The 288,358-nt window shown below is 44.9% G+C and overlaps 1 protein-coding gene across 1 annotated transcript; it reads left to right on the top strand.

Moving 5' to 3' along the window:
• The first annotated feature begins 53,349 nt into the window (after positions 1 to 53,349).
• Positions 53,350 to 225,221, top strand: LOC137299215 (gamma-aminobutyric acid receptor subunit alpha-2-like). The gene is made up of 12 exons (XM_067968247.1): positions 53,350 to 53,414; positions 55,053 to 55,087; positions 58,921 to 58,971; positions 59,523 to 59,625; positions 62,737 to 62,852; positions 106,322 to 106,389; positions 138,488 to 138,708; positions 140,493 to 140,575; positions 148,997 to 149,140; positions 157,765 to 157,917; positions 219,154 to 219,362; positions 224,328 to 225,221. The coding sequence occupies exons 1-12, from the start codon at positions 53,350 to 53,352 to the stop codon at positions 224,634 to 224,636; spliced, it is 1,557 nt and encodes a 518-aa protein (XP_067824348.1). The 3' UTR covers positions 224,637 to 225,221.
• The last annotated feature ends 63,137 nt before the right edge of the window (positions 225,222 to 288,358 follow it).

Raw genomic sequence — 288,358 nt, forward strand, 5'->3', positions numbered from 1 at the left:
AAGACTCCAAAATTCCATGTAATAAAAATGGAATTTGACTTGTAAAAAAAAAGTGGCCCTTGATATAGTCCAATAATATACATGGGGCAGAGCAATTATTTTATAATTCCTATCCGTAATAGCTAGGAATCCTGTGAGGTCCTGTACTGTAAAAGTGAAATACTTTGACATTCTTACATTGTAAAAGTTCAAAACTTGCAAGTCTTCTAACACTTGGCATTGATTTAACATCAAACTTACAACATCAAATTAATTAGTCACAAAATGACGATACAGATGTTAAAAAATGTCAAAAATTCATTAGCCTGTAAATATTGGATGCCTGTCAGTGAATTATAATAATCTGTGATGAAGGTAAACCACTTGAGTTTCACTTTCGTAGTTTATGATGACATTTAAACCCCTTGATTAGATTACTATCTCATAATTCACTAACAGATACCCAGTATCCTCTGCTTAATGTATTCAAATGGACGTGTTCTGAAATAATACCTGGATTGTACAGTACATCTGTGGAACACTGAACATCCAGACATTGCTGATCCAAATATTTAAACCAGTTATTTAAACCTTGCAAGTGCCTGTTATATGGAATTACATAGAATGTACAGCACAGAAACAGGCCATTTGGCCCAACAGATCCATGTTGGTGTTTATGCTCTACACGAGCCTCCACCCTCCCTTCTTCATCTAACCATATCAGCAATTGCAAGAATAAACAAACAACACATGCACAGTAACTGCATGAAATAATATCACAGCCCAGTCTACATTCCACATTGTCTGTGCTGGACACTTTCTGCATTCAGAGCCGTGAAATGGTGAACTCATGTGTTGAGCACAGTAAAAGTAAATTTCCAAATATAAGCTGGATATCTATGAAAAACTGACAGACGTAACAGTTAAATAAAAATAGTAAATGTGTATGATACTGCCATCAAGAAAATACCATGGCAAACTACAGTCATTTTTCCAAATTACAGAATCATTGCAATGAAACACGAGACGTCATGACCAATTGTTGATGCAGCATCAGGTCAAACATTATGGTTCTGTTCTGTACAAAAGAGATTGCATGGCACACCAGCCTGTGCTGTTGTTATCTGTGAAAGAGCCAGAATTCTTGATGAGAAACGGTATTGGTTTGAGCCCAGTTGTGACCCTGAGGCTTCACTGCTTACATGGGTTGTTTCAGTGAATCAGGGAATATCGCAATATTCATGAGCCATAGTTTGATAAGGATAATTCTGTCTGGACACAGCAGACATTTGAATCTTTCCTATATAAATTGAAGGTATGACTGAAGTAGTATAGACTGACACTAGAGTGGGCCCATAATGTATATAACACAGGTCTTTATTGGGAAATGTTGCCAAATAAAATGGATTTACACACATGACCTTAAATTTGTTATGAAAACCTATACTCATGGTTGTTTGGATTTGACCTAAGTTATTGACTAGCACATAGTTTTGTAGTTGCTGACATATTATTTTACAGTAGGTCTTCCAGTGGTGCTTCTTTGAGATATAAATACTAAAACTATACATCGAAATTACAGCACAGAAACAGGCCATTCAGCCCAACTGGTCTATGTCGGCATTTATGCTCCACATGAGCCTCCTCCCTCCCTTCTTAGTTATACATATAACTGACATTATTCATTTTGCATTTGTTTGCATTATTTTTTGAATATATGTTTAGTAAGTGTCGGTAGGACTATTGTCTTTGAATCTTTCAGAATTAAAAAAAACTGCATTTTCATCACAAACACTAAGATATCTCTGTAACTGCACTGGGATTGCACTGTCCATTGATTACTTCCTTCCTGCGTGCATCTCCTATTGTCTATGTGGTACTCTTAAGCATGCACAATATAAAATGCTTTATAACACTACATACCGCTAATTGATAAAAGGCTTACCTTTGTGTGACAGTGGTTCAACTGCTGTAGAAAAGAGTAGTTATTGCCTTTTTCTTTGTTAAATTCATTATTTTATAACATCTGTGTTAGTTCATCTTATCAGGTTTTCTAGTAGGCTAAGTCCAATCTGAGAAAAATACAACCGTTTTGTTATATAATGAACATTGCATATATTGCACATTGTACATAGACAATTTGGTTAAGAATGTCATCTGTATAAAATTATTGGTTAGATGGAAAATATTATCAGTCTTCCTTTGTTTTCTTATTAAAGGAATCAAACAATTACACATTTTTTTTGGTCACTTGCTTTTTTAAAGTCTCCATTGCCTGGTTTTCCAATGATAGTACAATGTGCAGGTTATCCATTTTAATCAATGAAGAGGACATATCTCATATGACAAAGAAAAGAGAGAAACAGTAACCCAGGTTGAATGCTGAAGAGAACCTGTTTTAATCCCAGATTCTGTCTTTCCATCCTCAAGCTTTATAAAAATCTATAGGCTTTACTTCCACTTTGCATTTGACTTGGATTATTCTTTCATGATGAACTCTATGGGTAATCAAAAATGGTTTCCTAGCATTTGAATAATGATTTAAAAAACTCTCTTACAAACTATGCTGCTGCCTGTATTTTTGAACACACCTGGTCATTTCAGAAAGTATCGGGTAGATTTTCATCTTCAACATCTGGGCGGTGATCTGATAAAGTGGATTGCCCGCATGTTGTAGAACCCACCTGATTTTCATTCCTTTGAAATCAATGGGTGATATAATGTGTAGTGATCGGGACAAATCATAGATATTAATAGTGTACAGCAGCTGATATCAACCTCAATTAATGAAAAAGATACTAAATATTTCACTTGCATATATATATATATATATATATATAATATATTTATATATATTTGTTACTCAATTTTATTTTCATTTATTTTCCACAACTTTTGCTGACATTCTCCAAGCACCATTTTCTTCAATTTCCCTTCGTTTATTTTAGCTGGCCGCGTTACTTAAGTTTTACTTTATTTTTTTCCCAGCATTCTGCTTGTTTAGAGATTTGTGTTAAATATCTACAACAGTGCACATTTTCCTGTGAGCAAAAGTATAATTATTCAACAAGTTTGTCCTTCCAAATGTATTCACCTTGAGTGTTTAATTCACCAATTCATGAAATCAAATGAAGGGTGACACATCTATAGAAAATGCCATTTAAAGCAATGGCATTGTTCCTGGTTACTTCTCAGTTGCATTAAATTTCCCAAATGCTGCTTTTAACAGTAGCAGGCTTCATATAAGAAAGCAACAGTTTTGATAAAATTCATACAAGAAAAGGAAGTAAGGAATGTAATTCTGAAAACACGGAAGAATCAGTCCCTGCATTTGTATTGTTCCATTTTAATCCTATGTCAAAGTATCTATTTTGAAATACTTTTGTTGGGAATGCTTGACAGTATCATTCATTGTCATTCATTTTAACTGGTCAATCCAGCTAGTAAAAAAGGTTTTTAAGCCACTTGTGAATATTTATAATGATAAAGTGCTAAAAGGTGCGTTGTTAAAACAAACCCTGAAATTGGTAAGTACTTTAAACTGCATCCAGATTTAAGCCTATTTAAGGACATTTACTTAAATAATTGGTTGATATTTTATGACCCTGTGAGAAATGAGTACAACATGATTACATAAATATCAGTGACCAGTTCTAACCCATTTTTATGACTTTTGTCCTGAGTGATTTTTAAATAAATTATTACATCAAAATTGTAACATTCTTATGGGAAGCCAGCACTGCATTAAAAATACCATTGAAAAATGTGACACAACTGACAAACAAATGAATAGTCATCTCTTCAATTGGTATTTTAGAAATTTCTCAGTAATGTTAAAAAAAAACTGAAAAAATGAGCCGAGTCTACTTCAGAATGAACTGGAGATTTGAAGCGGGTGAAGTAGTTGAATGTGTAGAAAATACGGGCCCGCTACTTATATTTTGCTGCTACACCCCGCAGTCTTTTGGAGTATTTATTGAAAGATAATTATTCCAAGTGGAGCATTAGTTTCTAGTGAGTCAGGGGTACAATCTGGAATGTTTCGGCAGCATATTTCATTGAGTTTACTTGTCTATTTTGAACGATTCTGGAGCAAACACTGACTCTGATGCCTCAGAATGCTCCCTCTGGAAAGGCTAAATGTTGATATAGGGACTAATATTCTGACTATTTTTATTCTGCTCAGTAATTATGTTCAAAATGCATAAGCATAGCATTTTTTTTGTTTTTATCTTTTCCACAGGAGTTATTTGTACAACATTTGTAGCCATGCATTTGTTGCTGTCAATGGACCAGCTTCTGAGGTTTTTAAATAACACATGCAGAATTACAATGAGTTGCATGCATACATTTTATCAATAATTAGTGATTTATTTCAGGGAACTACAATGCCTTAAAATGATACAATCAATCATAGATGAAATGTCTTGTGTGGATCAGTCACACTATGTTACAACATCCATCTTATGGTTTCCAATCAGACTTGAATCACAGACATGTTGGGATAGGAAAGGAGAGTAGGACTGCTTAGAGTAGCAGAAAAGTAGAGACTCTTTCATGCCTGTTTATTAGGTTTTAAGCACGCCTGTCCAACCTGGTGTCTATTATGTTTACTGGGAACTAAGCTGGATCTACTAGATTTATTTAACTTATAACTCCAGAGTCATTAATTTTAACTGATGTATTTAGTTATCATTTCTAGAATGGATTAATAATTAGTTCTTTAGAGGTGATGGGCAGTGCATGAGCCCAATGCCCAATCTTGATTCAAAGCATATCATGCAATTCAATAACTATGATCATTTTTTGTCTGTGTGCCACACCAGGTATAGGTCACTGTTGGTAATTGCTTTCTGTAATGTGTAATAGTTCATGTCTATTCAGTTCCATTAGGTCTTTTTATATGAGGGTACAGGGAGGAGTGAAATGTAAATGTCAGTAGTCTCTTAGATATATGTAATTGGCTTCTAGAAGTGTTTCTCCTTTAACATTGTAATGATATGTAAAATATTGTGCTGAGTATTAAATAACACAACATGTTACTTAGTTTTATTACTGAGTAGTTTTTGCAGAAAATGAACCCATGTAGGTTTATAAATTTCACTTTAACTTTTCATATACTGTCTGAATTTTGCAACGCAGATTTTAGTCGGAGTTTGTTTAGTAACTCCAGTTGTATCTCAGGTACCCAGAAGAGCTAACCTGCTGAAATAGTGTGATGCTCAGAGGCTCTAAAACATTTTAAGAAACGATGGGCTAGATGTCGACAATCGGCCAGGCGACTGGTGGAGTGTGCTGGCCTCCTGAAGCAAGCAGGTGCTTCGGCCACCATGTGGTAGGCCCCTTAGAAGATAGCAGTGGCCGGAGCACTGGCATAAACAGGGCGATAAGCCATTTTCGGGCTGCTACTGCTCCATTTATACCCAAGTTAAAATCTAACCCAATTTGTTTTTATTCAAGTGCTTGCATATTTTTTGAAGATGCGACATGGGAATAAAAGTTCAAAACAGTCACAGATGGACTTGACAGTATTGCTAACACTTGTCATGCCTGGCTGTTCCGTAAGAACATTTTGTAGCCTGACCTTGGCGTTGATAGTGCAGCGTGGTTTTCCACATACCAGTTCGTGTGTCACTTTTTTTGTCACCTTCTGCATCAGCCTCAAAAGTGTCACAAGATAGTTTGTCATCTGTTCTGCCTCTTCTAACCAGCACATCATTTTTCTCTCGAATTTTATGCCCACATACCTCTTCTGATTAAATTAGCCATCATTCATGTATGAGTCTTGACAGTTGTGCAAGTAGGTTATTTGACTGTGGAGGACCTTATAGCTGAGACATAGTCGTCCTCATTCAACATTTACACATACACACTTCCAGCCAGATGTCTCTGAACATTGGAGCAGAAACGCTGACCAATTTTCCCTCCTTTAACAAGAGGATTTTACAGCTAATCATGGCACCCTCTGTTGGTATCCTGGCTGAGATCAGCTAACTTAGCACGGGACTTTTCTGACCTTATAGAATCATAAAATCATACAACACAGAAGGAGGCCATTTGGCCTAATGAGTCTTTGAATGAGCTTTACAATTAATCCCGCTTCCCTGCTCTTTCCTTATGGCGCTGCAAATTTTTAATTTTCAAGTATATATCCAATTCCCTTTTGAAAGTTACTATTGAATCTGCTTCCACCACTTTTTCAGTTAGTGCCTTCCAGATTTTTTTTATTCGTTCACGGGATGTGGGCTTCGCTGGCAAGGCCAGCATTTATTGCCCATCCCTAATTGCCTTTGAGAAGGTGGTGGTGAGCCACCTTCTTGAACCGCTGCAGTCTTTGTGGTGAAGGTTCTCCCACAGTGCTGCTAGGAAGGAATTCCAGGATTTTGACCCAGCGACGATGAACGAACGGCGATATATTTCCAAGTCGGGATAGTGTGTGACTTGGAGGGGAACGTACAGGTGGTGTTGTTCCCATGTGCCTGCTGTCCTTGTCCTTCTAGGTGGTAGAGGTTGTGAATTGGGAGGTGCTGTCGAAGAAGCCTTGGCGAGTTGCTGCATTGCATCCTGCGAATGGTACACACTGCAGCCACAGTGCGCCGGTGGTGAAGGGAGTGAATGTTTAGGCTGGTGGATGGGGTGCCAATCAAGCGGGCTGCTTTGTCCTGGATGATGTCGAGCTTCTTGAGTGTTGTTGGAGCTGCACTCATCCAGGCAAGTGGAGAGTATTCCATCACACTCCTGACTTGTGCCTTGTAGATGGTGGAAAGGCTTTGGGGAGTCAGGAGGTGAGTCACTCGCCGCAGAATACCCAGTCTCTGATCTGCTCTTGTAGCCACAGTATTTATATGGCTGGTCCAGTTAAGTTTCTGGTCAATGATGACCCCCAGGACGTTGATGGTGGGGGATTCGGCAATGGTAATGCCGTTGAATGTCAAGGGGAGGTGGTTAGACTCTCTCTTGTTGGAGGTGGTCATTGCCTGACTTGTCTGGCGGGTATGTTACTTGCCACTTATCAGCCCAAGCCTGGGTGTTATCCAGGCCTTGCTGCATGCGGGCATGGACTGCTTCACTATCTGAGGGGTTGCGAATGGAACTGAACGCTGTGCAATCATCAGTGAACATCCCTACTTCTGACCTTATGATGGAGGGAAGGTCATTGATGAAGCAGCTAAAGATGGTTGGGCCTAGGACACTGCCCTGAGGAGCTCCTGAAGCAGTGTCCTGGGGCTGAAATGATTGGCCTCTAACAACCACTACCATCTTCCTTTTGTGCTAGGTATGACTCCAGCCACTGGAGAGTTTTCCCCCTGATTCCCATTGACTTCAATTATAACAACTTGCTGTGTAAAAAAAAATCTCCTAATTTCCCCTTCGGATTTTTTGTCAATTATCTTACATCTGTGTCCTCTGGTTACCGAACCTTCTGCCAGTGGAAATTGATGAAGTTTTTGTGTCATCATAATCCATTAACGTTAAGATGCTGCTTCACAAGTACTTAAATTGCCACATATATTGTTATAAATGACAAAGATTTTGATTACTCACCTGTTAACCGCAAAGTTTAATCAATTTGTTCAATGAAGATTTCATGTTGTTCATTTTAGAGACTTGGACATGGAAAAAATAAATAAAGAACATTTATATAACACCTTTCACCACCCAAGGACTTTATAGCCAATGAGTTTAGAAGAATGAGAGGTGATCTCATTGGAACATATAACATTCTGAGGGGGCTTGACAGGGTAGACGCTGAGAGGTTATTTCCCCTGGCGCGAGAGTCCAGAAATAGGGGGCATAGTCTCAGGATAAGGGGTCGGCCTTTTGAGACTGAGATGAGGAGGAATTTCTTCACTCAGAGGGTTGTGAATCTTTGAAATTCTCTACCCCAGAGGGCTGTGGATGCTGTGTCGTTGAGTATATTCAAGGCTGAGAGAATAGATTTTTGGACTCTATGGGAATCAAGGAATATGGGGATCGGGAGGGAAAGTGGAGTTGAGGTCGAAGATCAGCCCTGATCTTATTGAATGGCGGAACAGGCTCGAGGGGCCGTATGGCCTAATCCTGCACTTATTTCCTACGTTCTTATGTTCTTATGAAGTACTTTTGAAGTGTGGTCACTGTTGTAATGTAGGAAACACAACAGCTAATTTGCACACTGCAGATTAATGACCAGATAATCTGTTATAGTGATGTTGGATGAGAGATAAATGACATGCAGGACACCAGGGGAACTTCCCTGTGCTTCTTCAACGGATGGATTGCACCTCAACATAGCTGGGACCAATGTCCTCGTGGGGAGGTTCACTAGTGCTGTGGGGAGGGTTTAAACTAATTTGGCAGGGGGATGGGCACCATGATGTAGCATTGAAAAGGAGAAACAAGGTGCAGATAAGATTGGGAGAGACGGACAGCACTAGAGTAAGAAATAGTACAGTTTTAGGTGGGAACAGATTAAGAGAGAATACTAGAAGGTCTAAGATAGGTTTAGAGTGCATTTGTGTAAATGCATGAAGCTTGATAAATAAGGTTGGTGAGCTGCAGGTCCAATCAACCACACGGGAGTATGATACAGTGGCGATAACGGAGACCTGGCTCAAAAAGGGCAGGATTGGGTACTAAATATTCCTAGAAACAAGGTGTTCAGGAAAGATAGGGAAGGGAAAAACGGAGTGGGGGGACGGTGGTGGCAATATTGATTAAGGAGAATATTGCAGTGCTGGAGAGAGAGGATGTCCTTGAGTAGAGTTAAGACACAGTAGAGGCGCCATTACGCTATTGGGTGTATTCTATAGGCCACCAACTAGTGGGAAGCATATAGAGGAGCAAATTTGCAGGGAAATTACAGAGGTGCAAGAACCATAGAGTAGTGATAATGGGGGATTTCAACTACCCTAATATAGGCTGAGATAGTAATAGTGTAAAGGGCAAAGAGGGGGAGGAATTTCTGAAGTGTGTTTTGGAGAACTTTCTTGATCAGTATGTTTCTGGCCCAATTAGGAAGGAGACATTGCTGGATCTAGTTCTGGGGAATGAGGTGGTTCAAGTGGAGCCTGTGTCAGCAGGTGAACATTTAGAGAACAGTGATCATGGTACTACAAGATTTAGATTGTAATGGAAAAGGACAAGGAGCAAACTAGAGTAAAAATACTTAATTGGAGGAGGGTTCATTTCACTGGGTTGACAACGGATCTGGCCTGGGTAAATTGGAATCAAAGATTGGCAGCCAAAACTGTAATCGAACAATGGGCGGCCTTTAAAGAGGAGATGGTTCAGGTACAGTCTAGGTACATTCCCACGAGGGGGAAAGGTAGGGCAACCAAAGCCAGAGCTGCCTGGATGACGAAAGAGATAGAGAGTAAGATGCAGTAGAAAAAGGGGGCATATGACAGATTTCAGGTTTATAATACAAGTGAGAACCAGGCTGAATATAGAAAGTAGAGAGGAGAAGTGAAAAAGGAAATAAGAGGGGTAAAGAGAGAGCATGAGAATAGATTGGCAAGTAACATAAAAGGGAATCCAAAAGTCTTCTATAGGCATATAAATAGTAAACGGGTAGTAAGAGGAGGGGTGGGCCGATTAGGGACCAAAAATTAGATCTACCCATGGAGACAGAGGGCATGGCTGAGATACTAAATGAGTACATTGTAATCTGTCTTTACCAAGGAAGAAGATGCTGCCAAAGGCACAGTAAAAGAGGAGGTAGCTGAGAAACTGGATGGGCTAAAAATTGATTAAGGGGAGGTACTAGAAAGGCTGGCTGTACTTAAAGTGGATAAATCACTCTGGATGGGATGCATCCTAGGTTGCAGAGGGAAGTAAGGGTGGAAATTGCAGAGGTGCTGGCCATAATCTTCCAAATCTCCTTGGAGATGGTGGTGGTGGTGCCAGAGGACTGGAGAATTGCAAATGTTACACTCTTTTTCAAAAAAGGGTCTAAGGATAAGCCTGACAACTACAGGCCAGTCAGTTTAACCTCGGTGGTGGGGAAACTTTTAGAAGTGATAATCCGGGAAAAAATTAATAGTCACTTAGACAAGTGTAGATTAATAAAGGAAAGGAAAGCCAGCATGGATTTGTTAAAAGCAAATCATGTTTAACTAACTTGATTGAGTTTTTTGATGAGGTAACAGAGGGTTGATGTGTATATGGACGTTCTAAAGGCGTTTGATAAAGTGCCACATAATAGGCTTGTCAGCAAACTTGAAGCCCATGGAATAAAAGGGGCAGTGGCAGCATGGATACGAAATTGGCTAAGTGACAGGAAACAAAAAGTAGTGGTGAACATTTTTTTGGACAGGAGGAAGGTATACAGTGGTGTTCCCCAGGGGTCAGTACTCGGACCACTGCTTTTTTTGATATATATTAATGACCTGGACTTGGGTGTACAGGGCACAATTTCAAAATTTTTAGATGACACACAACTTGAAAGTGTAGTAAACAGTGAGGAGGATAGTGATAGACTTCAAGAGGACATTGGCAGGCTAGTGGAATGGGCAAACACATGGCAGATGAAATTTAACGTAGAGAAGTGTGAAGTGATACATTTTTGCAGGAAGAATGAGGAGAGGCAATATAAACTAAATGGTACAATTGTAAAGGGGGTGCAGGCACAGAGAGACCTGGGGGTATATGTGCACAAATCTTTGAAGGTGGCAGGACAGGTTGAGAACGCGGTTAAAAAAGCATAAGGATCCTGGGCTTTATAAATAGAGGCATAGAGTACAAAAGCAAGGAAGTTATGTTGAACCTTTATAAAATATTGGTTTGGACACAGCTTGAGTATTGTGTCCAATTCTGGGCACCACACTTTCGGAAAGATGTGAAGGCCTTAGAGAGTAATGCAGAAAAGGATATACTAGAATGGTTCCAGGAATGAGGGACTTCAGTTACGCGGATATACTGAAGAAGCCGGTGGTGTTCTCCTTAGAGCAGAGAAGGTTTCCTTTCTGTCTCTTTTTTTTCTATCTTTCTTAATCCAATTTTTCTTTCCCTATCTATATTTCTCTTTCTGTGCCTGATTTGACATTGAATTCACCCACTCTAATCTACACTTCCTTCTCAGTCCTTCCTCTGATTATTTCTCAATCTTTAAATCTCATTAGTTGTCCCATTGTTCACCAATGTCCCAGATGCCCAGTTGCCCTCAACACGCAGTTATCAGCTCACAGTTCCAGCAACTTTGTGGGCAAAACATTTTAAAATGTAAACATGCATGAACAAGTCTAACTAACAGGGCACGCCAAGAGATGCCCTGGTCCAGAAAAATCTGGGCCATTGTTTTTTTGGGATAAAAGAAACTCTGTTGATCCATCAGTTAAAAAGTATCTAAAAAATCAGGGAAAGTTTCAACCTTGGAATATTAACCCAGAGTGAAAAGAAATGCTTAGGAATTCAAAATTCTGCGGAGTTTTGATAAAGTAAATGGGGAAAAACTATTTCCGCTGATTGGTGAGTTGGTAACTACCAATTTAAGATCGTCACTAGAAAACTAAGGGAGAGGTAGGGAGAAACCTTTTAGGCATCAGGTTGTTAGGACACGGAATGCCCTACCAGAAACAGTGGGGGAAGCAGAATTCATAATAGCTTTTAAATGGTAAAGGGATAAATATTTGAAAAATAATCATTATAAAGGCTATGGGGAAAGAGCAAGCAGGATGGTACTAAGTGGAGAGCTTCTTCAGAGAGCCAGCACAGGCGCAATGGGCCGAATGGCTTCCTTCAGTGCTATAAAATTCTGAAATTCTTTGATCTATGAGCAGCTGCAAAACAGGCCTCAGGAAGAAATGGAGGATAGAGTTCGCCCTCATTTAGAGAATGAAGCTTTGGTGGACATTTGGGATACGATGCAGCATCTCATGAACACATTTTTCCATTGAAACCTGTAAATTCTTTCTGTAAGCAATTAAATTATAAAGATATGTATGTGATCCACATTTCACAGGTGGCTTTTTTTATTTGCAAACTGAGGCTGTTTTTATAGTAGTGATAGATAACACACAAATGAAGTGTTTACACTTTTCACCATGTGTTTTATCTCAGTAACACTGCATGTGTGGGTATCATTACTGTGATGCATCTCTGTACTGACCCTTGTGCTACCTGTGCTGTGTCTGCTTGAGAGGTCCTTTGAAGACCTGCTTATGTTTCCACTACTGTCACAAATTTCTGCCGTAGGTGTTCATCCAGGTTCTGGTCATTCCTGTAAGTGATCCGAGTATCTTACATTCAGAAGTGTCCCCATACTGCCCCATATCTAGTTATACGATAATGTAACCCAGGGTGTAACAATAGAACCCTTTGAGATCTGAACTGGATATCGTGCCTTTTGCACTTGCCTTCCCGTGTGCACCAATCTTTCCGAAAGTAGCTGAAATACTTTAGTGAGACAAAGTTGGATACGAATTGTTAAGCTGCTTAATATAGATGGCAAGTGAACATACAAAGTAATAGATGCAATCAAATCTCACCTTGATTCGAGTACAACAGAACCCTGAGAACAAGAAAAATAATAAACACGTGCCATACTATCCCTATTAGTGGGCTTGGTTAACTATTTATGGTTAGCCTGATAATTCTGACTCCTTTCTCCAGCAAGTGGGAGGGCTGTACCACTGATTTCTCCCCAATTCAATGGTTCAACCAGCAGGCCTATCAGTAAAACCTGCTACCTGTCCTCCCCTCTTAGGGTGCGGGTTTAAATAAACAATCTTCTGTGCCTGCACTCCTGGACCACAGTTTTTTTCCCAGTTCCCAATGGGATGGAAAGCTGGTGTATCCAGGTTCCCCTCACTTGAATAATCCAGAATTGTGCTCCCTGGATCATGAAATTTCTGGGCTAGTGTATTTACATTAATTTTATACACCTTACTTTCCTTCATAATATATCAAAACAACATCTTTCAACATAACTAAATCGCTGAAAACAGTTGTTCACTTCTTATAAATAAAGAACTGCACTTATAAAGCGCCTTTCAGAACCTCAGGATGTCCCAAAGCATTTCACTGCCAAATAATTAGTTTTGATGTGTTGCTAAGTAGGGAAACGCAGCAGCCAATTTGCACACAGCAAGATCCCGTAAACAGCAATGTGATAAATGATCAGATAATCTGTTTTAATGATGTTGGTTGAGGGATAAATATTGGATCAGGACACTGGAAGAACTCTCCTGACCTTCTTTGAACAGTACCATGGGATCTTTTACATTCACCTGATAGGGCAGATGGGTTAACATCTTATCTGAAAGATGGCTCCTCCAACAATGCAACACTCCCTCAGTACTGCATTGAAGTGTCAACCTAGATTATGTGCTCAAGTCCTAGTGGGGGTTGAACCCACAACATTCTGACTCAGAAGTGAAATGAACATGTTATCCGGCAAGAATCATCTACAGAAGTACTAATTTATAGTTGTGTACCCTACTGATGTCCATACAGACAACTCATTTACATTTACTTGTAGTATATTGAAAATGCCTCGTCATTTTCTGTGTAAACCTAGGTTTGTAAATTTTAATTAATATTGATACAATTTTAAAGTGGGTGCAGGAACAGAGAGACCTGAGGATTCACATACGCAAATCTTTGAAGGTGGCAGGACAAGTTGATAAAACTATTAAAAGAGCATATGGGATCCTGGGATTTATAGAGGCATAGGTTGCGATACTTACAGGGAGGTGGGGAAGGAGCTGGGGTGAACTTTACCAGCCGTAAAACCGGGAAATACTGGGAACGCGGAGGTCCTGACGAATTTAACGGCAGGACCTCATTTGAATTATTTTTCTCCATTTCCCACCCGGCAGCCAGCCAGATTGAGAGACTGGCTGGCTGTCAGGCGGAAAAGCCTGGGGTAGAAGATGGCAGCCAGGGACCGGAGAGGAGGAAAGGCGAGATCGTGGTGCGGGGGAAGAGATCGTAGGTCGGCATCGGATTGCACAGAGGTCGATCTGGAGATTGCGGGGGGAATCGGATCGGGGCAGATAGCGGCAGGTTTGTTGTGGGGCTGGGGGGAGGCACTCCTGCTCCGCCTGGCCTACAAGCAGTTCTGGAAAAGCACATACTTGCTGGATCTGGCAGTTCTCGCCTCTCTTCAGCTGCCAGGTTTCCCGGCCTGCAGCCGTTAAATCTAAATGGCTGCTAAAAACTGAGGCACGCATCCTCATTAACATATTTAAATTGATGACCCGCCTCTCAAAAAAACAAATTACTCGCCCGCCCCCCAACCCGCCCCGGTTAAACCAGAAGTAGGCGTGTTTTGCAGCCGATTGGGGGAGGGTTTCACATTTTTAAGAATTTAACCCCATTACTATCTCCCGCCCTGGGTGTGGGGGAGGGGGGGATGGTGTTAAAATTCCTCCATAGAGTACAAAAGCAAAGAAGTTATGCTAAACCTTTACAAATCACTGGTTTGGCCACCCTGGAGTATTGTGTTCAATTCTGGGAACTACACTATAGGAAGGATGTGAAGGCCTTGGAGAGGGCGCAGAGGAAATTTACTAGACTGGTACCAGGAATTAGGAACTTCAGTTATGTGGAGAGACTAGAGAAGCTAGGATTGTTCTCCTCAGAGCGGAGAAGATTAAGGGAGATTTAATAGAGATGTTCAAAATTATGAAGAGTTTTAATAGAGAAGATAGGGAGAAATTGTTTCCACCGACAAGAGAGTCGATAAGCAGAGGACACAGATTTAAGATAATTGGCAAAAGAACCAGGGAGGAGGTGAGGAGAATTTTTTTTATGCAGCGAATTGTTATGATCTGGATATATACTTGAAAAGGAAAAATTTACAGGGCAATGGGAAGGAGCAGGGGAGTGGGACCAATTGGATAGTTCTTTCAAAGAGCCGGCACATGCACGATGGGCCTAATAACATTCTTCTGTGCTGTAAGATTCTATGATTCTATAATAATTGAATACATGCAAAAATGTTTCAAACTTATCGCACACAGAGAACCCATTGCAACTAACATTTATTTTCTTTTAAAATTTAAAATATAAATTAAAAGTCAGTCACCATAGTGCCACCTAGGCAGAAAACAGATGTAGATTGGTTCAAAGTTAAGAATGTACTGGACGACTGCTTTTCTTGATACATATTAATGACGTGGACTTGGGTGTACAGGGCACAATTTCAACATTTGCAGATGACACAAAAGTTGGTCAGGTAGCAAACAGTGAGGAGAAAAGTGATAGACTTCAAGAGGATATAGACAGGCTGGTGGCATGGGCAGACACGTGGCAGATGAAATTTAATGCAGAAAAATGCGAAGTGATACATTTCGGTAGGAAGAACGAGGAGAGGCAATATTGGGCGTCATTTTAGCACCCGCTATCGGGTGCGTTCCTGGCCGGGGGGCTCTGAAAATCGGAGAATCCCGGAGCTGGACCGGAGCCCGCCTCGAACCCGCGCACTTCCGGGTTCCCCGCTGACACGCCGACGTGCGCGCGCAGCCTCCGCTGGAAAGTATTTATTTAGGTATTTCAGGTCATTAACTGACCTGATTAAGGGATTATGTGAGGAGGGGTGGGATTTTAGAGCAAACTGGGACTGTTTCCCACACTGGGGGAAACACTCCTAGGTCAAATGGACGTGTTGCAGCTGTCAGCCTGTGGCAGCTGCAAAGGTCCATTTGACAGGTGCGGGGGGGAGACCCTCACCCATTGCAGGAGGCCACTCTGTCACTTGGGACAAAGTTTGGCCTCCACCACCCTCCTCCTGACAGTTAAAGTCACCAACCTGCACAATTACCCCGGGGTCTGGAAACATGTACCTACCTTGCGGACCCCCTCAGATGTACATCTTGCGGATGGGGGCCGCCGTAGCTGCAGTCATGACCTCCTCGGAGGGCGAACAGCATCACCAGCCTCGCCATCCACGCCGTCCACCTCTGACACGTTGAGCTCCACAACAGAGTGCTGTGACACATCCATCTGTACAACAGGAGGGAGGGCTACCGCAGAGAGAGATGCGTCGCAGAGGGCACTACCCTCGCCACAGGGTCCACAGACTGAGGCTCAGCCTCCTGGACCTCTCTGAGCAGCAGTGCACACGGAGGCTCAGAGTCACCCGACATGTAGTCGTGGACATCTGCAGCCTCTTTCATGCCGAGCTGCTCCCGGCTGGCCCGAGCACCATCTTCTTACCTGTCACTGTCAAAGTCACCACTGCCCTCAACAACTTCTCCTCCGCATCCTTCCAGGGTGCAACCGGGGACATCGCCGATGTCTCTCAGTTGTCTGCGCAGAAGAGCCCTGCAAATACACCTACACCCACTCTGCAGTGACACAATGGGTGGCATCAGTTGTGGGTCCTCATAGTGATCCTCAGGAGAGGGCATTATTGCACAAACCAGACAGGATTCGCGAAGACATGGCAGTAGTGGTGCCAATATAATATGTAATGTGAGTTGTTCAGAAATTCAATATAAGTAACAACCATGACAAACCCTCAAACACCCTTGTGCATCCCCTTCATGCTCATGACACGTTTGCCTTACGCTTCCTACTGCACATATGTGATGCATGCCCTGTGGCTGTAGCACAGGTAGTGGCAGGTTGAGTGAGGCTGGCCGTGAAAGAGATGCATGAGATAGAGCCATGAGATTGTATGAGGATTGGGTTGAGTGGTAGTGGCGGGATGAGTACTGGCGAGGTGAGTAGTTGCAGGTAAGATGAGGATGAGGTTTGAGTGGGTATGAGGGGTGATGTGACAGAGTTGTGTTGGCAGTGCTGAAGGAGATGTGGGGTGGGGGCAGTGATGTGGCAGACGGAGTGTAGGGGAAAGACTACGTGTACTCACTTTGGCTAACCTACTGAGGTCATTGGAGCACCTCCTGCACTGTATGCAGGTAGGCGATATGTTGGTTGCGCTGGTGACCTCCTCTGCCACCTCGAGCCAGGCCTTCCTGGTGGCAGAGGCAGGCTGCTTCCTCCCGCATGCCGGGAGGAAGATCTCTGTCCTCCCCCTCCTCCTCACCCCATGTATTGATACCTGGAGTGAGGCATCATTAAACTGGGAGCAGCCTTCCCCCTGGGCTGCTCCATGCTGTAATTTTTGCTATTTGTTGCAGCATCTGTCAGTGGAGGACTGCCCCTTTAAATAGAGCTCCTCCAGCTGACAGATCTTACTGCGCATGCGCAGCCCGCCCGACGCGCTGATCAGCAGTGGGGAACCCGGAGGAGCAGGTAAGTGGATCCAATTAGTGGATTGGATGCTACAATCGCGCGGGAAACTGACTAATTTCACCGGGCGCGTTACCCACGCGCCTGATAGCCCCCCCGTCGGAAACCCGCAGCCCTGCTAACATCGGGCCCATTATCTAGAGGACACAATCCTAAAAGGGGTGCAGGAACAGAGAGATCTGGGGGTGTATATGCACAAATTGTTGAAGGTGGCAGGGCAGGTTGCGAAAGCAGTTAAAAAAGCGTACGGGATTGTGGGCTTATAAATAGAGGCATAGAGTACAAAATTATGGAATTCATGGTGAACCTTTATAAAACACTGGTTTGACCACAACTGGAGTATTGTATCCAGTTCTGGCACCACACTTTAGGAAAGATGTGAAGGCCTTAGAGAGGGTGCAGAAGAGATTTACTAGAATGATTCCAGGGATGAGCGACATTAGTTACGTGGATAGACTGGAGAAGCTGGGGTTGTTCTCTTTGGAACAGAGAAGGTTGCGAGGAGATTTGATAGACGTATTCAAAATCATAAAGGTTCTAAACAGAGTAGATAGAAAGAAACTGTTCCCATTGGTGGAAGAGTCAAAGGCCAGAGTATATAGATTTAAGGAGATTGGCAAAAGAACCAAAGGTGACATGCGGAAAAACGTTTTTAAACAGAGAGTGGTTAGGATCTGGAATGCACTGCCCGAGGGGGTGGTGGAGGCACATTCAATCATGGCCTTCAAAAGGGAACTGGATAAGTACTTGAAAGGAAAAATTTTGCAGGGCTGCAGGGATAGGGCAGGGGAGTGGGACTAGCTGGATTGCTCTTGCATAGAGCTGGCACAGACTCGATGGGCTGAATGGCCTCCTTCTGTGCTGTGACCTTTCTATGATTCTATGTAATAGTGTAACCTACCTAGAAGAACAAATAATACAGGATTCAGAAAGAGTTAAGTATATGTGTCAGAAACAGCCTGACAGATAGTGTGACGCAGGTGTGACTGTGACAGAATAAAATAAGAGAGAAAAAATGTTGAGATAAAAAGTGTTAGAGGGATTAAGTGTTACGCAACAGGAAGAATGTGCAGATGTAAAACATTTCATATATGATAGATAGATATATATCCTATACTTGTGTAAGTATATTTTTTCAAAGTGCATAGCTCTAATTTTTTCATTATTAAAGGTTATATGTCATTAATCTTAGATTCCCTGCATTTTTGTGGATACTTCATACCCCTGGGCAGCCTGATTTCTGTAAAGGTTTAATAACAATTTCCATCAATCACAGTGAGTCTAGGAAGTCTTGTAAAAGCCTGTATCAAGCCAATACATTTTTCAAAATTGCATTCCTAGTGTGGAGCTTTGCCATTGACATTGCATATTAGTAATTTGGGTGTGTGCTCCTCACAATTTTCTACCCATTAAAATAAAGATGGAAAATTATGAGGAATGTGAGCCCAAATTACCAATATGTGCTCCCGTTCGGGAAACTCCATGTTGGGAGCACACATTTTTAAGATTACCCTTCATATTGCAATACGTGTGGTATGCTAAGTATACCCCAACTATACTATCAATGATGACACAGATATTTTGGGAAGAAACATGATATGCTTTTATGTAAAATTCCATTGTACTTCAAAAAATAACAAAACTTACGACAATGTGAAGTTGTTTTCATATATTAGTACAGGTATCCTGCAAATAATACCCATTATTTATGAGTGTTTGGATGGGTTACTTGGAAGGTTTGCTGAAGTTTCCAGAATTAACCAAATTGTGGAGCTTCTGGAGTATAAGGTGATACATAAAGAGGACCACAGGTCAATGAACAATATGATATTGTCATGTTGGATCACATTTCTTTGTTTTTCTGAATTTATCTTAGAACTGGCCTCCTCCTGTGCTGAACCTACTATGATATGATGAAATCAGTTCTTCTGAACCCTGGTGACTTGTTGATTCTTTCAGTACATCTTTGTGAGGATACTGTGGGATACAAACATAATGGCTACAAAACATAATCTCCTTCACCAACTTCAGATGAGCAAGCCCACACTAGGTTTGATTACTGCTTCCATATCTGGATGCTCTTTCAGCACCTCTTGAACTCGTGAACAGAATAGAAGGAAAAGTTTATCATCTGCTAGATGATCCCTCTCTCACCTCTAGCTTTCAATTGTTCTCTTTCCATTGCAACTTTTCCTGCTTTCCTGCATTTTCTTGGTTCAACCGCAGTCAATGCTTCTCTGAACTTTCCTCCCGTGTTCCTTCTAAGCTCCAAATATATCATCCTACACATCCTTCCTCCTTCCAGTTACCACTGTGTTGAAATCAAGATTCATCGCACTGCCTTCTACTCTAACCCATTCTTTCCAAGGACCTCAAATCCTCCTTCTCTCATACAATCTTCAGGCTTTTAAATCCCAAGCTTGAATTCAGTTAATCATTGCTCCTTGATATATCTGCTTTTTTTTTGCACTTTTTAACCTTAGTGATCTCCTACTCTGAGTTTGCCTCTTCAGTTTGGTTTCTTAATTTAAAAAGAAAACTGTACAGTGCTTCTTTGGGACCGAAAGATCACATCATTGGTAAAATGGAAGAAAAACTTCTGTACTTTCATCGCCTTATATCCCATGTAGTGACAATTTCTAAGTTGATGATTCCTGTCCACACCCGCATCTACTTACTGTAGTTAAATACACAGTTGCGCTTTACAAGTTTAGTACCAGTCTTCGGATCAAGCTTGCTGTTAGTTCTCCCCAGAGTGTGTTGCAGTAATCAGTTAGATTTCATGCAATTTGATACAGAGTAGCATTCTGGACCTCCCTTCAGATTTTTCTCTGCCAATATGCAAGGCATTTTTTTATCTGTTTCTTTACCATTCCACAGGCATTGATTTCCACTATGCGCAGAGCTTCAAAAGGGTTCTTCTTTGGGAACTTTGACCCCCGTAAGGTGAGCACCAGAATGTTCATTTCACTTTAACCAGTTTACTTTCAGGCGTATAGCTACTTTGAGCTTCACATATTGTGTATATTTTTACCCAAACTTACATTGCCTTGGAGCTATATACTATTTGTGGTAAGTTTACTTTTCATGACATAGTTATCTCATCTAATGGGAGATTTTGATTTGGGATATTCTCTGATCTTCACCTCTGAAGATAGTGTTCTGGAGACAGATATTAAAAATTCAATGGACCAAGGCTTCATACTCTGGCTGTTTTCTCCTCCTTTCCTCAGAGTGTTTTTCTATAATATAAGGGAACTTCCAAGCCAATTGAAATTGTTTTTTGTGAAATTTCATGCCAAAAAAATGAAATTTCAAAACAGTTGTCTGTAGTCCATTACTCTGCTGGCGTGGATTTCTTCACAAGATTCATGAGTTATGACTGAGAAGAACATTTTAATTTCATCCAGATCAGTGTGCTCTCAGTCACATAAATAGGAGACAGTGAAAAGTCATCAGCAAGTCTTATTTTAAAGAAGTGAGACAAACATTTATTTACGCAGTCTGCACCCAACCTAATGAAATCCCAAGAGATAGAAGAACTGCAAAACATGGTTGACATATGTAGTGACAAACTCAATGTACCAGGAAATTCCTAAAGCTTTGTTATATAAGAACTGAACATGATAAAAATGGAATGAAAATAGCACATTCAATCCATCGAAGCTGTTCCCTCTTGTACAAAATTCTGAGTGCCAAACATTACTGTGGAAGTGGGATTCTATGTGCATTAGTCGTATTTCAACCCTACTGCAATCTTTTCTGCCTCTAGAACTCTCATCTATTCTTCACTCTGACTCCTCTTACTAGAGTTGCATTTTCCTCTGCTTCTTCCTCCTCCTTGCAAACACAAGTAAAAATCTCTGTCAGAAATGCATCACATCCTTCCATGCATACACACAGAACAATACAGAGAGATATATTACCACACAAAGGCATGCGCACTGGATTACGCAAATGCGCATCATCATGTGTAGACATGGATCTATGTACAGATGCAAACATTACTAAACATACACATATGTAGTAGGGTAAGTAGTGTAGTGGTTATGTTACTGGACTAGTAATCCAAAGACCTGGACCAATAGTCCAGAGAGTGAGAATTCAAATTCCACCATGGCAGTTTGAGAATTTGAATTCAGTTTATAAAAATCTGGTATCAGTGGAAGTGACCATGGCGCTTTTGGATTGTCGTAAAAACCTAACTGGTTGGTGTCCCAGGAGCGGACATATCAGTGTATTGTATAGGCTTAGTATCACCTCTCAAATTTGTGCTGTATTTCTCTGGCTTAGAATCAAAGATCCAGTTGGCTTTCCTTACTGCTGCCACACACTATTCACCAATACCCTCATCCTTCACCTGTGTTGTCTCCTGTAGCCTAGAACCATTTAAATTATATTCTCACTGTTTGTTTCTCTTTCCTAGTCTCAATACCTTGCATTTGTCCACATTAAATACCATTTGCTACTAATCAACCAACCTTCTCAACCTATCCAGATTCTTTTATATTTGGTTTGCCTCTTTACTATTTTTTGAACAACTGCTTCCCCTCAAATAGGTATAATTTGCAAATGTAGGCTGCTTTTTTCTGATCCCAGCGCCAATTCATTTATATACGCTGTAAACAGCAATGGCCTCAACATCACCCTGCTAATGACCCCTTGTCATGTCAACGCAGCTCCAGTCACAACCACTCTTTGCTTTTTTCGGTTCAGCTCATTTTCAAAGCACTTCAGAAGCTTGCTTCTTATTTCATGCCTTCCTACCTTGTCAATGAATTGCTTATGTGGCATGGTATCAAAAGCTATTACTTCCACACAGTTTCCATTGTCAACAAGATTTGTCATTTCCTAGAAGAACGTTAATAAATTTATTATTAAAATTTATTAATTTATAAATCCCTCTTATCATACCATACCTATCTAGTATATATGGTACAATGCCATTATCCCCTCTTTCAGATGCCATCCAATACTTTACCAACGACAGAATAAGCTCGTTGGCCGGTTTTCTGGGTCTTCTCTACGTCCCTTTTTAAAAATCGGTGTCATTGAAATCCATCATTCTTCCTATTTTTTCAACCTCTTATCCAAATAGGGACTTTGTTCATCTCCTAAGGAAGAATCAGTTGTGGAGACTGCCCCTTTAAAAATGTCACACCGGGGCCGATTTTAATTTGAGGCACACAACAGGCGGTCGACAGGTAGAGTGCGCCCACCGCCAGCCAATTGTTACTGCTGCAAGGCTCGTGCCATTTTGAGTCTTGGGCCTCATTTCCATGCTGTCGGCAAGATGCCAGTGCTAAACCAGTGCTCCAAGGCAACTCATCAGGTAGGGAGGGCAGGAAATCAGCCGACTCCTACGTGGAGCTCGCCCACAGTTGGAGACTGGTGGGGGGAGGGGGGGATTTTGAACAGTTCGGCAACAGGCTGGAGATTTTTTGTGGGCCCAAGAGGAACACTCATGCTCCTCCTGGCCCCACAAAAATAAATTAAAAAAAAAACTTTGGCCCTTTTCTGAGGACCGCTTGTTAGGCCACTCAGTGCAGGTACAAATGGGTAGAGCATGCTTGGCGCAGCTCTGCCCATTTGTACCTCAAAATTGTAATCATGGTCCTATGTATGTCATAGGAAATTACAAGTGGTCTCAAACGCAAGATGGCCTTGCCTAAGATGGCGGCAGCCAGAGTGCCAGCGTAAACTGGGCAGTAAGTGACCTGACGTAATTTTCAGGCCACTACCACCGCATTTATGCCAGGTGGGGGCACTTAAAATCGGCCCCACCATGTGCAGTCCAGGTAACCTCACCCTTGTTGTCCTCTCCTCTTGCTGTATTTAAGGTCTTGTTCGAGGTTTCTAATTTATTTCTTTTTCTCCTCTCATCAGGAGGAGATCTCTGTTGTCTTTCACATCAGAAAAGTTTAAATTGTTGTTTATTGGTTTCTCTTGGTTCCCATTTGACGTTCCAAGATCTTCCCTGCTGTCAATGTCAGTTCTGTAATGGAATCTTTTTCTGGATTAATTACTTTAAAGGGTCTCCGTAGAATTGAGAGAATTAGTTTTCTCTGTATAGTTGCTGGCAACCTTTCAACATCAAGATTCAGAAACTGGGGCTCGATGTTACCAGGGCTGCGGGTTCTCGGCGGGGGGGCTATCGGGCGTGTGGGTAACGCGCCCGGTGAAATTAGTCAGTTTCCCACGCAATTGTAGCATCCAATCCACTAATTGGATGCACTTACCTGGTCCTCCGGGTTCCCCACTGCTGATCTGCGTGTCGGGCGGGCTGCGCATGCGCAGTACAATCTGTCAGCTGGAGGCGCTCTATTAAAAGGGGCAGTCCTCCACTGACAGATGCTGCAACAAATAGAAAAAATTACAGCATGGAGCAGCCCAGGGGGAAGGCTGCTCCCAGTTTAATGATGCCTCACTCCAGGTATCAATACATGGGGTGAGGAGGAGGGGACAGAGATCTTCCTCCCGGCGTGCAGGAGGAAGCGGCCTGCCTCTGCCACCAGGAAGGCCTGGCTCGAGGTGGCAGAGGAGGTCACCAGCGCAACCAACATATCGCCCACCTGCATACAGTGCAGGAGGCGCTCCAATGACCTCAGTAGGTCAGCCAAAGTGAGTACACGTAGTCTTTCCCCTACACTCCGTCTGCCACATCACTGCCCCCACCCCACATCTCCTTCAGCACTGCCAACACAACTCTGTCACATCACCCCTCATACCCACTCAAACCTCATCCTCAACTTACCTGCACCTACTCACCTCGCCAGTACTCATCCCACCACTACCGCTCAACCCAATCCTCATCCAATCTCATGGCTCTCTCTCATACTCACCCTCTCGTGCATCTCTTTCACGGCCAGCCTCACTCAACCTGCCACTACCTGTGCTGCAGCCACAGGGCATGCATCACATATGTGCAGTAGGAAGCGTAAGGCAAACGTGTCGTGAGCATGAAGGGGATGCACAAGGGTGTTTGAGGGTTTGTCATGGTTGTTACTTATATTGAATTTCTGAACAACTCACATTACATATTATATTTGCACCACTACTGCCATGTCTTCGCGAATCCTGTCTGGTTTGTGCAATAATGCCCTCTCCTGAGGATCACTATGAGGACCCACAACTGATGCCACCCATTGTGTCACTGCAGAGTGGGTGTAGGTGTATTTGCAGGGCTCTTCTGCGCAGACGACTGAGAGACATCGGCGATGTCCCCGGTTGCACCCTGGAAGGATGCGGAGGAAAAGTTGTTGAGGGCAGTGGTGACTTTGACAGTGACAGGTAAGAAGATGGTGCTCGGGCCAGCCAGGAGTAGCTCGGCATGAAGGAGGCTGCAGATGTCCACGACTACATGTCGAGTGACTCTGAGCCTCCGTGTGCACTGCTGCTCAGAGAGGTCCAGGAGGCTGAGCCTCGGTCTGTGGACCCTGTGGCGAAGGTAGTGCCCTCTGCGACGCATCTCTCTCTGCGGTAGCCCTCCCTCCTGCTGTGCAGGTGGATGTGTCACAGCACTGTGTTGGGCTCAACGTGTCAGAGGTGGACGGCGTGGATGGCGAGGCTGGTGAGGCTGGTGATGCTGTTCGCCCTCCGAGGAGGTCATGACTGCAGCTACGGCGGCCCCCATCCGCAAGATGTACATCTGAGGGGGTCCGCAAGGTAGGTACATGTCTCCAGACCCCGGGGTAATTGTGCAGGTTGGTGACTTTGACTGTCAGGAGGAGGGTGGTGGAGGCCAAACTTTGTCCCAAGTGACAGAGTGGCCTCCTGCAATGGGTGAGGGTCTCCCCCTCCCCCCACCGTCAAATGGACCTTTGCAGCTGCCACAGGCTGACAGCTGCAACACGTCCATTTGACCTAGGAGTGTTTCCCCCAGTGTGGGAAACAGACCCACTTTTTTCTAAAATCCCACATAGTCCCTTAATCAGGTCAGTTAATGACCTGAAATACCTAAATAAATACTGTCAATGGCATCCCGCTGGCTTTAATTGCCTGCGGGATTCCCACCAGCGGGGGCTGCGCGCGCACGCCGGCGCGTTAGCGGGGAACCCGGAAGTGCGCGGGTTCGGGGCGGGCTCCGGTACCGCGCCGGGATTCTCCGATTTTCGGAGCCCCCCCGCCAGGAACGCACCCGATAGCGGGTGGTAAAATAGAGCCCCTGGTGTTCACAGAACTATAGAAAAGATACCATCAAGTCAGGGCTTTGCTCACTCATGTTGCTCTGGAGCCTCCCAAAGTGTGGGGGTGCCTCTAACTGATACTAGACCTTAGGGTTTTGATCTCCTTCAAAGAAGGTCAAACGAATTGTCTTTCTGGCCTGTAGTCGATTGGTACAGTTTGCGGACGAGTTCACTGCAGTGTACAATCTTAAGTGTACTTATAGGTGTTTGGAAGGATCTGAGCTTCATCAACAGAACATACAATCAGTACAAAATGCTATTTAATGACCTGACATCATACCCAGCATGGACAGCACACCAACCTGCACCCAGGGAACTGGTTGATATAGGCAGAATGGTGGAGAAAGCTACAATACCACTAGTGTAGTTGATGTTCTGATTGGTTAGGAAACGTACCAATTTTGGCCAAAAGAGGACCTGTTGTTCGTAGGTTCCTGTTTCCAAACTAAGCAGGGTGTAGTCTCACCTACACTGAACAGATCACAGCTGTTTATGCAGTGTGCAGTATAGTTCAAATGACATGCAGGTTATGAGGACAGTATTACTTTCACGGTGTAAAATTGCTTCTGAGAGCTTACAACTGAACCTTCTTCCACATTGGTCTTTTTCACACTCTCCACTTTCCTGCGAAGTCATTATATATTAAGAGACATTTAACACCTTACAGTGGTAGTCACAAGACACAGGCGTTTTCATTAGGCGAGAACTGAAGTGAGCCCATGCGGAGGGAAGATGGAGCTCTCAGACTTTTTGCTCCATAAGATTTCTCAACCCATCAGAATCTGTACAGCAATGGAAAATCAGATTTGGTATAGCGACTGACACCATTTTGAGTGGACTGGCTCAGTGAAGTAGTGGGTCTGTTAAGCATTGGCTGCTACATTATTGGCAAGCAGGAAGTGTTGCAATGTTAACTGATAACATTTCATCCACCGATGCAGTCTGTAGCATCAATCTGCTATGATATGATGCACCAACAATTTTATCATATTGTTGCTGGATTAGGGACTTTGTTCAAGCTGCTGCTGTTAATGCCGACCACCTGACTTTGGTAGATTTTACAATTGGTAAACATGAGTGCAGATCTGATTCATGAAATGTACCTGCAAAATGTAGCCTTTCATACCTCATGTAGTCCTTAGTTGGGATTACAATTTGTTGCTAAGCTCACATTGTCACAAATGGTTAGCAAATTGCATACATTGATGATTGGTCCAGTTTATCTTATTTAGCATCTGATAGGACAGTTTTCATGCTTTATGACTTTTCTACAAAATTGAATCTGAGTTTCATTTGTCTCAGGAAATTTCAGTCATATCCACCAGCTCTTTTTTTTCCATTGAATGATCATAGAATATGAGCTAAAACCTGATGTATGAGAGGGAGGCAGGCCATCAGGATGAAGTCATCTGCCAGAATTCCTGCTGCACCTGGTTCCTCTGTCCTAAACTTATTGGATAGGAACATAGGAACAGGAGTAGGCCATTCAGCCCCTCGTGCATGCTCCGCCCTTTGGTAAGATCATGTCTGATCTGTGATCTAACTCCATATACCTGCCTTTGGCCCATATCCCTTAATACCTTTGGTTGCCAAAAAGCTGTCTATCTCAGATTTAAATTTAGCAATTGAGCTAGTATCAATTGCCGTTTGCAGAAGAGAGTTCCAAACTTCTACCACCCTTTGTGTGTAGAAATGTTTTCTAATCTCGCTCCTGAAAGGTCTGGCTCTAATTTTTAGACTCTGCCCCCTACGCCTAGAATCCCCAACCAGCGGAAATAGTTTCTCTCTATCCACCCTATCTGTTCCCCTTAATATCTTATAAACTTCGATCAGATCACCCCTTAACCTTTGAAACTCTAGAGAATACAACCCCAATTTGTGTAATCTCTCCTCGTAACTTAACCCTTGAAGTCCGGGTATCATTCTAGTAAACCGACGCTGCACTCCCTCCAAGGCCAATATGTCCTTCCGAAGGTGCGGTGCCCAGAACTGCTCACAGTACTCCAGGTGCGGTCTAACCAGGGTTTTGTACAGCTGCAGCATAACTTCTGCCCCCTTGTACTCTAGTCCTCTAGATATAAAGGCCAGTATTCCATTAGCCTTTTGATTATTTTCTGCACCTGTTCATGACACTTCAATGATCTATGTACCTGAACCACTAAGTCCCTTTGGACATCCACAGTTTTTAACTTTTTGCCATTTAGAAATTACCCTGTTCTATCCTTTTTTGATCCAAAGTGGATGACCTCACATTTGCCTACATTGAATTCCAATTGCCACAGTTTTGCCCATTCACCTAATCTATCAATATCTCTTTGTAATTTATGTTTTCATCTACACTGCTTACAATGCCACCAATCTTTGTGTCATCGGCAAACTTAGATATGAGACTTTCTCTGCCTTCATCTAAGTCGTTAATAAATATTGTGAATAATTGAGGCCCCAAGACAGATCCCTGCGGGACACCACTAGTCACATCCTGCCAATGTGAGTACCTTCCCATTATCCCTACTGTCTGTCGCCTTTCGCTCAGCCAACTTCCTAACCAAGTCTGTACTTTTCCCTCGATTCCATGGGCTTCTATCTTAGCTAACAATTTCTTATGTGGGACCTTATCAATTGCCTTCTGGAAGTCCATATAAATAACATCCATTGACATTCCCCTGTCCACTACTTCAGTCACCTCTTCAAAAAATTCAATCAGGTTTGTCAGGCACGACCTACCTTTCACAAATCCATGCTGGCTCTCACTGATTAACTGAAAATTCTCGAGGTGTTCAGTCACCCTATCCTTAATTATAGACTCCAGCATTTTCCCCACAACAGATGTTAGGCTAACTGGTCTATAATTCCCTGGTTTCCCTCTCTCTCCTTTCTTAAAAAGCGGAGTGACCTGTGCAATTTTCCAATCTAGAGGGACAGTTCCTGAATCTAGAGAACTTTGAAAGATTATAGTTAGGGCATCCGCAATGTGCTCACCTACTTCCTTTAAAACCCTGGGATGGAAACCATCTGGTCCTGGGGATTTGTCACTCTTTAGTGCTATTATTTTCTTCATTACTGTTGCTTTACTTATATTAATTTTATCGAGTCCCTGTCCCCGATTCAACATTAGTTTTCTTGGGATTTCCGGCATGCTAGCCTCTTTTTCGACTGTAAATACTGACGCAAAGTAATTGTTCAACATGTCCGCCATTTCCCCATTGTCAATGACAATATCCCCACTTTCAGTTTTTAAGGGGCCAACACTGCTCCTGATCACCCTCTTTTTCCTAATATAACTATAAAAGTTCTTCGTATTGGTTTTGATATCCCTTGCGAGTTTCTTTTCATACTCTATTTTTGTAGCTCTTACTATCTGTTTTGTGACCCTTTGTTGATTTTTGTACCTTTCCCATTCACCAGGATCTGTGCCATTTTTTGCCTTTTTGTATGCCCTTTCCTTACGTCTTATACTGTCCCATACCTCTTTAGTTGTCCATGGCTGTTTTTTTTTGGCAAGTAGAGTTCTTGCCCCTCAGGGGTTTAAAACGATTCTGTATCACGTTAAATGTTTCTTTAAACATTTCCCACTGATCATCAGTCGTTTTACCCATTAACAGATTTGCCCAGTTTACTGTGGACAGTCTCTGTCTCATCCCATTGAAGTCGGCCTTACCCAAGTCTAGAATCTTTTTCTCTTTCAAACACTACATTGAACTCGATCATGTTATGATCACTATTGGATAGATGTTCACGCACAGTTCAGCCTTTAACTAAATCTGGTTCATTACTCATTACTAAATCTAGTATGGCTTGCCCCCTTTGTTGCCTCTGGGACATACTGCTGTAGAAAACTATCCCGGACACATTCAAGAAATTCGCTACCTTTCTGACAGTTGCTACTCTGCTTTTCTCAATCTATGTGAAGGTTAAAGTCCCCCATTAAGACCACTATGCCTTTCTTACACGCTTGTCTAATCTCTGCATTTATACAATCTAGCACTTCAGAGCTGCTGCCAGGGCTCCTATATACAACTCCCACTATAGTCTTAGATCCTTTCCTATTTCTCAATTCAACCCATAAGGTCTCTGTTGGCTGCTTACCTCTCGTTATATCCCACTTCATCATTGAAGTGATTTCATCACTAATCATTAAGGCTACTCCTCCCCCTCTTCCATTTTCCCTATCTCTCCTGTAGACCTTATAACCTGGTATATTTAGTTCCCAATCCTGACCATCCTGCAGCCATGTCTCAGTAATAGCTACCATGTCATACCCTCCAATTTGAATTTGAACCTGTAGTTCATTTAATTTACTCCTTATACTCTGTGCATTTGTATATAGAACTCTTAGTTGGGCCACACACCCTAGTCTGACCTTCAGCTTTGTTGCTGGGTTAAATGCTGGCAAGATTCTATTTAGCGGAGTGGATTAGGTGCGCCCCACAAGAGTGTTCGGCTGGGGTCTTGGCCTGAAGCACTCCACAAGTTAAATTTCTGCTCTTATTAAAGGAGGCTGGTTTCAAATATGATCAGCTGTTTTAAGCCAGCCCTACCGGCTTCGTCCTCCTGTTACTGGCAAGATTCACATTTTGTTCCCCTTCCCAAATGACCAGCAGGGTACCATTCCTGCTCTGCCATATTTACAGTGGGAGAGTGGGATTATGGACTTTCAGCCCCAATCTGCAGATTTGTCAGCCACTGCAAGGCTGTCGGGTTGGAGAGGGAGAAGAAGTGCCTGGCAAAAATGAAGTGAAAAGAGGAGGCACGAAACAGGGTCTGTGGACAAGTGACGGCATAGTGCATCACCTGACTCCCAGTTTGATAGCTGGAAAACTAGATATGCAGCTGCATGACATGGGTGAGAGGGAGGATGCCCTGTTTTAGGGTACTATCCCCAGAGGACAGCAATGCTCCTTGCCTGTCAGCAGATGGCGATTCGGGTCAACTTTCTGTACAAGGCCAACTTCATTGCTCTGCACTTTGCCACCGGGAATACATTTTGTGCCGTTTTGAGCTAATGCTTCCTTTGCGCAGGGCAAGTGATCAACATATTGCCCCTTGCAAGCAAGTTCTTTGCTACTTTCCTAATGCATCTGTGGACAATCGACTCAAATGTTTTGGCACAAGTCATGATGTGGAGATGCCGGTGATGGACTGGGGTTGACAAATGTAAAGAATCTTACAACACCAGGTTATAGTCCAACAGTTTTATTTAGATTTATTTAGATTTATTAAAATAAAACTGTTGGACTATAACCTGGTGTTGTAAGATTCTTTACATTTGGCACAAGTCACCAGTGGTGTTTTGGAAGGATCTGGTGGGATAAATGTTTCGTACAGAAGTGACTTTCATATCCACAGGAAGCACCATCGTTTGGCTGACCGGTGGCATGGGGATGAGGCCCATGAGTTAAAATCGCCCGGGCTTCACGCTGCCAATGTCGGGCATGTTTGATTCCCACACCCGCACCCGCCTGAATCTCCCTGTGGATAAGGTGGATAAGGCAGATCCAAGTAACGATATGCCCATTAGTAATAGGGAAGATGCTTGAGGGAATCATCAGGGATGCAATATACAACTACTTAGACAGAGAAGGGTATATCAGGGACATCCAACACGGCTTTCGAAAAAGATGGTCCTATCTTACTAATTTGATTGTATTTTTTGAAGAAACCACCAGGATAGTTGATGAGGGAAACCCGGTAGATATTGTCCACCTGGATTTTCAGAAAGCTTTTGATCAGGTACCACATAAGAGACTTCTCTACAAAATTTAATCTTTTGGAATTAGTGGAAGTCTGCTGTGATGGATTGAAATCTGGCTGAAAGCCCATAGACAGAAAGTGGTTGTAGATAGATTTGGATCTACTTGGAGACCGGTCACCAGTTGTGCCCCATTCGGATTGGTGTTAAGACCATTGCTATTTACTATTTTCATTAATGATCTAGATGTAAGTGTTGGTGGAATGATCTGCAAGTTTGCAGATGATACCAAGATATGTATGAGAGTCAGCTCCACAGAGGATGCTTGACTACTACAGGCAGATTTGATGCGCTGGGAGGTTGGGCCCATGACTGGCAGATGACATTTAACTTAGAAAAGTGCAGTGTTATGCATGTGAGCAGGGCAAATGCTGAACGTGCATACGCCCTTCAGGGTCCTGTTTCTGGCTGGGGCGGAGATCTCCTTGTACAAGCGATAGGTACCTGTAACATTAGTAAGGGCCAGAGTGGTCTCCTGGTTTAGTTTTGATTGCCTAAAGAGGTTGGAGAGGAATTCTTAAGGATTTTTTCAAATAGTTGACCTGGGTTTTTATTGGTTTTTTCTCCTCTCCCAGGGTGGGGAGTGTATCTTTTGTGAAGAACAAGGCATCACAACTTTATTAGTCAGGCTGGATGAACCAGTATGCACAGAATCTATGCATAAAGTACTGTCCAGGTCCATGTGGCTTGCCTTAGGCTTATGGGATATGTTTTATTTATCTCAGGGCTACATAATTGCAGACAATAATAGGTTCAGGAAGGAACTTTTTCAGACCATTTTTAACCATTGTGGATCTGATCAGGCAGAAGTACAAACAATAGATGCAGCTATGATGCATTTTTCATTTCTATCTTGAAAGCAGCAGTGACAGTTTCAGAAGTTGCCCTTTGATGAGAAAGGTATTTTGATAGGTGCATTCAGGAAGTTCTACCTTAATTAATGTAGTTTTGCACCGTTATTGAGGCTGAAGCTTGCCAGCATTTAGGTAAAAACATTTAGGTGAATTTCCAAACCATTCAGGACACACAGATATGAATCGTAGGTGTCACAACTTTTGCTCCAGTTAAATTCGGGGCTACAGCCTCTTCCTGGGACATGAGTTTTGGGTACCCTGTTCCCATTGCATAAGAGTAGTTGTTACTTCCTATAATCTTAATGGCATAGGGTATAATTATCTCAGACTCATAGGGTCCGATTTTAACTGCCCCCACCTGGCCGAAACCGGGCTGAGGTGGGGGGCGGTGCAGTTAAATTAACGGGACCAGTTATCTCTACCGATCCCACTTCCTTCTCAATATGTCCCCATATTAACATGCTCTTTTGAGCAGATGAGCAGCACACACGCAGGAAGGAAGTGGAGTCCTGATTTAAATATGATGTCAACCAAAGGCCTGAGTGAGAGGGGGAGGCGGCAGTGTCGGCTTTCCTGTTGGGCAGAACCTGCCGGGAGCCAGATCCTGGGCCAGAAGAGGCCTAGAAGATATGTTTTAAATTTATTTTTCAGGTTTTCTTGCAGGTGTGCTTATCCGGGCCTCACAAGGAAGCTTGGATCTTGCTTGCGCAGGGCTTCCCCCCAGTTGTGGCCAGTGCTTCCCCTTTCCCCCCCAATCATGGCCAGATCTCCCTACCCCTCCCCTCCCCTGATCACAGCCAGTGCCTCTCCCCGCCCCGATCATGGCCAGACCTCCCCTCCCCCAATCATGGCCAGAGCCTCCACTAACTGCTGGGGACTGTTCCCAAGGGTCCCCGGCTGCAGCCTCCTGTCGCAAAATCCCACCCCTGCCCGCTGGCCAGGCTGTCAATTTGGCCAACTGTTGGACGGGAGTCTGCATTCTTTTATTGAAATGAGGCCCTGTCATTATGATCGTCAGGGCCTCCGCGTCCCCGACCGTGCTGGGTTTTCTCCGCGCTACTACGCTCCCCCACATCCTCCCTGCCTACCCGTTATTACTGGGGTCATAAACTCTACAATTAGCCAAGCATATTATATTTAGGATAGACCCTGATATTTTGTTTGTCACTTTTGGGAAACTATTTATGATAGAAATTCTAGCATCTGAAATAAACTTATATTAATGGCATTTTTCAAATATATTCTCCTTGAGCAGCAATTAGGGTTTTCTTTCAAGGTAGCTTCATTAATAAGCCAAATAAATTGGGAGGACTCACTCCCATTGTGGGATTTCATAAAAGTAAACTAATCCTTAAAGAAATTCAAATTGATGTTCATCTGGTTCCCCAGAGACTGGTCAGCAGCTATACATCTAAGAGCTGCTTACATCTAAGAGCTGCTTACAACAATATAAATGTAAGGAATCTTACAACACCAGGTTATAGTCCAGCTGTTTTATTTGAAAATCACAAGCTTTCAGAGGCTTTCTCCTTCGTCGGGTGAGCAAGCGACCAGTCGGGGAACACTTCAGCAGTCAAGGACATTCAGCCACCAATCTTCGGGTAAGCGTTCTCCAAGGCGGCCTTCGAGACACACGACAACGCAAAATCGTCGGACAGAAATTGATAGCCAAGTTCCGCACCCATGAGGATGGCCTCAACCGGGATCTTGGGTTCATGTCACGCTACATGTAACCCCACCAGCGAATAAAAGTTATCTGTTTTTAATACAACAGGTCATTTTCTGTGTTTCTCTTCCTTTCGGATGTTTCTCCCTCTCTCTGTTTTGTGTTCTGGCCGTTTGTATATTCGGTGGTCCTGTAGGTAACACCTCTCTGTCTGAACACTTTGATTGCCTTGACAACGGGCAGTTGGAAAGATTATCTGTAATCACCAGGTATTGTTCTCTGAATATAAATGCGAAACGTTCAAGGATTTCCACATTCACCTGACGAAGGAGGAAGCCTCCGAAAGCTTGTGATTTTCAAATAAAACAGTTGGACTATAACCTGGTGTTGTAAGATTCCTTACATTTGTCAACCCCAGTCCATCACCGGCATCTCCACATTACAACAATATAGCACTTGACTCTGCGATCGAGATCTCATATGGTAAAGAGATTGTTAATTGTACCTCAGGCTTATTTTCAGGAGCTAAGGATTTTGTTATTTTTTGTCTGATTACACTCCTATGTAGTACATTTTACTACATTAACGGCGCTATATAAATGCAAGTTGTTGTGTTCAGGAAAAAGATGGAGTCATCCAATTTCCATATAGGCATTGGCTTTGCTTAGTGGTAGCAGTTTTGCTTCTGAATTAAAAGATTTTGGGTCCCAACCCACTCCAGGACTTAAGCACATAACAGTATATTTTTTGCAAAAATATGCTAATGGTGCATATACACATAGGAGTTCAGGAATTCCGGGGAAGAACCTTTAGCCTGGATTTTAACTTCAGACGTGAGTGGAGCATGTGGGGGATGTGGCAGGTGGGAAGCATCCATGACGGCCCCCACGTGAGGTCCGGGCCATTTGAAATCCTGGGCCTCATTATCATCTTCCAGAATGAACTCACGCCAGAAACCAGCAGGAAGGCTGGTAGGGGAGGCGGGATTTTGCACAGCAGGAGGCAGGAGGCCACTGCCGGAGACCATGATTGCTTCCAGAACGTCCCCTTTACCACTTACCTTAGTGTCGGTAATGGTCCCCGGCACTAAGGTAAGTGGTAAAGGGGACGTTCTGGAAGCAATCATGGTCGGGGGAGGAGGAGGGATCCCCGGGCAGGAGAGGCCCAAGGTTTACTTGTTGGGTCCGGACGAGCACTTCTGCTCCTCCTGGCCGTTAAGGAACCTTCAAAAAATTAAAAATTCTCATTTACCTGGGCCTCTTCAGATCACGATCCTGCTTGCTGCCAAATTTCACTGGCAGCTCTGGCACCGGCCGTCATTGCTACGATCAGCAGTTAAGATCGAGTTGGGGTCCATATGATGTCAACCCTGCTTGCCTGCTGCGGGTGGCCCTGACACAGCCGAAAACCCTACAGTTAAAATGACGAAGGGCGCAAATATATCGGGAACTCAGCGTTAAGTTCCTGACTGCTATTTTAACCACCCACACACCCCATTCCCTCCAGATGGGCAGGGTTAAAAATCGGCCTTTTTTGGCCAGGGGTGCGCTAATCCATTTTTTTTCTGTCCAGGTTGTTTGATTAGCTAGAGACTCATGTTGCTGATATTCTTGGACCTCATTAAGGGTGCGTTTAGTTTGGTGTATGATTTTTAGCTATTTTGCACTTAACTTTTGCACTTTTGTTTGGTTTAATTTCTTTCATTTATTCATTGTCTACTACTGAAGGGAGTTTGACTCTCAATGGAAAAACTCTACCCTGGTAGGACCTGCAAGGAAGGCTTGCTCTGCCTGTGATAGTTAATGTCATGACTATCTGGAACTTCATTGCAACTGGATCCTTTCAAGCTGCCTCGGTGACATCAGTCAGATCAGCCAGTCTGCAGTGCATCGCTGCATACCGCTGATGTTTTGTTTGCCAGGTCTAATGGTTTTATCACTGTCATGAAGGAAAGCTACCAGCAGCACAGCAGGGTTCTGCACTTTAATGTGGTGGCCACGCTGTAAAGAGTGCTGGACCTCATTCAGGGAACCCATTTTGCCTTATTGCTTCCCTTCAACAATGCTGTGGCATTCATTGGTAGGAAGGGGTTCCATTCAATTAACATAGGCGCACCAGCACCACAACATGCAGTTGGATGCCAGGTATCCCAAAAGCTGCCACAATGCATTTTTCCTATTGCAGTTGATGATGTCACTATTACTTACTAGATTATCAAGACTAAATGGATGGATCCTGGGGGACGAGGGATATGCATCTTAACCATGGCTTATGATGTCAGGGTGACATCCATGAATCGCAGCTGAAAGACAATATAACGAGGCTCACTCATGCTTCCACCAGGATGCAAATAGAGCATACAATAGACAAGCTGAAGCAAAGATTGCACTGTTCAGACTAGGTTGGGGTGACCCATTGTACAGCCTTGAAAAAGTATCCAAAATGAAATGCTGCATAATTATATTCTTAGAACCATCGGATGGAATAGGAGGGGCAGGCAGGTCATGAAAAGGATGCTGATAATGAGTTTAAGGCCTAACAGTTCCCAGCTTCACTGCAGCTCTAGCCAGGAAGACAAATCTGGCACTGTTTAATGAACAACCATTTAAATTAAAATTCAAAATCACCCCAGCACAAGCAATGCTTAATATACATTTCCAGTGACTGGCCCGCCAAACCCCATGCCCACCATTATCTTCTGTTTGACCTCAGTCACCGTGCTTGCACAGCCATTCAAGTCCCACTACAGAAATGTGCCCAGTACAAATAAACTCTGTGCAGAAAGATAATATCCATTTCCAGTCATTTAACAGTGCTTGGTGTATTGTCAGTGTTTTTTATTTGGTGCTTCCCTTTTGTCTATAGTGAGCATCTCTTAATAGTTAATATAGTGCTCCCTCTAGATGCTAACTGAGTGTAAGAAGGAAATGAGATGGCTGGTTGCTGGATACAGCTGAGTGTTTCCAGGGATGGCTGTGGCACTTTACCTTCCTCTGCGGGATCATGCAGTGGCAGTGGTTGCCTTGGCCTCTCTTTAAGGGTTTGTGTGGGTCATTTGAGTATACAGCTGGGTGGAATGAGAAGTGAGTTGCCTTGATATACAGCTCTCTAGTCTGTGCCTACTCCTGCACATCCCTGCTGCTGGGTACTCCCCCAGTTTGTCCTCTAAGCTGCATATGAATAGACTGAAGGGCTGCAATGAAGTTGCTGAAGCCCCACATCAGAGTACTGTCCTGCCGAGTCACCCCCATGGCAAATCCAGATAGGACAGACTCATGGATATTGGAGCCTAAAGTCTTTATATTCCCAAGAGAACCCACAGCTGCGCTTAGAACCTTAGTTGACAGGGCTCTACTGAAGATCACTTCAATGCATTCCAGAGTGGACTGTAGTTCTGTGAAGTGGTCAAACACTACTGCATAGATATGACTAGTGATCTCCTACATACTCTCAAAAGACTTCATGAATTGAAGGTGCTCAAAAAGCAGAATTCTTTTGTAGGCAGGTTCTGGATGTCACCAATCCTGGAACTCTGCACCTAACGGTGACTTGGAGAGAGCCTTCTGGCCAACTTCTTCCTGCTTCTGTACTGCCACTTGCACTTGCCCCTCCTTACTTCATTCGCTCTGTCCTTCCTGTTCTAAATATAAATTGGAATCTCCCATTCCTGAGTTGGTGCTCGCAATATGTGGAGTGAGGTGGTAGGCTTGGCATCTCAAGTCTTGCAGCGTGCAGTTCCTCAGTGACACCTAGGGAAACATAAGAGGAATTAGATGATATCAGCAACACACACCTTGAAATAATTGCCACTTGCTAAAACGCACTGCATTATGAAGTTGTGGTGCCTGCTAAGTTTATGATTGACATAATGCTGGTGTGTGTGAAAGATTAGGGGAAAGAACAGTAAAGGAGCAATCATGGATAGTAGACTGGAGATGTGGCATGATCCTATCCAGTGGGCGGCACCAATTCTGGACCAACTATTTGAAGGGAACGTTCCTGAAATTAAGATACTTAAGCAGATGTAAGATAAACAAATCTCCAGGATCTGATGGTTTCTACCCCAGAGTATTAAAAGAAATAGTTGAGGAAATTGCAGATGCATTAGTCATAATTTTCCAAACCTCTCAAGAATCAAGCCTTTGGATTGGAAAATTGCAAATGTCGCTCCATTATTTAAGAAGGGAGGGAGGGAGAAACCAGGTAACTACAGATCTGTCAGTTTAACATCAGTTGTCGGGAAGTTACTGGAATCTGTTATCAGAGGCAGAGTGACTGAGCATTTGGACATGAATCAGCTGATCAGAGAGTCAGCATGGATTTGTGAAGGGTAGCTCATGTCTGAATAATTTCATAGAATCATAGAATCTTACAGCACAGATGGAGGCCATTCGGCCCATCGTGCCTGCGCTGGTTCTTTGAAAGAGCTATCCAATTAGTCCCACTCCCCTGCTTTTAATGGTGAAGAGCTGCAAGTTTGAAGAGCTCTGACATTGTCATATAAATCACCATTGTGCCTCAAAAAATATGAATCAATGAGTTTGCATTTTTAGGCATGTGTTTTCTGATGTGAGGTACATCATTAGGAAATTTCCATGGAAGTTGGAAGGTGTGCCATACTTGAATATGGGATGCCATGTACTGAAGAGTTCCAAAGGATCATGATGCATCCAAAATCAAAAAGCTGAGGTGAAAGTGTGTATTGGAACTATGTCATACTATCACACATGAAGCAGCTTTATTCAAGGTGAAGTTCTTCAGTACGTTAATTTTTTTTCTCATCTGTGCCAATAACCTCCATGTTCTTCTGCTTGGTCACCTTTTCCTAGAGATCTCAGACATCAGACTTCAAAGGAGGATGTCCTTTGTATCCAAAGATGGCAACCCTCCTTTGCTGTACCTCCTTCAGCATAAAATCCAAGTAAAGAAGGCAATCTTCCCTCCTTCCTATGCTTGGCCATTGCCCTCAGCCATCTCTTTCAAGGCAGCAAAGTTATAACTTTGTTTGCTGCTAATTTACACTCCAAGAATCATCACTGTCCCTCTAAGGCACAGCAGTGGCTCTTTAAATCTGTTGCTGCAATGGATATCCCAATCTCCACTTTCCAAGCTTCTGGCACATGACCCAAACCATAGCAGGAGCACTGAATAATAATTTACCTAAGCAAACATTGCAAAGTATTGCAAAGCTGACGGCATGTGCATTTGTCAATTCTTAGACAGGCAATTTTTAGATTTATGGCTCTTCTCAGTCCCTAGGAATCCAGATGAATGTCCATTTGAATTGTTTTAAAGGCGTGGTTTAGCTTTCTGAGATTTTATATAGGATGGAGTCTTCCCAATTTTTCATAGCCCCAAATGTCTGTCTATTCTTAACAGCCTTTCAATTAAATCTGCTCAGACAATGGTTAACTCCTAGGGTTCCCCATGTCCTGACTGTTTAGATGGATGGTGAGCCATCTCAAGATCCCCTAAGGGATGGATCAGGAAAACACTTTATGACAGGGCTACTGTTTAACGGTGATTGAATGAGTCATTGTCTGTTTTCAACACAAGTTCTGGAATTTTTACTGGTGTTTTGAGGATCATTTATCGTGATTCCATCTAGTTTGCTGTGATAAGCAAAATTATATTGTCTGTTGGCGTTCCTCTCCAGTCACCACGCCCATAGCTGGCGATAGTGACAGCTGTATCCCTGTTAGAATGGGGGACACATCTCCAGTAGAAGTGGGCACAAGGAAAGGTTCTATGGCACAGACCATATGGTATATTGACTATTTAGATCTAGTAGAACAGGCATCACAACATTTTCAGTTGTTACCTGAAAATTCTATGGTGACCTGCTCTGTTAGCAAACAAGGAGAGACTCATTCTCATGCATTTAGCCAAGAAAGAGTACAAGTGACACACAGGTGTCAAGCCATGGGATGTTTCTCTCAGCTCAAAATAAAACTGAGGAAACATTACAATATTGGATGCCCTCAAACACGTCACAGTCCACTTAAATAAATGGAAGATCCACAAAAAGGAGCTGGCTGGAGATAGAACTGTTTTCTCCTCTGGAATCATTAGCCCCCTTGTTTCTGCTCCAGGCTAATGGATCCACCTGCTTCCAAGCTGACTGACCTCTAACTTTTTACTGCACACAAAAGTTTCTGTACCCATTTTGTCCATTCCCCCTGATTCCCAAGGTGCTGCAGAAAGCACTACTCCACAATAGTCCTTTTAGCTATGATTCTCAATAGTCCTAGCAATGAGCAGAGCCAGCATTTCTTACTATGCAGTTGGAACTTCCTGTCACTGTGGGGTTTTGGGGGGGGAAAGGAACAGATTTTGGGTCCACAGCTGGGATAATTTGGGCTGATGACATGGTTATTAAACAGCGCCAACTTTGAGCCCGAGGCCTTAGAGACTGAGGTCTTCCCTTGTTGATATTTGAGAACCTGCTGAGTTCCAGGAAATCTTCCTCAACCAGGCTTATAAAATCAAATGTCAAAATTTATGTTATGGAGGGTGGCTAGATCTATTCTTATTACTTGCAAGGTTCATTATATTCTGGAATACCTGCAGTTTTTCTTTGAGCTGTGTCTAAAGTTCAGTCCTATTCAAATACAGGTGGCTGCCACCCCTCATCAACCATTAGTTTGAAGGTCAGTCGGTTCTCATCCCTTCATATCTTCTTTTATGCGAGCTGTATGAAAGTTGCACCCAAATAGGCCCACCCTTGCTCCTAAATGTGTTGTTAAAGGGCAGTTTTCTAACTTTGCACTCCTGACAGGGAGCCTCATCTGCTGGAAGCATGTGACAATCTAGGTACGTGCTTTGCACGATCTTATGATTATTATTTTAAATGGTTGGGAAATTGTGTACAGCGCACGTGTTAATTTTCAATACACGTTCCTGATGGGCAAGACTCCCAACACACCACAAAGTCAGAAAATTTAGTTCTAAATAAGTTGATTAACCCATCATTTGAGCCTTTTTGAGTGCGTGACTTGAAGTTTCTTATTTGGAAGTTAGCGTTGTAAGGAACAATATTTTTAGCTGCAGGATTAGTGAGTTGTAGGTTCAGCTGTAGGTCATCCCTGTTTGATTTGGCATGAGGATAGAGTAATCCTTAGGACTCATCCAAGGTATCTCTCCTAGGTATTCTCACAGTTTCATCAGGATCAGGAGATTGTTGCATTCTTTTTTTATCTACCTTCCCTTGGATTGGATGGGGACTGTCGATTTCATGTGTATCTGCACAGAAAGTGCTTTGTTTTCCTGTTCACTGAGCTCATGACGTTAGGAAGTCTTGACACTTATTTGTCTCATGTGGTAAATAGTTTGGTAATAAGCAGCACATAGTGTAAAAGCTAATTCTTTGTTGTTGCCACTCAACTACAAAAGTCCCAGAGGTCCAGTCAAGGGCTACCCTATTCATTCCACTGCAGCTTCCTGGTTTCCATTGACAGAGTGTGTAAGCTGCTGTGTGTAGTATGCCGCATACGTTTAACCAGGCACTGCCGTTTAAATTTGGCCAGTATCCAAGATAGCATTTTCGCTGGATCTATTTTGGCAGCAGGGATTGGGATTGTCCTGTCTAGGCCTTCCATTCCTTCCAAGTTGCTACTATTTTGAGATGATCCCTGCAGTATGTGAAGGATACAAAATAACAAGAATGTAAGCTTACCGACCTTGTAAAGTGTTCAATATTCTTTGAATGCTAGCATCATTTACAAACCACAATCTCTCCCAACCATCCCCTCTGGATTTCTTTAGGGGCTAGCTAGGAATCTTAGGGCAAAATTGGTAGACATAGCTCGAGGTATCAAATGAACTGATTTCTATGATACGGGTCCTGGGACATTGTACAGGTCGGGAGTAGCTTGCATTGTCAACATCCAGCATGATGGCAAAATGCAAATTTTCATGGGCATACTCGGCATGTAATTTACCCAAAATCAACAAATAGTAGATCAGTAGTGGAAGAAGACATGGTAGAGGATCAGTGGCATAGCGGGACAAAGAAGACAATGATGATACATTGATTACAGTGTCCATTTTGAAATTAATTATATTCCAGGGTTCCAAAGCTGCCTTGTATTGATGTGCCCTGATGGTACATAAACTGCAGTCTCTAGATGCCACAGTAACAGGAAACCACATTTGAGTCCTGCGTTTTCATTCATTGGGAAATAAAGATAGATATTGTAAACTGATGGAATTAATGGGCTTGATTTTACCACCCGCTATTGGGTGCGTTCTCGGCGGGGGAGCCCCGAAAATCGGGGAATCCCGGAGCGGGACCGGATCCCGTCTCGAACCCGCCCACTTCCGGGTTCCCCACGGATGCGCCAGCGTGCGCGCGCAGACCCCGCAGGTGGGAATCCCGCAGGCAATTAAAGCCAGCGGGATGCCACTTGTAAGTATTTATCTTGCTCGTTCAGGTCGTTTACAGGCCTGATTGAGCTGTTTTATGAGGAAGGGTGGGATTTTACCTTGAACTGAGACTGTTTCCCATACTTCAAACGGACGTGTTGCAGCCAGCAGCCTGTGGCAGCTGCCAAGGTGCATTCCACAGGTTGGGGGGGGAGACCCTTCACCAACGCAGGAGGACACTCCGTCACATAGGGCAACGCTTGCCCTCCACCACCCTCCTCCTAGCAAGAAGATTCACCGACGTGGAACCGCAACCCCGGTGCGAGGACACACTTACGAACCTTGCAGAACCCCTCAGAACTACACCTTCCAGATGGGGGCCGCCTTGACCTCCTTGGAGGACGAACAGCATCACCAGCCTCAGCAGCCTCGCAGGCCACGCCGTCCGCCTCAGACACGTGGAGCCCCACAACACGGTGCTGTGGCACATCCACCTGCACAGCAGGATGGAGGGCAACCGCAGAGAGAGATGCGTCGCAGGAGGCACTACCCTCGGCACAGGGTCTACAGACCGAGGCTCAGCTTCCTGGACCTCTCTGAGGAGCAGTGCATACGGAGGCTCAGAGTCAGTCGCCAGGTAGTCGCCGACATCTGCAGCCTCCTTAATGTCGAGCTGCTCCCGGATGGACCAAGCAGCATCTTCTTACCCGTCACCGTCAAAGTCACCACTGCCCTCAACTTCTTCGCCTCCGGATCCTTCCAGGGTGCCACCGGGGACATCACCGGGGTCTGTCAGTCGTCTGCACACAAGTGCATAAGGCAGGTTACCGATGGGTTGTTCCACAGGGCCTCGCACTACATCAACTTCGCCATGGATGACCGCAGCCAGATGGAGAGGGCGGTTGGATTCCATGCTGTGGCTGGCTTCCCACGGGTGCAGGGTGTAATCGATTGCACCCACATAGCAATACGGGCACCTCCACATGAGCCAGGACTGTTCATCAACAGGAAGGGGTATCACTTCATGAACGCCCAGCTCATCTGTGACCACCGCCAGAGATTCCTACACGTGTGCGCCAGATACCCTGGCAGCTGCCACGATGCCTTCGTCCTCAGGGAGTCCACCGTCCCGCCCCTCTTCCACTCACCCAACACCGGCAACGGCTGGCTCCTCGGCGACAAGGGATATCCCCTGCACACGTGGCTTATGACACCTCTGAGGAACCCCATCACCGAGCCGCAGCGTCAATATAATGACAGCCACATTGCTACCAGGTCTACAATTGAGCAGGCTATAGGGGTGCTCAAGATGCGCTTCAGGTGCCTTGATCGTTCTGGGGGAGCGCTCCAATACGCGCCACTCAGAGTGGGACGAATTATAGTTGTCTGCTGTGCCCTGCACAACATGGCACAACAGAGAGGGGTGCCGCTGGAGGAGGTCCCATGCACATCCGTCATCCATATTGAGGACGACGATGAGGAGGAGGAGGAGGAGGAGCAAGAGGAGGAGGAAGGACCCATGGGCCGAACACCGGCTCACCTGGATGCTCGTCAGGCCAGGGAGGCACTCATATGTCAACGGTTCTCCTAACATCAGACTGTCTGAGGCGTCCAGACCTCATCACGTGCACAGAGGAGCGGCCATACCAGCCCCCTCCACAGAAGAGTGGTGCCATTACTCCTGCACCCACTGTAGTGTGACCCAATGGGTGGGACCAGGTGTTCGTCATCATGATGAGCCCCACGAAAGGGACCTATTGCACAAGCCGCTCAAGAATGGACAAGAGGTGGCAGTAGTGGTGAGAACAATTGTGTTTATTGTGTATGTGCAGTAAACGACTATAAATAAAAACATAACAAATTGTCATACACCCTGGTGCATTCCCTTTGTGTTCATAACACCCGAGCCTTACATTTGCGGGAACCCCTACGTGGTGCTACCCCTGTGGCTCCAGCAGAGGTAGTGGCAGGTTGCTCTTCTTCATGCCCTGACTGGGTAGATGCTTTGGGCCAACGCCCCCTGAGTTTCGGTGTCCGTGAGGGCACCTCCACAGACTGCTCCTCCTGCACCTGTGCAGGGGCAGACTCGGCCACCTGGAGAGGAGGCACCATTGCGGGTACTGGTTGAGAGGGGGGCAACGGGTGAGACGTGGGGGCACTTTGAGTAGCGTCCCCACTTCCATGTCCCCGTTCACCATCATCCCTCTCATGGCCTAGGCCCACATCACTCCTTCCACCCTGCTGGACAGCAGTTTGGATGACCTGTGTGAGACCTTGCAAGGCCACCTCTAATGTATCTGTCAGCCTGTTTATGGCAGCAGAATGTTGCTCACCCTGAATCCGAACAGCCGTTGTCAAGGCCTGGAAGGACTCAATGTTGAGCTGTGCGTGACGCTCGAGGGAGGCTAGCCTTTCCTCCACCGCAGACGTTCCCGCACCTACCCGCGACACTATCTCGCGGATACCCTCCTGTACTTGTGCCACCATTGCCCTCATGCAGGAGTTGGACTCCTCCATCACCTGCGCGATTGTGGAGAGTGCGCGTGGCACCTCTTCCAGTACCTCGGCAATGTGCTGGTGCCCCTCGACAACTCTCCTTTTGACTGGTGGCCCCCTGGGTTCAGCATCTGGGTCCGGCTGAGCAGAGCCTGGAGAAGAGTGCTCCCACCGACGCGGACCCTCCGCGGCTGCCCCTGCCACCAGGGTCTGCTCATGCTCACATGTGCGCGGTGACTCACCGTGTGCAATCCCAACTAATTGAGGAGGGGGACCCACCGAGGTGTGTGTATCTGCACTGGTGGATGCTTGGCTCATATGTGACGATGGACCCTCAGAGTGTCAGCTTTCCATTACCGGACGTTTCTGCAGTCCCAGCCTCGCCATCCGCCACGGACAGGCAATGCAACGTGTGGCTGATCTCCAAGGCGTCCAGCTCTGCGTGCATTAGAACCACCTCATGTGGCGGGCCCCCTCCGGTGCGTGCCCTTTCCCGGGCGTTCTTGCATCTCTTCTCCTGTCAAGGCAAAACACAGATGCGTGATTGAATGATGATTGCATTGTGAGACGCTTCAAGCATTGGTGTGGGTGGGTTGAGCGTGTGGGAGATGGATGGGAGGATGCGTGTGCCACATGGCCATCCCATTGTATGGGGATTGGGGTGTGTGGTAGTGTTCGAATGGGGACAGGGACAGTGGGTACGTGCAGGCACGGTGAGGATGATAGTTGAGTGGCTGTGAGGATTGATGCGGGAGCGCTGTGGTGGCAGTGCAGAAGGGGTTGTGAGGTGTTTGAGGTGATGTGGAAGACGGAGTGTGGGAGAATGCGTTAGTGTACTCACTTTGCCGGACCTAGTGAGATCATTGAATCTCTTGCGACACTGGATCCATGTTCTTGTGGTGTTGCCCCTGCTGCTGACCTCCGCAGCCACCTCTGCCCTGCCTCCTGGTGGCGGAGGCAGGGCACTTCCTTCCATCGCTGGGGAACAACGTCTCCCTCCTCCTCCTTACCCCGTCCAGCAGCAGCTGGAGTGAGTCGTCAGAAAATCGTGGGGCAGCCTTACCCCTGGGGTGCTCCATGGTGTGCTACTTCTTGTTTGCAGCAGGAGGAGCATTGGTGGACTGCCCCTTTAAATAGAGCTCCACCATCACTCAGACGTCACTGTGCATGCGCAGGCCGCCGGCGCGCAGCTGAACAGCGGAAAACCCGTAACCACAGATAAATGACTTCAATTATCCTGTGATTGCGCGGGGGACGCACTCATTTCACCGGGCGCGTTACCCACGCACCCAATAGCCCCCCCGCTGGGAACCCGCAGGCCTGCTAACATCGGGCCCAATGTCTGGGGTTACAAAGGTAGTTCAACTGTATCACAGTAACTCAGCATCAGCTGGGCTTTACTTAAAACAAGTTGGTATTCTGCTTAATATCCAAGATTGACATAAAGTCAGCAAGGTTAGTTTAGATTAGTCACAATGGGGGTCATTTTAGCACCCGCTAACGGGTGCGTTCCTGGCGGGGGGGGCTCCGAAAATTGGAGAATTCCAGAGTGGGTCGGGAGCCCGACTCCAATCCGCCCACTTCTGGGTTCCCCGCTGACACGCCGGCGTGCGCGCGCAGCCCCTGCTGGTGGGAATCCCGCAGGCAATTAAAGCCAGTGGGATGCCACTTGAAGCTATTTATTTTGCTTGTTCAGGTCATTAACTGACCTGATTACGGGATTATGTGAGGAGGGGTGGGATTTTAGACCAAACTGGGATTGTTTCCCACACTGGGGGAAACACTCCCAGTTCAAATGGACCTGTTGCAGCTGTCAGCCTGTGGCTGCTGCAAAGGTCCATTTGACAGGTTGTGGGGGGGGGGGGAGACACTCACTCATTGCAGGAGGCCACTCTGTCACTTGGACCCCCTCAGATGTACATCTTGCGGATGGGTGCCGCCGTAGCTGCAGTCATGACCTCCTCGGAGGGCGAACAGCATCACCAGCCTCGCCATCCACGCTGTCCACCTCTGACACGTGGAGCTCCACAACAGAGTGCTGTGACACATCCACCTGTACAGCAGGAGGGAGGGCTACCGCAGAGAGAGATGCGTCGCAGAGGGCACTACCCTCGCCACAGGGTCCACAGACCGAGGCTCAGCTTCCTGGACCTCTCTGAGCAGCAGTGCACACGGAGGCTCAGAGTCACTCGACATGTAATCGTGGACATCTGCAGCCTCCTTCATGCCAAGCTGCTCCCGGCTGGCCCGAGCACCATCTTCTTACCTGTCACTGTCAAAGTCACCACTGCGCTCAACAACTTCTCCTCCGCATCCTTCCAGGGTGCAACCGGGGACATCGCCGACGTTTCTCAGCCGTCTGCACAAAAGAGCCCTGCAAATACACCTACAGCCACTCTGCAGTGACACAATGGGTGGCATCAGTTGTGGGTCTTCATAGTGATCCTCAGGAAAGGGCATTATTGCACAAACCAGACAAGATTCGCGAAAACATGGCAGTAGTGGTGCCAATATAATATTTAATGTGAGTTGGTCAGAAATTCAATATAAGTAACAACCATGACAAACCCTCAAACACCCTTGTGCATCCCCTTCATGCTCACGACACGATTGACTTACGCTGCCTGCTGCACATATGTGATGCATGCCCTGTGGCTGCAGCACAGGTAGTGGCAGGTTGAGTGAGGCTGGCCGTGAAAGAGATGCACGAGAGGGTGAGTATGAGAGAGAGCCATGAGATTGTATGAGGATTGTGTTGAGTGGTAGTGGCGGGATGAGTACTGGCGAGGTGAGTTGGTGCAGGTATGATGAGGATGAGGTTTGAGTGGGTATGAGGGGTGATGTGACAGAGTAGTTTTGGCAGTGCAGAAGGAGATGTGGGGTGGGGGCGGTGATGTGGCAGACGGAGTGTAGGGGAAAGAGTAAGTGTACTCACTTCGGCTGACCTACTGAGGTCGTTGGAGCGCCTCCTGCACTGTATGCAGGTGGGCGATATGTTGGTGGTGCTGGTGACCTCCTCTGCCACCTCGAGCCAGGCCTTCTTGGTGGCAGAGGCAGGCCGCTTCCTCCGCCCGCCGGGGGGAAGGTCTCTGTCCTCCCCCTCCTCCTCACCCCATCTAATGATACCTGGAGTGAGGCATCATTACACTGGGAGCAGCCTTCCCCCTGGGTTGCTCCATGCTGTAATTTTTTTCTGTTTGTTGCAGCATCTGTCAATGGAGGACTGCCCCTTTAAATAGAGCTCCTCCAGCTGACAGATATTACTGTGCATGCGCAGCCCGCCCGATGCGCAGATCAGCATTGGGGAACCCGGAGGAGAAGCTAAGTGGATCCAACTGGGCTACGATCGCGCGGGTGGCTGACTGATTTCGCCAGGCGCGTTACCCACGCGCCCGATAGCCCCCCCGCCGGGAACCCGCAGCCCTGGTAACACCGGGCCCTATGTATCACTGACAAGCTATCAATTTTGAATAACAAGATTTATTAAAGTCTAGTAAATTCAGCTTATTGCTGATTAAGCTCATCTATTATCTATTATTTCCATCTATTGTCATAGTTTTTGTTCCTTTGTCCGAAGTCTATTCTCTCAATGGAACTAATCTTTTATGTTTTCAGAAACTTAACTGTTACATGCAAGTGATACATGGAATTATTTGCTGATCTTTGGCTTGTAGAGTTCTTAAAATAGATGTGGAAAATTGTCTAGGTGTGTCCTGTACACAAAAAGCAGGACAAATCTAGCCCGACCAATTACCGCCCTATGAGCCTCCTTCAAATCATTATTACAAAGATGGAAGAAGAAATCAATAGTACCGTGACACGACACCTACTCACCAATAACCTGCTCGCCAACTCTCAGTTTGGGTTCTGTCAGAACTAGTTAGCTCCGGACCTCATCACAAACATGGAAGCAAGAGCTGAATGCCCGAGGAGAGGTGAGAGTATCTGCACTCGACATCCAGGCATCAAGGACCCCTCGCAAAACTGAGGTCATTGGGGGGGGTCAATGGGAAAAGCCTCAGGTGGTTTGAGTCATACCTGATACAAAGGAAGATAGTTATGGTTGTCGGAGGCCAGTCATCACAGCCAAGGACATTGTTCCAGCAGTTTCTCGGTCCAACCATATTCAGCCGCTTTATCAATGACCTTCCCTCTGTCATAAGGTCAGGAGTGGGGCTGTGTGCTGATGATTCTACAATGTTGAACTCCATTCACAACTCCACTGATAATGAACGGGCTCATGCCAGCCTCCAGCCAGGATTTGGACAACACCCAAGATTGGGCTGACAAGTGGGACTAACTTTTGCGCCACAGAAGTGCCAGACAATGACTATCTCCAACAAGAAAAGGCCCAATTACCTCCTCTTAACCTTCAATGAATCTTCCTGCATAAAAACACTGAAGGTCACCATTGACCAGAATCTTTACTGGACCAGCCATATCAATACCTTGGCTACAAGAGCAGGGCTGAGGCTGGGTACTCTTATAACGAGTGGCTCACCTACTGATCCCTCAGAACCTCTCCACCATCTGCAAGGCAAAAACTCAGGAGTGTGATGGAATACTCACGCGCTCCCCCATCCACATGGGTACAGTTGCAACAACATTCAACAAGCAGTCTGCTGGATTGGTGCCCCTCAATTTCCACCCCTCAACTAGCACACTGTGGCTGTCGTATGTACTGCCTACAAGATGCACAGCAACAACTTGCCAAGCTCACTTCGATAACCGCTACATGACTTCTACCACTGAGAAGGGCAAGAACAGTAACATCATAGGAATATCATCACCACCACATTTCTCTCTAAGTCACATCCCATCCTGACTTGGACATATATTGCCGTTCCTTCATCATCGCTGAATCAGTATCCTGGAATTCCCTACCTAACACCATTGTGGAAGCAACATCACCTCAAGGACTGCAGCGGTTCAAGGAGCAGGCCAAGCATTACCTTCTTGGGGCAACTGGGGGCCGAGCAATAAATGCAACCTTGCTAGTGTCAACCGCAACTGAAAAACAAATTAAGAAAATCTTTTTCCCCACAGGATGCAGGACACATGGAACAGACAGCCAGAGAAGGTAATAGATTCGGCACCTTTGCACAGCAGCTGGATCAATGTGGTGGAAGGCAGATTGATAGTTATAGAATTAATACCAGTGATTTTTTTCAGGAAAGGAAATTAAACGGTAATTTTCTGACTACGTGTTGACAGCAGTGAGCCCCGTCCAACAGTAGCTTATATTGGAAATTTGGGTGTTCTACAAAACATTTAAATGAATAGTTGAAAAACCATGAATAGTGTGCGCCCACACTTACGATATGCCATATCTGTGGCCAGTGCTATCATTAGTGTTTTTTAGCATATGGGATGAATCTCCTTGGCCCCCTCCTATTTCTCATCTACATGGTGCCCCTCGGTGACATCATCCGAAAACATAACGTCAGGTTCCATATGTACACTGACAACACCCAGCTCTACCTCACCACCACCTCTCTCCACCCCACCATTGCCTTAGATTTGTCACACTGCTTGTCCAACATCCAGTACTGGATGATCAGAAATTTCCTCCAACTAAATATAGGGAAGACCAAAGCCATTGTCTTTGGTCCCCACCACAAACTTCGTCCCCTAGTCACCGACTCCATCCACCTCCCTGGCCACTGTCTGATGCTGAACCAGACCGTTTGCAACCTTGCCCTCCTATTTTACCCTGAGATGAGCTTCCAACCCCATATCCGTGCCATCACCAAGACCGCCTACTTCTACCTCCATAACATCGCCTGTCTCCGCCCCTGCCTCAGCTCATCTGCTGCTGAAACCCTCTTCCATATCTTTGTTACCTCTAGACTTTTTAAATTCGTTCATGGGATGTGGGCATCGCTGGCAAGGCCAGCATTTATTGCCCATCCCTAATTGCCCTTGAGAAGGTGGTGGTGAGCCGCCTTCTTGAACTGCTGCAGTCTGTGTGGTGAAGGTTCTCCCACAGTGCTGTTAGGTAGGGAGTTCCAGGATTTTGACCCAGCGATGATGAAGGAACGGCGATATATTTCCAAGTTGGGATGGTGTGTGACTTGGAGGGGAACGTGCAGGTGGTGTTGTTCCCATGTGCCTGCTGCCTGTGTCCTTTTAGGTGGTAGAGGTCGCAGGTTTGGGAGGTGCTGTCGAAGAAGCCTTGGCGAATTGCTGCAGTGCATCCTGTGGATGGTACACACTGCAGCCACAGTGCGCCGGTGGTGAAGGAAGTGAATGTTCAGGCTGGTGGATGAGGTGCCAATCAAGCGGGCTGCTTTGTCCTGGATGGTGTCGAGCTTCTTGAGTGTTGTTGAAGCTGCACTCATCCAGGCAAGTGGGGAATATTCCATCACAGTCCTGATCTGTGTCTTGTAGATGGTGGACAGGCTTTGGGGAGTCAGGAGGTGAGTCACTCGCCGCAGAATACCCAGCCTCTGACCTGCTCTTGTAGCCACAGTATTTATGTGGCTGGTCCAGTTAAGTTTCTGGTCAATGGTGATCCCCAGGATGTTGATGATGGGGGATTTGGCGATGGTAATGCCTTTGAATGTCAAGTGGAGGTGGTTAGACTCTCTCTTGTTGGAGATGGTCATTGCCTGGCACTTGTCTGGCGCAAATGTTACTTAATACTTATCAGCCCAACCCGGGATGTTGTCCAGGTCTTGCTGCATACAGGCACAGACTGCTTCATTATCTGAGGACGGAACTGAACACTGTGCAGTCATCAGCGAACATCCCCATTTCTGACCTTATGATGGAGGGAAGGTCATTGATGAAGCAACTGAAGATGGTTGGGCCTAGGACACTGCCTTGAGGAATTCCTGCAGCAATGTCCTAGGCTGAGATGATTGGCCTCCAACAACCACTGATTATTCCAATACTTTCATGGCCAGCCTCCCATCTTCCACCGTCCATAAACTTGAGCTCATCCAAAACTTTGCTACCCTTATCCTAACTCACACCAAATCCCATTCACCCATCATCCCTGTGCTCGCTGACCTACATTGACTCCCGATCTGGCAATGCCTCAATTTTAAAATTCTCATCCTTTTTTTCAAATCCCTCCATGGCCTCGCCCCTCCCTATGTTTGTAACCTCCTCCACCCCTACAACCCTCTGAGATCTCTGCGCTCCTCCAATTGCGGCCTCTTGTGCATCCCCGATTTTAATTGCTTCACCATTGACGGCCATGCCTTCAGCTGCCTAAGCCCTAAGGTCTGGAATTTCTTCCCTAAATCTCTCCACCTCTCCTCCTTTAAGATGCTCCTTAAAACCTACCTCTTTGACTGTGGATGGGACAGACATATTTGGCTGAATGGCCTTTTCTCATGCCAAACTATTTTATGATGTGGAGATGCCGGTGATGGACTGGGGTGGACAAATGTAAGGAATCTTACAACACCAGGTTATAGTCCAACAATTTTATTTTAAAATCACAAGCTTTTGCGTTGCGGCCTTCGAGACACACGACAACGCAAAATCGTCGAGCAGAAATTGATAGCCAAGTTCCGCACCCATGAGGATGGCCTCAACCGGGATCTTGGGTTCATGTCACGCTACATGTAAGCAGGGAAAAAAAAAGTTATCTGTTTTTAATACAACTGGACATTCTCTCTCTCTGTCTCTCTGCCTTTCGGGTATCTTTCTCTCTCTGGCTTTGTAATCTGACCCATTGTGCATTCAGAACTGTTTTCCGTGGCTAACCTGTCTGAACACCAACAACACCTTTGATTGGTGTGAGCGTGTCCCAGCCTAATATAAGATATACGATTTGAGAACCTTTCATTCACTCACTCACCTGACGAAGGAGATAATCTCTGTAAGCTTGTGATTTTAAAATAAAATTGTTGGACTATAACCTGGTGTTGTAAGATTCCTTACATTAAACTATTTTATGTTCTTACATTTAAAAGTTGATAAAAATGTAACAAATGTATTGTGAGTCAATGCAAAATCTCCCTTATTAATCTTAGGCATTGCTCCGGTCTCACCTGCTATGATGAACCATTGTGCAGAGTAAACAGATTGGAGCTGAAAATCCATGGCCCTTCTGGTCTCTCCCAACATAGCGTTGGTAGCAATGTGATGGAAGGGCTGCAAATCAGGAGACCTGGCATACCAACCACCAAATGGCAGAAGTGGGGCCCCCTGGGTATCCAGGCTGGGATCATGGCTTCGGCCCCCAAAGAAATATTTCTATTTAAAAAAAAATCATTTTAAAGAAGCCCCCTTACAGAGGGATCACCTATAATTTCTTTCCAGAGGCAACTTGGTACCCCTATATCTAGAACTGGTTACTTGCGCCAAATGTTCTGGCCTTTCCACAATGGCAGGTGCTGTAGATGTGCCTCCAGTGATGCAGGCACCTGCCATTCCCATGTAAAACAAGGAACTTCCCCAGACCCCGCAAACTTTGGCAGGATCTGCAGTGGTGGTCCCGGGTGGGCACATCCTGACACTTCGGCTGATTTTTGGCCGCACTGTTAGAAAATGCTCATTTCCTCAGTCGATGAAAAGTCATGGATATTAACTAATCTGCTTTACAATTCCTTCCATGAGTCCTGCAAAGCTCGAGGTACAAAATGCAAAGTTCTGAACAAAATTAATACAAATGCTATTACATGTTTAGGGAGAAGAATTAATTCAACCTTTATCTACAGTTAGCGAATAAACTGGTTGTTCCATTATAGTAGTGAAAGGATTTTATAGTGAGGTCGAAAATCCAAATCTAGGAAATGATTAACCTTATTCACATCTTTCCTTCTTCAGCAAACATGTCAGCAATAGTAGTTGCCCTCACCAAAGACCTCCTGCTTAAATACCGTAGCTGCGATTCTTCACTCCGGTGGAATCCCAACGTAAATGCAGAAGAATGGCCTTTGTGTCTGCCTTATGGCTACACTCCTGAAACTGTCTGATTTTCTGGGGTCAGTCTAATCTGTACTTTTTCTATGAATTCCTGGCAAGATTTTCACATCCAGCAGGAAGCCTGCCTTTTTGGGGGGTGAGGGGTTGGGGGGACCAGGGAAATCGGCTGTGACATGCTTTGGCTATTTGCTGGCTGCAAGTAAGTTCCGTCATGACCAATGCAGTCAGTCATTTCAGGAATTGATTACACCAGGCGAGACAGCTCTTTAACTTTTAAATCCCCCCCCCCCCCCACTAACCCACATATAATATATAACACTATATATTAGTGTTCCTAGTGCTGAACCACACAGTGGCACAAATGGCCCGATATACATCATATGTCATATGCGTACCTTGTGAATATGTCCACCCATATCAGGTCTGATGTATTCTATGTGTCCTGTCACTTCCGACACAAGACCTTAGAAATGATGGGGGTATATGGGGAGCCAATGGCTTCTTTGGGCAGTATTGGCTATGGTTCACATATTCTGATGCAGATTTGACACAGAGGAAAATCTTTTACACTGGGGCTGAAAGAGTATCAGTTTTACAGTTTTACCCACCATCTGCTGGATTTGTGAGGGGAGCCAGCTTAATTTTAGTGGAAAATCCTGGCACATGTCTAAACTCATATTTTATTTTATTCAGATCTCCCCTTCTTACTGAAATGTTAGTACAGTCCTTTCAGGATTTCCTTCCTTTTAAGCTAACCCATGTTTGGTTTTATTTGTGCGTTTTCTCTGCGGGGGTCTGCGTGTTGCTCGGGGGCGACCGGAATTCTTCCGCCAAAGTTACGGCAGACAAGCAGGAGAACCCCTGCAGAAATTCACCACCATAAATGAAGTAGATTCAACCTCCCAACCACTCAAAATAAACAAGCAATGCAAAATTTCAAATGCAAAATTTCACTTGTCACATACTAAATAATTGTGAGTTTTTTTAATGTGCAAAACAGGTTGGGAGACCAGCAGAAAGAAACGGTACAAATGGTCTAAAAATTAAATCCCCCATTATCAAATGGTGAATAATAAAAATGGACCCTGATGTAGCTCTGTATACTCCCGATATAACACCTGAATTACTTGATTAATTATGATTTTTTTTTGTTTAGCTACATGACAGGTTATTAATATCATGTAAATTGATCATGCTATAAATAATTACTAAATAGATGTTTGGATCCTTGTAATCCTATTGGATGAGAGAACAGGAATTGTGTGCTAAAAGTCAACAAGGACTATTTTTGGACTGTCCTTATTTACATTGATTTATCAATTGGTAATTCGCAGCTCAGGTATAAAAGCAACTTTGGTCAGTATTGACGGCAGTTCACATATTCTGATGTAGATTTAGCACAGAGGTAAATGTTTTAAGCTGGAGCTGAGAAAGCACCACTTCAGCCAATTATTGGGGTAGAAGGCTGCAGGTCCACTTTACTCATGTTGCACATTCTGAATCTTAAAAAGATGTAGCCAATTAGTACTCAGAACGGATTTTATTCTCGCTGGCAAACTTCAGTCAAAGCAATTCAATGTACTGGACTTCTGAATTACATTAAGATTAGTTCATTATTCTGAATATACACATTGGACATAGATGCATGTGCAACTTTTATGTGTATGAATTTGATTTCTCTTTTGCAACTGGCACAGGATAAGTCGATGTCTACTTGAACATGCTAAAGCTGGTAGGATCCTTAAAGGACAAAAGAATGTTACATGATTAAACATTCCAGAAACTTTGGGGGGAGTTTTAACCCCCCCACGATGAGTGCGAGAGGGATGGGGGGCATAAATTGTGAAAAATGTGAAACCCGACCCTAACCTGCCGCGAACGCGCATGCTTCTGGTTTAACTGTGGCAGGTTTGGGGGCGGCCGAGTAACCCATTCTGGAGAGGTGGATCAGTGATTATAATATTTAAATAAGGCTTTGTTCCTCAGATTTTGGCAGCCATTTGAATTTAAGATTCTGGAACAGTCCCAGTGGACTGGAAGGTAGCAAATGTTACTCCGCTACGCAAGAAGGGAGGGAGAGAGAAAACAGGGAACTCCAGGCCAGTTAACCTGACATCGATCATCGGGAAAATGCTGGAATCCATTATTAAGGAAGTGGTAACAGGGCACTTAGAAAATCATAATATGATTAGGCAGAGTCAACATGGTTTTATGAAAGGGAAATCGTGTTTGACAAATCTATTAGAGTTTTTTGAGGATGTAACTAGCAGGGTAGATAAAGGGGAACCAGTGGATGTCGTATATTTGGATTTTAAAAGGCATTTGATAAGGAGCCACATAAAAGGTTGTTACACAAGGTAAGGGCTCATGGGTTTGGGGGTAATATATTAGCATGGATAGAGGATTGATTAAAGGACAGAAAACAGAGAGTAGGGGTAAACGGGCCATTCTCAGGTTGGCAGGCTGTAACTAATGGGGTGCTGCAAGGATCAGTGCTTGGGCCTCAACTATTTACAATCTATATTAATGACTTAGATGAAGGGACCGAGTGTAATGTATCCAAATTTGCTGACGATATAAAGCTAGGTGGGAAAGTAAGCTGTGAAGAGGACACAAAGGGCTCGAATTTAGCAGGCCTGCGGGTTCCCAGCGGGTGGTCCTCCGGGAGCGTCGAAAACGCGAACGGCGAAATTAGTGGGTTGCCCACGCGATCGTAGCAGGCAATCCACTAATAGGATCCAATTACCTGCTCCTCCGGGGTCCACGGCGCTGGCCTGCGCGTCGGTCGGGCTGCGCATGCGCAGTACAATCTGTCAGCTGGAGGCTCTCTAGTTAAAGGGGCAGTCCTCCACTGACAGATGCTGCAACCAATGGGACAAATTGCAGCATGGAGCAGCCCAGGGGGAAGGCTGCTCCCAGTTTAATGATGCCTCACCCCAGGCATCATCAGATGGGGTGAGGAGGAGGGGGAGGACACAGATCTTCCCCCCGGCGGGCGGGAGGAAGCGGCCTGCCTCTGCCACCAAGAAGGCCTGGCTCGAGGTGGCAGAGGGGGTCACCTGCGCCACCAACATATCGCCCACCTGCATACAGTGCAGGAGGCGCTGCAATGACTGCAGTAGGTCAGCCACAGTGAGAACACGAAGTCTTTCCCCTACACTCCGTCTGCCACAACACTGCCCCCACCCCAAATCTCCTTCGGCACCGCCAACACTATTCTGTCACATCACCCTTCATGCCCACTCACACCCCATCCTCATCTTACCTCCACCTACTCACCTCGCCAGTACTCATCCTGCCACTAACACGCGACCCAATCCTCATACAATCTCATGGCTCCATCCCATACTCACCCTCTCGTGCATCTCCCTCACGGCCAGCCTCACTCAACCTGCCACCACCTGTGCTGCAGCCACAGGGCATGCATCACATATGTGCAGTAGGCAGGGTAAGGCAAACGTCTCGTCAGCATGAAGGGGGTGCACAAGGGTGTCTGAGGGTTTGTCATGGGTGTTACCTATATTGAATTTCAGAGCAACAAACAGCACACATTATATTGACACCACCACTGCCATGTCTCCGCGAATCCTGTCCATTGTGTCCAATAATGGCCGCTCCTGGGTATCACTATGAGGACCCACCACTGATGCCACCCATCGTGTTACTGCAGAGTAGGTGCAGGTGTATTTGCAGGGCTCGTCCGCGCAGATGACTGAGAGACATCGGCGGTGTAGCCGGCTGCACCCTGGAAGGATGCGGAGGAGAAGGTGTGGAGGACAGTGGTGACTTTGCCAGCGACAGGTAAGCAGTTGGTGCTGGGGCCAGCCAGGAGCAGCTCGGCATGAAAGAGGCTGCAGATCTCCACGACTACATGTCGAGCGAATCTGCGCCTCCCTGTGCACTGCTGCTCGGAGAGGTCCGGGGAGCTGCGCCTCGGTCTGTGGACCCTGTGGCAAGGGTAGTGCCCTCTGCGACGCGTCTCTCTCTGCGGTAGCCCTCCCTCCTGCTGTGCAGGTGGGTGTGCAACCACACCGTGTTGGGGGGATCCACGTCTCTGCGGTGGACGGCGTGGACTGCGAGGCTGCTGGTGGTGGTCATGCTCTTCGTCCTCCGAGGGTGTCCACACACCACCCAACTGGCAGGTGTTGGTCTGAGGGGTTGTGCAGGGTAGGTGTGTGGGTCCTCGGACTGGGGCTGCGGTTTCGTGTCGGTCTGTCCTCTGGCTTGGCCGGGGGGTGGTGGGGGGCAGGGGTTGCCCTATGTGACGCGGTGGCCTCCTGCGTGGGTGAGGGCTCTCCCCCGTGGAGCGCACCTTGGCACCTGCCACAGGCTGCTGGCTGCAATACGCCTGGTTTGAAGGGTCCTGTTTCCCCCAGTGTGGGAAACTGACTGCTTTGAACCTAAAATCCCACACTTCCTCTTTTGACAGCTGCTTCAGCTCATTAACTGACCACAACGAGCAAGTTAAGTGCTCTCAAGTGGAACCCCGCTGGCTTTAATTGCCTGCGGGATTCCCACCAGCGGGGCTTTCGCGCGCAGCCCCGCACGTCAGCGCGGTACCCGGAAGTGGCCGGGATTTCGTCCGAATCCGGTCACGTGATCGGAGATCGGGATTTTCGGGGCCCCCCCGCTGGAAACCCGCAGGTAACCCGACCCTAAAATCGAGCCCAAAGAGTCTGCAAGGGGATATAGGCAGGCTAAGAGAATGGGCAAGAAGTTGGCAGATGGAGTATAATGTGGGGAAATGTGAGGTTATTCACTTTGGTAGGAAGAATAGAAAAATGGAATATTTTTTAAATGGTGAGAAACTATTAAATGTTGCTGTTCAGAGGATTTAGGTGTCTTTGTACACGAAACACAAAAAATTAACATGCAGGTACAGCAAGAAATTAGGAAGGCAAACGGTATGTTGACCTTTATTTCAAGGGGGTTGGAGTACAAGAGTAAGGAAGACTGGCTGCAATTGTACAGGGCTCACCTGGAGTACTGCGTACAGTTTTGGTCTCTTTATCTAAGGAAGGGTATACTTGCCTTAGAGGCGGTGCAATGAAGGTTCACTAGATTAATTCCTGGAATGAAAGAGTTGTCCTATGAAGAGAAGTTGAGTAGAATGGGCCTATATTCTCTGGAGTTTAGAAGAAGGAGAGGTGGTCTCATTGAAACATACAAGATTATGAGGGGATTTGACAGGGTAGATGCTGAGAGATTGTTTCCCCTGGCTAGAGAGTCTAGAACCAGGGGGCATAGTCGCAGGATAAGGGGTTGGCCATTTAAGACTGAGATAAGGAGGAATTTCTCCATGCAGAGGGTTGTGAATCTTTGGAATTCTCTACCCCAGGGGGCTCTGGAAGCTGAGTCATTGAATATATTCAAGGCTGAGATGGATAGATTTTTGGACTCTATGGGAATCGAGGGATATGGGGATCGGGCGGGAAAGTGGAGTTGAGGTCAAAGATCAGCCATGATCTGATTGAATGGTGGAGTGGGCTCGAGGGGCCGTATGGCCTACTCCTCCTCCTATTTCTTATGTTCTTATGTTAATGGCTGTGGGCCGGGTTTCCAAAGGTTCAGTAAACTCGGCAGCTGAAGGGAGGCTGGAGCTGCTGGCTCCAGCAGGTAAGTGCTTATCCAGCACTACTTGTGAGCCAGGAGTAGCAGGAGTGCTTCCTCCAGCCCCTCAAGCAAACCTTTTGCCGCGATTTTCTCCCCCCACCCGGCGATCTGCCGACCACCCCCCCCCCCCCCAAAATCTCCATCTCTCTCCCCCCGCGATCTCCATCTCTCTCCCCCCGCGATCTCCATCTCTCTCCCCCCGCGATCTCCATCTCTCTCCCCCCGCGATCTCCATCTCTCTCCCCCCGCGATCTCCATCTCTCTCCCCCCGCGATCTCCATCTCTCTCCCCCCGCGATCTCCATCTCTCTCCCCCCGCGATCTCTATCTCTCCCCCCACCCCGTGATCTCCATCTCTCACCCCGCGATCTCCATCTCTCCCCCCGCGATCTCCATCTCTCCCCCCGCGATCTCTATCTCTCCCCCCGCGATCTCTATCTCTCCCCCCACCCCGTGATCTATATTTCAACCCCACCACGATCTCTCCCTCTTCCTTTCTCGCTGCCGCCCACCGATCTCCCCCACCCACCAGCCCCCGATCTTCTCGCTTGCCAGAGACCGTCCCCAATGGTCCCCGGCTGCTGCCTTCTACAGCAGACTTTCCCGCCCGGCAGCTGGCCAACCTCTCAATCTGGCCGGCTGCCGGGCGGGAAACGGAGTAAAAAAATTCCAGTGAGGTCCTGCCATTAAATTCGGCAGAACCTCCGCCTTCCTGATATTTCCATGTTTTCCGGCCACTGACACACTCCCGCTCCCTCCCCGCCTCTCCGTAAATATCGGAGCCTTTATTTCTGTCCAGAAGAATGAAGAGCGAACAGACTGAAAGCTACAAAACTGCACATGAAATGAATTGAAAAACTAGAATGGAGGCAGAAATAAGAAAAATAAGCTATTTATTTCAAGGGACAGATAAGTATTAACTAGATATTCACTTGTACTGTTAAACCTAAATACTTACCAGTGTAATTACTTTTAGTGCAATCAGTACTTTTTAAGATAAATATCTTGTGTGTAGAGTAGCTCTACATGAACGATATCTGTAACAATAACAGATTAAAATACCATTTCATTAATATATTTTAGAATGACGTATGTTCTAATAATATGTGAACTTGTTCTATTCACAGATTTACAGAGTTGCCAGACATCACTGGCACTATTCATTTGAAGGATTCTTCACAGAGTGGATCTGATCAGAGATCATCTCAGTCATGAAACAAGATGCTGGTCACAGACCCCTGGAAAAAAAAGGCCCCATTTACCTATGGTGGGGCTGTGAATGGCAGCAATCTAAAGCACAGCAGAGCAGAGTGCAAGTTGCATACCAATGTGATGAGCAACTTGATGAGAGAACCAACATTCTTTGTCAAATGTGTCCAACATGATTGCATAATGTTATGCAAAGTAACCGTACCAAGTGCGCATCTGGGTGTTTCCTGCCTGTCTACTAGCATGGAAATTGTCAATGTCCTGATGAAGCAGGTTATTGGATGGTGGTTGGGGTGTTGAAGGGCCAGCATCTGCCTCTCGTGGCTAATGTGTTTCCTGCTGTGGTTTGTACAGTGTCACCCAGAGAGGGCCCACTGAGGTCCAACTGATGGGAAAAGGGTTTCCCTGAATGGTACATCAAAGTAGCTGCTGTTGGTGCCCCCAACTTGAGAATTTAAATTCTCCTCAGTGTTTACTGGAGATCAGTTGTCTGATCAAGTTGCTCATCACACTGGTGTAAAACCAGCAACCTTTTTATGATGGCACCTCTCCAGAGACTTGAGCACGTAATCTAGTCTGACACATCAGTGTTGTACTGAGGGAGTACTGCAATGTCGCAGGTGCCATCTTTTGGATGAAATGTTAAACTGAGGCCCCATGTTCACTCTCAGGTGGACGTAAAAGATCCCACGGCGCTATTTGAAGAAAAGTAAGGGAGTTCTCCCGGTACCCTGGCTAATATTTATTCCTCAACCAACAACTAAAAAAACAGATTATCTGGTCATTAGCTTGGCATGCGCAAATTGGCTGTCGCATTTCTTATATTACAACAGTGACTACACTTCAAAAGTACACCATTGGCTGTAAAGTGCTTTGGAGCATCCTGAGGTCGTGAAAGGCGCTATATAAATGCAAGTCTTTTTTCATTTTCACTCAGCTTGCTCAAGTCGTAGTATCATAGTAGATACAGCACAGGAGGAGGCTATTCGGCCCATCATGCCTGTGCCGGCTCTTTGAAAGAGCTATCCAATTAGTCCCACTCCCCTGCATTTTCCTCATAGCCCTGTAAATTTTTTCCCTTCAAGTATTTATCCAATTCCCTTTTGAAAGTTACTATTGAATCTGCTTCCACCACCCTTTCAGGCAGTGCATTCCAGATCATTACAACTTGCTGTGTAAAAAAATGTTTCCTCATGTCGCCTCTGGCTCTGTTGCCGATCACCTTAAATCTGTGTTCTTTGGGTACTGACTCTTCTGCCATTGGAAACAGTTTCTCCTTATTTACTCTATCAAAACCATTCATGATTTTGAACACCTCTATCAAATCCCCCTTTAACCTTCTCTGTTCTAAGGAGAACAACACTAGCTTCTCCAATCTCTCCGCATAACTGAAGTCTCTCATCCCTGATACCATTCTAGTAAATCTCTTCTGCACCCTCTCTAAGGCCTTTGTAAATCTTTTTCATTGTGTCATAAAGCCAGCATCCAGTTTCTCTGTGAATAAGTTCAGTTATCCTGGTGAAGAGAAGTCACTTCTGCAAACATGAAGGATGTTAATTTGGCCTAGATGGGCACCTTCAGTGCAAAAGGACTTCTGCAAACACCAAAGGAGCACAAAATGATGAAATGTGTCAATTGTGCCAGAGTACCATAGGCATAGAATCTTTTCATGTGGTTTTGTAGCGTTACAAGTTAATATTTAGCAATGATGTAAAGCAAACATTGTTAGTAGAACTTTTTGTTGCTACTGTATTGGACAGTTACTAGAAATACTATTGGGAACATTTTTTGACTTCATACTGTTGGTGATGTGCTGGGAGGGAATTTCAACCCCTAAATGTCTTAACCTGCCTTCAATATTAAGATGCTGTTTATTGGGCCATGAATACGGGTTTCCCACTGCATAACTTTCTATGTGTCTTCTGAGACAATTGTTTGAAAATAGACCCTTCATTCCCAGACTAATTGCAATGGGGCTTCTGCCTCACTTCCAATTAAATTATGGCAACGGAGTGGGAGCAGCTCTGAAGAAATTCTCGGCCTTAATGTCACAATTTATCTATTAGTGTTCTCAACGAGTGTTCCAATTTTATGTTGGATTAATGTTCCTGAAGTTGATTACAGCACTTGGCACAACTTTGCTTTAATCAGATGTTGTAATGTTTTGGAACTGTATCTTTATATACATTGATCTAATTGATTTATTTTGTGGTAGTGTGGTTAAGAGAAGCAATCAAGGGGATAGATTTCAAACACATTTACAAAAGCATATGTTTACGATTTCATTACAAACAGTGAACGGAAGAAATGTTCTCTTCTGGTATTTTTATTTTATTATGTAATATTATTTAGCATTGAGTAGAGAAATATTACTCTTGTCTCATGACCCCTGACTCTTATGTTAGTAATAACAGAACTGTATTGCAGAACTTTACTGCTTTGGTAGTAAAACATCCTGCATACATCTGTTTGTGTATGATTGCTGTAAATGTTGATGTAATAGGATTGCAGGATTTGCTAGCTATATCATGCATTTTAATGTATACAATTTTAAATTCAGAACAGGGCAGCCTGGCTCAGTGGAAGATGAAGTAAAGGACAACATCACCATCTTTACCAGAATTCTTGACCGACTCCTGGATGGTTATGACAACCGACTAAGACCAGGATTAGGAGGTCAGCAAATGAAATGTATTTTGAATTTCAATTTTGTTTTTATTTAGCAAACTTATCTTATTCTGAACAAAATATTTGTGTCTTCCTGAAAAAGAAAAATACATATTTAAAGGTCCAGTAATCACTGGTATGGCGTTGCAGTAAAATAGTGGAGCAATACAGTTTAATCCAGAATTTTTTTTATCCATAATCCTCATATATTAGGGAACGGTTTAGAGCAGTGCATCTATCACTCGATTACCTGGAAACCTCATACTCAGATTCCACCACTCTGGTCTGGGAACGAACCAGTTTTGGTAAATGTAGATTTACTTTATAAACTGACAAACATCATCAAAATTCTTGATGTCTAAAATGAAACAATTCATATAGAGATTGCACCACGAATGAAGAAAGAAATCAACATCAACAATAACAACTTGCATTTATATAGCACCTTCAACACAGAAAAATGTACCAAAGCAGAGGGTTAATTAAAAAAAAATGGGTAAGAAGGAGACATTAGGAAGGGTGAACAAAATCTTGGTCAAATAGGTAGATTTTGAGTCTCTTAAAAAAAGGAGAGGGAGGTGGAGAGCTGGAGGTGGATTTAGAGATGGAATTCCAGAACATGGAGCTTTTGTGACTGTGGTGTAACAAGGAGGGGGTGAGATGCCCTATAGGACAGAATCAGAAGACCAGAGAGTTCGGGGTGGGGGGGGGGATTAGTAGGGCTGGAGGAGGTTTCAGAGATAGGGATGCTCCGGCTACAATTGGATAGGTAAGAGTGGAACCAGGTGAGGGCAGCCTCACTGAGCTGGACAACGGGGAGAGGCATTGGAGGGGGATGGTGTGGTCAACCATGTCAAAGGCTATAGAGAGGTTGGGGACAATGAGAATCAATTATGCACTGGCCATTGTCACAGCTAATATCATTTGTGACTTTGGTTATGGTTGTCCCAAGATGGTGACTGGGGTGGAAAGCTGATTGAAGAGATTCAAACATGGAATTGCGGGAAGGATGAGTACGGATTTGGGAGGCAACAACATGATCAAGGGGTTTGGAGAGGAAGGGGAGGTTGAATATGGTTTTTCAAGGACAGCGGAGTTGAGGGTGGGTTTTTTGAAGAAGGGTTGATGATGGCAGTTTGAAGGAGAGGCCCGAGGAAATGGAACTGTTTACAATGTCAGCTAGCTTGAGGGCCAGGAAGGGAAGTTAGATGGTTAACATTTTACTGGGAATGGAGTCAAGGGAGCAGGAGATGGGTCTCACGGACAAGATAGGAAAGAACGTAGAGAAAGAGAGAGGACAAAGGGAGCTGAGATGGAGATTGAAACCACCGAGGAAGAGGAGTCTCTCAGTGCAAAGGATGAGCGAAAAAAGGACGCAGGATATCTCAGTGAGAAACTTGGGTTGGGACGCAGGTGGAAGCAGGCAAGGATTTTTAAGAAGTGAGAGCATTGGAACAGGGTGAGGTGCTCAAAGGAGGAGGAAAAGGTATCAGAGGAGTAGGGCGAGAGTACAAGGTGTGATTTGGTGACAATGGGCCACACCACCACTCCGGTTTGGGTGGGGCAGGTAGACAAAAGTACAGCCAGGCAGGGTGGCTTCAGTAAGGAGCAAGGTATTGCCTGCTGTGAGCCAATTTTCAGTCAAAGCCAGGATATCGATGCAATCATTCACAATAAGGTTGTGAATGGCAAGGGCCTTGTTTGTGAGTGAACAAACATTCTGGCAGGAAATGCGGAGAGGAGGGCTGATTGTTGATCAACTTGTAGAGTTCAAGGAAGCAGTGCTGGCTGGGGTGAACGGCACGGTAAGGAGGTTGGCGAAGTTAACTCCCAGCAAGCATGCTAGGTGTTTAAGGTCATTGAGAGAGGAGGGTGGGGCAGTTTGTAAAGTGGTAGTGATGTGTCCTTCAGTGGACCCCTTAGAGAATGCCAAGAGAGGCATAGAAGATAGCTGTGAGCTTATTCAAGGGGGATTCAAGCCTTCAACGGTGGCAGGAAAGCAGAGAGTTTGTGGTGAGAAACAGAAAATCCTTTCAGTGACATTGGCAGATCTGTCTGCTATGGTAGAAAAGACATTTGGAATAAAGATCGGCAAGCCAATGATTTTGGATATTATCCTAGGGAGTTCAAAATGGCCAACATGTGGTGACCAGAACTGTATGCCATACTCTAGCTGTGGCCTAACTAGTGTTTTATACAGTTCTAGCATAACCTCCCTGCTCTTACATTCTGTGCCTCGACTAATAAAGGAAAGTATCCCGTATGTCTGCTTAACAACCTTATCTACCTGTCCTGCTACCTCCAGGGATCTGTGGACATGCACTCCTAGGTCCCTCTGTTGCTCTACACTTTTCAGTATCCTCCCATTTATTGTGTATTCCCTTGCCTTGTTTGCCCTCCCCAAATGCATTACCTCACACTTCTCTGGATTGAATTCCATCATTGTAGACGCATGTATGGCAGAAAACAATTCATAAGTTACAAAGCCACAAGAGATAGCAAGTAATCGCCAACAATTACTAACAACTTTGGAAAACAAGAACAGTATTAAAGTGTTTGACGTGTTAGTGTTTAAACTTATAAGTTAATTGTTTAAGTAAATAAATGCTCATTAAAGTATTAAATGTTGCACATGTATTTTGTGTTCTGATTTGTTATGACAGTAATAGAATTGTACAGTGTACAACATTGTGCATGAGCACCTCAGACAGCTTGAAATTGTGAAGGCCATCTTGGAATTTGCTAGTCTGACCCTCAGATAATGAAGCAGTCCGAGCCCGCATGCAGCAAGACCTGGACAACATCCAGGCTTGGGCTCATAAGTGGCAAGTAACACACGCGCCAGTCAAATGCCAGGCAATGACCATCTCCAACAAGAGAGATTATAACCACCTCCCCTTGACATTCAACGGCATTACCATCGCCGAATCCCCCACCATCAACATCCTGGGAGTCACCATTGACCAGAAACTTAACTGGACCAGCCATATAAATACTCTGACTACAAGAGCAGGTCGGAGGCTGGGTATTCTGCGGCGAGTGACTCACCTCCTGACTCCCCAAAGCCTTTCCACTGTCTACAAGGCACAAGTCAGGAGTGTGATGGAATACTCTCCACTTGCCTGGATGAGTGCAGCTCCAACAACACTCAAGAAGCTCAACACCATCCAGGACAAAGCAGCCCGCTTGATTGGCACCCCATCCACCACCCTAAACATTCATTCCCTTCACCACCGGCGCACTGTGGCTGCAGTGTGTACCATCCACAGGATGCACTGCAGCAACTCGCCAAGGCTTCTTCGACAGCACCTCCCAAACCTGCGACCTCTACCACCTAGAAGGGCAAGAGCAGCAGGCACATGGGAACAACACCACCTGCACGTTCCCCTCCAAGTCACACACCATCCCGACTTGGAAATATATTGCCATTCCTTCATTGTCGCTGGGTCAAAACCCTTCCTAACAGCACTGTGGGAGAACCTTCACCACACAGACTGCAGCGTTTCAAGAAGGCAGCTCACCACCACCTTCTCAAGGGCAATTAGGGATGGGCAATAAATGCCGGCCTCACCAGCGATGCCCACATCCCATGAACGAATAAAAAAAACCACACTGGTTGATAGCACAGATTTTGCAGCAATGATTTTTCTGGATTAAATAAGGTAAACTGAGTTTAAAATCTGACAATAAATATACTTGTCAGCTCTGAAAATACATTGGCCCAGATTTTCCTGGAAAGTTTTGGCGTAACTATAGTGTAAGAGCGGAGTTGCACATTTTTTTCTGAGGAAATACCGATTTTGCACCGAAACATTGCTGCGTTCAAATTTCCTTGATCATTTGCACCAGTCCCGAGTTATGTCAACTGGAACTCCACTTGGCTCATTAATATAGTGCCACTCCATGCAAAAGACCAGAGAGCGCAAGTTTCCTGCATTTACGCCTATTCTGAACAGATGTAAATTTACATTAAACTTTTCAGGCGCAACAGAACCTGAAAACACTATTTCTAGTGTTTTATAGGTTTTTAAAAATTTCTCCTCGATGAGACCGGCACTGTATTTTCTGTGACTTTGAATGTTTTTTTTTATGGCATCAGAATCTGTTACATCAAGAGAAAAACTTCCACAATTGCATTTTTTTAAACATGATGTGCTTAATGTGCATAAATGATGGGTTGATGGCTAAAAAATTCAATTTTAATCATATCAGTAAGATAAAGCGGGACTTAAAGAAGGACAACGGCATATGTCTTACTCTAAAGGGGGTGCAGGAACAAAGAGATCTGGGGGTATATGTACACAGGTCGTTGAAGGGGGCAGGACAGATTGAGAAAGCGGCTAAAAAAGCATACAGGATCCTGGGCTTTATAAATAGAGGTATAGAGTACAAAAGCGAGGATGTTATATTGAACCTTTATAAAACACTGGTTCGGCCATAATTGGAGTATTATGTCCAATTCTGGGCACCGGACTTTAGGAAGGATGTGAAGGCCTTAGAGAGGCTGCAGAAAAGATTTATTAGAATGGTTCCAGGGATGAGGGACCTCAGTTACGTGGATAGACTGGAAAAGCTGGGATTGTTCTTAGAGCAGAGAAGGTTGGGAGGAGATTTGAAAGAGGTATTCAAAATCATGCAGGGTCTAGACAAGTAAATAAAGTAAAACTGTTCCCACTGGCGGAAGGGTCGCGAACCAGAGGACACAGGTTTAAGGTGATTGGCAAAAGAACCAAAGGCGACATGAGGAAAAACATTTTTATGCAGTGAGTGGTTATGATCTGGAATGCACTGTCTGAAAGGGTGGTGGAAGCCGGGTCAATTGTGGCTTTCAAAAAGGAATTAGATAGGTACCTGACGGAGAAAAATTTGCATGGCTACGGGGAAAGAGCGGGGGTTAAACCCTGGTTAGACCGCAACTGGAGTACTGTGAGTAGTTCTGGGCACCGCACCTTCGGAAGGACATATTGGTCTTGGAGGGAGTGCAGCGTAGGTTTACTAGAATGATACCCGGACTTCAAGGGTTAAATTACGAGGAGAGATTACACAAATTGGGGTTGTATTCTCTCGAGTTTCGAAGGTTAAGGGGTGATCTGATCGAAGTTTATAAGATATTAAGGGGAACAGATAGGGTGGATAGAGAGAAACTATTTCCGCTGGTTGGCGATTCTAGCAGTAGGGGGCACAGTCGAAAAAGTAGAGCCAGACCTTTCAGGAGCGAGATTAGAAAACATTTCTACACACAAAGGGTGGTAGAAGTTTGGAACTCTCTTCCGCAAACGGCAATTGATACTAGCTCAATTGCTAAATTTAAATCTGAGATGGATAGCTTTTTGGCAACCAAATGTATTAAGGGATATGGGCCAAAGGCAGGTATATGGAGTTAGATCACAGATCAGCCATGATCTTATCAAATGGTGAAGCAGGCGCGAGGGGCTGAATAGCCTACTCCTGTTCCTATGTTCCTGAGTGAGACTAGCTGGATTGCTCTTGCAGCGAGCCGGTGCAGGCCCGATAGGCCGAATGGCCTCCTTCTGTGCCTTAACCATTCTATGATTCTATGTTTCACGCTTTCCTCAGGCCCCGATTGTTTATACTGATTTCCATTTGTTTTATGATGGTTTTTACATTTTTGCTTATGCTAATGCAATTTTCAGAAAATTTGGCTGTAAATTCCCATCAGCAAAATTGATGTAGAGAACTGTGTAAATTTTGGCATAATTTCCGTGCAAGTACGATCCAGGAGATTCTAAGCAATTAAGTTTGTCCTTTATACTACATTGGCAAGATTTATTTTCCACAAAATTCTAACAGTGAAGTGGAATATGTTAATTGTACTGAACCAAAGAGTGCAACTTCAAATTTAAATGTACGTATAATGTTCTCCCCTCTCCTTCTGAAAAGGGTGACATACCATGAGCACCAGTTGTCTAAGTGGACATCTTAAGATGGGAGCCAAAATAGTGAGAGTAGCAAGCCATTGAACTATGGGAGGTATCATAGCTAAGCGTCATCCTGTCCTCATCAAACAGCAACATGTGCATTATTTAGTAGTAGTCATTGGATAGAGATCAATAGTAATAATTCTGCCTAAATCCTGGGATCGTGTCTGCGATTAACCCACGCCCATTCATTGCGCTGCAGGCTGAATGTTAAATTCGTGCTGCCTGTTGATTTTTATGATTCCTGCGGGCAGCCAGCGCTACTTGTGCTGTTCATTAGTTGCACGCATCTGCAGGGGGATGCTATCGCGACTGGCTAGTGCTACTTAAAGGCAGCCTGCACCTCTTAAAGGGGAGGTGCATTGTGGCTGATGGAATTGGTGTCAGGAAGTGGATTGCTTTGGAAGATGTTTTGTGAAGATGTCTCAACCTGCAAGAAAGCTGCACCAAGGTTTCTGATAATGCACTGGAGGTTTTGGTGCAAGAGGTGGAGAGAAAGAGGGACATCCTATATCCGCAGGGGTGCAAGAGGCCCTCGAGACATATGTTCAGAAAGCAGTGGGCGGAAGTAGCGGCGGAGGTCAGTGCCAGGAGTACAGCTCCAAGAACACAGATGCAGTACAGGAAGAAGTTTAATGATCTGACATGAGTTGTCAAGGTGAGTGAGTTCAATCAAATGGCTTCTCACCACAGCTGCACCATTAGTCTCATCCACTGCTCAATTCACTACACCCCTATCACCCACCTACCAACAATCTCTATCGATCAGTACTTAACCCGTCAGTTCATATGGTTTACCCCCCCCCCCACATACTTAGCTCTGTTGCAAGCCTCACACCCGCAACTCACAGCTCACACACACTGGCAGCTATTCAACCATGACAGCTACATTACCTAAACATATTGCCGAACATTCGCTGACACACTTCCCTCTTTGTTGCAGGATAAAGTGGCACAGAACAGGAGGCAGCAACAAAAAACTGGAGGAGGACAAGTGTGCCTACATGTTTTAACCGCCATGAAGGAACCAGTGCTGGCCACCATGGGAAGGAGCATCGCTGAGGCCACGGCCACTGGCGGCACTGGAGGGATCGATGATGAGGGTCTCTGCATACTTAATCTTCCTCTCTTCCCATTTCTCCCTCATCCCATAATCTTTTCTGACTCACCATTAGTCAGCTTGCAGATGGTGTAAGCACGCACTTCTTACTTTCCCCTCTTCCCTCACCACAACCCAACCCTTGGCCCTTTTTTATTTCAGACACCCAAAAACTGGAACCTTCCCTGTTAGAGGAGGTAGAGGAAGATGACAGTGATGATGAAGAGACACCGTCACTCGATCTTACATTCGCAGTCACCAGCTCAGAAACTGTTACTGCACGTACTTTAGAGGCTAGGATAGAGGAGGGATCTGCACGTGGTGAGACATCGGGCACAAGTCTGCAGGAGTCAGGGCGGGGGGAAAGGATACCGCAGGTGCCAGCTCGCCGCAGGGTGAGGTAGCACACTAGTTCTGCTGCAGAGGAGTCAGATGAGGACTTCGATGGGCCAGGCTACAGAAGATTGCTGATGGGACACACAACCAAATGCTTGGTGCACTGGAAAGTCTGCCAGAATGACTGCGTACAATGTCAAGGAGCATGGAGGAGTCCAGCTCCAACTTGGCACACGGCTTTGCACAGAGCATGGAGCCCATCCTTTCCAACATGGTACGGGTGGTCAACTCCATCATTGCACCTATGGAACTCACCATGATGCAGCGTCTGATGACCGATGTCTCACAGCTTCCATTGCAGCACAAACATCTTCCGTCAAAGATTTGATTGCCAACATCATGGGGTAAATTTTAACCCCCAAGAACTGCTTCTGGATTTAACCCAGGCAGGTTTGTTTGTGTGGGGAGAGCAGACACCAGGAAATCCCGCCCCCACTAAAGGCCGGCGGGCCGATACTTAAAAGGGCAATGTACCTCATTGAGATACCTGTGGTACTTAATATTTTGTATGTTGGAATAATAAAACAAATTTAACCTTACCAGTTTGGGTTTCCCATCGCTTCCCATTCACATCAGGTGAAAGCAGGCGGGAAGGGCTGGATCCATGAGGTGAGTGCCCCTCCACCCCTCCCCACATGGTGGACCCCCCTCGTACCTCCAACTCTTCACCCTACCTCCAGCGACCTCCGATCTTCCTGGCCCCGCCGATTCTCTTTCTGGGGCCCCCGATCTTCTTCCCGGTCCCCTGATCTCTTCCTCAGCCGCCCGATCTCTTCCTCAGCACCCCCCCTGATCTTCTTCCCGGACCCCCAATTTTTTCTTCAGCCCCTTCTCCACGAACTGGTATGGTTAAATTTGTTTTATTATTCCAATACGCAAAATATTAGGTATCTCAAGTATCTCAATGAGGTACATTGCCCTTTTAAGTATCGGTCTGCCAGATTTAAGTGGGGGCTGGGCTTCCTGGTGTCTCCTCTCCCCAGGCAGACAAACGGGCCTGGGTTAAACCTAGAAGTAGGTGTGTTGGAGCCGGGATGTGGTGCAGCCTGAAGCCGGGCCCTCCAGACCCAGAGCTGCTCGAGGTCATCCTCCAAGGCTCTTTTTCCCGGCTCTAACCCCCCACCCCTCCCCCATCTCTTCCTTGGCCTCCTGAACTCCTCCCCGGCCCATAATCCCTCCTCCCTCCCTCCGATCCCTTGCTGCAGGCCTTCCAGCCTGACAGTCAGCCAACCTGTCAAACAGGCTGGCTGCCGGGCGCGAAATCCGGAAGTGCAATTGATTGGCTTGCGATCGCAATCCGCCCTACTTACCTTCAGGGTTTCATACCCAGAAATGTTCTCCCCCGCTCCCTTCCCGGCTCGCAGTTAAAATTTACCCCCATAGCTCTTGATACCACCATAGAAAGTGGCTTGCAGAGCATCACAGTATTCCAGCAATTCGAACAGATCACCCAGATTGATGAGGAGCCATTCCAGGAGAGTGACAGAGGATCCATGGCACAGGAACCTGCTGTCCAATCTCAGGATGATACCATTCCTGCTTCCACCCCTGTCACTCTGCCCGTGCCCCTGCTGTTTCCTGTCAGCCAGTCAGCCCAGACTGCTGCAGCCCATGCTGAGATGGTGCAGTGTGAAGCCGAGCTCTCCCGGCCCAGAGCTGCTCGAGGTGGTCCTCGAAGGACATCTGCACTCTCCCCAATTGAAGGTCAGCAGCCTTCCACCACCCATGCTCCAGCCACTGGGGATGCACCTCATAGGAGCACTAGGAAAGGTAAAGGCACACGAGCGACAGGCACTAAGGGAATGCACAGGGGTGAATAGTTTCATTTTGTATGCATTATTTAATGAGCAAATCGATAAATTTGAATTTGCATTTGATGGTTTTTATTTCTGCGGTGAACTGAGGGAGGAATCAATATGTGTTGTCAGAAAGAGGACGATGTTATGGTCAGTGATAGACAAAAGGTAAGGAGTGTGGGACTGTTGGTGAATGGGGAGGTGTAGTTGAGGTTACTGGTATCTTTTATGAATAATCTGATCACATAAAGCCCTGGCAGAAAGGCCCTGTCTACGTTGTAGCCTCCCTTCCTCTTCCTCCACTTCCTGCTGTACTTCCTCCTCCTCCTCCTCCTCTTTCTTATGCTCTTGCTCCTCATCTTCTCGCCTGATAGGCGGTGGCAAGGGCTGTTCCCTCATAATGACTACGTTGTGCAGCATGTAGCAAACAATGACAAATCTTGATACCCGCATAGCTGAGTACTGCAGGGCTCCTCCAGAGTGGTTCAGGCAGCGGAAGCTTTGTTTGAGGACACCGATGATCTGCTCTATAATGTTTCTTGTGGCAGCATGGTTCTCATTGTAGTCCTGCTGTGCACATGTGTGTGGATTCCTTACTGGAGTCATGAGCCACGCAATGAGGGGATAACCCTTATTGCCCAGTAGCCAGCCTTTGACTTGCCGTGCTGGTTCAAATACAGGTGGAACAGAGGACTGGCGCAATGAAAGAATCATGATTGCTGCCAGAATGGCGGGCATTGACCTGCATGATGCGCTGCCTGTGGTCGCACACCAGCTTCACTTTGAGGGAGTGGAATCCCTTTCTGTTCATGAATATGGACGAGTTCAGATGAGAAGCATGCAAGGCAATGTGGGTGCAGTCAATGGCATCCTGCATCATGGGGAAGCCTGCAATCCGTGCAAAACCTTGTGCTCACTCCTCCTGCTTGTCTCTGGCAAGCGGGAATGAAATGAATGTGTTTCTCATTGTATAGAGAGCCTCAGGGACCTCCCTTACACTTCAGTGCGTTGCAAACTGCAAGATGCTGCTTATTTCTTCAGCAGCAGCCTGAAAGGAGCCAGAGGCATAAAAATTAAGAGCCATGGCCACCTTGACAGCCAAAGGCAATGCTGTCCTTGCTCTGCTTTGAAGCTGTAGTTGTGGCTGCAACAGTTGACAGATTTCAGTCACGGCCTCTTTAGTGAACCGCAGACGTCTGATGCACTGGTTGTCGCTGAAGTTGAGGTAAGAGAATTGCTCCCTGAAGACCCTCCTCCTGCTGAGTGCCCTGCTCCTCCTCCTCCTCCCTCTTCTAGCAGCTTGTCCTGTTCTGCGTGCCTCTCTTCATTCTCCCAGTCACGTTCAATTCCCAGAGGAAGCCCTACCAAGCCTCCCATTTCTGGAAGCAACTTTTATCAGCCCAATATTTTAAATGACTCAAAAACTACTGCAAGACCAGCCAGACCACTCACTTAAACTATAGGCAAGTATAGGAAACCTCCAAAAGTGCTTACAATTGCACTAGCAGCCAGAAACAATAATCCAGCAACTAACCTGTAAGTTACTTCATGATCCCTTTAAATAGCACTGGTCGAGGGGTCCATCATGCCGTTTAACGTGTTCGACTGTGCGAGGTTAAGAGAGGGCGTTGGCTGGAGTGTGTAGTTGCAAAATGGCGGTGGCTTCAAATCAGCGTATAATCTGCCTACTCTGCACACTGCCGGTGGTCGTTAGGCGCCTGCAAACATCTTTAGGAAGATGGCGTCCTATGCACTTCCCATCGGAAGTGTAAGTGCGCATCTTAGACCCTATTTTCGAGTCTTAGTTGGTTGTGTAGTGTCTTAAAAACAGGTGCTACAACCCCCAATTTAATCCCCCAAGCGTTTTAAAAACTCATATAATTCTTTATGGCCCGTTTTCGGGCACATAAGTGACAGTGTGCTTCTAGCCTGCATCTGAACAAGGAGGCCTGAGCCGCACCAGAAATTGGGGCTCAGGCCTCATTGTAATAATAGTGGCAAGCTGTCGGCACCTGTCAAGCCTCCAGAGGCAGCTGCCCCAATTGCTGGGATTCAATTTGGGCTGTCTGCCTCGTCGGCAGCTGCCCTCAGGTAAGTTCTGGGGATGGGGAGAGAGTAGAACTGGAGGGTGGGTCGAGCGCGGGCTGGCAGCAGCTTGCAGCACTCCTGCTCCTCCCGGCTCCACATTAAGGTATGTAGGGTATTGGTGAGACCGCACCTGGAATACTGCATACAGTTTTGGTCTCCATACTTAAGAAAAGACATACTTGCTCTCGAGGCAGTACAAAGAAGGTTCACTCGGTTAATCCCGGGGATGAGGGGGCGGACATATGAGGAGAGGTTGAGTAGATTGGGACTCTACTCATTGGAGTTCAGAAGAATGAGAGGCGATCTTATTGAAACATATAAGATTGTGAAGGGGCTTGATCGGGTGGATGCGGTAAGGATGTTCCCAAGGATGGGTGAAACTAGAACGAGGGGGCATAATCTTAGAATAAGGGGCTGCTCTTTCAAAACTGAAATGAGGAGAAACTTCTTCACTCAGAGGGTGGTAGGTCTGTGGAATTTGCTGCCCCAGGAAGCTGTGGAAGCTACATCATTAGATAAATTTAAAACAGAAATAGACAGTTTTCTAGAAGTAAAGGGAATTAGGGGTTATGGGGAGCGGGCAGGAAATTGGACATGAAGCTGAGTTCGGATCGGTCAATGCCCTGTGGGTGGCGCAGAGGGCCCAGGGGCTGTGTGGCCGGGTCCTGCTCCTACTTCTTGTGTTCTTTAGATTTGTGGTTGGGATCAGATCAGCCATGATCTTATTGAATGGCGAAGCAGGCTCGAGGGGCCGATTGGCCTACTCCTGCTCCAATTTCTTATGTTCTTATGTTCTTAAGGTAAGTATAAAGAAAACTTACCTTTTGGTGGTGGCCTCCAGGGGTCCCTTTAAGCTGTCCGGTGCCTGCTTCGCTCTGCGTTGCTGAATTTCCTGGAGGGGTCCTGAAACAGGTGCTATGCCCCTCATTTATATATTAAAAGCCCCTGACTCCTGTTTCAGGTGGGCGTCACAGACACCTTAGAAACCACCTTCACCAATATGAAGGTGCCTGTACCCCATGCGCAGGTAGAGCGCATGACGTTGCACCCTGAAATTGGACCTCGTTGCCCTTGTTTTACATCTGGAAAACTGGCACAACGAGGACCAATTTCCCTCCCCCCAGTCCAGGAATGCTTTGGTCTATTACAGCCTGCTTCAACCCCTACAACAATCAGCTATCTCACTACAAATCAGGGATTAAACTTGGAACCTTCTTGTCTGTATTACTCAGTTCCAACAGTTCATGTAACAGTGGACGCATTGGGAGAGTTGTTGCTTTTGTTTTAGTGCTGAACTGATACTGCAGCCTTTAGAGTTAGATAAAAGTTAAAGTAAAAGACTTAAAGCAACATGTGCGCATTAGGGAAATCAGTAGTCAATGAAGGTGAATTTCCTTGGAGTTTCTTCGGCGGAAACCCTGTTTACGGAGGTAAATGGGTTTTCTGCTGAAGTTCCGCCAAACTTACAGTGGCGGAGTGGGATAAGCTCTGAGGAAATTCACGCTCAGCGATTTTATTTTTTCAGAAACCAAGGCGAAGGATCAAAATCCATTTTGAAGACCACTAAGGTTAAAAAGAGTGAAATAATAAAAGGTAAATCAGGAAACAGTCTTTTCAGTGACACAAAGATTATGAATTAAAATACTGAAAACTATAGGAGGAAAAAAAAATCAGCTAAGGAGTTCCACTGTTTTGACAGTCTGGAAAAGAATTTGAATAGGATGCGATGTGAAAAGACTTGAGCCGCAAAATTCCCGATGGGCCGCTGTGAAGCTGGAAGTAAAGCAGGACGGGATTTCTGCCCACTGACTGATCCTGATGCTGACTCTGTAAGAAATCCTAGAATCAGACTAATCTCCATTTTTTGGGCAAGTGCCTGCTCTGTTTCAGCATGACTGGGATGCCTGTCCCAAAAAGGGGAGAGGGATTTTGCTGTGGCACTTTGCTGCATTGTCCAAGAGACAGCTAAGCCGACTAAAGTCCAAAGAAGCAGGACTGAAAGGAGCATAATTTAAATTTGCTGCAGAGAAACTGCCATATAACGGTTGAGAAAGGCATGGATGTTAGGGAACTTGGGGAAATAAATAGTGATGTCTTGAGGAGTGTACATATTACAGAGAGGGAGGTGCTGGAAGTCTTAACGCACATCAAGGTAGATAAATCTCCGGGACCTGATGAAATGTATCCCAGGACGTTATGGGAGGTTAGGGAGGAAATTGCGGGTCCCCTAGCAGAGATATTTGAATCATCGACAGCTACAGGTGAGGTGCCTGAAGATTGGAGGGTAGCAAATGTTGTGCCTTTGTTTAAGAAGGGCGGCAGGGTAAAGCCTGGGAACTACAGACCGGTGAGCCTGACATCTGTAGTGGGTAAGTTGTTAGAGGGTATTCTGAGAGACAGGATCTACGGGCATTTGGAGAGGCAGGGACTGATTAGGAACAGTCAGCATGGTTTTGTGAGAGGAAAATCATGTCTCACGAATTTGATTGAGTTTTTTGAAGGGGTAACCAAGAAGATAGATGAGGCCTGTGCAGTGGACGTGGTCTACATGGACTTTAGCAAAGCCTTTGACAAGGTACCGCATGGTAGGTTGTTACATAAGGTTAAATCTCACGGGATCCAAGGTGAGGTAGCCAATTGGATTGACGGCAGAAGACAGAGGGTGGTTGTAGAGGGTTGTTTTTCAAACTGGAGGCCTGTGACCAGCGGTGTGCCTCAGGGATCGGTGCTGGGTCCGCTGTTATTTGTTATTTATATTAATGATTTGGATGAGAATTTAAGAGGCATGGTTAGTAAGTTTGCAGATGACACCAAGATTGGTGGCATTGTGGACAGTGAAGAAGGTTATCTAGGATTGCAACGGGATCTTGATAAATTGGGCCAGTGGGCCGATGAATGGCAGATGGAGTTTAATTTATATAAATGTGAGGTGATGCATTTTGGGAGATCGAATCGGGCCAGGACCTACTCCGTTAATGGTAGGGCGTTGGGGAGAGTTATAGAACAAAGAGATCTAGGAGTACAGGTTCATAGCTCCTTGAAAGTGGAGTCACAGGTGGATAGGGTGGTGAAGAAGGCATTCAGCATGCTTGGTTTCATTGGTCAGAACAATGAATACAGGAGTTGGGATGTCTTGTTGAAGTTGTACAAGACATTAGTAAGGCCACACTTGGAATACTGTGTACAGTTCTGGTCACCCTATTATAGAAAGGATATTATTAAACTAGAAAGAGTGCAGAAAAGATTTACTAGGATGCTACCGGGACTTGATGGTTTGACTTATAGGGAGAGGTTGGATAGACTGAGACTTTTTTCCCTGGAGAGTAGGAGGTTTAGGGGTGATCTTATAGAAGTCTATAAAATAATGAGGGGCATAGATAAGGTAGATAGTCAAAATCTTTTCCCAAAGGTAGGGGAGTCTATAACAAGGGGGCATAGATTTAAGGTGAGAGGGGAGGGATACAAAAGAGTCCAGAGGGGCAATTTTTTCACTCAAAGGGTGGTGAGTGTCTGGAATGAGCTGCCAGAGGCAGTAGTAGAGGCAGGTACAATTTTGTCTTTTAAAAAGCATTTGGACAGTTACATTGGTAATCTGGGTATAGAGGGATATGGGCCAAGTGCAGGCAATTGGGACTAGCTTAGTGGTATAAACTGGGCGACATGGACATGTTGGGCCGAAGGGCCTGTTTCCATGTTGTAAACTTCTATGATTCTATGATTCTATAAGAAGCTGATGGCCCCACTTCCACCAGGACTTATTTCTAGCACACAATGTATACATGCAGACATACAGGGGTGAATTTGCACTTTTACCGCAGGGCAGAAAACGAGCAGCAGTGGATCAGCTGCTCATTTTATACACCCTCTAGAAGGAAACAAAAATCAGTGGGGTGCAAAACAAGCGGTTGATCCGTTATCACCTGTTTTCCGCCTGGCGGTTCAAAGTGAAAACTCACCCCACTGTGTGAACTCAGGTAGAATTGTCAAGATTTTGGATGGCTGACATCATCTTGCTAGTCCCATCTCTTCCAGTGACATCATCATGGAACTTTGGATTAGCCAAAGAAAGGGGTGGAGATCCGACAGAACTGAGTCCTGCCACAAATGCCTCCACTCTCAACCCCCACCCCACCCCACCCCTCCCCGCCCAAATTGCATGAATTGCACTCGACTAAACGTGAGGAAATGTAGGGCTTTCATTTCAACATTGGCAGCAGCCAAGGAGTAAGTTAACCATCTGCCCTCTCGGTCAAGGAATGGTGCATGATGGGTAGGGATCTAAAAGAGAGACCAAAATGTAAATATTTTTTTAAAAAAAGAAAAAGAGTATTTTCTTTTGAACTCACCTAATTAAAGTAAACAAGTCTGAGTGACAGGCAACAGAAGTTGAATTCATAACTATCTGACTAAGATCCAAGTATTCATCTGTGACATCTCTATATTAAAATACACACAGAAATCACCGAATGAGACATTTATTAATTAAAAACACATAGCGACAGTTGTTAAAAATTATGTCATTCAGTTCTTTCTCACAATTAAGTCTTTAAAGAATTTTATACCAGAAATAAACAAATGTTTTCAGTTAATGGAGAGAATTTTGCTGAATGTGAATTGTCCTATGGTTCTATTTGTGAATGCTGAGCAAATTGTAGGTGTGAGGATTTTAGCTGTCAGTCAGAATCACCAGGGGCATGGCCTCAAACGAGTATCACCTCCATATTCCCCAACAATCACTTTTAGAGCTGGAAAAATGTTGGGACTGACATTTAATTAGAATCATAGAATATCATATATGTGTTTATCTCCACATGAGCTATGTAATGTAATTCCACTCTCCTGCTTGCTTCTCAGATATCCTTTAATATTTGTCTTTTTCAGGCAATATCTAATTCCTTTCTTCAAGAAATTATTGTCTCTGCTTCAAGTACTCCTTATGATAAAGCATTCCATGCTCTGACAATTCTCTGCATTAAGAATTTCTTCTGAACTCTCTCCTTACTGTCTGAGTGACAATTTTGAATTACTGACTCCACAATCATAGGGTGACTAGGGAAAGACTATTTCCTATCAAAAGTCCTTCAGAATTAAAAAAAACTTCCTAAGCATTCTCTGCTCCAGTGGATTTAGTCCCAGTATCTCGACTCTCCCCATAACTATAATTTCCCTATTCCTAGCATCATCCTAGTAAATCTATGCTGTATGCTCTCTAAAGCTTTAATGTCCTTTCAATAATGGGTTGCCCAAAACTGCACATAATACTTTAAAAGTGGCCTAGCCATTGCCTTGTAAAATTTATCATTACCTGTTTGCTCCTATACCCAAGTGCCCTGTTTATAAAACTCAAAATGCTTTTGGCCTTTTTTATGGCTTTATCTATCTGCATTCACACTTTCAGGAAATTATGTATTTGAACCCCTAGATCTCTCTGTTCATCCGCACCCTTCAGCATCATCCCATTGAGTGGACACTCCCATTCCTTTGCTTTTTTTTCCAAAATGTGTTATGTCATACTTCTCCATATTCAATTGCTTCTGCCACCTACCTGGTATACCACAAACCTGTTTCTGTTCTCCTGAAGTCTTTTACCATTTAGTTTATATTGCCTCTCCTCATTCTTCCTTCCAAAATGCATCACTTCACACTTCTCTGCGTTAAGTTTCATTTGCCATGTATATGCCCCTTTTACCAATCTGTCTATGTCCTCCTGAAGTCTGGTACTATCCTCCTCACTGTTTACTACATTTCCGAGTTTTGCGTCATCTGCAAACTTAGAAATTATGCCCTTTATACCCAAGCCCAGGTCATTAATATATATCAAAAAGAGCAGTGGTCCTAATACCGACCGCTGTATACATGGACACCATTGTATACTTCCCTCCAGTCTGAAAAACAACCATTCACCACACGGCTCTGCTTTCTGTCTCTTAGCCAATTTCGTGTCCACGCTGCCACTGCCCCTTTAATCCCATGGGCTTTTTGCTAACAGCTCTATTATGCGGCACTTTATCAAATGCCTTTTGAAAGTCCATATGCACAACATCAACTGCACTACCTTCATCAATCCTCTCCGTTATTTCATCGAAGAACTCAATCAAGTTTGTCAGACATGATTTGCCTATAACAAATCCTTGCTGGCGATTAATTTTGTCCCAGATTATGGTCTCTAAAAGATCCCCCACCACCAATGTTTGGCTGACTGGCCTGTAGTTACCGGGTTTATCTCTCTCCCTTTTTTTGAACTGGGGTGTAACATTAGCAACCCTCCAGTCCTCTGGTATCACTCCCATATCCAAGGAGGATTGAAAGATTGTGGCCTGAGCCTCTGCTATTTCCCCCCCATACTTCCCTCAGCAACCTAGGATGCATCTGATCTGGACCGGATGACTTTTCTACTTTAAGCACTGCCAATGTTTTAAGTACCTCCTCTTTATCTATTTTTATCTAATTTCTCTACCCCTACTTCTTTACTGTGACATTGGCACCCTTCTTTATCAGAGGTGTTACATTGGCTACTCTCCTGTTCCCTGGCACAGTTTTCAAATCTAAGGATTGAAAAGTTGTGGTCAAAGCCTCTGCTATCTCCTTTCTGACTTCCTTCAATATCCTAGGGTGCATGCCAGCAGGGCCTGGTGACTTATCCATTTTAAGTTTTGTTCATTTTTACAGGATCAATTCTTCTTGCACTGTTATCTTTAACAACTGTTCCATGTCCCTCCCTGCTATACCTACATTCTTACTTCCACCATCGTTTGTAAAAACTGACACAAAATATTTAATTAATATCTCTGCTATAGCTTTGTCCTCCACAACTAGATTCCATTCTTCATCCCTGATTGGTGTTACCTCTCTTAATTATTCTTTTTTTTTAATATGCTTATAAAAGCCCCTTACTTTTTCCTTTTATATTATCTATCAGCCTTTTTTCTTATTCCTTTTAGCCCTTCTAATTTCCCTTTTCACCTTCCCACTACACTTTCTGCGTTTCTCATTGAGCCAGAAATTACTCACCTGAGGACGCCATCCTATAGTGGGGTCCTCTCCAACCGCCGGTGAATCGATTGTGCAAGTTTGTGAATGCGCACATGTGCAGTAAAACCCTGAAATCGCAAACTTGCTCCCATTGCTTTGCCGGTGGTTTGATAGTTCTGAATTAAAGGGCTGCCTACGCTGCAATCAATAAAATCAGGAAACATTCATAAGCTTACCCATCTGCCCAGTTAGAACGAAGCTACTTATGCCACCAAAAGGTATGCTGGAAAATACCAGCTCTACACTACTTTTTCAAAGCACAGTTAATGACTGCGAAACAACAAAAAATTAAAATTAAAAAATGTGAAATGTCAAATTACTCTTATTTTAATATTTTTTGATTAATAATAAAATTGTTTAACGATTCAAAATTTAAAAAATGTTTTTACTTTTAACTTCTGTAAGTTTCATTAACTTAAATCAGTTGCTTGGCTTTTTATAATAAGGTGTGTTCAATTTTTATTTATCCTTACATAGAGAATTTCACTTTAATGAATGAGTTGTACTTGCCTGCTTGTGGGCTTAACTTCTCTTCTTGACAGATTCTGTGGGCGTGGCTTCCATTCCCACAGAATCTATCAGTACGAAGGAACCTGCACTGATATCACAGTGTTGAACTGAGAAAAAATTTAAAATGGAGCAAGTGGACGATGGAGACCACGAGGTAAGTATTGTCATTGTCTTTGTCCGCAGGATGTGCGGACAGCCTTGCCACGCCAGTCGGAGCAAGTTCCTGCCCAACATTTTCTTTAATATTGTTCGCCTTCATTTATCAGATGCCTCCCTTTTAATTTTCAGTTTAATTTAAATCTCTCTATTTATTGAGGGAACTATATGATTTGATGCATCTCCTTTTTAACTTCTAGAAATGTATCTATTATTACTCTATTCATCTCATATTTGAAGATTCCTCACTGACGATCTGTTGTCCCGTTTGCTAACTTTTCTGCCGAGTTAATTTGGGCCAGACTCCTTCTTATCTTGCTGATGTTCCTTTTTTACACATCAGCACCCTTATTTTTGATTCTTCATTATTTTCGCAATGAACCTAATTATGTTGTGGTTGCTGTTTCCCAGTTGTTATCCGATTATCACATTTACCCACTTCATTACCCTAAACTAAGTCAAGCATTCGATTGTCTAAATCATAGAAAAGTGTGTATAAAAATCAGCAGAAATATTAGTCAACAAGGCCTCAATACAGGAAATTCATATCACGAGACTCATTGAATTGCAGCTGTAAAGCAGAAACATTAATCGCTTTCAAACCTCAAAACCATTGTATGTAATTTTTTAAAATGTAGGTTCTATAACCCTGCCCAGTAGGATATACTGGTCTAAAGACATAACAGTTGGTCAGCTTAGCTGTGCAACAAAGACTGATACAGAAAATGACCCTGCAAGAAAATTATTTAATGTAACAACCTGGCCTTAGCTGAGATTAGAAAGAAACAGCTTTACAACATAGTTAGCCATACAATTTGCATTATGCAAATACCTTGGCCTCTCTATGAGAAAATTCATTTATGAATCATCAGGATTTCTGGTTAATTAATTCTTTCATTTCTAAACTCGATGTGTAGTAGGATCTGTGCATTTTAATAGAAGCCCCTGTGTAAGATTACATTTTCTTCAGTCAGTGGAGGCTGAATTTGTCTCTTCTAAAGCCAGAAATGTTCACTATTTCACACTTTTAGAAGTTACTTCACTAAAAATTTGATGCAACAAAGGGAGCAAAATTATTATTCTCGATATTAACCTCCCACGACTGGCAAGAGGAGGTCAGGGGGTGGGTTAAACCCTAAATCCCGCCCCCAACCCGACGGGTATAGAATCATAGAATCATAGAAAGGGTACAGCACAGAAGGAGGTTATTCAGCCCATCGAGTCCGCGCCTGCTCTATGCAAGGGAAATCCAGCTAGTCCCGCTCCCCCGCCCTTTCCCCATAGCCCTGCAATTTTTTTCCTCTCAAGTACTTATCCAGTTCCCTTTTGAAGGCCATGCTTGAATCTGTCTCCACCACCCCTTCAGGCAGTGCATTCCAGATCTTAACCACTCACTGTGTAAAAAAGTTTTTTCTCATGTCGCCTTTGGTTCTTATGCCAATCACCTTAAATCTATGTCCTCTGGTCCTTGACCCTTCCGCCAATGGGAACAGATTCTCTCTATCTACTCTGTCTAGACCCTTCATAATCTTGAATACATCTATCAAATCTCCTCGCAACTGTCTCTGTTCGCCAGCTTCTCCAGTCTATCCACGTAACTAAAGTCCCTCATCCCTGGAATCATTCTAGTAAATCTCTTCTGCACCTTTTTTAAGGCCTTCACATCTTTCCTAAAGTGCGGTGCCCAGAACTGGACACAATACTCCAGTTGTGGCCGAACCAGTGTTTTATAAATGTTCATCATGACTTCCATACTTTTGTACTCTATGCCTCTATTTATAAAGGCCAGGATCCCGTATGCTTTTTTAACCACTTTCTCAACCTGCCCTACCACCGTCACGATTTGTGCACATATACCCCCAGATCTCTCTGTTCCTGTACCCCTTATAGAGTTGTGCCCTCTAGTTTATATTGCCTCTCCTCGTTCTTCTTACCGAAAAATATCACTTTGCATTTTTCTGCGTTAAATTTCATCGTTAAATTTCACGGGCTCGATTTTGGGATCGTGTTTCCGGCGGGTTCCCAGCGGGGTGGCCCCGAAAATCCCGATATCCGGTCACGTGACCGGATCGCGACGAAATCCCGGCCACTTCCGGGTACCGCGCTGACGTGCGGGGCTGCGCGCGCAAGCCCCGCTGGTGGGAATCCAGCAGGCAATTAAAGCCAGTGGGGTTCCACTTGAGAGTACTTACCTTGCTCGTTGTGGTCAGTTAATGAGCTGAAGCAGCTGTCAAAAGAGGAAGTGTGGGATTTTCGGTTCAAGGCAGTGAGTTTCCCACACTGGGGGAAACAGTCCCTCCTCAACCAGGCGTGTTGCAGCCAGCAGCCTGTGGCAGGTGCCAAGGTGCGCTCCACGGGGGAGAGCCCTCACCCACGCAGGAGGCCACCGCGTCACATAGGGCAACCCCTGCCCTCCACCACCCCCCGCCAAGCCAGAGGACAGACCGACACGAAACCGCAGCCCCAGTCCGAGGAACCACCCACCTACCCTGCACAACCCCTCAGACCAACACCTGCCAGATGGGTGGTGTGTGGAGACCCTCGGAGGACGAAGAGCATGACCAGCCCCAGCAGCCTCGCAGTCCACGCCGTCCGCCGCAGAGACGTGGATCCCCCCAACACGGTGTTGTTGCACGCCCACCTGCACAGCAGGAGGGAGGGCTACCGCAGAGAGAGACGCATCGCAGAGGGCACTACCCTCGCCACAGGGTCCACAGACCGAGGCGCAGCTCCCCGGACCTCTCCGAGCAGCAGTGCACAGGGAGGCGCAGATTCGCTCGACATGTAGTCGTGGAGATCTGCAGCCTCTTTCATGCCGAGCTGCTCCTGGCTGGCCCCAGCACCAACTGCTTACCTGTTGCTGTCAAAGTCACCACTGCCCTCCACACCTTCTCCGCATCCTTCCAGGGTGCAGCCGGCTGCACCGCCGATGTCTCTCAGTCGTCTGCGCGGACGAGCCCTGCAAATACACCTGCACCTACTCTGCAGTAACACGATGGGTGGCATCAGTGGTGGGTCCTCATAGTGATACCCAAGAGCGGCCATTATTGGACACAACGGACAGGATTCGCGGAGACATGGCAATGGTGGTGTCAATATAATGTGTGCTGTTTGTTGTTCTGAAATTCAATATAGGTAACACCCATGACAAACCCTCAGACACCCTTGTGCACCCCCTTCATGCTGACGACACGTTTGCCTTACGCTGCCTACTGCACATATGTGATGCATGCCCTGTGGCTGCAGCACAGGTGGTGGCAGGTTGAGTGAGGCTGGCCGTGAGGGAGATGCACGGGAGGGTGAGTATGGGATGGAGCAATGAGATTGTATGAGGATTGGGTCGCGTGTTAGTGGCAGGATGAGTACTGGCGAGGTGAGTAGGTGGAGGTAAGATGAGGATGGGGTTTGAGTGGGTATGAAGGGTGATGTGACAGAATAGTGTTGGCGGTGCCGAAGGAGATGTGGGGTGGGGGCAGTGTTGTGGCAGACGGAGTGTAGGGGAAAGACTTCATGTTCTCACTGCGGCTGACCTACTGCGGTCATTGCAGCGCCTCCTGCACTGTATGCAGGTGGGCCATATGTTGGTGGCGCAGGTGACCCCCTCTGCCACCTCGAGCCAGGCCTTCTTGGTGGCAGAGGCAGGCCGCTTCCTCCCGCCCGCCGGGGGGAAGATCTGTGTCCTCCCCCTCCTCCTCACCCCATCTGATGATACCTGGGGTGAGGCATCATTAAACTGGGAGCAGCCTTCCCCCTGGGCTGCTCCATGCTGCAATTTGTTCCATTGGTTGCAGCATCTGTCAGTGGAGGACTGCCCCTTTAACTAGAGAGCCTCCAGCTGACAGATCGTACTGCGCATGCGCAGCCCGACCGACGCGCAGGCCAGCGCCGTGGACCCCGGAGGAGCTGGTAATTGATTCCTATTAGTGGGTTGCCTGCTACGATCGCGTGGGCAACCCACTAATTTCGCCGAGCGTGTTGACCACGCTCCCGGAGGACCACCCGCTGGGAACCCGCAGGCCTGCTAAATTCGAGCCCCACGTGTCCGCCCACTCCACCAGCCTCTCTATATCCTCTTGAAGTCTATCACTATCCTCCTCACTGTTTACTACCCTTCCAAGTTTTGTGTCATCTGCAAATTTTGAATTTGTGCCCTGTACGCCGAAGTCCAAGTATGTGCTTGCTGCCATTTTTACGGTGGCTGATAGCGTGGCGTATCTGTGTTCTGCTGTGGAAAGGTGGGACACTCATTAAGATGTTTAAATCTGGCTCCCACAGTGATATTGGGAGCCTGATTTCAATTTAATTGCTGCGAAAAGGAGGCAGGAACTGCTGGCTCCAGAAGGTAAGTGCTTTTCATAACACACTTTGTGGGCCAGAAGGAGCAGGCGTTCTCCCCCCGGCTCCTCAATGAATCCTTCGATCTCCCTTCTGTCGATTGCGGCCTCTTTCTAGCCAGTGTTGGGATCGACGATCTCGCCGCCCCCCCCCGCTACCCCCAAGCCCGATCTGCAGCCTGATCGTCTCCCGATTGCCAGCGACTGTCCCCACGCATCCCCAGCTGCAGCTCCCTGCTGCTGGTTTTCCTGCCCGACAACCGGCTGGCCTGTTAATTTGGCCAACTGCTGGGCGGGAAACAGAAGAAAAGAATTATAATGAAATACTGCTGTTAAATTCGGCAGGACCTCCGTGTCCCTGGCCTCCCCAGGTTATCCTGCCGCTTTCAGCCTGCCCCGCATCCTCCCCACCTCCCTGTAAATATCAGGGTCTTTATTTCACATCCTATATTATGCTTATACAAGAGGTATGAGATACATTTGTTTAAAAACCAAAAAAATTGATTTTTAAAATTCATGAACATACGCACAAACATACAACAGTGCTAGACAGGTAAAAACTAGTTGGTCCATCTAGCCTGTCCCATACAGTCTTGATGCCTCATGTTTTATGATTAAGACATTCCCTACCCACCCAGTTCGACGAAAAACCACATAAAAACCCTTGGGTAGACGTCATCTGGCCTGGCAGCTTGATCTGTTTTGAGATTCTTTTTTCTGTCGGTATCCTCAGCTATTTTAATATTTTTCATTTTACTGTTAACAGTGTAACTTATTGCTGATAGTTGAGAATCGTCTTCATGAGTAAAGACTGATGCTAAGTAATCATTTAGTGCCTCTGCCAAACCTTGGGGGTCCATTCATATCTGTCCCAGGTAAGTTTTCAATGGCCGTGAAGTCTTTAAAAACATAAGAACATAACAAATAGGAGCAGGAGCAGGCCAATCGGCCCCTCGAGCCTGCTCCGCTATTCAATAAGATCATGGCTGATCTGATCCTAACCTCAAATCTAAAGAACACAAGAAGTAGGAGCAGGACCCGGCCACTCAGCCCCTGGGCCTGCTCCGCCACCCACAGGGACTTGACCGATCCGAACTCAGCTTCATGTCCAATTTCCTGCCCGCTCCCTGTAACCCCTAATTCCCTTTACTTCTAGGAAACTGTCTATTTCTGTTTTAAATTTATTTAACGATGTAGCTTCCACAGCTTCCTGGGGCAGCAAATTCCACAGACCCACTACCCTCTGAGTGAAGAAGTTTCTCCTCATCTCAGTTTTGAAGGAGCAGCCCCTTATTCTAAGATTATGCCCCCTAGTTCTAGTTTCACCCATCCTTGGGAACATCCTCACCGCATGCACCCGATCAAGCCTCTTCACAATCTTATATGTTTCAATAAGATCGCCTCTCATTCTTCTGAACTCCAATGAGTAGAATCCCAATCTACTCAACCTCTCCTCATATGTCCACCCCCTCATCCCCGGGATTAGCCGAGTGAACCTTTTTTGTACTGCCTCGAGAGCAAGTATGTCTTTTCTTAAGTATGGAGACCAAAACTGTATGCAGTATTCCAGGTGCGGTCTCACCAATACCTTATACAACTGCAGCAATACCTCCCTGTTTTTATATTCTATCCCCCTAGCAATAAAAGCCAACATTCCGTTGGCCTTCTTGATCACCTGCTGCACCTGCATACTAACTTTTTGATTTTCTTGCACTAGGACCCCCAGATCCCTTTGTACTGCAGTACTTTCCAGTTTCTCGCCATTAAGATCATAACTTGCTCTCTGATTTTTCCTGCCAAAGTGCATAACCTCACATTTTCCAATATTGTATTGCATCTGCCAAATCTCCGCCCACTCACCCAGCCTGTCTATATCCCCTTGTAGATTTTTTATGTCCTCCTCACTCTCTACTTTCCCTCCCACCTTTGTATCATCTGCAAACTTTGATGTGTTACACTCGGTCCCCTCCTCCAAATCGTTAATATAGATTGTAAAGAGTTGGGGACCCAGCACCGACCCCTGCAGAACACTACTGGCTACTGGTTGCCAATCCGAGAATGAACCATTTATCCCAACTCTCTGCTTCCTGTTAGATAACCAATCCTCCACGCATGCCAGAAAATTACCCCCAATCCAGTGATTCTTTATCTTGAGCAATAATCTTTTATGTGGCACCTTGTCGAATGCCTTCTGGAAGTCTAAATACACTACGTCCACTGGTTCCCCTTTATCCACCCTGTACATTATGTCCTCATAGAACTCAAGCAAATTTGTCAGACATGACTTCCCCTTCATGCTGACTTTGTCCTATTAAATTATGTTTATCTAAATGTTCCGTTACTGTCTCCTTAATAATAAACTCCAAAATTTTACCCACCACAGATGTTAGGCTAACTGGTCTATAATTTCCAGCCTTCTGCCTACTACCCTTTTTAAATAAGGGTGTTACATTAGCCTGGACCTATGCTGAGTCCAGAGAATTTTGGAAAATTATTACCAAAGCATCCACAATCCCTACTGCCACTTCCCTCAAGACCCTAGGATGTAAGCCATCAGGTCCAGGGGATTTACCCGCCTTGAGTCCCATTAATTTACTGAGTACCAATTCCTTAGTGATTTTAATCGTATTAAGCTCCTCCCCCCCTAGAGCCCCCTGTTTGTCCAGTGTTGGGATATTCTTAGTGTCCTCTACCGTAAAGACTGAAACAAAATATTTGTTCAGCATTTTTGCCATCTCCATGCTTCCCACCATTAATTTCCCGGTCTCATCCTCTAAGGGACCTACGTTTGCCTTAGCCACCCTTTTTCTTTTTATATAACTGTAGAAACTCTTGCTATCTGTTTTTATATTTTTTGCTAATTTATTTTCATAATCTATCTTCCCTTTCTTAATCAATCCTTTAGTTACTTTTTGCTGTCTTTTGAAGCCTTCCCAATCTTCGATCCTCCCACTAAGTTTGGTTAACTTATATGTCCTTGGGCAGCATTTTAGCACCCACTATTGGGTGCGTTCCTGGCGGGGGGGCCCCGAAAATCGGGAAATCCCGGAGCGGGACCGGATCCCGCCTCGAACCCGCGCACTTCCGGGTTACCCACTGACGCGCCGGCGTGTGCGCGCAGCCCCCGCTGGTGGGAATCCCGCAGGCAATTAAAGCCAGCGGGATGCCACTTGAAGACATTTATTTCGCTTGTTCAGGTCATTAACTGACCTGATTAAGGGATTATGTGAGGAGGGGTGGGATTTTAGAGCAAACTGGGACTGTTTCCCACACTGGGGGAAACACTCCCAGTTCAAATGGACCTGTTGCAGCTGTCAGCCTGTGGCAGCTGCAAAGGTCCATTTGACAGGTCGGGTGGGGGGAGATCCTCACACATTGCAGGAGGCCACTCTGTCACTTGGGACAAAGTTTGGCCTCCACCACCCTCCTCCTGACGATCAAAGTCACCAACTTGCACACTTAACCCGGGGTCCAGAGACATGTTCCTACCTTGCAGACCCCCTCAGATGTACATCTTCCGGATGGGGGCCGCCGTAGCTGCAGTCATGAACCCCTCGGAGGGCGAACAGCATCACCAGCCTCGCCATCCACGCCGTCCAACTCTGACACGTGGAGCTCCACAACAGAGTGCTGTGACACATCCACCTGTACAGCAGGAGGGAGGGCTACCGCAGAGAGAGATGCATCGCAGAGTGCACTACCCTCGCCACAGGGTCCACAGACCGAGGCTCAGCTTCCTGGACCTCTCTGAGCAGCAGTGCACACGGAGGCTCAGAGTCACTCGACAATTATTCGTGGACATCTGCAGCCTCCTTCATGCCAAGCTGCTCCCGGCTGGCCCGAGCACCATCTTCTTACCTGTCGCTGTCAAAGTCACCACTGCCCTCAACAACTTTTCCTCCGCATCCTTCCAGGGTGCAACCGGGGACATCGCCGACGTCTCTCAGTCGTCTGCACAAAAGAGCCCTGCAAATACACCTACAGCCACTCTGCAGTGACACAATGGGTGGCATCAGTTGTGGGTCTTCATTGTGATCCTCAGGAAAGGGCATTATTGCACAAACCAGACAAGATTCGCGAAGACATAGCAGTAGTTGTGCCAATATAATATGTAATGTGAGTTGGTCAGAAATTCAATATAAGTAACAACCATGACAAACCCTCAAACACCCTTGTGCATCCCCTTCATGCTCACGACATGTTTGCCTTACGCTGCCTACTGCACATATGTGATGCATGCCCTGTGGCTGCAGCATGGGTAGTGGCAGGTTGAGTGAGGCTGACCGTGAAAGAGATGCACGAGAGGGTGAGTATGAGATAGAGCCATGAGATTGTTTGAGGATTGGGTTGAGTGGTAGTGGCGGGATGAGTACTGGCGAGGTGAGTAGGTGCAGGTAAGATGAGGATGAGGTTTGAGTGGGTATGAGGGGTGATGTGACAGAGTAGTTTTGGCAGTGCAGAAGGAGATGTGGGGTGGGGGTGGTGATGTGGCAGACGGAGTGTAGGGGAAAGAGTAAGTGTACTCACTTCGGCTGATCTACTGAGGTCATTGGAGCGCCTCCTGCATTGTATACAGGTGGGCGATATGTTGGTGCTGCAGGTGACCTCCTCTGCCACTTCGAGCCAGGCCTTCGTGGTGGCAGAGGCAGGCCGCTTCCTCCCGCCCGCCGGGGGGAAGATCTCTGTCCTCCCCCTCCTCCTCACCCCGTGTATTGATACCTGGAGTGAGGCATCATTAAACTGGGAGCAGCCTTCCCCCTGGGCTGCTCCATGCTGTACTTTTTTCTATTTGTTGCAGCATCTGTCAGTGGAGGACTGCCCCTTTAAATAGAGCTCCTCCAGCTGACAGATCTTACTGCGCATGCGCAGCCCGCCCGACGCGCAGCTCAGCAGTGGGTAACCCGGAAGACCAGGTAAGTGAATCCAATTATGCTACGATCGCGCGGGGAGCTGACTGATTTCGCCGGGCGCGTTACCCACGCACCCGATAGCCCCCCGCCGAGAACCCGCAGCCCTGGTAACATCGGGCCCCTTGTTTTTAGTCGGATACTATCCTTAATTTCTTTACTTTAATGGTCCTCTGACTCCTAACGTATCGAAAAAAACTTTTACCATTTCCACTGCAATTATTCGATAACCTCTTCTCTATTGACCTTATTGCTGCTGTAATAGCAGCTTTTGTTTCCTTTAATTATACTTGTCTTTGTTTTCCTGTTACATTAACAGGGTTTACTGTAACTACATGGGATGCGTTACGTTCCTGATTATACCATGCAAGTTCATTCTCTTCAAATGGAAATGCCCACTATGTTTTTTTTATTCTTTCATGGGATGTGGTCGTCGCTGGCAAGGCCAGCGTTTATTGCCCATCCCTAATTGCCCTTGAGAAGGTGATGGTGAGCCGCCTTCTTGAACCGCTACGGTCCGTGTGGTGAAGGTTCTCCCACAGTGCTGTTAGGAAGGGAGTTCCAGGATTTTGACCCAGCGACGATGAAGGAACGGCGATATATTTCCAAGTCAGGATAGTGTGTGACTTGGAGGGGAACGTGCGGGTGGTGCTGTTCCCATGTACCTGCTGCCCTTGTCCTTCCAGGTGGTAGAGGTCGTGGGTTTGGGAGGTGCTGTCGAAGAAGCCTTGGCGAGTTGCTGCAGTGCATCCTGTGGATGGTACACACTGCAGCCACAGTGCGCCGGTGGTGAAGGGAATTAATGTTTAGGGTGGTGGATGGGGTGCCAATCAAGCGGGCTGCTTTGTCCTGGATGGTGTCAAGCTTCTTGCGTGTTGTTGGAGCTGCACTCATCCAGGCAAGTGGAGAGTATTCCATCACACTCCTGACTTGTGCCTTGTAGATGATGTAAACGCTTTGGAGAATCAGGAGGTGAGTCAGTCGCTGCAGAATACCCAGCCTCTGACCTGCTCTTGTAGCCACAGTATTTATGTGGCTGGTCCAGTTAAGTTTCTGGTCAATGGTGACCCCCAGGATGTTGATGGTGGGGGATTCGGCTATGGTAATGCTGTTGAATGTCATGGGGAGGTAGTTAGACACTCTCTTGTTGGAGATGGTCATTGCCTGGCACTTGTCTGACGCGACTGTTACTTGCCACTTATTAGCCCAAGCCTGGATGTTGTCCAGGTCTTGCTGCATGCGGGCTCAGACAGCTTCATTATTTGAGGGGTTGCGAATGGAACTGAACACTGTGCAATCATCAGCGAGCATACCCATTTCTGACCTTATGATGGAGGGAAGGTCATTGATGAAGCAGCTGAAGATTGTTGGGCCTCAGACACTGCCCTGAGGAACTCCTGCAGCAATGCCCTGGGGCTGAAATGATTTGCCTCCAACAACCAGTCCCATCTTCCTTTGCGCTAGGTATGACTCCAACTGCTGGAGAGTTTTCCCCCTGATTCCCATTGACTTCAATTTTACTAGGGCTCCTTGGTGCCACACTCGGTCAAATGCTGCCTTGACGTCAAGGGCAGTAACTCTCATCTCACCTCTGGAATTCAACTCTTTTGTCCGTGTTTGGACCAAGGCAGTAATGAGGTCTGGAGCCGAGTGGTCCTGGCGGAACCCAAACTGAGCATCGGTGAGCAGGTTATTGGTGAGTAAGTGCCGCTTGATAGCACTGTCGATGACACCTTCCATCACTTTGCTGATGACTGAGTGTAGACTGATGGGGCGGTAATTGGCCAGATTGGATTTGTCCTGCTTTTTGTGGACAGGACATATCTGGGCAATATTTCATATTGTCGGGTAGATGCCAGTGTTGTAGCTGTACTGGAACAGCTTGGCTAGAGGCGCAGCTAGTTCTGGAGCACAAGTCTTCAGCACTACAGCTGAGATGTTGTCAGGGCCCATAAGCTTTGCTGTATCCAGTGCACTCAGCCGTTTCTTGATATCATGTGGAGATTGGTGCTGATCATTTGAAATCATCATGAACCATAATTGGGAACAATAAGATATCTTAATTTTTTTGGATTTCTGTATTGCTATAAAATATAAAAAAACTTCAATAATTTTGTTTAAGAATGTGTGATACACAATTAGAAACAACAGCGCACTTATGTATACTATCTTTGAGGAACATCTTCGTATCCTTCTCTTGAGTTGTGAGATCTTTCTTGAAAGTCAGTAAACCGCAATATTGAAATCCTGCTTAAGACTCACTGCTAGATCTTTGCTGTACTTTATAAAAAAAATCAGTGTGAATATTTTTGCTTATCAGAGAGAGTGAGAGGTTTTCATGCGCAGAATGGGCACCACACTTGAAGGGCGCGCCCGATTACGTGGCCACAAAGAAGACCCCAAATTCGAGCTCCTCATTAATTTACTCGTGCTCTTCATTGGCAGCTCGCCTAAGCAAGGCCGTCAATTTTGTACATTGCTGATGCCATTTAAAGGCAGCCTGCACCTCTTACATGCAACTGAAGATTCTGCACAATGGCAGGCACAGCAGAAGCTGCAAGGGTCCCCCGGTTTGCGAATGCTCCATTGGAGGTTTTAGTGGAGGAGGTCGGCAGGAGAAGGGATATCCAGGAAAGCTGCCTGGCACGAGTGGGCAGAGATAGCAGAGTGCATCAATGTTGGACGTTTTGCCCCCAGGACGTGGGTGCAATGCTGAAAAAAGTTATTACGCTGTGCAGGCATAATCCATTTTTAAAAATAAATAGTAAATGTAAAGAAGTATTACAGATGAACACTTGAAGCAATCATTATTATCACACAGTGTCATTTCAAGGCCAACATATACGGGTTGAATCTGTACTTCCAGGGAGCGAATTGTCGGAATTCGCAGGCACGCAGCCTGTGATTTTCTGCCCAGATGGAAAATCATGGCCTGTGTAATGCACTCGTACCGCAGCATGGGAGTGCGGAATTGGCCCTTTTTTTTAGCTCATATGCATCAAAGTACATTGAGCATTGTGGAGGCAGAATGACACAAGTGGGAAAGCATTAATGATAATGACCTATGAACTAATTGTGTACGGTGTCATTTGTTTGACTTAGACTTAAGCCTACTCGTGCTGAGCCACACAAGAGGTAACTTACTGATATCTGATGCCTCTGTTCTTTGCAAGGCTATAAAACCCGCTTGAGGCCTTCCGCAACTGGTGGGCACCAAAGGGACTGGAGTGTATGGTAGACAGGGGTAATAGTATTATTATTTAATTTGATAAGTTTCCTTTTTATTTTATGATTTAGTTTTCTATTAGTTGTGCCTGTTTAAAAGGGGGCACTTTTGTTTGTTTTTGTTTGATGACACTGGGACAACCCAGTGTCTCCTTATTGTTTAAATTAAGAAAAGGCATAAACTCGCTTCAGCTGGTATTCATCAGCCCTGCATCTTTCTCAATCTCCCTTCTCCAAGTTACGCATTAACCTTCTCTCTGTCTGCAGCCCACCACCTCCCAGCCCAGTACCTGCCATGGATATTTTGTGAGAGTTTCTTCATGATGTGTCCCTGATATTCTTTCTTTGACACTGTTTCTGCTTGGCCTGTTCCCCAACTAGCGCAGCACTATGACATTCCTTATCCGGCATAGCCATTTTATCTTCATTATTCTTTCTAAGCAATGTTTACTTTGCGAGATTTTACTGCCATTCGGTAGGCCAGATGGTACTGAGTTCTCCTAGGTCTTTAGTGTTCCTTTTAATATTCCAGATCTTAGCAGCTGAAAAGCAGCAGCAGCCTTACCGACTCTGTGATTCATCTCCATTTTGAGTTCTCTATCGGCTGTTATTATGTTTTCCAGATAGATGAAACAGCCCACTTTTTCCATTACCTCCCCCTGAAGACTACCGTTGCTTGTTCTTGTTGGTAACCACCCTTTATGGTCTTGTCCTTCATGGTATGAATAAATGTCTGGTATGATTGGAATACCAGGTTATCTTTCTGACAAAATACAGCTGAATACAGTACACAATTTGTACAATGGAAGAATATTTATGGTATGAATCTATAAAAGAGTACAATGATTCAAGGTGCCTTGTATTCTTTAACATCCATGAAACAAGCCTTCTTTTCATAACGCACACTGTGATTTCTTTCAAAGGATTTTCTTGTTGATTCTTATTAATTTAGAATATGCTCTTTTGCGAGTCAAAGAAAGTCGCTGCTGGGTTATTCCCATGAAAGTACGATTTGCTTTGAGTTGCACAGCAATGCCTCGGGTTTGAATGTGTTATCTTTTAGAGAGAAGAATCTTAGTTGATTAAGGACTGAAATGGCAAATGCAAGAAACATCAGTAAAAGCACACTATCTGCTTTATTCATTTTTAATGGATCTATTTTCAATTAACTTGTTAGGGCTGCCTCTGAATGAACTGTAAAGTGATTGAGCAAACAAAGCACCTTCTGTAAAAGAGAACCAGAACTCTGGAATGTTTCTGCCGTATCAGGAGCACCTCCACCTATTATGGACTTTATGTGAAAACATTGGGGCTGAAAACCTTTGGAACCTCTGTCACTGATTCCGACAGAATTTCTGGGACCAGGGGGAAGTTCCCTCATTTGCATTCTGGTCGTGGGCACCTGTGCCAATAGGGCGCATCTGGGGCACCAGTCCACTGAAGGAGGCTTTGTAAAGGGACTGAAATTTTCTGAAAAAATTTGGTTTCTTCGGCAGTCCACACCCCAATTCCACTATTCAGAGAGCCGGTACCCCAGATCTCACCCAGTGTACTGAAATCTAAAATCTAGGCTGACACTCCAGTGGAGTGCTGAGGGAGTGCTGCACTGCTCCACTTTTGGATGAGACATTAAACCAAGGCCCCGTCTGCCCTTGCAGGTGGACGTAAAAGAGCCCACGGCACTATTCGAAGAAGAGTAGGTGAATTCTCCACGGTGTCTTGGTCAATATTTATCCCTCAATCAACAGCCCTAAAACAGATTATCTGGTCATTTGTGGGACATTGCAATGTGCAAATTGGTTGCTGCGTTTCCTACATTGCTACAGTGACTACACTTCAAAAGTATGTCATTGGCTGTAAAGTGCTTTGGGAAGTACTGAGGTTGTAAAAGGCGCTATATAAATGCAAGTTCTTTCTTTTTCTTTTAACTAGCTACTGATGATCTGTCCGGCTACTGAAAGGCCAGGGATGTGGAAACACCTGGTGTTGGGAGTCCCTGCCTCCTGCAACACTGTTGGCCTTGTTTGGGGTGCATGGAGGCTCTTTCCCTTTAAAGGCAACGTGGAATTCCCAACATAAGACTTATCTGGGAGGAAAGTGCTGCGGATTTTAGCCCTATTGTTCTAAGGAACGGATTAACGCATGGGGTCCATGCCCAGAGATCCCAGCCATATATGGGACGCTGAGATCTCCCAGGAACTGCTGCGAGCAAGCAACCAGGGAGATAATCCAGAAGTATAGTTCATGCATCACGCTTGTGGTTTGCTCGCGCATGTGATTTATGCGCGCCTCCCAGTTCTTGGAACTTCTTGCAGGAGGCACAACAGTTTCTGGTGCCAAACCCTTCCCGTTCCCAGTCTCATGAAAACTCCTACAGTGCCACAGTGATATGAATTTATTCCTTTTCCTCCTATCCTCCTGCTTTCCCAGTTGCTCTGCAGGTAAGTAACTTCTTCCAGGGCCCCAAGAATTCTTAATCTGGTTCTGGTAAACAGCCTTTGCAAGCATAGTTCTGGGACATCACTCATACCCCCTTTTGAAAATGGTATATTTAAGCAAAACAGCATAAAGGAAAACTGTACAGCATTTAAATAACAAAATGGAGCTTACTTATTTTAATATCATGAATACTGGCTACTTTGTATTACATATGCATAGAAATAGGTTCCTTGGCAATTAACACATGCCTTGAAGGCATGTAAACAAGGGGATTGACATCTGTTCAGTTTTACTACGAATAATAATCGACCAGTAGGGTCTCATGAGAAAGAAATATGCTTGATGAATAGAAAACCAATACTGACCTCTGATACTGATTTGCATTACTAAAGTATATCTCCCAGGTATTCAAAGAAGCCCGAAAATGCCTGTAGTCAAAATGCTGTAGGCTTTAATTTACAAAATAATAATTGCAATAGAAAAATTCAGTCCAATACAAGAGCTACTGTCTGTGCGTCGCTCTCCATTGCAAACCTACAAGCTGTCACATTCTCAGTGGGCCTCATGATAATAAATGGTTATGTTTCAGGTAAAAGCACTATGGCTAAACAGAACAATAAATCATTATCTGATTCAAGACCTGTTGTTTTTACTGTTCACTAAATAATAATTAAATAATTAAACAAAAATTATAGACAGGGTGAACTGAAATATACGGCCTGATATTCGGAGGGCGGCGGGTTCGTAGTGGGGGGGTCGACTGGGCGCGTGGGTAACACGCCCAGTGAAATCGGGGTGCTCCACAAGGAATCGCAGGCAAATTGGAGCCACTTACCTTGGCTTCCGGGTTTTGCGCTGGAAAGCTGCGCAGCGGGCGGACTGTGCATGCGCAGCATACGCTGTCAGCTGGAGGAGCCCTATTTAAAGGGGCAGTCCTCCACTGACTGATGCTGCAGGAAATAGGAAAAATTACAGCATGGAGCAGCCCAGGGGGAAGGCTGCTCCCAGGTTTAATGATGCCTCACTCCAGGTATTATTGGATTGGGTGAGGAGGAGGGGGAGGACTGAGATCTTTCCCCCGGCGGGCGGGAGGAAGCGGCCTGCCTCTGCCACCAAGAAGGCCTGGCTCGAGGTGGCAGAGGAGGTCACCTGCACCACCAACATATCGCGCACCTGCATACAGTGCCGGAGGCGCTGCAATGACCTAAGTAGGTCAGCCGAAGTGAGTACACTTACTCATTCCCCTACACTCCGTCTGCTACATCACCGCCCCCACCCCACATCTCCTTATGCACAGCCAACGCTACTCTGTCACATCACTCCTCACACCCACTCAAAGCTCATCCTCATCTGACCTGCACCTACTCACCTCGCCAGTACTCATCCCGCCACTACCACTCAACCCAATCCTCATACAATCTCATGGCTCTATCTCATATTCATCCTCTCATGCATCTCTTTCACGGTCGGCCTCACTCAACCTGCCACTACCTGTGCGGCAGCCACAGGGCATGCGTCACATATGTGCAGTAGGCAGCGTAAGGCAAACGTGTCGTGAGCATGAAGGGGTTGCACAAGGGTGTTTGAGGGTTTGTCATGGTTTTTACCTATATTTAATTTCTGATCAACTCACATTACATATTATATTGTCACCACTACTGCCACGTCTTTGCGAATCTTGTCTGGTTTGTGCAATAATGCCCTTTCCTGAGGATCACTATGAAGACCCTCAACTAATGGCACCCATTGTGTCACTGCAGAGTGGGTGTAGGTGTATTTGCAGGGCTCTTTTGTGCAGACAACTGAGAGACGTCGGCGATGTCCCCGGTGGCACCCTGGAAGGATGCGGAGGAGAAGTTGTTGAGGGCAGTGGTGACTTTGACAGGGACAGGTAAGAAGATGGTGCCCAGGCCAGTCGGGAGCAGCTCAGTATGAAGGAGGCTGCAGATGTCCACGACTACATGTCGAATGACTCTGAGCCTCCGTGTGCACTGCTGCTGAGCCTCGGTCTGTAGACCCTGTGGCAAGTGCAGTGCCTTCTGCGACGCATCTCTCTCTGCCGTTGCCCTCCCTCCTGCTGTGCAGGTGGATGTGTCACAGCACTGTGTTGTGGGGACATGTGTCTGGACACCAGGGTAAGTGTGCAAGTTGGTGAATTTTATTGTTAGGAGGAGGGTGGTGGAGGCCAAACTTTGTCCAAAGTCTCCCTCCCCCCCACCTGTCAAATGGACCTTTGCAGCTGCCACAGGCTGATGGCTGCAACACGTCCATTTGAACTGGGAGTGTTTCCCCCAGTACGGGAAACAGTCCCAGTTTTCTAAAAAATCCCACCCCTCCTCACATAATCCCTTAATCAGGTCAGTTAATGACCTGAAATAGCTAAGTAAATACATAAGCTAATAAAATGTTCGGATATGTAGTTAGAACTGTAGAATATAAATCTACAGAAGGTTTTACAATAGCCAGTGAGACCACATGTATCACAATGCACTGCTCAGATCACACATAGAATAATACTGTGATCAGTTTCAGCCACTGTGCCACAAAAAAAAAATTACTTGAGTTAGAAAGAGTGCAGAAAACATAGAAACATAGAAAATAGGAGAAGGAGTAGGACATTCGGCTCTTCGAGCCTGCTCCGCCATTCAGTATGATCATGGCTGATCCTCTATCTCAATACCATATTCCCGCTCTCTCTCCATACCTCTTGATCTCTTTTGTGTCTTGAAATCTATCTTGCTCCTTCTTAAATATATTCAGTGACTTGGCCTCCACAGCCTTCTGTGGTAGAGAATTCCATCGGTTCATCACCCTTTGAGTGAAGAAATTTCTCCTCATCCCAGTCCTAAATGTCCTACCCCGTATCCTGAGACTGTGACCCCTCGTTCTGGATCCCACAGCCAGGGGAAACATCCTCCCTGCATCCTGTCTGTCTGGCCCTGTCAGAATTTTATATGTTTTAATGAGATCCCCTCTCATTCTTCTAAACTTGAGTGAATACAGGCCGAGTCGACACAATCTCTCCTCATACGACAGTCCTGCCGTCCCAGGAATCAGTCTGGAGAACCTTCGCTGCACTCCCACTCTGGCAAGTATATCCTTTCTTAGGTAAGGAGACCAAAACTACACACAATATTCCAGGTGTGGTCTCACCAATGCCCTGTATAACTGCAGTAAGACATCCTTGCTCCTGTACTCAAATCCTCTTGCAATGAAGGCCAACATACCATTTGCCTTCCTAACTACTTGCTGCACCTGCATGTTTACTTTCAGTGATTGGTGTACAAGGACACCCAGGTCCCTTTGGACATCAACATTTCCCAATCTATCACCATTTAAATAATACTCTGCCTTTCTGTTTTTCCTTCCGAAGTGGATAACTTCACATTCATCCACATTATACTGCATCTGCCATGTATTTGCCCACTCACTCAAATTGCCTAAATCGCCTTGAAGCCTCTTTGCATCCTCATCTCAACTCACAATCCCACCTAGTTTTGTGTCGTCTGCAAACTTGGAAATGTTACATTTAGTTCCCTCATCCAAACCATTGATATATATTGTGAATAGCTGGGGCCCAAGCACTGATCCCTGCGGTACCCTACCAGTCACTGCCTGCCACCCCGAAAAAGACCCATTTATTTCTACTCTCTGTTTCCTGTCTGTTACCCATTTTCAATCCATGCCAGTATGTTATCCCCAATCCCATGTGCTTTAATTTTGCACACTAACCTCTTATGTTTTTTTTAATTCATTCATGGGATGTGAGCGTCGCTGACAAGGCCAGCATTTATTGCCCATCCCTAATTGCCCTTGAGAAGGTGGTGGTGAGCCGCCTTCTTGAACCGCTGCAGTCCGTGTGGTGAAGGTTCTCCCACAGTGCTGTTAGGAGGGGAGTTCCAGGATTTTGACCCAGCGACAATGAAGGAACGACGATATATTTCAAAGTCGTGATGGTGTGTTGAAGAAGCTTTGGCGAGTTGCTGCAGTACATCCTGTGGATGGTACACACTGCAGCCACAGTGCGCCGGTGGTGAAGGGAGTGAATGTTTAGGGTGGTCGATGGGGTGCCAATCAAGCGGGCTGCTTTGTCCTGGATGGTATCGAACTTCTTGAGTGTTGTTTGAGCTGTACTCATCCAGGCAAGCGGAGAGTATTCCATCACACTCCTGACTTGTGCCTTGTAGATGGTGGAAAGGCTTTGGGGAGTCAGGGGGACTTTATCAAAGGCCTTCTGAAAATCCAAATAAACCACATCCACTGGTTCTCCCTTATCTATTCTACCAGTTACATCCTCAAAAAACTCCAGTAGGTTTGTCAAACACGATTTCCCTTTCATAAATCCATGTTGACTTTGTCTAATCCCGTTGATATTTTCTAAGTGTCCTGTTATCACTCTAGCATTTTCCCTCCTATTGCTGTTAGGCTAACCAGTCTGTAGTTCCCTGTTTATTCTCTCCCTCCTTTTTTTAAATAGTGGGGTTACATTTGCCACCCTCCAATCTGCAGGAACTGTTCCAGAGTCTATAGAATTTTGGAAGATGACAACTAATGCATCCACTATTTCCATGGCTACCTTTTTTTTAGTACTCTGGGATGCAGATTATCAGGCCCTGGGGATTTATCTGCTTTCAGTCCCATTCATTTCTCCAGCACTTTTTTTTTACTAATACTAATTTCCTTTAATTCCTCCTTCTCACTTGTCCCTTGGTTCCCTCGCATTTCTGGGAAGTTATTTGTGTCCTCTTCCGTGAAGACAGAACCAAAGTATTTGTTTAATTGCTCTGCCATTTCCTTGTTCCCCATTATAAATTCTCCCCTTTCTGACTGTAAGGGACCTACATTTGTCTTCACTAATCTTTTTCTTTTTACATACTTGTAGAAGCTTTTACAGTCCACTTTTATGTTCCTTGCAAGTTTACTCTCATACTCTATTTTCCCCTCTTAATCAATCTCTTGGTCCTTTTTTGCTGAATTCTAAACTACTCCTAATCCTCAGGCTTGCTACTTTTTCTGGCAACTATATATGACTCCTCTTTGGATCTAATACTATCCTTAATTTCTTTTGTTAGCCATGGTTGGGCCGCATTTCCTTTTGTGTTTTTGTGCCAGAAAGGAATGTATAATTGTTGCAATTCAGGCATTCGTTCCTTAAATGTTAGCCATTGCCTATCCACCGTCATGCCTTTTAATGAAGCTTCCCAATCTATCATAGCCAACTCACTCTTCATACCATTGTAGTTTCCTTTATTTAGATTTAGGACCCTAGTTTCAGATTGGACTACTTCACTTTTCATCTTAATGAAGAATTCTATCATGTTATGGTCACTCCTCCCTAAAGGACCCCGCACAACAAGATTATTAATTAACCCCTTCTCATTGCACATTACCCAATCTAGGATAGCCTGTTCCCTGGTTGGCTCCTCAATGTACTGGTCTAAAAAAAAAATCTTGTACACACTCCAGGAATTGATCCTCCACAGTATTATTGCTAATTTGGTTTGGCCAGTATATATGTAGATTAAAGTCACCCATGATTACTGTAGTACCCTTGTTACATGCATCTCTAATTTCCTGTTTGATGCCATCCCCTATATTACCACTACTGTTTGAAGGCCTGTGGACAACTCCCACCAGTGTTTTCTGCCCCTTGGTGCTTCTTAACTCCACCCAGACTGATTCTACATCTTGATTTTCTGAACCAATATCCTTTCTCACTATTGCTCTGATTTCATCCTTTACTAACAACGCCACCCCACCTCCTTTTCCTTTTTGCCTGTCCTTCCTAAATATCGAATACCTTTGGATATTCAGCTTCCAGCCTTGGTCACCTTGCAGCCATGTCTCCGTAATCGCAATTATATCATATCCGTTTACATCTATTTGCGCTGTTAATTCCTCTACCTTATTACGAATGCTTCGTGCATTCAGAGACAGTGCCTTTAGATCTGTCTTTTTAATGTTTTTAGATATCTTAACATTTTTTTGCCCTATGGCCCTATTTGTCTTAATACCATATTTTCTTATCCGGACCCTTATATATATCGTGCACCCTTTTGTTTGTACGCTCTGTCCCTTCCTGATGCAACCTGGTTATCCTTACCCCAGTCTCTTTCCTGCACTGCTTTTTTGTCTTTTCTCTTTAGCATTCTAGATTTCTCTCCACTAGGACCCTCTCCCCCCCTTATTTAGTTTAAAGCCCTATCTACCTCCCTAGTTATTCGATTTGCTAGAACTGTGGTCCCAGCATGGTTCAGGTATAGTCCACCCCAACGGAACAGCTCTCTCTTTCTCCAGAGAGAGCTGGTGCCAGTGCCCCACGAATCGAAACCCGTTTCTCCCACACCAATCTTTGAGCCACGCATTCATCTATCTGATCTTATTTACTCTATGCCAATTTGCTTGTGACCCAGGTAATAATCCAGAGATTATTACCTTTGTGGTTCTGCCTTTTAATTTAGTCCCTAGCTGCTTAAACTCTTTCAGCAGAACCTTTCTATTAGTTCTACCTATGTCGTTGGTACCTACGTGGACCACAACAACTGGATCTTCCCCCTCCCACTCCAAGTTCTTCTCCATCCCGAAGGAGATGTTCTTAACCCTGGCATCGGGTAGGCAACATAGCCTTCGGGACTCATGCTCTTGGCTGCAGAGAACATTGTCTATGCCCCTAGCTATACTGTTGCCTACTACAACCACCTTCCTTTTTGCTCCCCCCACTTGAACAGCTTCCTGTACCACGGTGCCGTGATCAGTTTGCTGGTCCTCCCCGCAGTCCTCGCACTTGTCCACAAGGGTTGCAAGAACCTTGAATCTATTGGACAAGCGCAGGGACTGAGGCTCCTGCAATGCTACCTCCTGGATCCCCGTACCTGCCTCACTCGCAGCCACTCCCTCCTGTCCCTGACCACGTATCAATTCTAAAGTATTTAATCTAAAGGGTGTGGCTGCTTCCTGGAACAAAAGGTCCAGGTAGCTTTCTCCCTCCCTGAGGTCTCGCAATGTCCACAACTTGGATTCCAGCTCCTCAACTCGGAGCCAAAGTTCACTTACTGCAGATGTAGTCGCCCTGGACAAAAATGTCCACAAGCTCCCACATATTGCAGCAGCAACACATCTCCTGTTGTCCCATTAAGTAATTTAGTGTTAATCAAATTATTTACCTCGTTTAATTTATTAGATTAATTAAATTAAGATTAGTTTTTAAAATTTAGTTCTATGCTATATGTTAACTTAAAACTTAGCCCACAGTCACTACCAATCACTTACCTGTTCACACTGCAGTTTTCTCTTGTTGCAGGTCTGCTGCTGCTTTTAAACAGTGGCAAGACTGACCCCAAGTGTAAAAGTGATGAGCTAGGAAGGTTTTACGGTCTAGCAAGAAGGAACTTAAGGGGACCTTATCAGAGCGTATAAAATATTAAATGGTATAGACAGTCATCCCAGATTGTTATTTCAAAGTGGGAGCCTAAGAAAGAACAGGAATCAAGAAAACCATCTTTATTCTGAGAGTGATATACATTTGGAACTCTACCAAATAAAGTAATAAAAGCAAAAGTATTGGTGTTATTCAAAACATAATTAGATACCATGATGGGAGAATGAATGTACTAGAGGGATGAGCTTCAGTGGACTGCATGGCCTTTTCACCATTGATTTTTCTTAAGTTCACACTATTAGAATATTTAGCATTAAGCCAGCTTGTAACCAGTACTATTAGACTACAATTTGGATGTTCCTGATCCTAGTAAAGGTAATTTGCCCAACCCTACTTGAAACATGATGGGAAAAATGGAAAATCGATGATTTTAATAAGTTAAATATCTCCTGCTTCTGCCCAGCTCAGAATTATAATTACACATGTAAAACCAGAAATTACTGTTTATTATGTGTATAATAACACAACAACAACAACAAATTGCATTTATATAGTGCCTTTAACATAGTAAAATGTTCCAAGTAGCATCACAGGAGTGTTATGAAACAAAATTTGACACCAAACACATAAGGAGATATTAGCACAGGCTTGGTTACAGAGGTAGGTTTTAAGGAGCGTCTTAAAGGAGGACAGAGAGGTGGAGAGGTTTAAAGAGGGAATTCCAGAGCTTAGGCCTAGGCAGCTGAAGGCACGGCCGCCAATCGTGTTACAATGAAAATTGGGGATGCGCAAGAGATAAGAATTGGAGGAGCGCAGAGATCTTGGAAGGTTGTAGGGTTGGAGGGGGTTACAGAGATACGGAGGGCCAAGGCCGTGTAGGGATTTGCAAACACATCAAATGGTAGGTATATACCCTTTTTATAGGTGATGTACATTGTTTGTGAAGATGTCTGCTGTTCATATAACTGCTGTATCTACGTCCTAAGTTGGATAATTAGTACCAGCTCCTTTATCACCAACATGTTGTGTTCTACTTGCAAAAATTAGTCTCCTTTCTCTGGGGATTCACAACTTAGCTAGCATACAGGTTGTAATTTCTTTGTTTAGTCAAAGATATTAGCCATGGAATGTAGAATGGGGATATTTGTGTCATTAAATGTCAGTACATTGCTGGTATATGACATCATAATAATGCACAATATTTCAGATGGGAGTGATTACCAGTTATGCACTTCTGGAAATCTGCTCTTGAACACTTTGGTGAATCATGTCATTGCCTCAGATACCTCATTGTTTTAGACAGAGTCTCGTACCATGCATTTCTGAACAACTTACTGTCGTATGGCCTCCCCCAAAGCTATGTTCAAGGCTGTCTTGTTTCTTTTCAGATTGCTTTCTTTTTCCAGTAACAACTCAGGATTCCCCAGGGCTGTGTGTTTTATCCCATTCCCTCTGTCTTCATATCAATTTCAGATTTGAGTTTTGACATTTTTTTTGTATTCAGGCACATAGTTAAATGTGAACACTTGTGATTATACTACTTTAGGTGATCATGAAAACCAATTAGAGATTGTCTTGTACATGAGTGAATAAATTCTGCAAATAAGTTTGCTCAAACTGCATTCAGCTGTTGTGAAAGGAGTTAGGAATTCTGTCATTGCATGTTATAAACTGATTCAATGCATCACACAGACAAAAGAGAAAGGGCTGGCCAAGCTGCCATTTTGGATCTACAATTTATCAGGGCATTAGTATTTCATCCTTTGCACAGATATGGACTGAAACCCACGTTCAAATGTCATTATCATCAGTGCCGTCACTGCCATTCATTGGAAAATGAGTAGCCCCTCCCAGAAGGCAGTGTTTGGGTATGTGTGCGCAAAAAATAATTGCTCTGTATTTTCTAATGCTGAATATTCACCGCATATTTCATTGTCACTATAACATAGTTCTTTTGAGCTAAGCATTTACTGTGTTAGAACAATATGTATTGTGTAGTAAATTTAGAACATGAACAAAATAAGGAGCCCATGCCTTATGATAAACTGAAAAGTTTATATTTATGATAGGGTGTAGTATGTAAAGATGTTTTTTCATTTGTTTGGGAGGGGGATTGTTTAAAATTATTTAGATTATCTATTGAAAAATATCAGGCCTGTATATTTTCTTATTTTATCAGAGAGAATAACAGAAGTCAATACGGATATCTATGTCACAAGTTTTGGACCTGTTTCAGATACTGACATGGTAAGTACAAATATATTTTGGAAATGTAGACATGTTAATTGTTTATTCATTGTTTGTAATGCATATAACATAAATAATAAAAAAGCAGTATGTTTATTTTAGGCAATGTTATAGAGACACATGATAAAAGTCATTGTTGAGCAACAAAAGAGGTACAGAGCACCCATGATCCTTTTAAAATTAATTTGTTGATTTCTGATTTTCTTGCATCATACTTATTCATATTAATTCAAATAGTAGATTCAAAAGTTGTCATCTTTAAAAGTGTTCACTCTTTAGGTACTAATGAGGTGGATGTTCAGGTGGATATAAAAGTTTTTTGGCAGTATCTGAAGAATAGCAGGGGAATTCTCCTGGTTTCTTGGCCAACATTCATCCTTCAACCAACAACACTAAAACAAATTAACTAATCATTCATCTCATTGCTGTTTGTGGGACCTTGCTGCGCCAAAATTAGCTACCGCGTTTGCCTATGCAACAACAATGACTACATTTCAAAAGTAATACATTGGCTCTGAAGTGCTTTGGGATGTCCTGAAGATGTGAAAGATGCTATATAAATGCAAATTCTTAATTTCTTTTTTTAATGTAGAAAAGCACAATTAAGTCCAACAATTTATGGGTGGACTAAAATGACATTGGTCAGTTTTTTAAGGTGTCCTGAAAACTACAAACGGATCTTCTATGCCAATGATAAAGATAAAGTTTGCACTGAACCTTGTTGGATAATGCAAGAGTCCAAAGATGCAGAAGTCAATGTGGGAATGGGAGGAGGAGTTAAAATAGCTAGCCTCTGGGAGGTCAACTTCAGACTTGCAGATACAACATTGGTGATCAACATTGGTGGACAGACACAACTAGTGTCCGGTCAATCACTGTGGGTATGGAAAAACTGGGTGAAAGGGATGGAGTCTTTACAGGAAATAGGGTGGACAAAAGCATAATCCAGGTAGGGAGTCAGTAGACCCATAATAGATGTCTGTTGAAAACCCATTGCCGGAGGTGAAGAGAGAGAAGTCCAGGAAGGGAAGGAAAGAATTAGAGATGGACCATGGAAAAATAAGGGATAGGTGAAAATTGAAAACCTGGGGGTAAATTTCAACTTTGCCACCTAGGCAGTAATCCGCCCATTGAAATCAATGGAAAATCGGGGGGGGTTCTATAAAGGGTGGGCAATCCGCTCCGTCGGAAGCAGTGATTTTGAAAATTTTCCCCTTTGTTAATGAAATCCGCAGGATCAGATTAAGAGCAGGAATGAGCACCATCACAGTTATCAACGTAACAGAGGAGGAGATCAGAAAGAGATCCTGCGTAGGTTTGGAACAAAGAATGTTTAACACACCTTCCAAAAGGACAGGCATAACTGGGACCTTTGTAGTTTCCATAGTGGCAAATTTTATCTGGAGCAGGTAAGTGAGTTAAAAGAGAAGTTTCTCAAAATGGAAACAAGTACATCCAAGTGGCAGAAGCTGGTGGTGGCTGGTGATTGATTGGACCGCTGTTCAAGAAAGAAGTGGAAGGCCCAGAGACAATGCTGCTAAGTGATGGAGGTGTAGAGGAACTGTATGTCATCGTAAAAAGGAGATGATTGGGCCAGATAAATCTTTAAAGAGACAGAAGAGTCACATATATAGATGGGTAGGGACAAGGGAGTGGAAGCGGTGGTGATTGGTGGGGAGTGGGGGGCGGTGGACGAGGGAAGGATAGGCTAGATACAAGGAAAATAGTTCAGTGCAACAGGAGTCCGCAGAGAGCCTCGTTTGCCAGCACTATATCTTGGAAATTTGCCAACCATAATGTACGGATAAAATTACCTCTATATAGCAAATTTAACATATTTTGTTTACATAGATGTTTTTCTTTTTAGAAGCCTCAAGTTTAGGGGTTACGGGGAGCAGGCAGGAAATTGGACATGAATTTAGATTTGAGGTTAGGATCAGATCAGCCATGATCTTATTAAATGGCGGAGCAGGCTCGAGGGGCCGATTGGCCTACTCCTGCTCCTATTTCTTATGTTCTTATGTTCTTAAACTAGCATACTCCTCCTATTCCCTTGTCATGACTCTTCATAGCCACACTTGTTTTCCTTGTTCTTCCACGTACTGCTTGACAATACGGTGCCAGCCTCTTACTAGCTCGTTCCAAGGCAGACTGTAGGGTGGCCCAGACCACTGCATGAGGTGCTGCTACCATCCCAGCCATGGTGCAGGGACAGAAACTCATTCACAGGGCACAGAAGCTTTAAATAAATGTGAAGACCATTGACATGCAATTCACAGTTCCTGGCATACATATATTAATTTAAGAACTTACCATTCTTCATAATATGATTGAGTTCAACATTGTTTGAAAGGGAGAAACCAGTAACAGCTACCAAGAATTTAAATTTAGATAAGGCCGACTTCAATGGATGAGACAGAGGCTGTCCACACACAGTAAACCGGGCAAATCTGTTAATGGGTAAAGCAACAGAAGATCAGTGAGGGGTGTTCAAAAAAGAATTTAATGTGGTACAGAACCAGTTTACACCCTTAAGGAACAAGAGCTCCACTTGCCAAAATAAACAGCCATGGACGACAAAAGAGGTAAGGAACAACATAAAACTAAAAGAAAAAGCATACAAAAATGCAAAAAATATCACAGATCCTGGTGACTGGGAGAGATACAAAGAACAGCAAAGGGCAACAAAACAGTTAGAACTACAAAAAGGGAGTATGAAAAGAAACTTTCAAGGGATATCAAAATCAACACAAAACATTTTTACAATTATAGTAGGAAAAAGAGGGTGGTCAAGAGCAATGTGGGCCCCTTAAAAACTGATAATGGTAATATTGTAAATGAAAATAAGGAAATGGCGGACATGTTAAATAATTACTTTGTGTCAGTATTTACAGTAGTGGAAGAGGATAGCATGCCGGACACCCCAAGGAAACTAATTTTGAATCAGGGAAGGGACTCACCATAACTAACGTAAGCAAATTAACAGTAATGAAGAAAATAATGGCACTAAAGAGTGACAAATCCCTAGGACCAGATGGTTTTCATTCCAGGTTTTTAAAGGACATAGGTGAGAACATTGCAGAAACCCTAACTATAATCTTCCAAAGTTCTCTCGATTCAGGAACTGTTCCTTTAGATTGCACGTCACTCCGCTATTTAAGAAAGGTGAGAGAGGGAAACCAGGGAATTATAGACCAGTTAGCCTAACATCTGTTGACGGGAAATTACTAGAGTCTGTAATTAAGGATAGAGTGTCTGAAAACCTTGAACATTTTCAGCTGATCAGAGAGAGCCAGCATTTGTAAAGTAAGTCATGCCTGACGAACCTGATTGAATTTTTTGAAGAGGTGACTAAAGTAGTGGGCAGGGGAATGTCTATGGATGTTATTTATATGGCATTCTATGTCTATGGATGTTATTTATATGCCAGAAGGCATTCGATAAAGTCCCTCATTGTTAGTTAAAGTTGAAGCTCATGGAATTGAGGGCAAATTATTGACCTGGTTAGGAAATTGACTGAGCGGCAGGAGACAGAGTTTAGGGACAATGGGCAGGTACTTAATTTGACAGGATGTGACTGGTGGTGTCCCAGAGGGATCTGTGGTGGGGCCTTAACTATTCACTGTATTTATTTATTTATTTTTTATTCATTTATGGGATGTGGGCATTGCTGGCAAGGCCAGCATTTATTGCCCATCCTAATTGCCCTTGAGAATGTGGTGGTGAGCCGCCTTCTTGAACCGCTGCAGCCCGTGTGGTGAAGGTTCTCGAACAGTGCTGTTAGGAAGGGAGTTCCAGGATTTTGACCCAGCGATGATGAAGGAACGGCAATATATTTCCAATGACTTAGATGATGGGATAGAGAGCCACATATCCAAGTTTGTCGATGACACAAAGATAGGCAGCATTGTAAACAGTGTAGATGGAAGCATAAAATTATAGAGATATTAATATATTAAGTGAATGGGCAAAACTGTGGCAAATGGATTTCAATGTCGGCAAGTGTGAGGTCATTCATTTTGGACCTAAAAAGGATAGATCAGAGTACTTTCTAAATGGTGAAAAGCTGGAAACAGTGGAAGTCCAAAGAGACTTAGGGGTCCATGTACATGGATCATTAAAATGTCATGGACAGGTACAGAAAATAATCAAAAAGGCTAATGGAATGCTGGCCTTTATATCTAGAAGACTAGAATACAAGGGGGTAGAAGTTATTCTACAGCTATACAAAGCCCTGGTTAGACCACACCTGGAGTACTGTATTCAGTTCTGGGCCGCACCTTAGGAAGGATATATTGGCCTTGGAGGGAGTGCAGCATAGATTTACTAGAATGATACCTGGACTCCAAGGGTTAAATTACGAGGAGAGATTACATAAACTAGGATTGTATTCCATGCAGTTTAGAAGATTAAGGGGTGATTTGATCAAAGTTTTCAAAATATTGAGGGAACTGATAGGGTAGATAGAGAGAAACTATTTCCGCTGGCTGGGGAAAGTAGGACTAGGGGACAGAGTCTAAAAATTAGAGCCAGGAATTTCAGAAGTGAAGTTAGGAAACATTTCTACAGGCAAAGGATGGTAGATGTTTGGAATTCTCTTCTGCAAACGGCAGTTCATGCTAGCTCAATTGTTCATTTTAAATATGAGATTGATAGATTTTTGTTAACTAAAAGTATTAAGGGATTATGGGGCTACAGCAGGTATATGGATTTAGGTCACAGATCAGCCATTGAATGGCGGAACAGGCTCGAGCGGCTAAAAGGCCTATTCCTCTTCCTCTGTTCCTATCTTCATCAGAACATGACCAGACAAAAATTCTGTCCTAATACCTGCAAAAACAAAATCCTCCTGGCTCTCCTATTGCGATTGAACTGTCCCTGTCCCTTTAATGGTGCCGGTGTCTTTAAGGCACAGGAGGGGCCCAGCCTTCCTCTTGTCTTCATAGCTACAGCTAATAGTGCATCCCAACGTGCACCCGTGTGGCAACGCCATTATTTTAATTAGACCTAGGAACTAATTTGGTACTGAGCTCCTGATCCTGGCTGAGCATACTTGCACTGCTTTCTACGCTAATTGCTCCCTGACAGGCCTGCGGAAATCCCATTGCTAGGCCAGGAACCCAGTATAATTTCTGTTCCTTCTGCTGCGATCCCACCAACACAGCTGCGGATCTTTGGCTCCATTCTGTGTCTTTCTACTAATGTAGACCAGATTAACTGCTCATTCATAGTCGGCAAGTCTCACCAGGCACACTGCCGCTGTCCATGCACCCAGCTGATGGGAGCTGGGGAACTTCGGGAACTCTCAACATTGGGAGTCCTCGCATCCCAGCCCCATCCCCTTCTACACTACTTGCCTTGGAAAGGGAGGGTAAAGGAATTTGGGACAGGGTCAACTCTAGGGCTATCGGCTTGAAGTCCCGCACCACCTAATTTTGGGAAACAGACATAGAAACATAGAAAATAGGAGCAGGAGTAGGCCATTCAGCCCTTTGAGCCTGCTACACCATTCAATATGATCATGGCTGATCCTCTATCTCAATACCATATTCCTGCTCTCTCCCCATACCCATTGATGCAGGCTATTGCTGAAAGAATGTCAGGGCCAAAACATCCATTTTAGTTCAGGAATCTTGTCAAATGCTTTCTATAAGTATATAATACCAACTGCATTTCCCTTGTTCACCTTGTTAGCAATATCTTCAAACAAGCAGATTAGTTGATCGTAACCTTTCCTGAATCAATGCTGACTGCCCTTTGACAAGTTATGACTTTCAAAGTGTTCACCCGCTAGGGCTACATTTTAGCTAGGTGTTAAGTTTAACAAAAACATAAATGTGAAGAACCAGGAAGCAAGATCTGTGGAAAATGGCAACAGATTTTTCTTGTGTTGCTACTAACCACCACTTGGAGACTTGCTCCCACTCTCCAAAATGTGTCCATGAAAATTAACCAACTAAAGGACAATTGAAGCAAAATTGTTCAGGTAGCGAGCGAGAGCAATGGAAACAACAATTGAGTTCTGAACTCACAGTCCAACTTTTGTCAATTATATGAAGAAGGGTATGATTTCAAAGTGTTGCAAATTGGGCCCGTAGTTTCGGCACTTCACAGCCTCCCGAAGTTCCAAAATAAAGCTAGAAGCGTGCGTGCGCATTCCGGATGTCATCTTGGTAAAGGGTTTTACGCACACACAGATAATGAATGCCAGCAACATGTAAAGTAGGGAGACTATGTATTAGATCAGTGTGCAACGCTGATTTAAAGTGATAGACACCATTTTGGCACTTAATGCACCACTCAATGCATTGTCTTAGCCTCGAACACCTGAACACGTCTTAGACGGCCTGGAGAACCCCTCACCAGCGCTATTTAAAGGGATCATGCAGTTGTTGCAGGTTAGTTGCTGGATTATTGCTTTTGGCTGCTGGTAGAATAGGACATGTTTGTTGAAGCTTCCTATGCTTACAGAGAGTTGCTAGAGTATATAGAGAGTGTTTGGCAAATAATGCGTTACGGTTGGTGTAATTCACAAGAGTGTTCGGACAAGATTCCTGGCAACCATGGGTGGTCTGCTAGGGCTCCCACTGGGCATAGAACATGACTAGGAGCATGCAGAGAGGCCATGCAGAGCAGGTCAAGCTGCGAAGAGAGGGAGGAGGAGGAAGCAGCACAGGGCACTGAGCAGGAGCCCATATCCCATGAGGGCCTTCAGGGAACATCGCTCTTACCTCCAGATGAGCGAGGATCAGTGCATCTGACGGCTGAAGTTCACCAAATAGGTCGTGATGGAGATCTGTCTCCTGCTGCAGCCACAACTACAGCCTCATAGCAGGGCAAGGACAGCATTGCCTGTGGCTGTGAAGGTAACCGTGGTGCTGAATTTCTATGGCTCTGGATCCTTTCAGGCCTGTGCTGGCGATCTGTGTAACATCTCACAGTATGCAATGCACTGCTGCATAAGGGAGGCCACAGAGACACAGTATGAGATGCACAACAGGTTCATCATGTTCCCTCTTGATAGGGAGAAGCAGAACGAGCGAGCATGAGGGCTTGCTCGCAGAGCAGGCTTTCCCATGGTGCAGGATGCCATTGACTGCACGCATATTGCCATGCATGCTCCCCATGTCAACTCGGCCATCTTCATGAATGGAAAATGATTATAATCCCTGAATGCGCGGCTGGTGCGCGATCACACGCAGTGCATCATGGAGGTCGATGCCCGCTATCCTGGATGCAGTCACGCGCTTTCATTATGCGGCAGTCCAACGTGCCAGCTATCTTTGAACCGGCTCAGCAAGTCAAAGGCTGGCTACTGGGTGACCAGGGCTATCCCCTCATGAGGTGGCTCATGTCTCCGGTCAGGGACGCAAGCACACGTGCAGAGTGGGCCTACAACGAGAGCTATGCTGCCACTCACAACATCATTGAGCACACCATAGGTGTCCTAAAGCAACGCTTCCGCTGCCTGGACCATTCTGTTGAAGCCCTGCAGAACTCAGCTGAGCGGGTGTTAAGATTCATCATGGTATGCTGCAGGCTGCACAACCTCACCATTATGAGGGAACAGCCCTTGCCAATGATTATCCGGCAAGACCCTGAGCCAGAGGAAGAAGAGGAAGAGGATGAGGTGTAGGAGAAGGAAGAGGCTGAGAAACATAGAAGCAAAGAAAATAGGAACAGGAGTAGGCCATTCGGCCCTTCGAGCACGGCCATTCAATATGATCATGGCTGATCCTCTATCTCAATACCATATTTCTGTTCTCTCCCCATACCCCTTGGTGCCTTTTGTGTCTAGAAATCTATCTAGCTCCTTCTTAAATATATTCAGTGACTTGGCCGCCACAGCCTTCTGAGTGAAGAAATTTCTCCTCATCTCAGTCCTAAATGTCCTACCCCATATCCTGAGACCATGACCCCTCGTTCCGGACCCCCCAGCCAGGGGAAACATCCTCTCTGCATCCAGTCTGTCTAGCTCTGTCAGAATTTTATATGTTTCAATGAGATCCCCTCTCATTCTTCTAAATTTGAGTGAATACAGGCCGAGTCGACACAATCTCTCCTCATACGACAGTCCTGCCATCCCAGGAATCAGTCTGGTGAACCTTCGCTGCACTCCCTCTATAGCAAGTTTATCCTTTCTTAGGTAAGGAGACCAAAATTGTGCACAATACTCCAGGTGTGGTCTCACCAAGGCCCTGTATAACTTCAGTAAGACGTCCCTGCTCCTGCACTCAAATCCTCTTGCAATGAAGGCCAACATACCATTTGCCTTCCTAACTGCTTGCTGCACCTGCATGTTTGCTTTCAGTGACTGGTGTACAAGGATACCCAGGTCCCTTTGTACATCAACATTTCCCAATCTATCACCATTTAAATAATACTCTGCCTTTCTGTTTTTCCTTCCGAAGTGGATAACTTCACATTTATCCACATTATACTGCATCTGCCATGTATTTGCCCACTCACTCAACTTGTCTAAATCGCCTTGATGCCTCTTTGCATCCTCCTCACAACTCACAATCCGACCTAGTTTTGTGTCGTCAGCAAACTGGGAAATATTACATTTGTTTCCCTCATCCAAATCATTGATATATATTGTGGATAGCTGGGCCCCAAGCACTGATCCCTGTGGTACCCCACTAGTCACTGCCTGTCACCCCAAAAAAGACCCATTTATTCCTACTCTCTGTTTCCTGTCTGTTACCCAGTTTTCAATCCATGCCAGTATATTACCCCCAATCCCATGTGCTTTAATTTTGCACACCAACCTCTTATGTGGGACTTTATCAAAGGCCTTCTGAAAATCCAAATAAACCACATCCACTGGTTCTCCCTTATCTATTCTACAAGTTACATCCAGTAGGTTTGTCAAACACGATTTCCCTTTCATAAATCCACGTTGACCTTGTCTAATCCCGTTGATATTTTCTAAGTGTTCTGTTATCACATCCTTTATAATAGACTCTAGCATTTTCCCCACTACTGATGTTACGCTAACCGGTCTGTAGTTCCCTGTTTATTCTCCCTCCTTTTTTAAATAGTGGGGTTATATTTGCCACCCTCCAATATGCAGGAACTGTTCCATAATCTATAGAATTTTGGAAAATGACAACTAATGCATCCACTATTTCCATGATGTGGAGATGCCGGTGATGGACTGGAGTGGACAAATGTAATGACTTGCACAACACCAGGTTATAGTCCAACATTTTTATTTTAAATCACAAGCTTTCGGAGCTTTCCTCCTTCGTCAGGTGAGGAAGGAGGAAAGCTCCGAAAGCTTGTGATTTAAAATAAAACTGTTGGACTATAACCTGGTGCTGTGCAAGTCCTTACTATTTCCATGGCTACCTCTTTTAGTACTCTGGCAGATTATCAGGGCCTCGGGTTTTATCGGCTTTCAGTCCCATTAATTTCTCCAGCACTATTTTTTTTACTAATACTGGTAAATACTATAAATACTAGTATCCTGAGAATGAGATGGAGGAAGAGACTGAGGATGAGTGGGAGGAGATGGAGGGGGAGGTGAGGACTCACCAATAACCTGCTCACTGATGCTCAGTTTGGGTTCCGCCAGGACCAGTCAGCTGCAGACCTCATTACATTGTTGGTCCAAACATGGACAGAAGAGCTGAATTCCAGAGGTGAGGTGAGAGTGACTGCCCTTGACATCAAGGCAGCATTTGGCAGAGTGTGGCATCGAGGACCCCTAGTAAAATTGAAGTCAATGGGAATCGGGGGGAAAACTTTCCATTGGCTGGAGTCCTAACTAGCACAAAGGAAGATGGTAGTGGTTGTTGGAGGCCAATCATCTCAGCCCCAGGACATCGCTGTAGGACTACCTCAGGGCAGTGTCCTAGGCCCAACATCTTCAGCTGCTTCATCAATGACCTTTCCTCCATCATAAAGTCAGATGTGGGGATGTTCGCTGATGATTGCACAGTGTTCACTTCCATTCGCAACCCCTCAGATAATGAAGCAGTCTGTGCCCGCGTGCAGCAAGACCTGGACAACGTCCAGGCTTGGGCTGATAAGTGGCAAATAACATTCGCTCTAGACAAGTGCCAGGCAATGACCATCTCCAACAAGAGAAAGTTTAACTATCTCCCCTTGACATTCAACTGCATTATCATCACCAAATCCTGCACCATCAACATCCTGGGGGTCACCATTGACCAGAAACTTAACTGGACCAGCCACATAAATACTGTGGTTACAAGAGCAGGTCAGAGGCTGGGTATTCTGAGGTGACTGACACACCTCCTGACTCCCCAAAGCCTTTCCACCTTTTACAAGACACAAGTCAGTCATGTGATGGAACACTCTCCACTTGCCTGGATGAGTACAGCTCCAACAACACTCGAGAGGCTGGACACCTCTAGGACAAAGCAGCCCGCTTGATTGGCACCGCATCCACCACCTTATACATTCATTCCCTCCACCACCGGTGCACCGTGGCTGCACTGTGTGCCATCCACAGGATGCACTGCAGCAGCTCGCCAAGGCTCCTTCGACAGCACCTCCAAAACCCGCGACCTCTACCACCTAGAAGGACAAGGGCAGCAGGCTCAAGGGAACAACACCACCTGCACGTTCCTTTCCAAGTCACACACAAAACATCCCGACTTGGAAATATGTCATCGTTCCTTCATCATCGCTGGGTTAAAATCCTGGCACTCCCTATCTAACAAGAACCTTCACCACACGGACTGCAGCGGTTCAAGAAGGCGGCTCACCACCACCTTCTCAAGGGCAACTAGGGATGGGCAATAAATGCTGGCCTTGCCAGCGATGCCCACATCCCATGAATGAATAAAACAGAAGTGGAGGAAGACTCAAGGAATACTGGCCCTGTCTGCCAGTGCTCTGCATGCTCAACTGATCTGTGAGCGATATCAATAATGTGAACAACATCTCCCAAGTCATCAACAGTCCTACATTCCCCAACCATCCTCTTGCACTCAAATCGCACTCCATATGATTACAGACTGCTTCCTCCCTCAGCTCATCGCAGAAATAAAAACCACCACCAAATGCAAATTCAAATTCGCATTTATAAATTAACACATGAAATGATCCAAACAAAGTGAGACTATTCACTCTTGTGCATTCCCTTAATGCCTGGGTGTGCCTTTACCTATCCTACTGCTCCTACGAGATGCATCCCCAGTGGCTGGAGCATGTGTGGTGGGAAGTTGCTGACCTTCAATGGAGGAGCGACAGATGGCCTTGGAGGACGACCTCGAGCAGCTCTGGGCTGGGAGGGCCTGGCTACAGAGTGCACCATCTCAGCGTGGGCTGCAGCAGTCTGCCTTGGCTGGCTGACAGGCAACAGCAAGTGCACTGGTGGAGTGGCAGGGGTGGGAGCAGGAATGCTATCGCCGGACAGAGGGCAGCAGGTTCGACAGCGATGCGCTGCTGCCACTCGTACGGTGTGCGCCTCAGCAATCCTGGTGATCAGCTGGAGAACGGATTGCTGGAGTGCTGTGATGCCCTGGAAGCCCCATTCCACAGTAGTCCCCAGAGCCATGATAGCAGCAGTCTGAGCTGCCATTGCAGCAGTCTGTGCTTCAACTGAAGCTTGCAGACCTTTGATGACATTGGTTTGCGCTGCAGTAGAAGCTGTTTGTGCTGCAATGGAAGCTGTGACATCGGCCATCAGACACTGCATCATGGTGAGTTCCTCAGGTGTGCTGATGGAGCTGACCACCCATTCCATGTGGGTAAGGACAGACTCCAAGCTCTGCGCCAAAGCCTCATGCCAAGTTCGAGGTGGAGACTCAGTGCCCCTTGACATTATGCGCAGGCTTTATGGCAATGCTCTGAGCATTTGGTGGTGAACGCCCATCAGCCGTCTTCTGTAGCCTGGCCCATCAAAGCCATCATCTGACCCTCGGCAGCAGAATCTTTGTGTGACTTCGCCCGCCGGCGAGCTGGCACCTGTGGTATCCATTCCCCCTGCCACGGCTCCTGCACACTTGTGCCCGGTGTCTCACCACGTACAGATCCCTCCTCTAATCTAGCCTCTAAAGTATATGCAGTGTCAGTCTCTGAGCTGGTAGAAGCAAGTGTCAGATCAAGTGATGGTGTGGTTTCGTTAGATGTGTATTCTATCCTTCACCACATGGCTATCCATTTGTAACATCGGTGATGTGCCTGTCATGGTTGAATAGCTGCCAGTGTGTGTGGCCTGCAAGTGTGGTACTATGTGAGGCTGAGATGCAGCATGCAAAGTGCAGCATTGCGTATGGATGGACAGCGTTTGTTGGTGACAGGGGGCGTCGTACGTGGATCAGTGGTGTGGTTGGTAAGATGTGCAACTTGACATTTGCATTCACTCACCTTGACCACTTGTGTCAAATCATTGAACTTTTTTCAGCACTGCACCCACGTGCGTGGTGCCATGCTTCTGGCATTCACCTCCTGGGCCGTTGGCATTCACCTCCTGGGTCACTGCCTCCGCAGCTGGTGTCTGGAGGGTCTCCTACAACCCTGCGGGTAAAGGATGGCCTTCCTTTCATCCACTCCCTCCACCAGGGCCTCCAGTGCGCCGTCTGAGAACCTTGGTGCGCGCTCTTGCTGGTCCAGCAACCCTGCCTGCCATGTTGCACTGCTCTCTTTGACAGTGCACCTCCTTTTTAAGAGATACAGGCTGCCTTTAACTAGTGCTGGCCACGCCCCATTTCGGGCCTCCTGCTTGTGCGTACAGTCTCTCAACAGTGCGGGTAGCGCTGGCTGCACGTACAAATCATGGTAATGACCAGGTAGCGCAAATCTCACGTGCTGCCTGCACGTGCAGCCAGCGGGCGCAGGTTAATCCCGGACCGCGATGTCTGTGCCCAAATTCGGGGGTTATCGAATTTAACCCCCAAAATGTTTAAAAATAATCTAAATATAGCACTGCCCAATCTACAGTGCAAGTGTGTTTTATTAAAATGTTATTATAACCAAAATAATTTAATGGAATACTTTATTAAGCATACACGGTAGGTTTTGGTGCCTGATATAATTGAAAGAAAATATATAAATTTATCCATGGCACGAGTTTGTCACACTATTGATAAAATAGAGTGATATGATTTAGTAATAGATTGATTGCATCAAATGTGACAGAATTTCTAAACATTTCAAAATGATTATTTCTTATAAATAAATAATACATTTTTAACAGTGCCGAATACTTTAGAAAGAGTTGCACCTGAACTTTTACAATATTAGTGAATTTATATGCTCTTTAATTGTTTTAATCAAATAAATTAGACATCTGGAAAAATGCTACAGGGTTTCTTGGGGGACTGAGTGAGTCACAACCACAACAGCTTTGAACACACTCATATACACCACATATCCGATTTAGTTTTTCTTTTCCATCTGGTGTTTGACCATATCCTGAGGGGCACTGACTGAATTCAAAATGAGAATCAAACTTTTGAGATTAAATATGGATACTGTGAATAAAATTGTTTTGGCATCAAACTGTAGTGAGGTTGCTGTATGGGATGACAGCATGACATCTCTCATAAAGTGATCGTCCTTTGCTGTCAGGATCTTTTACCAGAGCACTAATGCCCATTCTCTACCTTAAGAACCAATTTTTGACCCCCAACACCTGACGAGAATGGGGCGTGCGGGGCTTAAAATAGAGGCAGCACCCTGCCCTCTGGCTTGGCGCCACACACTCGCTGGCCATAATTTTAACTTCCGGATTTCGGGAGGCATGTGAAGCCCTCGACGCCGGCATTCGAGGACCTCGTAAATATTCAAAAGTTAGGGTCCGATGGCGTAACTCGAACCCCAATCAGATTTGAATGTGCAGTTGTGCGTTCAGTGCCCTGTGCCGGCCTCGCCAGGGAGACTTGGCGCTACACGGGAGCAGGCTCATGAGAGGGCTTATAAGGTAAGTTATTTTAGATGTTTTAGATTTCCTTGTAGGCCAGAAGGAGTGATCCTCGTCAGACACTCCCTCCGCCCCCGACATCCCCACCCTCCTGGGATTGTTTCCTTGGATCCTCTGCAGTGGCCTGCAGCTGTGTGATTTCCCGTTCCTGCCTTTTAGGGTTCGGGTGGGAGTCAGTCCAAGGAGCCCCAGGGGTTAATGTTTCCCAGGCCTCACGTCAGCAAGTTGGGGTGACCCTGCCACTCGCCTCTTGCCCCAGCTTAAAACCAGAGCTTTAGTCTCTTCAGCAGATTACAGATGGAGAGAATTAAGGACTGTTGCTTTGGTGGTCTGTGCTGAGCTCAGGAAGATCTGCCAGTGCTCAGAGGAGTATGCAATCTCAAATGTTCAGCAACTTATCTCCATTTGCAGCCTGATAAAGAAGAGAAAGACTTGGCCTGAACATGGACATCGTGCTTATGGCAATAGACCCTGACAGCAAGTGTAAAAGGAGCATTATTACAGCTGTGTACTAATTAGTCACTTCTCCTTTCATTCCCACTACCCAATTTGGTTTTCACTAAATCAACTGCAACAAGATCACACCCACCACTAATTTGAATAGCGATTGTTACATTCTACAAGAGAATGGTATTTAACCCTTTCCTTGTGAAATAAAAATACCCCAGGGCTCTTAAAATCATTTCAAATACTTTCCCTACCACAGATATTAAACTTACTGGTCTATAGTTTCCTGACTGTCAGAAGGTGTTGCTGCAGCGAGTCACAGAACTAGAGTAGAATGTAATATGGCCATCTACAAAAACTTCATAAAAATACTTGTTTGAGTCAGCGCACAGAGCTGGAGCAATAATACCTTTTAACTCTGTCCCGTGGCTGAACTCTATTTTTAACAATCAGTTTTTTTTTTGTCTTAATATTAAGTCACAGAAGTGTGACTTCATCATAGTTCCATGACTCACCAGTGGACTATATTCCAGATGATCCAGAAAATTATAATTTTGAATACGCTCCTAGGGATTTTCAAGATGCTGACTGGTTGTGTTGTCTCAAGTGCAGAGAAAATGTCTAGATTTTATATATGAGATATAATAAATTCTTGTATACATTTGATGGCTATATGTGGGGTATCATTTCTGTTTATTTGGCCATGATCTGTGTGACAACCTAAAGCAACTTGGTAAGATTAAGTCATTGGAACAGGATGAAATTTTGATTTGCTTTAGTTCCACAAGACAGATTTCAAATAGTAATAGCACAGTGGGCTGTCCTGTTTAATCTCGTTGAGAATTATTAATGGGGTAGAAATTAGTCTGCGCCCGTCCTGCCCAAACAGAAGGCCATCCTGAAACTACATCTTCGGGATGAGCTGCTGGTGCCTGTTGCATCTCTACAGGTAGTTTGCCCCAGGCCCTAAGGTAAATTCTGTGAGGGGGGGTTGGATCGGACAACGGGGGGGCTGTTTGCCAGGACTGAGGAGTCGGGGTGGGGAGCAATCCTGCTCCTCCAAGCTCTATAGAAAGATTTCCTTTAAAAAATAAATGTAAAAACTTCCTTTATTTGATGGCCAAGGGGGCCGCAGAAAAATACTTCAGTGCAGGCCTGATGCCAGTCCCATTCATTGGTGACAAATTTTGTAGAGGGATGTTTAAAAAATGGTCTCCATGAATTCAGCAATGTGACCATTGTGACAATTGTGACCACCCTGCTTGGGTGCAGGCAGTTCCACTGCTAAATTGATATTCAACACATACCAACTTATACACCATTGTCTGATAAAATTAAGGCTAATGGAATGCTGGCCTTTATTTCTAGAGGATTAGAGTATAAGGGGGCAGAAGTTATGCTGCAGCTATACAAAACCCTGGTTAGACCGCACCTGGAGTACTGTGAGCAGTTCTGGGCACCGTACCTTCGGAATGACATATTGGCCTTGGAGGGAATGCAATGTAGGTTTACTAGAATGATACCCGGACTTCAAGGGTTAAGTTACGAGGAGAGATTACACAAATTGGGGTTGTATTCTCTGGAGTTTCGAAGGTTAAGGGGTGATCTGATCGAAGTTTATAAGATATTAAGGGGAACGGATAGGGTGGATAGAGAGAAACTATTTCCGCTGGTTGGGGATTCGAGGAGTAGAGGGCACAGTCTAAAAATTAGAGCCAGACCTTTCAGGAGCGAGATTAGAAAACATTTCTACACACAAAGCGTGGTAGAGGTTTGGAACTCTCTTCCGCAAAGGGCAATTGATATTAGCTCAGTTGCTAAATTTAAATCTGAGATAGATAGCTTTTTGGCAACCAAATGTATTAAGGGATATGGGCCAAAGGCAGGTATATGGAGTTAGATCACAGATCAGCCATGATCTTATCAAATGGCGGAGCAGGCACGAGGGGCTGAATGGCCTACTGTTCCTATGTTCCTATGTTCTTAAAATTAAGGAAAGCAGGTCTAAAGGTGCTTTTTTGCGCCTAGAAATGAATGTCAGCAATGTTAGATGAACCTTTAATGAGCTTTAATGAGCTCATATCAAATTCCTCTCACTGCTAAAATATTGGGGAGAGCAGTTTGATCCGAGCATGTTAATTCTTTGTACAATAATATCATCTACAGTAATTTCTACAATAATGGCATTGGTTGCCATGGTACAAGAAGCTGGGCAAGTAGCCTCTTACTATATATCTATGTTTATGAGCTCCAGAATTCTACCCCCAGACCTGTTCAATGTAGGTGGGTGCACTTTTGGGGCAGGAGAGTAGTATGGATGTTGATATTTCAATTAAACAACTTCAGTTCAGATTTTGCATTTGAGCTACAAAGAGGATAGATAATGAGGACTGGGAGAAGATAGGAGTTTTATCCCATTAGTCTTCAGAATATATTGGTTTCTATTTTATGAGTTTTAATTTAACTATAATAATTAAATAAATGTTTATGGTAACTAGCACAACAGGATTCAGGAAGCTGCAGAAAGGACAGTTGTCTCATGAAAGTGACCCTATTAAATGCTGAGTTTACATTGCACTGGGGTGTCAATGGCTAAAGTTATGTTAAACTTGAATAAAACCTTGATTAGACCACATTTGGAATACTGTGCGCAGTTCTGTTCTTCGTATTATAAAAAGGATATAGAGGCATTGGAGAGGGTGCAAAAAAGATTCATAAGGATGATACCGGAACTGAGTGGATGTCCTTATCAGGAAAGGCTGAACAGGCTGGGACTCTTTTCTGTAGAAAAGAGAATGCTGAGGGGGTGACCTGATAGAGGTCTTAAAGAGAATGAAAGGGTTTGATAGGGTAGAGAGAATATATTAACACTTGTGGGGGAATTGAAAACTAGAGGTCATAATTATAAAATAGTCCCTCGTAAATCCAATAGGGAATTCAGGAGATAACTTCTTTACCCAAAAAGTGGTAAGAATGTAGAACGCACTACCACAAGGAATAGTTGAGGCAAATAGCATAGATGCATTTAAGGAGAATCTAGATAAGCACATGTGGGAGAAAGGAATTGAAGGATATCCTGATCGGGTTAGATGAAGTACGGAGGGAGGAGGCTCGTGCAGCATAAATGCCAGCATAGACCAGTTAAACCATAAGACCATAAGAGATAGGAGCAGGAGTAGGCCATTCGGCCCCTCGAGCCTGCTCCGCCATTCAATGAGATCATGGCTGATCTGATTTTTACCTCAATTCCACTTTCCCGCCCTTTCCCCATATCCTTTGACTCCCTTGCCGATCAAAAATTTGTCTAACTCAGCCTTGAGTGTATTCAATGACTCAGCCTCCACAGCTTTTTGGGGTAAAGAATTCCAAAGATTCACGACCCTCTGGGAGAAGAAATTCCTCCTCATTTCCATCTTAAACAGGCGACCCCTTATTCTGAAACTATGCCCCCTAGTTTTAGATTCCCCCATGAGGGGTAACATCCTCTCAGCATCTACCCTATCGAGTCCTCTCAGAATCTTGTATGTTTTGGAGGAGGGGACCGAGTGCAACATATCGAAGTTTGCAGATGATACAAAGATGGGAGGGAAAGTAGAGAGTGAGGAGGACATAAAAAACCTGCAGGGGGATATAGACAGGCTGGGTGAGTGGGCGGAGATTTGGCAGATGAAATACAATATTGGAAAATGTGAGGTTATGCACTTTGGCAGGAAAAACCAGAGAGCAAGTTATTTTCTTGATGGCAAGAGACTGGAAAGTACTGCAGTACAAAGGGATCTGGGGGTCCTAGTGCAAGAAAATCAAAAAGTTAGTATGCAGGTGCAGCAGGTGATCAAGAAGGCCAACAGAATGTTGGCTTTTATTGCTAGGGGGATAGAATATAAAAACAGGGAGGTATTGCTGCAGTTATATAAGGTATTGGTGAGACTGGACCAATACCTTAAGAAATGACATGCTTGCTCTCGAGGCAGTACAAAAAAGGTTCACTCGGTTAATCCCGGGGATGAGGGGGCGGACATATGAGGAGAGGTTGAGTAGATTGGGACTCTACTCATTGGAGTTCAGAAGAATGAGAGGCGATCTTATTGAAACATATAAGATTGTGAAGGGGCTTGAGCGGGTGGATGCGGTGAGGATGTTCCCAAGGTTGGGTGAAACTAGAACTAGGGGGCATAATCTTAGAATAAGGGGCTGCTCCTTCAAAACTGAGATGAGGGGAAACTTCTTCACTCAGAGGGTGGTAGGTCTGTGGAATTTGCTGCCCCAGGAAGCTGTGGAAACTACATAATTGAATAAATTCAAAGCAGAAATAGACAGTTTCCTAGAAGTGAAGGGAATTAGGGGTTACAGTGAGCGGGCAGGTAATTGGACATGAATTTAGATTTGAGGTTAGGATCAAATCAGCCATGATCTTATTAAATGGCGGAGCAGGCTCGAAGGTCCGATTGGCCTACTCCTGCTCCTATTTCTTATGTTCTTATGTTCTTATGTTTCAATAAGATCTCCTCTCATTCTTCCAAACTCCAATGAATATGGACCCAACCTGCCCAATCTTTCCTCATAAGACAGCCCTTCCATACCTGGAATCAACCTAGTGAACCTTCTCTGAACTGCCTCCAATGCAAGTATGTCCTTCCTTAAATAAGGGGACCCAGAACTGTATGTAGTACTCCAGGTGTGGCCTCACCAGCACCCTGCACAGTTGTAGCATGACTTCCCTGCTTTCATACTCCATACCCCAAGAAATAAAGGCCAATATTCTGTTTGCCTTCCGGTATGTTGATTTTTTGTGTTTCATGTACGAGGACACCCAGATCCCTCTGTACCACAGCATTTTGTAGTATTTCTCCATTCAAATAATATTTTGCTTTTTTATTTTTCCTCCCAAAGTGGATGACTTCACATTTTCCCACATTATATTCCATCCGCCAAATTTTTGCCCATTCGCTTAACCAGTCAATATCCCTTTGCAGACACTTTGTGTTCTCATCGCAACTTGCTTTTTCACCTACCTTTGTATCATTAGCAAATTTGGCCACAAGACACTCTGTTCCTTCATCCAACTCATTGATATATATTGTAAATAGTTGAGGCCCCAGCACTGATCCCTGCAGCACCCCACTAGTTACAGATTGCCATTTTGAAAATAACCCCTTTATCCCGACTCTTTGTTTTCTGTTAGTTGGCCAATCCTCTATCCATGCCAGTATATTACCCCCAACACCATGAGCTCTTATCTTGTGCAGTAATCTTTTATGTGGCATCTTATCGAATGCCTTTTGGAAATCCAAATATACTGCATCCATTGGTTCCCCTTTATCCACCCTGCCCGTTACTTTCTCAAAGAACTCTAATAAATTTGTCAGACATGATTTCCCCTTCATAAAACCATTTTGACTCTCCTTGATTTTATTATGAGTCTCCAAATGTCCTGCTACTACTTCCTTAATAATGGATTCTAGCATTTTCCCAATGTTGGTCTATAGTTACCTGCTTTCTGTCTCACTCCCTTCTCGAATAGGGGTGTTACGTTTACGGTTTTCCAATCCGCTGGGACCTTTCCAGAATCTAGTGAATTCTGGGAGATTACAACCAATGCATCCACTATCTCTGTAGCCACTTCCTTTAAGACCCTCGGATGCAAGCCATCAGGTCCAGGGGACTTGTCAGCCATTAGACCCATTAGTTTACCTAGTACTTTTTCTCTAGTGATAGTGATTGTTTTTAGTTCCTCCCTCCCCTTTGCCCCTTGATTTTCTACGATTATTGGTATATTATTAGTGTCTTCTACTGTGAAGACAGATACAAAATATCTGTTCATTTCCTCTACCGTTTCCTTGTTTTCCATTATTATTTCCCCAGTCTCATCCTTTAAGGGACCAATGTTTACTTTAGCTACCCTCTTCCTTTTTATATACTTGCAGAAGCTTTTACTGTCAGTTTTTACATTTCTGGCTAGTTTACTCTCATAATTTATTTTCTCCCTCTTTATTATTCTTTTAGTCATCCTTTGCTGGTTTTTAAAGTTTTCCCAATCTTTGGGCTTACCAGTAATCTTTGCCATGTTGTATGCTTTTTCTTTTAATCTGATACCATCCTTGACTTCCTTAGTTGGGTCGAAAGGCCTGTTTCTGTGCTGTAGTTTCGATGTAACTGGATGTAACAGATTCTGTACAGTTTAGTCATTGCTCCAACAGTCCAAATTCAGTAAGTGAATGTTAATTGGGTGATCAACTTCTGTATACAAGGTCACAGCTCCAGGAGATGGTATCATCTGGGAAAGGGTTCCCCAGATATGTAATCCAATGGGTGAATTGTCTCCACTGATATTTTGTACAGACTTCGAATTAATAGAGAACGTGGCGGCGTAACAACAGCAGTTCTTGTGTTCTTGCCTTAGCATATATTTGGGCAGATTCCCCAGTCTGGCACTCCCAGTGAAGAGCACCACTTGCAGGGAGCATTGGTCAGGAAATCACAAGCCCACGGTGTCTAATTTTCCATCCATTTAAATGAGTGGATGGAAAATCACGTGCTTTGGGCCATGATTTCATGACCAGCATTCCCTGCGAGTTCAGCTGCATGCTGGGCGCACTTGAACAGGAAATCAGCCTTATTGTGTGCTGCTTTATTCATAATCTTGAAGAGGACTCATTGGCCAGGCACATATCTTTAGTGTTGTAGAGAGCAGATTCTGGTATTCTGATCACTTCCCTGACCTGTACTCATTTGGAATGTACTGAGTCCAGGAGCAAGGAATAGGTTCCCCTTTAGCTGAACAGAGTTGCAATATTTCAGTACTATTTTTTAAAAAGCTTTATAGAGCAACTTTTTGATGATAACAAATATGGTCAAGCATCCTTGAGGAATCCCATTCTTTTATCAGCTTTTACAGACATTTATACCACTTGTTTTCCCCAGTAACAGATCATATATGATTACCAAATCAAACAGATGAATGTTTGTATCTAAAAAGAGTTTACAGACTTTAAAGAGCAGAGGTGGATAGACTAAATCCCATTCTTCTCAATACTGTTGCTGACCAGGTTTTCTCAGCATTGAAGATAACACACCATTTGTTCACCCATCCACTGCCAAATTATATCGCTTGCTTGCAGTGATTTGGTTGCCACTTGTCTTTCAGATGGGGAATTAACCACCCTTGAAGGTGGTGTCATCAGCAAAGAGAACATTACTTTTGATGGCATCCACCAGATCTTTGATCAAGACAAGAAACCAAGTGGCGTCAAGCACACTTCGCTGAGGGACTCCTGCATAGATGTTGCAATGAGAAGATTAATACCCCTTTTATCATGATCTGGTGTTTGTGTTGTATGAGAAAATTAAGTATCCAGGTTAGAAACTCACCACACATACAACGATATGCCATCTATGGAAAGCCATACTTAATCAAAGACTCAAGAAATGTCAGAACTACTACTCTAACCTTGTGTTGGGCATCAAAAGAATTGATCTACTTCAAGATCATAAGATTCAGGGTCAACTCACCTGCACTGATGCCAAGTTGATGACCAAACAGCAGGTTGCTGCCATTGTGATGTTGCAGCTGACTTCAGTGTCTCGTTTACTGTGACTTCCACTGGCTTTGATATGTTTGGAAGCATGCACAGTGGGGTCAGTGTGGATCTGACTTTGATCCCAACCATTGTAAAATATTGTTTTTTTTCTTCCCATTCGGTTGGGAAACCATTGGCTACAGACATTTAAAATAGACTAGACAATGGAGCAACTAATTCCTCATCCAGAGTTGTGAGAAGCTGTCTGCACCAATAACTTTTCCTGGATCAAAGTTTCTAAGAAGATTTTTAACATTTTTGTGCCTGACCTTTGTTCTAATAGTGCATTTTTTCCATTATCAGTTGATTCTAATAACACCACTATTAGTCTGTTACCTCCAATTGACAATATAAAAGCTTTATTCTGTGTTTGAATTTTGTTGGTTGCCATGGTACAAGAAGCTAGGCAAGTAGCCTCTTACTACACATCTATAGTTATAAGCTCCAGAATTCTACCCCCAGACCTGTTCAATGTAGATGGGTGCATTTTTGGGGAAGGAGGGTAGTATAGATGTTGATATTTCAATTAAACAACTTCAGTTCAGAAGAGACAATCGATTCAAATGTGGAAAGTAATGTGTTGTTCCAGGTTGGCATGATATCCTTAATAGGAGGATGAGTTCGAAAAATACTTTTATGGAGCATGGAGGTAAGTGGGTGAGTGGAAATAATTAGCATTTAAGCCCTTAAAAATGCTGAAATTTAGTCCATATAGATCGGAGACTCCCAAACTCTATGGGAGGTCACAACAAGATTTTTAGATGGGTGCAATTAGGATGGGCTGACCTAAACTAAGAAGTATGAGAGCCACCGATGTAGCCTTGCGTAGCCAGAGAAGATGCATTATGGGTTGTTCTCAGCGCAACGTGGGATGTTTGAGTCCCCGCCAATTTGTAGAAGCAGACGATGGGCCTATCAGGGCCATTTCACTTCAACCTTAAAATTAATACACAATATCTTGACCATTTCATTGAAACCATAGGGGTGATTGTCCATTCTGCCATATAACTAACATGTATGCAGAAATTTTTAGTAATTTTATTTGCATCACAGCCAGCCTATCTACATTAAAACCAGTAATTAAATTATATAACTAAGCAGTCACGATAGTACCAGATACATCTTCACTTGGACATCAGTGTCTTGCTTAAAGGAATGAGTTACCTTTAAAAACACTTTTTAATTTTCAGCTGGCATTTTTATTTGAAAGTTTGGATTCTTTGATTTAAAAGAATCTATATGTAAACTAGGCTGCTGTGGTCCACAGATTAAAGCTACAACATACATGTCATATGGCAAATTATCTATCTTGCTCATTGACCAGAAATTTACAATTCCACTGCGCTGTTTGAGATTGTCATCTGTGTATCTTTAAGAAACAATTCTTTAGTTTTTAACAAAAGGACAGGTCTAATCATTATAATGCATTTAAAAAAAAATTGTATTGTTCCTCCATGTTATACTAGTAGCACATGTTTCCTGTTTACATGTTGTTTTATTATCTGTCATGGGGGTCATGTTATAAAACATCTCTTTCATGGAAAATCAGGTTGACCTGTAAAAAAAGCAAATAGATTCTTTTTAAACAAAGATCTCATTCATTCCTGTCTTTTGTTCTCTGTTGTTTTCAAAACATTTTGTTCTATCTGTACTTTTTAAACTTGCTAAATAAATTGAGTACAATAATAAGTATTATATTTGCAAAGTTGAATTAAACATTTTGGTCTACTGAATCTTATTTCAATAATTAGCCCAGCTAATGAGCTAAAAAACTTTTTATGACAATTTGATGATTTTTAAAAAAATTTAAAGGATAACTTTATTTATTTTGATTAATTGCTAAGGGGCTGAATGGTGGCCTACTGTCTGATTGCATACAAATGACCAACACCTCTAATTGTACAAATGTCAGCTTATTTATAACTGATAATTTTTAAATTGTTAAAAAAACACACAATGGACACACAGGCAGATAATTTAAAAATGACAAAATAATACTATTTAGGTTAGATTCACCATTAGTGTTCTGCTTCAGAGCCCAGGAAGTCTTGTATCACTTCCTGTGAATGCCAGGAAGCAATATATGTATTGAAACAACAGCAAATACCTGTGATTTTTAAAAAAATCTTTGGGGCTAAATTGGGCTGCGTAGCACCCGTTCTGTAGGTGCTGCGTGGACACCTAAGCCTTGAATGTGGCATCGGAGATATCACGTGCGCAGGACGCCATCTTGGTAAAGGTGATTGCATCTAACGAACGCTGGCAGCGTGTAGAGTAGAGAAATTATGATGTAAATCAGTGTGCAACGCTGATTTAAAGGGAGGGCTGGTATTTGGAACTCCACACCCCAGCTAGTCTTAACCTCGCACAGCTGAACAGGTCTTAAACTGCATGGAGGACCCCCTCCACCAGTGCTACTTAAAGGGATCATGCAGGAGTTACAGGTTAGTTGCTGAATTATTGCTTCTGACTGCTGATGCATTTGTACCTGTTTTTGGAGGTCTCCTATACTTGAATAGTAGAACAAGGGGACATAGCCTAAAAATTAGAGCCAGGACTTTCAGGAGTGAAGTTAGGAAACGCTTCAACACAACTCCAATCAGATCAAATCAATACTCAATATATTAGGCATTTAAGAAATTCAAAATGCCAATTTTCAATTGTGATAATCTCATGTCCGGAATTAGAGACTCTCACATTTAAATTTACAATATCCAAAATTTGTCTGTGACCACAATAAAAGTCTGGTTTTCACATTTAATAGGATAGTTAACATCAATAACTCCAATTTAATTCAGCAGTATCAAAATTGAACACAAGACACAGCAGATAAAATTATCAAAAATAGCACATGCATACTAAAACCCAACAAATTACATTGTCTTTTGTTTCATTCTATCTGGAGGAAACTTTCTAAAAGACTAAAAATACTGAATATAGCTGAAGGAAAAATTTGCTTTCACAGCATCTTTGTAACATTACACACAAGCATTGAAATGGGGGCATAGTCCACAACAGCAAAAAGAAAGCACTCACACTGAGGACAGGATTTAAAGAGACAGTACACAGAAAACAAAATCTTCTGTAAAACATCAGAAAAGGACCTTCCCCTTCTCCTCTATTCCATCAGACTAATTTACCCTTCTATACTTAAACCAATTTTCAATTTCTGATGTTTGCGACTTAACCCCATTCTGTATTGATTTTTACATAATTCCTTTACAGCCTCTGTCTGCAGTGAAAGGAGTAATTTTGACTTCTCGTCCTCCTGCACAATTTCTTTCCCTCTTTTTTGGCATATGGGAGTGGAGTAATGACATAGACTAAAGGAGGGAAGGGGGCACTGAGGAACCAGTTGCCTCTCTCACTGTTGGTCTCAACTCTGCAACACCCATTCTGCATCCCTTTAGATCATGTTTACATCTCTCACATTTTTCCTTTTCGATGAACATCTCATTCTCATGGCCTTCTAGGGTCTGGATCCGTTTTCCACTATTCTGACCCTCCTGTTTCCAATCATCAAGTGTCTTTCCCAATTGTTCCTTTATCTCTCCCAATTCTCTCTTTAGGTTAGATACCTCTGTTTCTGACCCTTGCTTTTCCTTATCATTGCTTTCTTTTTGTTTGCTGAGGGCAAGTAGCCATATGGCTTTAGCCTGTTTCTTTAATCTCCTTGGTAACTCCTCCTCTACATATTTTTGAATTGCTGCTTCCATTTTTTTATAGTCCGCCCACCTCTGCCCAGAAGACCCTGTTTTCTGTCTAAACGCTGGACTCAATATTCTTTCTTTGCCCTGCCTGTTATACCTTCCTATGCCTCTGCCCAGAAAACCCCTGTTTTCTGCTAAACATTGGACACAGTATTTTAATCCCTTTTGTCTCTTTCTCACTCTTTGCCTCCCTGTTTGGGTGCCAGTGATTCTTGAACCTGGACAAATAGTCAAGCAAAGAACGTTCTCACTCACGGTAGTTTCATTAATCAAAAGTGAATATTTAATGATTTTAAAAATTCACACAAGCAGCAAGCAGATCAAGTAATACATATAACCTTAAAACCAAGGACTTCTGCTTCAAGGTCCGTTAAGATTGATCAAGTCTTTCGGAGCTTTTGAAATCTTGTTGCTGGGTCAGCTTCGTTAGGCTTCCACCTGACTGCAGTACCGATTCCATCCTGATGTCTTCTCTTTATATTGTTTTTGCCCTTTGGGGTGTTGATGAATTAGGGATAGTGTCACTGTGTCCAATCATCCACTGTTGCCAGGCCTCGACTATGCCTAGGCCTCAGTGATTGAGTTATCTTGCTTGAGACCAGCTGCAATAGTCTCACGTGTTTTCCAGATCCTATGGAATGCGGCAGACCCCTCTTATCAGTGTTGTCATGGTGTCCTGTCTCTCATGGCTTTGCGTGGCTTTACAGTGGCTGCTTCAGTAGGTTTTTCTCTACTTTGTATGATATCAGTTCTGTGGACTGTGACCCCCTAGTCTTCCATGGTACTCCCTTTCTTTCTCATCAATCGTGTTTTGCAAACCGAAGAAACCTCTGGAAGCCTTTCCCTGCATGTTTTGCTTCAAATTAATTCTGTTCAAATGTTCAAATGTTCCAATGTTAACCCTTTCCTTAATCCAGGTGTATTGAACAAAGTTCCAGTAGGTTTTAAATTCACAATGCTCTAGGGGTTTTAACCCTTGCCTTACAATGTACGTAAGATGTCAGCACATTTTGTTAAAATAGCCCATGCATCATAAAAATATGTTGACAGTAAGAAACATTACAAACATACCCATCATCATTACAGTACCATAATTCTGTTTTAATTGTATTTCATAAAATTCACTCTGTATTTTATGAGTTAGTGGCTATGGTTACTGGAGAAAGATGTCACTTTGATTTACCATATTGGTTTTCTGTGACATTTATTGTCACACATATAACGAGTATTTATTCATCCATCCCTGATTAGCAGAATTATATATTTGCCCTTTTCTAATTATAGACTCCAAAAACGTAGGTAGTTATCTATTTATTGTACTCTTTTTTATTACTAAAAATGAATAATGCAATGCACACAGTAAGCCTCTTTATTTAAATGAAATAATTAAGATACCAAATATTTTCTGTGTGGAATGCAAATGTAAATCTTAAGCAAAGCACTGTGGATGCTGGAAATCTGAAATCAAAGCAGAAAATGCTGAAAACACTCAGCAGGTCAGGGAGCATCTGTGGAGAGAGAAACAGAGTTAACGTTTCAGGTCGATGAACAAATGCAAATCTTGTTTAGGACAGGAAAAATGTCTGTGATTAACAGGCAGTTTTGGATATTTTTAAATAAAGTCTTGGATCAACGATTAGGTTCATCAGGTGCTCTAAAAGAAAGTTTATTTTAGGAAAAAAAAGTTAAAACAAGATAAAAAAGATCCAGGGGTCAAAAACTTGTGGTCTTTCCATTGGGAATGTATCAGAAGGGCCAGAAAATTAGACTGGGACCTGATACGATGGTTCCTGGCCTTGAATTGAGGATTCTGCAGGGCCTTCTGTGGGGGAAAAGCCTCTCCCTGCTCCTTACAAGATGACTGGTGCAGGGATCCAGTATATCATCTATAGCTGTAGGACTGGCAAGTTGCACCAGGCTACTGAATGACAGTTGTGGGCTCTACATGGGGGTCAAGGCTGAGGATCTTGGCTTGGACACCCAAAGGTTTCAGCCATATGGAATTTTTAAATGTTTTTCAATGGCCTCCTTAGGAAGATACCAATGGCACAGCTTCTTAACCTTTACAGGGGAGGGGGGCTCCCAATCCTGACCCCCAGCCACCAGCCGCTCTTTCACCACATTATGTGGCCTTTTTGGTGGCTAGGCACATGAGATGTGCCCTTAATGATCCGATGAAAATAAAGGGACCTCTCCCAGACCCCGCATGCTTTCTAAGGGTCAGCGGTAGAGGTCCCAGGAAGGTGCATCCCAGCATTAATGCCAAAATACCCCCCGGCCCCATGGATTTTCTCTCTCCCAATATTTTACTTGATAACTGTATACCTTTGCTAAGCAAAATCACCCATTATATCCGTAGATATGTTTAGCATTAATTATATCTGTACATATAATGGTAATTTTATGAGTCTCCATTACAGTGGAGCCTTGCTAGCAGCAAGCACAGTTGAGAAAATCAAGGCTATAGTGTTATAGCTGTATCTCTGTCTCATGCCTAAGTCGAGTAAAGCTCCGCATCAGGAGCAGAGCCTCATAACATTACACTATACTGTAATACCACATTAATAAAAACATAGTGGGTGAACCTCCACAGAGGGTTCTCCCGTTCATCTGTCGTAAGAGTCGCTTAAATTACAGCAGAGTAACGGGAGAACCCCTGGAGAAATTCACCCCTTTCACGGAAAGGATTTATGATACTGAAGGGTAGAAGAGATGGACAGTTTAGATTATGTCATGTACACCAGAAAATACTTCAATTATGTTATATTCATATTCTGATTTTGTAAATGGCTATGAAACCTATTTCCCAAACTGCACACAGAAATTTCATTGTAAAGAATATATTGTACAGGCTATTGATGAATGCAAGCATATCCTTAATTATCGTAGCCTTTATTAATTTATAACTACTGAAACAATTGTACTCTGTTAGAAAATTCAATTCTGCCTAGTGCAGCTGTTCAAATTAAAATGCACCATGTAAACTGTATAGATTTGTGTGCTGATATTGCTGTGATGTGACAATGTTCACTTAGTGCTGCCTGTTGCAAGCAAGAAATGAATTCAAACAATTGAAATCAGATTTAAACAGCCTGATTTAAATTTCTGTTAATTTGTTTGTACTCCCCCTATGTGGATTGAACATAAAGTGCTGATCATGATTGCTGATAATGTTCTTACCATGACAAGTTGCTGTTGGCAGCACCAACGCAGTATTCACACTGCCAACGACACTCAGCAATATAAAGGAGAGGAACTCCGCATCTCCAATGGACTTTTTGTGGGTTCTAAGAGCTATCATCAGAGGGAGTAGAAATGCTTTCTTCCTGTTGTTTCTCCAATGGGCTCATACAAACATACGTGCAAACATGCAAAATTAACAGATAGGAAAAGACCAGCTGGTCTATCAAGCCTGCCCCACACCTCGTGATGGCTGGTGCATCATAGTGAAGGAGCATTGTAGTGATAATGGGGGACTTCAACTATCCTCATATAGACTGGGATAGTAACAGTGTAAAGGGCAAAGAGGGGAAGGAATTTTTGAAGTTGTGTTCAGGAGAACTTTCTTGATCATTATGTTTCCGGCCCAACGAGGAAATAGGCTTTGCTGGATCTGGTTCTGCGGAATGAGGTGGGTCAAGTGGATCAAGTGTCAGTGGGGGAAGATTTAGGGAACAGTGATCATAATATCATAAGGTTTAGATTCGTAATGGAAAAGAACAAGGAGCAATCTTGAGTAAAAATACTTAATTAGAGGAGGGCCAATTTCAATGGGTTGAGAACAGATCTGGCCCGGGTAAATTGGAATCAAAGATTGGCAGGTAAAACTGTAATTGAACAATGGGCGGCCTTTAAATAGGAGATGGTTCGGGTACAGTCTAGGTACGTTCCCACGAGGAGGAAAGGTAGGGCAACGAAAGCCAGAGCTCCCTCGATGAAGAAAGAGATAGAGAGCAAGATGAAGCAGAAAAAGGAGGCATATGACAGATGTCAGGTTGATAATACAAGTGAGAACCAGGCTGAATATAGAAAGTAGAGAGGAGAAGTGAAAAAGGAAATAAGAGTGGCAAAGAGAGAGTAGGAGAATAGACTGGCAGCTAATATAAAAGGGAATCCAAAAGTCTTCTATGGGCATGTAAATAGTAAACAGGTAGTAAGAGGAGGGATGATTCCGATTAGGGACCAAAAATAGATCTGCTCATGGAGGCAGAGGGCATCGCTGAGGTACTAAATGAGTACTTTGCATCTGTCTTTACCAAGGAAGAAGTTGCTGCCAAAGACACAGTAAAAGAGGAGATAGTTGAGATACTGGATGGGCTAAAAATTGATAAAGAGGAGGTACTAGAAAGGCTGGCTGTACTTAAAGTCGATAAGTTACCACGTCCGGATGGGATGCATCCTAGGTTGCTGAGGGAAGTAAGGGTGGAAATTGCGGAGGTATTGGCCATAATCTTCCAAACATCCTTAGATATGGGGGTGGTGCCAGAGGACTAGAGAATTGCAAATGTTACACCCTTGTTCAAAATAGGGTGTAAGGATAAACCCGGCAACTACAGGCCAGTCAGTTTAACCTCGGTGGTGGGGAAGCTTTTAGAAACGATGATCCGGGACAAGATTAATAGTCACTTGACAAACGTGGATTAATAAAGAAAAACCAGCACGGATTTGTTAAAGGCAAATCGTGTTTAACTAACTTGATTGAGTTTTTTGATGAGGTAACAGAGAGGGTTGATATTGTGTATATGGACTTTCAAAAGGCGTTTGATAATGTGCCACATAATGGGTTTGTCAACAAAATTGAAGCCCGTGGCAGCATGGATACGAAATTGGCTAAGTGACAGGAAACAGAGAGTAGCAGTGAACGGTTGTTTTTCGAACTGGAGGAAGGTATACAGTGGTGTTCCCCAGGGGTCGGTACTAGGACCACTGCTTTTTTTGATATATATTAATGACTTGGACTTGGGTGTATAGGGGACAATTTCAAAATTTGCAGACGACACAAAACTTGGAAGTGTAGTAAACAGTGAGGAGGATAGTAATGGACTTCAAGAGGACATTGGCAGGCTGGAGGAATGGGAGGACACATGGCAGATGAAATTTAACGCAGTGAAGTGCAGGAAGAACGAGGAGAGACAATATAAACTAAATGGTACAATTGTAAAGGGGGTGCAGGAACAGAGAGACTGGGGGTATATGTGGACAAATCTTTGAAGGTGGCAGGACAGGTTGAGAAAGCAGTTAAAAAGCATATGGGATCCTGGGCTTAATAAATAGAGGCATGGAGTACAAAAGCAAGGAAGTTATGTTGAACCTTTATAAAACACTGGTTCGGCCACAACTGGAGTATTGTGTCCAGTTCTGGGCACCAAACTTTAGGAATGATGTGAAAGCCTTGGAGAGGGTGCAGAAAAAATTTACTAGAATGGTTCCAGGGATGAGGGTTATGTTGTTGGACTGGAGAAGCTGGGGTTGTTCTCCTTAGAGCAGAGAAGGTTGAGAGGAAACTTGAGAGAAGTATTCAAAATCATGAAGGGTTTAGATAAAGTAAATAAAGAGAAACTGTTCCCATTGGCGGAAGGGTCAAGAACCAGAGGACATAGATTTAAGGTGATTGGCACAACAACCAAAGGAGACATGAGGAAAACCTTTTTTTCGCAGCTAGTAGTTATGATCTGGAATGCGCTGCCTGAAAAGGTGGTGGAAGCAGATTCAATTGTGGCTTTCAAAAAGGAATTGGATAAATACTTGAAGGGAAAAAATTTGCAGGGCTGGGGAAAGAGAGGGGGAATGGGACTAACTGGATTACTCTTACAAAGTGCCGGCACGGGCTTGATGGGCGGAATGGCCTCCCTTTTTGCTGTAACCATTTCCATGATTCTATGATCATGACTAGACACTTGCAAACCCACTCCCCTCACAGCCATGTAATCTCCTGATAGAGGCCAAAAAAAGTGAAAAAACCAAAGGCCAATAAGGGAAAAAATACCCTGTAAAATTTCTCTCCGACTCCTTCAGGTGATCTAAACCTGTCCAGGAGGTCACATGGACCAAGTGTTATCTATAACGACAGTTACCTTCTTTATGATGCGATCTCTGCCCCAGTCAAGAACCAGTCCAGCTCCCTCTTGAACGCATGCAGAGAGTCAGCACCCACCACACCATGTAGCAACGTATTCTAGAGGCTCAATTTGGACCAGAGGCACTCTGCAACCAAATTTGGGGAAAAACAGTGCTGTTGTGTCATGGGTCTCTAGCTAAGAGCTACCCTCCCAGCTCCTTACCATCTGTATAAAAGTGTCCTGATACTGTTGGAAGAATGGGCTGTTAAGATGTTATGAGAATATAGAGGGAAAACAATGGATTTGATCCTGCTTTCCTACCATGTGGTGAGGCTATAAGTTCATGCATTTTTTGCTGCTAAGGTGTACCTACTGTTCTGAACATAAACTGGTTGATATTAACAGGAATACACAATTGATGTGTTCTTTCGGCAAGGCTGGAAAGATGAAAGGCTTAAATTTAAGGGTCCAATGGAAGTTCTTCGATTGAACAACCTGATGGCCAGTAAGATATGGACACCAGACACATTCTTTTATAATGGGAAGAAATCAGTGGCACATAACATGACCATGCCAAACAAGCTGCTACGAATCAAAGATGATGGGAATCTTCTTTATACAATGAGGTAAAACATTCAACGTTAAAAGTTGCAATAAATATTTCTGCAACTTTTTCATTTGGACGGCCAGTGTCATGTGTCCCTACCATGAAATCAGTGTTAATACAGAGAACTAAATAAAGTAGAGAAACCGGTTTTAAATAAATGTAACATTTATAATATCCTGCTGTCTCTTTGCAGTGGTCATGTAGCTAGATAAAGGTTACAGAAAATAATTTTGTATTAACTTTTGTTTCTTAAGTCACTGAGATGCACCAAAGATCTGTGCCATAGCCCTGGACATGGTCGGAATAATGCTTGAAGCTCATTAATATTTTAATCAGGTTATGAATCAATCATTCGTGTACAAATCAGGCACATAATAGGCCCTAACCCATATTAGGGCAAGGAAGAGTCATGTTGCAGCTCCAAAGAAGGCATTGCAGCTGACCACCTATAAACACTCATCCTTCAATCCTTGGCCTTGCATTCTTTTTGATCATCCTTTTATATCTGTGGCCTAGAAATTGGTCCACACAATGCTCGTTTTTGGACGCTACATAGACTACTAAGGCCCCAATATGCCGGGCAGAAAGCTTGCGTACATTTCCAGTCAGAAGTATGCCGCCTACCATATTAAGGACAAAAAAAATGTGTCCTTTACCCACACCTGAAACAGGCGTTAGGCCCTTTCCAAATGCAAATGAGCCTGTTTGAGGCCCCCTCTCCAAGATTGATGTGCCTTGAGGCAGCTGGCACCAGCACTGGCTTCATTCAGGGAAACCAGACGTCAGGATCGCCTACTTAGCCCAACCAAGAAGGTAAGTAACTTACCTGAATGTGAGGTCAGGAGGAGTAGTTAAAGAAACCGATCGCTGCTGCTCCACTTCCCATCGCCGCCACTCCCAGCCCGACCTCAATCTCCCTCACTCCCGGCCCTGACCCCCGATCTCCCTCCTCGAACTCCCCCCCCACCCCCGATTCCTGACCCCGATTCCAGAACCGACCCCCAGACCCACTTACCTGAGGACCACTATGACACAAGCAGCGGCCCGATCTTGGTCTCACCTCCATTATAATGAGGCCTGAGGCCCGATATCAGGGGAGCCTCAGGCCTCAGCATTCAAGCGCAAGGAAAGAACTGAATCCTCCTCATACCCAAAAATGGGCACGACCAAATTTCTAGGCTTGCATCTTTGTTTTCAGTTTGGTATTTTGTCCCCAAGTACAACTCCAGTAGACATTTTTGCTAGTACCATTCGGGCAAATTGTAAGCAAAGCATGAAATTTAAGAGGTAATTTTATTTTGAAGTCAAGTAGAATTGTCTGAAATGATACATGAATAGCATTAACATGCTTTAGTATCAAATTTGAAGGACGAATTTAAAATATTTTTTTTAACATTGCAGTATGAGAAATGTAGACACCAAATTATCGGTGATCAGAGATTTACACATTATCTGAAACAGAAGAAATGTCCACTTATATTTCAATAATGACACAATGCTGTGACTCATTGATTAATCATCATCATATAGCACAATAAGGTCACTTTAGGTATAACGGGTGTTGTATGAACCCAAAGAAGACAACTCTCCTGTAGACCTATTAATAATAGTAAAACCTGACAAAAATCCTGCTAGTTTAACTAGCCTTACTTTCCCTTTGACAATGTCAATTGCAACAGTTCCTGCAGACTAGACGATTTATAAATGATGCAATGTAATTCTGGTAAAATGCATTTGCTCTGACATATAGTGTATAAGAGCAGCGGTTTCTTTTAGCTAGTCATTTACTGTGTGTTCTCACAGGCTTACTGTCCAGGCAGAGTGCCCAATGCACTTGGAGGATTTTCCAATGGACTCACATGCTTGCCCCTTGAAATTTGGAAGCTGTAAGTATATAAATTAGTACATGATCTGATATGTTTGATATGAGTGTCTTTAATACCAGCAACATTTTGTGATGTGATTTTGAACCTCATGATTTATTGTTTGAATTAATTTGCCTTGAAATAACTGTGAATATTAACAGAGATGTTAATCCATTTAAAATAAGTAAGTTAACACCTCCATTAAAATAGTATACAAAATTTAATCCAAGCACAGTAAGTGTTGTACACTAATATTGATACAATGTAATTTCAAGCCCATTGTATTCTGTATAATTTAGCATTATACCACAATCGTTAGAACTACAATATACCCTGTAAACTCTCATTGGGGTAGATCTTGACTTTGTGCGATAGTGTAAAACAGGTGATAGCGAATCGGCAGCCCGAAAGGAAATAAAAATCGAGAGAGATGTGAAATGGGCTGTCAATGTGCTGTCACCCATTTTACACTATCGCACAAAGTCAAGATCTACCCTATCGTGTATTCTCAGCATAGGATTATCTCTTACACCCCTATAATTGTCAGCAGTAATTCTCAGAATACTTTCTGTGCTCCTGATGCTAGATATCCGCAAACTATTTTGGATTCTACAGCAAGTGGTGCCAGTTGGATACCTTTTTGAAAAATAACTCACTCGAACTGCATCCAAAATATATTCCAATTACCTGAAATTTAATGGGGCTGGTTTTAGTGAAATTAATTATAGCACTAAATTTGATGATATTTGATGGAACGGGTATTATGGTGATAGCGAAGTAAGATGAGGCTTCGGAGAACTGTCGCTCCTGCCTCACACACAGGGGGTCCTCACTTGGAATCCTACTAACAAGGGTGAGATCCTTTCTTCTGAATTATATTTTCTCCTATTCCGTTCTCTCTCACTCTCTCTCTCTATAATCACTGTCCCATGCACTACCTTTGGCTGACAGTGTAGGTATGTGATCTGCTTCCAGACCCCTACCTTAATTGTGAAACTGGTCAATTTGGGAGGTTTCTGAGAGCAGCCCTATGTGACTGTTCTTCTGATTTTTTTACTCCCATCCTGTCTGGTCTCCACATGCTACACCCTAAAAGATGAATAGCTTAGGATATGGGATTATTCCAGGCCTGGAAAACTATTCCTACTACCTTTCAAATTGCATTATTAACTTTACTGGTGAATGGTGATTGGTAACCGTGGAGACGTCTGTAATTGCCTTCGTTTACATTTTGATCCTCACTCTGTAGAGCCGGACAGGCGGGCAGTTAAAATCGGCTAGGAGACTTACCCATGCCGCTCCTTTCCTGCAGTCTTCAATTTTAACCTACTCTTCTGAACAGGCAGCAAGGACACCTGCCGGAAACTTGCGAGTTCCTTCTGTAAATATGCAGATCGGGCTCGATGATGTAATTGGGGCTTGACTGCCATTGTGCCTTTCCCGCCAGGTGAAGCTAGTGGGGAGAAGTGTCGGGGCCCAAAGAGGTAAGTTTTTAACCTTTTTTTACTTTCCTTGTGGGTCCAGGAGGAGCATGAGTGCTCTCACAGGCCCCACAAGGAAAGTTGAGACCTTCTCTGCCCTAGGTAACCCCCCCCCCCACCCTTCCCGATTGTGAGATCCTCTCTGAACCCTCTCCCTGCCGGGGACCATTCCTTCAATCTCCACCAGTGGCCTCCTGTCACCCAACATTCTGCTCCTGTCCAACTAGCTTTGGGTGGGCAATGACCAGAGGCATGTAGATGAGGCCTGGGAGTTAAAATTGCCTGGGCCTCACATTGCTGAGGTCAGTGGGGTTTGCCGCTTGCCTCGGCCCCCGCCCGCCCTCCCGCTTCATGCCCGAGTTAAAACCGGGGCTTTATATTTGATATAAATAACTTTCAGTTGAAGAACCTTATTAGGAAAGGCTGAACAGGCAGGGGCTCTTTTCTCTAAAAAAAAAGGGAAGGCTGAGGGGTGACTTGATAGAGGTCTTTAAGATAATGAAAGGGTTTGATAGGGTCGACATGGAGAAAATGTTTCCACTTGTGGAGGAGTCCAAAACTAAAGGTCATAAATATAAAATAGTTGCTAATAAATCCAATAGGGAAACTTCATTACACAAAGAGTGGTAAGAATGTGGAACATGCTACCACAAGGAATAGTTGAGGAAAATAGCATAGAAGCATTTAAGGGGAAGCTAGAAAAGCACATGAGGGAGAAAGGGATAAAAGGATATCCTGATAGAGTTAGATGAAGCAGGGAGGGAGGATGCTCGTGTGGAGCATAAACACCGGTGTAGACCAGTTGGGCCAAATGGCCTGTTTCTGTGCTGTAGTTTCGATGTAATGTGATGTAACCTGTGGGTTCATGTGACCATCCCTTTGCAGTCTAATGGATCTATAGACTGGGTTTGAAGGAGCAAATAAGTTTTGTGTGATGTCCTTCTTATGTATTTGCACAATTAGCCTTTTGCAGTCAAACTGACATGAACATTTATTTTATCATTCTTGAGATCAGCATGCTTTTTTATGTTGGACTACATAATTAATAAGATTGAATCTGGAGATAACTGTAACAAAGACAAGCTAATCCTGGTGGTTAAGAGTACTGATAGGCTTGGAGGAATATAAAGAGTATAAATAATAAACATCAAGGCAGCATTTGACAGCAAAAGCCTCTGCAAAATGAAGATTATTGAAGGTCAAAGGGAAAACCCTCAAGTGGCTAGGGTCAAACTTGCCACAGAAGGTGTCGTCGACAGTGCTATCAAGCGGCACTTACTCACCAATAACCTGCTCACCAATGCTCAGTTTGGATTCCGCCAGGACCACTCGGCTCCAGACCTCATTACAGCCTTGGTCCAAACATGGACAAAAGAGCTGAATTCCAGAAGTGAGGTGAGAGTGACTGCCCTTGACATCAAGGCAGCATTTGACCGAGTGTGGCACCAAGGAGCCCCAGTAAAATTGAAGTCAATGGGAATCAGGGGGAAAACTCTCCAGTGGCTGGAGTCATACCTAGCGCAAAGGAAGATGGTAGTGGTTGTTGGAGGCCAATCATCTCAGCCCCAGGACATTGCTGCAGGAGTTCCTCAGGGCAGTGTCCTAGGCACAACCATCTTCAGCTGCTTCATCAATGACCTTCCCTCCATCATAAGGTCAGAAATGGGGATGTTTGCTGATGACTGCACAGTGTTCAGTTCCATTCGCAACCCCTCAAATAATGAAGCAGTCCGAGCCCGCATGCAGCAAGACCTGGACAACATCCAGGCTTGGGCTCATAAGTGGCAAGTAACATTCGCACCAGATAAGTGCCAGGCAATGACCATCTCCAACAAGAGAGAGTCTAACCACCTCCCCTTGACATTCAACGGTATTACCATCGCCGAATCCCCCACCATCAACATCCTGGGGGTCACCATTGACCAGAAACTTAACTGGACCAGCCATATAAATACTGTGGCTACGAGAGCGGGTCAGAGGCTGGGTATTCTGCGGCGAGTGACTCACCTCCTGACTCCCCAAAGCCTTTCCACCATCTACAAGGCACAAGTCAGGAGTGTGATGGAATACTCTCCACTTGCTTGGATGAGTGCAGCTCCAACAACACTCATGAAGCTCGACACCATCCAAGATAAAGCAGCCCGCTTGATTGGCACCCCATCCACCACTCTAAACATTCACTCCCTTCACCACCGGCGCACTGTGGCTGCAGTGTGTACCATCCACAGGATGTACTGCAGCAACTCGCCAAGGCTTCTTCAACAGCACCTCCCAATCCCGCGACCTCTACCACCTAGAAGGACAAGAGCAGCAGGCACATGGGAACAACACCACCTGCACGTTCCCCTCCAAGTCACACACCATCCCGACTTGGAAATATATCGCCGTTCCTTCATTGTCGTTGGGTCAAAGTCCTGGAACTCCCTTCCTAACAGCACTGTGGGAGAACCGTCACCACATGGACTGCAGCGGTTCAAGAAGGCGGCTCACCACCACCTTCTCGAGGGCAATTAGGGATGGGCAATAAATGCTGGCCTCGCCAGCGACGCCCACATCCCATGAACGAATAAAAAAAAAGAAGACAGTGGTTGTGATTCTAGGAGATCAGTGATCACTGCTCCAGTACATTACTCCAGGAGTTCCTCATGGAAGCGCCCTTGACGCAAACATTGTCAGCTGCACCATCATGACCTTCCCTTCATCATAAGGCCAGGTTTGGGGCTTCTCGCTGATAATTGCACAGTGTTCAGCCCCATTCGTGACTGTCTGTTAATGAAGCAGCCCATACCAGCCTAGAGCAGACCTGGATGACATCCAGGCTTGGTCTTACATGTGGCAGGTAACATTTTGCACCACACAAATACCAGTAATGACCATCCCGAGCAAAAGAAAGCCTGGCCATCTCTTCTTGACCTTCAGTGGTATCACCATCACCAAGTCCCCCACCATCAACATCTTGGAGTCACCATTGACCAGAACCTGAACTGAAACAGCCATATCAAGACTGTGGCTACAATAGCAGAGCAAAAGCTGAGGCTGAGGCTGGGTACTCTGCAATGAATGGCTCAACTCCTGAGTTCTCAAAGCCTCTCCCCATTGTCCATTGCTTAAGTTCAGAGTATGATGGAATACTCACTACTTACCTGGATGAGTGGAGGCGCAACAACAGTCAAGAAGTTTGACACTATCCAGGACAAAGTAGTTCACTTGATCGATGCCCCTGCCACTAGACTAAATGTCCACTTGGAATCCACCTCCTTCACCACCGACGCACTGTGGCTGCAACTTACCAAAGTTGCTTCAACAGCAGCTCTCCCCTCTGCGATCTCTACCTCCGGTAAGGACAAGAGCAGCAATGTTATGGGAACAGCATCACCCTCCAAGTGACATATCATTCTGAAGGACTGCAATAGTTCAAGGAGAATTCCCACACCACTTTCTTAGGTAAATTAGAGATGGGCAATATATATGATCTAGCCAGCAATGCCCAAATCCCAAGATCAAATGAGAAACAATTTCCCATCGCCTAACATATGGTGCAATAATCCTAGTTCGACAAGTATTTAACTTTCCTTTTAAATGCATTGCAAAGTACAAAGTTCCAGATGGTAACACTATTTGGGAGAGAGTTCTAAAGGTAGCAGAAGTGGTGAGTAACATTTTGTTGTTGACATATTGTGCAGATTTTCTGAATAAAAGAATGTTGAAATGCGGCTGCAGCAGCTCATGTTTTTCACATACACACGACTTATGCACTACAAATGTTTTTGTTGTCACTCCAGTCAGAATCTTGTAGAGGAGTGACAGTGCAACCATTTCTCCTTGATGTTGTGGACAATGGATTCTGGCAATGAATAGTCCTTTCTCACAGGTTTGCTGTCTTCGTGGCTTTGGACTATATTGCATCCAAGAGCAAGTAATGTTTCTGCAGGATGGAAAATAGGACTATGATATTCCATCGTTGGGGAGCCTTAGGCTTTGGAACATAGAGGTTGTGGCTAGTGGCTATAGATAAGATGATAAAGCAACATACCTCTTGTGTTTAATCTCCTAAGAAAAAATCTGCAATGGAGCTCTTTAAGCCCTATTAGCAGTCAGTTAAAATTCCAGAATACCTTTCCATCTCCACTATTCAACCAAGCGGATTCCCGCTCCATTGTACTTATTGCTGAAGAACATGTCCGAGGATTTTCAGATCCACTGTACGAAAAAGCTATTTGAAAACTTCTGAAGACAATACCTTATGTGGTGGTGAATCAAATGTATAATGCTTTAAATTTATTTTGTCCTACAAATCACAACAAAGACAAAATAGTGACATAATTCCTAACTGTTTCTTAGTGTTGCTCAAATTAGAAATGAAGATTGAACTTCATAGCTATATTCCCAGGGTATATTGTCTTGTACCTGTAATGAAAATCACCAAGCAGTACTATTGTAATATAATTTATGCTGTTCCTGCCATATTGAGTGAGTTTGTCGATTTACCCCCCAGTCTGCCCTAGGATTGTTGCTTGTTGATTGATTAGTGACAGCAGTGGTATTAGAATCTTGCGGTTTTATAACTCCTTTTGTCACTGATGATCTATCGCTCAGAGAAATTCATAAATACTCTAAATGATGCAGCTTCTTGAAATGCTGTGCAGCCATCTGATTATAAAACTACAGTTCACAAAAATGCTTGTTATTTATGAGACGTGCTTCGTGTGCGTAAGAAGCACCAAAAGCAGATGTGTATACAGGAATAAATCACTCTGCAGCTCAATAGAACACTAATGGTAGTCACTTCTCATTACCTTTTCATGGCTGTGTTAATATATTTCCACTTTACTGAACTATTCTGTTTATTGTCAGATTCCTTCTCTGCAAAGTTCTGACAGTACTGTCTATTTTCCACCTTCTGGGATATAGGCACCTGGTTTTCAAAGAAATATGTCACAACCATTTTGAAAATGGAGAATAATTATTAACATTCTTTTGGGTGTGTTTTTTTTCGATTTTTTTTGTCACTGTCAAGCATCACTGGCTATTTTGAGCATCCATTAGCTGTTGTGATCGGGTGAGGAGCAGAACACACAGGGAGTGCAGATCCGTGTCCTTCCATTAAAATTAATGCTCCATTTTATGTTAATTAAAAAACTACAGACCAACAGCCATGCGATGCTGCTGCAGGCTTCCAATGCTTAGAGCAGCCATTTCCCTCCCTCCCTTGAAGCGTGCTCACCAATGCAGCTGAGTGTCCCGCTGGCAGCTCACAGAACATATTTAAATGACCTTGATTCCAGGAAATTTTCTGGTGTCAGGTGGTGGAGGGCGCTGGTCTGTGGTAGCAGGAAATCCTGGCCCACTGAAACTGTGACACTGTAGGGACTGGGAGGAAAATCGACCCCAGTGTCTTCAAGAGAGGAAAATTTTAGCAAGGAAAGAGCAAAATAAGGAAAAACAGAACTTCAGATTGGATTACGGTTTCAGACTATCCAAATGACCAAACTGAATACTGCTGATCATTATCCCAACTCAAACACATTTTGAATTTGAGCAGTCCTGACACAATGAGACTGAAATTTATCTTTGGCGGTAGTGCAAAACGGGTACTAGCGACTCAGCAGCCTGTTTTACATTCTGGAAAAGAAAATTGGACGGAGTGTAAAATGGGCTGCCGATGTTCTATAGCCCATTTTGTCATTCCATCCTACATTGCACCCCCAGTTCCTCGATGAAACATGCCCACAGCACAAAACTGCCCACAATTTATCATAAATTGGTCCTCTTATTCAGAGGCCAAAAAATGGCAGGTGTGAGAAGTAAAAAAAAAGTTATATTGGTACAGTAGGGGTGATTTTTTGAGGCAGGGGTTAAGACATATTTTTGGAACATACTAAAGGAAGCTTTGCTCTGCACTTATGTGTTGTATGAGATCTGGGATACTTTAGTGCTGACACTGAGTAACAAAAAGAGAGAAAAAAAACGTTCCATTCCTCAGCACTGTCATCCCTCATTGTGATGAACAAACGATTTCAACAAAACAGAAGTGAAAGGATAAGGACTCTTGAATTCTGCAGGTGTCCTCCTAGTCTCCTGCCATAACTCTGTTGGGAGCAGAACCTCCAGGGAAACAGCTCATGCAGCTGAAAGTGCAGGAGTTATGGCAGGCGCCCAGGAGAATCCCTGTGGGATTTCAGGGACGATCACTTTTTCTTGCGAGGTTTTGGCAGTACCTGTCTATTGGCTTATTTTTGCCAAATATTCATTATTATTGCCATCACACCATTTAGAATGAAGGGATTGTAGTTATCTCTAAATGGACAGCATTATTGAAACTTATAAAATTGCAGTACAAGTAATTTGTTGAAAGGAACTGATTTATTTTACAGTGTTTTTAATGCAAATGGTTTCCTGGTGAAAACATTAGTATGCAATGAAATCCTGATCTTGTCAGTCTATTTGGCCTGCTAGCTAAAACTGGCAATATAATAGGAATTTACTGTCATTGCCTATATGCTGTCTATTAATGTAATTACAGTGAGAGCTGGTACTGCTGCAGATTGCACTGTTTCCCGCTTTGAATCTGAAGACTGTAATAAGGTCTCCTAAGTTATATCTGTGTTTGCAAGAAAACATTTTAGCCTTAAACCCTGAACAGCGTCTGTGGTTCTCCCAGTGGCCATTTTATATGCTGGATTCAGTCCTGCTCTTTTCAGAAACTGAGGCCACCAGAGAAAGCCCTATTTATTTAAAAAGGCTTTGAGATGTTGACTCACATCTAATGAGAACCAGGTGGAGATTGGCAGCAATTTTATTTAAGGAACAAAAATATCTACCTTCTGCCTTCATCTCTCTTGTTGGACTGTATTTAAATACTGGTCTCCGGAGACAAGAGGCAGAGACTCAGACTGGTGTCTTAGCCAATGGCAATAATCTCTACTCTGCTTGTTCAAGCTCTATTTCATTGTGTTTGCAGATGCATATACAAAGTCAGAGGTGAATTACAATTGGACTAATGGACCAACAAAATCTGTGGTAGTCGCAGGAGATGGATCTCGACTGAATCAGTATGATTTGCTAGGACAAACTGTGGGGGAAGAGCTTATCGAGTCCAGTACAGGTTTGTAAAGAGGATTAAATAAAGCTGATGTGAACAAAATCTTTTATTTGGGTGCACGGTATGTCATGAAAATGAACGCACAAACAATGGTCTGATCCAACAGTAATCATCTGGGAAAAATATCCTGGCCTAGAATTTCCAGTCTGTTTTGATTGCAGAATTAACACAGCCTGGTCAGGGAGGGTAGGAATTTGTGGGGGATGCTATTTCTGCCAGGTTTCCAGTCCTTTCTGCGTACTCTGATAAATCCTGATGGAATAGAGCATGGGTACTTCTTCTACCCGCCCCTCCCTCCATCATGACGTCACAACTGGCAGGACTTACGTGATGCTGGGTTCCTCTCAAAAGATCCCGCCATATACTGTTAGAAAAGTTATCAATAATGAAGCAGCCTTCAGTAAAAATTGTGAACTTTGGTCACTTAGGCCAGAGTAGGCCATGCCCCCCAATCCGGACCGAGTGGGAAGGTACTGCTCTGAAATTTCGGTGTCCCCTCCATGGGGCCATTAGTGGCTTAGGCCTCTACTTGTATTACGCAAATTAACTGACCTTCAGTATTTACGATGAGGTGAAGGCCAGGGAAGATGGGCAGCTAGAAATCCTGCCCTGCTACGCGTCAAGTGACGGAGCGGGGCTCCTGCAACTCCTAGGCTCATGTTTCTAATCATGCTTTTAAAAAAGAAACTTCCCATTAAGCTTCCCATTCAGCACTTGCATCTGTGCTGTGGTTCCATGAATTGGTATCATTTGATCCTGATTGCAAGACCAGCTACCCGGGGATGATTATTTTAACAAAATTGTATGTCTATTTAATTACAAATGAGGTGTACTTTTCAGGTTAATGTTAAAGGATAAGGCCATTGTAGAGTCTTGTCCTGGATTTTCCCTGAAGAGAAATTAAGCTAATTTTGTGTGCATTTTATACTTGTAACTAGTGGGAAAAGAAATAGTAGACATTAAGCAAACTATTTTCTGTGCATTTTTGTTCTTTTGCATTCTGATGGAGCATCTCAAAGATGTTTATAAATATTTTGTTGTTCATCACTTTTGATCACATGCCCCACTACCAGATTCTCAAGAAAACTTGGTTCTCTCAGTAGTAGAGAAAACACAAGTAAGAAACTACAGATAATTGGGTAGATTGCCCTTCTGAGCGGACCCTCATTTTGAGGGTCGGGCCTCATTAGCATTTGGCCAGCGGGCTGCAGGTGGAAAACAAGTGCCACCCCAATATTGGGCCGGCCTGCAAGCCTCTGGGCTGGAAGTAGGTTGGTCTGTAGAGGGGCGGAGGGGTCCGATCTCGGGATGCGGGTGGGGGGTGGGGGCGGGTGGGCATGCAGCATCCTAGACTAGTCTTGTGGAGCCCGGAGGAGCATGCCTGCTCCTCGCAGCACCACAAAATTAAACAAAAACTTACCTGTTGACTCTTCTTTTGCTGGATCACCAGCTGATACTGAGCAGAGCGTGTGCATCGCAAGCTCCTCCCAGTACTGTCCTAAATGACAAACGGGATCATATGTACGTAATAGGGTCCCATATTTACATTTTAAATGGACTTGCGCCTGACTCAGGTCAGTGTTACCACCCTCTGGGCAGAAGGCCTCAAAACCTACTCAATTGCCTGCAATCATACAGCTTCAACACTTTATTTACAAAGCACAGGGCAATAATTTACATTTTAATAGATGCACAGTAAATGGCAGTAATAAGATGCACAAGGGGCACTGCATTTTTACTTTGTGTGTATTTCTGGTTAGATATTTAGTTTTATTATGGCATTTGTTACTTTTGTCACATTGGAATAACTAGATATATCAGCTGGATCCCTGTTGAGATATTTTAAAGAGACTCACCAAAAAAAACTACTGGAAATGAAAATGAAATGTGATGCTAATGGTAATTATTTGCTTAGCTGATGAGCAAGCATAAATGCAACAGCTTTGTTTTAATTAACATTAATGAGTAAATCCAGTTGGGTTTGTACGCTCAATTCAGCCTGACTAAAACCAACTAAAATCCATCTAAAGCTGCAATTACACGACAACTGCAACGTTATAGTGTAAATGCAACCGGAGACTAGTGTCAGGACACGACTTGACACCGGAACGAAGTGGAGTGAGGTTCCCTGGAATAGCATGTCTCACTCCACTTCACTTCACTTTGGAGTCAGTTTCCAACTTCACATCCAATTTACACTCCAAATTTAGAGTTGGTATGAAGGGCTTTCTGCTTTGAATCAACACTAAACTCATGGAATGTGAATGAACCGTAACACAAAGCCAAAACTTTTAATGCCGCCTTCAGTCCTCCTACATCTTCACTGCTACTGCCACCTAAACATCCCTATAAAATATCAACTTTCATACCACTAAACCCATTGAGATGTGTGGGGCTCGATTTTGGAATTCAAGTGTGGGGTCGGAGGGCTCCGAAAATTGGGGAAATCCCGAACGGGTTCGGAATCCGGCTCCAACCTGCAGACTTCTGGATTCCCCACTATTGTGTCTGGGTGCGCACTAGCCTCCCAAATGAAAAGTCCCATTGGCAATTAAAGCCAGCGGAATGACAGTTAAGAGAGTCATTTAGATAGTTGAAGTACATGAAGTACTTAATTTTGTGCACTTTGAGGCAGGGGTCCGATTTTCAAAATCCTCAACGTGTTTCCCGTGCTGTGGGAAACAGTTCATGTTCTACCAGACGTGTTTCAGCCAGCAGCCAGTTGGACATTCAAATGGGGATAAAAGGGAATTTTATTTTTATTCGTTCGTGGGTTGTGGGCATCGCTGACAAGGTTGGCATTTATTGCCCGTCCCTAATTACCCTTGAGAAGGTGGTGGTGAGCCACTGCAGTCCATGTGGTGAAGGTTCCCCCACAATGCTGTTAGGGAGGGAGTTCCAGGATTTTGACCCAGCGACGATGAAGGAACTGCGATATATTTCCAAGTCGGGATGGTGTGTGACTTGGAGGGGAATGTGCAGGTGGTGTTGTTCCCATGTGCCTGCTGTCCTTGTCCTTCTAGGTGGTAGAGGTCGCAGGTTTGGGAGGTGCTGTCGAAGAAATCTTGGCGAGTTGCTGCAGTGCATCCTGTGGATGGTACACACTGCAGCCACAGTGCGCCGGTGGTGAAGGGGTGCCAATCAAGCGGGCTACTTTGTCCTGGATGGTGTCGAGCTTCTTGAGTGTTGTTGGAGCTGCACTCATCCAAGCAAGTGGAGAGTATCCCATCACACTCCTGACTTGTGCCTTGTAGGTGGTGGAAAGGCTTTGGGGAGTCAGGAGGTGAGTCACTCACCACAGAATACCCAGCCTCTGACCTGCTCTTGTAACCACTGTATTTATATGGCTGGTCCAGTTAAGTTTCTGGTCAATGCTGACCCCCAGGGTGTTGATGGAGGGGGATTTGGTGATGGTAATGCCGTTGAATGTCAAGGGGAGGTGTTTAGACTCTCTCTTGTTGGAGATGGTCATTGCCTGGCACTTGTCTGGCGCGAATGTTACTTGCCACTTATCAGCCCAAGCCTGGATGTTGTCCAGGTCTTACTGCATGTGGGCACGGACTGCTTCATTATCTGAGGGGTTGCGAATGGAACTGAACACTGTGCAATCATCAGCGAACATCCCCACTTCTGACCTTATGATGGAGGGAAGTTCATTGATGAAGCAGCTGAAGATGGTTGGGCCCAGGACACTGCCCTGAGGAACTCCTGCAGCAATGTCCTGGGGCTGAGATGATTGGCCTCCAACAACCACTACCATCTTCCTTTGTGCTAGGTATGACTCCAGCCACTGGAGAGTTTTCCCCCGATTCCCATTGACTTCAGTTTTATTAGGGTTTCTTAGTGCCACACTCAGTCAAATGCTGCCTTGATGTCAAGGGCAGTCACTCTCAACTCACCTCTGGAATTCAGCTCTTTTGTCCACGTTTGGACCAAGGCTATAATGAGGTCTGGAGCACTGCAGCAACTCGCCAAGGCTTCTTCGACAGTACCTCCCAAACCCGCAACCTCTACCACCTGCACGTTCCCCTCCAAGTCACACACCATCTCGACTTGGAAATATATCACCATTCCTTCATCGTCGCGGGGTCAAAATCCTGGAATTCCCTTCCTAACAGCACTGTGGGAGAACCTCCACCACACGGACTTCAGTGGTTCAAGAAGGCAGCTCACCACCACCTTCTCAAGGGCAATTAGGGATGGGCAATAAATGCTGGCCTTGCCAGCGATGCCCCATGAACTAATAAAAAAAAACGGGAAGCATTGTTAACATCAATTCATATTGTGTATGATGAATGTTAAAGTTGTATCACCAGACGTTTGTGGGGTGCCAGTCCCGCCGTCCCCAACAGACAGGCACTCGAGGGTGCGGCTGAGCTCCAGCTCCTCCTGTTCTACGTCTGTGTGGACGACTATTTGTTGTAGCCCCCTCCAGTCTTCGCCCTCTCCCGTGCATTTTGCACTCTTTTCTCCTACGAGGGGAGAAAGTACAGATGTGTGAGTGAGTGATGGTGAAGTGGCCAACCGATGAATGCATTGCTTTGGGTGAGGCAGACCGTGAAAGAGATGTATCAGAGGGTGAGTAAGAGACAGAGATCTCACATTGGTTGAGGATTGGGGTGAGTGGTAGCGGTGGGGTCACAAATTGGGAGGTGAGGAAGTGCAGTTAATTTGCGGATGAGCCTTAAGTGGGTGTGAGGAGTGATGTAATGGAGTAGAATTGGCAGTGCTGAATGGGTTGTGGGGGGGTGGGGTGGCGGTGATGTGGAACACAGAATGGAGGAGAATCGATAAGTGTACCCACTTTTGCTGACCCAGTTAGGACATTGAAATGCACCCTGAACTGGATCCGGGTGCGGAAGATGTTGCTGCTGCTGGTGACCTCCTCTGCCACCTCGAGCTAGGCCTTCTTGGTGGCAGAAGCAGGGCACTTCCTCCCGTCCGTGTGGTAAAATACTTCCCTCTCCACCTCACCCCGTCCAGTAGCTTCTGCAGTGAGGCATCACTGAACCTTGGAGCAGCCTTGCCCTTGTTCTGCTCCATTGTGGTTTCTGGGTCTTTGCTCTAGTAAAAGCCTTTGGAGCAATGGCCCTTTAAATAGAGCTCCTCCAACTGACAGCCGGTGATGCGGTTGCGCAGTTTTCCAGTGGCAAACCTGGAAGCCACGTGAAATGGCACCAATTCAATTGCAATCGCGTGGGAAACGGTCATATTTTATTGGTCGGGTTACCCACGCACTCATTCACCCCCCCCCCGCCTCCATTCTAAAATCGGGGCTGTAGTGTCTACTTTCAGACCCATGAACATTTGGAGCCAGTTGTTTTTATTTCACTAATCTCACCCGAAGTTCATGTTCAGAGCCATGAAGTGTAGGATAAGGAAATATTAAACGATGCCTGACATCACAATCGTGCAAATATGTTGGCCCTAAATTCACTTGTTGTTTTTGGCGTATACTTAGCTCTGGAATGGCACAGAGGGATTTTTCAGGCCTGTAAATTGGAGCGGTAGCCATTTCTATTGGGTTTCCGCCCCAAAATTGATGCACTCCAGTTTCCGATAATTCATTGGGTCTCCCCGTGTCCCACTCACTGAGTCTCCATAGAACTCATTAACATTTATTTAAATGAGGTCCAGTGGAATTGACACATTGAAACATCAGAAGTTACATGGATAATGCGACAGGGGTAACTTAGAATGAGTTAAATGAGGCATACCTGTTTCCTGTAATGTCCTACACTGGTGGAAGTGTGGAACTTTTGAGCCTGAAGAATTCAAAAACTGTCTCAACTGATTACTAGAGCTGGGAATGAACTACTGGAACGCTTATTTCGGCTTTTCATTCAGTGCTGCACTTGCCTCACTTATAGTGAGAGGTTCTGAGGAACAGGTATAGAATTCCCAATGGACATTCCTTTATTTGCCATTAAGATGGTGGAGGAGGAGCAGCATAAGCGGATGGAGGAAGGAGAGTGAAGCAGCATATGAGGAGGATGCACCCCAAGATACTACTCCCTTCTAAAGAATATACAAGCCTTACAGATCCTATGTTGATCTTAGTGAGGAGCTCTGTGTTAGAAGAGTGTGCTTCACCAAGGAGGCAATAGGAGAGCTATACGCCCTACTGCATGAAGATCTGCAGCCAAGATCATCTACCCAGACAGCTGTGCCTGTGGCTATGAAGGTCACAACTGCGCTCAATTTTTACACCACCGGATCATTTGAAGCAGTCATAGGGAATCAGTCATAGGGCAGGGTGCCATCCGGACATGTATTCATCAAGTGACTGACACTCTTTTCAGGAGAGCTGGGGAATTGATCCTGTTTGCTGTCATTGCAAGGCAGAAGTACGATAAGGCTATCTGGTTCCACGGTGTTGCCTGGTTTCTCAATAAATGGTACCCATGTTGCTTTGCAATTTCCTACAGTTAACTCCCTCAAGTAATTGCTGTTAGGGAAGATGATGGCACCTATTGTAAGATCCTGAGTTCGTGACCTCCTTACCCATAGCGCAGTGTAAAGTGTGACTTGTGCAGCTATTAACTTTAGAGGATGAACAGTATGTTGGTGCCTATGATGCCCAAGGAAGAAAAGGGAGAGTGGCCCGTCTCTTATCTTGCCTGCCCCTGTCAAGTCATTGTACTTTTTTCAACAGTGGTTTGCAGTTCTGTGGATGACAGTGTTATTCATTCAGTGTTATTCAGTAACATTCAGTGTTATTGCTATCTCCCTCCACGTGGTATGTGGGACACTTCTTTTTGCACCTTCCATGGAGACCCAGCAGTCTTTCCATTGTTGCATCTCATCCTGGAGTGTCTAAAGGTCGGTCTCATTAAAATGTTGTGCTCTTCTTTTCTGCCTCCTTCCAATGCCCTGCTCCTTTTGGGTGCCTATGCCTTCTCCTCCACTTGAAGACTTTCTTTAAAAGTGGGCACAAAACCACACATGGACCAACTATTATGGCACCTGACAGGCAACTCACTGTAGCAAACATTCTCCTACTTACTTCCTGTTCCCCCAGCCTGCTTCTGCAATCTACTACTGAACTACTAATGGGCATTTAAATGAGCTGATCCTGTAAATTATGGTGTAGTCAGTACTGGACAGCATCAGCGAGGACAAGTCCTAGCTCAAGGGTACAACACCAGCCTAAATGGCCCTGGTGAATTTCGTGTTGCATTTTTTAATAGATAGACAGGTCAGTATTCCGTTCATATAATGCTTGTATGTGGATTTAAGCCATGAATTATTTATTACCTGTGTCAAAATCTATAATTTAACTGGTTTGAAAATAAACTATTATACAGTACCTTGCAATACTGCTTTTTAAGTTTTGTGTATACATATGCATTGCATATAGTCCATGATATGATTACATTTAAATAAAAGGGTTAATTTTCCAATACATTATTATTTCAGCTGGTGATTCCAGTACTAGTTAATGTAATCTCTAAATTAATCTGTGGGTATGGTCAGAATCTTCGACTTAATGTGAAGAAGATGGCCTCTTGTCTTCCTGTCATCAGCTCAGATAGTATCACTCCAAGCTGCTGTGTTAGAATTTTAACACATTTGCTAAGCTGACTTTTGAATTATTTTCACATCTGCCCTTACTATTGCCTATTCAATTTCCCTTACTTACTGTACTGCTAATGTTCCATGATACAGTGAACAAAGCTAAGACTTGCATCTGTGGCTTTGCAGCAAGATGGTTATACTTAAATCAAGGAAATCATGTATACGTAGCTCCTTAAAGGGTCAGTTTGGTTAAGTTCATTAAATTTGGGAGAAAACAAACCCAATCAGTGGGGATTTTAGTGATATAATTTTAATATTTACATCAATTCCATAGTACTTTATTGTTGAAAAAGACAAAAGAAATATCTATGTCTTCCATTTTTTAAACAGCTTGTTTTGAATGAATGCTAATAAGTATTAGGTTGTCTGTTCCTAGGGATCTCTCCAAATTGCTTCCATTTAATCTACAGGGCAAGCTGTATAATCTTCAGTTCTCCATACTGTTGTATCTACTATGTAACTTCAGTTTTGGAAATGTTAACGAATAATAAGCATAACCGTTGTATAGATATATCTTTCATTTAAAAAATAGTGAGAGATGTGTACAAACAATCAGTATATTTGCTGAAGACTATACTTCATGTATCTTTTCTTAGATTATTTGGAAAGATCTATGAAGTCCCGTAATAAAGTGAAAGTACTTCATTATCCATTTTGAAGTTTTGTAATTTGGCTTATTTTGATCATTTGACTTTGAAAACATTTAGATTTCACTGCTGTAAACTAGATACCGATGGATCCACTTAAAATTATTTTGTGTTTACAGAGCTCACAGAGTGGTTATTTTCTAATATTTGAATTTGACATGTTTACTGCAGCTTGAATCTCCTTACCCTTTCTATAGCATCTCAAGCCAGAACAAAAAAATATTACAGGGAGGTAAGGTAACATTGAAACTCATCTTCTCCCATTAGTTGTCTTAAGTTAATTAAAGTCAGTAGTTTAAGTTTATAATTTGTACATAAAGTTTATTTAGAACAACACCAGACTTACAGAACTAGTTTATCTCTTTCATCGCAAACCCACTCTTTATTGGCCTTTTATTTCAGGTGAATATAAAGTCATGACAACACATTTCCACCTGAAGAGAAAAATTGGGTATTTTGTGATCCAGACCTACCTGCCGTGTATCATGACTGTCATTCTTTCACAAGTGTCATTTTGGTTGAACAGAGAATCAGTTCCTGCAAGGACTGTATTTGGTAAGTAGATTTAATACAGTCAGAGGAATTTTTAGAAGCTAACATCATTACAGATGTATTAGACAACTCCAGTGAAAATATTGATCTAACTAAAATGAATATATTTTCAATGCGATAAATAGTTACTACTGACCCTTCACTTTTAAGTCTTGACTAAGTGAGATAGAAAGGCCAAGCAGCCATTGGCTTTGCACAATAATGTTCATAATTTTGTTTGTGATCGATGAAGATTATTTTCTGTATTGCAGCATTTGTATTTTAAGATAAATGGTACAAAGGCAATTGGGTAAATGATTAATAAAATTTAACATTCAATTTAAAAGACTACAGAAAAATACAATGTTTGCTCATCGTGATCTAGCCACATCCTAAGATCATTACAAGCTAGTCTTTGCAATTGGCAAGTTTTCAATGAATTAAATATATAAGCTAATAATATCTGGCTGTAGGATTCCCCTACTTACCTAAGATTGGCGCAGATTTGATGTGGATGAAATTACATTGTCCAAGCTCGTTGGAAAATACAGATTAATATTACATTCTAGGAATCTTGCAATTTTGTCCATTTCAAAACCAGGTTTCCACTTAGCCAGCGTATTGCTAGCTGATTATGATCTTGTTCAAAATTATGGGATTTCACACTTTCCTTGCAAAAAACAAATAAAAAGCATTACCTGAGTAGAATTGGGAGATGGAAGATTTCCAAATATATTACTTTAGTTCATCTTTAATCTAAGCTATAAGCAGTTACTTTTTTTTTGAAAAAGGAGTTAAATGTTCTTTTGTGTAGATTTTAACAACCCTCGATAAAAATGCAGGTATGAATAATTTTGTATAGTCAATTCTTTTAAATACAAATTTCTAAGAGGGAATGATTGAAAATGAACCAATCATGACACTGTAATAACACTTATGAAGCAACTAAAAAAGCACCATCGTCAGTGGTTTGCCTAAGACAAAAATGTTTATGTTCTTCACAGATGAATATATCAGTACTACTTATTCTAATGTGTACAGCTAGCGGAGAACAGAGCTAAATCTACAAAGTTGTACTCTTGTACAAATGACCAGATCATTTACTGTAGTGATGTTGGTTGAGGAATAAATGTTGGCCAGGACACCAGGAGAAGTCCCCTGCTCTTCTTTGAAAAGTGCCGTGGGATCTTTTATGTTCACCTGAGAGGGCAGACAGGACCTTGGTTTAACGTCTTATCCAAAAGACAGCACATCCAATGGGAGGACAAGAATGAATGTCTAGGCACCAGAGTATAAGAGTGATGCCTGTATACCTGTTTAGTGGCACCAAAGGCTAGCCTCAGATGATGATGAGGTTTGCCGCCACCAACATTACAGTCCAAGCAATGTTGCTTATCAATATCCTTCTGAACACTTGTTGGAGATGCTGTAAAAGAAGAAGCAGAGGACAAGCAGTAGAAAGTGAAGATATTTTAATTAAAATGGCAGGTTGCACAGAAAGTAAAAGGAAACAAAAGTTGGTGTTGTACAGATTCGAACTAAAAATAAAGTGACAGTTAAAAGAGGAAAATTTACTGAATTGGCTCAGTAAAATGTTAATAAGACTTTATAATCAGTGGATTGTTTAATTTCAAACTTAGTCAAACCACAGATTAACTTAATGGTTACAGAATATAGGGCGAGAAATTGGGCTGTGTAGCGTCCATTGCTTTGGCACTACGCAGCCTCCTGAAGTGCCAAGATGGCGTCTTGGCTGTGCACACACGTTTCCAGCATGACGTGCGCCGGATGCCATCTTGTTATAGGTATTAGCATATGCGCAAATACCGAAAGCCGGCAGCATGTAAAGTAAGGAGAAAATGGATATAATCAGTGTGCAATGCTGATTTAAAGTGATAGACACCATTTTGGGACTTAACGCTCACGACAACGCACAGTCTTAACCACGACCATCTGAACATGTCTTAGAGTGCCTGGAGACCTCCCACTTGCACTATTTAAAGGGACTATACAGAATTTACAGGTTAGTGGCTGGATTATTGCTTCTGACTGCTGATGCATTTGTAACTGTTTTTGGAGGTCTCCTAGACTTGAATACTAGGACATGGGGACGTAGCCTAACATTTAGAGCCAGGACGTGCAGGAGTGAAGTTAGGAAATGCAAAGGGTGGGAGACGTTTGGAATGCTCTTCTGCAAACAGCAGCTGATGCTAGCTCACTTGTGAATTCTAAATCTGGGATTGATAGATTTCTGTGAACCAAGGGTATTAAGGGATATGGGGCTAAGGCAGGTATATGGAGTTAGGTCACAGATCAACCATGATCTCATTGAATGGCGGAACAGGCTCGAGGGGCTAAATGCCACTGCCATTTGCTATCTCCTGTTATGCGCCACCTTCTCCTGCAAGAAAGCGGGATGTGTGTCTAGGTGATGTGCCTGTCATGGTTGAATAGCTGCCGGTATGTGCGACCTGTGAGTTGTGGGTGGGCGGCTTGCAAGAGTGATAATGTGTAAGGGTGAGAGGAAGCATCTAATTGGAAGATTTGAGTACTGATGGAAAGAGTTTGTTGGTAGGTGGGTGATTGAGGGTGTAGTGCGTGGAGCAGTGAATGCTGCTAGTGGTGCAGTTGGTAGGGGATACCTCACTCACCTTGACCACTCATTGAACTTCTTCCTGCACTGCATCCATGTTCGTGGTGCTGTACGCCTGGCATTGACTGCGTCCCCTACTGTTTCCCACTGCCTTTTGGCCAAATGTCTGGAGGGCCTCTTATTCCCCCTCCCCCCCCCCCCCCCCCGCCCACAGCAGATATAGAATGTCCCTCTTTCTGTCCACCTCTTGCTCCAAGGCCTCTAGAATATCAGCAGAGAACCTTGGTGAACGCACTCTCGCAGGCCTGGTACCAACTCAGATCGGCAGATTGGTGAGGTCTGGCCTGCAGATTGAAGGATGTGGGATTTAGTCGTGTGCAACCTTTATTCAATGTTTTAACATAACTCATCAGTTTTAAACATAGAGACGGGACCTGCATCTGTGTTTTACGTGTGCGATGTCTGATCTCCGTTCAGACTCCGTGCAGACAGCAGAATGTTATTTTTAGCAAATAACATGTACTGACTTCCTCCCTTTAAGAGATTGGGGCTCCCCCTGCTGGTGGAAAGTGCGCATTTACTTAAATCGACATGTAAGGCCTAGATATCAATGCTGCTTGAAGGTGAATACTGATGTGGATGAAGTTCTCGTCCTGCCATTGGGCACGGGTTAACAGCGGATCACGCTACACCCGCCCAATAATAGGCCTTATCCAATTTTTTTTCTTCCCCCATAGTTTTTTCAAAAGAGATTTCTCTTAACACACTCTTGTGTTAACACTCTTAACACACATTTTGTGCGTTTGTTTCACCTCAGGCACACCCATTTTTTTCTATTAATCTTTCTAATTAAGTTTAGTTCAAATCCAATGACATTGCTCATGCATCAAAAGAATGGTCCTCAGCAAACACACATGCATGAAAGGTGGTAAAGATGCACGATTGAGCTCAATTTCAACAGTAAGACAAACAATTTTAAAGTATATGTGGAAAACTGAAAGCACAGCAAAAGAACAGAAACAGCAGGCAAGGAAAAGAATTGCAGTACACTTAAAAGTGCTGGAAAATCCACCAAAATAGTGTCAAAAATCAGAATTTCTTGGTGAGAGGTGCTCCCCAGTTCTCCTTAGAAAATACATTTTGCACCACAAAATCTTTTCCCCCATCAAAAATTTCTAAATCCATCACTGCAAAAATTACACTTTCATGTTACTTTATTTTTCCCCTATAATACAACTGATGGAATCATAGAATCATAGAAAATTTACTGCACAGAAGGAGGACATTTGGCCCATCGTGTCCGCACAGGCCGAAAATGAGCCACCCAGCCTAATCCCACTTTCTGGCACTTGGTCCGTAGCCTTGTAGGTCACGGCACTTCAGGTGCACATCCAGGTATTTTTAAATGAATCGAGTATTTCTGCCTCTATCACCCTGTCAGGCAGTGAGTTCCAGACCCCTGCCACCCTCTGGGTGAAAAAAGTTTCCCCCTTCTACCAATCACTTTAAATCTATGCCCCCTGGTTATGACCTCTCCACTCAGGGAAATGGGTCCTTCCTATCCACTCTATCTAGGTCTTGAATATTAGCATAACTCCAGTTTGAGTTAAGACAAATTTGTGTCCCACTGTAACTAATACTTTACGAATGTTGCATGTCAAGCCATGCAAAACAAACTGAATTGTGGATTGTAATCCTAAAGCATGAACTAAATAACCTGAAATCCAATGTAATGAAAAGAAATTTAACTATTGAGTTGCTTTGGCCATGGGTCTTTAAGAACAGCTATTTTTCAATTGCATATTATTTTTTGAATTGTCACTTTTTGGGGGCTGTGTCAACTTTTTTGAAGCTGTTCATCAGCTTTCCCAAGTTAGAATCATAGCAATCATAGAAATTTACGGCACAGAAGGAGCCCATTCGGCCCATCGTGTCTGTGCCGGCCGTAAACGTGCTATCCAGCCTAATCCCACTTTCCAGCTCTTGGTCCATAGCCCTTTAGGTTACGGCACTTCAAGTGCATATCCAAGTACTTTTTAAATGTGATGAGGGTTTCTGCCTCTACCACCCTTTCAGGCAGTGAGTTCCAGACCCTTATCACCCTCTGGGTAAAAATTTGCTTCCTCAGCTCCCCTCTAATCCTTCTACCAGCTACTTTAAATCTATGCCCCCTGGCTATTGACCCCTCTGCTAAGGGAAATAGGTCCTTCCTATCCACTCTATCTAAGCCCCTCAATTGTATACACCTCAATTAAATCTCCCCTCAGCCTTCTCTGTTCCAAAGAAAACAACCCGAGCCTATCCAATCCTTCCTCATAGCTAAAATTCTACTGTCCTGGCAACATCTTCGTAACCTCCTCTGTACCCCTTCTATTGCAATCACATCTTTCCTGCAATGTGGTGATCAAAACTGTATGCAGTACTCTAACTGTGGCCTAATTAGTGTTTTATACAGTTCAAGCATAACCTCCCTGCTCTTCCAAAGCTCGGCTAATAAAGGCAATTTTTTTTATTCGTTCGTGGGATGTGGGCGTCGCTGGCAATGCCAGCACTTATTGCCCATCCCAAATTGCCCTTGAGAAGGTGGTGGTCAGCTGCCTTCTTGAACCGCTGCAGTCTGTGTGGTGAAGGTGCTCCCACAGTGCTGTTAGGTAGGGAGCTCCAGGATTTTGACCCAACGACGATGAAGGAATGGCGATATATTTCCAAGTCGAGATGGTATGTGACTTGGAAGGGAACGTGCAGTTGGTGTGTTCCCATGTGCCTGCTGCCCTTGTCCTTCTAGGTGGTAGAGGTCTCGGGTTTGGGAGGTGCTGTCGAAGAAGCCTTGGCGAGTCGCTGCAGTGCATCCTATGGATGGTACACACTGCAGCCACAGTGCGCCGGTGGTGAAGGGAGTGAACGTTCAGGGTGGTGGATGGGGTGCCAATCAAGCGGGCTGCTTTGTCCTGGATGGTGTCGAGCTTCTTGAGGGTTGTTGAAGCTGCACTCATCCAGGCAAGTGGAGAGTATTCCATCACACTCCTGACTTGTGCCTTGTAGATGGTGGAAAGGCTTCGGGGAGTCAGGAGGTGAGTTACTCGCCACAGAATACCCAGCCTCTGGCCTGCTCTTGTAGCCACTGTATTTATGTGGCTGGTTCAGTTAAGTTTCTGGTCAATGGCGACCCCCAGGATTTTGATGGTGGAGGATTCGGCGATGTTAATGCCGTTGAATGTCAAGTGGAGGTGGTTAGACTCTGTCTAGTTGGAGATGGTCATTATCTGGCACTTACCTGGCGCGAATGTGATAGAGAATTATTAGCAGTCACTGGGACTGATCGAGATGTGTAATAAAGCTAATTGTTGCTGGACTAGATGTTAGGCTATTGCGCAATATGATGCCAGGGGGCAGCAGTGGGAGAAACCACTGTCTGCAGTCAAGCTGTGTATGTGCAGGACCCTCTTGCTTCGGCAAAAGTCTGCCTTTCGTCCAATCAGGACGTGACAGCGAATGACTCAGCTGTTGTGAAACCCAGGGGACCAATCACAGCATTACAACTCAGATCACCTGATGTCGGTAAGCCAATGGTATGTGAACTGTATAGAGAATACTGTATTAAAAACTTTTCTTTTGTTAGTTCGTTGATGACTGCCACCATGACTGAAGTACTGTAATAAAGTTCACCTGAAGTTACCACCGGACTCAGAACCTTTTTTATGAGGTCTTACAGAACGTTACTTGCCACTTATCAGCCCAAGCCTGGATGTTGTCCAGGTCTTGCTGCACGCGGCCACGGACAATCATCCTTTATGCCTTTTTAACCACTTTATCTGCCTGTCCTGCTACCTTCAGGGATCAGTGGACATCAAGGTTCCTCTGTTCCTCTACACCTCTCAGTATACTCCCATTTATTGTGTATTCTCTTGCCTTGTTTGCCCTCACCAAATGCATTATTTCACATTTCTCCGGATTGAATTCCATTTGCCACCTTTCTGTCCATCTCCATTGATATCTTCCTGCAGTCCACGGCTTTCTTCCTCACTATCAACCTGATGACCAATTTTAGTATCACTTGCAAACTTCTTAGTCAAGCCCCCTACATTTAACGCTAAATCATTGATATATACCACAAAAAGCAAAGGACCTAGTACTGACCCCTGTGGAACCCCACTGGAAACAGCCTTCCAGTCACAAAAACACCTGCCACTGAGCCAATTTTGGATCCAACTTGTCACTTTCCCTTGGATCACATGGGCTTTTACTTTTCTGACCAGTCTGCCATGTGGGACCTTGACAATAGCCTTGCTAAAATCCATGTAGACTATATCAAACGCGCTACCCTCATCGACCCTCCTCGTTACCTCCTCAAAGAATTCAATCAAGTTAGTCAGATACAAACTTCCCTTAACAAATCCATGCTGACTGTCCTTGATTAATCGTGCCTTTCTAAATGACAATTAATACTGTCCCTCAGAATTTTTTCCAATAATTTGCCCACCACTGATGTTAGGCTGACTGGCTTGTAGTTACTTGGTCTATCCCGTTCTCTCTTAAACAACGGTACAACGTCAGCAGTCCGCCAGTCCTCCGGCACCAGGCCTGTAGCCAGAGAGGATTGGAAAATGATGGTGTGTAGTTGTGCAGGTTGGTAGGCATATACTTACGTACCCTAAGTGCACTAATCTGTAAATCAGTATAGAATGAGCCATTGGACTTTCTGATTTAGCTTGATTGAGAGCACTTTTGTTGGTGAACTTTAGCTGAAAAAAAATCAACCAAGGTTTGTGGCTGGGTGGCAGGAGAGACTGAGAGCAGTTTGGGTATGCCACTCTTTCACTTCTGGAGACCTCGAATCACGTTGAATTGAAAGAAAGGAATTGAAGATCTGTCTAACAGCTGGTAGGTCACTATTGAAATGAGCTTTGGTGGCCTCATTTCAGTTTCCGTGCTGGTAAAAATCCAAAATGGTTTCTATCACATAGTCAGGCTTCAATATTGTAACATATGTTTATTTGTGTTTCTCACTACTGCCAGTGTTATGCCCAGAACACCGGGATAGGCAATAAAATTCAAGCATAGCTGCTCGAAGACCCTGTGAGTTACTACCTAGACTATTACACTTCAACCGCACCTCTTCTCAGATAATGCCTAAATTCACCTAGAGTTTGAAGTACCCAGTATATCCTGTTCTTCCCCCAATTCCTATGCCATTTTCACCTGTACTTCTTGTTTATAATGAAAAAACGCATTTATCTTTTTCAGTTATTTGTGTGTTTGGTTTTCCAGATATTCTGATTTCAATCTGCATATCCAAACAGCACAACAGTGAAAGCCTGTCACCTGTGTAAAAGGTGAAGTCGAGGCTCAATGGAAAATCAGTTCAGGAAAGGGAAAGTTAAGAAAATGAAAGTGGGAAAACTGAAGAAAATATGGCCAGAGTTAACCAGAACAGTTGGAAGAGAACCAGATACACTGGGTCGCAGCCTCACGGCCAAGTTTCCTGAATGGCCTTGTGGAGGCTGAGCCACCGCCTCCCTGTCACATGGCTATCAATGTAAGAAGGGGCTAGAACGGTGGAAGTTGAGGCCCGGATTCTCAAAGATCGCGACATTATTTTATAAAGATGTTTGGAATAGCCCCTTTTATAAGGGGACTGTGGGCACACCTATATTTTTGGACTGGAGGTGGGGGGCCATTGGGGGAGGGCTCAGCATCCCATGCTCTGGGATTAAGCTGATGCTTGGCAGAGTATAGGTGAATTTGTGTTAATTTCTTTCCAGTTGTATAGCAGGGGAATATGTGGGGATTGGACTTTCAGATTTACCTTTGCTAATTCCTGAATTCTAAATCTCTATTTAGAGATGATTCCCAAAGAAAATTAGCTCTCATTTCTAACACTTGGCTTTTAAGAATTTATCATTATTGCTTTGGAAGTGATTAGAACTCACAAGCGTGCAAGAAATCTATTTTTAAACTTTTTCTTTTGCAATTTTTGACTTACAGTGACATAAATTTAATTAAAGATGAAATTACTAAATATCTCGATGAAGAGAAAATAATTAGAAGTAGCCAACATGCTTTTCAGAAGAAAAGATTGTGCTGAAAAATCTGATCAAGAAGGGCACAGATGTGGTGGATGGGGGAAATGCAATGGATGCAGTGTACATGGACTTTCAGAAAGCTTTTGACAAGGTACCGTACAGGAGACTATTGGAGAAGATTAAGGGGTATGGAATTAGGGAGAAGGAGCAAACAAGGGAGGAAACAGAAAGTTGGAGTTAAGGACAGTGTCTCAGAATGGTTGGAAGTGGGTAGTGGTGCCCCACAGGGTTCTGCTCTGGAACTTCTTTTATTTACTTTTTTTTATTCGTTCATGAGATGTGGGCATTGCTGGCAAGGCCAGCATTTGTTTCCCATCCCTAATTGCCCTTGAGAAGGTGGTGGTGAGCTGCCTTCTTGAACCGCTGCAGTCTGTGTGGTGAAGGTTCTCCCACAGTACTGTTAGGTAGGGAGTTCCAGGATTTTGATTCAACGACAATGAAGGAACGGTGATATATTTCCAAGTCGGGATGGTGTGTTACTTGGAGGGGAACATGCAGATGGTCTTGTTCCCATGTGCCTGCTGCCCTTGTCCTTCTAGGTGGTAGAGGTCGCGGGTTTGGGAGGTGTTGTCAAAGAAGCCTTGGTTGGTTGCTGCAGTGCATCCTGTGGATGGTACACACTGCAGCCACGGTGTGCCGGTGGTGAAGGGAGTGAATGTTTAGGGTGGTGGATGGGGTACCAATCAAGCGGGCTGCTTTGTCCTGGATGGTCACTGTTTACATCAATGATTTGGATATAGGGCTAGAGGGATTGGTGTCCAAATTTGCAGATGATGCCAAAAAAGGAGGCATCACAAATAATTCTGAGGGTCAAAGGAAACTGCAAGGGAATATAGATGATAGTAGAATGGTAAAAAAATGGCAGTAAATGTGACGTGGTACATTTTGGTAAAAGAAAGTTTAATTTCTGTATGGGGAAGGTTGGGTGACAGGGAAGAGCAGAGGGATTTGGGATTAAATTCTCAAGACATTAAAAGCAGCTCAAGTGGATAAGACCATAAAGAAAGTTAATACAATACAGGTTTTATGGCAGAAGGTAGAGGATATAAAAGTCTGGATGTAATGGGGGATCTATATAAAACCTAATTAAGACCACAGCTGATATCTCCTTCTTTGGCTCAGTGTCAATTTTTTTCAAATTACACTCCAGTAAAATCCCGTGGGACATTTTACTACATTAAAGGCACTATATTAATGCAATTTGTTGTTGTTATATGCATTTTTGTGCATCCACACTATAGGATATATAGAGTGTATAGCACAGATATGGTAGAATGCTACCTCATATGAGGAAAAGAAAGAAAGAACTTGCATTTATATAGTGCCTTTCATGACCACAATGTCCCAAATGCTTTACAGCCAATGAAGTACTTTTTGAAGTGCAGTCACCATTGTAATGTAGGAAACGCAGCAGCCAATTTTGCACACAGCAAGGTTCCACAAACGGCAATGAGATAATGATCAGATAATCTGTTTTAGTGATATTGGTTGATGGATAAACATTGGCCAGGAAACCTAGGAGAACTCCCCTGCTCTTCTTCGAAATAATGCAATGGGATCTTTTACGTCCACCTGAGAGGGCAGACAGGTCCTCTGTTTAATGTCTCATCCGAGAGATGGCACCTCTGATAGTGCAGCACTCCCTCAGTACTGCATTTGCAGTGTCATCCTAGAGTTTGTGATCAAGTCTCTGGAGTGGGACTTGAACCCACAGCCCACGTCGGAGAGGTGAGCGCAGTGTAAAAGGAGAGTCCGAGAGCGGGAGGAGAGTCCGAGAGGTGAGCACAGTGTAAAAGGAGAGTCCGAGAGCGGGAGGAGAGTCCAAGAGGTGAGCGCGGTGTAAAAGGAGAATCCGAGAGCAGGAGGAGAGTCCGAGAGGTGAGTGCGGTGTAAAAGGAGAATCCGAGAGCAGGAGGAGAGTCCGAGAGGTGGGCGCGGTGTAAAAGGAGAGTCCGAGAGCGGGAGGAGAGTCCGAGAGGTGAGTGCAGTGTAAAAGGAGAGTCAAGGAGTGGGAGAAGAGTCCGAGAGCGGGAGGAGAGTCCGAGAGGTGAGCGCAGTGTAAAAGGAGAGTCCGAGAGGTGAGCGCAGTGCAAAAGGAGAGTCCGAGAGGTGAGCGCAGTGTAAAAGGAGAGTCCGAGAGCGGGAGGAGAGTCCGAGAGCGGGAGGAGAGTCCGAGAGCGGGAGGAGAGTCCGAGAGCGGGAGGAGAGTCCGAGAGCGGGAGGAGAGTCCGAGAGCGGGAGGAGAGTCCGAGAGCGGGAGGAGAGCCCGAAAGCGGGAGGAGATTTCAAGAGCGAGAGGAGAGTCCGAGAGTTGAGCGCAGTGTAAAAGGAGAGTCCCGAGAGCGAGAGGAGAGTCCGAGAGCGGGAGGAGAGTCCGAGAGCGGGAGGAGAGTCCGAGAGCGGGAGGAGAGCCCGAAAGCGGGAGGAGATTTCAAGAGCGAGAGGAGAGTCCGAGAGTTGAGCGCAGTGTAAAAGGAGAGTCCCGAGAGCGAGAGTAGAGTCCGAGAGCAGAAGGCGAGTCCGAGAGGTGAGTGCAGTGTGAAAGGAGAGTCCGAGAGTGAGGGGGAGTCCGAGAGGTGAGCACAGTGTAAAAGGAGAGTCCGAGAGCGAGAGGAGAGTCCGAGAGCGAGAGGAGAGTCTGAGAGCGAGAGGAGAGTCTGGGAGCGGGAGGAAAGTTCGAGAGGTGAGCATGGTGTAAAAGGAGAGTTCGAGAGCGAGAAGAGAGTCCAAGAGGTGAACGCAGTGTAAATCTAAGGCAAATCATGGCAGCAGAGCTCGCACCCGTGATATGCTCCTCCTGCACTATGTGGGAAGTCATGGACACTACAGGTGTTCCTGGTGACCATGTGTGCAGGAAGTGTGTCCAGCTGCAGCTACTGACTAACCGCATTTCGGAGCTGGAGCTGCGGGTGGATTCACTGTGGAGCATTTGCGATGCTGAGATTATCGTGGATAGCACGTTCAGTGAGGTGGTCACACCGCAGGTAAAGATTACGCTGGCAGAAAGGAAATGGGTGACCGCCAGGCAGAGTAAAAGGACCTCGCAGGTATAGCAGGAGTCCCCTGGGACCATCTCCCTCTCAAACAGATATATCGCTTTGGATACTGTTGGGGGAGATGGCTTATCAGGGGAAAGCAGCAAGAGCCAAGTTCGTGGCACCACGGGTGGCTCTGCTGCACAGGAGGGGCGGAATAAGAGTAGCAGGGCTATATTGATAGGGGATTCAATTGTAAGGGGAACAGATAGGCGTTTCTGCAGCCACAAACGTGACTCCAGGATGGTGCTAAGGTCAAGGATGTCACGGAGCGGCTGCAGGGCATTCTGGAGGGGGAGCGTGAACAGCCAGTAGTCGTGGTCCATATCGGTACCAACGACATAGGTAAAAAAAGGGATGAGGTCCTGCAAGGTGAATTTAAGGAGTTAGGAGATAAATCAAAAAGCAGGACCTCAAAGATAGTGATCTCAGGATTACTACCAGTGCCATGTGCTAGTGAGTATAGGAACAGGAGAATAGACCAGATGAATGCGTGGCTGCAGGGATGGTGTAGGAGGGAGGGATTTAGATTCCTGGGACATTGGGACCGGTTCTGGGGAAGGTGGGACCTGTACAAGCGTGACGGATTACAACTGAGCAGGACCGGGACCAATGTCCTCGCGGGGGTGTTTGCTAGTACTGTTGGGGAAGGTTTAAACTAGAATGGCAGGGGGATGGGAACCTGAGCAGGGAGACAGAGGGGGGGAAACAAGGATAGAAACAAAAGACAGAAAAGGAAGAAGCAATAGTGGAAGGCAGAGAAAACAAGGGCGAAAAACAAATAGGGCCATAGTGCAAAATAAAACTGAGATGACTAGCAATCTTAAAAAGACAAGTCTAAAGGCATTGTGTCTAAATACGCGGAGCATTCGCAATAAGGTAGATGAATTAACAGCGCAGATAGATATTAACTGTTATGATATAGTTGCGATTACGGAGACATGGCTGCAGGGTGACCAAGGATGGGAACTGAACATCCAGGGGTATTCAATATTTAGGAAGGACAGGCAAAAAGGGAAAGGAGGTGGGGTAGCATTGTTAGTAAAGGAGGAAATCAATGCAATAGTGACGAAGGATATTGGCTCGGAAAATCATGATGTGGAACCTGTATGGGTGGAGCGAAGAAACACCAAGGGGCAGTAAACGTTGGTGGAGGTTGTCTATAGGCCCCCAAACAGTAGTGGAGGGCATTAAACAGGAAATTAGAGACGCATGCAAGAAGGGTACAACTATAATCATGGGTGACTTTAATCTACATATACACTGGTCACAAATTAGCAATAATACTGTGGGGGAGGAATTCCTGGAGTGTGCACGTGATGGTTTTCGAGACCAATATGTTGAGGAACCAACTAGAGAACAGGTGATCCTAGACTGGGTATTGTGCAATGAGAAAGGATTAATTAACAATCTTGTTCTGCGGGGTCTCTTAGGGAAGAGCGACAATAACATGATAGAACTCCTCATTAAGATGGAGAGTGAAGTAGTTGAATCCGAAGCTAGGATCCTGAATCCAAACAAAGGAAATTACAAAAGTATGAGGTGCGAGTTAGCTATGATAGATTGGAGAACTTTACTAAAAGGGATGACAGTGGATAGGCAATGGCTAACATTTAAAGAACGTGTGCAGGAATTACAACAATTATTCATTCCTGTCTGGTGCAAAAATAAAACAGGAATGGTGGCTCAACCGTGGCTTACAAAAGAAATTAGGGATAGTGGTAAATCCAAAGAGGAGACATATAAAATTGCCAGAAAAAAGAGCAAGCCTGAGGATTGGGAGCAGAATTCAGCAAAGGAGGACAAAAAGATTGATTAAGAGGGGAAAAATAGAGTATGAGAGTAAACAAGCAGGGAACATAAAAACTGACAGTAAAAGCTTCTATAAATATGTCAAGAGAAAAAGATTAGTGAAGACAAATGTAGGTCCCTTACTGTCAGAAATGGGGAAAATTATAATAGGGAACAAATAAATGGCAGAACAATTAAACACATACTTTGGTTCTGTCTTCACAAAGGAGGACACAAATAACCTCCCGGAAATGTTAGGGAACCAGGGGTCTAGTGAGAGGGAGGAACTGAAGGAAACCAGTATTAGTAAAAAAAAATAGTGCTAGGGAAATTAATGGGGCTAAAGGCTGACAAATCCCCAGGGCCTGATAATCTACATCCCAGAGTACTAAAGGAAGTGGCCCTGGAAATAATGGATGCATTGGTTATCATCTTCCAAAATTCTATAGACTCTGGAACAGTTCCTACAGATTGGAGGGTGGCAAATGTAACCCCACTATTTAAAAAAGGAGGGAGAGAAAAAACAGGGAATTACAGGCCAGTTAGCCTAACATCAGTAGTGAGGAAAATGCTTGAGTCTATTGTAAAAGATGTGATAACAGAACACTTGGAGGGCATTAACGGGATTGGACAAAGTCAGCATGGGTTTATGAAAGGGAAATCATGTTTAACAAATCTACTGGAGTGTTTTGAGGATGTAACTAGTAGAATAGATAGGGGAGAACCGGTGGCGTATTTGAATTTTCAGAAGGCTTTCGATAAGGTCCCACACAAGAGGTTAGTGTGCAAAATTAAAGCACATGGGACTGGGGGGAATATAGTAGCATGGATTGAGAATTGGTTGACAGACAGGAAACAGAGAGTAGGAATAAACGGGTCTTTTTCCGGGTGGCAGGCAGTGACTAGTGGTGTACCGCAGGGATCAGTGCTTGGGCCCCAGCTATTCACAATATATATCAATGATTTGGATGAGGGAACTAAATGTAACATTTCCAAGTTTGCAGACGACACAAAGCTGGGGTGGAATGTGAGCTGTGAGGAGGATGCAAAGAGGCTGCAATATGATTTAGACAAGTTGGGTGAGTGGGCAAGAACATGGCAGATGCAGGATAACGTGGATAAATGTGAGGTTATCCACTTTGGTTGTAAAAACAGAAAGGCAGATTATTATCTGAATGGGGATAGATTGGGAAAAGGGGAGGTGCAACGAGACCTGGGTGTCCTTGTACACCAGTCGCTGTAAGCGAGCATTCAGGTGCAGCAAGCAGTTAGGAAGGCGAATGGTATGTTGGCCTTCATTGCAAGAGGATTTGAGTACAGGAGCAGGGATGTCTTACTGCAGTTATACAGGGCCTTGGTGAGACCACATCTGGAGCATTGTGTGCAGTTTTGGTCTCCTTATCTGAGGAAGGATGCCCTTGCCATGGAGGGAGTGCAACGAAGGTTTACCAGACTGATTCCTGGTTTGGCAAGACTGACGTATGAGGAGAGTTTGGGTCGACTAGGCCTATATTCACTAGAGTTTAGAAGAATGAGAGATGATCTCATCGAAACATATAAAATTTTAACAGGACTAGACAGACTAGATGCAGGGAGGATGTTCCCGACGGCTGGGGAGTCCAGAACCAGGGGTCACAGTCTCAGGATACGGGATATGCCATTTAGAACCGAGATGAGGAGAAATTTCTTCACTTAGAGGGGGTGAACCTGTGGAATTCTCTATCACAGAAGGCAGTGGAGGCTAAGTCATTAGATGTATTCAAGAAGGAGATAGATGTATTTCTTAATGCTAAAGGGATCAAGGGATATGGGTAAAAAGCGGGAACAGGGTACTGAGTTAGACGATCAGCCATGATCATTTTGAATAGCGAAGCAGGCCCGAAGAGCCGAATGGCCTACTCTTGCTCCTATTTTCTGTGTTTCTATGTTTCTGGCTCAGAGGAAAGAGTGCCACCACTGAGCCACGGCTGACACCAGGAAAATACAAATATGAAGAAACACTTGAAAAATTGGGGTTGTTACAGGCTGATTTGATAGAAGGGTTTAAAATTATAAAGGGACGGGAAAGGGTGGCTGGAAACAGACTGCTTCCAGTGGTTGAGCGATCTAGAAATGGGGGGATGTAGACATAAGATTGAATGTAGGAGATTTAGCATAGAGAGCAGGAGAAACCTTTTTACACAGGGTTCTGAGGCTGTGGAAAGCACTTCCAGAGTTAATAGTTGAAGTAGAGAGCGTGCCAACATTTAAGCATTTAAGAATAGGTTGGATAAGTGGTTGAAGGGAAAGGAATGAAGGACATGGGACCAGGGCAGCCTCATATGTTTTGGACTATTGCTTGTGTAGAGGATGAATACTGACATGGACTGCTTGAGCTGAAAGGCCTGTTTCCATGTTCTGGTTTCTATGGGGATAATTGTAACTTTTGACTTCAATGGAAACGAAAATCAGGAGAGGTGTATCGCCAAAAGTTAAAATTATCAGCAGCACAAGACTAATTTAAGTATCATATTATGATCAGCATCAAGTAGGTTTTGCTTAATAACAGTTATGTTCAATGTTAAAGATTATAGTACAGCTTGACAAGTTTACATTTACAGTTTATATTCAATGTAGCACTGGTAAGTTTTCATTATTCAGTTCTTTTTTGTGAAATGAACTTAAAACATTTTTTTGAACTTTTCTTAACTATAGTTTTCCTAACATTCCCACTTTCACTCAACAACTTTTCCACTTGGAAAACCTGCTCCCAATGTCTTTAACAACTTCCTTTAACTTGCCCTTTCTGAAGCTTTCAAAAAATTCTGGTTTTGGGTAGGCAAAGCATGATCTTATACGTACCATTATCTTTACTATTGGTCATATTTAAGAGAACATGACCATCATGAACCAACCAAGATGATCAATTCTGTCACATGGATTGTTTCCTTTCCAAAGTGTTGTTAAACTGGACAGACGCAGGTCAGACGTTATGATGGTTAATTTCCTCTGGGTTTCTCCCGCTCCGCTACTGTAATTTTGGTAGAAGTTCAGCAGAAACGTGCATAAGGACTGCTGGTCAAGCAGCTCTAGACCCAGCAGAACTAGTTGGAGCGTCCGCAGCTCATTCTCCACCTAGTTACTGTCCAATTTCACATCGGGGTCCTACAATCGGCGTAGGACCACTATTTGCGTAACCAAATCAGCCTGCCGCTTGTTTCAGATGGGTGCCTTGGGCACCTGATTCAATTTACCGTGAGGTGCAGTTCTGGGGGCAATTGGACGCGGGAGATTGCAACACAATTTTGGATCCTGTTTCACCTTTTTCACGCCTGAGAAACAGGTGCATCGATTTCTAATTTCGCCTCCTATGAGCCACTTGGTCTACATTTCAGCTTTCCCGTAATTCAAGGATTAACCCTTTTAATTTTCCCAGAATGCCACTAGTATGGTTTAGGGTGACTAGTTTTCATATCAAGCAGGTATGGTTGGGATCAGGACAGCAAGTCATTAGATATTCTCCAGGGAAGGTTTTAGATATGATTTTCAGGGCAGTAACTGGGCATCTTGATTGCAGGAAGACAAAAATCAGAACTAAATGGGGAAACAAAAATATGAGAAGGGGAAGGGGTAATGCAGCTAAGTTTAGCCACCCCCCCCCCCCCATATAGTGTAATGGTGGAGAAATACAGATCCCTGGAGAAGCACAGCACCACTAAGTGTAGCCCTGAAGCAGACCCAAGGGTCAACTGAAAATACAAGCACCAGTGTAATCTGTACTCGTCATGTGTAATGGTTCAGAAATGAGGATTATACATAAATACCTTTTGTCTGAGGTAGTTGAAGGGAATTACATAATTCTGTCAGAATGAGCCATGTTCTATAATTGCTGCTTCTATGCACAGCTTTGGATGACATTGCTGCCTGTGCCAGACAGCTGGAAGGCAAAGGTGTGTCATAAATAACAGAAAGCCCATTAAATGTCCCATTTCAGACTGAGTGAGACCTCTATAGGAAGACTCAAGATGCAACACAATGGGTTGGCTGCAACAGAATTACCCTGATGAAGCTGACCTCTTGCAGTATTATCACCCAAGATGATGCACTGAGGGACAAGTTCAGACGGAATGCTAGTGGGAACTGAAGGGCTGAATCCCCGATTGGGAGCTTCCAATTAAATTAATGGACTAAAAATCTGGTACTGCTGGCCCACAGATTCCACCCAGCACTCCCTGTGAGCATCCAATCAGGGAATTATCCACATGGCTGCACCAAAAATGGGAACTGATGAGCCTCTATAAATGGCAAATGTGAAATAGGATGTGAGATATACAATCTCCACTTGTGGCTGTGTCCATTACACGGGCCAAAACTGTAATGAGGCAAAAAGTGCACAACCCAAGAATATTATAGACAATTGGGCAGGTCTACCCCACCCTGATCAACTGAGAGATCCCGAAATAGAAATCTGATTCCTGGACATCTGCCACACCTTATCAATTGTAGCATCTTCCAGTCCAATTCCAAAAAAGTGGGATGGGGAATATTGAGAGTGAGGATTTGAAATGGAGACAATGGCGAAGAACAGTTATTTTTAATATACTCACTGCCAAAATAGTGAGGGAAGATGCATCCTTTGTTCATGCCCTATCAAATCATTCTAAATGTGGGAAATGGGTAGCACGAGTTGAACAGATCAGAAATGGAGTTACATCCCGGATGCCTGAGGCAGCCATTGAACTAAGAAAGATTCCTGAACCACACCTGGTAAAAACCAGGCCCTTCGATTTGGTATAATTGCATGCAGCACTTTTAATACACTGTAAAATGTAACCTTCAAAGAAAGTGAACGCAGCAATCAGTTAGATTGAAAACTCATTCCACATTTATATCAGACTCATATTCCTACTGTAATGTGTGATCTAGTGACACATTTTATTATTCACGGGAGTAAAGAAATAATGCATAGTACTATTAAAATGCTCATTATCAATTTTTATTTATCTGTTTCCATTTCAATGAAATATTCTTTTTTTCATTCAAATCTTCATTACACTCTTTAATAGTACGTTGATAGATGCCATATATAACCAGTTTAACTTCAATGCGGGAATAATAAATCTTAATCTTACTGCATCAGGGACAGCTCAAGATAGTTTACATTTAGGAACACGGAAGCCAAAGATCTGCAGCCTTTCTGGCACACTCCCACTGTAACCCTGGCAGAGAACTGGGGTTTAGGCTGGAACTTGGGTATGTTAGGACCCAACCTTGCATGGGAGCTTCTGTTCAGCCTTGTTGGGGACCTAGCCTCTGCTCACCCCAAGAAGGCCAGTGGCATAGGTGGGGATGGACTCCCAATGTCAGAGGTTCCTGTGGACCTGAGCTGAGAGCAAATAAGCAGGCGTACTGGCCTCCCAACCAGCCTATATAGAGACCTCTTGGGGGTCAAGGCCAGGAACCTGCAAATATCAAGGATTTTTCCTGGAGCTTATTCCGTCCCTTTACCAAGGATGTTTGTAGCAGAGAGAACATCAGAGGAAGAGTCATCAGAGTTCATGGGCTGGATCTCAATGAGAGGAAAGGAAGGGAGGAAGATTGGAAAAAGGGATGGAGATGAAGAAAGGAGAGGGAGATATGGGAGGGGGATGGGGAGGAGGAAAGAGTGAACATAAGAACATAACAAATAGGAGCAGGAGTAGGCCATACAGCCCCTCGAGCCTGTTCCGCCATTCCATAAGATCATGGCTGATCTTTGACCTTAACTCCACTTTCCCGCCCGATCCCCATATCCCTTGATTCCCTTAGAGTCCAAAAATCTATTGATCTCAGTCTTGAATATACTCAACAAATGAGCATCCACAGCACTCTGGGGTAGAGAATTCAAAGATTCACAGCCCTCTGAGTGAAGAAATTCCTCCTCATCTCAGTCCCTAAATGTCCGACCCCTTATCCAGAGACTATGTTCTAGATTCTCCAGCTAGGGAAAACATCCTCTCAGCATCTATCATGTCAAGCCCTCTTAGAACGTTATATGTTTCAATGAGATTGCCTCTCATTCTTCTAAATTCCAGAGAATATAGGCCCATTTTGCTCAATCTTTCCTCATAGGACAACCCTCTCATCCAAGGAATCAATCTAGTGAACCTTCGTTGCACCCCTCTAAGGTAAGTATACCCTTCCTTAGGTAAGGAGACCAAAACTGCACACAGTACTCCAGGTGTGGCTCACCGAAGCCCTGTACAGTTGCAGCAAGACTTCCTTACTCTTATACTCCAAACTCCTTGCAATAAAGGCTAACATACCATTTACCTTCCTAATTGCTTGCAGTACCTGCATGTTAATTTTCTGTGTTTCGTGTACAAGGACACCCAAATCCCTCTGAACATCAACATTTAATATTTCTCGCCATTTAAAAAATATTCAGTTTTTCTATTTTTCCTACCAACGTAAATAACCTCACATTTCCCCACATTGTACTCCATCTGCCACCTTCTTGCCCACTCACGTGACCCGTCGATATCCCTTTGCGGACTCTGCGTCCTCCTCACAGCTTATTTTTCCACCTAGCTTTATATCGTCAGCAAACTTGGATACATTACACTCGGTCCCTTCATCTAAGTCATTAATACAGATTGCAAATAGCTGAGGCCCAAGCACCGATCCCTGTGGCACCCCACTTGTTACAACCCGTTAACCCGAAAATTACTCGTTTATTCCTACTCTCTGTTTTCCGTCCGTTAACCAATCCTCAATCCATGCTAATATATTACCCCCAATCCCATGAGCCCTAATCTTGTGTAACAACCTCTTGTGTGGCACCTTATCGAATGCCTTTTGAAAATCCAAATATACTACATCCACTAGTTCCCTCTTATCTACCCTGCTAGTTACACCCTCAAAAAACTCTAATAAATTTGTCAAACACGATTTCCCTTTCATAAAACCGTGTTGACTCTGCCTAATCATAGTATAATTTTCTAAATGCCCTGTTACTACGTCCTTAATAATAGATCCTACCATTTTTGCTACTATTGATGTCAGGTTAACTGGCCTTTGGTTCCCTAATTTCTCTCTCCCTCCTATCTCTGCAGCAAACTCTTTTAAAACCCTAGGATGTAGGCCACCAGGTTCAGGGGATTTGTTGGCTTTTAGTTCCATTAATTTTTCTAAAACTTTTTCTTTACTAATCTTAATTACTTAAAGTTCCTTCCTCTCATTAGACCCTTGATTCCCCACTATTTCCGGTATGTTTTTTGAGTCTTCTACTGTGAAGACAGAATTAAAATATTTGTTTAACGTCTCTGCCATTCCCTTATTCCCCATTATAATTTCTCCTGTGTCTGTTTCTAAGGGACCCATGCCTGCTTTCACTAATCTCTTCCTTTTTATATACTTGTAGAAACAATTATGTTAGGGATGAGCAATAAATGCTGGCCTTGAATGAATAAATAAAAAATATCTGTTTTTATATTTCTTGCTAGTTTACTCTCATATTCAATTTTCTCCCTCTTTATCAATTTCTTGGTTATCCTTTGCTGATTTCTAAAACCCTCCCAATCCTCAGGCTTACTATTCTTTTTGGCAACATTATAAGCCTCTTCTTTTAATCTAATACTATGCTTAACTTTTCTAGTTAGCCAGGGTTGGATCACTTTTCCTGTGGAGTTTTTATTCCTCAAGGGTATGTATATTCATTGGGAATTATGAAACATTTCTTTAAATGTTCGCTATTGCTTATCTACCGTCGTATCTTTTAATCTAACGTGAGGACGTAAGGAAGGGGACAGCGGAGCAAAGGCAGTAAAGCTACCTCAGTAAGGATGGGTGACCTGCAATTTTATTTCAATGGGGGAATCAATAAACTGACCTTCCCTCCCCCATAAGCATCAATACTATTTTCAGAGGGGGAGGAGGAGTGAGGTGAGACCTCCCTTCCATCTAGGGCCTTAATTTTAGTCACAGTGTGGGGAGAGTGCTGAGATAACCTTCCTTTCTGCTCTGAATGGAATTTTTGTTTCAGGCAGGTGGCTGGAGTTTGTAAGTTGACCTTCTCTTCCTCCCTGGCGGAAACCAGACGGGGTTGGGGGTTGGGGGGGGGAGGTGGTGCAGTTAATATGGAGCGGAGGACTTAACCAGTCCTTTCATGTCCCGATCTGACCGACTGCAATTTTAAATTGCAGGCAGCAAGGACCCTCTTCAGATATTCAGATCGGGCTCTGATGATGTCATCGTGGCACGATCTGCTATTTTAGCTCAAGGCCTGAGTGAAGGCTTCCCCACCAGGCCAAATCTGCCTGGAGCTACATGGAAGGCCAGAAGAGACCCAGCAAGGTAAGTTTTGCATTTTTTTTTTGTTTTCCTGTGCGCCAGGAGGAGGCCCAGAGCTCCAACCCCCATATGGAAATCTTGGGCCTCCGTTGCCCCGAGCTTCCCCCCCCCCGCAACTACATACCTGACTGCCGGGGTATTGGCCCAAACACGAAATCCAACGGGGAAGCTCAAAGGCAGCTGGTAATATGGTTTTCAAAGAAGGATACCATATTTGTTAGGGATTTGAGGGAACAGCCACAAAAGAATTCAACATTTGGTCAGCGTGTGAAATACTGTTGTTCTTGCTAATGGTACCATGACAGTTTGTAGGTTGCATGTAGGTAACATCACTATTCCCGGCCAGAATGGAGATGATTAGGTAATACCCCCATCAATCACACCTGCTGTAAGTGACTGGGATTTGATTTTACGCACATAATTTGTATGTAACTATCCTCCATTCACTGCACTTTGCAGGATAAATAACCCTGCTTTTATCAGGAGAAGTTGCTGCAGTTTCAGTCATGAGTTCTGTTTGCTGAAGTTCGTAGAGACCCTTTTTAAATAGACTGTAGACCGTTTGCTGTGGTGCGCTATTTAAACAGACTTTGTTTGCTGTAAAATACACTGTTTGCTGTGAGTCCTGCTGTAAGTCCTGCCCTGCCTCCAATTCATTGGCTGACACAGTGGTGTCAATAGACACACAGCAGTTGGCTGCATATAATCAGGCATTTACAGCGCCATCTACAGGTATAAATAGTACTGCATTTAAAGCATTTTTAAATGGAATATTGTGACCGCTCAGCAATTATAATATATAATATATATCATGAGATAGTTGCATGAATAGAAATTCTTGTTCAGTTGACTGCATTCATTGAGATTAAGATCTTAATGTAATTTTGTCTGATGATATAACATCATTCATTACTATAGATAGGTATAAGCATATTTGGAAGAAATAGCTCTGACTTAAAGTAACTTGAAGGATGCTATTGTAGACTATAACAAGGACTTTGGATGATAAGCCAGCCATTTCAATCAATGCCTTAATCCTATTTATTTATGACACAACCTCTGAGTTCAATGTTATTGAATTGAAATCATCCCAATTGAATATTAACTAAATCTCATTTGTGTTGACTTTATATCTAGATGGTATTTGCAATAACACGTTTAAATTCCTAATTTAATGCAACAAAATCTAAATCTGAATATATTGCTTTATTAAATTACAAAAAAAGTTGAGTGCTCAGTTACTGATACTAAATGGTTTGTTAGGTGTATTTCAGTCTTAATTCTAGTCACTAGGGAGTTGAAAGCTCAGATACTCCTCCAGTTATTATTATTTTTCTCTATGACTGGATGTGTGCTTTATAAATGTGTTCATTCACACAGGTAATGATTTTGTTAGTGAAATATTTTCTCACATCTAGAATGTATCAAGTCACAAATTCTGACAGCGGTGCAGTGTATACCTATTTCCTTAATGTTCTTTTATACAGTATATGCATTAACTGAAGTTTGGGTCAATATTAATCAGTTCTTACAGAAAATAAATAAATGCAATCAGTGATTTTAATGTTAACGTTCCCCATAAAAGAGATAGTTAGAGAAAAGAAAGTTTAAAAGCACATAGAAGGCTTTCTGTATGATTTAATATAGTTCCATTTACTAATTAGTGGAGGTCAGACATGAGTATCAGTCCTGGTATAATTGTAGCTGGCACTCTATGAGTATTTTGTACATTCACTGAGGCATTATGTTAGTGTTGGGAATTGTATTCAGCCACATTGGCTCCTTCATTTTTAGTTATCTGCCTGATGAAGACTTTTAGATGGTCAGTCAAAACTGAAGAGGAAGAGGAGCAGGTAAGCTTGGATCACAGAAAGTGCTTAATGCAGAAATTCCAATATCCAAGTTTATTAAGAAGGTTCAGTGAGATGCGGAAGTTATCTATTGTATGTAAATGATGTAACTCAGGTAAAATAGGGTGCTATAATTAAAAATGAATATTTGGTAAAGTAATTATTTGGTTAAAAAAGCGGGGAGTTAAATTGCGGCATCGCGGTGCGAGGTTAACCCAATGGTTCCGATGCAGGCAGCATGTGAGATTCGTGCTGCCTGATCATTTACCTGATTGTAGCGCAGCAGCCAGGCCAGTCTGCGTTGTTCTCACCAGCTTCGCACTTCTCACCAGCAGGGGGGCCCAGATATCGCGTGAGTGACTCGCACCTCTTAAAGACAGGCTGCACCTCTTAAAGGCAACCTTCATCTCTTATTTGCAAAAAGTAGGATACGGGTTCGCACGGAGTCTGAACAGAGATCAGACATCGCATATGTAAAACACAGATGCAGGTCCCATCCTATGTTTACAAACTGTTGAGTTATGTTAAAACATTGAATAAAGGTTGCGCACTACTAAATCCCACATCCTCCAATTTGCACGCCAGACCTCACCAATCTGGTGATCTGAGTTTGTACTAGGCCTGCAAGAGAGTGTGCACCAAGGTTCTCTGATGATGCAGTGGAGGCCTTGGTGCAAGAGGTGGACAGAAGGAGAGGCATCCTATATCCACGTGGGAGGGGTGGCAAGTGGCCCTCCAGACATTTGCTCACGAGGCAGTAGGTGATGACGTCAATGCCAGGCGCATAGCACCACAAACATGGATGCAATGCAGGAGGAAGTTCAGTGCTTTGACACGAGTGGTCAAGATGGGTGAGGTCAACTGTCAAGTGGCATCTCCTACCAACTGCACCACTAGCTGTATCCACTACTCCACTCACTACACCCCCCATCACCCACCTACCAACAAACTCTTCCAATCAGTACTCAACTCTTCCAATCAGATGCTTCCTCTCACCCTCACACATTACCACTATTGCAAGCCCCACACCCACAATTCACAGGTCACACACACTGGCAGCTATTCAACCATGACAGGAACATCACCCAAACATCCTGCAGGACACTGACCGACACACATCCCGCTTTCTTGCAGGAGAAGGTGGCGCATAACAGAAGACAGCAAGTGGCAGTGGCATTTAGCCCGTCGAGCCTGTTCCACCATTCAGTGAGATCATGGTTGATCTGTGACCTAACTCCATATACCCACCTTAGCCCCATATCCCTTAGTACCCTTGTTTAACAAAAATCTATCAATCTCAGATTCAAAATTCACAATTGAGCTAGCATTAACTGCCATTTGCAGAAGAGCATTCCAAATTTCTGCCACCCTTTGTGTGTAGAAATGTTTTCTAATCTCACTCCTGAAAGGTCTGGCTCTAATTTTTAAACTGTGGCCCCTACTCCTAGAATCCCCAACCAGCGGAAATAGTTTCTCTCTATCCACCCTATCTGTTCCCCTTAATATCTTATAATCTTCGATCAGATCACCCCTTAACCTTCTAAACTCTAGAGAATACAACCCCAATTTGTGTGATCTCTCCTCGTAACTTAACCCTTGAAGTCCGGGTATCATTCTAGTAAACCTACGCTGCACTCCCTCCAAGGCCAATATGTCCTTCCGAAGGTGCGGTGCCCAGAACTGCTCACAGTACTCCAGGTGAAGTCTAACCTGGGTTTTGAATAGCTGCAGCATAACTTCTGCCCCCTTGTACTCCAGTCCTCTGGATATAAAGGCCAGCATTCCATTATCCTTATTGATTATTTTCTGCACCTGTTCATGACACTTCAATGATCTATGTACCTGAACCCCTAAGTCCCTTTGGACGTCCACTGTTATTAATTTTTTACCATTTATAAAGTACCCTGTTCTATCCTTTTTTGATCCAAAGTGAATGACCTCACATTTGCCCACATTGAATTCCATTTGCCACAGTTTTGCCCATTCACCTAATCTATCAATATCCCATTGTAATTTTATGTTTTCATCTACACTGCTTATAATGCCACCAATCTTTGTGTCATCGGCAAACTTAGATATGAGACTTTCTATGCCTTCATCTAAGTCGTTAATAAATATTGTGAATAATTGAGGCCCCAAGACAGATCCCTGCGGGACTCCACTAGTCACATCCTGCCAATGTGAGTACCTACCCATTATCCCCACTCTCTGTCGCCTTTCGCTCAGCCAACTTCCTAACCAAGTCCGTACTTTTCCCTCGATTCCATGGGCTTCTATCTTAGCTAACAGTCTCTTATGTGGGACTTTATCAAATGCCTTCTGGAAGTCCATATAAATAACATCCATTGACATTCCCCTGTCCACTACTTTAGTCACCTCTTCAAAAAATTCAATCAGGTTTGTCAGGCACGACCTACCTTTCACAAATCCATGCTGGCTCTCTCTAATTAACTGAAAATTCTCGAGGTGTTCGGTCACCCCATCCTTAATTATAGACTCCAGGATTTTCCCCACAACAGATGTTAGGCTAACTGGTCTATAATTCCCTGGTTTCCCTCTCTCTCCTTTCTTAAAAAGTGGAGTGACCTGTGCAATTTTCCAATCTAGAGGGACAGTTCCTGAATCTAGAGAACTTTGAAAGATTATAGTTAGGCAATCTGCAATGTGCTCACCTACTTCCTTTAAAACCCTGGGATGAAAACCATCTGGTCCTGGGGATTTGTCGCTCTTTAGTGCTATTATTGTTTGGCTATGCCCCCTAGTCCTAGTATTCAAGTATCAGAGACCTGCAAAAGAGGTACATTTGCACCAGCAGCCAGAAGCAATCATGCATGGTCCCTTTAAATAGCACTGGTGGGGGGGTCTTCCATGCACTCTAAGACATGTTCATCTGGTTGTGGTTAAGAAAGTGCATTGGCTTTGAGTGCCAAAATGGTGACTATCCCTTCAAATCAGCGTTGTACACCGATCTAACACATATTTTCCTTACTTTACATGCTGCTGGCGTTCATTACCTGTGCCTGTGCGAACCCTTTTACCAAGATGGCGTCCGGCGCACGTTGTGCTAGATGTGTGCGTGTGCATTACGGATGCCATTTTGGGACCCCAGGAGGCTACATAGCGCCTGAAAAACGGGGGCTACATGGTTGAATTTCTAGCCCACTATGTTTTAAATAGCATTTTTATAACTATCGTTATGCTCTATGTGAATTTATAAAGATACTTTCCTCCTCTTTCCCTATGGTTTGCCTACACAATGAATCATTTCTAGCCAAGCAAGTAAAATATTCAGAGGCCTGTATCAATGCTGCAACTAAGTATTGGAAAAAGTGGCCTGAAATAACACTTCTCTCCATAGGGAGAAACGTAAAGACTTTGCTCAGCAACTTGTCATGTGGCAACACATGTGAGATTGCCCATTTACATTGTGGGGAATCAGGATCAAACCACAGCCTACCAATCTGTACTGCAATTTGTTGGTGCTCCAATGTGTAGAGCTGCCATTTTGCCCTTTTTTATAACTCTGCTGAAACAAAAGCTAAGGTTATTAAGTCATGGATATCATTTTAGTTCCACTAACTAAACCAAATGTTAGCTTGGCTCAATTGGTCGCACTTGCCTGAGCAAGAAGGTTGGGGATTCAAACTTCACTACAAACTTGAGCGCATAATCTAGGCTGAAACTTCAGTGCAGTACTGAAGGAATCCTGCTTTGTCAGAGGTGCTGGGGGGAATTTTAATCCCCAAGGGTGGGTTGGGGGTGAGTGGGTAGTTAAAATATTTGATTTTTGGAGCGCGACTGCAACCAAGTTCCAATGCACCCACTTCTGGGTCTAACAGAGGACCGTTTGGATGCGTACGAGTAACTTATTCGCCGCAGTCGGGACCTCAATTAATTCAGGCAGACGGGTATTTATATTATTAATTAACGTCCTTGTGAGACATTAAATAGGTATTTTTAACTTGAATTTGACTGAACTTTAAATTTAACATCTGCAGCACGGATTTCCCAGGGCTCGTGAATCTCGCCAGTGAAATGGAGGCTAGATTGAGCCACAGTTCATGGGGGTATTTAAAGTTGTGATTGCCCCATCTGAATAAAAGCTCAGTTATTACAGGTGATGTCTCAGTTCCGTCTGGCAAACGTTTAGTAGAGAGTTCTTATGTTCAGACAGCTTTTTCAAAACTTCGGAGCCTTTCAAACTGAGAAGATCAGGATGGGAGGATGTGGGAGGTGGGGGGGCAATGGATGGATTTGAGAGGACATCTGAGGAGGAAGAAAATGACCATCGATAGCAGCGACCTCATGCTGTGTTGGGATCTGCAGGTGCATAAGAGAGTGGTGCACAACAAAGAGCTGGAGAACAGTAGAGAGAAGAGCTAAGTGGAGAACAGCAGAGAGGGGAAGAACAGAAGGGTCAAGGTGGCAGGAGGCATTACCCACATTTGGGTTTACAGGCAGAGGCTGAGCTTCCTGGATCTACCTGAGGAGCAGTGCCTATGCAGGCTCAGATTGAACTGGCCGGTGGTCGCAGACATCTGCAGCCTTCTTCAAGAAGAACTACTCCCTGCTGGACCTGGTGGCCACGCATTGCCTGTTGCAGTAAAAGTCACCACTGCCCTCAATTTCTTTGCCTCTTTCTCCTTCCAGTGTGCCACCGGAGACATCTCCAGGTTGTCTTAGCCATCTGCACATAAATGTATAAGGCAGGTGACGGATGGGTTGTTTGCCATGGCATCTACTTATGTGAACTTCCCCCGGGATGACAATAGCCAGATTGAGTGGGCAGTTGGTTCCGCTTCTCTGGCTGGCTTCCCACAAGTGTAGGGTGCAATCAATTGCACACACATGGCAACCTGAGGATCACCACATGAGCCAGGAGTTTTCATCAACCGAAAGGGGTTTCACGCCATCAGTGCACAGCTGGTCTGCAACCACAAGAAAAGATTTATGCAGGCGTGCGCCAGATTTCCAGGCAGCTGTTATGATGCATTTATACTGCGGCAGGGTCTCCAGAATGATAGTGGTGTGCTGCGTCTGCACAACATAGTGCAGCAGAGAGGTTTAGAGGTGGAGGATGACGAATGCGCTTGTCAGTCATCCTCTGATGACGACAATATTGAAGAAGAAGAGGAGGAGGATGATGAGCAATATGATGATGGGGCACCCATCGCCAGACCAGCTGTGTACATTGCTGTCAGGGATGCCCTCATATCTTAAAGGTTCTCTTAGTAACAGTGGGAAAGAAGAGACATTAAAATACTCAGGCCGGCTCCCACCACCACCACCACCACCATCAACCCGCCCCCTTGCCATTGCACGCAACATTCCTTCAATCACGCATACACCCATTGCACATCCACCCAATGGGTACCGTCATGTATTGGCATTCATCATGAAGCAAATGCAATAGCAAGTTGGCACTCAGGATGCAATAATGGTCAAGATGTGGAAGTGGTGCTAATCAATACATTTTATGTGCCAATATAAAACAACATAACATTTCTTCAAACACCAATGTGCATACTCTTGGTGAATTACAATTGCTTAAACTTCCTACTGCTTCTACACGATGCATCCCCTGTGGCTTCAACAGAGGTAGTGGCAGCCTGCTCAGATCCCTGCCCTGACTGCTGAGATTCTTTTGGCCTACAACCCCTGAGTTTTGGAGCCCAAGAGGGCTCTGCCAAAGACTGCTCCACCTGCACCGTACTCAGTCTTCTCGTAGTTCAGTCAGTCATTGAGGAAATAAAGTCATCACATCTGTGAAAGATGTTTAAATTCTGTCACCAGGTATCTGCGAGTTCCCAGTCTCTCCATCTCTGATTGAGAGGGATGCAGATGTGCCACTAATCGCCAGCGTGTCTTCCTCTGCATCTGTGAGCTGGACTATTTGTGAAGGGCCACCTCCAGTCCTCTCCCTATCACTTGCGTTTTGCACTCTTCTTCTACAAGAAGGGAAAGAACAGAACTGTGAGTGACTGAAGGTCATGTATTTACCCAGTGGATGCAATGCATTGAGTGAGAATGACTATCAGACAGATGCATTACATTGAATAAGGATTGGGGTGAGTGGCAGCGGTGAATGGCTACATGGTGAAGTGAGGAAGTGCATAGAAAGTGAAGGATGGGTGCTGCTGAAACTTAAGTGGGTGTGAGGAGTGATGTGATTGAGTACACTTAGCAAGACAGAGTGAGGGGGGGGGGGTATTGTACAGCACAGGACTTGGTGAATCATTAAAGGGCTTCCTGCACTGCTGCCAAGACCGGGATACAATGCTCCTGCTGCTCACCTCCTCAGCCACCTCCAGCCATGCCTTCTTGGTAGCAGAACCAGGTCCTTACGTCCCATTGATGGGGTAAATTATTCACCTCCTGGTCCTCACTGCATCCAGCAGTACTTCAAGGGAAATATCTGTGATTCTGGGTGCTGCCATTGCTCTCTGTGAATCCATGGCTTCATTTCCTCCTTTCTCCTCCAAAATCCATTTTTGCATTGGCCCTTTAAATAGTGGATTTCAGATAATGTCATGCAGGTGTGCAATACGTCCACTGCGCAGCTTGGCGACGCGAAACCCGGAAGAAAACATTAATTGCCTCAATTAAGTTGCAATTGCAGATTCCGACCCGCTAACTTCACTAACGAGTTTCGTTACTGAAAATGTTCCCTCCCTCCCCCGCACTGCGCTCTTCCCGGCTCCACATTAAAATCCAGACCGTTGTCTTTCAAGTGAGATGTTAAACCTGAGGCCCGGTCTGCCTGGTCAGTTGGATGTAAACCATTACCTGGCACTGTTCAAAGAGGATCAGAGTGTTGTCTTAGTCAACATTCTTCCCTTAACCAGTACCACCGAAAGAAAATTGTCTGGTCTTTCATTTGTTGTTCGTGGGAAATTGTTGTGTGTAAATTGCCTGCCACAGTTGCCTATGGAACAACAGTGACTTCACATCAAAAGTGATTCATTGGCTGTAAAATGCTTTGAGATGTCCTGAGGATGTGCTATGGTGTTTTATAAATGCAAGTCCTTTCCCACTCTTAAAAATAAATGTATAGGCTATAAAAACAGACCTTGCCTTTTGTCATATTTTCTGCAACATAATTAAGCATTATTAAGATTGAGTCTCAATGTAGAACATCCTGCGTCCCTTGTGAACAGTACTGGGGATGGTGGAAGAGGTTATTGAACATCAACATAATTGTTCCAATCATCATTAAATTAGGAAGGTAGCGAAATCTTCATCTTCACCACCTGTGCAGTAATCTAGTGGAGAGTATCACCTGCCCATTGTAAAACCTGCCTGATTTCTATTCCATTGAAATCAATGCAGTGAAAATCAGGTGGATTCCACTCTGCCGGGTGAAGTCAGAAATTTACCCTGCTGTTTATACATGAAGATTGTTCTTACAAAGGGTAATTAAACCATTATAAAGATTTCTCACTGTAATTACCAGTGTTTGCCAAATGTTGTGCAATAATTATCATAGTCGGTTTATCTGAGCATGATATTAGAAATAGGTCACAAATTCACAAGGATAATTTTCAGTTGCTTCAGCTTATTTTATTTTGTAACAATTTGAAACATTCCTGGATTCTGAAAGTACACAGAACCAACCAGGTATACGTTGGAAATGCTGCTTTTTGTAACAAACAGCATTTATTTTAAGGCTCAGAGATTAAAATAAGGCATTTCTTATTTTAGTTTTATGGTAAAACCTCATCTGTTTTTAAAAACTTGTTTTGCATACTTCTCCAGGCTATTACTGTGGGTTTACCAGATGGAACACATGGACTGTCCATTTTTTAAGCAAAATTTTGTTTAAATCAAATGAGATTAAGCATGAAGATTTTGTAAGTGCATAAAAAAATAGACAGCTGTTCCAAGTAATTACCATTCTGCTCTAATAACAATTATGAAAAGCTATTCACATGCTTACAATTTGATTTGACTCATATTTCTAGTGTTTTGAGAATGGAAATGAAGCTAGGAAAAAAAGTGACTAAAATTAAAGGAAAATAGTTCTGTGTATGAAGAACATTTAAAGTAACTCATTTAAAGTAGCTAGACAGAATGTTATCTTCCCACGTGAAGTGCAGTGGAGTGCCTCCTTTGTCAGCTTGAAGATAACTCAATAAAAGATTTGAAATGAAATTGAATGCGACAGCTATGCGTAAATTCAGAATAAGTTCAGGATTGATGTCAGGAAGCACTCCTTCGTGCAAAGAATGATTAATACCCAAAATGGCACTCTGTGTGGGGTATTGGAGGCAAACATTGTGGAATTATTCATGAGGCAGCTGGAAACCTGAAGGTGGGATGTGTGTTTCAATGGAAAGATGAGCTGGATGGGCTGAATGGTCTTTCTCACCTGTCCTTATTGCTATGAATAAGAGACTCTTCCACTCCTCGGAGAAGCTGATCAGTCTGATCCCCTCGCTGATCCTGGAGCTCTACCAGGATGACCTTGTCCAAGTTCTGCCATTGCCCTTTGATTCTTTCTAAACACCATTCTCCTAGTATCTTTAGTCAGCTCAAAAATATCACAATAAATAATTTCAAAAGAACACAGAGCAAAGGCAGGCATAAATAAGAGCCTTGGCCATTCCCCTGAACAGCTGAACAGTTTGCTGTTCATTCCAGTGGAATCTCAATTATTTGCCAATATATATATGTTATGTGTCAGATAATCAAGGTTCTACTGCAAATGAAACTATTGTTTATGACCTTAACCTGTCAGAGTAACATAATGTAGGTGTCTAAATTTCACATCATTGTGCCTGTTTTTCAGGCATGGAACCAATGCAACGATGACGAATTTAGCAGTGCGACGGCCTGTGCCTAATTTGCGCATGTGTCTGGGCCACTGCAAAATTAGTCCTGAGAGTTTTTTAAGGAGCACCACATTGATTTAAATATTAAAATGAGGGTCCTGCACCTGAATAAGGACACATTTGCTAAATTCATGTGTAGAAGTGCTGATTCACTGCGTCTTAATCTTGACCAGGAAGTCATTGCCTTAACAGACAATGCTGCAGAAGCATTATTTAGCAGGATGCTCACCTCCATTAAAGTAATCTCTGTTTGGGCTTGATTTGTGACTGTAGAGTGTTTTGCTGATTTTTGACAGGTTTTGTGGCTACTGTTTTACTGAGCTGAACTCGGAGAGTGACTTTTGGGAGGTCCTGCACTTTGTCAAAGGATTGTCTTCCCAACGTTGTTGGAACATGAGTGTTCTGTTTGGTCTGCCTTTGGGGCTATGACATGAGGAGCAGGTGTAAGGAGTCTTGCAACACCAGGTTATAGTCCAACAGTTTTATTTGAAATCACAAGCTTTCGGAGGCTTCCTCCTTCGTCAGGTGAGTGTTCACCTGACGAAGGAGGAAGCCTCCGAAAGCTTGTGATTTCAAATAAAACTGTTGGACTATATCCTGGTGTTGTAAGACTCCTTACATTTGTCCACCCCAGTCCTTCACCGGCATCTCCACATCATGAGAAGCAGGGGCAGTGGCAGCAACAAGGAAGGCAGCAGAGGGCTGCACAGGCTGCTAGAAGAGGGTGGAGGTGGGAGGAGGCCTTATACCATGAGGGTGTACAGGATCCAGATTTCCTACTTCAACTTTACAGAGGAGCAATGCGTCAGGCGGTTCTGGTTCTCCAGGGAGGTAGTGACTGAGTTCTACCACCTGCTTAACCAAGAATTGCAGCCTAGCACCAGGACATCCACAGCTCCTCCCGACATCCAGCTGGGTGATATCAGTAACATCTCTCAATAAGTTGTGCACACTGCAATCAAGGAGGTGAAAGATGCACTGTTTGCTAGGTTCTAGGAATTCATCATCTTCCCAATGGAGGATACCAAGCAATAGTAGAGCATGATGGGCTTTGCAGGAGTTGCTGGATCTCCTCAGGCGCAGGGGGTCATTGACTGCACCCACACTGCAAAAACAGGAAAATGTTGAGGAACAGGAAGCAGGGTATCAGGAATCTGAGGCTGCAGAGGAAGAGCATGGCCCAGAAGTGCTGTCAACTGCCAGAGCTCTCAGGCATCAACTCATTGATGAGAGATTCTCATGAATGTTCCCTCTCCTCCCCAATGTAGCAACAGTCCCTCCAGCCACTTAACCCAGTCCTCACAATTATAATCTGAATGCCCTCATAAAGTTCAACTTCATGGATTAGGGTTAGATGACTAAGAATATCAAGACACAAGCAATCCAAGAAAAAAATGTTTTCTTTACAAAGATACTCCATCCCTCTTCATTTGACAATAGCTTATACTGAACACAGAGAACTAAAAATCACCTTGTGCAAAGCCCTAGTGCCTGTCTTGTGCGCTTGCTTACCTATTCGAATCTTCCTACGAGGTGCGTCCCCAGTGCTATACAGCCAGGGAGATGGCAGGCTGCTGAACTTCCATTCCGACTCCTGAGATGGCCGTAGTGGGCTCAGCTGCAGTATCTCGGCGGCAGCTGGAGCAGTCTGGCCCAGCTGGCTGTCTGGCAGCAACAAGGGCACTGGTTGAGAGAGTAGTGGAGGAGCAGGCATGCTGTCCTCCTGTGACAGGACAACATCTGCCTCTCCCATGGCACCACTGCCCCTTTCATTGGCTGCACCTCAGCATTCCTGCTGCTCTGCCTGAGAACACAGTGCAGAAGTGATGAGACACTCTAAAAGCCCCTATCAATGCTGTCCTTCAAGCTTTGTAAGCAGAGGAGCCCAGAGTCAAGATGGCAGCAGTCTGAGCTTTCATCGAAGCTGTCAGAGCTGTCACCTGAGACCCTGTTAATGTGGGTCCCAATGCAGTGACCAACTATTCCAAGGTTGACTGCATGGTCCGGATGCTGTGTGAAAGTTGGAGCTGGAATCCTCCATGCTCTCTGCCTTTGTAATGGAAGCTCACTGCAGGCTTCTCAGTGTCCTTATAACTTCATGCTGTATAGAACAGTTCTCTTCTGTAGGCTGGGTCCTCGAGGTCTGCAGCGGGGCTAGGATGAGAGGTTGACCTCCGGCGACATGTTTTCTGGGCTGTCCTAGCCACCTGCCCATACTCCTTCGCATTGGGCTCGGTGAATTTCCCAGTGCACACCACTCTACTCTAGACTCTAAATGACGCAGGGTACCAATCTCTGAGCTGCCTGCTTGGGTGAGAGTGAGTGACACTGCATCTTCTGGAGGGATGTCCTCGTCCTCCTTTTCCTCCGATCCGGTTGTGCCCCCTAGAATTTCAGAATTTGAAAGGTAAAAGAAGGATGAGGCTTAGCAGTTAGTGTCAAGGATAAGCAGAGACAGATGAGTGTCTGTTGAAAACAGCAGCCCTTTGTTATGCATAATGTGTGAGGGTGAGATTTCCATGAGAAGAGAAATAGGATGACATGGCCAAAAACCCTACGGGATTTCTCCAGCCTCTCCAGAAGCCACAGTTCTGATGTGCCCGTGCCCACAATGTCCATGACAGTCTCTTCCAGAGGGGACAGGATGTATATCAATGCTGGGCCTTCTCCTGTGGCTGCTTGCCCCCAGTTATTGTGCACCAGCTTCTCCTGCAAGAAAGAAAGGTGTGTGTTAGTGTTATCCTGGTGAGGTGTTTTGAGGATGTGCATGTTGGGATAGAACATTGTTGCTGGTGTGTGACAAATAGAACAGGCATGAAGTGTTGATAGTAGTGAGAACAGAAGCAGGTGCAGAGTGCTGCAGTAGGAGCAGAAGGAGGTGGAGTGAAGTGTGCTGCAGTGATTGCAGGAGAGTGGTGAGAAGCTGGGGCGGGAAGGGTTGTTGGTGCCGAGGCTACAGGTAATGCAGGGCTAAGCAGACAGTAATGAGAGTTACGAATTAGGAGTCTTAGCTTATTAGCGCTTGTCAGCTCTTGGAACTTTTTTTTTGCATCGCAGACAGGTCCTGACGCTGACCTGCTCTGCCACTTCTGCCCACTGTTGCTGCAAAACTGGACGGGATACCTTCTTGCTGTTGAGTGGAACAATGAGGTCCTTCCTCCTGCCGATCTCCTCCACCAGCGCCTCCCAAACTGCATCTGAAATGCGGAAAGCCTTTTTAGCATCTCTTCTGCCTGCCATTTTATTGCTGGTCAGAAAGAAACTGATTGCAGCCACAGTACACCTCCCCTTTAAGAGGTGCTGGCTGTCTTTAACTGATGTCAGTGACATCCGATTTCCTGCCCGCCTGCAGGAGCTGCAGGTTTCATGCTATTTCATGCTAAACGGGCAGGGAGACCAATTTAGCACGCCCTCGGAGTGTGGTTGTCTGCTTCCCATAAAGTCTACAGATACACAATAAAATTCTACAGGCATAATGTAGTACAGCATTGATTGCCAAATCATTTCAAATCTTTAAACTGCAAAGGATTCTGAACAGTGCACATTTGAATAGTGGCAGTGTTGCAGTATTTCATTTTATATGAGTAGACCTCCCATGGCATTGATCATGGAGAGGCTGGGACCTGGAGTGTGCTTTCTAATGTTTATTGCACCCTGTTGCAGCCTAACAATATCAATGGTTCACCTATGCCTGTCATATAGCAAACTTACTAAAGCAATATATCAAATAACTGACACAAAATAAAAATAAATATTGGTACTTAGTGATATTGAAAGATTCATCCTCATAGATATCGAGGCGTAGATTTTAAAATTCCCACCCAACCTGTGGATCTGTCGCCCCTTAGAGAAATCACCAAATACATTTCCATTTAAATCAGTAGAAATCAAAATCGGGGGTTTCCATTACGGCCAGCCGATCCGCAAGTAACTTAGTTCTTCTTTCCCCAGAATCTTTTCTCAGTTATTTACATTATGAAATGTATTTTTCTGTTTTAGCTCCCCTAGTAGCTTTGTGGTATTTTCCTATGTTGCAAGTACTTCATTTATTTGCTTATTCTTCCATCGTCCCTCCTCAAAACTTTTCTTCTTTTTCTATAATTTACTTGGTTATAAAAGAAAATCAAAACTTATCTTCCTTATCTTCCCATGGTGGATATTTAGCTATGTTTTTTAAAGCTGCCATTGTCAAACCATTGTACCAGGGCGATTTTTTCCTACAGCTGAGCCTTGAATGATCAGCGGTTTGAACAGATTGGTCAGTCACAGGAAAGGACAATCGGGCAGGATGCCTAACGGGCAGCCGATTGGCTACTGCCCAATTTGCTCTCTGGCCAAAGTTGAATTTCACTCCCTGTGTCTTTGGTCGATTGCATCACATTTGTTCCATCCAGGCTTCAAGATCTTCCATTGCTCTCTGGAGTGAGAAAACTCTTTTCTCTCTCACACCTCAGCTTTACTGCAGTGCTCAGATCTTTTATATTCTTCCTCAATACCAAAGCATTTCAAATGAACACAGGTATCACTATTACTGCGGTATTACTCTACAGAGACGTTGCAAAGCTTTCTCTCCCATTCTAAGCTCTCACCACTGGTATTCCTTCAGTACCTGATATAACAACTGCTTCATTCTTTGAGTAGATGCCAAAAGCAACAGTTTCTAAGTTATACGAACCATGGATGACATTTTGGTCCTTGCTTTTTCAGCTTCAGTTTCTTATATACAGCTTGCAAGTAATTTATTCTGTGTTTGTGCATCTTCTGCGAACTTTCTAAAGTTTGATTTCTCATATTTTAATTAAGAACAAAAATACCTCTTGCTCATGTAATTTGTTTATTTCTGAATTGCCTGCTATGTAGATTGTAATGGGCCCAACTCATTACTTTCCACTGGTTCAGAGGTCTGTACAGTGAGGGGGTAGCACAGATACATTAAATGGCCCTCCGAGACTAATTTGAGATCAGAGGTATGTAATCAATAAATTTGTTGAACAACCTGTACTTGTAGACTGCAAAATGTTCCTTCCAGCTTTCTTTCTGTGATTGTTAGTGCATCAGTCTATTACTTGTTTTTGTTGAACAGTACGCACTCGTGGACTTTTTCTGAAATCCATGTTTGAGTCCATACCAGTCCACTTTCACAGCTGTTTCATGTTCCTATGACAAGCGGCTATATAGTTCTTCACTATAGAAGCTGTTGGATTCAGTTCTTGTTTTCCAAAGAAAGCAAAACTATGAAGTAAATATTGGAGCCTAGGTGGGTTCTTGTTGACTGACTTGTCAAAATGTCTTGTTCAGGAATAGAGTAGAGGAAATTTTAGGGGAGATTTTCCAGGATCTGTACCCAGCTGCACTGGATTGCCTGGGTGCAGCAAATATCAGAAAATCGAGCGGGTCGGAGTGAACGCCTTTAAAGGAACCTTCCAATTTCTCTCCATTAATTTAAGTAGAAAGAAAATCGAGCAAGTTCCTTTGATCTGCCCAATTTCCCAATATTTAATGAGCCCAGGAGATCTACTGCGCCGAGGCCTAGAAATATGTCTCCTTTTAGCTGTTTCTGAAACTCTAGCAAGCTTCAGAAAATCAAAACCAAACAACCTTACAGCTTCTACTCTCTCTTAACCTCTCGCTTTTTGTTTCCCAACACTGGATTTCCTTTTTTAGACACTGCTGTCTCCTTAGATCATAAGATAAATTCATCGGCAAAGCATGCTCAGGTTAACAAAGCCAAAGAAAGTAATGCTTCCATACACTTCCCAAAGGTTCAGACTTCAGTATTTGTCTTCAATGTGCAGAATTGTCATCTTGATACAACATCTTGTCACTCATAGTAGATTCTGCAAACTGGCCTCCAACTTTAATCCTGGTTGAGTTTTCAGTGCAAGCTGTTCCTGACCTTTTTATTAATTTAGTTTGCTTAAGAAAAAAACTCTGAAGAGATCAATTTGCCTATTTAAAGTATTTGATCTATCCTGACAGAATACCTCAAAATGCATCCAAACATGAGCATTAAAATGGCCCCACAGATTTCGTTACGATCCTATACATTACTACAATATAAGGTAGAAATGACTGTTATCACACTCATACCAAATTCCTCAAACTGCTATTTTAAGAGAGGCATTAACCTTTTGAGAGGTAGTTAAAATAATGGAGAGTGAAATTTTATCTGAGTATATTATGCTTTCATATGATAATATCAACAAGACTAATTTTGATCCCACAAAATTGTTTTTTATATTAAAAATAAATTTTGAGGTTCTTTGGATGAGGGAACTAAATGTAACATTTCCAAGTTTGCAGACAACACAAAGCTGGGATGGAATGTGAGCTGTCAGGAGGATGCAAAGAGGCTCCAATGTGATTTAGACAAGTTGGGTGAGTGGGCAAGAACATGGCAGATGCAGGATAACGTGGATAAATGTGAGGTTATCCACTTTGGTTGTAAAAACAGAAAGGCAGATTATTATCTAAATGGTGATAGATTGGGAAAAGGGGAGGTGCAACAAGACCTGGGTGTCCTTGTACACCAGTCACTGAAAGCGAGCATTCAGGTGCAGCAAGCAGTTAGGAAGGCGAATGGTATGTTGGCCTTCATTGCAAGCGGATTTGAGTACAGGAGCAGGAATGTCTTACTGCAGTTATATAGGGCCTTGGTGAGACCACATCTGGAGTATTGTGTGGAGTTTTGGTCTCCTTCTGTAAGGAAGGATGTTCTTGCCATGGAGGGAGTGCAACAAAGGTTTACCAGACTGATTCCTGGAATGGCAGGACTGACGTATGAGGAGAGATTGGGTCAATAAGGCCTATATTCACTGGAGTTTATAAGAATGAGAGGTGATCTCATTGAAAGATATAAAATTCTAACAGGACTAGACAGACTAGATGCAGGGAGGATGTTCCCAATGGCTGGGGAGTCAAGAACCAGGGGTTACAGTCTCAGGATACGGGGTATGCCATTTAGAACCAAGATGAGGAGAAGTTTCTTCACTCAGAGGGTGGTGAACCTGCGGAATTCTCTACCACAGAAGGCAGTGGAGGCCAAGTCATTAGATGTATTCAAGAAGGAGATAGATATATGTCTTAATGCTAAAGGGATCAAGGGATATGGGTAAAAAGCGGGAACAGGGTACTGAGTTAGACGATCAGCCATGATCATTTTGAATGGCTGAGCAGGCCCAAAGGGGCAAGTAGCCTACTCTTGCTCCTATTTTCTATATTTCTATGCTTTTCCTTCTTTCTAGATCCTCCTCCATAATCTACACTATCTATAGTAAAGAGGGCAGACAGCTGACCTATGTGACTGGTCACAAGAATGTGTGCACTGACTTTTCCTCCAGTCTTAACCCCCTCCCCATCTCTGAAGTGCATGACTTCTGTTTAGGTCTCTTCCATGGTGGCATGGCTGAGATGGAGAATTGTGGGCCTCCTATAATTCCATGCATGGTGCTTTCTATTAATTGAGAAATGAAGTGCAAGGCCCAAAATTCAAGATACCATAAGGTTGAAAGAAATTGGTGAGAAGATTACGGAAATCTAAGAGTTGCATGCTAAACAGCAGAAGCAACATGCTATAGACAGAGCTAAGCGATTCTACAACCAGATCAAAGCTCTGCAGTCCTGCGACATCCAGTCGTGAATGGTGGTGGACAATTAAACAACTAACGGGAGGGGGAGGCTCTGTAATCATGCCCATCCTCAATGATGGCGGAGTCCAGCATGTGAGTGCAAAAGACATGGCTGAAGCGTTTGCAACCATCTTCAGCCAGAAGTGCCGAGTGGATGATCCATCTCGACCTCCTCCTGATATCTCCACCATCACAGAAGCTAGTCTTCAGCCAATTCGATTCACTCCACATGATATCAAGAAACTCAGAGGGTGGTGAACCTGTAGAATTCTCCACCATAGAAGGCAGTGGAGGGCAAGTCATTAGATGTATTCAAGAAGGAGATAGATATATTTCTTAATGCTAAAGGGATATGGGGAAAAAGTGGGAACAGGGTACTGAATTAGACGATCAGCCATGATCAATTTGAATGGCGGAGCAGGCCCGAAGGGCTGAATGGCCTACTCTTGCTCCTATTTTCTATGTTTCTGTGTTTCTATGAGTGCACTGGATACAGCAAAGCTTATGGGCCCCGACAACATCCAGGCTGTAGTGCTGAAGACTTGTGCTCCAGAACTAGCCGCGCCTCTAGCCAAACTGTTCCAGTACAGCTACAACACTGGCATCTACCCGACAATGTGGAAAATTGCCCAGGTATGTCCTGTCCACAAGAAGCAGTACAAATCCAATCCGTCCAATTACTGCCCCATCGGTCCACTCTCAATCATCAGCAAAGTGATGGAAGGTGTTGTCAACAGTGCTATCAAGTGGCACTTACTCACCAATAACCTGCTCACTGATGCACAGTTTGGGTTCCGCCAGGACCACTCGGCTCCAGACCTCATTACAGTCTTGGTCCAAACATGGACAAAAGAGCTGAATTCCAGAGGTGAGGTGAGAGTGACTGCCCTTGACATCAAGGCATCATTTAACCGAGTGTGGCAACAAGGAACCCTAGTAAAATTGAAGTCAATGGGAATCAGGGGGAAAACTCTTCAGTGGCTGAAGTCATACCTAGCACAAAGGAAGATGGTAGTGATTGTTGGAGGCCAATCATCTCAGCCCCATAACATTGCTGCAGGAGTTCCTCGGGGCAGTGTCCTCGGCCCAACCATCTTCAGCTGCTTCATCAATGACCTTCCCTCCGTCATAAGGTCAGAAATGGGGGTGTTCGCTGATGATTGCACAGTGTTCAGTGCCATTCGGAATCCACTCAGATAATGAAGCAGTCCGTGCCTGCATGCAGCAAGACCTGGACAACATCCAAGCTTGGGCTAATAAGTGGCAAGTAACATTCGCGCCAGACAAGTGCCAGGCAATGACCATCTCCAACAAGAGAGAGTCTAACCACCTCCCCTTGACATTCAACGGCATTACCATCGCAGAAACCCCACCATCAACATCCGGGGGGGTCACCATTGACCAGAAACTTAACTGGACCAGCCACATAAATACTGTGGCTACAAGAGCAGGTCAGAGGGTATTCTGCAGCGAGTGACTCGCCTACTGACTCCCCAAAACCTTTCCATCATCTACAAGGCACAAGTCAGGAGTGTGATGGAATACTCTCCACTTGCATGGATGAGTGCAACTCCAAAAACACTCAAGAAGCTCGACACCATCCAGGACAAAGCAACCCGCTTGATTGGCACCTCATCCACCACCCTAAACATTTACTCCCTTCACAACCAGTGCACTGTGGCTGCAGTGTGTACCATCCACAAGATGCACTGCAGCTACTCGCCAAGGCTTCTTCGACAGCACCCCCCAAACCCACGACCTCTACCAACTAGAAGGAGAAGGGCAGCAGGTACTTGGGAACAACGCCACCTCCATGTTCCCCTCCAAGTCACAAACCATCCCGACTTGGAAATATATCGCCGTTCCTTCATCGTCGCTGGGTCAAAATCCTGGAACTCCCTTCCTAACACACGGACTGCAGCGGCTCAAGAAGGCGGCTCACCACCACCTTCTCAAGAGCAATTAGGGATGTACAATAAATGCTGGCCTCGCCAGCGACACCCACATCCCATGAACGAATAAAAAGAAACTAGATCTGTGACTAATGTCAAAAATTAAATATGGTTTTGTTTATGTTTAGTGACTCCCAGAAGGTCACCACAGCCCAGAAATGCACCACAAAAGAAGAAAACTAGTTAGTGAATCAGTGTTTTACTCCCACATCTTCTGATACACGTTCTCTCACCTGGAAGCTCCATTTATTTATCTCTCTCTGCCACATGTTTTTTAATCAATCTTTATTTTAGTGATGCTACTTTGGCCATTGCTCCTCTGAACTTTTGTCTCTTGCTCCTCCTGAGCTTCAAATATACTGTCCTATATTCTGTTTCTCCTTCTTGCCTTCTCATTGTATTGAGGGGGTGAGCAGTGGCCAGCAGCGGCCACTCAATTTAGAGCCAGGAGGAGCACTTTTCCATTGATTTCATTGGCGGTGTAAAACGGGTTGCCGATTCACTATAAGCCTGATTTGCGCTACTGGCAAAGACCAATTTCGCCCCTAGGTCATTAGGAATCAGGAGCTGCATGTGTTATATAGTTTGTCTAGCTTTGCAGCACTGCAGTGTGCTTAACCCATGGATAGGATTATTTTAAGTAAGGAAGCTTATGCTATGAATATTAGATTGCAGTTTCATGGAGGGCACAGGCACCTAGCTTTTCAGTTGTTTGTTCTCATAAGAACATAAGAAATAGGAGCAGGAGTAGGCCATATGGCCCTTCGATCATGGTTGATTGTCCATCTCAACTCCACTTTCCCACCCTATCCCTATATCCTTTGATTCCCTTAGTGTCCAAAAATCTATCGATCTCAGTCTTGAATATACTCAACAACTGAGCTTCCACAGCCCTCTGGGGTAGAGAATTCCAAAGATTCACAACCCTCTGAGTGATGAAATTTTTCCTCATCTCGGTCCTAAATGGCCGACCACTTATCTTGAGACCATGACCCCTCGTTCTAGACTCTCCAGCCAGGGGAAACAGCCTCTCAGCATCTACCCTGTCAAACCCTCTAAGAATTTTATACCTTTTAATGAGGTCATAGAACCATAGAAAAGATACAGCACAGAGGGGGACCATTCGGCCCATCATGTCCACGCCAGCTCGAAGAACAACCAGGTGCCCATTCTAATCCCATCTTCCAGCACCTGGTCTGTAGCCCTGCAGCTTACAGCACTTTAGGTGCAGGTCCAGGTACTTTTTAAAAGAGTTAAGGGTCCCTGCCTCTACCACCAATTCGGGCAGCAAATTCCATACACCTACCACCCTCTGGGTAAAAAAGTTTTTTCTCATGTCCCCTCTAATCCTTCCGCCAATCAGCTTAAATCTATGTCCTCTAGTTCTTGAACTCTCCGCTAGGGGAAACAGGTACTTCCTGTCTACTCTATCTCGGCCCCTCATAATTTTGTACACCTCAATCAAGTCACCCCTCAGCCTCCTCTGCTCCAAGGAAAACAACCCCAGCCTATCCAATCTCTCCTCGTAGCTGCAATTTTCAAGCCCTGGCAACATTCTTGTAAATATTCTCTGCACTCTCTCCAGGGCAATTACATTCTTCCTGTAATGTGGTGACCAGAACTGCGCACAATATCCAGCTGTGGCCTTACCAGCGTTTTATACAGTTCCATCATTACATCCCTGCTTTTGTATTCCATACCTCGGCTAATGACGGAGAGCATTCCGTATGCCTTCTTCACAATCTTATCTACCTGTACTGCCACCTTCAGGGACCTGTGCACATGCACTCCAAGGTCTTTCACTTCCTCTACCCCTGTCAATATATTCCCATTTACTGGGTATTCCCTTTTACTGTTTGCCCTCCCTAAATGCATTACCTCACACTTCTCCGGGTTGAACTCCATTTGCCACTTTTCCGCCCACTCCACCAACCCATTGATATCTTCTTGGAGTCTACAGCTATCCTCTTCACTATCAACTACACGGCCAATTTTTGTGCTGTCTGCAAATTTGCCAATCATGCCCCCGACATTCTAGTCCAAATCATTAATATATACCACAAACAGCAAGGGACACAACACTGAGCCCTGTGGCACATCACTGGAAATGGATTTCCATTCGCAAAGACATCCATCGACTTTTACCCTTTGTTTCCTGTTACTGAACCAATTTTGGATCCAATTGGCCACATTTTCCTGTATCCCATAGGCTTTTACCTTTCTGACCCAGTCTGCCATGTGGTACCTTGTCAAAAGCCTTACTAAAATCCATGTAGACAACGTCCATTGCACTACCCTCATCAATCCCCCAAAATTATTGCATTACCCTTGGTAGATGCTCCTCTAATTTCCTGATTTACATTCTGTCCAACACTATAACTACTGTTAAGTGGCCTGTAAACTACTCCCACCAATGTTTTCTGCCCCTTGTTATTTCTTAGCTCCGCCCATACTGATTCTACATCCTGATTTTCTCAGCTAAGATCCTTTCTCATCCTTTATTATCCATCTTTTTCATTTTGCCTATCTTTCCTAAAAGTCAAGTACCCTGGAATATTTAGTTCCCAACCTTGGTCACCTTGCAACCATGTCTAAGTAATGGCAACTAGATCAAACCCATTTATCTCTATTTGTGCCGTAAATTCATCCATCTTGTTACGAATGCTTCGTGCATTCAGATATAGCGCCTTTAATTTTAACTTTTTACTATTTTTCCCTGATGTGACCTTAGTCACTAATGCCCTCTTACCTTTGTTAAACTCTCTGTCCCTTCCTGACACACTCTGTTTGCTTTTACCCAAATCGCCACTCTACTCTGCTCTACAGCCTTGACTTTTCTCTTGAGACTTATTAATTTACCCTCACCTGAACCTTTCCCCCCTCTTATTTGTTTAAAGCTTTATCTATTGCTATGGTTATTCGATTTGCCAGGACACTGGACCCGGCCCGGTTTAAGTGAAGCCAATCCCAACGGAACAGCTCCCTCTTTCCCCAGTACTGGTGCTAGTGCCCCATGAATTGAAACCCCTGCTTCCCATACCACTCTTTCAGCCATGCATTTAGCTCTCTGATCTGTTTGTCCCTATGCCAATTTGAACGTGGCTCAGGTAGTAATCCAGAGATTATTACCTTTGAGGTTCTGCTTTTTAATTTGCTCCTCAAGCTCCCTCAGCAGAACCTCATTCCTAGTTCTACCTATGTCGTTGGTTCCTACGTGGACCATGACAACTGGATCCTTCCCCTCATGCTCCAAGTTCTTCTCCAGCTGATGTCCTTAACCCTGGCACCGGGCAGGCAACACAGCCTTCGGGATTTCCAGTCATGGCTGCAGAGAACAGTATCTATTCGCCTAACTGTATTATTCCCTATCACTACGACATTCCTTTTTGATCCCCCCACTTGAATGGCCTCCTGTACCACAGTGCCGTAATCAATTTGCCCATCCTCCCTGCAGTCTTTGTTCTCAGCCACATGGGTAGCAAGTACCTCGCACCTGTTGGACAAGGTCAAAGGCTGAGGCTCCTCCACCACTGCATCTGGGGTCCCCTTACCTGCCTTACTCGCAGTCACATCCCCCTGTCCCTGACCATTAACCAAATCTAAACTACTACCTAACCTAGGCTGGTATGACTGCCTCCGGCGTCAAAGTGTGCAGATAACTCTCCCCATCCCCGATACATCGCAATGTCTACAGCTTGGATTCCGGCTCAACAACTCTGAGCCGAAGTTCCTCGAGTTGCAGACACTCACTGTAGATGTGGTTGCCTGGGATCACGCTGTTCGCCACAAACTCCCACATGCTACAGTTACAGCACACCACCTGCGCTGCCATCTCTGTGTAACCTTGTTTTATTTGTTTACTTAATTAAAGTTTCATAGAATCATAGAAAGGTTACAGCGCGGAAGGAGGCCATTCGGCTCATCGAGTCCATGACAGCTCTATGCAAGAGAAATCCAACTAGTCCCACTCCCCCGCCCTATCCCCATAGCCCTGCAAGTTTTTTCCTTTCAAGTACTTATCCACTTTTTTGAAAGCCACGACTGAATCTGCCTCCACCACTCACCTTGGCAGTGCATTCCAGATCCTAACCACTCGCTGCATAAAAAAGTTTTTTCTCATGTCACCTTTGGTTCTTTTGCCAATCACCTTAAATCTATGTCCTTTGGTTCTTGACCCTTCTGCCAATGGGAACAGTTTCTCTCTATCTATTCTGTCTAGATCCTTCATGATTTTAAATACCTCTATCAAATCTCCTCGCAACCGTCTCTGTTCCAAGGAGAACAACCCCAGCTTCTCCAGTCTATCCACGTAAGTAAAGTCCCTCATCCCTGGAATCATTCTAGTAAATCTTTTCTGCACCCTCTCGAAGGCCTTCACATTTTTCCTAAAGTGCGGTGCCAAAAAGTGGACACAATACTCCAGTTGTGACTGAACCAGTGTTTTATAAAGGTTCATCATGACTTCCATACTTTTATACTCTATGCCTCTATTTATAAAGCCCATTATCCCGTATGCTTTTTTAACTGCTTTCTCAACCTGCCTTGCCACTTTCAATGATTTGTGCATATATACCCATATATCTCTCTGTTCCTGTAGCCCTTTTAGAATTGTGTCCTCTAGTTTATATTGCCTCTCCTCGTTCTTCCTACCGAAATGTATCACTTCGCATTTTTCTGCATTAAATTTCATCTGCCACTTGCCCGCCCATTCTACCAGCCTGTCTATATCCTCTTGAAGCCTATTGCTATCCTCCTCACTGTTTACTACACTTCTAAGTTTTGTGTCATGTTCAAATTTAGAAATTGTGCCCGGTACACCCGAGTCCAAGTGATTAATATATATCAAGAAAAGCAGTGGTCCCAGAACCGACCCCTGGGGAACACCACTGCACACCTCCTTCCAATCCGAAAAACAACCATTCACCACTACTCTCTGCTTCCAGTTACTTAGCTAGTTTTGTATCCATGCTGATACTGCCCCCTTTATTCCAAGGGTTTCAATCTTGATGACAAGCCTATTATGCGGCACTTTATCAAACACCTTTTGAAAGTCTATATACACCACAACAACTGCATTGCCCTCATCTACCCTCTCTGTTACCTCATTAAAAAACTTTATCAAGTTAGTTAAACACAATTTGCCATTAACAAATCCATGCTGGCTTTCCCTAATCAATCCGCACTTATCCAAGTGACTGCTAATTCTGTCCCTGATTATCATTTCTAAAAGTTTCCCCACCACCAAGGTTAAACTGACTGGCCTGCAGTTGCTGGGTTAATCCTTAAACCCTTTTTTGAACAAGAGTGTAACATTTGCAATTCTCCAGTCCTCTGGTCCCACCCCTGTATCTAAGGATGATTGGAAGATTATGGCCAGCACCTCTGCAATTTCCACCCTTACTTCCCTCAGCAACCTAGGATGCATCCCATCCAGACTGGGTGAATTATCTACTTTAAGTACAGCTAGCCTTTCTAGTACCTCTTTATCAATTATTAGCCCATCCAGTATCTCAACTACATTTTCCTTTGCTAAGACTCTTCTTCCTTGGTAAAGACAGATGCAAAGTAGCCTTTAGTACATCGGCCATGCCCTTTGCCTCCATGAGTAGATCTCCTTTTTGGTCCCTGATCAGCCCCACCCCTCCTCTTACTACCCGTTTCCTGTTTACATGCCTATAGAAGACTTTTGGATTCCCTTTTATGTTTGCTGTCAGTCTATTCTCATACTCTCTCTTTGCCCCTCTTATTTCCTTTTTCACTTCCACTCTGAACTTTCTATATTCAGCCTAGTTCTTACTTGTATTATCAACCTGACATCTGTCATATGCCTCTTTTATCTGCTTCATCTTACTCTCTATCTCTTTTGTCATCCAGGGAGCTCTGGCTTTAATTGCCCTACCTTTCTCCCGCCTGGGAATGTACCTAGACTGTACCTGAACCATCTCCTCCTTAAAGGCCGCCCATTGTTCAAATACAGTTTTACCTGCCAATCATTGATTCCAATTTACCCGGGCCAGATCTGTTCTCAACCCACTGAAATTGGCCCTCCTCTAATTAAGTATTATTACTCTAGATTGCTCTTGTCCTTTTCCATAACTAATCTAAACCTTATGATATTATGATCACTGTTCTCTAAATCTTATCCCACTGACACTTGCTCCACTTGACCCACCTCAGTCCCCAGAACCAGATCCAGCAAAGCCTATTTCCTCATTGGGCCGTGGGTTCATGCACATGCACTGTAACCCTATCTTAGTCTTTCTTGTACTCTCTCTTAGTCTGGTCCTATCTACTACAGTACTATTTCTTGCTCTAGTGCTATTTTTCTCTCCCAAACCTTTGTGCACCTTGTTTCTCCTTTCCAATGCTACATCCTGGTGCCTATCCCCCTGCCAAATTAGATTAACCCCACCTCCCTTCCCACAGCACTAGCAAACCTCCCCGCGAGGACATTGGTCCCAGCTCCGCTGAGGTGCTACCTGCCTGGCCTGCATAGGTCCCACCTCCCCCAGAACTGGTCCTAATGCCCCAGGAATCTAACGCCCTCCCTCCTGCACCATCTCTCCAGCCATGCATTTATCTGCTGTATCTTCCTATTTCTATAGTCGGTAGCGTGTGGCACCGGGAGTGATCTGGAGATTACTACCTTTGAGGTCCTGCTTCTTAATCTCTTTCCTAACTCCTTAATATCTGCCTGCAGGACCTCATCCCTCATTCTATCTATGTCATTGGTACCGATATGGACCACGACCTCTGGTTGTTCACCCTCCCCCTCCAGAATGTTCTCCAGCGGTCAGTGACATCCTTGACCCTGGCACCAGGGAGGCAACATACCATCCTGGAATCATGTCGGTGGCTGCGGAAATGCCCCTTTGTTCCCCAACTATAGAATCCCCTATCACTATCGCTCTCTTAACCTTTCTTCTCCCCCCTCTGTACAGCTGAGCCATCCATGGTGCTATTGTCTTGGCTCTGGCTGCACTCCCCAGAGGAACCCTCTCCCCCAGTACCGGTTAGAGAGCGAGATGCCCTCAGGGGACTCTTGCATTACCTGCCTGCTCCTCCTTGTCTGTTAGGCGGTCACCCAGTCCCTCTCTGCCTGCACGTTCTTAAACTGTGGGGTGACCACCTCCTGGAACGTGCTATCCACGTAGATCTCAGTCTCGCGGATGCACTGCAGTGACTCCAGCTGCTGCTCAAGCTCCGAAATCAGGAGCTCGAGTTCATCCAGCTGGTGACACTTCCTGCACCTGTGGATATCCAGGACGCGGAACGCATCCTGGAGTTCCCACATGGCACGGGAGTGAGGTGCCCTGCCATGTGTCCATTTATTATACTATTAACTAAACATAACAAAAATAAACTTAAAGACTTAAAAAAACACACAGCAGCTACTCACCAATCAGCTCCTTCCTGTGTGCTGACGTCACTTTGGGTTGTTTTCTCTCTCCCTGACGGTCACGCTCCGATTCCCGCCATTTTATGGGCCGTTCCCTCTCCTCCGCTCCACCGCCTCAGCTGCTCTCGGGCCTCCGACTCCCACCTTTTTATGGGCCGCTCCCTCTCCCCCGCTCCGCCGCCTCAGCTGCTCTCGGGCCTCCGACTCCCGCCATTTTATGGGCCGTTCCCTCTCCTCCGCTCCACCGCCTCAGCTGATCCGTTTTTATGTAATTAATCATTTGGTTTATTTTTAGTTTTTTTTAAAACTAATTTATCTAGTTTAAGTTATTAATTTAATAAAGTATTAACAAGTTATAGGTTCCTAATTTCTAGTTTAAAGCACTCCCCCAGCTTAGAGAGCAAAAAAATCTATTACTGATCAACCAGTCACCAACCTGCTGTTCTCTGATGTCACTCTTTCAAATTTTTGCATGTGTTTGAGCTGGTCTCAGCTTTATATCCCCGCCCTGCTCTCGGTCACTGGTCCCATTCCTTTATATCCCCGCCCTGCTCTCGGTCACTGGTCCCATTCCTTTATATCCCCGCCCTGCTCTCGGTCACTGGTCCCATTCCTTTATATCCCCGCCCTGCTCTCGGTCACTGGTCCCATTCCTTTATATCCCCGCCGTGCTCTCGGTCACTGGTCCCATTCCTTTATATCCCCGCCCTGCTCTCCGTCACTGGTCCCATTCCTTTATATCCCCGCCCTGCTCTCGGTCACTGTTCCCATTCCTTTATATCCCCGCCCTGCTCTCAGTCACTGGTCCCATTCCTTTGTATCCCCGCCCTGCGCTCGGTCACTAGTCCCATTCCTTTATATCCCCGCCCTGCTCTCAGTCACTGGTCCCATTCCTTTATATCCCCGCCCTGCTCTCGGTCACTGGTCCCATTCCTTTATATCCCCGCCCTGCTCTCAGTCACTGGTCCCATTCCTTTATATCCCCGCCCTGCTCTCGGTCACTGGTCCCATTCCTTTATATCCCCGCCCTGCTCTCAGTCACTGGTCCCATTCCTTTATATCCCCGCCCTGCTCTCAGTCACTGGTCCCATTCCTTTATATCCCCGCCCTGCTCTCAGTCACTGGTCCCATTCCTTTATATCCCCGCCCTGCTCTCAGTCACTGGTCCCATTCCTTTATATCCCCGCCCTGCTCTCGGTCACTGGTCCCATTCCTTTATATCCCCGCCCTGCTCTCAGTCACTGGTCCCATTCCTTTATATCCCCGCCCTGCTCTCGGTCACTGGTCCCATTCCTTTATATCCCCGCCCTGCTCTCAGTCACTGGTCCCATTCCTTTATATCCCCGCCCTGCTCTCGGTCACTGGTCCCATTCCTTTATATCCCCGCCCTGCTCTCGGTCACTGGTCCCATTCCTTTATATCCCCGCCCTGCTCTCGGTCACTGGTCCCATTCCTTTATATCCCCGCCCTGCTCTCGGTCACTGGTCCCATTCCTTTATATCCCCGCCCTGCTCTCGGTCACTGGTCCCATTCCTTTATATCCCCGCCCTGCTCTCGGTCACTGGTCCCATTCCTTTATATCCCCGCCCTGCTCTCGGTCACTGGTCCCATTCCTTTATATCCCCGCCCTGCTCTCGGTCACTGGTCCCATTCCTTTATATCCCCGCCCTGCTCTCAGTCACTGGTCCCATTCCTTTATATCCCCGCCCTGCTCTCGGTCACTGGTCCCATTCCTTTATATCCCCGCCCTGCTCTCTGTCACTGGTCCCATTCCTTTATATCCCCGCCCTGCTCTCAGTCACTGGTCCCATTCCTTTATATCCCCGCCCTGCTCTCGGTCACTGGTCCCATTCCTTTATATCCCCGCCCTGCTCTCAGTCACTGGTCCCATTCCTTTATATCCCCGCCCTGCTCTCGGTCACTGGTCCCATTCCTTTATATCCCCGCCCTGCTCTCGGTCACTAGTCCCATTCCTTTATATCCCCGCCCTGCTCTCGGTCACTGGTCCCATTCCTTTATATCCCCGCCCTGCTCTCGGTCACTGGTCCCATTCCTTTATATCCCCGCCCTGCTCTCGGTCACTGGTCCCATTCCTTTATATCCCCGCCGTGCTCTCGGTCACTGGTCCCATTCCTTTATATCCCCGCCCTGCTCTCGGTCACTGGTCCCATTCCTTTATATCCCCGCCCTGCTCTCAGTCACTGGTCCCATTTCTTTATATCCCCGCCCTGCTCTCAGTCACTGGTCCCATTCCTTTATATCCCCGCCCTGCTCTCGGTCACTAGTCCCATTCCTTTATATCCCCGCCCTGCTCTCGGTCACGGGTCCCATTCCTTTATATCCCCGCCCTGCTCTCAGTCACTGGTCCCATTCCTTTATATCCCCGCCCTGCTCTCGGTCACTGGTCCCATTCCTTTATGTCCCCGCCCTGCTCTCAGTCACTGGTCCCATTCCTTTATATCCCCGCCCTGCTCTCGGTCACTGGTCCCATTCCTTTATATCCCCGCCCTGCTCTCAGTCACTGGTCCCATTCCTTTATATCCCCGCCCTGCTCTCGGTCACTGGTCCCATTCCTTTATATCCCCGCCCTGCTCTCTGTCACTGGTCCCATTCCTTTATATCCCCGCCCTGCTCTCAGTCACTGGTCCCATTCCTTTATATCCCCGCCCTGCTCTCGGTCACTGGTCCCATTCCTTTATATCCCCGCCCTGCTCTCAGTCACTGGTCCCATTCCTTTATATCCCCGCCCTGCTCTCGGTCACTGGTCCCATTCCTTTATATCCCCGCCCTGCTCTCGGTCACTAGTCCCATTCCTTTATATCCCCGCCCTGCTCTCGGTCACTGGTCCCATTCCTTTATATCCCCGCCCTGCTCTCGGTCACTGGTCCCATTCCTTTATATCCCCGCCCTGCTCTCGGTCACTGGTCCCATTCCTTTATATCCCCGCCGTGCTCTCGGTCACTGGTCCCATTCCTTTATATCCCCGCCCTGCTCTCGGTCACTGGTCCCATTCCTTTATATCCCCGCCCTGCTCTCAGTCACTGGTCCCATTTCTTTATATCCCCGCCCTGCTCTCAGTCACTGGTCCCATTCCTTTATATCCCCGCCCTGCTCTCGGTCACTAGTCCCATTCCTTTATATCCCCGCCCTGCTCTCGGTCACGGGTCCCATTCCTTTATATCCCCGCCCTGCTCTCAGTCACTGGTCCCATTCCTTTATATCCCCGCCCTGCTCTCGGTCACTGGTCCCATTCCTTTATGTCCCCGCCCTGCTCTCAGTCACTGGTCCCATTCCTTTATATCCCCGCCCTGCTCTCGGTCACTGGTCCCATTCCTTTATATCCCCGCCCTGCTCTCAGTCACTGGTCCCATTCCTTTATATCCCCGCCCTGCTCTCGGTCACTGGTCCCATTCCTTTATATCCCCGCCCTGCTCTCCGTCACTGGTCCCATTCCTTTATATCCCCGCCCTGCTCTCGGTCACTGGTCCCATTCCTTTATATCCCCGCCCTGCTCTCGGTCACTGGTCCCATTCCTTTATATCCCCGCCCTGCTCTCGGTCACTGGTCCCATTCCTTTATATCCCCGCCCTGCTCTCAGTCACTGGTCCCATTCCTTTATATCCCCGCCCTGCTCTCGGTCACTGGTCCCATTCCTTTATATCCCCGCCCTGCTCTCTGTCACTGGTCCCATTCCTTTATATCCCCGCCCTGCTCTCAGTCACTGGTCCCATTCCTTTATATCCCCGCCCTGCTCTCGGTCACTGGTCCCATTCCTTTATATCCCCGCCCTGCTCTCAGTCACTGGTCCCATTCCTTTATATCCCCGCCCTGCTCTCGGTCACTGGTCCCATTCCTTTATATCCCCGCCCTGCTCTCAGTCACTGGTCCCATTCCTTTATATCCCCGCCCTGCTCTCGGTCACTGGTCCCATTCCTTTATATCCCCGCCCTGCTCTCGGTCACTGGTCCCATTCCTTTATATCCCCGCCCTGCTCTCGGTCACTGGTCCCATTCCTTTATATCCCCGCCCTGCTCTCGGTCACTAGTCCCATTCCTTTATATCCCCGCCCTGCTCTCGGTCACTGGTCCCATTCCTTTATATCCCCGCCCTGCTCTCGGTCACTGGTCCCATTCCTTTATATCCCCGCCCTGCTCTCGGTCACTGGTCCCATTCCTTTATATCCCCGCCGTGCTCTCGGTCACTGGTCCCATTCCTTTATATCCCCGCCCTGCTCTCGGTCACTGGTCCCATTCCTTTATATCCCCGCCCTGCTCTCAGTCACTGGTCCCATTCCTTTATATCCCCGCCCTGCTCTCGGTCACTGGTCCCATTCCTTTATATCCCCGCCCTGCTCTCTGTCACTGGTCCCATTCCTTTATATCCCCGCCCTGCTCTCGGTCACTGGTCCCATTCCTTTATATCCCCGCCCTGCTCTCAGTCACTGGTCCCATTCCTTTATATCCCCGCCCTGCTCTCGGTCACTGGTCCCATTCCTTTATATCCCCGCCCTGCTCTCAGTCACTGGTCCCATTCCTTTATATCCCCGCCCTGCTCTCGGTCACTAGTCCCATTCCTTTATATCCCCGCCCTGCTCTCGGTCACGGGTCCCATTCCTTTATATCCCCGCCCTGCTCTCAGTCACTGGTCCCATTCCTTTATATCCCCGCCCTGCTCTCGGTCACTGGTCCCATTCCTTTATGTCCCCGCCCTGCTCTCAGTCACTGGTCCCATTCCTTTATATCCCCGCCCTGCTCTCGGTCACTGGTTCCATTCCCTTATATCCCCGCCCTGCTCTCGTTGACAGGTCCCATTCCTTTATATCCCCGCCCTGCTCTCGTTGACAGGTCCCATTCCTTTTGTCCCCGCCCTGCTCTCGGTCACTGGTCCCATTCCTTTATGTCCCCGCCCTGCTCTCGGTCACTGGTCCTATTCCTTTATATCCCCGCCCTGCTCTCGGTCACTGGTCCCATTCCTTTATATCCCCGCCCTGCTCTCGGTCACTGGTCCCATTCCTTTATATCCCCGCCCTGCTCTCGGTCACTGGTCCTATTCCTTTATATCCCCGCCCTGCTCTCGGTCACTGGTCCCATTCCTTTATATCCCCGCCATGCTCTCCGTCACTGGTCCCATTCCTTTATATCCCCGCCCTGCTCTCGGTCACTGGTCCCATTCCTTTATATCCCCGCCGTGCTCTCGGTCACTGGTCCCATTCCCTTATATCCCCGCCCTGCTCTCGGTCACTGGTCCCATTCCTTTATATCCCCGCCCTGCTCTCCGTCACTGGTCCCATTCCTTTATATCCCCGCCCTGCTCTCGGTCACTGTTCCCATTCCTTTATATCCCCGCCCTGCTCTCGGTCACTGGTCCCATTCCTTTATATCCCCGCCCTGCTCTCAGTCACTGGTCCCATTCATTTATATCCCCGCCCTGCTCTCGGTCACTGGTCCCATTCCTTTATATCCCCGCCCTGCTCTCTGTCACTGGTCCCATTCCATTATATCCCCGCCCTGCTCTCAGTCACTGGTCCCATTCCTTTATATCCCCGCCCTGCTCTCGGTCACTGGTCCCATTCCTTTATATCCCCGCCCTGCTCTCAGTCACTGGTCCCATTCCTTTATATCCCCGCCCTGCTCTCGGTCACTGGTCCCATTCCTTTATATCCCCGCCCTGCTCTCAGTCACTGGTCCCATTCCTTTATATCCCCGCCCTGCTCTCGGTCACTGGTCCCATTCCTTTATATCCCCGCCCTGCTCTCGGTCACTGGTCCCATTCCTTTATATCCCCGCCCTGCTCTCGGTCACTGGTCCCATTCCTTTATATCCCCGCCCTGCTCTCGGTCACTAGTCCCATTCCTTTATATCCCCGCCCTGCTCTCGGTCACTGGTCCCATTCCTTTATATCCCCGCCCTGCTCTCGGTCACTGGTCCCATTCCTTTATATCCCCGCCCTGCTCTCGGTCACTGGTCCCATTCCTTTATATCCCCGCCGTGCTCTCGGTCACTGGTCCCATTCCTTTATATCCCCGCCCTGCTCTCGGTCACTGGTCCCATTCCTTTATATCCCCGCCCTGCTCTCAGTCACTGGTCCCATTCCTTTATATCCCCGCCCTGCTCTCGGTCACTGGTCCCATTCCTTTATATCCCCGCCCTGCTCTCTGTCACTGGTCCCATTCCTTTATATCCCCGCCCTGCTCTCGGTCACTGGTCCCATTCCTTTATATCCCCGCCCTGCTCTCAGTCACTGGTCCCATTCCTTTATATCCCCGCCCTGCTCTCGGTCACTGGTCCCATTCCTTTATATCCCCGCCCTGCTCTCAGTCACTGGTCCCATTCCTTTATATCCCCGCCCTGCTCTCGGTCACTAGTCCCATTCCTATATATCCCCGCCCTGCTCTCGGTCACGGGTCCCATTCGTTTATATCCCCGCCCTGCTCTCAGTCACTGGTCCCATTCCTTTATATCCCCGCCCTGCTCTCGGTCACTGGTCCCATTCCTTTATGTCCCCGCCCTGCTCTCAGTCACTGGTCCCATTCCTTTATATCCCCGCCCTGCTCTCGGTCACTGGTTCCATTCCCTTATATCCCCGCCCTGCTCTCGTTGACAGGTCCCATTCCTTTATATCCCCGCCCTGCTCTCGTTGACAGGTCCCATTCCTTTTGTCCCCGCCCTGCTCTCGGTCACTGGTCCCATTCCTTTATGTCCCCGCCCTGCTCTCGGTCACTGGTCCTATTCCTTTATATCCCCGCCCTGCTCTCGGTCACTGGTCCCATTCCTTTATATCCCCGCCCTGCTCTCGGTCACTGGTCCCATTCCTTTATATCCCCGCCCTGCTCTCGGTCACTGGTCCTATTCCTTTATATCCCCGCCCTGCTCTCGGTCACTGGTCCCATTCCTTTATATCCCCGCCATGCTCTCCGTCACTGGTCCCATTCCTTTATATCCCCGCCCTGCTCTCGGTCACTGGTCCCATTCCTTTATATCCCCGCCGTGCTCTCGGTCACTGGTCCCATTCCCTTATATCCCCGCCCTGCTCTCAGTCACTGGTCCCATTCCTTTATGTCCCCGCCCTGCTCTCGGTCACTGGTCCCATTCCTTTATATCCCCGCCGTGCTCTCGTTGACAGGTCCCATTCCTTTATATCCCCGCCCTGCTCTCGGTCACTGGTCCCATTCCTTTATATCCCCGCCGTGCTCTCGTTGACAGGTCCCATTCCTTTATATCCCCGCCCTGCTCTCAGTCACTGGTCCCACTCCTTTATATCTCCGCCCTGCTCTCAGTCACTGGTCCCACTCCTTTATATCCCCGCCCTGCTCTCAGTCACTGGTTCCATTCATTTATATCCCCGCCCTGCTCTCAGTCACTGGTCCCATTCCTTTATAGCCCCGCCCTGCTCTCGGTCACTAGTCCCATTCCTTTATATCCCCGCCCTGCTCTCGATCACTGGTCCCATTCCTTTATATCCCCGCCCTGCTCTCGGTCACTGGTCCCATTCCTTTATATCGCCGCCCTGCTCTCGGTCACTGGTCCCATTCCCTTATATCCCCGCCCTGCTCTCAGTCACTGGTCCCATTCCTTTATATCCCCGCCCTGCTCTCAGTCACTGGTCCCATTCCTTTATATCCCCGCCCTGCTCTCAGTCACTGGTCCCATTCCTTTATATCCCCGCCCTGCTCTCGGTCACTGGTCCCATTCCTTTATATCCCCGCCCTGCTCTCAGTCACTGGTCCCATTCCTTTATATCCCCGCCCTGCTCTCGGTCACTGGTCCCATTCCTTTATATCCCCGCCCTGCTCTCGGTCACTGGTCCCATTCCTTTATATCCCCGCCCTGCTCTCAGTCACTGGTCCCATTCCTTTATATCCCCGCCCTGCACTCGGTCACTGGTCCCATTCCTTTATGTCCCCGCCCTGCTCTCAGTCACTGGTCCCATTCCTTTATATCCCCGCCCTGCTCTTGGTCACTGGTTCCATTCCTTTATATCCCCGCCCTGCTCTCGGTCACTGGTCCCATTCCTTTATATCCCCGCCCTGCTCTCGGTCACTGGTCCCATTCCTTTATATCCCCGCCCTGCTCTCGGTCACTGGTCCCATTCCTTTATATCCCCGCCCTGCTCTCGGTCACTAGTCCCATTCCTTTATGTCCCCGCCCTGCTCTCGGTCACTGGTCCTATTCCTTTATATCCCCGCCCTGCTCTCGGTCACTGGTCCTATTCCTTTATATCCCCGCCCTGCTCTCGGTCACTGGTCCCATTCCTTTATATCCCCGCCCTGCTCTCGGTCACTGGTCCCATTCCTTTATATCCCCGCCCTGCTCTCGGTCACTGGTCCCATTCCTTTATATCCCCGCCCTGCTCTCAGTCACTGGTCCCATTCCTTTATATCCCCGCCCTGCTCTCGGTCACTGGTCCCATTCCTTTGTATCCCCGCCGTGCTCTCGGTCACTGGTCCCATTCCCTTATATCCCCGCCCTGCTCTCAGTCACTGGTCCCATTCCTTTATGTCCCCGCCCTGCTCTCGGTCACTGGTCCCATTCCTTTATATCCCCGCCGTGCTCTCGTTGACAGGTCCCATTCCTTTATATCCCCGCCCTGCTCTCAGTCACTGGTCCCACTCCTTTATATCCCCGCCCTGCTCTCAGTCACTGGTCCCACTCCTTTATATCCCCGCCCTGCTCTCAGTCACTGGTCCCACTCCTTTATATCCCCGCCCTGCTCTCGGTCACGAGTCCCATTCCTTTATATCCCCGCCCTGCTCTCGGTCACTGGTTCCATTCCTTTATATCCCCGCCCTGCTCTCAGTCACTGGTCCCATTCCTTTATATCCCCGCCCTGCTCTCGGTCACTAGTCCCATTCCTTTATATCCCCGCCCTGCTCTCGGTCACTGGTCCCATTCCTTTATATCGCCGCCCTGCTCTCGGTCACTGGTCCCATTCCTTTATATCCCCGCCCTGCTCTCGGTCACTGGTCCCATTCCCTTATATCCCCGCCCTGCTCTCGGTCACTGGTCCCATTCCTTTGTATCTCCGTCCTGCTCTCGGTCACTGGTCCCATTCCTTTATATCCCCGCCCTGCTCTCGGTCACTGGTCCCATTCCTTTATATCCCCGCCGCGCTCTCGTTGACAGGTCCCATTCCTTTATATCCCCGCCCTGCTCTCGGTCACTGGTCCCATTCCTTTATATCCCCGCCGTGCTCTCGTTGACAGGTCCCATTCCTTTATATCCCCGCCCTGCTCTCGTTGACAGGTCCCATTCCTTTATATCCCCGCCGTGCTCTCGTTGACAGGTCCCATTCCTTTATATCCCCGCCGTGCTCTCGTTGACAGGTCCCATTCCTTTATATCCCCGCCGCGCTCTCGTTGACAGGTCCCATTCCTTTATATCCCCGCCGTGCTCTCGTTGACAGGTCCCATTCCTTTATATCCCCGCCCTGCTCTCGGTCACTGGTCCCATTCCTTTATATCCCCGCCGCGCTCTCGTTGACAGGTCCCATTCCTTTATATCCCCGCCGTGCTCTCGTTGACAGGTCCCATTCCTTTATATCCCCGCCGTGCTCTCGTTGACAGGTCCCATTCCTTTATATCCCCGCCCTGCTCTCGTTGACAGGTCCCATTCCTTTATATCCCCGCCGTGCTCTCGTTGACATGTCCCATTCCTTTATATCCCCGCCGTGCTCTCGTTGACAGGTCCCATTCCTTTATATCCCCGCCCTGCTCTCGTTGACAGGTCCCATTCCTTTATATCCCCGCCGTGCTCTCGTTGACATGTCCCATTCCTTTATATCCCCGCCGTGCTCTCGTTGACAGGTCCCATTCCTTTATATCCCCGCCGTGCTCTCGTTGACATGTCCCATTCCTTTATATCCCCGCCGTGCTCTCGTTGACAGGTCCCATTCCTTTATATCCCCGCCGCGCTCTCGTTGACAGGTCCCATTCCTTTATATCCCCGCCCTGCTCTCGTTGACAGGTCCCATTCCTTTATATCCCCGCCGCGCTCTCGTTGACAGGTCCCATTCCTTTATATCCCCGCCGCGCTCTCGTTGACAGGTCCCACTCCTTCCTCTCTCGGTCCTCCGCTCCCTCTCCTTTTCTCCCCAATAATCACTCAAATCACTAACCAATTAACTAAATACTCACCGACTTGCCCTTGGTGCTCCACTTTGTCTTGTGACATCACCTTTTGACTTTTTCTTGATTTTTGATTCCCCGTGTGGCTTCCTTTATGCTCTGCTCAGTCTTAGTCTATAGTTCTTTGGTTTAAATCACTTAGCACCTTCTTCCTCCTCTGCACCTAATTCCCACGTTCACCAAATTCCCAATTGAAAGTCCCCACTCTGTTAGCAATTCACTCCGTTAGAGATTCACTCTATCTTTCCCAACCTCTGTGCTGAAGCTCGGGATGTGGGTGACATTGTCAAGACTGATGGATGAATGATGTATGCAGCAATAGTTCCTGAAATAATAACTTACCGTATGCCAGCTATAGAAATATGAACTTATTTCCTTAACACCGAGTTTGTGTATTTATTATTGATGTTACTCTTAAAATTTTTTATCTACCTTTTCAAATGTTAATCATTTATATACTCACAACAAAACGTGCTATTTATGACTCAGTGATGAGGCTCATTATCTCAATATTTATCCTGTATATTTGATCCTTTTATAAATATGTATTTAAAATGATTCCCTGTAAACTGGTCATTTTAGTTGATTAAAAATCTCTGCGCACTTATGGATTGTTCTAAACGTGCTACTGAACTATACATAGCCATTGCCGGAACACTACGGTGTTGCTCTATCACATTTCAATTACCGTGCTTTCTGATTGTTCCATGTCAACAGGAATCAGTTCTTATCTTACTTTAGACCACTATTTCACCCAATTGTGAGTGTCACACCATGCATGTCCATACTAATAAAATATATGACACAGGCTTTATGGAAAATAAATCACTCATGATGTTTTGAAACACGAGCAAAGTGTTTTGATATCACTAGGCTACATTTTTCAAGATGTCTGTCTGCCTGTTATGGGACTGAATCTTGCTTATTTTGAATATCGCAATGCCCTCATCCAACACATGATTCGGTGAAGCACTGAATCAACGTTTTGCCCTACTGAATAAATATTCACGAGATCATTTTAATATGTTTCTTGTGTGCATTTGCCTTGGTGCACTGGAATTTCAACAAGCAGTCAAGAAGGATATGGCTGAACACAGGACACAAAAAAATATACAAGCTATTTCCACGCACAGATAGAAAAGCAGCCATTTAATTTTCAATTAAAAAGAAAGGCATTAGGGTGCTTCGGGACCTATCAGGGCACATATATTCCTTTTGTAAGAGAAAAACAATATTGTTGTGTTAATGTGCCACTAGTACCTCACTTGGACATAAAAAAGTGTTTAGCCTTGCAAAGGTCATAGCAATTCAAATTTATTAAAATGGCAGGAACAGCACCTCAGGCACTGTGAGGATGCAACCTCCAGCTTTTTGTCAACAGAGCACCACATATTTAATGGACTGGGGAAGAATGTCATCTGAAATGTGCATCACAATAAAATTTGTTTGGTTGCAAAATGCTGTAGAAAAGCACTTCTACAATGTCACAAAATAAATAGTTGTGTACACTTTGTTTAAAGCAATAATTGAGCATTTGTTTTGCTTTGCCCACAAAAATAAATATAATATTAGGGGTTTTCAGGGATATTTTGTACTCTACAGTTCTTGTTGCTTGATGGGACAAAATTATGGAGTTTTCAGTTAATGATTTTTGTCCTTTTCTAGGAGTGACAACAGTGCTTACAATGACGACTCTAAGTATCAGTGCTCGAAACTCTCTCCCTAAAGTTGCATATGCAACTGCCATGGACTGGTTTATTGCTGTCTGCTATGCCTTTGTGTTCTCTGCACTAATAGAATTTGCCACAGTAAATTATTTTACAAAACGAGGCTGGGCTTGGGATGGCAAAAGTGTTGTGAACAATAAGGTAAGGGTTTCTTTCATCTGCATTTAATGGAATCTTAATGCAAAAACTGATGACAACATAATAATATACTCATCATCCATGGCCTAATGGGTAAATTCAACATAGAAAATGTTAGCAGCACCAAATAACATTAATTTTATTTTTTTCAAAAAAACCCCACATACTCACAGTAAAAGAAAACATACAGCAGCAACTTCTAAGAACATGAAAGTGTGTACCTTCCTCTTGGTGCCCTCTCACCCTTTGGTGTGGGTTAGAACTTGTTAAGCAAGCAGATTAAAAGATCTAGGGGGGTAATTTTGACTTTGGGCCATAGTGTAAAACGGGCGATATCAGATCAGCCGCACAATATCATCTCTACTGATTTTCATTTCCATTGACTTCATTAATTTGTCAGTAAATGACAATCAGAACCAATGAGGCAATAGGGTATCTTGTGTTAGAAATGAGGAATGTCACAGTGTGGCACGTACGGGTTTCTTCTCTTATCTTGGGTCTGAGGCACGCTATTGGTGTTACATTCTGCATCCAACCTTGCTTCATCTGACTTGAGAGTGCTTGATGCTGGCCCTGGGTAACAATCCACAGAACTAATATCCCTCAACTTGATGAGCACAAATAGAAGTTCCCAGACAAACCTTTTAAACATCATTTTGAATCATTTTTAATTTTAGCAAAAAGTTGGCTTTTCCATCAGTCCTTGGTTAACATTTAAATTTAATTGCCATTCAGATACTGTTGCACAGAGTTACATTTTCCTGGCCAGAGAACAATGCAGAGCCAACAGTATAACTTGAATTCAAATGGGAACTGTGTTATAATGATATCCTTGGAATACAAAAACCTGTAGTGATACAAAATTTTTATAAATATTTATGTGGTCAGCATGCACTTTTCCACTGAGGTGCAGAGCATCTTTTTCAGGAATTGATTATAATGGCAAAATAATCTTGGAGAGAACAGCCCAAGTAATGAGACAATATTAATTTTAAAATCTTAATTTCCTTTTTGCATGAAACTGAATGAGGTTTTAAAATATGCAGCCTCTCAGCAATGTGACGTCAGACAAAGTAATTATATTAAATCCTCCTTGCTGTATATTTATATTTGGTGCTCAAGAAATGAAAAATGTTGTATCAGATATTGTACAGTGCTTCATAAATGCCTGGACTGTGACTGTACATCTCATCAATGGCCTTGAGTTTTCCCAGGATTCTCTCGATTTGCTGATGTAACTTTGATGAGAGATTGGTAGAACCCGCAAAGAAATAGCATGAATGGTCATTCTAAGCTCTTTGTGCTATTAACCTGGGGGTTCCACCAATCTTCCACTGGAGAACACCTGTGGAACTTTCTGGCACATGATATATTACTTACCTCTTTCTGAGAGTGGGTGGGTTAACTCATTCATGTTACAGTACAAAGATGATGTCTTATGTACCTTGCATTATCATTTCTTGAACCATGGTAGAGGCTAAATTGAAATGCTTAAATAAATGATTAGATTATATTCATGTATTTATAGAAAAAATAGTGATTTATATTTCTATCTTGGATAGGGTAGCAATTATATTCACATTGAGTTCTGAGCCTCCTTGTAATTTAAATCTCTTTAAATTACTGACCCAAATAATCCAAAATTGATGGAGGAAGTAACAGGTGATTGACAGCCATGTTGATCATACAAACATTTCCAAATCTTTGTACCAGCAGAAGATTAGATGGGTAAAACTTCTACTATTAAGATGGATCAGTTATCTTGCATGTTGTTGTGAATTTGGAGATGGATTAAATAGAGAAATATAAACATTTCAAGAAGCCAGTTCAAATTTTCAGGACTAGAGCTATGGTTTAGAAACATTTCTTTAAACCTCTGGATTTATTTATCATAGTAGGTACAGCACAGAAGGAGGCCATTCGGCCCATCATGCCTGTGCGGGCTCTTTGAAAGAGCTGTCCAATTAGTCCCACTACCCTGCTCTTTCCCTATAGTCCTGTAAATTTTTTCCCTTCAAGTGCTTATCCAATTCCCTTTTGAAAGTTATTATTGAATCTGCTTCCACCGCCCTTTCAGTCAGCACATTCCAGATCATAACAACTCTCTGTGTAAAAATATGTTTCCTCATGTCGCTTCTGGTTCTTTTGCCGATCACCTTAAATCTGTGTCCTCTGGTTATCGACCCTTCTGCCACTGGAAACAGTTTCTCCTTATTAACTCTATCAAAACCATTCATGATTTTGAACATCTCTATCAAAACTCCTCTTAACTTTCTCTGCTCTAAGGAGAACAACCCCAGCTTCTCCAATCTCTCCACATAACTGAAGTCCCTCATCCCTGGCACCATTCTAGTAAATCTCTTCTACATCCCATCTCTAAGGCCTTGACATCCTTCCTAAAGTGTGGTGTCCAGAATTGAACACAATACTCCAGCTGAGACCTAACCAGTATTTTATAAAGGTTTAGCATAACTTCCTTGCTTTTGTATTCTATGCCTCTATTAATAAAGCCCAGGATCTCGTGCATTTTTGGCAGCCTTCTGAACTTGTCCTGCCACCTCCAAAGATTTCTGTACATACACCTTCAGGTCTCTTTGTTGCTGTACCCCATTTAAAATTGCACCATTTAGTTTATATTGCCTCTCCTCATTCTTCCTATCAAAATGTATCACTTCACACTTCTCTGCATTAAATTTCATCTACCATGTGTCTACCCATTTCACCAGTTTGTCTGTGTCCTCCTGAAGTTTGTTTCTATCCTCCACATTGTTTACTACATTTCCCAGTTTCTTGTCAATTGCAAACTTTGACATTATGCCCTCTATACCCAAGTCCAGGTCATTAATATATATTAAGAAGAGCAATGGTCCTAATACCGACCCCTGGGGACCACCACTATATAATTCCCTCCAGTCTGAAAATCACTACTGTCTGCTTTCTGTCCCTTAGCCATTTTTGTATCCATGCTGACACTGTCCCTTTAATCCCATGGGCTTTAATTTTGCTTACAAGTCTGTTATGTGGTACTTTATCAAATGCCTTTTGAAAGTCCACGTACACGACATCAACCACACTACCCTCATCAACCCTCTCTGTTACTTCATCAAAGAACTCAATCCAGTCAGTCAAACACGATTTTCCTTTAACAAATCCCTGCTGACTTTCATTTATTAGTCCATACTTTTCCAAGTGCCAATTAATTTTATACCAGATTATTGTCTCTAAAAGTTTCCCCACCACTGACGTTAGGCTGACTGGCTGTAATTGCCGGGTTTATCCCTCTTCCCCTTTTTGAACAGGGATGTAACATTTGCAATCCTTTAGTCCTCTGGCACCACCCACATAGCTAAGGAGGATTGGAAGACTGTGGCCAGAGCCTCTGCAATTTCTACCCTTACTTCCTTCAGACAGCTAGGATGCATCCCATCTGGACCTAGTGACTTATCTACTTTGAGTACTGCCAATCTTTTAAGTACCTCCTCTTTATCTATTTTTATCCTATCCAATGTCGCTACTACCTCCTCCTTTACTGCTACATTGGCAGCATCCTCTTCTCTAGTGAAGACCGAAGCGAAGTATTCATTTAGCACCTCAGCCATACCCTCTGCCTGCACAAGAAGATCTCCTTTTTTGTCCCTAATCAGCCCCATCCTTCCTTTGACTACCCTTTTACTATTTATATGTTTATAAAAAACTTTTGGGTTCCCCTTTATGTTAGCCACTAATTTATTCTCATATTCTTTGCCAGTTTTATTCTCTTTTTTAGATCTCCTCTGTACTTTCTCTATTTAGCCTGGTTCTCTACTGTATTATGAAACTTACATTTGTCGTAAGCCTCCTTTTTCTGTTTCATTTTAATCTCTACAACTTTAGTCATCCAGAGAACTCTAGCTTTGGATGTCCTTCCTTTCCTCCCTCATACGAATGTATCTACTCTGTACCCGAACCATCTCCTCTTTGAAGGCCTCGCATTGTTCAATTACTGTTTTGCCTACCAATTTTTGATTCCAATCCACCTGGGCAAGATCCCTTTTTAACTCACTGAAATTAGCCCTCCTCCAGTTAAGTATTTTTATGCTTGATTATTCCTTGTCCTTTTCTATAACTATTCTAAACCTAATAATATGATCACTGTTCCCCAAATGCTCCCCCACTGAAACATGCTCCACTTGCCCCACTTCATTCTCCAGAACTAGATCCAGCCCTGATTCCTTCTTTGTTGGGCTGGGAACACAAGAAAGTTCTCTTGAACACATTTCAGGAATTCCTCCCTCTCTATGTCCTTTACACTGTTACTATCCCAGTCTATATTGGGATGATTGAATTCCCCCATTATCACTACTCTATAGTCTTTGCATCTTCCTGTAATTTGCCTGCAAATTTGCTCCTCTATCTCCATCCCACTATTTGGTGGCCTACAGTATACACCCAGTAGAGTAATAGCTCCTCTATTGTTCCCTAATTGTAACCAGATAGATTCTGTCCAGACCCCTCCACTACATCATCCTTTTCCAGTGCTATAATAGTTTCTTTGATCAATGCTGCCACCCTTCTTTTTCCTTCCCTATCTTTTCTGACTACCTTGTAGCCAGCAATATTATGTACCCAATCCACCCCTTTTTTGAGCCAGGTCTCTGTAATTGCCATGACATCCTGGTCCCATGTGGCGACTTGTGCCTGCAGCTCATGAACCCTATTTACCACGCTATATGTATTTACACATACGCACTCCAAGCTCATCTTAGATTGCCTCGCATTTGCCCCTGTTTGATCCCTCCTATTTCTGAACTAGTCTTTACTCTAGTGCTATATTGTACTATAATGTATTTTTATATTGTTAACATTTTAATTTAATTCATAGTTTAGACTTTCCCATTCAGTAAAGTAGCCAGAAGATCCCTCCATTCCTTTTGCTTTATCAAGCTTATTGTAATGAACAAAAAAATGAATAGCTTTCATTTACTTTCACAGAAGAAAGAAAAGGCTTCTATTATGAAGAAAAATAATGCTTATGCAGTGGCAGTTGCCAATTATGCACCTAATATCACCAAGGACTCAGTTCTGCCAACAATTGCAAAGAGTGCAACTACAGAGCCAAAAGAGGCCAAACCAGAGACCAAACCACAGGAGGCCAAGAAAACATTTAACAGCGTAAGCAAAATTGACAGAATGTCCAGGATAATGTTCCCTGTTTTATTTGGAACTTTCAATTTAGTGTACTGGGCTACATATTTAAACAGAGAACCTGTTATTAAAGAGTTAAAGAATGATGCCCCAAAATAATCATTGATGCATTTTAAGGCATGTGGAATTTCTAAAGGGTGATGATGCCAAATACAACCGGTAATTGCTAATCTATGTACTTTGGTATGGTTTTAGAAATAAGCCTTTATTTTGTCATGATTCACACGCAGAAGAATTGCAAAGTCCACACAATCCACAAGTTGATTTATAAAACGATTCAAGCTGCAGAATCAATGAAAGAACAATTGGACACTAAAAGGATTAGTATTGACAAGAGTCACGGGGGTAATTTTCAATTTGACCACCTAGGCGGTAACCTGGTGGAGCGGACCACTCGCCCATTGTGGAATTCACTCGATTTTTGTTCCATTGAAATCAATGGAATGTAAATCAGGCGGGTTCTACAACAGGCAGGCCATCGCTCGGCCAGGTTATCACCCAGGCGGCAAAGTTAGATATTACCTCCACAAAGATGAAAGCTTGGGTTCATACGTTAAAATGATTTGTGCCATATAAACTGTTTACAAGGTTTTGCATTGCAGATGCTTAAAATCAAGGGAGTTCATATGTTAGCAGTTATTGGTTGAATTAAACAAATAGGTTACACTCCTGTCATTTTTTTATTGTAAGGCCACATATTATATGAAAGTGTTGATGGTTAAAAGTAGTACTTAGTGATTTTTAATTTCCTGAGTCTAGTACACAATTTACATCGGTTCCAGTGCAAAACTTTTAATTGTAAAAAAAAACTGTTTCTTATATACTGCGAGAGATACTTAATGTTTAAACAAACACAAGAACTAGGTTTCTCTAAAAAAAAATCTCATAACACAACTTTAATGTTTACTTTATTGTATTTCTTCCACATTTGTTTTGTGATGCCATTTTGGTTTTAATGTTAAATATGACGCATGTGATTTGGGGATTTGCATGATGATACTGGTGCTGAGGCCACAGAGCACATTTTGTGACTAACCTAACAATGGCATCATACAATGCACAGAAAAACTGCCTCAGTTACCATGTTAGCATCTCTGAAATCCATTTTATCTTCTGAACCAACTTTAACACTGCAGAACCTTGAGGGATACAATAAAGAAAAATTAACTCAAAGCTGTGTTTGATAGATTTTCTTCCGTAAAGTCAATATTTTGACAGTTTTGTGTAGAAAAACTAATCCATACAAAAAAAGGGACTGCAATTTAAGTAATGAAGTCATTTTCTTCTAGAATTATTTAAAATGCACAGAAGTGACTGCAACTTTTAAAAGATAACATCCTTCCCAATTGTAAATGTGAATAAGTGAGGGTCATTTACCTTCATGTGTTTTTATATAAATGACCAAATGGATTAACATCAGAAGCTGCAAGCAGCTCTTGGCTTTTACAGGATTCCCTCATCACAGATTTTTTTTTAGGATGATGAAAGACTAAAGGGCCGATTATAACTCGGGCCGGAAATCGGGGGTGAGGGGGCCGAAGCGGATGATGAACCGTCTGGCCCCCTGGAGTGTGAGGCCCGGGAAATTTTAATTCCCAGGCCTCATTTAGATGCTGCAACTGACTCCCACCCGAAGCCCGTGGGAATGACATCATTGCCGACGGGCAGGAGTCAAAACTGGTGGGGGATCAGGCCACCGTCAGGGACTCAGGGAAAGGGTCCCCAGCAAAGTAAGTAATGATTTGGTTGGGGTGAGAAAAAAATTATATATACAAATCCTTTCAAACATCACAGGTTTTAACTACATGAACTATCAATGTCGCAAAAGCCCTTAATCGCACCCTACTATTTTATCCAATAATGAATGTGAATTGGCTGCATTACTGCAATTAAGGATACTATAGATTGCATGCTGGCTCACTAAGCAATAATGAATGAAAAGTATGATGTTACTCTATAATTACTGTTGGTGTTGGTCTGATCAAAAGAAATTCAAAAATCTGACTCCGATCCAGAAATGCATATTTTTAAATAAATTGTACATTTTTCAGGTTCACTAAAACTGATACTTATTTATGTCTCAAATGGCTTATCTTTTGTAACAAAATTTGAAATGTCAGCTAGTGGGACAAATGATGTTTTCACACGGATGTGGTAAAAATCTAATACTGTTTACCTCTCAGTTTGTGAAAGTGACAACTGCAACATATAATTCATATGCCGGAATCTTGGTGACGATTCAAAATTCCCAACCTTGGGGATGAATTTCTGTGGGGGTTTTCAAGCTTGTCCACTGTAACTTCGGCGGAAGAGCCACGGAAACCTCGGAATAGAGACATAAACAATGGTTATGCCGCTTTTACAGGGTTTCCGCAGCTCGTCAGCCAAAGATATGGCAGATAAGCCAAAGAATCCCCATGGAAGTTCACCTCCACAGAGTCCATCTAACTACAGCAGAGAAAGTGTAATTGTTCTCATCCTCCAAAGAATAACTGAAGAATTTAGAACAAAGAGGATAAAGCAATATGATGTGCCCTTGTTAGAATGCCTAGGTAAAGGCCCGGAAGTTACGTTAGAAGACGCCTACCAGTCCTTAGATTGGATTAGATTACAATCCTGAAAGTAGGTCTTTAAATCCTACACCCTTGTCCTGACTTCACATAAGATAGCCTGGCAAGTTTGTAATTATTAAACTGAGGGAATCTTACATTCACTTGTCTAACAGACGAAACAGACTGGGTCACTGATCAGCCAGTACTGACTTTGTGTCAGCAAGAGTTAGTGACTAAAACATGCCTAGTCTAACTCTGATCCTGTCATAACTTACATCAATATATGAAGACATGTATGCCGACTACTTTCAGTGAAGGGAATGATGCTACAAGATCAAAGACAAAGAGAGAGGTGAATTTTAGAACGCATCAGATTAGGGTCTACCGCAAGAAACATTTTGAAGTGCAAAATTAATAGAAGCAGAAACCCAAAAGAAATTTCATAAAATTCAAATAGTCTTTAAGAAAGAATCACAGAAAAACAGTAAATACTAAGTGACAGAATTTCTGTGGAGGGGTTCCCTGATCTCCTGCCGTAACTTCAGTGACTCCCCAAAGCCTTTCTACCATCTACAAGGCACAAGTCAGGAGTGTGATGAAATACTCTCCACTTGCTTGGATGAGTGCAGCTCCAACAACACTCAAGAAGCTCGACACCATCCAGGACAAAGCAGCCCACTTGATTGGCACCCCATCCACCACCCTAAACATTCACTCCCTCCACCACCGGCGCACAGTGGCTGCAGTGTGTACCATCCATAGGATGCACTGCAGCAACTCGCCAAGGCTTCTTCGACAGCTCCTCCCAAACCCACGACCTCTACCACCTAGAAGGACAAGAGCAGCAGGCACATTCCTCCCAAACCCACGACCTCTACCACCTGCACGTTCCCCTCCAAGTCACACACCATCCCGACTTGGAAATATATCGCCGTTCCTTCATCGTCGCTGGGTCAAAATCCTGGAACTCCTTTCCTAACAGCACTGTGGGAGAACGGGCAATAAGTGCCGGCCTCGCCAGCGACGCCCACATCCCATGAATGAATAAAAAAAAACTTCAGTGGAAGATCAGTGGAAACCTCAGCGAAACAGCATGAACATCTGTTTGTGCCATTTCTCAGAGTTTCTGCTGAGGTCATGATGGGAGATCAGTAAACCCCCGTGGAAGTTCTACCCATAATTTTTTTCTGATAGTTCAGATTTTGTTTACAAAATAATATCTTATAGCAAAATGCAAAAACAACCTACTCACATTAATTCCTTTACTAATATGTTGACATGGGTAACTGTTCTAACAGTTTTGGAAGGTGTAACATTGATTGAATTAGATTAAACTCAAAATTAGGTGAACTGCCACAGTTGATAAGTGACTCATTAGCAGGGATTTTAACTTCTGGGCAGAAAGCAGGGGAATGGTTCTGTCTTCCCACCGGGGAGTTGCCATGGGAGGCCCAGTTGATTTTAATGGCCGGGTCTCATTAACATTTAGCAGGGCAGCTGCCCTTCTGAAATGGGCACAAAGAGGCAGCTTGATGGATGCTGGCAGGCGAAGATTGGATGGCCCACCTGCACTCAGGTAAGCCACCGGTGGGGGTTCATGGGTAGGAAGGGGAGCAGCCTGGTGCTGAACAGATCCAAACTTTCCTTGTGGGGCCTGGAGAAGCACTAACCTTTTGGAGCTCCTGCTCCGGCAGGTTTTACTGGTCGGAACATCCCTGTCGCATGCTTTGGGCAGTAGGCCATTAAAATTGCCTCATTGTCCTGTCTGAGCAATAGGACCCTGATTTGCATATGATGCCTGAATCAGGCAGACGTTTCAACCGCCTGGTGTTAAAACAGCCAAGGGGCAGTATCCAAGCAACAAAAATTACCACATGGTTTTAAGATAGAGGAGTAAAGGGAGAGTGAGAGAAGGGAGGTGGAAGCAGGAAGAGGAGGGGAAGGGGATGGAAGGGAAGAGAGGGAGGAGGGAAACACAGATCTCACTTTATGTTGCTCATGGTGAGTCTGAGTTACGTTGTTTTATGAAAGGGTGTTGCTCTGATGTGGAAGTGGGAGATGGCTGTATAACACAAGTGAAACAATTGGGAAGGAAGTTTGTAAGAGTTTTTCCCATGGATAGTGAAGCGAGTATTTTGATTGATTGCTGGAAAATAAATAATTATTATTTTTCTGTCCCACTTTAGGTTGATAAATGGATATCACAACTGTATAAATAAATCTGTTTATATGAGCAATCATTATTTTCAAATTCCTCATTCAAATTCAAATTTTTAACAAAAAAGGCAGGTGCTGTAACAATTTAAAATACAATAGAAAATATAAAGATTCAACTCTGTGACTCTCCTTGTGCCTATCAATCTCTCTCTTTCACAAACACTCTGGGCTCGAATTTAGCAGGCCTGCGGGTTCCCAGCGGGTGGTCTTCCGGGAGCGTCGAAAACGCGAACGGCGAAATTAGTGGGTTGCCCACGCGATCGTAGCAGGCCACCCACTAATAGGATCCAATTACCTGCTCCTCCGGGGTCCACGGCGCTGGCCTGCGCGTCGGTCGGGCTGCGCATGCGCAGTACAATCTGTCAGCTGGAGGCTCTCTAGTTAAAGGGGCAGTCCTCCACTGACAGATGCTGCAACCAATGGGACAAATTGCAGCATGGAGCAGCCCAGGGGGAAGGCTGCTCCCAGTTTAATGATGCCTCACCCCAGGTATCATCAGATGGGGTGAGGAGGAGGGGGAGGACACAGATCTTCCCCCCGGCGGGCGGGAGGAAGCGGCCTGCCTCTGCCACCAAGAAGGCCTGGCTCGAGGTGGCAGAGGGGGTCACCTGCGCCACCAACATATGGCCCACCTGCATACAGTGCAGGAGGCGCTGCAATGACCGCAGTAGGTCAGCCACAGTGAGAACACGAAGTCTTTCCCCTACACTCCGTCTGCCACAACACTGCCCCCACCCCAAATCTCCTTCGGCACCGCCAACACTATTCTGTCACATCACCCTTCATGCCCACTCACACCCCATCCTCATCTTACCTCCACCTACTCACCTCGCCAGTACTCATCCTGCCACTAACACGCGACCCAATCCTCATACAATCTCATGGCTCCATCCCATACTCACCCTCTCGTGCATCTCCCTCACGGCCAGCCTCACTCAACCTGCCACCACCTGTGCTGCAGCCACAGGGCATGCATCACATATGTGCAGTAGGCAGGGTAAGGCAAACGTCTCGTCAGCATGAAGGGGGTGCACAAGGGTGTCTGAGGGTTTGTCATGGGTGTTACCCATATTGAATTTCAGAGCCACAAACAGCACACATTATATTGACACCACCACTGCCATGTCTCCGCGAATCCTGTCCATTGTGTCCAATAATGCCCGCTCCTGGGTATCACTATGAGGACCCACCACTGATGCCACCCATCGTGTTACTGCAGAGTAGGTGCAGGTGTATTTGCAGGGCTCGTCCGCGCAGATGACTGAGAGACATCGGCGGTGTAGCCGGCTGCACCCTGGAAGAATGCGGAGGAGAAGGTGTGGAGGACAGTGGTGACTTTGCCAGCGACAGGTAAGCAGTTGGTGCTGGGGCCAGCCAGGAGCAGCTCGGCATGAAAGAGCCTGCAGATCTCCACGACTACATGTCGAGCGAATCTGCGCCTCCCTGTGCACTGCTGCTCGGAGAGGTCCGGGGAGCTGCGCCTCGGTCTGTGGACCCTGTGGCGAGGGTAGTGCCCTCTGCGACGCGTCTCTCTCTGCGGTAGCCCTCCCTCCTGCTGTGCAGGTGGGCGTGCAACCACACCGTGTTGGGGGGATCCACGTCTTTGCGGCGGACGGCGTGGACTGCGAGGCTGCTGGTGCTGGTCATGCACTTCGTCCTCCGAGGGTGTCCACACACCACCCAACTGGCAGGTGTTGGTCTGAGGGGTTGTGCAGGGTAGGTGTGTGGGTCCTCGGACTGGGGCTGCGGTTTCGTGTCGGTCTGTCCTCTGGCTTGGCCGGGGGGTGGTGGGGGGCAGGGGTTGCCCCTATGTGACGCGGTGGCCTCCTGCGTGGGTGAGGGCTCTCCCCCGTGGAGCGCACCTTGGCACCTGCCACAGGCTGCTGGCTGCAACACGCCTGGTTTGAAGGGTCCTGTTTCCCCCAGTGTGGGAAACTGACTGCCTTGAACCTAAAATCCCACACTTCCTCTTTTGACAGCTGCTTCAGCTCATTAACTGACCACAACGAGCAAGTTAAGTACTCTCAAGTGGAACCCCGCTGGCTTTAATTGCCTGCGGGATTCCCACCAGCGGGGCTTTCGCGCGCAGCCCCGCACGTCAGCGCGGTACCCGGAAGTGGCCGGGATTTCGTCCGAATCCGGTCACGTGATCGGAGATCGGGATTTTCGGGGCCCCCCCGCTGGAAACCCGCAGGTAACCCGACCCTAAAATCGAGCCCTCTCTCTCCACTTTTTTCCATTTGTTCCTCTCACTCTGTCCCTCTCTCTTTCTCAGCTCTTCCTAAGGTAAAAAATAAACATCTGAAAATAGTTTTCTTGTTAAAACGTACCTCAAAAACTTTCTAAAATTTATGCTGCAGCTTGCTTTGAAATCATTTGGAAAAACAAACTCTTAATTACTGTTATAGCCTAAGGAAATATATCCTGTAAGAACATAGGAACAGGAGTAGGCTGTCAGCTTCTTGAGCCTGTTCTGCCATTCAATCAGGTCAAGGCTGATCTGTACTTCAACTCCATTTACCCACCCTTGATACCTTTACCTAACAAAAATCTATTGATCTCAGTCTTGAAAATTTTCAATTGACCCAACATCAACATCTTTTTTGGGGCGAGAGTTCCAGATTTTCACTACTCTTTGACCAGGATTATGACTCGGAGCCAGGAAGGGGGCAGGGGTTCGAATCGCAGACGGGAAAACCGGAGGTACGGGTTTCCCGGACGTCCTTATGATTTTGACATAAGGACGCCTTTTATTTTTTTTGTTGGTTTGCCTTCCGACAGGCCAGCCTGATTGACAGGCTGGCCTCAGTTGGACGGGAGCAGAGCAAGGAAGAGGTAAGTGTTCAGGTAAGTCTTAGATTGTGAGGGGCATGGGGGGCACCGATGGGCATGGGGGCACTGATGGGCATGGGGGAATAGGGGCACTGGGCGGTATGGGGGGTCATGGGGTGGGAGGTCAGTCACCGAGGGCATCAGTCATGGGTGGGGGGGTGATCAGGGATCATGGGGGGGAGATTGAGTGTCAGTCATCAGGGGTCAATCACTGAGGGGGCGGGGTGGTCAGGATCGGGTGTCATCGCGGTTGTCTACGATTGTAAGGGGGTGTTGTGATCGTTGGGAGGGGTCCATGGTCATTGCGGGGGATCTGCGATCGTTGGGGGTGGGGTCCGCGATCATTTGGAGGAGGTTACGATTGTTGAGGGGGGGGTCACTGCAGGTAGTCTTGTTGGGCCTGGGGGAAGGACTCCCGCTCCTCCGCAAGCTGTGCTATAAAGGCACTTTCCTGCAGTTTCGGGCCTTCTCACCTCCTCACACGTGGTGTGAGGAAGGATCTGAGGAAGGATGTCCTTGCCATGGAGGGAGTGCAACGAACGTTTACCAAACTGATTCCTGGGATGGCAGGACTGACGAATGAGGAGAGATTGGGTCGACTAGGCCTATATTCACTCGAGTTTAGAAGAATGAGAGGTGATCTCATTGAAACATATAAAATTCTAACAGGACTAGACAGACGAGATGCAGGGAGGATGTTCCCGACGGCTGGGGAGTCCAGAACCAGGGGTCACAATCTCAGGATACAGGGTATGCCATTTAGAACCAAGATGAGGAGAAATTTCTTCACTCAGAGGGTGGTGAACCTGTGGAATTCTCTACCACAGAATGTAAGGAATCTTACAACACCAGGTTATAGTCCAACAGTTTTATTTGAAAATCACAAGCTTTCGGAGGCAAAGGAGAAAGCCTCCGAAAGCTTGTGATTTTCAAATAAACCTGTTGGACTATAACCTGATGTTGTAAGATTCCTTACATTTGTCAACCCCAGTCCATCACCGGCATCTCCACATCATGGCTACCACAGAAGGCAGTGGAGGCCAAGTCATTAGATGTATTCAAGAAGGAGATAGATATATTTCTTAATGCTAAAGGAATCAAGGGATATGGGGAAAAAGCGGGAACAGGGTACTGAGTTAGATGATCAGCCATGATCGTTTTGAATGGCGGAGCAGACCCGAAGGGCTGAATGGCCTACTCTTGCTCCTATTTTCTATGTTTCTATGAATTCTGGCCCCCAGGGGTTGGAATCACAACACCTGAAAAAATGGAGGCCCACAGCCTCCTTGAAAGGTTTTAGTGACCAACACGCCTCCTGGAACCGGTTAGTCCCCTTCCCCTCGTTCCGCCCCAGTGAAAACCGGAAATGAGCGGGTTAGAGGTGGGTTGAAATTGTTGCAATTTTCAATGCCCCCCCCACCCCCAACCCACCCATTTTTCACAGTTAAAATCCTGCCCTTTGTGTGAAAAAGTGCATCCTGATTTCACTCCTGAATGGTCCGGCTCTAATTTTAAGATTATGGCCCTTTGTCCTGGATTCCCCCACCAGAGGAAATAGTTTCTCTGAATCTAACTGATCGAATCCTTTTATAATTTTAAAGACCTCAATTAGATCACCCCTCAATCTTCTAAACTCAAGGGAATACAACCCAAGTTTATGCAACCAGCCCTCTTAATTTAACCCTTTAAGCTCGGTATCATCCTGGTGAATCTATGCTGCGAGAGTCATAGGGCTCGATATTACCAGGGCTGCGGGTTCGCGGCGGGGGGCAATTGGGCGCACGGGTAACGCGCCCGGCGAAATCAGTCTGCCCCGCGCGCAAGCGCAGCCTAATTGGATCCACTTACCTGGTCTTCCGGGTTCCCCACTGCTGAGCTGCGCGTCGGGCGGGCTGCGCATGCGCAGTAAGGTCTGTCAGCTGGAGGAGCTCTATTTAAAGGGGCAGTCCTCCACTGACAAATGCTGCAACAAATAGGAAAAAATACAGCATGGAGCAGCCTAGGGGGCCTCACTCCAGGTATCATTAGATGGGGTGAGGAGGAGGGGGAGGACATAGATCTTCCCCCCAGCGGGTGGGAGGAAGCGGCCTGCCTCTGCCACCAGGAAGGCCTAGCTCGAGGTGGCAGAGGAGGTCACCTGCACCACCAACATATCGCCCACCTGCATACAGTGCAGGAGGTGCTCCAATGACCTAAGTAGGTCAGCCAAAGTGAGTACACTTACTCTTTCCCCAACACTCCATCTGCCACATCACCGCCCCCACCCCACATCTCCTTCTGCACTGCCAACACAACTCTGTCACATCACCCCTCACACCCACTCAAACCTCATCCTCATCTTACCTGCACTTACTCACCTCGCCAGTACTCATCCCACCACCACCACTCAACCCAATCCTCATACAATCTCATGGCTCGATCTCATACTCACCCTCTCATGCATCACTTTCACAGTCAGCCTCACTCAACCTGCCACTACCTCTGCTGCAGCCACAGGGCATGCATCACATATGTGCAGTAGGCAGCGTAAGGCAAACGTGTCGTGAGCATGAAGGGGATGCACAAGGGTGTTTGAGGGTTTGTCATGGTTTTTACTTATATTTGATTTCTGATCAACTCACATCACATATTATATTGTCACCACTACTGCCACGTCTTTGCGAATCTTGTCTGGTTTGTGCAATAATGCCCTTTCCTGAGGATCACTATGAAGACCCACAACTGATGCCACCCATTGTGTCACTGCAAAGTGGGTGTAGGTGTATTTGCAGGGCTCTTTTGCGCAGACGACTGAGAGACATCGGCGATGTCCCCGGTTGCACCCTGGAAGGATGCGGAGGAGAAGTTGTTGAGCGCAGTGGTGACTTTGACAGCGACAGGTAAGAAGATGGTGGTCGGGCCAGCCTGGAGCAGCTCGGCATGAAGGAGGCTGCAGATGTCCACGACTACATGTCGAGTGACTCTGAGCCTCCGTGTGCACTGCTGCTCAGAGAGGTCCAGGAAGCTGAGCCTCGGTCTGTGGACCCTGTGGCGAGGGTAGTGCCCCCTGCGATACTTCTCTCTCTGCGGTTGCCCTCCCTCCTGCTGTACAGGTGGATGTGTCACAGCACTCTGTTGTGGAGCTCCATGTGTCAGAGGTGGACGGCTTGGCCGGCGAGGCTGGTGAGGCTGGTGATGCTGTTCACCCTCCGAGGAGGTCATGACTGCAGCTACGTCGGCCCCCATCCGGAAGATGTACATCTGAGGGGGTCCGCAAGGTAGGTACATGTCTCTGGACCCCGGGGTAAGTGTGCAGGTTGGTGACTTTGATTGTCAGGAGGAGGGTGGTGGAGGCCAAACTTTGTCCCAAGTGACAGAGTGGCCTCCTGCAACGAGTGAGGGTCTCCCCCCCCCACCTGTCAAATGGACCTTTGCAGCTGCCACAGGCTGATGGCTGCAACACGTTCATTTGAACTGGGAGTGTTTCCCCCAGTATGGGAAACAGTCCCAGTTGTTTCTAAAATTCCACCCCTCCTCACATATTCACTTAATCAGGTCTGTTAATGACCTGAAATAGCAAGATAAATACTGTTAAGTGGCACCCCGACGGCTTTAATTGCCTGCGGGAGTCCCACCTGCGGGGGCTGCGCGCGCACGTCGGCACATCTGTGGGGAACCCGGAAGTGGGCGGGTTGGAGCCGGGCTCCCGACCCGCTCCGGGATACCCCGATTTTCGGAACCCCGCCCGCCAGGAACGTACCCGATAGCGGGTGCTAAAATAGAGCCCATAATGATTCTCCATAGTGCACACACTTTGACTGGATTATGTTGGGAATTACTGGCATAGATGTGGGGAGTGAATTTCCACAAGGGTTCTCTCACTTATCAGCCGTAATTTTGGCAGAAGAACTGTGGAAAAACGACAGACAAGCAGGAAAACTGCAGATGCAGACTGATGCTTCAAGTAAAAACACAAAAGACAATTTTATAGGTAATTGTTATTGAGAAAAAATGTCACTTTTAATGTTTTCGTTATGTTATAAACTACAGTAACGATTGCAGGTTCTGGGGAAGGTGATATCTCCAACAGCCCTCTTTCCCCGCCCCCCCCCCCCCCCCCAGTAAGAATATGTTCATGCACCCTCAGCCTCTTTTGTTAAAGGGCTGATATACATGAATAAACTCTGTCTGAGTCTCTGGGGGTCCAAACCATGATTCTCAGCCAGGACCCCCAGGTGCCTTTCTTCCATGATTTTGCAGCCTAGTACTGGCCACCAAGGATATACAAGAGTTTCAGTGAGGCCAGGGATGTGGTAACTCCCAGCATTAGGAGCTTCCCCATCCCCCTGGCCCTACCTCCTCCTGCATCAATGGCTTTGTTTGGGGCAGATTGATACTCCATCTTCAACAATGACCATTGGAAACTTCGAGGCAAGGCGAAGCGAAGATTCGGTATATCAGAGCCCTAGCATATTATGTGGCCGTTCTGCCACACTGGCTGTTCGGACAAAGTTGTAGCAAGAGAGTCCCAGAAAGGTCATATATTTATGGCCTCTTTATCTTTAACATTTCCGCCAGTTGACTGGTTGAAGGAAAAAAACCTTACCAGAAAAGTTTTTGAAAAAATGATTTGATTAGTTCACCCTCTTTCTTTTATTAGTGACTGTTGTCTATTTTTGACCCATTATTTATTGAACATCATTATTGGTGGTTTTTGTTCTCACTTGCTATCGATGATTGGTGTGATACCTACCTGCTGAGTTGTGATTTGCTGCTGTTTTATGAATATGAAATTTGAGCCACTCAGCTGACAATGTGACACATACATTTGCATATAGTGTGACGCCTACAGTGTGACAGACACCGGAGTCTAATGGACAAAACATATGCTACATTTCTATATAGAAAGAGATACACACACATACTAGCTGATCTCCAATGGTGTTGCTAATGGTAAGTTGGACAATATGTTATTGTATCAAGACAGGAGCATTATACGATCTAATGCACACTGTTATTCTGCTGCTAGAGTTTTTCTATGAACATCAAGTCAAATTGCTGTTAAGTAAACACTAAGAGAGTTCATTCAGAATTTAAAGACTATTTAGGTTGCAGCTCGGAAGCTAAGCTTTGTGTGAATGATGAGGTCAATTAAGAAGCTGCAGACCTTCTATTCTGGTATTTTCTATTCCTGGACTGGTTTTCTGTACATTCCAAATAATTGCTTTTTAATTTATTCATACTTTATTTTTCTTAAATTAATATTATCATATCGGAAGAAAAATATTCTAGATGTTTATCACATTTTGAAGTATTCAAAAATGTAATGTCAAATTATATAATAATTAAAGCCTATTCAATAGTTAGCCATTAACTGGAATTTATAGCTAAAGAATGTCAAGGCCCTGATTTTCAAATCAAATTGCGAGTATGTTGGGGGTGGGGGGCTGCGAAAATCGGGAAAATCCTGAGCAGGTGAGGAAGCCGACTCCAACCCGCCAACTTCCGGGTTTCCCACAGACATGCCTGTGTGCGCGTACTTCACGAATCCGGAAGTCCCGCCAGCAATAAAAGCCAGTGGGATGATAGTTAAAGAACCAAATGTACCTCATTTAGGTACTTTATTTCTGATGTAGTAGATCGTTAAAATGATTTTAAACTTACCTGGGTGGCTTTCCCACAGCTTCTGATTCATGCCGGATGAAGGGCTGGATCAGGCAAAAATAAAGTAAATAAATTAAATAAAAAACCATCGCACAAAGTTAAAAAACAAAATAAACCTACCTTTCCACCGATGTCACCTGCACCCCCTGCTCTGATGTCCTATGTCATCCTCCCCGATGTCCTCCTCTCAGCCCCCTGATGTCTCCCTCTCCGATGTCCCTCTCAGCCCCTGATGTCTCCCTCTCCGATGTCCCTCTCAGCCCCTGATGTCTCCCTCTCCGATGTCCCTCTCCGATGTCCCTCTCAGCCCCCGATGTCTCCCTCTCCGATGTCCCTTTCAGCCCCCGATGTCTCCCTCTCCGATGTCCCTCTCAGCCCCCGATGTCTCCCTCTCCGATGTCCCTCTCAGCCCCGATGTCTCCCTCTCCGATGTCCCTCTCAGCCCCCGATGTCTCCCTCTCCGATGTCCCTCTCAGCCCCCGATGTCTCCCTCTCCGATGTCCCTCTCAGCCCCCGATGTCTCCCTCTCCGATGTCCCTCTCAGCCCCTGATGTCTCCCTCTCCGATGTCCCTCTCCGATGTCCCTCTCAGCCCCCGATGTCTCCCTCTCCGATGTCCCTCTCAGCCCCCGATGTCTCCCTCTCCGATGTCCCTCTCAGCCCCCGATGTCTCCCTCTCCGATGTCCCTCTCAGCCCCCGATGTCTCCCTCTCCGATGTCCCTCTCAGCCCCCGATGTCTCCCTCTCCGATGTCCCCCTCTCCTCCCCCCCCCCCCCCGATCTTCCCCTCTCCCTCCTGATCTTCAGCGCCCTTCACTCTCTGTTCCAGCGCTGGATGACGTCTCGCTCTCTCTCTTTCTCTCCCCCCACCTCGGCGTTGCAGCTCCTGCCGGCAGCCCGCCTGTCAATCAGGCGGGCTGCCGGGCGCAAAATCCGGAAAGCACTTTAATCACCATCAATAACATTGTGATCGTGTCGGAAAAGGTAATTTTTTTTATTCGGGTTTGCCACGCGCACCTTCACACCAACGCCCCCCCCCCCGTCAACTGCCATCCCGCAATTGAGCCCCAAATTTCCAAGCGAGTTCATTTTTATCGCATGTGCTAAATGGAGCTTTGTGATTGGAAAATGTGTTGAATTTGAGAGTGCGATCTATTTGTGGTGAGGGAAGAGGTGGAGACTACTGGGTTGGGAATCATTGGATTGCTGGTAGATTTAAAATAAAGTTGTGGCAGATGGAGTCAAAGGCCAGCCGCAGACAGGGAGCCAAAGGAAGAGAGTCAAAAGCCGAAAGGGAGAGAAAGAATTGGAGGGGTGGAGTCAGAAGTCTGGCTTGGTAAAGAGTGAGATGGAGGAATCTATTTTTTTATATCACTATAGTGGAAAGGCAGAAAAACAACAGAAAACGCAGGGTCCACAAGCAAAACAGAGATAGAAATCAAACAAACAACAACAAGGAGAAGGAATGAGACTGAGAAGTAATAAATAATAAAGAGTAAGCTATTACATTTATAGTATAACTTTGGATTTTGAAAAATCATGCCTAAAGATGAGTGAAAACACATGAATGAAAAAAGGGATATAGCTTAATTATTTTTGTATTTTAATCTTGGCCTATTTGCCCGTAAATGTGTATAAACAAAATAAAATACAGGAAAAGAGCTGATCAGGATTTGGAAGTTATGTAAGGAGTTGTGTATTAGTTTTATCTACAGACATGAGCAAGAACAGCTGGTGGGATGTGTGAGTCATTTATTAATAAGAGCCAGGAGAGAGCAAGTGTTAATGGCCGAGATTTTCCTGGGGACTTATAGTGTAGGAACCTTTGAATGGTGCAAAAGAAAAGGGAAATTATGGAGTAAGTGACTTACACCATTGATTATGCCACTCCATTCCTGCTATTTTTGTGCTGCTCCACTGTTACCCTTGCTGAAAACAGTTAGAAGGTAATTATCATAGCTTCGCCCTTGTTGAAATGAATGGCAGTCGCCATTTTCCTGCATTTAAGCCAATTTTCACACTGCTGCCACTTAGACTAAAAAATAACGGTGCAGGTAGCCAAGCAGAAGTGTGATGTTGACTTTATAAAGCGTTGACTGAATCCGATGTTTACTTTTATATGATTTTTAAATGACACTGAAAATAGTTTTGAACTCCTAAAGAATTAGTTTCCTTTCAGAGTACAAATAACAATGGTTTCTGAGCCAAAGACACTGCAAAGAAAGACATTTCAAATACCTGAAGCTCAAGCTGTGAAATTGTGTTGTTTCGGATAAAAATAAATATCCATAAAACACCAGAGACTCAGTTTCACCAACTGGTGTACGTTTATCAGTCCTTTTAGTCTTCAAACTAGTTTGAGAAAACATTATTTAATCGCCGTTCTGTAAAAGCTTACTTTTTTTTAAAATTGAGATTTCAATAGGAACATAGGAATTACTAGATGATAAAACACTAAGGTCCATCTAATTTGTCTTCTACTATCCTGGTAGTCAATTGATACAATGATAATGGAGTTGTTGACTAATCATAGCAATCAATCCATCAATTATTCTACAACAGACCCAGACATGAGACGAGGAAAACCCCAGTAATGGGGAGTTTTGAGAACCATAGGTCCAAAGCCACTTGTTCCTCCCAAGCCTGCTACACTTACCACAAGTCATGTCTCAAATTACTCATTTATTGTATCCCAAAATGTTATCTTCGGAATGAAATCCATCTAATTTGCATTTGACTGAATCAGTGCTATCTGCATCCATTGTCTCCCTCGAGAGCCCTGTTCCATAGATTGACTGAAATAATATTGGCCTCGATCTTGGGGGCTCCACCCCCCGACCCTCCCGATCACAGGCCTCCAACCCCCCACCCTCCAGATCACAGGCCTCCTCCTCCCCCCACCCTCCCGATCACAGGCCTCCTCCTCCCCCCACCCTCCCGATCACAGGCCTCCAACCCCCCCCACTCTCCAGATCACAGGCCTCCTCCCCCGACCCTCCCGATCACAGGCCTCCTCCTCCCCCCACCCTCCCGATCACAGGCCTCCTCCACCCGCCAACCTTCCCGATCACAGGCCTCCTCCCCCCACCCTCCAGATCACAGGCCTCCAACCCCCCCCCACCCTCCAGATCACAGGCCTCCTCCCCCCACCCTCCCGATCACAGGCCTCCCCCCACCCAACCTTCCCGATCACAGGCCTCCTCTCCCCCCACCCTCCCGATCACGGGCCTCCCCCCCCCACCCTCCCGATCACAGACCTCCTCCCCCCCCCGACCCTCCCGATCACAGGCCTCCTCCTCCCCCCACCCTCCCGATCACAGGCCTCCAACCCCCCCCCACTCTCCAGATCACAGGCCTCCTCCCCCGACCCTCCCGATCACAGGCCTCCTCCTCCCCCCACCCTCCCGATCACAGGCCTCCTCCACCCGCCAACCTTCCCGATCACAGGCCTCCTCCTCCCCCCACCCTCCCGATCACAGGCCTCCAACCCCCCCCCACTCTCCAGATCACAGGCCTCCTCCCCCGACCCTCCCGATCACAGGCCTCCTCCTCCCCCCACCCTCCCGATCACAGGCCTCCTCCACCCGCCAACCTTCCCGATCACAGGCCTCCTCCCCCCACCCTCCAGATCACAGGCCTCCAACCCCCCCCCACCCTCCAGATCACAGGCCTCCTCCCCCCCCACCCTCCCGATCACAGGCCTCCCCCCACCCAACCTTCCCGATCACAGGCCTCCTCTCCCCCCACCCTCCCGATCACGGGCCTCCCCCCCCCACCCTCCCGATCACAGGCCTCCTCCCCCCCCCGACCCTCCCGATCACAGGCCTCCTCCCCCCCCCGACCCTCCCGATCACAGGCCTCTCCCCCCCACCCTCCCGATCACAGGCCTCCTCTCCCCCCACCCTCCCAATCACAGGCCTCCTCCCCCCCCCGACCCTCCCGATCACAGGCCTCCTCCCCCCCCCGACCCTCCCGATCACAGGCCTCCTTCCTCCGACCCTCCCGATCACGGGCCTCCTTCCCCGACCCTCCCGATCACGGGCCTCCTCCCCCTAACCCTCCCGATCACGGGCCTCCTTCCCCGACCCTCCCGAGCACGGGCCTCCTCCCCCCGACCCTCCCGATGATGAGCCTCCACCCCCGACCCTCCCGATCAAAGGCCTCCTCCCATGACCCTCCCGATCACGGGCCTCCTCCCCCCCCCACCCTCCCGATCACAGGCCTCCTTCCCCCCCGACCCTCCCGATCACAGGCCTCCTCCCCCCCCCGACCCTCCCGATCACAGGCCTCCTCCCCCCGCCACCCTCCCGATCACAGGCCTCCTCCCCCCACCCTCCCGATCACAGGCCTCCTCCCCCCGCCACCCTCCCGATCACAGGCCTCCAACCCCCCCCAACCCTCCCGATCACAGGCCTCCTCCCCCCCCACCCTCCCGATCACAGGCCTCCAACCCCCCCCGACCCTCCCGATCACAGGCCTCCTCCCCCCGCCACCCTCCCGATCACGGGCCTCCTTCCCCCGACCCTCCCGATCACGGGCCTCCTTCCCCGACCCTCCCGAGCACGGGCCTCCTCCCCCCGACCCTCCCGATGATGAGCCTCCACCCCGACCCTCCCGATCACAGAACTCCAACCGCCCCCCAACCCTCCCGATCACAGACCTCCAACCCCCCCCACCCTCCCGATCACAGGCCTCCAACCCCCCCCACCCTCCCGATCACGGGCCTCCTCCCCCTAACCCTCCCGATCACGGGCCTCCAACCCCCCCCCACCCTCCCGATCACGGGCCTCCTTCCTCCGACCCTCCCGATCACGGGCCTCCTTCCCCGACCCTCCCAAGCACGGGCCTCCTCCCCCCGACCCTCCCGATGATGAGCCTCCACCCCGACCCTCCCGATCAACAGCTTCCTCCCACGACCCTCCCGATCATGAGCCTCCACCCCCGACCCTCCCGATCAAAGGCCTCCTCCCATGACCCTCCCGATCACAGGCCTCCTTCCCCCCCGACCCTATCGATCACAGGACTCCTTCCCCCGACCCTTCCGATCAAAGGTTTCCTCCCCCCCACCCTCCCGATCACGGGCCTCCTTCCCCCGACCCTCCCGATAACAGGCCTCCTTCCCCATTAGTCCTCCTGACTGCTGGCCAGGCTGTCAGCTGCCGGGCGGGAGGCGGCCCTACAAGATGCACATGAGGCCCTGCCGTTAAGATTGGCAGGGCCTCCACATCCTCGGCCTTGCCAGGTCCTTTGGCCAATTTCGGCCTCACCCACACCCTCCCTGCCTCTCCATAAATATCGGGATCAATGTTCCCGCAGATTAGTTTTGAATTTACCCCCTTCAAGCGCAGGCCGTGTCCTCTGGTTCTACTATTCTGGACAAGGTGAAACAACTTGTCACAGTCTACGTTATCTAATCCCATTAGAATCCCAATATCAGAACAGATGCATTTTGCCTTGGTTCCACAAGTTGAATAATAAACGTGCAAACTGCACCCATTGCCAATGACCCAGTCTGGAATCACACACTGTGTCACACTTTCGGCCATCTGAGGGTTGCCTTGTGTCTATGTATTTTTGTTGTTACACAAAATTAATTTAAAAATCATTTTTGTACAGCCTGAGAAACCAGAACTACTGTTTGATGTTATTTCAATCTTTACAAATATAATTCTGTACTAGAGCTTGAAACACACTCTTTACAATGTTCAAGGATTTTTATAATGAAATTTGTGCTTTGTGCGTTATGCAAAATAAATATGAATTATTAGCTTTATTATTGTATTTTAAATCTTATGATGTATTAAAGATAGAAACTGTATATACCTAGACATTGTCATTAATAAGGAATATTATGCATGCAGTACAATTGATATGAATGTACATTATTTATGCTTTACTTCCTGCTAAATTATAACTTTGTTTGAACAGCCAATATATAACTGCTGGTGTGTTTTTGATTCTCCAATAACCACAAATATCCCAAATTCACACGTGTGATTCATGGACTTTTTGTAATTTGCTTTTTAAACAATGGGCCAGATCTTGCTGGAGCGGGGCATCTCGTAGCGCGTGCTGTTAGTTGGACTTTTTCCTGCACCCTTGAGCTCGAATATATTTTGGGCCACAACTTGCTGGGAGTGCGAGCTGATAACAGCACAGCGAGGTAACAGGGCATCTGGGACCTTGGTGAACGATGGGAGCAACATTGTATCTCCTTAACCAATGAGATCTAAGGATTGAGAAAAAATAGGGGAACAATGGAGAAAGATGGTGAATTAGATCAAATTCGGTGCAGAAAGAGAAATAGAGAGGGAAAGAAAGATTGGAATAAGAGAGAGATAAGAAAGAGACAGAAAGGAAAAGTAAGATAAAAATGTAAAATTTTTAAAATCTCTAACACCAATTTACTACCTGCAGGAATGAGACTCAACAGTTTAAATTGTTCCCTTACTGGGCCGGAGAGATTGCATTAACAATTATCATGTTATTAAAAGGATACACTGTTAATTATGAGCCCTAACCTGTGGAGAGTTTAATGGGCAATTAATGTGCAAACTCAGCAAGTTCTTAAGAATAACGGGGAGGCTAAGGGCAAGGTGCCGTTTATGCAAAGCAAACTGGGGAGCTGCGTAAATCGACCAGCAAATTCTGGAGATTCACAACTCATGGCCTATCTCTTCTTCCCCTGAACTTGCTGATCGATTTGCGCATTAGGAATGTAATGAAAACTTCTGACATATTTCTAAGTGTACACCAGCCTTGAAATTCCATTCTTATACTATACTTCTTAATGCTGCAGTTAAAGCACAATGGTTCAAAGGCAGCGTTGAAATCTAATTTATACTCCATGAATAATCCTGACCGGTTAACTCCCAAATGATACAGATCCAAGCAAATTAGGTTAGCCTCATTTTAAATCTAAACAATCTTACAACACCAAGTTATAGTCCAACAATTTTATTTGAAAATCACAAGCTTTCGGAGGCTTCCTCCTTCGTCACATTCACCTGACGAAGGAGGAAGCCTCCGAAAGCTTGTGATTTTCAAATAAAATTGTTGGACTATAACTTGGTGTTGTAAGATTGTTTACATTTGTCAACCCCAGTCCATCACCGGCATCTCCACATCATTTTAAATCTGCATGTGATATAGCACATAATTAAAATCATTTTATTTATTTTATTGTCAATGTGGTTTAAAATGAAACCAGTGACCCCACCCCTACCCATGATTTCCATTAGGTCATGTGTGCTGCTTTTCACCTCTCTCTCTCTCAAGATACATGACCACTGTTTTAAGGAAAAATTGCTAGGAATGAGTGTCACCTAATGAGTGGAACAGTGGATAGAATTAATTCTGCCATTTCCATTGAGCTCCTGATCTAAGCTTCACTGGCCCATGAAGATGCCAAGTGGAGGCCAGACACTTTCCCACTGAGATGGGGCGAGAAAAAAAACAGGGGACTAGTTTGCCCCTCAACTCTTTTAATCTTTTGAGGTCTGGATTTAAATCCACCCAAAGTGATGAGATGAAAATCTCTCACTAACGGTTGTAAGGATCTTATATAAAATGAGCCTGAGTGCTCTCATCACAGTTCATCGTGGTCATGTGTCTGTACAATCAATCTGGCCAAAATTTGGCACTAATTGACAGACTAACTCAGAGCAACATTATGGATGATTTGTACGTGCAGTCGTAAAATGAACACTAGTGCAGTGGGGGTCCTCTTCTAAGCTTGGGACTAAGGCACCTTGGGATAGAATAGGGTTTTACTCTGCAGCTGCCTGTGCTATATCTAAAGTAAGAGTGTTTGATGCTAATGGGGAAAGTGTCCCTCTTCCCCAGCACTGACATTGTTCATATGAACACCAAATTTATCAGAAAAGATTTGACTCAATAATTTGATGAAACTCCATGGAGCCATTCTTAATATATTTTGTATTTGTGTTCTTTTTTAATTAATTGTTACTGCAGTTTTTTTTTTATTGAGACCAAACTCAACTTCAAAAACAAAGAAGCTTTTCCATTTTCTGGGAATCAGTGAAGAAATTCTGATTTTTTTTTAGCTCCTACTATTTTTATTCAAGTTAACAGGATACTGTATTTTTTCAAATTAAATTAAACCTAGCTTTGAAAAAAAATTATTTATTTTCTGAGAAACATGATTGTAAAATGTATTACTGATCAATGATGCAATACTGAAGTTATTTGTCTGTAATTTGTTAAATAAAATGAATTGATGCTGTTGGTTTCTTACTTTATTTCTGATCAAATCTAGAGCAGGGATGTCCAAGCTTTTAGTGTTTGTGGACTACCTTGATGCATACCATGAACCATTTTAAAAATAAGTTGCTTTTCTATAGGACCTTTTGTAACGTCAGGACATTCAAAAGTGCTTCACAACCAACATATTACTTTTGAAGTGTAGTCACTGTTATATGGACAAATACAGCAGTCAATCTGTGGATAGTAAGGTCCCAGAAGCAGTAAAACAGATAATAACCAGTTACACTGATTTGGTGGTATAGCCTGAGGATAATTGTGAAATTCTGCAGAGAAAACTTGTACGTAGAATCATAGAATCATGGAAAATTTACGGCCCAGAAGGAGGCCATTCGGCCCATCGTGTCCGCGCTGGCTGAGAAACGAGCCACCCAGCCTTACCCCACTTTCCCGCATTTGGTCCGTAGCCCTGCAGGTCACGGCTCTTCAGGTGCACATCCAGGTATTTTTTAAATGAGTTGAGGGTTTCTGCCTCCACCACCCTCTCAGGCAGTGAGTTCTAGACCCCCACCGCCCTCTGGGTGAAAACATTTTTCCTCATTTCCGCTCTAATCCTTCTACCAATCACTTTAAATCTATGCCCCTTAGTTATTGACCCCTCCGCTAAGGGAAATAGGTCCTTCCTATCCACTCTATCTAGGCCGCTCATAATTTTGTACACCTCAATCAAATCACCCCTCAGCCTCCTCTTCCAAGGAAAACAACCCCAGCCTATCCAATCTTTCCTCATAGCTAAAATTCTCCAGTCCAGGCAACATCCCCGTAAATCTCCTCTGTACCGTCTCTAGTGCAATTACATCCTTCCTGTAATGTGGTGACAAGAACTGTGCGCCGTACCCAAGCTGTGGCCGAACTAGTGTTTTATACAGTTCCAGCATAATATCCCTGCTTTTATATTCTATGCCTCGGCTAATAAAGGAAAGCATTCCATATGCCTTCTTAACCACCTTACCTGCCTGTCCTGCTACCTTCAGGGATCTGTGGACATGCACTCCAAGGTCCCTCACTTCCTCTACACCTCTCAGTATCCTCCCATTTATTGTGTATCCCCTTGCCTTGTTTGCTCTCCCCAAATGCATTACCTCACATTTCTCCGGATTGAACTCCACTTGCCACTTTTCTGCCCATCTGACCAGCCCATTGATATCTTCCTGCAGTCTACAGCTTTCCTCCTCACTATCAACCACACGGTCTTTGTGTCATCTGCAAATTTCTTAATTATGCCCCCTACGTTTAAGTCCAAATTGTTAATATATACCACAAAAAGCAAAGGACCTAGTACCGAGCCCTGCGGCACCCTACTGGAAACAGCCTTCCAGTCACAAAATCACCCGTCGACCATTACCCTTTGCTTCCTGCCACTGAGCCAATTTTGGATCCAATTTGCCACATTCCCTTGGATCCCATGGGCTTTACTTTTTTGACCAATCTGCCATGTGGGACCTTGTCAAAAGCCTTACTAAAATCCATGTAGACTACATCAATTACGCTACCCTCATCGATCCTCCTTGTCACCTCCTCAAAAAATTCAATCAAGTTAGTCAGCCACGAACTCCCCTTTACAAATCCGTGCTGATTGTCCTTGATTACTCCGTGCCTTTCTAAGTGACAGTTTATCCCGTCCCTCAGAATTGATTCCAATAATTTGCCCACCACCAAGGTTAGGCTGACTGGCCTGTAATTACTCGGTCTATCCTTCACTCTCTTTTTAAACAATGGTACAACGTTAGCAGTCCTCCAATCCTCCGGCACTATGCCAGTATCCAGTGAAGTTTGTAAAATGATTGTTAAAGCCTTTGCTATTTCTTCTCTGGCTTCTTTTAACAGCCTGGGATACATATCATCCGGCCCTGATGAATTATCCACTTTCAACGATGCTAATCCCCTCAATACTTCCTCTCTCACTATGTTTATCCCATCCAATATTTCACACTCCTCCTCCTTAACTTCCCTGCAACATCCCTCTCCTTTGTGAAGACAGATGCAAAGTATTCATTAAGAACCATACCCACATCTTCAGCCTCCACATATAGTTCGTTTTGGTCTCTAATGGGCCCTACTCTTTCCTTAGTTATCCTTAGTTTCCTTAGTTACCTGTTAATATTTTTTCATGCCCTCTCTTTGCTTTCCTAATTTCCTTTTTAACTTCACCCCTGCACTTTGTAAACTCCTCTAAGCTTTCCGTAGTATTGAGTCCCAGTTTATCATAGGCTTTCTTTTTCTGCCTTATCTTACCCTGAATGCTTCTTGACATCCAGGGGGCTCTAGATTTGGCAGCCCCTTCCTTTTTCTTTGTGGGAACATGTTTACCCTGAACCCCTTGAATCACCCCTTTGAATGTCTCCCACTGCTCCGACACTGATTTACCTTTGAGTAGTTGTTTCCAGTTTACTTCTGCTAAATCACTTCTCAGTTTAGTAAAAATGTTCTTTCCCCAATTGAAAACTTTAACTCCTGCTCTGTCTTTGTCCTTTTCCATAACAATGCTAAAACTAACTGTATTATGATCACTACCACCAAAATGCTCTCCCACTTCTACTTCTTCCACCTGCCCCTCTTCATTTCCTAGAACTAAATCCAGAACTGCCCCCCTCTCATTAGGCTTGCTATATACTGGCTAAAAAAATTCTCCTGTATGCAAATTAAGAATTCTGTGTCCTCTATACCATTCACACTGTACCCTAATTAATATTAGGGTAGTTGAAATCCCCTACTATTACTGCCCTATTGTTTTTGAACTTCTCAGATATATTTGCTCCTCTATCTCCCTCTGACTGGGGGTCTATAGTACACTCCCAGTAGTCTGACTGCCCTTTTTTGTTCTTTAGCTCAACCCATAAGGCCTCATTTGATGCTCCTTCTAAAATATCATCCCTCCTCACAACTGTAATTGTTTCCTTAACCAAAATTGCCAACCCCCTCCTTTTTTATCCCCCTCTCTATCACGTCTGAAAACCCTTTAACCAGGGGGTTTGAGCTGCCAGTCCTGCCCCTCTTTAAGCCATGTTTCTGTATTGGTTAAGATATCATATAGCCACGTGTCTATCTGTGCCCTACTTGTGCTACTGTTGATCATCTGAACATTTCTGACCTGGGAAAATTTTTGCAGTATTTGGAGTTAAATTAGAAATGACTAAGGACAAGGATTTGAAGGACTTGTACCCATATTCTTAGAGAAATTCTTGGAGGGAGTAAGACAGGGGTTTGCATCTCCTACCACAGGGAATACATTCAACTGATGGAGATCCAAAAGCAATCGTGAGGAAACTTGCCATGTCAGATCTCCTAATCAGTAAAGACCCACTTAGATTTTACATCTGGTGGGCCCCGTGCCCCCCCCTCCCCCCCTTCACCACCACCAGATGGGTGCTATTGAGATGAACAATGGAATCTGCGTCCTACGCATTTCTGGTTCACTTGAGACAGCAGTACTACAATTCAAGTTCAAAACAGTTTTAAATTTTGAGCTTCCCTGGAAAACTCTTGCAGCAAATAGCCACTACTTTAATCATTAAGTGGAAAGGATGCAGTGTGGATATGGAAATCATTCTTGTCACTTCTGGTCTGAAATCAAGGAATGAGAAGTCCCCAGTCGGTATGGAGCACATGGTTAAGAACAAATTACATTGTCTCCTTGCCGATTGGTGAGCTGCTGCTAGTTGCATTTGGTTTTGTTATTGGTTAGGGGGCAGTAAGAAAAAAGGACATTATCTGTTCTGATTCTGGTGCAGTGTTTGGTTGGAGGTTGAAAGAGGAGAGGAGAGGGAGTACATTTTCCATTCCAACTCACCATCCACCTCCTGTTCTAGTGGTGTCAACCTTCCACTGTTTTTCAAGGGACTTAAGATTGCTGGTTACAAGCAATCATGTATAACACAGTTCTCCCGAGAAAATTAAAATTTTTAAAGTCAAATATGAAACAGAAGGGGCCGAATACTTCCCTCATTGTAGTATTCTCCTTTTAAAGAGATTGAAAAGTGAACACATTGAAATTTCAAAGTGAATTGTCACTGAAGTGTAAATCCATGGAGGGGATTTTCAACTACCGCCCACTGTTTCTCGCCTGAAAATATCATGGTCTGCCATGGGAAAATTGGGAGAGCTCCTCGGCCGCTCCTTGGATGCCCAAAGCCCGATGGATGAAAGTTTCAGGCAGGCCTGTAAATGGGCTCATAGCATGCCTGCCCCAAACATTGAGAAGACTACTTACATATGCAAATCGGAGCCTTAGGATGGTTATAGGATCCTGTTTGCAATTTTCAGGTACAAATGGATGGAACGTGTGCAGTGCATGCTCCACTCATTTGTATCAGGTGTTGAGTGGCCTAACCAGTGGTCCTTAAAGGAACCACTGGAGGCTGCGTGGGAAAAGGCCTAGAACTTTTTATGGAGCCAGGAGAAGCATCCTAGCCCCCAAAAATACTGCAACCCATTGCCACCTACTGGATAAGATCCATCTCACCCCCGCCCGCTTCCCTCCCATCCCCACCCCTATTTTAGTCCTCAGTTCCAGCTTGGATTGCTTGGAGCCACCAAACATCCTGCTCCCCAGTGTGACCTGATGCCCGCTAGTGCTCATGGGGCACCCAGCATAAAAGTGCCCTTTTCGGACTCCAATGGTTCTCTATATGACCATCTTGTGGAGGCATGTGCCTTGTTGTAGCACTCTTTTACTGCTGTTTGGATTACTCTTAGTGAGGTCATTACCCACAGTAGCAGGGGCTTTGTCACCTACAAGCCAATTGTGGACGACTTTCTTCCCTGAATAGGTCAAAGAGGCAGAATTTCAAAGGATGATTTTGTGACAACTTCCGGCATATCTCACATTGACATACAGGCTCCTTTACATGTTGTCACGATCATTTTGTACATTCAGGCAGTGGACACACTTCCTATTGAGGAAGTTGAGGGTACTTTCGGTAGGAGTCCTGGACCTTGGGAAAGCCAGCAACCCTGTAAAACAAGATGACCCTATCTTGCTGCCCCCTTGTCGTGACGGTAAAGGTAATGAATTCCTTAGCTCTCCTGTAAAGTGCGTCAGTCACTCGACAAATGCATGCCCGGAATTCTCCCCTTGGTTGCCTAAAGTAGAAGTGGTGCCATGTCAGGTGCGCATCCCAATCAAGTTGGTGGGATGGGGGTGGGGGGGGGACAATCCTAGACCAGTTTCTTTAAAGCATCATGACCTGTTATTATTCCTTCCTGTATCCACTACTCTCATTGCTGTAAATATCAAACTCTATTCTCACTAAGATTCTCAAATTGCCTTATTATTGTAAATATAAAACAATTTTTTTATAAATGATCTGAGGGTGAATTTGCTTTCTGTGGTATTTTCACATGTTCACAGCAAATTCCTCTGTGTGCTACTTTAATATATTTGCAATTTAACTGCTCCCTTCCAAGTTATTTGGCAGCGGCATATATCATGAGGGTAATTTTATGACTGTGCTTCCACCGGGGAAACTTGCTCATCGAGTGCGCATAACTGAAATTCCGATGGGCACTGCCCACAATTTTTCAACTATTATTTTAGATGGTCAGAAAACCATTGGCAGTATGTTCCCGGAGTTCTGATATGTCCTCTCAGTAGGCAGGACTCACCACTGGGAGTGCAGTCAGAAAATAACCTTTTAAGCATTTCTGTAAGTGTATCTGGATCTACGGAAAATCTGTCATAAATGTACATAGTGCCTCATCATTATCTCAGGTCATTCCCAATCAATTTACAACCAATGGATTACTTCTGAAATTTAGTCACTGCTGGCATGTTGGTAACCATAGTAGCCTAATTGCCCACAGCAAGATCGCATGAACAACAAATAAATAAATGACCAGATGATCTGTTTTTGGTGGTGTTCTCTTCAATGAAAGAGGGAGGTAAGGGTTAGCTTTTAGCGTTAGGTGAGAGCAGAGAGTGGCGAGTGGCTGCTGAAAGCAGCTGCAGTTTGTCATACAAAAAGTGTAGAGTGAGATAGATATGAGAAGGGAAAAAGGTGTGAAGGGAAAAAGGTGTGAAGAGACCCTGCGTGATGGCACCTCCAGCGTTACCACTCACCACGGCCATGGCTCGCCCCATGTCTGTGAAGAGTAGGGAGAGGGTGAGCAGGCGGCCTCTGGCTGTCTGCTGCTTCATGTTGTGTGCGGCCTTCTCCTGCAAGAAAGAAGGGAGTGTGCTAATTGTTTTGAGAATGTGCCAGTCATGGTCAAACAATGCAGATGTATGCAAGATGTGAGATGTGGGGAAGTGACGGTTGTAATAGTGGTGAGGGTAGGAGGTGCAGAGTGTGTGAGTAGGAGGAGAAAGAGGAGTGAAGTGTGGTGTGGTAATTGTAGGAGAGTGAAGGGAAGTGGGAGAGGAGAGCATTGTGAGTAGTGAGGCTGGAGGTGTGCAGGTGTGAGACGAGAGTAGTTGAGGTGAGAGGTAGGATTCTTATCTTGACAACTCCGCAGAGATCATTAAACCATTTTCGGCATTGCAACCGTGTCCTGGAAGCTAAGTCCTCGCATTGACCTCCTCAGCCACCTCTTCCCACTGGTGAGGGAGGTATTGCCTGGAAGGCTTTATGCATCTACACCCCGGGAAAACAGGATCTCTCTTCTCCACTGTCCACTGCCTGGACCAGAGTCTCCAAAGTGACATCAGAGAACCTGGGGGCTCGCTCTACAGGTCTTGAAGCCATTTCTCTCTTCGCAAGCGTTCTCTCCTGTCTGCAGCCAAAATGCACCTCCCCTTTAAGAGGTACTGGCTGCTTTTAAGTGGCATCAGAAACATTTCCCACCACTTCAAGCAGCAATAAGCAGCGCGGGTAGTGTTGGCTGCGCGCCTGACCCATGATAATGACCTGCCAGAACCAATTTCACATGGTTTCTGCACCCATGTGAACGGCTCATGCAGTCCGTGCCCTGGGCTCTGCATGCTCATTTTCAGGCATAGTCGAATTTCTAGGCCAAAGAACTCACAATTCCTTTGTTAAAATATGCAATCTCACTTATCAGAGATCTTGTACAAACTATATGATTTTCCTGGTTGGGTTATAGAACTGCCATAGATGAGTCTATGCTTAATTTTATAAAATGTGCAGTATCATTTTTTGCTTCTCTACATCTGCGTGATGGTTTCACTTACTTGGCAGAGATAACATTTTAGTGATCTTGAGAAATTCTTCATCTCATCACGTATGTGTTCATTGATTCTGTTAAATTAGATTTCTGCTGGTGCCAGATTGCACACTAGAGACACTTGAGAAATGAACTCACATCTGATATTGCTAAAGTTGTACAGTCTTCATGATAATATTTGGACAGTTGAGAAAACTTTTTTTCTGATTCTTTGGGGAGATAGAACTGGAAGAAGACCATTCACTGTTGATATAAATTGACTAGTCTACAATAGTATACAGTGTCGCTGGCCACTTCCGTAGGTGGACCTCATGTCCTCTACGATCGCTTATGTATTTCTGGGAATGAACCCTTTGTAAACTGAATCTAACTTCATAATAATATCATAGCAGAAATGAAATCAAAATCCCTTTGAGGCCAAATCCTCAAATGTTACAACTATTTTTGTTAGAGTGACATCTTGTGTGCAAATATGCTTTTCAGTGTGATTTACATAATAGCATTGTATTTGTAAAAAGGTTTGCCAAACAATGTTTAATGAAGTCAATGCCCCTTTAATTCCAGCTGAATCTGCCAGGTTTTTTTTAAACTCATAGCCATTGATGACCATTTGTGAAAGAGGGCTATTTTAGTTATCCTTTGTTCAGGTATGAATCAGGTCCCCAATGGTGGAGAAGAGCTTATATCTCTTCACATTACGTGGAGTGGTCCTGATGTGCTGCTACCCAGTTCAATCGCTGCACCAGATCTCTCGACCCTTCTGCTGCCTCTTGTGTCAGACTGCTTGTTCGACATCCAGTCCTGAATGTGCCATGATTTGTTCCAGTTAAACATTGGGAAAACCAAAGCCATCATCTTCTAACCCCATCACAAACTCTGTACCCTTGCCACCAATTTCATCCCCCTCCCCGGCCACTGTCTCAGGCTGAACCAGACTGTTCCCAACCTCACCGTTCTTTTTGACTCTGAGCTGAGCTTTCAACCCCACATTCTCTCCATCACAAATACTGCCTACTTCCAGTTCCTTAATATCATTCGTCTCTGCCCCTGCCTCAGCCCATCTGCTGCTGAAACACTCAGCCATGCCTTTATCACCTCCAGATTTGACTATTCCAATGCTCTCCTAGCCGGCCTCCCATACTCCACCCTCTATAAACTTGAGCTCATCCAAAGCACTTCTGCCCATATCCTATCCTGCACCAAATCATGCTCACCTATTTCCCCTGTGCTCGTTCACTTACATTAGCTCCCAGTCTCCCAATACTTGCAATTTAACATCCTCATCCTCATGTTTAAATCCTTTCATGGCCTCGCCCCTCTCTATCTCTGTAATCTCCTCCAGCCCTACAACCCTCCAAGGACTCTATGAAGGAAAAGTTGGACCCCGTCTCGCCCATTTTTGGGTGTAGAACTGGTGTTAAACAGACTAATATCAGGTGGCGATTTCCCATGTCAGGTCTGCGTCAGAATTGCGTTGTCCGTCATTTTACTTTAGGCGACCTATAGATGTCCCTGGTGCCCATGTGAACTAAGTGTTCAGCCAATGAAAATATTCAAATCAAGGGCCTTCACCTGTTTCAGGACCCTTTTGTGAAATTGGCCTATGCCAGCGCCTGATTCACTGTTTCTTAAGCCCTGCCCGCAAATTATGGCAGGAACAGTTAGGAAGCAGTCTGCAGAAGCAGTAATTAAAGGGATCCTCACCTCCATTCAGGTAAGTCACTGTTAGTTGTTTTAGGCTGCTTGTGAGCTTGTGGCCCTTTTTTTGGCTGCAGTAGGAATATTTCAATATTAGTCAGAATCAATTTTTGGAGGTGTAGGATTCTTTCTCTGCTTTGCCTTTAGCACAATTATTTTTATACTAGATGTTCTGCTGGGTCAATCACTGGGGCTGGAGAATGAGGATGAGGATGAGCAGAACCAGCATGGAAGAGTGCACAGACTAGGAGATGGTGCTAGAAGAGGGAAAAGGAGGAGAAGGCGCAGGAGGCGCTACACCATGGAATCACATTTCCCAGCTGAACCTGACTGAGGATCAGCGTGTGAGGTACCACCGCATCATGAAGGATGCTGTCACTGAACTACGTCACCTGTTGCAGCACCAATTGCAGCCCCACACCAAGGCATCGACAGCACAGCCTGTGGCTGTGAAGGTGAAGATGGCCCTCAATTTCTACATAGCGGGTCATTCGAGGCTGCAACAGGTATCACAAATAACATCACGCAGTTTGTAGTCCACTGCTGCGTTAAGGATGTTACCAAAACGCTTTACGCTAGCAGGAACCAATTCATCTCATTCCCCCATAGAGGCAGCAAAGCAAGAAGAAAGATCTGCAGGCTTTCCATGGGGACAAGGTATCATCATTAACTGCACCCAAATCGTCTCGTGTGCTCCAGGGATAAGAACATAAGAAATAGGAGCAGCAGTAGGCCATCCAGCCCCTGGACCCTGCTCCGCCATTCAACAAGATCATGGCTGATCCTCTACTTCAACGCCATTTTCCTGCATTAACCCCATATCCCATAATGCCTTTAATATCTAGGAATCTATCGATCTCTGTTTTGAATGTACTCAATGACTGAGCCTCCACAGCCCTCTGGGGTAGAGAATTCCAAAGATTCACCACCCTCTGAGTGAAGAAATTTCTCCTCATCTCAGTTGTAAATGGCCTATCCCTTATTCTGAGACTGTGACCCCTGGTTCCAGACTCCCCAGCCAGGGGAAACATCCTCCCTGCATCTACCCTGTCGAGCCCTTTATGAATTTTGTATGTTTCAATGAGATCACCTCTCATTCTTCTAAACTCTCGAGAATACAGGCCTAGTCTACTCAATCTCTCGTCAGACAACAATCCCGCCATCCCAGGAATCAGTCTGGTGAACCTTCGTTGCACTCCCTCTATGGCAAGTATATCCTTTCTTAGGTAAGGAGACCAAAATTGTACACAATACTCCAGGTGCGGTCTCACCAAGGCCCTATATAATTGCAGTAAGACATCTTTACTCCTGTACTCAAATCCTCTTGTAATAGAGGCCAACATACCATTTGCCTTCCTTATTGCTTGCTGCACCTGCATGTTAGCTTTCAGGAACTCATCAGGAAGGGATTCCGCTCCCTGAATGTCCCGCTGGATTGAGATGACAGGAAGCACATTATGCAGGTCAGTGTCCATTTTCCTGGTAGTACTCATGATGCCCTTATCTTGCGCCGGTCCTCAATACCCCCTCTTTTCCACCCAGAACATCAGATGTCAAGCCAGCAGCTTGGGGATAAGGGGTATCTCCAAGCTACCTGGCTCATGACTCCTGTCAGGAACCTAAGCAGAGACACTGAGGAGCATTACAGTGAGAATCAAGCTCTACCAGAGCTCTGACCAAACCATCAGTCTTCTGAAGCAGCAGTTCCACTGCCTGGACAGCTCTGGAGGCATTCTGCAGTACAGCCCTGTCATTGTGTGCTGCAAGCTCTATAATTTTGCCCTGTAAAAGGGCCAACCCTGAGAAACACCTGGGGAGGAAAAAGTGGAGGCCTGGGGGCAGGAGGATCAGCAGGAAGCCGAGGATGCCACTGAAGAGCAAAGACGGCCAAGCCCACCAACTGCTAGAGCTCTGTGGCAGCAATTCATTAAGGAGAGGCTCAGTTGAATCATCCCTCCCCTCGCCAATGCATCAACAGCCCCAACTCCCATCTCACCAAATTGAATGCCCTCAAAGTCTGCACCTTCTCAGGTGTTGCACTAACATTGCTATGAATGTTAAGACCAACAGCTAAGTACAGAAAAAGTTAAACACATCAAGATCCTTCATTGGTCCTCATTTCCTAATACCAAAAATGTAACAAATGAGAAATAAAGACCACCCTTGTGCAAACCCCTGATGCCTCACTTCTGTGCTCTTCTGCCTATTCTGGTGCTCCTACGAGGCGATTCCCCAGTGGCTAAAACATGGGAGGTGGAAGGCTGCTGTCCTTCCACTTGAGATGGCCAATCTCGAGGAGCTCTGGCCATGGTAGACCTGGCTGAAGACGACCAGCTGGGCCTGACTTACCCTGACCTCGGTGTCGGTCGGGGTAAGTCAGGCCCAGATGGTAGTCTGTAACCAACAAGGGCACTGGTTGAGAGACTGGCGGGGAAGCAGTCATCCTGAAAGAGCAATTGTGGATAGCCAGGCCGTTAAGCATCAATCAGTAAGCATGGGACTGGAGTCATGTAGGACAGATAAGGTAAAGGAGGTTGTAGATTCCTTCCCTGAAGGACATAGAGGTCTTTTTTTTTCTGATGCTAGCTCACAAATCAGTAGGTTAATTAAATTCTATTTCATAGCTTTACTTGGTGGAAATTGAACTCACAACAACTCAGCTGCCAATCTAGTACCCTAAACACCCTGGGCGTTAAATTGGGCCATGTAGCACCCGTTGTTTCGGTGCTACACAGCCTCTCCGACATCCAAGATGGCGTCTTGGATGCGCACGCATGTTTCCTGCGTGACATGCGCCAGACGTCATCTTGGTATAGGAGTTAGTGCAAGTGCAGATAACAAACACTGGAATCGTGTAAAGTAGGGAGAAAATGGCTTCAATCAGTGTGCAACACTAATTTAAAGTGATAGACACCATTTTGGGGCTTAACCCACAGGGATCTGTCTTGGGGCCTCAATTATTCACAATATTTATTAACGAATTAGATGAAGGCATAGAAAGTCTCATATCTAAGTTTGCCGATGACACAAAGATTGGTGGCATTGTAAGCAGTGTAGATGAAAACATAAAATTACAAAGCGATATTGATAGATTAGGTGAATGGGCAAAACTGTGGCAAATGGAATTCAATGTAGACAAATGTGAGGTCATCCACTTTGGCCCAAAAAAGGATAGAACAGGGTACTTTCTAAATGGTAAAAAGTTAAAAACAGTGGATGTCCACAGGGACTTAGGGGTTCAGGTACATAGATCATTGAAGTGTCATGAACAGGTGCAGAAAATAATCAATAAGGATAATGGAATGCTGGCCTTTATATCTAGAGGACTAGAGTACAAGGGGGCAGAAGTTATGCTGCAGCTATACAAAACCCTGGTTAGACCGCACCTGGAGTACTGTGAGCAGTTCTGGGCACCGCACCTTCGGAAGGACATATTGGCCTTGGAGGGAGTGCAGCATAGGTTTACTAGAATGATACCCGGACTTCACTCAAAGGGTGGTGAGTGTCTGGAACGAGCTGCCAGAGGCAGTAGTAGAGGCGGGTACAATTTTGTCTTTTAAAAAGCATTTGGACAGTTACATGGGTAAGATGGGTATAGAGGGATATGGGCCAAGTGCAGGCAATTGGGACTAGCTTAGTGGTATAAACTGGGCGACATGGACATGTTGGGCTGAAGGGCCTGTTTCCATGTTGTAACTTCTATGATTCTATGATTCTATGAAGGGTTAAGTTACGAGGAGAGATTACACAAATTGGGGTTGTATTCTCTAGAGCTTCGAAGGTTAAGGGGTGATCTGATCGAAGATTATAAGATATTAAGGGGAACAGATAGGGTGGATAGAGAGAAACTATTTCCGCTGGTTGGGGATTTTAGGAGTAGGGGGCACAGTCTAAAAATTAGAGCCAGACCTTTCAGGAGTGAGATTAGAAAACATTTCTACACACAAAGGGTTGTAGAAGTTTGGAACTCTCTTCCGCAAACGGCAATTGACACTAGCTCAATTGCTAAATTTAAATGTGAGATAGATAGCTTTTTGGCAACCAAAGGTATTAAGGGATATGGGCCAAAGGCAGGTATATGGAGTTAGATCACAGATCAGCCATGATCTTATCAAATGGTGGAGCAGGCACGAGGGGCTGAATGGCCTACTCCTGTTCCTATGTTCCTATGTTAACGCTCAACTCAACGCAAAGTCTTAATCCCGACCATCTGAACGTGTCTTAGAGTGCCTGGAGGACCCCCCCACCAGCGCTACTTAAAGGGACCATGCAGGATTTACAGGTTAGTGGCTGGATTATTGCTTCTGGCTGCCGACACATTTGTAACTGTTTTTGGAGGTCTCCTAGACTTCAATACTAGGACGCAGGGACATAGCCTAACATTTAGAGCCAGGACGTGCAGGAGTGAAATTAGGAAATCCTTCTACACGCAAAGGGCGGGAGACGTTTGGAACGCTCTTATACAGACGGCAGTTGATGCTAGCTCACTTGTGAATGTTAAATCTGAGATTGATAGATTTCTGTGAACCAAGGGTATCAAAGCGTATTGTGCTAAGGCAGGTATATGGAGTTAGGTCACAGGTCCACCATGATCTTATTGAATAGTGGAACAGGCTCGAGGGGCTAAATGCCACTGCCGCTTGCTGCCTCTTGATATGCGCCACCTTCTCCTGCAAGAAAGTGGGACGTGTGTCTGGGTGATGTTTCTGTCATGGTTGAATAGCTGCCAAAGTGTGTGGCCTGTGAGTTCTGGGTGGGTGGCTTGAAACAGTGGTAATGTGTAAGGGTGAAAGGAAGCATCTGATTGGAAGAGTTGAGTACTGATGGAAAGAGTTTATTGGTAAGTGGGGGATGGGGGGGTGTAGTGTGTAGTGCGGTTGGTAGGAGACGCCACTTGACAGTTGACCTCACTCACCTTGACCACTCGTCAAAACATTGAGCTTCTTCCTGCACTGCATCCACGTTCATGATGCTGTGAGCCTGGTATTGACTTCATCCCCTGCTGTCTCCCACTGTCTTTTGAGTATATGTCTGGAAGGCCTCTTGCTCCCCCACTGAGGATATAGGATGTCCCTCCTTCTGTTCACCTCCTGCACCCAAGGTCTCTAGTGCATCAGCAGAGAACCTTGGTGCATGCACTCTCGCAGGCCTGGTACCAATCAGATCGGCAGATTGGTGATGTCTGGTGTGCAGATTGGAGGATGTGGGATTTAGTAGTGTGCAACCTTTATTCAATGTTTTAACATAACTCATCAGTGTGTAAACATATGGATGGGATCTGCATCTGTGTTTTATGTGTGTGATGTCTGATCTCTGTTCAGACTCCATACAGACAGTAGACTGTTATTTTCAACAAATAACAGGTATCAGCTACCTTTAAGAGAATTCTAAGAAACATCCTCCCTTTAAAAGATTGAGCTCCCTCTGATGGTGGAAAATGTGAATTGCATTGATTCCACGTGCAAGGCCTGGAAAGGAACGCTGATTGCAGGTAAGTGCTCCGGTGGGTCCAAACTTGCGTCCTGCCTGCGCAGGGTCCGTCGGGCGCGGGTTGATAGCGCATCCCCCCCTGTGCCCTAAAGGCATAGATAAAGGCAAGGCAGCAATTGTGATATATTCAGGCTTTCAAAATGATGAAGAGAAGGTTATTGATGAAACAGCTGGCATGGATGGGCTGAGGTTACTTCCCTGAGGAACGCCTGTAGCAATCTCCTGTGGCTGCGATGATTGACCACAACCAATTTCCTTTATGCCAAGTATCACTCCAATTATTGGAGGGTTTGCCCCTTGACCCACACTCCCATTGACCTCAGTTTTGCTATGAGATCTTGGTGCCATACTCAGTCAGATGGTGCCTTGCTGTGAAGGGCAGCTATTCTCACCATTCCTCTGGCATTCAGCCCTTGCATCCAAGTCTGGATCAAGGCTGTGATGAGATATGGAGCTGAGTGGTTCTAGCAGGTTATTGGTGAGTTGGCGCTATTGATAACTTTCCCCCTCACTTTACTGATGATAGGGCAGTAATTGGCCAGTTTGGATTTGTCCTACTTTTTGTGGCTATGACATGCCTGAGCAGTTTTCTACATAGTTGGTTAGATTCCAGGGTTATAGCTGCACTGGAATAACTTGGATAGTGGGGGCAGCTGGTTCTGGTGCACAGATCTGCAAGATGAGATATTAGGACCGATAGCCTTCATTGTGTCTAATGCACTCAGCCGTTTCTTAATGTCACATGGAGTGAAGCAAATCTTTAATCCAGTGGACGTTAGGAGGGTGCCAAGTGGGATTGTCCACTTGGCATTTTTGACTGAAGATGCTTGCAAACACGATGGCCTTGCTTCTCTCATTCATATGCTGGAGTCTTCCATAGTTAACATTGGGGATGTTGTTGGAGCTTACTTGCCTGCTTGTCCATCACTATTTTTTAGTGGATGTGGTAGGACTACAGACTTTTGCTCTGATCCATTGGTTGTGGGACTGCTTAGCTCTGTCTACTACTTGTTCTTTTGTTGTTTAACATGCGGGTAGCCCTGTGTTGTAGCTTCACTAGGTTGGTACCTTTTTCATAGGTATGCCTGATGCTGCTCTTGGCACATTTTTCTACACCACCCATCAAACCAGTTTTGGTTTCCAAGTTTGATGAAGATTGAGGAGTGAGGGATGTGTAGACATGAGATTACAGATTGTGATGGTGTACAATTCTACTGCTGCTGACAGCCCACAGTGTCTTATGGACACCCAGTTTTGGGCTGAAAGATTTGTCCTTACTCTCTCCCACTTATCACGGTGGTAGTGCCACAGTACATGATAGGAGGTGTCCTCAGTGTGAAGGCGAAGCTTTGTCTTCACAAGCACTGTGCATGGTCACTCCTATCAATGCTATCAAGGACCAGTGTGTCTGCAATAGGTAGACTGGTGAGGATGAGGTTAAGTAGATTACTTCCTCGTGTTGATTCCTTCACCATCTGATGCAAGCCCAGTTTGCCAACAGGTCTTTCAGGATATGGCCAGCTCAATCAGTGGTGGTACCACCAATGCACTCTTGCTGGTGGATATTGAAGTTCCTCCACCCAAAGCATCTTGCTTCCCTCAGTGTTCAATGTGGAGGTGTATTGAGCCATCAGTTGAGGGGTGATGGTAGGTAGTCATCAGCAGGCGGATTCTATAGTGTTGTATGATGAGATGCCATAAGACTTCATGCGATCCAGAGTCAATGTTGAGATCTCCTGGGCCAAGCCCACCCAACTGTATATCACTACACCGTCTGGTGGGCCTAGCCTGTTAGTGGGACTGGACATACCTATGGATGGGGATGGAAGAGTCTTGGATCTTGTCTGAAGTATATGACTCTGTGAAGATGACTATGTCAGACTGTTGCTTGACTACTCTGTAAGACAGCTGTCCCAACTTGGGCACCAGTTCCTAGATGTTGGATAGTCAGACTGGACAAGGATTACCTGATTGTTCTGATCTGTTGGCTGGGTCGTTGCCGATAGATTCACCTTAATAGTTCTCTTATGATTATGTCCTGTTGTGATTGTTTACAATAACATCAACGTGGTTGACTCTTAACTGTCCTCTGAAGTGGCATGGAGTGCCACTCAGTTGTATAAAACCATTACAAAGAATAAGTAGAATAAAACCAGACAGACCACTTGGCTGTGACTTAGGCATTGAATTAGTACATGTCGAAGGCACGCCCAGTCCAGTCGACCCTGAAAATTCTCCCTCACCAACATCTGGGGACTGGTGCCAAAGCTGGGAGAGCTGTCCCACATGATGTAACATTTTGAAGCAACATGGAGAAAGGTAAGCAGGTTGCGGTGTAAGGAAAACGTAAATGTGGCCTTACCTTGTAACTTGCCTTCTCCCTGGGTACTGTGGGCCCTAAAAAGCCTGTCACTCAGGCCTTTCTTCAATAGAGAATCATAGAATCATAGAAATTTACGGCACAGAAGGAGGCCATTTGGCCCATCATGTCTGGGTCGGCCGAAAAAGAGCCATTCTACCTAATCCCACTTTTCAGCTCTTGGTCCGTAGTCTTGTAGGTTACGGCACTTCAAGTGCACATCCAAGTACCTTTTAAATGCAATGAGGGTTTCTATCTCTACCACCCTCCCAGGCAGTGAGTTCCAGACCCCCACCACCCTCTGGGTGAAAACATTTTTCCTCAGCTCCCCTCAAATCCTTCTACCAATTACTTTAAATCTATGCCCCATGGTTACTGACCTCTCTGCAAAGGAAAATAGGTCCTCCCTGTCCACTCTATCTAGGCCCCTCATAATTTTATACACCTCAATTAAATCTCCCCTCAGCCTTCTCTGTTCCACAGAAAACAAACCCAGCCAATCCAATCTTTCCTCATAGCTAAAATTCTCCAGCCCTGGCAACATCCTCGTAAATCTCCTCTGTACCCTCTCTAGTGCAATCACATCTTTCCTGTAATGTGGTGACCAGAACTGTGCACTGTGCTCAAGCTGTGGCCTAACTAGTGTTTTATACAGTTCTAGCATAACCTCCCTGCTTTTATGTTCTTTGCCTCGGCTAATAAAGGAAAGTATCTCTTATGCCTTCTTAACCACTTTATCTACCTGTCCTGCTATCTTCAGGGATCTGTGGACATGCACTCCAAGAACCCTCAGTTCCTCTACACCTCTCAGTATCCTCCCAGTTATTGTGCACTCCCTTGCCTTGTTTGCCCTCCCCAAATTTATTACCTCACACTTGTCCGGATTGAATTCCATTTGCCACTTTTCTGCCCACCTGACCAGTCCATTGATATCTTCCTGCAGTCTACAGCTTCCCTCCTCACTATCAACCACACAGCCAATTTTTGTATCATCTGCAAACTTCTTAATCAAGCCCCCTACATTTAAGTCTAAATCATTGATATATACCACAAAAAGCAAGGGATCTAGTACTGAGCCCTGTGGAACCCCACTGGAAAGAGCATTGCAGTCACAAAAACACCATTACCAAATAGATTGTATGCCCATCTTTGCCTTTGACGAGATGTCTTCATCTAAATTTTGATACCATTAAATAATAAAGGACTTTTCTCATTTGCTTCTTTGAGGATTGTCCTTTTGTCTTGAAGCCTTCAGAAGCAAGCAATTAGGATGCACAGGCAGTCTGTACAATCCTCTTGGGAAGAGATCCCAACTATTCAGTTAAAATCTGAGGTAGTAATAGCGCTGTGCAATATATAGCAGCAAATGTGTTAATGCTTTTGTATGAAACTCTTTTGTCCACTATTTTAATGAAGGTTGAATTAACACATTCATTACTAATATCATGCAGCATAATTTCAATAATTTGTAATATTTTAGATGCAGTAGGTATTAGTAGCATAATGTTTTACAGAAAGGCTAATTGACTGGAACATCCATTCCCTTGGAGAATCTGGCACAAAGGGTAACACATGGTTTTAAGAAGTAGTTGTAGTTAGATTGTTCGGAGTTTTTAGCACTTTTGGGTGAATATGTTGTTCTGTAAAATAAACACAGCTTATATTCATAGAAGTCTGGTAGAAATGTAGTGGAGGGGGTGGGAAATTGTTCCTTTTGAGCTGGAACCTTTTATTCACCTCAACAGGGTCCATGTCATCAGGCGGTGGGGGGGAGGAGGGGCGGTGGTGAGGGGGGTGCAGGGAAGGGAATTTCCATGATGGGAATTTCTTTGACCCTGGTCTCCCTTCCAATAAGTGCCTAGCATGCCGAGATGAACCCAGCAAACTGACACTGGGACCAGTGGATCAGACGCTCACCTGGGGGTCCATGCCTGGGCTTCGTGGTAGCACTCTCACCTCAGAATCGGATGATCGTGGGTTCAAACCCAACTCCAGGAGACTGCAGCACATAATCTAAGGAGTCTTACAACACCAGGTTATAGTCCAACAGCTTTATTTGAAATCACAAGCTTTCGGAGCTTTCCTCCTTCATCAGGTGAGTCCACTTGTGATTTCAAATAAAGCTGTTGGACTATAACCTGGTGTTGTAAGAGTCCTTACATTTGTCCACCCCAGTCCATCACCGGCATCGCCACATCATGGCACATAATCTAGATTGACACTTCAGTGCAGTACTGAGGGAGTGCTGCACGGTTAGAGGTGCCATCTTTAGGATGAGACCCTCTCTGCCCACTCAGTTAGATGTAAAAAAATCCCATGGCACTACTTGAAGAAGAGCAGGAGAGTATTTCCAGTGCCCTCATCAGCATTTATCTCTCAACTAACATCATTTATCTCATTGCTGCTCGTGGGACCTTGCTGAGCGCAAATTGGCTGCCAAGTTTTCAGATATCACAGCAATGAATACACCTCAAAATATTTCATTGGTTTGGACATCCTGAGAATGTGAAAGTCACTTTATAAATGCAAATTTTCTTTCTTTCTTTCTTTCTTTCTTTCTTTACTGCTACGAAAATAATTTTCAAACCAAATCTCCAGCATGCCAAAGTGAAACTGTAGTAGATACCCGAAAATATTTGCAAAAAATGTTTTCTTCATGTGGATACTATTTTAATTTAATCATAATGGTTTTAATAACAGGAACAATTGTGAATAATTGTAAAATTTAAAATAATAGTAATTTTGGGCAGTGTCCTAGGCCCAACCATCTTCAGCTACTTCATCAATGACCTTCCCTCCATCATAAGGTCAGAAATGGGGATGTTCGCTGATGATTGCACAGTGTTCAGTTCCATTCGCAACCCCTCAGATAATGAAGCAGTCCATGCCCGCATGCAGCAAGACATGGACAACCTCCAGGCTTGGGCTGATAAGTGGCAAGTAACATTCGTGCCAGATAAGTGCCAGGCAATGACCATCTCCAACAAGAGAGAGTCTAACCACCTCCCCTTGATATTCAAAGGCATTACCATCGCCAAATCCTCCACCATCAACATCCTGGGGGTCACCATTGACCAGAAACATAACTGGACCAGCCACATAAATACTGTGGCTACAAGAGCAGGTCAGAGGCTGGGTATTCTGTGGCGAGTAACTCACCTCCTGACTCCCCAAAGCCTTTCCACCATCTACAAGGCACAAGTCAGGAGTGTGATGGAATACTCTCCACTTGCCTGGATGAGTGCAGCTCCAACAACACTCAAGAAGCTCGACATCATCCAGGACAAAGCAGCCCGCTTGATGGGTACCCCATCCACCACCCTAAACATTCACTGCCTTAACCACCGGCACACTGTGGCTGCAGTGTGTACCATCCACAGGATGCACTGCAGCAACTCTCCAAGGCTTCTTCGACAGCACCTCCCAAACCCGTGACCTCTACCACTTAGAAGGACAAGGGCAGCAGGTACATGGGAACACCACCTGCACGTTCCCTTCCAAGTCACACACCATCCCGATTTGGAAATATATCGCCGTTCCTTCATCGTCGCTGGGTCAAAATCCTGGAACTCCCTACCTAACAGCACTGTGGGAGAACCTTCACCACACGGACTGCAGCGGTTCAAGAAGGCAGCTCACCACCACCTTCTCAAAGGCAATTAGGGATGGCCAATAAATGCTGGCCTTGCCAGCGGCGCCCACACCCCATGAAAGAATTTTTAAAAATTACACACACAATGAAAAATTATAGGTAACTCAAACACTGATGTATTCTTGGAGGGTTTGCACCTCTAGACACTATCAGTTGTGCAGAGTGAGTGAAGGGAGAATGCTTTGGGTCATTTTTCTATGTTAAAGATACTATATAAATGCAAGTTGTTATTGTCGTCTTCATCCTCAGCTTTCATCATGTTGATGCACCGAACCTTCTCCTCCGACATAGACGCAATGTATTTATTGCAAATAACTCTAGCAGAGCAAAGCCCACAAATCTACACTTGCAAAATAAAATAATTGAATCCTGTGCCCATGCAGCAGGAGTCCATGATGATAGATGTTAAAAGGTTAAGACCGTCCAAATTTCTATATCCATTTATGTCTAATCTAGTCCACATATTTACTATACCACTGGAAAACATGTCTTCGAATATCTGTTGAGGCTTAACCAATTGATCCCGGGTCGAGGGGCTATTAAAAGGGTATCAGAAAACAGGGCATTTCTTGGCAGTAACAGTTGAGAAGATGAAAGCATATCAACCTGTAGAAGGTGAAGATGCAGAAGATGTGTCATTTAAAGAACAAAAGTACTTGTACTTGTCTAGGTGATAGATGGTAGTTCTGTGAATAGAACATTGTTTTCTCTTTATGCTCAGTGTCAGTATGAAGCACTCGCAGGTCAGGTGTAATATCGTTAAATACCGGTCTAAAGCTTCCTCCACACTGCCCAGACATCTATCTTAACCTAATCGTGGGAGAGCTCCTAATCGATCATATCAACCTGATTCCTGGTCCCAGAAATGACAGATAAAGGCCAATTTTCTGAGTTCAAGCTGCCAGCAGGGAGTATGCCTGTTATTTCCTGATATGTGCGGTCACTGGACTCCTCACTGGGGCCTGGAGTTTCCTCTGTGGGCGCAATTTGGAAGTTAGACTCGAAAATGCGCCCAAGTCACACCCATTTTACCTATGTCAAGTATACTGCTAATATCATTAGAATACACCCAAACTAAAAATGGATGTAAATCAGCATAAACAAGGAATTCGGCAAACCCAAGCCATATATTTCTTCTTTAAGTATGAAAATTTAAGTAAGACTCAAAGGGGCTGAACGGCCTATTCCTGTTCCTATATTCCTATCAAATGAGCTGTGAGTACTGCATCAGTCACTTGCTTGACATATCTGTGGGCAGCAATTTGTCTTGTATTGCAGATGAACCCTAAGCTAGCATGGAAAGAGATGGAAGCATAACAGTTGAAAATGGGGTGAATTTGACAGCCACTGGCAGTGCCATCCCTGTGGTGGAAGTTATCTGTTGTTGTTCTTACAGCAGACGCTGAGCTGGGGCCAGTTGTCTTTTGTCATTGCTAGATAGGTGTACTAGGACCTGCAGTTTCACTTGGTGACATAATAACATGTACATGCAGTTTGATTGTGGTGCCTACTGATCTCTCTGTATTCCTACTTTTCTCTTATACCACATCAAGTATTAAATACTGCCACTGAGTTGTTTCAAAAGCAATCCCAGCCATTTGTAAAAAATTACTTATGCAAAAAATACCTCTGTCCCATTAAGAACTCCCTTCCCCATTTTGCTTATCTTTAAGCTCCAATATGAATGGGCGGAATTAAAGCTGGGCAAGACTTCCATGCAAACATTAGCAAATCCTGATTTTTAAATAAAGTTCCTTATTTGCCTAATCTATGTACATTTAATGAAGATCTCGCACATTTTATATGCCAATGTTGAAGGTCAGACAGAAATTTGTGTGGGGTAGTGAGAGTGAATAAGATTGTTAAAGGTAAGATTTTCAGGTCCCCACACCACCTTAGCATACCAGTGGGAACATTGGCAATGTTTGGAAATTATCTCGCCATGATTCAGCCACAGCTAACTCAGGTCAATTTTCTACCTGATCCCTAAGATAATGTGGTGAGCATCAATCCTCATATTGCACTTACTACCACTTCTGCAACATTGCCTGCCCTCATCCTTACTTCATCGTCACTACCGCTCAATTCCTTATTCATGCTTTTGTTATCTCCAGACTTAACTTCTCTAATGCTCTCCTCGCTGGCTTGTAGAGCCCCACTCTACGCAAACTCCAACTTGTACAAAATACTGCTACCTAAACCTTGTCTGACAGTATGTCCTGCTCACCCATGACTCCTATTCTCGCCAGTCTCCATTGGCTACCTGACTCACAATGCATTAAATTCAAAATCTTCTTCCTCATTTATAAACTTTTCCATGGTTTTGCCTTACCCTACCTCTGCAATGTCCTCCAGTTCTATTTCTCAGCCCGAATACGTGACTCTGACCTCCTGTGCATTCCCCCCTCCTTCCACTTGATGGCAGAGCTTTCAGCTATCTTAACCATACTCTCCCTCCATAAAGTCCACCATCTCTCTACTTTTCTCATGTTTAAGTCATCTCTCCTAACTCTTCTCTGTTTATTCTCTGTGAAGAACCTTGGGATGTTTTCTATGTTAAAGGACTGTATAAATGCAAGTTGTTGTTGCTCTTCTTCATTGCACCTCTTCTATAATTCCAGCTAAGGGTGTCCATTGCACAATTTATTCTGAGGATGTGTGAATCTCTGTGATGCTCTTGAAGCGATTATATGTTAAAAGTGACCTTTATTACAACAAATATGTAATTGCTCTATACTCGTATTTTGTTTGGCTTGGATCATAATTAGGATTTGTACTGTAGCATTATGGATTTTGAGCTTTATAAAGGAACAGCCATATTTATGCTGCAGGGCTTAAGAAAACTAGATGACATTCTGTAACTGCCAGTTCAAATTCATAGCAAATTCAGGTTCAAACTGTTTCAGCAAATTTTGCTACTAATCTGTCAGTTTACACCCCTCAGGTTTCTTATACCTGACTTGATATAGTCTGGGTAAGAAGATCATAAGAAAATATGAAAAGAGTGAAAGCATTCAGGCCATCAAGCTTATTCATCCCACAGACCAAATTCAGTTTGCCCCATAATGGATGTAACCAATCATTAGGTGACTGACCAGAGGTAAGATGAAGCTCTGTGATATTTTTCCCTGATTCCTAATATAATCTCATAAAACTCTGGGATTATTAATCAAACATTATTATAACTTGCACTATTCAACACTAACTAGTTGCATTCTGCCAGCAATATTTTGATGATGCCAGTAGAACTTTAGTGCTCTGTGAAATATTTGATTCTCAATGTCTTTACTTTGCCTTGTAACCAATCCCATTCTGAACTAGATACTCATCCAGCTGTTATCTCATCCTCTGTCACAAACAATTATACTTTGAAAGCCTGTCAGATATTTTTTAATAGTTTACCGGGACAATCAGAACTGAGGGATATAATTAACTGGAGCATTCTACAACTGAAAGAATTACCAGGTTTTAATCAGAACAGCTGTTAGTATTTTAATAATTGAATGGAAGAACACACCATAGCACATTATTTGTTATACTACTTGGGCTGTCTGTACCTTATTGAGGTTACTTCAGAGTCTATGTTGATATTTAATTACTGTTTGAAAATGTTTTCCTCTTGATGTTGTTACAAAAAAACAAAGAAAGAAAATTTGGGTCATTTCAAAGTTTTATTGATCAATTTTGATTTCAGTGATTGTCAAGCACTGTTCCTTCCTGCATAAAAACAGAAAATGCTGACAACACTCAGCAGGTCAGGCAGCATCTGTGGAGAGAGAAACAGAGTTAACTTTGCATGTCTATGACCTTTTATTAAAAAAAAGGAAGAGATTAGCGAAAGTAAACATAGGTCCTTTAGAGGCAGAGGCAGGAATCGGGAATAAGGAAACAGCAGAGACGTTAAACAAATATTTTGTATCTGTCTTCAGAGTAGAAGACACAAAAAAATACCAGAAATAGTGGGGAACCAAGGGTCTAATGAGAGTGAGGAACTTAAAATAATTAAGATTAGTAAAGAAAAATACTGGAGAAATTAATGGGACCAAAAGTCAACAAATCCCCCGGACCTGATGGCCTAAATCTTAGGATTTTAAAAGAGGTGGCTGCAGAGATAATGGTGCATTGGTTTTAATCTTCCAGAATTCCCTAGACTCCAGAACGGTCCCCATAGATTGGAAGTTAGCAAATGTAACCCCGCTATTCAAGAAAGGAGGGAGAAAGAAAACAGGGAACTACAGACCAGTTAGCTTGACATCAGAAGTAAGGAAATGCTGGAATCTATTATTAGAATGTAGTAACAGAGCATTTAGAAAATCATAATATGATTAGTCAGAGCCAACACGATTTTATGAAAGGGAAATCGTGTTTGACAAATCTATTAAGAGTTTTTTGAGGGTGTAACTAGTAGGGTAGTTAAGGGGGAACCAGTGGACTTAGATGAGGGGACCGAATGTAATGTATCCAAGTTTGCTGATGATTCAAAGCTAGGTGGGAAAATAAGCTGTGAGGAGGATGCAAACAGGCTGCAAAGGAATATAGGCAGGTTAAGTGAGTGGGCGAGAAGGTGGCAGATGGAGTATAATGTGGGGAAATGTGAAATTATTCACTGGTAGGAAGAATAGGAGAGCAGAATCTTTTTTAAAAGGTGAGAGACTAAGAAATGTTGGTGTTCAGAGGGATTTGGGTGTCCTTGTGCACGAATCACAGAAAGTTAACATGCAGGTACAGCAAGCAATTAGGAAGGCAAATGGTATGTTAGCCTTTATTGCAAGGGGGTTGGAGTATAAGAGTAAGGAGGTCTTGCTGCAATTATATAGGGCTCTGGTACAACCACACCTGGAGTAATGTGTACAGTTTTGGCGTCCGTACCTAAGGAAGAATATACTTGCCTTAGAGGGGGTGCAATGAGGGTTCACTAGATTGATTCCTGGAATGAGAGGGTTGTCCAATGAGGAGAGATTGAATAAAATGGGCCTACATTCTCTGGAGTTTAGAAGAATGAGCGGTGATCTCATCGAAATGTATAAGATTCTGAGGGGACTTGATAGGGTAGATGCTGAGAGTTTGTTTCCCCTTGCTAGGGAGTCTAGAACTAGGGGTCATAGTCTCAAGATAAGGGGTTGGCCATTTAGGACTGATATGAGGAAAAATGTCTTCACTCAGAAGGTTGTGAATCTTTGGAATTCTCTATCCCACAGAGCTCTGGATGCCCAGTCATTGAGTATATTCAAAATTGAGATCAATAGATTTTTGGACACTAAGGGAATCAAAGGAAATGGGGATAGGGTGGGAAAGTGGAGTTGAGGTAAAAGATGAGCCATGACCTTATTGAATGGCGGAGCAGGCTTGTGGAGACTTTTGGCCATATCTTGGGATTCATTGCAGGCACTGGGCGAAAAAAAATCAATGTTCTACACACAAAGCCGTCACCGACATTTTGCATTACCCTTGGAAAGTACTGTATTTAAAAAGAATTACTGAACTAGTACAATGCTGTACAATGAACATCCCAATGAGAATCCTACTTACATGATATATGTCCTGAATAAGTCTGGCTCTCAGTTGTCTAGCAGCAGTTGCCACATGTCAATTCATCATCTACACTATCTGTACCCTTTCCAGTGGGTGCCTCTGGCTGCTGAGTGGAAGGGAGAGGGTGAATGATAGGGTTGCAACATGGTAGGCCTGGAGTTAGTACAAAAGCCCAAACACATAGGTTAGAAATCTAGGTAAGACATCCTTAAGGGCTTGTGATAATGCACGTTAGGGAGGAAGCGTCTGTACTAAACTGTGCCTTTGTCAATAAAAGCCTTTTTATTTAATTGGAAAGCTGATAATTGAACCTTTTGAACCTAGAATATCCATGCAAAATTTAGCTAGATCCACTGGAACCATATAATTTATTCCCTCGTTACACCGAGCAAGACGTACCAAATCAGGAGTTCCTGTATTCATCTCATGCAAATGTACACATATGAACAGCAGCGGTCACCTTCTGAACTCAAATCCCCTAGACATAGCAAATGCCCACTTCACAGTCTGGGAATACAAGGATGCACAGTGATACCATGCTATTCCATAACATTATGCAGTCTGACTGGTCCAGTTAGTGAAGCAGCTAAAGTATCAGCTCAGTTCATTGGTGAGAAACCAAGAATCTACCTCCAAACTGTGCTTCTATTTGCAACTACAATTGACCCACCATCATGTTGTATGTATATTTTGTGTGGACAAAATAGAATAGATTTACTTACCCGCAGTATTTATCACGGATTGATGAAACAGGTTATTTGTATTATTTCTGTGCCCATTTTTTCCCCCTGAATCAGGTTCCATATATAGTTTGGGATATATGCTGCAGGATGACATCCATTAACTAATCCCACATGTGATGCCCTTTATCAATCAGTCAAGCTTTCATTGTAGATTTTGTGCACCAGATGACTGGTATTCTACCATACTGATATGCACTATGTGTTTTATATAAAAATGATGTGAATCCTAACAGCCCTTGAAAACCCTATTGAAATCATTGAAATAGCTTCAGTAGACGAATGGCACAAACTGGCAATGTTGCTGATATTCATTTGTATTTCAATTATTGTCAGCCCACTGCTGAATTTTATTTGGAGGTAGTGCTCCTCTCCGAACCAGCAAATCAATTTGGGGAAATCTTCCAGTACAGGAGGTGTGAGTCACTTATCGATTCCTGAAACAATCTAAGAAAGTGTTCAGGGTCCATGGAGGAACAACATCAAAGCTAGCTCATTAACATCTTAACTACTTTCTTAAAAAACTTGCGTAAATACTCTATGCCTCAAGAGCTTTCTGCAAAAAAATGGTCAGAAGATCTCGGATGTGACAAGGGGTACATGAAAATATAAGGGCCTGGATAGTTTAGAAAAATTAAAAATTTACAAGTATATGGTTTCATCATGCAATACAAAACAAACATTAAATAGTTACAAAATGGCCAAAAGCTTTATTAAATGCAACATTTGAAGCTAGAGGGATAATTTTCCAACCATGCGCTGACAGCAGGGAGCCTTTTCTGCCAGAAGCACATAATGAAAGTTCAGCCATGAGCTGTGCATTAATTTTTGACCATGAATTTAAATGGCCAGAAAATCGTGCACAGCATGAATCTTCTGATATGAGCTTTCAGGACTTTGTGGGACAATTTTAACTTGAAGCAGATAACAGGCGGGCAGCGGGAGGAGCACGCCCACCACTTTGAGGTCTCAGATATTTTGTGGCCCAAGCCTCATTTACATGTAGCTGGTGAGCTACAGGCACCAAGTGGATGCCCCACTGCAGCTCGCCGGTTGTAGGAGGATGGGAACTCAGCTGGCTTCCATGCTGAACTGGCTGACAGTTGGAGTCTGGGAGGGAAAGGTGATTTTGGTGGGGGTGGGGGCTCAGACAGCTGTCACTGGGCCAGAGATTTTTTTCTGGGCTCTCCTGCGCCTCCTGGCCAAATAAATGTAAAATGTCATGGGCTGTTTCATGAGCAACCTCCAGCGGTCCCTTTATGGACCGCTAGTTAAGCTGCTCAACACCTGATACAAATGGGCAAAGCATGCACAGCCCACATTCCACACATTTGTACCTCATATTACCAGTGGCCTTCGGCCTGAAACAGGTGAGCACTTTGGCGTCCAGCTCCGGACCCTATCCTAGATGGCGGCGCCCAGAATGCAAGTGTAAATGGGGTGATAAGTATCTCAATGCCATTTTTAGGCCACTACCACCTGGTTTTCACGTGAGTTAAAATCAGCCCAATGGAGTTGAAAAATTACCTGTTAGATATTAGTTATCCCCATTAACCTCTGGACTAGCTGTTTGTTACCCAGTCCCCTATGTAAAATGCTGAGTAATAAAATATTGACAAGGATATTAAAGAAACAATAGCCTAATCCTATACACCAGAACAGGGCAATTGGAGAGCTATTAATGCTTCCAGAAGTTTTAATGTTGCCTTACTTTGAGAATGTGTCGAATGGCAGGTGGATTATTCTTTCAAATCATATCAATATTCTGCCTAGTGATGTCTATCTCTCTGCACAACCTAGGAAATTTCCACCACAATGGCAGGATTCACCATAAAGGTAGATTACCAAAAATTTCAAATAAGGATTCACAAGGAACTGTTACATGATCCATAATAAACTAATAAGAACATAAAATATTGAAGATAGTAGCTAGATACTCAGCACCAGTAAAAGATAGACAACTTCAAATATTGGTGGTATGAGCCTTTCCCTTTCTCCAATGCTCACTATTGTATTAGCTTCAGCAGTAGAAATTATGCATAGCAGTGGGGAAATCAGCAAATTGATTTGAATTCCTCTAGTTTTTGGGGAGAGAGGTGACAAGGCTGAGGAAAGAGAATAGTTGATGATATTCGCAAGCATTGGACTGAGGAGATATAGCTGAATTGTGAGCAATTTAATCAAGACGAGGCTGAAGTAGCAGGTAGTGGATCACATGGAGGATATGCGTTTGATGAGAGCTGCAGGGTGATAGCTGCAAACCCATGAGCTCCTCACACCTGTCATCAAAAAGGAGGATGATGGAGTGGGGAGGAGGGTTGAAGGAGACAGTCTATAGTGAAGAGGAAACACATTGATTTTCATTCAGCCCTAGTTAACAAAGTCCAGATTGGAAGAACTTAGAAAATGAAAAGTGAGAAGAAGAAATAGGAAGTGATTAATTGAAAACCGATAAAGCGTAAAGGGTCAATAGCCGAACAAACATTAGGAGAATAGGCAGCTCTGTATGGCTGAGGAGGTCTCGTCTAATGAATAAAATCAACATGGGTGAAGTTCATTCAGAACAGGCTCTGTTTTACTAATTTATTTTGTACTCAACCAATTTACACTAATGAGAATTGAGAGAGTGAGATTGTTGTACTCCTGACAAGAAAAGTGCCATCCTGAAGTTATCAGTTCTAACTCTGCCTCAAGGCAAAGATTAGCCAAAAGGACATGAAGTGACGAGAGATTAGCAGTTATTTTAGATCAAAAGAAAACCTTGCTAAGAAAAGCCTAAATGAAAGTATTATTTTAGTGTTCTGATTAACTGATAATGACGCACAAAACATATGTATTAAATTGGTTCATCTATAGACTGACAGTTTTTGTTGAGATTTTTGCTGATAAAGTGTAGAGGGCGTAACACTGAATGTTACAGAAATTCATTAGTCAGCACGAAATGAGGCGCAGTCATTGTTGCTGACTTGTTAACTGGTGGGAACTCTGAACGGTGAAATATTGTGAGGAATGTTGTTACACATATAATGACACTATGGGCCTGATTTTAGCAGGCCTGCGGGTTCCCGGCGGGTTGGGTTTCGGGTGCGTGGCCTCCGCGCCCGGTGAAATTAGTGGGTTGCCCACGCGATCGTAGCAGGCAATCCACTAATTGGAATCATTTACCTGCTCCTCCGGGGTCCGCGCTACTGGTCTGCCCGTCGGGCGGGCTGCGCATGCGCAGTACGATCTGTCAGCTGGAGGCTCTCTAGTTAAAGGGGCAGTCCTCCACTGACAGATGCTGCAACCAATGGAACAAATTACAGCATGGAGCAGCCCAGGGGGAAGGCTGCTCCCAGTTTAATGATGCCTCACCCTAGGTATCATCAGATGGGGTGAGGAGGAGGGGGAGGACAGAGATCTTCCACCCGGCGGGTGGGAGGAAGCGGCCTGCCGCTGCCACCAAGAAGGCCTGGCTCGAGGTGGCAGAGGGGGTCACCTGCGCAACCAACATATCGCCCACCTGCATACAGTGCAGGAGGTGCTGCAATGACCGCAGTAGGTCAGCCACAGTGAGAACACTTACTCTTTCCCCTACACTCCGTCTGCCACAACACTGCCCCCACCCCACATCTCCTTCGGCACCGTCAACACTACTCTGTCACATCACCCCTCATACCCACTCAAACCCCATCCTCATCTTACTTGCACCTACTCACCTCGCCAGTACTCACCCCGCCACTAACACGCAAACCAATCCTCATACAATCTCATGGCTCTATCCCATACTCACCCTCTCGTGTATCTCCCTCACGGCCAGCCTCACTCAACCTGCCACCACCTGTGCTGCATCCACAGGGCATGCATCGCATATGTGCAGTAGGCAGCGTACGGCAAACGTGTCGTGAGCATGAAGGGGATGCACAAGGGTGTCTGAGGGTTTGCCATGGGTGTTACCTATATTGAATTTCAGAGCAACAAACATCACACATTAGATTGGCACCATCACTGCCATGTCTCCGCGAATCCTGTCTGTTGTGTGCAATAATGCCCGCTCCTGGGTATCACTATGAGGACCCACCACTGATGCCACCCATTGTGTTACTGCAGAGTAGGTGCAGGTGTATTTGCAGGGCTCTTCCGCACAGATGACTGAGAGACATCGGCGGTGTACCCGGCTGCACCCTGGAAGGATGCGGTGGAGAAGTTGTGGAGGGCAGTGGTGACTTTGGCAGCGACAGGTAAGCAGATGGTGCTGGGGCCAGCCAGGAGCAGCTCGGCATGAAAGAGCCTGCAGATCTCCACGACTACATGTCGAGTGAATCTGCGCCTCCGTGTGCACTGCTGCTCGGAGAGGTCTGGGGAGCTGCGTCTCGGTCTGTGGACCCTGTGGCGAGGGTAGTGCCCTCTGCGACGCGTCTCTCTCTGCGGTAGCCCTCCCTCCTGCTGTACAGGTGGATGTGTCACAGCACTCTGTTGTGGAGCTCCACGTGTCAGAGGTGGACGGCGTGGATGGCGAGGCTGGTAATGCTGTTCGCCCTCCGAGGGGGTCATGACTGCAGCTACGGCGGCCCCCATCCGCAATATGTACATCTGAGGGGGTCCGCAATGTAGGCACATGTCTCCGGACCCCAGGGTGAGTGTGCAGGTTGGTCACTTTGACCGTCCGGAGGGGGGTGGTGGAGGCCACACTTTGTCCCAAGTGACAGAGCGGCCTCCTGCAATGGGTGAGGGTCTCCCCCCCACCTGTCAAATGGACCTTTGCAGCTGCTACAGGCTGACGGCTGCAACACGTCCAGTTCAACTAGGACTGTTTCCCCCAGTGTGTGAAACAGTCCCATGTTTCTCCAAAATCTCACACAGTCCCTTAATCAGGTCAGTTAATGACCTGAACAAGCAAAATAAATAACCTCAAGTGTCATCCTGCTGGCTTTAATTGCCTGCGGGATTCCCACCAGTGGGGGCCACGCACGCACCCCCGCACGTCATCGGGGAACCCGGAAGTGGGCGGGATCGTGGCGCGAGCCTGTCACGTGACTGGATATCGGGATTTTCGGGGGCCCCCCGCTGGAAACCCACAGGAAACCCGACGGTAAAATCGAGCCCTATGGATCAGTAGGGTGATATGCATATTTCATAAGACATCAAGCTTTTCAGATTATATTTCATTGTCTCATTATGATATTAGAAAATGAACCAGTGACCATACTATTATGCCAGATAAATATTATGTGAAAAGCCTTGGAAGTACATCATGGATTGTGATCTGTCACTAGATCGCAAATACCTGAGACACTGGCCCTTTGCTCCATTGTCAAAAGTGCGGTGTGGTAGAATATCAATGCGCCGATCCCTGCAGACGCTGACCCTGTCAGAAATCGCAAGGTCAGCTCCTTTGTATCATGCTGGGCGAGACACTGATGTGAGTCCAGCTAGCAGTAGGCTAGAATTGCCTTTGGAGGACCACAAAACTCCTGGGGGTGCATGGGGGTGCAGTACTTAACAACAGAATGGACTTAAAGGGGCAAGGTCATTCAACAAGAAATGTTGATGGCACCAGCCATGAGAAGATAAAGAACTGCATTGAATTGGCCCATTTCTTAACTAAAAAAAGCAGAGGAGGAATGGAATTTTTGGGGTAGGTAGGAAAAAGCCTGCAAGCTCTGCAGCTCGTGCAATAAGGTAGGAACATCGCTAACCCCTTGGACACACCTCCAATGTCAGAAGTTCAATGATCTGACAAGGGTTGCATTGATAAGTGCTTTGTCATCTATGTTTGGGATTCTAATCCTCGGGGTGGAGTTCTGGTGGTGCAGGGCTTCTGCCCACCTTCCTGAATCCGTCCTGGTCCTGAACCATTTTCCTGGATCAGGGTCATCAGAGAGATGTATGCTGGGCTTCTGGCGGATTTTTTGCCGCCAAAAGGGAGTCTGCCAGTGCGAGGGCACAAACTTCCAGAAGTGCTGCAGCAGGCTCCTCACACACTAAGCATTTGTCATTAGCCTTATGCATGAATGTACTGCAAATTGACTAATGTGGCAGAAATTGCCAGTAACTCTGTGGAATGAGTTTGGGGCATAAAGGTTTAGCCCTGTTGTCACTTTCTCTGCTGCTCTGAGTGCTGTCCTTCTTCTTGAGTCGTCTGCAGTTCACCATACAGGAGTGTGTACAGCTCTTCACTGTCTTCTTCCTCCAAAATATATATCATAAACAATTGTATTCCCCTTGGAAAGCCCACATTACATCTTTAGATGAGCTTCAAATGAAAATTCCCAGTGGGGGGAAAAACCTCCCATGATTTTCAATTTAAAGTCGTAAGCTTCAGATGTTTAGCAAAAGAAAAGAAAAATTCTTAGAAAGAGGTAACCAAGGTGAAATTATACCAAAAAGAAGATTTGCAAGCCATCAGCCTCTGTAGTTGCCTTTTAAAAAGCTACTTCTGCCTTTATCACCTGTCTAAATCTTGTATTGTGAGCTCACAGTGGTGAGAGGGCAGGTACATCTCCCTTCAGCCCTCGGTTCCGGCAGAATTTATTGTGTAGAACAAATGGGTCAGATCTCCATCTATTCTGGGATTCACCCCAAATCCCAGTCCACATATCCAACCTCTGCCCTCCTACCTCATCAAAATTTTGGGGCCATTGTGTACATACTTGGATGAAATTTCCTTTTCAATATATCCTTGATAGAGATGCAGTGACATTTAGTTTGAATCTGGAGATAATCTGTAATGTTGATGCAGTGGTGGCTTTGAACATTTATCTTTTCATGGATATAATCAACATGGCCTCAATATACTTTGTTTAACTGCATGTGGTGGGTCTTCTAGAGGGCAGCTGCTCTGTGCTCAATGCTCACAAGTGCTACCATTTATCATGCTGCCAGGGGAAGTATTTATTATTCTGTAGTAGCGAGAGTATGTTGATGCCAATTGAGTTGATGAGTTGCAACTGTCCGTGTCCTTGCTAAGTGGAAGGTTGAAACTGGTTACCCAGTTATTTATTACATTGCTGCTGCATGATACCAGAGCACTGACTGATTCAAAACCATCTCAGACCTAGGCAGTGATCATGCCTGGCATATCAAACTGGGAGTTGGGGAAATAGATGGAATAAAACAATGTGACAAGCTTTGTTGTTCAATAAATTTTCATACTACCATATTGTGATTTGCAATCCCTGCTGGCTTAGTTAAAATAGCTCGATTGTTCATGCATGTATCTTCTTACTGTTCATTCAAGATAACAATTCATTCAGCATGTGTACTGCTGTCACGGTGTATGTTGAATAATGCCTGTCTCCATGGCAACAACCATTTCATAAGTGCATATTGAAAAAGCTAGCACTTGAAGTGGTATGAGTCATATAACCCTGGAACTATGAGCTACACTTTCATCTTTTAGTTTTACGTTAGTTTTAGTACATTTTAATCCCACAAGTCAAAATGGGCGCTGGTGGCAATTTTTCTGCAATCTAATTCATGAAACAAAAATTTAATTGAGATAAAGACAAAAGAAAATGAACAATTGTGACACACCTGTAATATTGCTCCTTTTTACAGTTCTGGGTAGTTAAGTTGCTAGTTAAGTATTATAATGGCTGAAATGTTCACATTGACAGCAGTGAAGTGAAGAAAACCTGTGTAATGGTACCACTAGAATATAGGAAATCCTGATGTACTCACAATGCCCTGTATGTAGCAAGAATTCCACAAATCCACTTTGTTTTTTTCCGTCTATTTCCTCAACTCCCAGTTTGATATGCCGGGCATGATCACTGCCTAGGTCTGAGGTGGTTTTGAATCAGTCAGTGCTCTAGATCATCACGTCTTCATTTCGGAAAAACGGTAACATCACAAATGAAGTTTTCTTTGCTATATAAAATTATCATTGTGATTGTAGATACATTTTACAGCTTAGGTACTGGCTTTCATCACTGTAATGGTCCAATGAATTTATTAACCAACTCATGCATCAAATTTCAGAGGCATGATCCACATCTTATAAACAAAGCCAAAGGCTGCCAGCACGAGTATTTCATAATTGAGATAATTGTGTAACTAATGAAGGAACTTGATGAATAATGTCTCAAATGTTTTACTGAGGTTCTTCATAATTAAATTCAGTTTTGTGGCATTTACAGGATAACCGACTCCTGTCATGCTGTAAACGAAAGATTTTCTTTTGCATGAATGCACATGCCCCAGAGAGAGAGAGCCAGACAGAGAGAATAAATCAATGGTCAAATAACAGGACACAGAAGGAAATAAATCAAGTAAAAAGGACACAGCAACGTTTTTATTTTGGAAACTTCACAACCTGCTGGCAAATAAATGAAGGAACAAAACATTTTTATATTTCCATCCTCCCAAATAAATATACATGCTTCAATCATAAATAGTTTAAATACATTTAACTTTTTTTGACCTTTAATTCTGATCACACCCATAAAGCAGTCACAAGGAGCCGGAAATCCATGGGCCGATACCCTTCAACGGTCAATGGAAGGGCACCTAAAAAGAATGGCCTGGAAGGGCCCTGCACCATATTGAGTGCATATCTGGAATTGGTCTGTAACCCCCTGTGTGAGGGGGCTGATTCAGAATTTTGGGGAAAAAAATGTACCCGATCTTCGGATATCCAGGCAACTTCCCTATACCACTTGTATCTTTCTGGAGGCTGGCATGTCTCATCTTGCTTGGTGCACCGGCCTCTATTTTGCATTGGGTCCCTTCTGAGACCCAGTGTAGGAAATCCCTGCCCCGGCTATATTCCCTTGGTACCATGAGTCTTGTAATACACAGGTGGCAGTTTTGCTGTTTACAAAGCTGATTAGGTACACTGAGAGTTAGTGGGAAACTGGCACATCCAGATCCCAGGCTGCTTCTGGGACATCTCACTGGACTCCTGCTGGAGTTATGATGGGGGTTCAATGAAACTCATGAGGAAATTTGTACTTATTTCTTTTGATTATTCCCAGAACTTCTCTTTTTAACAGTGCCACAAGTCCTTACATTCTTTTAAACATTTCAAGCCAACTGTACGAAACTCATGTCTATCCTCAGACTTTAACCATTTATGTACTTTTTCTTCAACACAAACATAGCCTTCAATTTCCAGTAACTTGTTTGCTGTCATAAATGCTTCTGTTTTTGTTCAATATTTTAGCAATTCCTATTACAATAGCTGAGCTCTGAGTTTCTGCCTCCTCCTATTTGAATATTCTGCAACTCAGACCCACAGTAGTCAGGAGTGCTGGTTTGAGGGGACTGCAATTTCGGTCAGGTCTTATGGGGATTTCAATGCAGCTCTCCTGTGCACTATAGTGTGAATTCTGTGAGGTCCTGCCAATGGTGCTGGGACACACAGTCAGTACATATCAGAAAATCAATGGAGAGAAAGTCATGGGTAATGTTCCCGCGATTTCCAATATACGTTGGCCAGAGTGCATGCTGCACAGAATCCTTCAAGTAAGGTCAGGTCAAGTCAGGGATTTAGGCCAGGTCTGTCATTATCTGCCAATGTTGATTATCCACCATCAGATGTGTCGTCCATTATGGCAAATCATTAAGGTTTCGCCATATTGGATTCTTGTTTCTTAATTTTACTTCTTCATTTCTTCACCCCTCACCTCCTTCAGCATAGTTATTTACCCGGTGATTATGTATTTCGACACGTCATGCAGTGTGCCCTTTCCCTTGATTTCTAGTTTAAGTATTTCCCAATTGGAAATGTTCAATTCTAACCCCATGAATATTTTAACTTTAGTCTATCTCTTCTAAACAGACCCATGCCTTCCACTCCAAATCAAAATCTGAACTGTCTAATCACATGAACAGATTTTCACACGCCAGCTTATCAGGTCACGTCTTCCCAAGCTACTGTGACAAGTTGCGGAGGCCATTTCTTCCATTGTGATTGTGTCAGAATCAGTCCAGATTACTGTTTTTCAATGTGCTATACAAATGAAACATATTGGGTAATAAAAATGCTGATGGTCAACTGAGTTAAAGTTTCAGTATTTAAAAAAATACTTGTCTGTGTGTGTAACAGGGTCCTTCCCCCTAGTGAGATCACTAATTGAGAGGTTCAGTTAAATCCCTTTAATATGATAATAGGAGCTTAGCCACAACAAGGTAGCAGAAATGTAGTTGCTAGGATACCACTGCTGATATTAAAATATGTTGGTTACTTTGAATAATAGTGAGGAGGAAGAAGAATTTATTGCAGTGACAGATGAGATGGAAATTGGATTAAAAAACAAACACAAAATTTATTGGATGTATTTAAAAAGTATTGAAAAGGCATACGGAGAAAAAATGATAAATTAATTGTAAATTGATTAAATAAATACAGATAAAAGAAGGAAGAGATGGAGTGTAGAAAAGATGCACTGAATGCAATCTAACTGAATGAAATCCCACTTGGCCCTTGGATTGGAGGTTCTGGTTGTAATACTAAATGGGCTGATTCAGGATTAAAAACCTGTGCTCCACATCTTGGAATTACAATCAGTAAAAAATACCATGTCAGTTACAAGAACAAGTTGCATCACTTGCATTTAAATAGTGCCTTTAATGTAACAAAATGCTCCATGAGCTTCACATAAGAGAAAATAAATGATGAGCAGGTGTAGAACAGTTTGGAGACACGATCAAATGTACAGCTTGATAGGGTTTCAGCGGCAGTGGGTTGAGTTAAGGGTGGAGGTGAGAACAATGCGAAGAAGGAAGTATTTAGCAGTTTTAATGATGGGCAGGGACTTGGGTTTGTCCTTGTCCTTGTACAAGAGCTTGGTTAGGCCGAAGTTAGAATATTGTGTCCAACTTTAGTTTCCTCACATGCTGGGGGATATTGAGGCTCTGAAAGGGTGCAGAGGAGGGCCACAAGATTAATACCCAGTTTAAAACACCTTAATTACCCAGGTAGACTCAAAGACTTGGGTCTGTAGACTTTAGAAAAACATAGAATCAGGGGCGATTTGATTGAGGGAGGCTTATAAAACAATGAAGGGACTAGATTGTGTTTATGTGGACCAATCATTTTGACTGAATAGGTTAGGGAGGACCAAGGTTGGATGTTTGGCGGTTCTTCTTTTCCCAGAGAATGGTAGGCCTATGGAACAGGTTGTAGGCTCGCGGTGAGCATATTCCTTCAAGAGAGAGTTGAACCTGTTTTTGGTTGGCAGGGAGAGATCACTTCATACAAGAGGTAGGTACCTGTAATATAATTCAGTGCCTGTGCGATATCCTGGGCTTGTTTTAATTGCCTAAAGAGGTCAGAGATGAATTTTCCAGATTTTTTCCTCTAATTGACCTAGGGTTTTATCTGTTTCTTTTGCCTCTCCCAGGAGATTAAATAGCTCCGGGCAGCTGGGGTGTGTCTATAGTGTGATGCATCACAATTATATGGGATAGGCTAGATGGACCAAAGTGTCTTTTCCTGCCAGTAATTTTCATATATTTGTATGTTCGTCAGCTGAACTCAGGGTCAAACAGGACATTAAGGTTGTGCACTATTTAGTTCAGCTTAAGTGAGCACATATTGCATTGCTTGAGTTATATTTAATTCTTCGATGGGTGGGAATCAAGTAAATGAAGACAATGTGGAGATTAATATCCAAAATGTAGAGCAAAACAAATAAAAGAAAATGCATCAGGGGCACAAATGTTCAGGTGATGGCAGGACAAGATATTTAATGGGATTGGCTGGTGTAGTTCAGGAGGATCCATCACTCGGGGGGGTCCAGTGTGTAGCAACCTTTTGGGGGGGCGGATATCAGACTGAGGGTAAAAGCACAACATTAATTAGATTGTAGACTGCAATAAGAGGAATCCAAAAAAATTCAACTATGTAAGAAGTAGTGGGGTAAATACTTCATAGCATTTAATGGGATGCTGTACTTGCTTATCTAAAAACTGCAGTGGTCACAAACAATAGCCTCACAAATTTATTGAAATTCCTTGAGAATGCACCTAGTGGTTACACAGCAGACATCAATTGCTTGGATTTTGAGAAGACTTTTGGTAATGTTCCATATTTGAGGATTTTAAAGAAGATTAAAGTTTATTAGGTTCCAACCAATTGAAAATGGGCTTGGCAACAGGAAGCAGGAGAGGAAGAAAGATGAAAAAAAAACCTCTGCCCAAATTCCACATCGTTTGTTCTAGATTTCCTTCCGGACACAATACATACAGATAATAGGTGGAATTTACAGCCCCCCACCACCACCCCATGGCGGAAATGGGGTGATAGCAGCCCAAAAATGGTGGGCAATGACCTACCACCCCATTGCCGCCGTGGTGGTGGTTACGGCAATGCTTTCCTGGGCCTACCACTGGTCGGCCAAAGCAACCCCTGGAGTCAGACGGTAGGCCCAATTAAAATGCCAGTCAGGGTCCTGTGATGCCATTTTTGGACTGAGCTGGGTAGACCATGTGTCACGCTCACTCCAACAAGCATCAGGTGGCGGTCTGGCCCAAGAGGATCCTGAAGGTGAGTTTCTCTTCATTTTTCTAGGGTGGGGAGGAGCAGAAATGCTCCTCCAGGCTCCACAAACCTAGCCTGGGTGGCATCCGCTCCAACACCCCCTCCCCATCGCAGATAGTTGCCCTGTCCAGGTATCTATATTCCTCTAGCCCAGATGCTGGCCGTGCTGCCGGCAGCCTCTCCCGGGGGGGGCCTGGCTTCCAGCCGCAGTCTGCTGGCTCAACATGAAGTCATGTTACTGCTGTACAGAGCTCTGGTTAGACCCCATTTAGAGTACAGTGTTCAGTTCTGGGTACCGCACCTCAGGAAGGATAGATTGGCCTTGGAGGGGGTGCAGCGCAGATTCACCAGAATGATACTGGAGCTAAAAGGGTTAAATTATGAGGACTGGTTGCATAGACTAGGCTTGTATTCCCATGAGTCTAGAAGATTAAGAGGTGATCTAATTGAGATGTTTAAGATGATTGAAGGAGTACTTACACCACACGATTGCAGCGGTTCAAGAATGCTGCTCACCACCACCTTCTCAAGGGCAATTAGGTATGGGCAATACATGCTGGTCTTGCCAGCAACGCCCATATCCAAAGAATGAATAATAAAAAACTATTCCCCACCAGTGACACCAAAGAATCTTTACATCTTTTTCCAAAGGCAAGGGATCCAAAATAACAACTGCAGGGGGATTACCCGACTGTCAACAGTGGCTATAGTATTCGCTTGGGTGATTCTCACTCACATCAAGAACCCCCTGAGAGACAAATGCCACAAACAACAGGCTGGCTTTACATAAGAACATAACAACATAGGAGATAGGAGCAGGAGTAGACCATACGGCCCCTCAAGCCTGCTCCGCTGTTCAATCTTCTACCTTAACTCCACTTTCCCGCCCTATCTCCATAACCCTTGATTCCCTTAGTGTCCAAAAACAGAGAATAGGTCCGCCATTGAACAGATCTTTACAGCAGGGCAGATGGCAGCCAAATGATGACAAGTCAATGAGACACAATGGGGGAATTTTGACCCCCTAGGACGGGCATGAGAGGGGCAGGTGGTTAAAATTTCAAAAATCGGAAACCTGACCCCAATCCGCCTTCATGTTGGCAGCTTGGGGGGTTGGCGACTATCCTGCTCTCAAGAGGCGGGTCTATAATTTAAATATTTTAATGAGGCTGCACACCTCAAATTTTAGCAGGCATTTAGATTTAACGCCTGCAGGCCAGGTTTCCCAGTGCTCGGGAAACTCGGTAGTCGGAGGGAGGTGAAAACGGCCAGATCCATCAGGTAAGTGCCTTTCCGGCACTGCTTGTGGTCCAGAAGGAGCAGGAGTGCTTTCCGCCGGCCCCTCAAGCAAACCTGCTCCCCTCCCAGCGATCTGCCTCTCTCTCCATGATCGGACCCCTCCCCTGATCTCCCCCCCGACCCATGAACTCTCCCAACCTTGCACCACAATCTCCCCCCGACCTCCCCAGCCTTTCTGATCTCCCTCCGATCTCCAATCTCCAACTAGCCTTTCCGTTCCCTTCTCCGATCTATGATCTCTCCTTCCCTCTTTCCCTTCCTCCTTTCTGGTCCCGGCTGTGACCTGTTGCCGCAGGCCTTCCTGCCTGACAGCCAGCCAGCCTTTCAATCTGGCTTGCTGCTGGCCGGTAAATGGAGACAAAAAATTTAAATGAGGTCCCGCTGTTAAATTCGGCAGCTACTACCCCCACCCTCCTCCTAACTCCCTTCCTGCCTCCTGGTAAATATTGGGGCCTATATGTTGTCTACATCGATTTGAACAAAGCCTTTTACTCACTGAATAGAGATTGCCTATGGCTCATGTTACAATCTCCAGGTATTCCCACCAAAATTATATCATTGGAGAGCATTATGCCCACACAAGCAACCCGGTCTGTATTGACAGATAGCTTTATAAGCCTCTCGAGTTTAAGACTGGATACATCAGAGCTGTGTTCTCCCAACCTTATTCTTGTCAGGTGTTGACTACATTATGAAGTCATCAACAGAAGGAAGTGGATGTGAGACCAGCCTAGGCAATGACTATATGTATCCAGATCTGGACTTTGCAGATGATGCAGTAGCCTTGGCTGAAACTGTGGGCATCCTCACTGAAGCCCTACGAATTTTTGACCAAGAGGTATGTAGCCTTGGTCTTCAGGTCAGCTGGAACAAGATGAAAGTGCAATCGCTAGGAGGCAATATCATTCCAGCTATCTTCATAATAGATGACAATCCATTCAAGATAGTGAAATCAGTGACACAATTCACTTAGTTAGGTAACTTGATTTCCTCCTTTGGGGACTGTTTTCCTGACTGCTGTAGGTGCATTGCACTTGCGAGCTCCACAATGAACTCTCTATCACATATAAAGAGATTGAACATAAATCGCAATCTCAATTTACAGCTCTACATTGCATTAGTAATAACCATATTTAAATATGGCTCAAAAACATGGGTATGCACCAAAGTAATGAATAAACAAATCAATAGAGCCAATTCTAGATCGCAGCACGGATGGAAAACATGCGACCGTGAATTATAACAACCCATCCACTCCATTCCCATAGGTTTTAATTCAGGCCTATAGTCCCATCAGTAGAGGAACTACCATAAGAGTGATTTACATGTAAATAATGCTATTCAAAATGTCCTTGTCAAGGTAGTCATTGAATTTCTTATAAATATTACCACAGCGACTGAGAACAATCTTCCCTCAGTATTTTAATGTATCGGAAGAGATAGATGAAACTTTTTAATGAACCTTATCAAATGTAGACATGCAGAGAATAGGTGCGGCACATAAACTTTCTCATACTTGACTTGAGTTTACAACAGAATAAAACAATATAGAAACATATCACTCAAACTGCTGATGCATTTCTAACTCATAGTGTGGAGTGCTGTGTGGGAAAAGACTTGAAGCAACCCTTGGGACATGCTAGATTAATTAAATCTTTCTAGCATGCTTTCCTGTAGCCTTCATCAGTCTGTAGAATTTTAAATTTTCTTTTACTTAACTGTGTAAACCATGAATTCAAACTCAGCTATTTTAATCAATTCAGCACACTATCTCCCTGTAGTCACAGGTTTATTTTAGCTTTTATTGCAAGGGGGTTGGAGCATAAGAGTTAGGAGGTCTTGTTGCAGTTATATGGGGCTTTGGTGAGACCACATCTGGAGTCCTGTGTACAGTTTTAGTCTTACCTAAGGAAGGATACACTTGCCTTAGATGGGGT

Source organism: Heptranchias perlo, chromosome 1 (assembly GCF_035084215.1).
Source record: "Heptranchias perlo isolate sHepPer1 chromosome 1, sHepPer1.hap1, whole genome shotgun sequence".
NCBI classification, from domain to species: Eukaryota; Metazoa; Chordata; class Chondrichthyes; order Hexanchiformes; family Hexanchidae; genus Heptranchias; species Heptranchias perlo.

What these genes read in the sequence shown, in the direction of transcription:
- LOC137299215 (XM_067968247.1), top strand. Translation starts at nt 53,350, where the DNA reads ATGCAGAAGAATGGCCTTTGTGTCTGCCTTATGGCTACACTCCTGAAA. An exon ending in AAACTGTCTGATTTTCTGGG is followed by an intron (nt 53,415 to 55,052) that starts GTCAGTCTAATC and finishes CAACTGGCACAG; the next exon opens with GATAAGTCGATGTCTACTTG. An exon ending in TCCTGCAAGGACTGTATTTG is followed by an intron (nt 157,918 to 219,153) that starts GTAAGTAGATTT and finishes GTCCTTTTCTAG; the next exon opens with GAGTGACAACAGTGCTTACA.